This window comes from Miniopterus natalensis, chromosome 17 (genome assembly GCF_054644295.1).
Source record: "Miniopterus natalensis isolate mMinNat1 chromosome 17, mMinNat1.hap1, whole genome shotgun sequence".
Taxonomy (NCBI): domain Eukaryota; kingdom Metazoa; phylum Chordata; class Mammalia; order Chiroptera; family Miniopteridae; genus Miniopterus; species Miniopterus natalensis.
Genome location: NC_142097.1, coordinates 13,431,185 through 13,710,535, shown reverse-complemented (window position 1 = coordinate 13,710,535; position 279,351 = coordinate 13,431,185). Strand labels below are relative to the sequence as shown.

Here is a 279,351-nt window from a genome sequence, read left to right as displayed (position 1 = left end):
GTTTGCTTGTTTGTTTTTAATTCCTGAGAGATGGCTCTGGAAGGAAAAGTGTTTTTGAGAACTAATGGCTATTTTTGAGGACAAAAATGACAACTTAAGCTAATTTCTTAAATACAGTAGAATAACTTTCAGGACAATACTGCCTCACAACCCTGCTCTCATTGAGAAGTCTTTGTTTGTTTGTTTCCCCTTAGCTGTTCTGACTGGATTTTTCTACAAAAGCTATGGAAAATATCTTTGTTCTTGTTTGCTGCTATTTCCTGTCCTGTTTTAAGAAATATACCTAGAAATGGTGCATCTTAACATTTGTTTGTACATGTATAAATGTCTTGTGTTTTAATTCATTTTTAGCATGTAGCAACACAAATTGTTTAAGGGTCAGCCACAACATCTAGAAATCACTCATAGATACGAATAAAGGAAAAAATGGTACCGATTTAGGAAGAAACAAAGCTGCTGTCCACTGGGTGTTTTCCCCCGCAGCATACAGTGACTCTCGTTGACGAAGGAGAGACGTTATTTCTCTATAAACAAAGTTATCCTTACTTGGGAGATTGCCACAGCCTGCTGCTTAGTTGAATTACCAGACATCCTCCATTTAAGAAGCAGCGAACATTGAATCTCAGGGATGGTCCTCAACTGGATCCAAATGTAAGGAGCCCTGTTTGAATAATGAAGGGGGGTGGGGGAGAGTCATCCATCCACAATCCAGAATCAGATTTTCAGAGGTTTCCTGCACTGTTGTTTGAAACTGCCCTGTTGATGCCCTTTCTTCCTGTTCCTCTGTTTTCTCCGTCTGCTGTCTAACCCTGTGCCTTGCCTGGGATAAGTACAATGATGAGGTTACTGGTTTGGATTGTAAGTAGAGGAATTTATTAATTGGTTTAGAGGTTCACTGCTGCTTTGTCACTTTCTCAAATTGGCCATGTATTTAAGAAATAAAAAGCTGGTAGAATTGCATCCTCAGATGATTATTGACTTTGTGTGTGTGTGAAAAGACATTCCAGTGCCACCCTAATATAACGTGCCCAAGAAGTCCTAGCTGCACTCTTAAAAGTGCAAGCCACGGAAACTGGTTTAGACATCGCATGGAGAATAGTTGCTTTTTGACATGGCATCTTGCACTTTAGGAGACTAAGACCGTCCAGTTTCGTCCATGTGTGGTGTGACCAATGGTGTGCCCAGAGCACTGCTCTAAAATCACTAGTGTTAGCAAGTCGTCCGGGCCATGGGGCGCTCGCTGTAGTCTTTGGAAGCTTTGGCTCTAGATCACCAAGCCCAGTCTCCTTACTGTCAGTGCCCTGCTCTCCTATTTGCCTCTTTCTGTTTCTGTGTGAACTTCCAGGTAATATCACTCATTAAATAGTTTTTTGTAAATTTATTTAAAGAAAAACTATTTAAAAGTAAAGGATATTTTGTTTTGTTGACAGTGGTGGCTTGATAATCCTTAAGCAACTGACGTTAAAAGTGTTGGATTGAAGGACAAGGCACTTAAAATGGTTCCTCTTCCTGTCCAGCTGTATATAAGTCCAATGTGTTAATCTAGATGATGCAAAGAAGAATCTCCTGGTAGAGAAGCGACATGTACAAAAGTGGTGGAAAAGGTTTTTGGTTTTTTTTCCAGTGGGGTGGGGGGAGGGCAAGCTGGATTTACAAGTCACGACTGGACTGAACTGGCCTTTTATCTTCCCACTATATCATGTAAGTAGCTGCTTTCTTGTCCTGCCTGTCCTTCAGGCATCCCTAAAGCTCACTCTGGAGATGACAGAAACAAAATCTTCGGGTTAGAAGTTGATTCTAACACTGACATGAAGGCAAGCATTGATTTCATATGAACATTGCCGAGGTGGTGATTGGAGAAAGAAAACAGCTCCCCAGATTGTAAGAGTTAACTGAAGATGTTGACACAATTTTAAAAAATCAGTAAAGGAATGTATATAATATTGCTCTTGTGTTTTACAGTAAGATTTGTTGCTCTCAGACTGTGTAAAACAAAATTTATTCATGTTTTCTGCATATTAAAAAATCTTATTGTACCAATTGGTAAACTATTAAATGCCTAAAAACTAGATGTGATTTTTTTTTTTTTGGAGGGGGGGGTCTACTTGTGCACAGCTTTAAAACCTTTTGAGTCCTAATAGGAAGTGAGACTGTGTTAAGCATCAGTCACAGAGTAAGATACAAATTGGTGGCAGGATAGCAGGGCCTTGATGGAAGGCTTTTTTCCCTTTAGGGCAGTGTCAACACTGTGTTTGCTGTCTGCTTCCTTCTCCCTGTTTGGGGGAAGGTAGAAGGAGCAGCGGCAGTAAGCGCTCTTGTGGTCAGATCCACCATCTGAGGACTGTTTTCCAGAGCCCACTCCCCTCCTTTCTGAGCATCCACCCTCCCCTCCTGCAGCCCTTTTCTTTTTTTAAATCCTCACACATTTTTTCCATTGCTTCTCAGAGAGAGGAAGGGGGGTGGAAACACTGATGTGAGAGACATCGATTGGCTGCCTCCCACACATGCTCTGAGCAGGGCCAGGGATCTAGCCTGCAACCCAGGTACGTGCCCTTGGTTGGAATCAAACCTGGGACCCTTCAGTCCATGGGCCGACACCAACCACTGAGCCAAACTGGCCAGGGCCAGTAGCCCTTTCTGGCTGTGTCTGCAGCTGGGGCCAGAGAGCTGAAGCCAGGAATGACCTATTATAGCCCCTCTTAAAAAGACTTGGTCCTTTTGTGATCAGGGCCCAGAGATAAGGGTTTTAAGTTTTGGTTGAAATGTGCCAAAGGAGTGTTCACCCCTGCCCCAGAAACCTACGGCTTTCTCTATGCTGTAAAGTGTTTTATTTATTGATTTTAGAGAAACATTGATTTTTGTTCCACTTTTTTTCCTTTTAATTGAATTTATAGGGGTGACACTGGTTAACAAAATTATACAGGTTTCAGGTGCACAGTGCTACATCTGTACACTGTATTGTGTGTTCACCACTCCCAGTCATTGATTCTTTTATGTGCCCTGATTGGGGATTGAACCCACAACCTTGAGGTATTGGGACGATGCTCTGACCAACTGAGCTACCCGGCCAGGTCTCAGTGTTTTGAACATGTTGGATATCCTGACTTGCACTCCAGGCTACTGCTAGTGTCCAAAGTGTCTTTAGGGCACACACGAAGTCTCTAGCCATTTTCATGTATAAAGGCCTTGTTGAATGATGTGGTGGCTCTTAAGCCCAGTTGTTTTCCTGCCTCCTACTGGGAGTAGCCTCTTCCCCAAAGCTTGGCCAAGAGCACCAAAGAAATTTGGGGTTGGTTTCCTGTGTTTTGCAGCTTTTCCATTTCCTGGCAGGACTTCTCTTCCCCTAGGCTAAGATCCAGATGATGGACCTGACCACTTTTCCCAGGGGTGGAGTTCTAGCCTTATGATCACTACCCTTTAGCTGTTGAAAACCTGTTGAGTGATGACTCACTGGTATGTCACACACATCAAACTTGCTTACATGGTTCATGGTTATGTCTGTCCCTAATGAAAGATGAGGGAAGGAAAGTTGAAGACTTGGAGAAATGGTGTTCCGTCCATGTACGTACACCATGTGACAGCTCTCTCCTTGTAGTCTTTGGTGAAATGACTTTCATACACAATTCTCAACTGCTGACATGCCAGAATCTCCTAGCAGAGGGATTCTCAGACATTCCCCAGGCCAGCAGCATCCGTATCACCCCGGGACTTGTTAGAAATGTCAGCTCTTTGGCTCCATCTCAGACCTACTGCATCCAGAACGGTGAGACCAAGCAGATGTATTTTCGCAAGCCATCCAGGCAACTCACGCAGGCTCAAGTTTGAGAACCACTGGTCTAAATGATTCAGCTAACTTCTCATTGAAGGAGAGATTTGGACAAGTCACTGGTCCCCGGGCCCCACAGCTAGAGTTGGAACTGATCGCTCCTCTTTTCCAGCGTCACTGACATGTGGAGTTTGTTTCTTTGTGGATATTCAGTATGGTCATCATTCCCACTTAGTCACCAGCCCTCTTTAAGTGGAGGTGGAAGAACTATGGGAGGGAAATCACCTGGCATTTGAATGCCTGGTAGGTGCCAGCACTTACCTTATTCTCACATACACTCCTGCTGGCAGATACTAGCGCATTTGTAGGGACTAGAGACCGGTTGTGAAGTCACACCAAGAGTACTGAGCTCAGAGAGTTGGGACAAACCCAAATACACTGGCTCTTTCCCTCATCTGGCTCTGCCTTTATAAAGCAGCATTAGCGATTTTAAGTATTAAGGACCTTCTCACATCTTATAAGCAATTTTTAAACTCGGTGATGCAGGCAAGGCCCTCATCCCATCCCTGAGCCCCTCCCTGCTAACTTCCAGTGTGGGATGGCTGTAAAAAATGGGGTGGAGGCTGGGAGTGCATAAGCAAGAATTAGTTGTCTGCACTTGCAATTCAGGAAGGCTCCTCAATCATTCTACGTGAAACGACTTTATTCTCAGGGTACCTGTCTTGAACAGTCTGCGTATCTGTGTGTGTGCGTTTAATCAACAGGTTGGCCTCCTTCATGGGGGTGGTTCACTTTCCATGGAGGGCCACCTGCCCTCGCTCTGCGGGTGTCCAGATGGTGCGTGCCGTATTTGACCTGGTGGTTTAGGCTGTTCGGGATGAGGGGTACTCAAGCCACATTCAGACGCCCTAGTCCCAGCTTCAGGATACATAGGAATTCCTCAATGAAGTCTGTTTTCTCAGTACTCATACTTAACCACAGTTGGAGGGCAGGTGCAGACAGATGACACCTTAAAAGTTTAATTTGGTTATAATATTTTAAAAATATTTTTAAGTTAACAATAGTAGTATGTTAAAAGAAATTTTTTAAAATGGAAGAAAAGTTAGAGTGGAAATTGCAAGACCAAAGTGGGGGACATGAAGAGACGTGGTGGGTGTAGCTCACACAACTCAGACTGAATTTCAATCTTGAATAGCTGCCCATCCACGTGGACCATTCCCCAACACGTGCCAGCTCTCACGTTAACCCTTCCTGTGAATACTACCACTCCCCCTTTTTAAAAAACTGAAATCTGCCAACTAAGGGAAGGCGAAAATGTTAATTTCACACCTAGAGCCTCATGTCCTTGATAAAACAACAGCCCCTTGTCGTTTGGGTTGTCAAAAGCTATCTAACACCATTAATACACTTAAGGGATCAACCATGAAAAATGGGCCTTCTCAGGTGACTAGTAGGTAGAGTAGTAATTAAATCTGATCCATTCTCAGCTTTACGAGATGATGTCCCCATTTCTGGAAGCGCTGCGAAGCATGTGACCAGTGTTCACAGTACGGAGGCCACAGGAAGGCATGTTCAGAACACAACCATGAGACTAAAGAAAACAGGGTTGGAGGGAGGGATGGGGAGCATATGTGAAGGCACACAGGGCAATCCTTAGGCGGCGCGCGAGAGAAAACCTCGAGACCAGGGACGTCCAGTTGGCTCAGGTAAACTAAGACGTTAGGATTGGAATTTTCTTTTTAGAAAATGTCAAAGACACAATGAACCCTCCAAGTATTCAAAAAGGCATTCAAGTGTGCATGAGTCTAAGGGCTTGCCTGCTAAGGAGGGGGGCGGCCAAGCAGCAGCCACTAGCTGTACCGAGACTTCCCCTCTTCTCAGAGACAGGTCCTCTCTAGCCCCCATTCCCCATCTTCCACTTCACAGGCCCTGCCCCTCAAGCCAGCCAAGGTGGGCTCTTCTCCCTCCATCTCACTAGATCTCCAAGAGTCTTGCTAGCCCTAAAACCTACCTTAGTGTGGCACTTTAGACAGCCCTCCTTTCTCCTAGCATTCCTGGCCTGGGGGGAAGGGGGTTCAACCCAATCCTTCCTACTCAAGCAAAGGGACAAAGCCAGATGCCTGGAGTTCAGTGCTCAGCGAGTGACCTATCAGGGCCAGCCCAGGGCCTGAGCCACCGTGCAGCACCCTTCAGTCCAACTGGCCTTTGCTCCAGCCTGCGTCACAAAAACTCCATAGAGGAGAAATTCTCAGCCTTTCTCCTGTGACCAACAGGTGACATTTATCTATGTACCACTCCCATGGGTCTAGTGACTGGCAGCCAAGTAAACCCTAGCCAGGTGCCTGTGACTCCACCCGCTTTTTCTCACTTAAATGACATTATAACGATAACCTTGAATTTGACCCAATTTATACACATTGGAGTGCTTTAAACTCTTCTACTAATAACATTTCTGACAACAGCCCTCACAATCAAGACTTGAAACAACACACAGGAGGGGCTGGGGCAGTAGGTTTCAAAAACTCACTTTATTCCAATGTGAAATGAAGACGTGATGGTTTAAAAACAAGAAAAAGTTCTCGATCAGCTGTGGGGATGCTTCGATTGCTAGCTCACGCCCACTCCCTTTGAAACAAGGTGTTTGGACAGACCATACCCATAAGCAGCTCCCCCCAGGCAGAGGACCCACCCCTGGAACAGCTCCCTCAAGCTCACAAGGGTGGTGATCTCCCCCCATAGTCAGGGCTCCAACAGCAGGCACAGAAGCAGCACAGGCAGCTGGGAGAGGGAGCAGCCGGGGCCTGTGGGGGCCACCGCCTTCCATGCCGCCCCCATCTGCCACACCCAGAGGTACTCTCTGTTGAAGGTGCTTGTGTGGCGAGGACCAGGTAGGGAGCTGGGCTCCGCAAACAAATGACAATCACGCCTGTACCTGGTAATTTACCCCCAGAATCCATGATTCAACTGATTCCCCTAGGCCTGTGCCCTACCCACTCCCACTGTGCGTTAGGCAGCTCAGGTTAAAATGGTGAGGATACATTCAGACTGCAGCCCCCAGGGCATCCCCAGCTGAGGAGCAGGGAGCAGGGAGGCAGACAGGTGGGGGCTGGACATGGGTACCTGGGGGAGCCACCGCTGCCCACCCTGCCCTTCCCCACCACCCCAAGCACAGCCAGGCCAGTCCCAACCATGATTAATAAAGCCACTGCAGCTCTCGTCTTGCCACAGAGCTAAAGTGCACCCCAGCTCTCCAGCCCTGCCACAGAGCTGACTCCCCATCCCAGGACACAGGAAAGCTCCCCCTTTGTCGGCTTCAAACCTGCGCTTGTAGCCAGGTTGGGCCCAGGGGTACTGGCAGCAGAAGCAGCAGCCGTAATGTCAAACATACAAATGACCTGAGAAATCGCATCTGCACGTCACCCACTCCGAACCGACGGGCTATGTACACGTTAGGAAGACAGATCAAGACGCTCGCGGGCATGGACACACTCGCACACACCTGCTCGAGGATGGGGTGCCTGAGGGGCGCCTGTCCCCCAGCTGGGAACTGATGCCCACACGCTCCATTCACGTGTCTTCAATTAGGCCTCTGCATCGGTATTTTCATTGAACCAGTGCAAAAACATCTCTCCGGGGGCAGACAGGCCAGGCCAGGGTCCCAGCAGGATACTGGGGGTAGGGTTGGGGTTGGAAATGTGGAAGAATAGGGCTTGCTTCCTCTCCCGATCTGCAGGGCGTGCCCCCCTTCTCCTGGAGCCTGGATCATTGGGTAACGGGGCAGCTAACTGTCCATCTGTCTCTCCCTTTCTACCCCTGCAAGCTTGGGGAAGGAGGGTCCTTGTCAGCCTGGGGCTGGGAGGCCGCATCCTCCGGGGCCCCCGCTGGCTCCGGCTCGGTGGCCATGGGCTCTTCAGCCTTAGCCCTGTTTTTGCTGGCCTCCTGGAGCTGGTGCCGCCGCGCCACCTCAGCTTTCAGATTCTCCAGGTCTTTTTGGCTGAGTGGAAGGATGGGGTGAGGGTGGGTGTCAGAGCAGGCCTGGGCCTTCCATCACCTCGCTGGCTTTGCTTAAACTTAAACATGGGGTAAGACCAGGCTCTGCTTCGTTCAAGGAGAGACATGCGTGGAGCAAGTGCTTCCCTTCCCTCCCTAGAGCAGGAAGGCCCCGAAGCGCTGGAAGAGCAGGAACTCCACGCACTCATCGGAGCCCTCGGGTAAGGCCCAGCTCCCACTCACCTTCCCACCCAGTTCACACCTGCAGCATCCTGTGATGGCTCACAAAGGAGGTAACGCACAGAAAATAAGAGTCGGGAGAGTGTGCGACACACAGAAGGTCCACTATAAACTCCCTAACCACTGGGTGAGCAAGCCCGTGTCCCCACTGTGGGAGGGAGGGAGGACCGCGGGGTTCGCGCAGGCAGCACTGCTGGAGACGCTGGTTATGAGGCACATGCCTGCGCGGGGACAGCAGGAAGCCCGAGAGAGAATGGAGCTGCTCTTTACAGATTTGGAAAGATACGTAAATGAAGAAAAAATACCCATGTGCATGGTGTGCTACAATGTTGTGTAAAAAATGAGGGGAAAGATTACAACTATTTGTTTGCTCTATTATGCAGAGCGTTTCCAGGAGGACTCAGAAGGAACTTCTCAGCCCTGGCCGGGTTTCCCAATGTTGAGCCACGTCAGGGGAGTACATGTTTTAAAAACTACAGGCCAGCTTCCAACTGGGAGCGGGGGACAGGTGGAGGGGGGGCCTCACCTGAGCGGAATGAAGAGGATGCCGTTGATGACATTGAGCTGTTCCAAGACACTGGCCATGCTGGGGGCTGTGAACTGAGGGGTGCCAGGGAAGATGAGCCACTGTGTGGGCGCCGGGAGGCTGGGGCGGGGGACCCCCAGCTCTGTCCCAGACTCACCTTGAGGGGCGGGATGTTGGCGCTGGAGCCATTGCGGTAGATCTCGTTCATGGTGCGCTGCAGGGCCACGGCCTGCTGGGTCAGGCACTTGAGGTACTCGGAGCTCTCCTTGGTCTTCTCATGGTCCTCGCCCAGCTGCAGGGGCGAGAGCGGCCAGGCGGGACGGGGTCAGGGCTGCCCGAGCGCCCGGCCCGGCTGCGCCCCGCCCCGGCAGCGGCAGCGGCAGCGGCCCACCTGGCTCTTGTAGATGGTGTAGCCTTCCTTCTCGTGCTGCAGGGCTGACCGGAACTCGGCTTTGCTCTCATAGACGCGGGCGACGAGGTGGTGGCTACGGGAGGCGTGGTGCGGGAAGGGAGGACATGAGCGGGCCGGGGCAGTGGGGGCTGACGAGGGGCGTGCAGACTAATCTACCCGAGGCGAACAGGCAAGCCCAGGCCTCGGAGAAGGAAGGGACAGTGAGGGAAATCTCAGGAGTCAGACCGAACACAGAGCGCTGGGTCCTGCGCCCACGCTCAATCCAAGTGCTTCCTGGGACCCTGTCGCTATGGCCCTGGGCCCCCCAGCCCCCTAACCCAAGGCAGCCTCACCTGAGGGCCACTTTGAGGGACTTGGGCCCGTGGTACTTGGTGCTGACAGCCAGCGCATTCTCCAGGAAGCGCAGCGAGAGGTCATACTCCATCACCCCATGCAGCACCAGCCCGATGTTGTTCTGGGGGCAGTCGGGAGGGCCCTGGTCAGCTCCCGCTCCCCTGGGACTGAGGCTCGTCCCGCCACCCCTCCTCAGCACTCACGTCCAACAGTGCCATCTCCGGGTGGTCTTCCCCAAACACAAGCAGTGTGAGGTAGCGGGCGCGGTACAGCAGGCTCAGGGCCGTGGACAGCTGGCTGCTGGCAAAGCAGTACAGGGCCAGGTGCATCTGCAGGGGCAGCCAGGTCAGGTCCCGGCGGCCACGGGCCCCACCCAGGCCCTGCAGCCCCCATCCCAATGGCCACTCACATATTCCTGGATGGTGTTGGGGTGCTCGATGCCCATCACTCGCTCGCTCATCAGCACAGCCTTCTGTTGGTTACTCAGGGCCTGGAGAAGCGGGGGATTGTCATCCTGGGTGGGTGCCTGACCCTAGGCCCTCAAGCCCCCATAGTAGCTTGGCTTTGGGCCCCTCTGGCTGCACACTTTTTAAAAACACTTTATTAAACTTATTGGGGTGACAATGGTTAATATGAACGTACAGGTTTCAGGTGTGGGTTTCTATGCTACAAGATCTGTATATTGCTCTGTGTGCCCACCACCCAGTGGCAGCACTTTCTGGTTTTTTGTGCAAACGCAGCGGAGAAGGGGGTCAACATTCAGCTGTTGTGCCATGGATGTCTATGCCCACTCGGAGACTTTCACCTTCTTAAAAAACTTGTCTTAAATCTCTTTTTCTCCAAACTGAAATCTATGTAAATACATATATACAAATCTAAAATAGTACTAAAAGTTAAGGATTAGTAATAATTAAAAAAAAACAAATGAGTCTGTGATAGCAGGGCAGTGGGGAGCCACAGCATGCCCGCCCGTGAAACAGCCTCTTAAAGTCCTGGGGCTGACCAGGCAAGTGACCACCACCAGGCCACATGCTGGTGAGACACCAGCAGGGACACTTCTAGCAGCCCCATAGAGCGTTTCCAAAAGGTACTAGGTATGGTGAGTCTCAGAATTCATCCTTCCTATCGGCCCAGTGAAGGGGGACCTGGCCATCACTCCACTTTCATGGTAGCTCCCTACTGAGTGGTAGAGATGGGGGGAGGAAGCCCAGGCAGAGCAAGGGACTCCTGGGGTCCCCCTGGCTCTGCTGGCTCCACCCTGTCCCACCTCCGGTGAGCAGGGGCTCCACTTCCTGCTGCCGTGGGGGGTGAGAACACAGCCTCAGCTCCCTCACTTGCCAGCCCCCAAGGCCTCTGCTGACACAGCCCAGCGGGAGCTCAAGGCCCACCTCCGCATAGTCGCCCATAATGTAGTGGAGACGGGCAAGGAGGCGCAAGCAGGCGCAGATCTCCACATGCATGGCTCCATACACGTTGTTGAACAGGTTCAGGGCCTCGTTGATGAGCTCGCAGCCCTCCTTTAGGAAGCCTGCAGGGAACCCCCAAGGGTGGCAAGGTCAGGATCGGGCCAGGGAGTCCCCCCTCCCCCTAGCCACGCCTGGCCACGCACCCTGCTGTACTTTGGCCTGTCCGCTCTGGAAGAAGTGGAAGGCGTCGGAGGCCTTGGGGTTGACGTGCTTGACCACGGGGAAGATGTTGAGCACATCCTCCTCGGTGAAGGCGGGTTTGTGGCGGCTGTCGAAGTTGTACTCCTTCAGCAGGATCTGGGGGACACAGCCAACACCCACATACCCACGGGCAACCTCAGCCCCGGGCTCAAAAGGCCGGCACCTCCCAACCCACCAGCACATGTAGAGAGAGCCCTCCACCCCGGCCACGTGATCTCTCGGGAGCCGGGCCAAGGGAGGGCCGAGCCCCGCGCCTACCTGGATGCCGGTTTTGAGGGAGATCTCCCGCAGCAGCGTTATCTTCTGCAGGCCATAGGTCTCCACAGCCTGGTCCGCAGTCTCACTGGGGGAGGAGTGGCCCATGGCCTGAGCAACCCAGCTCCCATCTCTGAGCCCGCCACCTTCCCCCTCCGGCCAGGACTAAGAGCTCCCATCCCCTTTCCCCAACAGCTCCGCCACAGCTCCCTCCTCTCTCCTCTCCTGTCTGCCCCTTGGGCTGTCAAGGGTCCCCACTGCCCGCCACGCCCCTGCCATTCACGCACCACTCGAGGCTGAAGTCAAAGTAGTTCTTGGCCTCCTGGCAGATGTTCTTCCAGAGCTCCTGGGGGGTCATGACGGCCCAGGCGGTGTTATCTGCCGCCCCCGGAGGCCGGTTTCTCCTCCTCCTGTTCCTCTTCTTGGAGACCAGCTCATCGGCGGGCAGGTGGGCCACAGGGTTGGGGTAGGAGCTCAGGAAGCAGTTCAGGAAGTGACTAATGGCAGCCGAGAGGCCTGAGAGCTCGACTCCCTGCAAGGGAGGTTTCAACCGAAGTCACAAGGGCCCTTGGGCCCCAACTCAGAGCTCTTGCTGGAGACCCCACACTACCCAGGCTGGGGAGGGAGTGGTGGTACCTGTAAGTATGTCTTGAAAATGTGCTTGGCAGAGCGGGTGATGAGCTCTCCAATGCCAATTTTCTAAAAAGGTTCAGAAGGAAGTCTTGGTTGGTGCCAGGCCTCCAGCTAGGCCCCACCGGCTCACAGCCCACCCTGAGCACCACTCACGTAGATGTGGTCCAGCTGGTCTCGGGCCGGGCTCCGGAGCACCAGGTCCAGCACCTTGCCCAGGTAGCGCATGTTGATGCCACGCTGGCGCATCACCTCAGACAGTGTGGCCCCGTCCATGGGCAGCACCACGTGGTCTGTGCAGTCCTTCACCTGCAGGCTGCAGCAGGTCAGGCTCCCCCAGCCCAGGCCCTGTACTCCTCCCGCCCTGGGTCTTCCTAGGGGAGCTCACACTATCATGAAGCCCATCCGAAGGGGAAGCAGGGGACCGAGACCCCAGCTCCCAGTCAGAAAGAAGGAAGGAGACAAAGCAGCAGCAAAGACATGAGAATTTGTCACCAGCCTTTCACACAAGCCAAGGAAAACGGGTGAGGCCAGGCCCACCTGACAGGGATGCAAGGATGAAGTCCCATGGGCAGCACAAGCACCCCTCTAACCAGGAGGAAAGGAGCAGCGGTGACCCCTTGGGGGACACAGATTCACCCCACCCCTTGGAGGAGTAGGGCAGGGGGCCAGGGCAGCCGGCACAGCAGGCTCAGCTCAAAGGTCTGAGACGAGAGCACCATCTGGTCACAAAGCTGTTTCAGTAGGGAGTGAGCACCCTGACACCCACAGGGCCTATATATAAAGCTCCAGAGGATGAAGAGGACAGAAACCCCTCACCTTTTCTCCCAGAGGCCCCACTGCCCCTGTCTCAGCCATCGGCCACACAGGGGCTCAGAGGACCAGACCCCCAGCTGCCAGCCCACATGGAGGGCATGGCAGAGGAGAGCCTGTGCCTCACTGATGCCTCCCTGGTCGCTCTGGGTAAGTAGCCCCTCTGTATAACAGGGACAAGCACTCTGTCCCACCTGCCTCATCAGCAGGTCTAAGGGAGTCACTCCTGTGAAGGTCCCACAAGCCTTCGAAGTCGGAGATGGATGAGGTACCAGAGCCTGTACCAGCCCCCTCCACACAACCCCCGCCCCTGTGGCCCTGCCCTCACCAAGCCAGGGATTTGACAGGAGAGCAGGAAGGCAGCAGCATCTTTCAGCAGCTGCTTCTGGTCCCTCACTTCCTCGTGGCAGGACTCGGGGAAGCGAACCCCTGCAGGAGGGAGGTCACAGGCTTCAGCCAGGTGAAGGGAGATGGGGGTAGCAAGACAGATGCTATGCCATCGCTCAGCTGGGCAATCAGGCCCACCAGCATTGAGGCCCCATGATGACCCCACGGTGTTCTGCCCATCCTGTTCCACCACCTGCCTGGTGAGAAGATGTCAGGGTTGAAGCGAACATCGAAGGCTGTGCTGCTGATCGAGCCGACTGCCTTGCACGCATTGCGGATCACCTCCCGGCTCCGTGGGTCTGCTGCGGAGACATGGCCCGCTGGGAGGCAGCGCACTCCACTATCAGTGGCCCAGCTGTCCTGCGCTTCCTCCCAGCTCCTCGCAGGGACATCTGCCTGCCTCTCTTGGGACTGGGTCTTGAGCAGTCCATGGCAAGCACTAGCTGCCAGGACAGGTCTGGGGCTCCCTCCAGCATCCACAGCAGCCCTACCTGTCCCATCGTCTGAGGCGATGGTCTCTGCCAGCTCCTTCACCTTGGCCAGGCCACTAGCACTGCTGCCCTCCTCCTCACTTCCCGCCTCAGGTCCCAGAGGGTCTTCAGACTTGGACTCCAAGGAGGGTGGGCTGCCATTTTCCAGTGAGGTGGAGTTCTCCATCTTGCTGGCTTTCTGCTGCATTAGCTGCAGGGCAGCCAACTTCATGAAGAGGAGGTACCTAGAGTGCAACAGACAGAGCAGAGACGGGAATGGGAAAGGGGCTGGTGGCAGCTTCACTGTCCTTCAAGCTGGCTAGGGGACCAGGGCCAGGCCCCAGGTTCCTGGCTTGCAGAGATTAACAAACATTGGGGCTGGACCCCTGATGGCGTGGGGACACATCCTGCTGTGTGTGAAAGTATCAATGCAAACATGCACATGCCAGCCCAGCAACTCTACCAGGTGGCAGCAGATCACAGCAAAACCCAAGATCTTCCCAGACAGGAAGAGGACAGCTGAGGTGGGGTATGGGTGGGGGAGTGGCTCACCAAGCAGGCCAGGGCTCTCAAGAATGACAGGAACCCAGTGGCATGGTGAGAGGGAGAATTATTCGTGGTATGGGACATATGATGTGGCTGACTCTTAAACATTAAATGCCAGCAGCCTCGACACCCCCTGCCCCTTTTCTTGGCCCCTGGCACTGGGACTTAAAAACACCCTAGTAGATTTCCACATGCTCCTTAAGGGAACAGTGCCGCTTCGGTTGAGGGCCACTGGCCTAGCTGCTCACTGGTTTCTGAGCCTGATGTCAGAGTGGGTAGGGCTAGAGCTGAGTCTGTAATGACTGTGGCCAAGGCCAGCTCTTCACTTTCCAAAGCCACTCCCATCAAGATCAGGCCCAGAAGCACCTACTGCTGGGTGAGCCTGGCCCAGCACCTCACAGGCCTTGTGCCTCACCTATGCTCCACGAAGGCATCCACCAGCTCCTGGCGCAGGCAGCACAACTTGTGTCGGTGGGTGCGGGGGAAGCCAGCGCGGGTGCACTCCTCAGGCAGCTGCTCGCCAGGCACAGGGAGGAAATTGAGGTCAGGGGGGAAGGTGCGCAGCAGGTCGAGGATGTAGTGGCGCCCATCATTACCGATGATGCCCTTGCACTCCACAGAGGAGCAGAGCTCCACCTCCTCATCGCGGTCATTGAGCACCCGGTGCCTCAGGATCTTGAGGGGCCGGCTCGTGCGTTCCAGCAGCTCTAGGTACCGTGGGTGTGACACCACTGTCTTGCCAAAGTCAATGGAGCCATAGATGACACTCTGCTCCTGGTCCCGCTCCAGGATGCCGGGGATGATGGACTGGGCTGTGACACGGTAGCCACGGTAATCCACCACCACTGTTCCCAGTGTGTACAGCCCCTCCACGTCCACTGCGTTGTACGTGCGCACACCGTTCAGGTCATTGGCAGGTGCCACGTAGGCCGCCACGTCCCCACCAAAGTCCTTGTAGTGGTCGCGGACATCAAAGCCCAGGCTGAAGAAGATGTTGTTCCAGATGAACATCTGCATCTTGGTCTCCTCACTGGGGTTGATGGCCATCACATTGCCATCGATGACCGCCATGGCGCCCCGTGTGGCCGCTGCTGTGAAGTCACTGTGCACCTGTCGGGAGGGGCTGAGGTTGGGAGGGTCCCACCTAGCCAAGCTCACCCACGTGGTGGAGGCAAGCAGGCTACATTGGGGGCTGAGGGCTCTAACTTCGGTTTCCTTACATTTGGAAAAGGGCAAGAAACCCCTTTTTTGAAAAAACTTATCACTTATACTCAGGGCAACAAAGCTTAGCGATCAACAAGAAGTGGAAGGACTGGTACGGGTGTGGGATCCACCAATTATGTGCCAGGTGTACTCGGACAGGTCACCTCTTAGACCCGTTTTCTTGTCTATAAAGCAGCGACAATAAAAGTATAAACCTTCACAACGTGTCCGAGAGATTACAGGAGATAATGCCTACAAACACCTGGCCGAGCCCCTGACGAAGTTAGTACCTGAAACATTTAGATCATTTTTACCATTACCATCTTTAGGCGGTAAGATTATGGGAGATTTTAAATTTGTTTTTTGAAAGCACTATTTTTTCCTCAGATCTTTTATCTCAGTAAAAGTACTAATAACAGTAGGGCATTTGTGCCCAGGTGAGGACCCAATGGCGATTAGTGGAGAGCAGAAAGCTGGACTGGACCTGGTCACTCAGCCCACGTTGGAGGCAACTCCTGCCCATGAACTCCAAGTCTCAGAGAGGCCAGAAAGAAGAGTTGGGGGTGGTCTGTCCGTCCCAGGTCCCCTCCTGTCCACAAAAAACCAGCCAATGGTGGCAGGTGGGTCTGAGGCTGCCAGTCAGACATGAGGGGCACGGGTACCTTGAATATGGCTCTTTCTCGAAGTAGCCGCTCAGGCAGGTTCTTGCGGGGCAGTTCCCGCGTGGTCTGCAGCTCCTCGTTCCAGTCCCGGGTCTGCAGAGGGACCAGGGAGGGATTCACTGGCTCAGTCCGTGCCCCGCCACCTGCTCTGGGGAGTCCCTTCCTCCTCCTCTCCATGGACAGCCCCACAGGCTCCCAAGTGAACAAGATGGACAAGCTTCCAGGGAGGCACAGAGAACCCAGCCCAGCACCCACCAAGGGAGGGGGAGGGAGGTGCCTAGGGAGGACAGGGCCAGGCCACCTGTCCAGGAATGTGCTCCTCGTAGCCCAGCCTTGACGTGTAGGCATCCTCCGCACGCACGCAGTCCATGGCATGCTCTGCCTGGGGTGCCGTCCAGCTGTACACCTGGAACGGGGTGGCAATCCTCTCGAACGGGTGGCGCTGGACCCTATGGCAGGCAGAGGAGGGGAGATGGGGCAGCCCACCAAGCTCAGAGCCCTTCCCTGGGCCACTTCTTCTCTGAGTACCCCCACCAACTCTGGTGTCTCCCCGCTCTTAGACCTGCTCCTGAAGGAGTCTGGCAGAAGCAAATGGGCACCTCTCCTAGAACTGCTGCCTCAGGGCCTGGCTGACTGCACCCTAAGGGAGGCTGTGGGGTGCTGGGGGCAAAGCTTCCTAGGGCAAAAATGTTCCAGTTCAGGCTGGCTGAGTAACCTTACCCCCTGGTGGGACATCAGACAAGGGGCAGGGATGAGGCAAAGGCACTACCTTTTCTTCTGCAGCACAGCAAAGTTTTTTTTGAAGGTCGGGCTGATCTGGTTGAGCAGCTCCACCAGGGAATGGCTGAGGAAACGGGGGCTGGCGGGTTTGGGGTTGAAGTGATACGCTGTGGACCTGCAGAGAGGGTGGTCACTGTGCAGGGCACTCCAAGTGGTTGCCCATGGACCCAGAACAGGCTCACACAAGGACTCACTGGTTCAGGTAAAAGCCTCGAGTGGACGCCGTGATGCTGACTTGGCGGTCCTCGGCTGTGATCACAAACAGGTACATGAGGTCCCCATGCATCTTGCGGTTCCCAGGGGGTGGGTTCCAGCCACTCATGGTGAGCACTTTTAGGCACTGCAGGGGCTGCAGGAATGGCCGAGCATGAGCCAGGCCTCCTGGTGTGGCAGTTCCCCACCCTGCCAGATACCAGTTCCCAGCTCTACTCCAGGAATCCCACCTTCCAGTCACGGTTCTGGGGCTGCAGGGGACACAACGGCCGCTCCCGGCTCCCTGGCAGGATGTACTCAGGTGGCGTGCAGTCAATGGGGTCCATCTCCAAGCCCTTCTTCCGCTTCCCGCTGTCTGAGGGACCCGAGGCTGGTGGTCAGCACAGGGCCACCCAGGGACCAACCATTTCCCCACCGAAACTGGCCCCAGTCTACGCGCCTCTGGCCCTGCCCTCTCCAGGTGAGATGGCCTGGTCCTTAGCCCCTTCACCAGCCCCTGGCTAACTTGCTTGTGGCCCCTCTGCCTCCTTCACCTCCCAGGTCGCCATCAGTAAAGACACTCAGGAAGGACAAGGAGTTGCAGTCAACCCCGTTGAAGGCATCTGACGGGTCCAGGCTCTTGAGCAGGTCGCGGACGTGGCGCACGTGGATTCGGGCCTCGCGCACCGTGTATGGCTCTGTTGGGAGGGAAGTGGCAGGGCGTGACCAGGGCTCTGCTCCCCGCAATAACCTGCCCAGCAAAGAGAAGGCTGGTATGGAACTACCATGGGTGGCCCTAATTTTTCAATTTTAGGCTTCCATTTACAAATTCCATTATAAACATATAGGCTGGAGTTCTGGTTTCAACACCTACCTGCCAGATGGTTGGCAGGGATCCTTGTTTGCAAAGAACCTTCTGCCAAAAGGCACAAGAAATGCCTCTGCAAGTGCACATGAGCCTTGGGGAGCCCACAGAGCCCCCTGCTCTGCTCACAAGCATCACAGGTGAGCAGGCCCGCAGGCCTGCTGGGCCCTGGCAGCCCTCACCCAGGGGCGCCCTGAGGACCAACAGGACCCATATCACAACACTGTCCCCAATATGTGTTTCATGAAATGTTAATGGGGGCTCTTTCTTTGTGGGGAGGAGAGGTTCCATGATCAAGCAAGTTTGGGCACAGTTGGGTTACATTTTTTCCACATTTCCTCTTAATAAGCTGACACACCTGGAAGCTCTGAGCCACCTCTCCCCAGGAGACCCAAGTTCATAGGACCTTTTGTTTTACAACCAAACCAGTCTTACCCCAGCTGACTGCTCCACACGGAGCCTTCTACACAAGAGCTGTGAAACTTTAGTTCCCTTGTGATTTAACTTTTATCTCCATAGAATCTGACTGAGCCAATTTCAAGCCCTTGCTTGGTATTGTCTGTTTGTTTTTAATCATGATTCTGATATTTAACCCATGAAGTTGAAGGTACGCAGGTGATAGCCTGAGAAGCAGACCTCTGCTCCAACCTGCCTCCACATGTGATACCACTCTGAGCCTCCATTGCTCATCGGTGACCAGCCCGGGTGGGTGGAGTGCCACCTGGCCCTGTCTCTATGTGCCCTCCCTTAGTAGGCTGCCCAACTTCCAGACAAACCTTCCACCACGCGTAGCACTGAGCCTTCCTGCAACCCCTCAACGCTGCGCAGCTCTGAAAAGTGGTCCAGCATGTTGCCATCCAGGTGCAGCGAGAAGCAGGTGCGATGACAAGTGTCTTCACGGTCCATGAGCACCTGGTGGATCTCTTGTACCATCTCCTGGGGGGACACCTGCCAGAAAGAAGCCCCAGCTACCCTGGTGAGGACATACCACTTTCCCCAGCCCAAAGTATCTGGATCCCTAGAATCAATGCCCCAAATATTTAGTTTCCCACTTTTTGGCTTTTAAACTCCAGACCCTATTCATACATACATGCCCATCCAACCTGTGTGTGTGCGTGCAGGGCATATACACGTGCGCAGGACAGTCTGACCCTACTACCCTCAAGCCTAAACTAGTCCTGCAGACTAAGGGCAAGCCCTGAGCAGAGTAGGAGGAGATATTACAGCGGGAGAAAGAAAACATCAATCTTGCCTTCTCCGTTGCCCAGTGCCAAGGTCCCTAGGGCAAATGGCTTCCTCCTTTAAGAAGGGGTGCTCTTGGCCCAAGCCTCTGGGTACAGAAGACATAAGAGGGCATTGCCTGGTTCCCCAATGAGTTACCAGTCTGCAGGACCTGGGGCTGGCTCTGCTCTCGCAGACCACCCAATACTTCTCTTCTCTCAGGCAAATGGCAAAAACACAGCCAGACAGAAGTGACTTCTCTGGGAGCACAGAACAGAGGGCTGGGAGCTCTGGGACCCCAACACCACCCAGCCACTACCATACCTCTCCCAATAGGGCTAGCAGTTCCAGCTGGAAGCTGTCCCCTAGCAATGGGACAATTACCGGAGCCTGGACGCCCACATCCAGTAGGCTAGCTGAGTGGCCTTGGGCAAGGCACAGGTAGATTTCCTGCCTACAACATGGGGCCAGGACGAGCAAGGGCAAGGTATGGCTTTCTACCTTTGTCCCCCCCTAAAAGACTTGGACCTTGGTCCCCAGCTCCTTTCCCCCATCTCACCTGTAGGGAGAAGGGCTCAATCCCTGGGGCCAGGATCTTCACAGAGAAGCCTGTGTCCTGAATGACAATGACTTCCTGTCCAGTGGTCTCCTCTCCCGGCTCAGCCTCATCCAGCCCATTTTCCCGGGGCGGTTCGGTGGGCGCCTCTTCCTTTTCTAGGCTCTCTGGGCAGTCCCCATTCAGTAGCATGACTGATGGCAGCTCTGTGGGCAAAAGGAAGGAACTGAGTAGGGTCTCCTCTGGCCTCAACACGCCCAGCTTCTCAGCAGCATCCACCTCAACCACCAGGGTGGGCACCTATAGGGAGGTGCCTGCCTGTTCTCCCGAGACTCAGCCCTACCCTAGCCCCCACAGTTCCACCTCACCCTGGGCACACAAATTCCATCTGCAGGCCACTGCCAGACTCTCCCACATCCCCGGTCCTCCCTCCCAGTCGCTCCTCAGTCTACCAGTTTGGTTTTCATCTGAGCACACTAGCCAAAGCACTCTCCCCAGAGTCACCAACACCAACTCTGAGGGCCCAACCAAAGGGTCTCCTCTGGCCTCAACGCGCCCAGCTTCTCAGCAGCATCCCCTCCTGACTCTTCCTCTTCCTTGATGAACACGGGTACTATTGTTTCCCCCTCTCCAGCTCCATTCGCTTCCAGCAGTCCAAGTCGTAGTTGTCCCCGGGGCCCAGCCTCTCCTCATTCGCATCTCACTCTCTCCCATGGCTTCAAAGCCCTTACACCTCACAGCTCACATGGCCAATCTAGGCCTTGCTCAAGCTTTTCAATTTGGCCATTTCTCAGGCATCACCAAAGACTCACCTTGTCAGCATGCAATTCATCTTCCTCCACAAACTGGCACCTGCTCAGTGACTAACACTTACCCCAATCTAGTCACGCAACCTAATCTCCACCGGTCACGGGACAGGGACCCTGGCCATGGCTCTGGGACAGGCTATTTCCCTATTTCAAGAGCACTATTCGGAACCTTCTAGTACTCCCCACTGTTCACAAGATCCAAGCTTCTTAGGCCAACACTCTCAGGCACCAGCCTTATGTCCATCTCAGCTCCCGCCAGCTCTCCTTGTCAAGGTGTAGCTACACCAAAGTACTAAGAAGCCCAAGAACAGGTCATACATCTTCCCTCCCACCTGTGCTTTTATTTATTCTGCCCGATATCACATTCCATCAGGCAAACTCCTACTCATTCAATAAGATGTAAGTGAAATAAACCCTCTTCTCTAAAGAATTACTGCCTCCCATTGTCCCCAGAGACATGGTGACCACCTCCCAGAGCACTTGTTCTGCTGCACTCTGGGGGGCTGTTTATACCAGCGCTCTGTCTTCCTCCTTCTGTCTTGCCCAACACAAAAAAAGGGCACTGAATTAATGAATCAATTACTGTAAGTATGTAGTTAAGTCCAACATTTATGAAAAGCATCCAACTCACATGCTGTGGAGAGAGGGGGGAAGAGGTGACAAAACCTTCCATTTGAATCCAGGCACTATGGGGAACAGAGCCTTCTCCCTCCTGGGGAGCAGAGGACCTCCTCATAGAAGTCATCCAGCAAAACCCAGACCTGCCTGGGTGCTCACTTGGCCCACGGAGGCTTCCCACCCAGGGTCTGCCTGGCAGCCAAACTGGTCCCCTGCTTGCCTGGGAGCTCCAGACAGTTCAGCTCACCCAGCTCTGCTCTGGATTCAGCCCATCCCATCCAGACCCCACCTCCTCTTTCCTACCCATCTGTTAGGAGTGGGGCTGGGGTGCATTTCCCCAGAGCTGTACAAGCCCTACCCAGACTCACAGAAATGTGAAGCAGGGCCCTTGGGAAAGGAGATAAGCCCAGCACAGAAAGGCAGGCCAGAGGGATGTCAAGAGAGGCCACACCCTCTTCTCTGGGTCCCCTCAACTTGTGATAAAGAGGACTGCTAGGAGCTCAGACCACAGTCCCCTCCTTCCCCCAAATTAGGATGTATGAGGCCCAGAAAAGTTCAGAGCCTTGTCCAAGGTCAAGAAACAAGAGTGAACTCTGGATTCTTGCACCACCACGCCATCACACTGCCCTCCACCCTGGTCACCATGAACCTTCAATGACCATCATCACCCCAGTCCCCATTCCCAGCACACCTCTCCAAACCAGAAATGAAAGTCCTGAGAACCACAAGAACGCATAAGGACCTCTCCTTTCAGGGTGTGCACAGCCCAGCCAGACTCCAAGCCCCTAAAAAGTGAGCAGCCAGGTCAAAGGGAGAACTTGGCCAACTCTGTGACAACGCAGACAGGGACGGCAGAAGGGCAGTGGTTGGTCAGCTTTCAAAAAGCAGAACGAGGGATGGCAGAAGCCATGAGGAGGCACTTCCCCCAACTGGGTCTCTGAGAAAAGCTTTGCAGGCTGGTGAGGCCCCAGGATGAGAAGAGATACAGGAAGGGGCCCCCACCCAATATGGAGCAGCAGCTTCAAGGTCTGAGACCCCACAAGTGGGAAATCAGGGACCCAACCCAGACAGGCAGCCTGTACTCCCTGAGCCTGGGCTGGGGAGGACAGGGAGGAGGGCAGGGAAGACAAGGCAAAGGTGGCTACAGCTCCCACTCCCCCTTCTGCAGCCCAGGGAGCCTGCCCAGAAGGCACCTGGCACCAGGTTCCCACCCCAGGGGGGTACCCAATCCCCTATCAGGTTTCAAAGGAATGTGGCTAGTTCCCAGGGACTTCCACTCCCCAGGACAGGGAGTCCTACCCTTCCTCCTTCCTCTAAGAGACCTTGAAGGTCTCCCTACCACTAGATGAGGGTCAAGTGATCTCCCCACAAAGAGCTGGCCACCTGGCTCATTGCCCCCACAGCCCACCTGGTACAGTCAGCAGCTGACCTCTCCGTGGCTCTGGAGTCTCTTGACCGCCATCGCAGCAAGGCAGCCAGTTCTCCGGCTCAGGCCCAGCACTGTCTGTGTCCCTCATTCCGGACTCTGCCACTACCCTTGCCCCCATGCAGCTGGTCGGCCCAGGGCTGGAGTTCTGGCTGGCTTCGGGTTTCAGCGGGGCCAGGCCTACTGGAGCGGCCCCGGGAAGGGCACACTCCCCCTGCCTCGAATCCTGCTCAAGGTCGGCCAGAAGGACAGCTGTGGGCCAGGAGGCCCTGGTGGCTCCAGGACCCCTTGTAAAGCTGCTACCAGAGCTCAGACCCACCTTCCTACAACCCTCAGGAAGGGGGTCACTGTTGACAAAGCTGTTAGGGGGGCAGGAGAACCCAGCGTTTGGGGTACCTGGGCCCCTCAGGATCGAGGGCCCTGGGGACTGGCTGGTAGAGGCAGGGCCCAGCAAGGGGGTCCTCTCCTCAGCCCCAATCCCAGTTGGGGCGGACAGGACTGCTTCGGCCAGCTGCCGGCAACAGCTGGTACAGACCCAGGCCCAGGCCATGAAGTGGCCACCCCTGTCTACCAGTCCCAGACACTGAGCACCCTGCTTGCCTCCTGAGTCAAGGGGCTGGCTTTGGCCTCTTCATGCTGCCCCCTGCAGGTGACCCTTCCTGAGAGTCACTGGTTCTGGTGGGAGGAGGGATGGGCCCCCAGTCTCCCAGAGAACTGCACCCGTGCCCCAGGCCTCCAGCTCCACCAAGAAGCTGGCAAGCTCTGCCTTCCCTTCCCAGCAGCCCCTGCTCTGCCAGGAGAAAACCAAGTCTCTCCCACGGGGAGGGAAATGGAGCTGGCAGCGAGAGGCCAAAGGCTGTTCGGCTATGAAGAAGGAACATGTGGAAAAAGAACATGCCCAGCCTCGTCACGGCGTCTTCCCAGGGCCTCTGACTTGTTGCCACGGCCCAGCCAGGGCTGCTCCGGCATCCATACTAACCAGGGTGGGGGCGGGGAGCCAGGCTCACTCCAGGCCCCCTCCAGTCCATTCCCACCCCAGGCAGTCCTGAGGGCCCAGCATGGGCCAGGCCCTCAGCCTCTCCATAGCCCCCACCAAGGGCTCAGCCTGCACACATCAGATGGTACTAAGGGCAAAGCCCTGGCAGAGCCCCTCTTATAAAGAAGGGAGTGGGGCAGACAATGACCCCTTAGTGGTGAGGACAACCACCTCTACTCTGGTTACCATAAAGCTAATGCTCACTCTAGGCCTAGCCCACAGCAGTTCTCTCAATCAGCTTGACCAGCCCATCTTACTTTATGAAACTGAGGTTCCAGATGACTAGTAAGCAAGCTGCCCAAGGTCACAGAGGCAAAAGGCAGCCAAGCCAGGTCAAAAAAAACACACAAAAAACCCAGGTCCATCAGATGCAAAAGCTCCTGCCCTTAAATGCAACTCCCCAAGGCTGCAGCACCCAACAGGTACCCCCTTCCTCCTCTAGGCCTCAGGCCTCAGCCCAGGAGGCAAATCTATCTCCAGCCATAAGATCCCCTCCCAGGTCTCTGCTCTCCTGGGCTGGCACTTCCTCTTCTCATCACAGAGAGCATCCCTGAGTATCTGGGCTTTAGGGAAAGGGAAAAAGGTGGTCCTCTGTAGACTGGAAGGGGTTGCCCAAATAGCACTGCATACATACACCCCCAGTCTTCACTGGCCACATCAGAATGAAGAGATAAAGCGTAGCACTGCCCTGGCCTGGGAGCACAGGGACCCCATGGGCAGCATAAAGGAGGGGTTAGAAAAGAAACTAGGCCATCTAGGGTGGCCTCTGTGTGCCTTCCCCAGCCTGGCATGGCCTCTCAGTAGACTGTGCCAGGGCCAGGCCCCGCCCTAGCCAAGGCCTTAGCAGGTGAGGCTCCAGCAGGAAGTAAGGCCCCAAAAGACACATCCACCTATCCCAGGAGCCCAGGGCTTCAAGGGAAAAGGGTGGGGGCAGGCAAGCAGCCTATGGAAGACCCCAAGGATGTGGAAACTTCTGTTTCCTCCTTCCTGTTCCCCCAGGCTAGAAGCAGATCTGCAGGGTCTGGGGATAGTCCAGTGCTTCTGAAGCTACTCTACTCTGACCTACCCAAGAGAAGAACTTTGGGATCCTGTCAGGGAGCTCCTTTAAGCCCCCAAGCTCCTCCTCAGTCTGCCAGCCCTTCCCGGCTCCAGGCCCCAACTCCAAGGAGCCCTCCCCTAAGCAGAAGGAACTAGACACACCACTGTGAACTTGAAAAACCTGCCTGTTCTCTCAATCCCTAAAAGCAGCTTTATTCCCAAGAAGGTAACTGACCTTTGCTCCCCCCCCAAAAGGCCTTGATCACCTCATCAGGGGACTGGGGAGCCTTCCAGAGCTGGGTCCTGAGGTCAGGAGCCTGGGTAAGAGCCTGCTGGTGGTCTCCATTAATGCTCCCTCCTTTGAATAGAGCCAGGTGGGCTGTAATTCAAGTCCTACCTATCTATACTAGCTTCCCAGTGACATAAGGAGCCCATGTTCCACCCCCTAGTATGCTCCATTTCCCCAAAACAAACAGCTGTACCCTTCCTGACTGAGGTTGCTCCAGACAGAGCCTCTCAGCACAGGAGGGGCTTCACTCAGAGCCTCAGAGAAATCCTCCAATAGACTCTCTCTCCTTAGCCCTCACATTCACAGCACATGATCCCAATCAACATGCATGCCCCAGCTTCTTCTGGGACAGGCAGGGCAGCCTTGGCATGCTGGCCTTGAGCTGGAAATCCAGATGCTCTCAACAGCTAAATCGCTGTGTGACCTTGGGCAAGTCGCTTCATCATCTCTTCAGGATTCTTTGCTAGAGGGGAAATCAGCTAGCCCCTCCTATCTAGCCCCTCTATTCAGAGCCACATCAGGGGAAAGCCTGAAAGGTTGGAGTCATCAGCAACTGTCCTTTAGTCCAAACCTTGGTCTTGTCTAGGCAATCAGCAAAACTGCCACAGTACCCATCCCCTACTACAAGGTAAACCAGCTGTAACAGATGACAGGGTCAGAGAGCTTACCTAACACTGTGCCCATCCTGACTTACCAGAATCTGGGAAGGAAAATGAAAATGACAAGTCCTGTTGAGCAGAGTTGTGGGGAAGAAGGAAACAAGGGTAGTTCTGCCATCCCACCACAACCTAGGGCAGAAAGGGTCCTAAGTCCAGCCCTGAGGCTCTAAGGAAGATTTGGAGATGACAACTCTAACCCTAACCGACAGGCTGGGAAGGAGATTCGGCCTCAAGGCAGGACGCTGAGACATAATGGAAGGGAACAGAGGCGGCCCAGGAGAAAGGGAGAGTGGTGCAGCCACTCCCAAAGCCACCGCCACACAGTCCCCATGGGGGAGAGCTGGGAGCTCCACTGCACACTGATGACCTTTGCCTTAAAAACTGCAACTCTGGGCCGACCCACTTTTTCGCAATAAGGCGGGTTAATGATCAAGTTTTGGCACAAACACCTCTTCCTGCCAAGGAGTTTGGCTTTGGCCCCATACACAGGCAGACCCCCTGGTATGCCGACCAGGCCAGGCCCTCACCGGGCGGAGATCAGAGCTTGAAGACCTGGGGTTAAAGCCTTACCTCTGAGAATGAACCAGAGAACACCCCTCACAGTACTCATTCTAACTAGCGCTCTTCCCAGACCAAGTGGAGCCCTACTCGCAGGACTACAGTATGCGCACAGGGAACGCTGGGGATCCTGAAGTGAAAGGGTGCTTTTAGAAGCAAGTGTCAGTGACCCCAGCCCAGAGTGCTCCCCAGTGCTGGGGCACAGAGGAGGTGCGGCCGCCGATTCTATGCATCGGCGGCGGCGGCGGCGCACCCCGAAACCGCGTGTGCGCGCACGTGTCCCCAAGATCTGGCGCGCCTGTGCCCGCCGCCGCTGCCCTCCTCGGGACCCCACGTGCGAAGCCCGGGCCGCAGCCGGGGGCGACAGTGAAGGTGACCTTCAGGGCGGGGGCGGCCCGGTGGAGGGCCCGGCGAGATGCAACCCAGCTCGGCAAGGAGGGAAAGCGGCGGTCCCCGCGGAATCGCGAACCAGCCCGCCCGCTCGGCCCAGTCCAGCCTCCTCCGCCCGGCTCCCCGCTGGCCCCAGCCCCGCTCACCGGCCGCGCCCGGCCGCCCCTTGCCACCAGCCTGCGAGCTGGGCTCGCGGGCGCTGTCGGCCGGGGCGGCCGCCGGCAACTCGTCCGTTTTGATGACCATGGCGGCGGGATCCGGCGTGCGGCTCAGCTGTCCGAGCAGCCCGCCGCGCCACTAACCCTAGTGCCCTGCTCGCCGCAGCCGCTGCGGGAAGGACAGAGTCACCGGCCCACGTGGTGCGCGTGTAACCTTTGACCCCACCGCCGCTCCCCTGCCCCGCCTCCGCGCCCGACCCGGCCCACGGCGGCCCGCGAGGGACAAAACACGCCGCGCCTGGTTGGCGGGCCACCAACGCGGTGGCTCTCCGAGTGCCTTAAAGGGAACGTACCCTGATTTAGAGGAGAGAGAGGCGCCTGGCCCCCTGGAGGGGCGGGGCTACGAGGAGAAGTCCTTGTGGTTCGCTGTCCGTTGGGCGGGCACCTTGACCTTGAGTGGAGACTTCTCTAAGACTGCGGTTGCCAACTGTCCCCTCCCCCAATGGTCCTCTGCTTCCAATTGCAAATCTGCCAAATGACCACGCGGGCTCTAATCTGCGATGTTAGCGTGACCCTCAGCGCCCTCCTCCCCAAGCTCGCCCTTTGCTGTCGAAGGGGTGGGGCTGGGGTGCCTGGCTTCTTGAGGAGGGGGTGGAGGGCAGCCGAGCCAGGGGTGGAGAATGGCAAATGGTGATGAAGTGTCAGAAATGGACCCACCAAACTTTGTCCTGAGCCGCAAAGGGCTCCTTCCTGCCAGCGGCTCGACACCCCCACCAGATGAGTCCTCGTTTCGAGACTGGTACATTATCCCCATTTTACAGTGGAGGAAGCTGCGACCAAGGTCACACAGAGAGCAAGAAGTAGAGCTCTGCCAGGCTAATCCATAGCCTGGACACTTACCAGTAGTTCATATTTTTTCAGGTGTTCGGGGCTTGGTGGAGACTAAGATGCGAGGTCAGAGAATGCTGCCTAGGAGACGTTTTACCAGATCTTGCCAGTGAACTGGCATGTTCCAGCTGCAGAGTGGGGGAGGGTCTTCCATGCACAGGCCCAGAAAGCCACTGGGAAGCGCTTAAGGCATATTCCTGATATTTTCCAGGATCTAATGGGAAGCTGCAGAGGTGGGCAGCTGCAGGCCCTAGGGCCTCATAAAAGTTGCAGAGGAAAGTGAACTTTGTGCTGGAGGACAGGTGGTGGGAAGGGGAGCCAGTGAAAAGCTTTGAGCATTTAAGCAGGAGGAAGAGAAGTGAGAAATGCTCTGGCTGCTGAGCTAGAGTAGCAGATGATTGTACAAGAAGGCTGGAAATAAAAGCAAGACCACACTTCTGGGTGTACATAGAAGGCAGGCAGCCGGGGTAGTGCGTGAATCTAATACTGGATTTGATTGGAAATCTGCAACCTGCAACCACTACCTTTTCTCTTTTTGTAAACTGCAGCAAGTCTCTTGACTTTCACCCCACTGAATCACAGATGATTCCTCTGCCAAATAAAAATACTCATCTGTCTAGCCTCACTTAGCTGTTGGAAGAGATGGTGGTAGCACTTGAAAGAGCTCAGCGTTACAGGAAGATCACAGATGAGCTGGACCCAGTCTCTGCCAGGAAAAATTCCAGTCTGGCGGATAAAGTGAATTGTGGGTGTGCAGGATAATATTCCATTGTGTGGTGCATAATTCTTTTAACCAGTTTCTTTTTTTAAAAAAATATATTTTTATTGATTTGAGAGAGAGAGAGGAGGGAAGAGGGAGAGAGAGAAACACTGATAGGCTGCCTCCTGCACACCCACTACTGGGGATCAGGATCCGGCCCCCAAACTGGTCATGTGCCCTGACCAGGAATCGAACCAGCAACCTCTTGGTGCACCAGATGGACACTCAACCAATTGAGCCACACTGGCCAGAGCTTATCCAGTTTCTTGACTGATGGGTATTTAGTTTGTATTCATGAAACTCAAGGGATTTGGTGAATTGTATCAAGTCCATTATAGCTGAAGTTGGTAACACCACTCATAACCAGAAGCATAGCTCAGTTTTAACACTGGGGCCAGCAAACTTGGGGATGGGGAGACAGATACACATAAAAAGAGTCATCCTCTGCCCCGGCCGGGTAGCTCATCGACCCGATACACCGAGGTTTCGAGTTTGATCCCTGGTCAGGGCACATCCAAGAATCAACCAATGAATGCATAAATAAGTGAAGCAACAAATCAATGTTTCTTTCCAACTGAGCTACCTGGCCGGGGCCACCCTTCCTCTCTTTCTAAAAATAAAAATAAACAAAATAAAAATTAAATTAAATTAAAATAAAATTAATAAATAATTTTTTAAAGTCATCTTCTGACCACTTTCTCTGCAGTCAGGTGGTCTGACCTCTGATCACATATTAAACAGATTGTTTCTTGCTTTGAAGCTTCCTCCATCAGTGTCTTTTCATCATGGTCTTCATAACAACTACTCCCAGCACTATCTCTACCTGACTATCTCTACCATTGCCTACATACTGTGCTATAGTTAAGGTGACCATATAATTTATCATCTAAACCAGAACACTTTAGAGAGTGAGAGTGGACACTATTAATAATGACATTGGATAAGGGAGCATAAACCAAGACTGTCTTGGCCAAACTGGGATGTCTGGTTCTCAAGTGAGAAGTCCAGCTGATAGACTGGGGGACTGCTTGAAGACAAGAACCATACCTCACTTGTCTGCGTATCCCCAGCATCTTCCCAGAGCATGATGTATTGTAGGTGTTTAATGCTCATTTGTTCGTTGAACGGATGACCCAGGTGTAGGGAGTGCCGAGCAGTCCTTTTCAGGGCTCCACAGGATGCTGAAGAGGGAGCAGTGCTAGCAGCCCAGCCTTTCATCTTTGATCCCCATCATTATTTATAATTTCTGGGCTTTCCTTGCAGTGATCCCCTTTCTGTACTGTATGCTTTGACCTTTCCATCCTAAGCTTCAGGTCATTTTCACAATGCCAGGCTGAGACCCACCAGGCTGAACCCTGGAAAGGCACTGGCCTTCCTACCCTGTCCTCCTTATAGGAGCTGAGTGCCTACTGGTCAGCATGGTGGTGGTGACTAAGCGGTCCCAGAAGCCTTAGAACCTGTAACTTTACTTCCTTGGGTCCTCTTTTCCTTCCCTAGCAGGCTCTTGTTACAGGGTCCCCATCTACAGAGCTGCCTCGGTGGTACCCCGAGCACCTCAGTTTCCCCAACTTTAGGGCCCCTGGGTAAAGATGCTGAGTACAGAGGGAGGTTTATCGAGGCTGAGACCTAGCCTACGTAATTACCCTGCTTAAAGCCTCCCACTTCCCTAATTATTGTTATGATGGATATACCCACTCAGCCAGGCATTCCTATTCCCCCCTCCTTTTCAGAATTCCCAACCCCCTGGGTAGCAGGGGGAAGCCGCCTACCTTACTGGCCTTACTCTAGGGACCCATAAGAGAGGAAATGTTCCACCTCCTTCAACTCCAAACCTGTGTGGGCAGAACTGCCAGGAGAGAAGGGATGGCAATCAGCAAGATGCCCTAGGCCTCAGTCTCCGATCTGTGAAATGAGGGGCTGTAGAGATGATCTCTGAGTTATCTGATGCTGACATTGCACACCTTCACCCCGCACTGTCATTCAGGCTGGGCTCAGCAGAGCACCCTCAGGGAGCTGTGGGGGGGCCCTAAAGCCAATCCTTTCTCTCCCTTCCCCATCTTCTCTCCTTTTCTCTCGAATTGCACATGGGACCGCAGAGTCCTGGGCAAATGTTTATCAAGGGCTGGGCCTTCCCTAGCCTAGCTGCCACAGGAGGTAAAAGGCCAGGGACAAGAGAGGCCATACTTCCTGGGCTTGCTGCAGGTCTGGCCCCAGCCCAACCTGGGTTCAAACCTGATCCTCAGAGGCTGAAGCAAAGAACTGAGATGGGGCAGTCTGGGCCTGCCTGCCTGCTCCACCTGGATACACTGGGTATGTGACTTCAAGTCTAGCTCCATCCCTGACTTCTTCACTATGTGACCTTGAGCAAGTCACTTACCTTTCTCTATGACTGCTTCTCTGGGAGAAGTGTCATGCGGAAGCCATCCCATGTCTATGAAGTCAAATTCAGATACCACTGTGTCCTCCTTTGTCCTGGCAGCTGAAAGTGGTCACTCCCTCCCCAGAGCTCTGTGAATATTTTATTCAATGGGTCTTATTGGCTGGTGTCCACTTGTTTTTTCCTCCACTGATTGTTTTTGGACATCATCAGGACTCTTGAGGTTAGCAAGGCACTAAAACTCAACACAAAATGGCTTTAAAAAGTGTGTCACAGATTGGAGGAGACTAAGAAAAAATAGCTAAATGCAATGGGATCCTGGATAGGATTTTGGAACAGAAAGAGAACCCTAGGGGAGAAACTGATGAAATTCAAATAAGGTCTGTGGTTTAGTTAATAATCACGTACCAAAGTTAACTTCTTGGTTTTGATAATTGTACTATGATAAAGTAAGATGTTAACATCAGGGAAAACTGGGTGAGGGATATATAAGAACTCTGTATTATCATTGCAATTTTTCTAAGTCTAAAATTGTTTAAAATAAAAAGTAGGAAAACCCCACAAATTAGCTCTACTTAAATACAAAAGTGGGGGAGTGGGCTTATTGAGTTATATAACTGAAAGGGCAGGGTATATGGGCTGCAGGCATAGCTGGATCCAGGTGGCTTAATTCTTAGGAATTGTCTCCATCTCAACGGATTCTGCTTCTTTTGTGGAGCATCATACTCAGGCAGCCCTATCCCTTGTGGTCGCCAGACCTCGTGGCCGATATTCTGTCATTTTAGCCACCCAGGAGCTTGTCCTTCTCAATAGTCCCATTTTGTTCCCTCCTAGATCCCTAGCACCTAACTTGGTGTGTTGAATGAATGGTTCCAGTAAGAGTCTTGAGATCAACTCTCATTGGCTTAGACTGAGTCATGTGCTCATCTCCAACCCAATCAGTGCCACCTACCTTAGCTCGGTCACATGTGTGGGGTCAGCCCCCCCAACACATGGACTGAGAAGAAGGGCAGGTGACCAAAAGAAGTGAGTCCTGTTATCAGAAGAAGGGTCGCAGGCAAAACTAATACAGTATGTCCCCTGCAGCCTTGGAACGCAGAGCTTTTTGTCCTAGAGCAGCGATTTTCAACCTTTTTCATCTCATGGCACACATAAGCTAATTCCTGAAATTCTGCAGCACACCAAATAATACATTTTTTGCCAATTTGACACCACAAAAAAGGTATAACTTTGATTCATTCACACCGGATGGCTATTGCTGTGTTGGCTGTTGTCATTTTTAAATTTGACAATCTAAGGGAAAAGAGGTCAGTGCCCCTGACTAAAGAGTCAGGTATTGCATGTTTTAAAAATTCTCGTGGCACATCAGTTGAAAATTGCTGTCCTAGAGCCGTCCACACACAGACTTACACTGAAATGTACAGGCTTGAATTCTTGTGGGTGCTGGTGCACTGAGCTGTCAAACTGCAGCCCCAGGATTATAAGAATAGGGCTCTTCCCTGGGATGCTGAGCTGCTTGCAGCTGAATCTGATGGGGGTGGGTGTAAGGGAAGGGGACCAACGTGGACAAAGATGCCAGAACACCAGGATTTCTTCGGGGCCAGGTCAATGGTCAGCTCCGGGCATGGAGCACTTCCTGCCTATCCTTCCCAACTCGAGCCAGGAGTCTAGGTCTCATTTGTTCCTTTGAATTGGGGCGACACGGAGAGAAGGGCAGGGCTAGTCGAGCATTGGGACATCTCAGATGAGTGCCTTCTGCCTTTTGTGAGAAATATCTACTGAGGGGATTCCAGAGTCTCAGCTCCCAGTTTCATCCAACGCACTGGTTGACTCCCAAACCACTATCTCCTCCGCAGCCTCCCCCACACCTTCGGGATCAGGGGTGGGGTGGGGTGTCCACTGAGAAGAGGTCTGGCTTGTGTGTTTTTCAGATATTTTATTAAGAATAAGGCATATGACAGTCACCCCTAAAGCACAGGGCTCTATTTCTGTGGATGAGTGAATACACTCTGAGAAGCATTGGATTAAAAAGCACAGCCAACAGAGAAATCGGAGCAGGATGCCTCTGCCCTGCCCTGCATGTCCCCCAGTCAAGGCTGGCACTTCAACGAGCAAGTGCTTAGAGATCCCTGGCTCTCTGCACTGAGATGCTACTCCACACCCCCTCCTCCACCAAGGAGGCCTCCATTCTGCTGCTTATTGGGGAACGGTTACCCCATTTCAGCCCCGGGCTGGTTCTCCAAACTGCAGGCCACAGTGGGTAGGATATGGGGAGGCAGGGATGCAGATCCTCCCACTGCATTGCCCACTGGTCCCCACCTGCAGCTCTCTTTCCTGGGTCCGTCCACGCTTGGGGTGTGGCTGGAGCTCCAACTAGGGCCCCTGACTGTCCATGACAACATGCCCCTCCCCTGAAGGGGATCCCCGCAGCAGAGAAGACCCGACAAGGGGGAAGAGAAACAATCCTTTCCCTTCTAGTCACCTAAGCATTCCAGGGGTTGGTGGGAGGGGGTCTTCCTTTGGCAGAGTGGGTCCCTCAGGCTAGGGGAGGGGGGGCCAGAAGCTGAGGGCAGGGCCTTTCCCATGCCCTGAGGCCGAGCTTTGGACCCCTGAGGCCGAGCTTTGGACCCCTGAGGCCAAAGGCAGACCACTGACTCCAGTCCCATTCTGCTGCCCTGAGGGTTTTGTTCCAAACCTGGGGCAGGGCAGAGGGGTGGAGGGAAGTCTCTAGTCCAGGAGAGGGACGGGAAAGGGAATGTCTGTTAAAATTGGAACCCTGTGTCTGCCTCAGCCTCTCCTCCAGCTTGCTGAGTGGAGTGGGAAGGGTTGTCTTATTTCCTTTCCCAGGCTGAGAGTTGAGTCAGCCACCCCAGCACTCAGAACCTTTCATCTGGGGGATCTCCAAGCACCCCACAAACAATTAAGTGTCATTATCTCTGGTTGTTGGAAGAGGGACAGGAGTTGGGAGGTGCTGATGGGGGTCACTTGGGGAGAGGCAGGCAGATCACCTGAGGATCCCTGGGGTGGGGTTTGGTAGGGATCCCCAGGTGGACACCTTGGGTTCAGGAGGGAAAGGGAAAGAGGGCTATTGCTATAGAGCTGAGGGGAGGCCAGGTGGGGGTAGCTATGGCTTTTAGTGGGTGGATGGATAAAGTATTTCACCATCTCTGTAGAAGAATCGACGTAACAAAGTCACCCTGTTCACCCCAAAAGTGTGGTTGTGAAAGATGGGGGTTTTGGTAGGCACCTCCAGAAAGGCACCCTTTCCCTCCTCTCCACAGTCCTCTGGCCCCTTCAAGCGAGTGCAGCCGAGAGAGGAGAGAGGCCTCCTTACCGTCACGCTGTGAAAGGGAGGTGACAGGAGTAAGGAACACTGAGTTACACACACGTGAGGGGAGACAGAGGGCAGAGGCACAGCTACAGAGGCTGGGGAGGGGAGGGACAGGGGCAGGCACAGCAAGGACCCTAGGCCACTACTGTGGCCCAAACTGGCTGGAGAGCACTGACTGTCCCAAGGGTGGCCACACCTTGGCCTCTGCATCCCAGGGGCTGGACACCTAGACCAGGCTGGTTATTGCTCAGCGTTCTCAGCAGTCCTGAGGTTTCAGGATGGTGAGGGCACTGCGTTTGCGTGGGCTGGGAGTGTGCTCATGGGCTTTGCTTCTTGCTGGTTTCCCACTCCCTCTAACATACGGAGTGAAAGAGGGTATGATTGCGGACTCCCCCCTCTTTTTAATGGGGGCTGTGATGGCAAAAGGGTTTAGCTCCCCTAGATTGGCTCTGCTTGCCTGGTGGATCCCTGGGTGACACACAGGATGCTCGGCCTCAGCCTGGGTCAGGACCTGCCAGGGTGGGGTGTCTGTGAGGTAAAGGCCTCTCCCTGCCCGTGTCCTCCCTCTGCAGTCCCTGTAAGACCTCACAGGCACTTAGGACTGGATGCAGGACCAACAATGGGGGAAGGATGGCTTGGGGATGGGGGGATGGGAGGGTTCTAGGGGTTTGCCTTTCTTTCTAGGCTGGGCCTGGGGTGAGGGCAACGAGCTGCATTGGAAACTGCCTTTGGTCGTGAGAGCAGAGCAGGGGAGAAAGGCTGTCAGCAGATGGGGCATTCCACTTTCCATCCCGCCACTCCCCAACCTAGACAGAAGGACCCTGGGCAGCCCACCGCCGTCAGGTCCGAGAGCATGGGGGCATGCCTGGAGGAGGCCGGCTGGGGTCCTCCCCAGCAAACTCAAACCTCTATCAACTGCCGCTTCCAAGAAGCCAGGCCTTTCTTCCAGCCTCTGGGTGCACCCAGCTAATTAGGAAACTGGACAAAATTAGCACCAATAAAACAGGACTAGGAAAACTCCCAGGGCGCCTTCAGGTTCCTCCTGAAGGCAGTGCCTGCCCCTCCACAGGCCTGAGTGTCCCTCAGTCTAGGTCCCAGTCTAGATCCCTCAGCTGGCCTCCCCGGGAGGAACTGCGCTGGAGGCAGCTCCAGCCTGGCTCTGCCCCCAAGCCCACCGCAGGCCTCCCTAAGGGCCTGTGGTGCCGCCTCCCAGGAGCTCAGGCTTCCATGGGCCCCGCTTCCCCCACCAGAGGCTCTGGGAGGAGGTGTCTTCTAAAGTGTTAGGTGCTCACCTGTAAGGACCCATCAGGGGGTGGGGGTTGGAGAAGCTGACGGAAAAAAGGTCCAGCCTGTAGTCCCTGACCCCGAGCCTCTCGTGGGGGGAAGGCGCGGAGGGAAGGGCAGCCGTGCGGGGCTGGGGGAGCAGCGGGGGGTGGGGAGGGGTACAGCTGGAAAGCCTAGGGGTGCTAAGTGCCACTCCGGATCTTCCCATAGGCCGGCCTGGTCTTCCCCCTTCAGCCCAAACGATTGTCTGCTTTCCCCAGACAGGGCGTGACCCTCGCCCCCTCCCCTCCCAGCGCAGGGTGGGGACCAGATAACCATCGGTCTCGCGAGTCCTCTACAAAAAAAAAAAAGAAAAAAAAGAGCGCTCGCGGAGCCCCGCGCAGGAGCGCCTTCGCGGGGGGGAGAGCGCGAAGCTTCTGAAAGGTTGGGAAATACAAAAGGCGGGGGCGGTTGGACAGGACGGAGGAGCCCGGGCCGCCCCGGCCCGATCCTGGAGGAGGGACCGGCTCCCTCGGCTCCCCCGGACCCGCCTGCAGGGCCCGGGCTGCGCTCCTGGCCGGGGGCCGGCCCCCTCCCTCCGCGCCGCCCCGCCAGCCCCGCCAGCCCCGCGCCTACTCCGGGGCCCCGGGCGCGCCGGGCGGGCTGTGCGCGGCTGCGGGGCCGGCTGGGTCCGGGAGTTCCAGGGGAGGCGGCTGGCGCGGGCTGCGGGCGCCGCACCGCGGGGGCCTCCGGGCACAGAGGAAGAGCGCCGGGTCGGGCATGGGGTCGGCGTCGTCCAGGGCGCAGGCCGCGCGGTCCCAAGCGGCCCAGTCCCGGCCCGGGCCCTTGGCGGTGGCCTCCGTAGCCGGCGGGCGGCGGGCCCGCTGTGCGCGCCGGCGGGGCCGGGGCTCGGCGCCAGGGCCCGGGCGCGGGGTCTGCAGTCTCTGGCGCGCCGCGTGCAGCTGGCAGGAGAGGTAGGCGGCCGCCTCCGTGTGCTTCTGCAGCTCGGTGCCCAGCACGGTGGCGCGGTGGCTGCGGCGACGCAGCTCCTCCAGGAAGCGGCGCTCCTCGGCGCGCAGGCTGCAGCGCAGCGCCGACACCAGCGCCTCGCGTTGCGCCACCTCCTGCCGCAGCTCGGAGTTGGCCGCGGCCCGTGCCGCCAGCTGCGACTCCAGCGCGCGGCACTTGCTCTCCAGCTCCCTGGACGCCTCCTCTGGAAAGGGGAGATAGAGGAGAGGTGACGGTGCAGGCGGTTCACCCATCCTCCTGGCAAACCCAGCTACACGTCCTGCCCGCCCTCTCTCGCTCCCCTCGGCCGCATCTTTTTCTTCCTCAGGGCCTTTGCACCTATCCTACCCTCTGCTTGCCCTTGCCTTTAATTCTTGAGGCTTCTGCTTAAATGCAAAACTCTCCCTGACTATTTCCCCCACAAATATTTGTTGAGCCCTGCTATGTGCACGGTGTCAGGCACTGGGGCTAGGGCAGATAAGAAAACATGGCTCCTGAAGCTCACAGCAAGCATAGTGGGAGAGGTATAGGACATAATTACAAATGAAGGCGCGACTCATATGTGCCATGTGATATGTGCCAAGGCCATGGCTAACAGGAGAATGTGACCAAATCAGGAAAGGCTTCTGGGCAGAAGAACGACTTGGGCTAGGATCTGAAGGATGAATACCAGTTAAGTACATAGTGAAGAGGGGAGATGAGGGCGCTTGGGACAAAGGGAACAATTTGTACAAAAGCCCTGTGGCAGGAGAGACATGCAAGAGCAAGGGACTGTTAGAACTGGGAGTGTGGGCAGGAGAGGGGAGTTAGTGGGCCAGAGCCAGAACCCTGCTTCATGCAGACAGTTACATTTTGTAATTCTTGTTTACTTTGTTTGCCTTTGCCCACTACATTGGATTTCAACCCAGGATATACATTGGAACCATCCAGAGAGCTTTAAAAAAAGTCTCCTGGGCCCTACGAAAGACCAGTTGAATCAGAATCTCTGGGATTGAACCTGGGAAGTGGCACTTAAATCTTCCCAGATGGTTCTCATGAACCCTCTGGGTCGAGGACGCCTGCTTCCTGGATTATTAGCTTTGTTTCAGCAGGAACAGTATCTTGACCTTGGCACGTGTGAGTGTAGGGACATAGGTTGCTGAAAGGTGACAAAGAGTAGGTAAAAGGTGATTCTGGAATGGATATGAAAAGCATTTGGTGGTTTTCATAGAAAAAGAGGCCAAAGAGAGCTCTCAAACCCACTGCGAGAGCAGATAAAAACCAGGGTACTAGGGCAGTGCCTTGAGCCCAGATGACCCCGAATCCAGGGTAAGTGGAATGAAAGCTGCTGTTGTCACAGAACTGTCCTTACTGGTGTCTGTGATGTGTGCCCCTGGTTCCAAGTACATAGGCACCAAGAGGTTGCCCATAGTTGCCACTTAAAGAAGTGGGCAGGATTATGTCAAGTCCATAACCGTTTAGATCTTTATGCACACATACCCAAAGCATTTTACCTTAAATTTCCAGCTTTCCCACCCCTAACTCTTGGTCATGTAGCTCTTGATCTATAAGAAGCACATCAATATGCCAGGGGGGCCCTGGCGAGGGAGCTCAGTTGGTTAGAGCATCATCTCGATACACCAAGGTTGCAGGTTCAATCCTGAGCCAAGGCACTTACAAGAAGCAACCAATGAATGTATAAATAAGTGGAACAACAAATCAATGTTTCTCTCTCCCTCCTTCTCTTCTTCCCTCCCTCTCCCTCCCTCCCTTCTTCTTTCTCCAAAATAAAAAATATATATATACGGCAAGAAGCCCATTCTTAAATCTCTCCTGGCTAAGAAAGACTATTTTTGTGATTCATTTTTAGTTAAGCATTTATGAAATCCCTCTCTGTATCAGGTAATGTGTCTTGTACTTTGAGACAATGGGTACCATCCAGTCCTAGTTCTCAGAGATCATATAATCTGGTGCTTAAGATCTCAACAATGCAACCCCTTCCATTAAAAAAAAAAGTTTTATTTCTGGTAAAAATAACATAAAATTTATCATCTTTCAATTTTTAAGTGTGCAGTTCAGTAGTGTTAAGTATACAGATCTCTAGAACTTTTTTATCTTTCAAAACTGAAACTCTATACCTATGAATACCATCTCCCCACCTCACCTGCCACTTTATGGGTGAAGTAATAATCTGAAAAACAATCTTTTAGTAGAATTGTTACATTGGCAAGAAGTCAAGCTTCTGTAAAAGGAAGGGTTTGCTAATGTGCACATGTCTCTTTTCTCTTCTAGGCTTAGTTCCTTGAAGTCAAGGACCCCACATTGTCCTTGTGTTGCATCTTGACACTCAGTATCTTGGAGGATATGGACACTCATCATGGGAATCGCTTGTGCAAGGATTGGGGAGGTAGGTCACAGAGAGGAATGAATTCGGCCAGGTGGACCTCCTGGACACCATCTCCTGCCTGCTTTCATTTCCCTACTTTCACCAGAAACATGCATACAGGGCACTGCACAAGGCCATACAGCTGAATGGGCAAGTGGGGCTGACATCTTTGCTCAACAGGCTGAGGCGTGGTTGCCCCCAAGTCTGGACTGAGGACAGAGAAGGCTTGGGTCCTACTAAGTAGTGGAGAAAGGTGGCCTGTTGGGCCCCCATGGCACTTCCTCACCAGTCAACCTTCACTCACCTTGCTGGTGAGATTGGGCCTCTCTCATCTCCAGGTCACGGGTCAGTTCTGAGGGAAGAGAAAAGAAAAGACAGTTGTGTATGTATGTGTGTGAGAGGGGGAGAAAGAGAGAGAGAGAGAGAGATACAGAGAGAGAGAGAGATAGATGATAGATAGATAGATACACAGATAGATTAGGGAATCACAGCTCAGTATAAGTAGCAATAAGGATCCTTAGAAACCATCCAAATCCCCCCCCCGTGTTACTACAGCCCAGCAAGGGGAAGAGATGAAGAGAGGTGCCAAGGCGCAGCCGGAGCCTGGTCTGCCTGATTCTAAGCCCAGAGATCTCCCCAGTGCAAGCTTTGTGGCTTAGATTTGGGGGTTGAGGAGCCTGGTGGGATTGAGGAGCCTGGCTTGCTTTGGGGGCTGGGGAAATATCTGCTCCTTCCTAGGGGCGATGTACAAATATTTAACATGCCAACCACTCAGAGTTGGTCTGAAGGACCCCCTGCTGCGCAGGCACCGCCCCTTTAGGGGTTGGTTGGTGGGTCCGGGAAGGCTGGAGTGTCCTGGCTGGGCTGCTTGGGGCCCCCGGAGGGGGACTCAAGTGGCTATTGACCGGTAGGACACATGCGTTTCATTATTTTCTCAGCCAGTACTGCTGTGCCAATGTTATTTTCTGAACATCAGCGCTGCCCCTTTCCCAGCTCGCTTCCGCCGGGCTCCGCTCGGCAGGGAGAGGGGCTTCAAGGGGGACAGCGCCACCTGGTGATGGCAGCCTGCAGGGCGCTCGGCGCCGAGCGCGACCCGGCGCGGAGGGGGCGGGGCAGCCAGGGAGGCCGCCGACCGCCCTACGCAGGGGCAGCTCCTCCCGGGCCCGGCTGGCCGCCCAGCCACACCTCTGCCCGCCTGTCTTCCCAGCCCCGCTCCTTACAGCCCAGAAAGCCCTATCCCTCAGCCTGCTGAGTTTCATCATTTCTCTAGCCCTACCCCCACTCCCCCAACTCCCCCGGTGGCTGGGGCAGGGGCAGGGGCAGGGGCAGGAGGGAGCTGGGGAGCCACAGCTGCTTGTGTGAGGGCACCTACTCAGGAGCACCTTTGTGTACCTGCAGGGGCGCAGTTGGGTGCCCAGAGGGAGAAGGTGTGAACCTGGGGGTGGGAGAAAGTAACATCTCTGAGACCCCTCTGCAGCAGCACCTACAGAGACAGCCTTGTGGGTCCTCTGCCTACCCCTCCTCTGGGTCCTCACCCAGCTCTTCTAGAGACCAGGGGCTTTGCTGCAGGTGCCTTCCCTGGAGAGGCCAGCTGTTACTAGGAGACAGCGAGCTGGGGTGCCTGGGCTTTTTGCTGTGACCGGAGCCTGAACCTCCTCCCTGGGGCCCCTGGGAGGACTCTGATGCCTCCATCCCGGGGGCTTCCAACTTGGCCCCTCCTCCAAGGCCCTGCACTGTAGCTCAAGGGAACCTAGAGTAGGTTCAGGGGCATAGCCCAGGGACTTTGGCTCTGCCACTAACTCCCCGTGGACCGGTTTCTCCTTGGCCCTCAACCATGGGAGTTGGGGGTGGGGAGATGCATTTCAGCTGGACCCCACTCCTCCATCCATCAAATCTCCCGGCTCATCTGGTCAGAGTTCCCTCAGTTTAGATGAGCATGCTGTGAGGTCAGATACACTGTGACCTTGGGCCAGTGACAGCGCCTTTCTGAGCCTCAGTTTTCTCATCTGCAAAATGGGGACAAAAATTGCCCCTGTCACACAAGGGGCCGTTGCTGGGATTAAATGAGAGAAAGAAATAGAGGGTTCAGCCCAGGGCTGAGTCAGTGCTGAATACACAGGGGCAGTTCCTGTTATCATCCAGCTGCCCTGACACCGAGAACCACTCATCCGCCTCTCAAGCCCTTCTTTCTGAGTCTTCACCTCTTTCTGGCAAGCTCTCCCAGCACCCTGCCCACTTGGCTCCTGCTTCTGCCCCTCCTCTCTCCCATCCCCTTCCAAGCCCTCTTCAATCTCCTTTTAAAAAAACAAAACAAATCACTTTTGTTCTGCTCGCTTCTCCTTACTCCCCTAGCCCTTGGTGGGAGGGCCTTACTCAGTCATTTCAGCCCCAGAGTGGCTGCCCCAGGCCAGCCCAGAGCTATTTTTATCTCCTCAATCAATAAGCTAGAGGCTGCAGGCCCATACCCATCTGAGAAGGGTTATGGGGGCCGAGGGCACTCTGTTCCTGCCTGTCATACTTTCTTGGGATCCTGGCCTGTGTCCTGAATGGAAGGACCCAGGTCTTTAGAATTAGGGCAAAACAAACACAAAAAAAGTAGAGGAAGAGCTGTAGGGTTTTAGGGTTCACTCATCTCAATTTTCCTTTAATGTTATGGCAATGAAACAGTGGCACCAGGCAGGGGTGAGTCAGTGTGGGCTGGCCCTGCTGCCGTGCAGGCTTTGGGGGAGATTGCGGGGAGCCTGGCCTTGGGATGTGGGAGCTGAACCTGCATAGGAGTGGGAGGAGGCGGCGAGGGCTGAGAGTCAGGACTACCAGTTTTTTGTGCCAAAGTGAGAAACCAGGCAGTTTGCTCAAAAGCTCTGGGTCTTAGTTTCCCTCTGGGGAATGGAGGGCCTCCCGTGAGCAGGGGCTGGAAGGGAGACAGAAGCCTGACCATCCTGGGGAGAGAATGTGCAGAAAGCTGTAGAGGCACGAAGAACAGAGTCTAGAGATCTGGGTTCTAATCCTAGTTCTGCCATTAACATATTGTGTGTGTGTGTGCGCGCACGCGTTTTTGTCTGTCTGTCTGTCTCTCTCTCTGGGCCTCAATTTACCTACTTGTAAAATGAGGAGGTTGGGCTGTTCCAGCTGAGACATTCTGTGAGTCACTGGCTCTGAAGCCTGCACTTGGAGACTCGGCCTGGGTGAGCACTTGGGCCAGAGCCAGGCCTCTGAGAGGGCCAGGCAGCTGAGGCCTGAGGTCCAAAGGGAGGTCAGGCCTGGGATTGAGCTCTGTCCTTGGTGACTTCCTGTGTCCTGCTCACAAATCCAATCGGTTGCTAAGTCCTTTCCTTCCATCTGCTTCTCACCGGTCTTCCCCTTTCCATCTCCCTTCATCTCTCCTCTGGACCATTTCATCAGCTCTGTCACTAGTCTCCCTGCCTCCCTCTCCCACCAATTCATCTTCAATATAACTGCCAGGTTGAGTTTCGTAATGCAGCATGATGCTGCTCAAAAACCTTCAGTGGCTCCCAGCTACCTAGGAGGACAGGCCAAACTTCTTAGCTGTCCTGGTATTTGTCAAGATCTTCCATGATCTGGCTCCAGTCGTATTTCTCACCAGTCATCTTTAAGCTCAGGTTTATCCATCAAATAGAACTTTCCCTAAACTTTTGGTTTCCTACCTGTGGCCTTTGCCATGCCGTTCCCTTCATTTGGAATGCTTTCTCCACCCCCATTCCCCTGTAATACTTCAGTATGTCTAAATCTTACTCAGCCTTGAGGGAGTGGAAATGCTCCCTCCTCCGGGGAGCCTAGGATGCCTGGTCTCCTCCTTTATCACCCCCACCTCAAGTTGGGCATGGTCCTGCCAAAGAACTTCCATTAACCCTCTTTATTTTCTGTTATTTAATATTTCCCTGTGTGTGTGTGTGTGTCTCCCCAACTAGACTGAGGGCTTTTCAGGGCTCAGAGGCGCTTGATGAACATTTATCAGAAAGGGACAGGAAATTCCCAGGAATGGTTCCCAGGTTTCCCTCTGCTACTGAACCAGAACACTTTGCCCTGAAGTTCGTATCTCCCTTCCTCCCTGAGACTCAGTTTCCTCATTCAGAAAAATGGGTGATGAACACCCACCTGGCAGGACTGTTGTGAAGCTTGAGAGGCTCACTGGGGACACCCCATCAGAGACCATGATTGTGATGATAGTCGCCCCTGCCCCCACCTACCCAGCCACCCCCCCTGGCCTCACCTGCACAGCGTTTCTGCAGCCTCAGGATTTCCAGGTGCAGATCTCGCAGCAGGGCCATCTGCTCTTTTTTCAGGAAGCTGATGTGGCGTTGCACGCTCTGGATCTGATGCTCTAGGGACACGGTATCCATGGCAACCCAGGTCTGGGCCCCACCTGGGGAAGATGACAAGGTGAACCCACATCTTCTGGGCCCATCTGTCCTGCCCACCTTCAGATCCCTTGCAGTCTCCTCCAATGTGGAGTCCTGTCCTCACCAGGTAGACAATTCTGCCACTGCGGTCATTTCCCCTGTATTTACTCATCAAAGCTTCATAAACAAGTGGGGGTGTTGGCAGGGAAGTGCAGTTATTCCCATTTAACAGATGAAGAACCAGAGGTCCAGAGGGAAATTTGCCTCATGGCCTCTTCTGCTGCTCGGAAAGGAAAACCCATGGAGCAGCAAAGTCAGTAAAGAGGAACAGAGATGGTTCTGAACCAGCTGTGTGACTTTGGGCAAGCCCTGTCCCTCTCTGGGCTCTTGGTTTCCTCATGGCCCAACTGAGTTGTGGAGGAGGAGACCCCTGAGGTCTCTTCCAGCTCTGCCATCCTGCAAGCATTCCAGCTCAGGGGTGACCATCACCTGGCAGGGCAGCAGGGTGGTTCTGAGCATACTGTCTCCCAGTTCAACCCCATTTCTCTGAGTTAACCTCAAGCCAGGGCTCTGAGCTCTTCCAGGGTGAGGGTGTGTGGGGGGGAGATCTAATGAATGTTTTACTAACACTGATTTTGTTGGCTGAAGGCTGGTGGTAGAGTCCCTTTTTAAGAGAGGAATGGGAGAGGGTGCGAAGGAGACCCATGTGGTGAATCCATGGTGGAACTTAAGGCACTGATGGGAGGGGAAGACTTGCATCCCTGAATCCTAAGGACGGCCTGACTGTCAGCTCTCCCTCTCCTGGCCCCATCCCTTTCCCAGTGAGTCTTTCATGCGCTGATGAGCGTCCTGGGAAAGCAGAGGCAGAGGGCAGTGGAGGCCCAGTCCTCTGGAGCTCAGGGCTCAGAGCTCACGGCTTCTCTGCCCCTACCTGTCCCAGGAATTCCCTGGGCAGTGGAGAGCGAGGCCAGTTTATGGACAGCTCTGTTCAGCAAGTGGTCCCCTCCAGACCGACTTCCATGTAAGTCTGTGCAAATCCAGATTTTTATTTGTATGATCACACCAAGCAGGTCCATCTGAGACCTTCATAGTCATAAGCTTCTCTTTCTCGGCTTCCTTCCCTTGTACCCTCCTGACACCCCTGGTCCAACCAAATAGGCCTTTCATTTCAGCAGAAGGTGGCCCTTTGGCCTGTGAGAATCCCTGGCTACATTTCCTGACCATCTGCTATGTTTAAACAACTTTATACACATTCTCTTACTGCTGCCAACCACTTTTCAGTAGGTACGACCACCCCCATTCCACAAACAAACTTAGACTCAGAGCTGAAATGATTTGTGCAGTTCATGTGGTCAGTAGGTGGTGACAGACCAATTCTCCAATGAAACCTTTTGAATCCAAAGAAGATTCCCAATATTTACACTGAGGACAATCTTGGGTTTAAACCCTGGGTCTTTCAGTTACCTGCTGTGTGACTTTGGGCAAGAAAGTTAACCTCTCTGAACCTTTTTTCCCCTCTCTGCAAAATGGGGCTGCTAAGAGCAATAGTGAGGATTAAAGGAGATTAAGAAGGGTAGAGCACTCATCCCAAGACCTGGCTCAGTCAGTGCTACATCCCTTCTTGTCTCTGTTAAATGTGCGAGGAGGTTAATCCCCGTCTTGGTTTGCTCATCTCTTTATCATTCACTCGTTCAGTGAGTCACTGCTGCCAACTGCTGTGCTGGGTACGGGGAACACTGATGAACAGAACAGAATCCTTGCTCCCTTGGAGCTCACGGGGCTGAGGGGAGAGAAGCAAGCAAACAGGAAATGCATCACGAAAAATAATACAAATAAGCTTACGATTTGTGATAGGTGCCATGAAAGAAACCTACAGTGTAATATGAACGAATATGAAGTGGGACCTATTTTAGATTTCGGTTCAGAGAAGGTCTCTTTGAGGAAGCGATTTTAAGCCGAGGCCTCAGGGCAGGCAGGCTTCTAAGAGGGTCCCCAGGATCCCAGCCGCTGGTGGTCATGTTCTGCTATATTACACCCTCCCCTTGGGTGTGGGTGGGACCGTGAATATGACAGATTTCACTCCTGTAATTAGGTTCATGACAGAGGTGAAGGAATTGTGCAGGTGTAATTAAGGTCTGCGATCAGTTGCTTTGAGTTAAATCAAAAGGGAGGTTATTCTGGGCGGGCTGGTTCAAAGGGCTCCTTGCTGAATGAAGGAAAAGATCTGAAGCTTGAGAAAAATTCTGCTGCTGGCCTCAAAGAGGTAAACTGCTATGCTGTGAGAGAGCCTATAGGGAAGCCACGCCCAAGGGCCTGAGAGAGGCCGCTAGTAGCTGGGGATGGTCCCAGGCTGACTGCTAGCTAGACCATGGGACTTCAGTCCTACAACCACAAGGAAATAAATTCTGCTAACAACCTAAGGGATCTTGGAAGTGGACCTCTCCCTAGTTGAGCCTTCAGATGAAGATGTTGCTGCTGTGGATTTCAGCTTTGTGAGATCCTGAGCAGAGGACCCCGTTAAAAAGTGCTAGACTCCTAATCCTTGGAGACTGTGAGAAAATACATTTATGTTGTCTTAAGCCACTTAGTTTGTGGTAATGTGTTGTGCAGCAACAGAAAAGTAATACAGACTTGAAGGAGGGGTAGGAGTTATTCAGAAGAGTACAGGGAAGAGCACCCCAAACAGGAACAGCATTGGTAAAGGCCCAGAGGTAGGATAATGACGACAGCTGACATTTGTTGAGTGCCTACTATGTGCCAAGCCCTATGTGCTAAGTAATTCACATGGTCTTGAGAAACAGGGGCATTGCCAGCTGCAGATGAAGGCTGATGTGTAAGGCGTTGGGGGAGGGTTGCAGGAAGTAGGGTTAGCAAGGGAAGGATCACACAGGGTCTCATAAACTATGTTAACAATTTTGGATTAATACTAAGTGAATTGGGAAATTATTAAAGGATTTTAGGCACTGAGGGATGTGATTTGCATTTTTAAAAGATCACTGTGGTTGCTGCGGGGAGTGCGGATTAGACGGGGCAAGGTGGATATGGGGCGGTCAGCTGGGAGGCCTGGCAGCGGTTCAGGCGAGAGACGGAGACGGGGAGAAGTTCCAGGTGTATTTTGCGGGTAGAACTGGCAGAACATGGGGATGGATTGGATTAGGTCAGCGACTGTCAACCTTTCTCACATCTCATAGCACACACAAACTAATTACCAAAATTCTGCAGCACACCAAAAACGATTAGATTACATATAATATTATATATTTAAAAAGTAGGTATAACTTTGATTCATTCACACCCGATGGCTATTGTGTTGGCTGTTGCCATTTTTAAAATTTTTTATTGGACAGTCTAAGGGAAAAGAGGCCAGTGCCCCTGACGAAATAGTCAGGTGGTGCCTGTTTTAACAATCCTGTGGCACGCCCGTTGAAAACCGCTGGATCAGGTCATGATGAGGAGGAGAAGGTCCAGGTTTAACAGTTTCCTGGCTCTGGCAACTCAGGTACGAAGGCACATTTGCTGGATTTTCGCCACCTCCTACTCTTGCAAATCAGACTTCTCTGCCCAATCACTCCTCGTCCGATCCCATGGCCGTAAATCCTATTTATATGTTGACCCGTAAACTAACTCTCCCTGAACGCTAGGCTGACTACCTGACTACCGTTTGGATGGCTAATAGGCCCCTCAAACTGGTAAGTCCCGGCCCTGAGCTCTGGTGATCGATGGCTCCTGCAAACCCGCTCTCGCCTACCGTTCGCCATCTGGATAAACGGCGCTGCCATTTGCCTCTGCGCTCAATTGCTCAAAACAAACGATTAGGAGCCATCTCTTATTTCTTTCTTTTTATTCCACAGCCAACCCATCTGCAAATCCTCCTGGCTCTACCTTCCAAAAACACCCTAAACCCAATCAGTTCTCACTCCGTCCGAGGAGTTTCCTTAGTCCCAGTCACCGCCATCCCTCGGGTGTACCCACGGCAATAGCCTCCTGACTGGCTTCTCGCTTCCACTCTTGCCCTTGCTTTCCCTGTAGCAGCCAGAGTTCCTTTAGCAAATCTGATCAGGTCACCCCGTCCCTCACTCAAAGCCCTCCAGTGGCTTCCTATCACACTTAAAGCCAAATCCAAAGTTCTCACCAGACCCTACACAGTCACCCCGGCTCTGTTTACCCTCAAGTCCTACTGTTCTCCCAGTGTTGGCTCCATCCCAGCCACTCTGTTTCCTGAACATGCCAGGCACACCCTTGCCTCAGGGACTTTGCATGTGCTGTTCCCTCTGCCAGGAATGCCCTTTACCAAGACACCCTCACGGCCCATCTCTCCCTGCGTTCAGGACTCTGTTCAAATATCCCATAATCAGGGTCCTTCTCTGATTATGTGATTTAAAATAGGCCCCTCTGTCACTCTCCACTCCCTTAATTGGCATTGTTTTTCTTCCAGGAGTTTCTCACCACATGCATATGTCGCATTTTTGTTTATTGCCTGTTTCCCCTGCCAGATTGTTGGCAACACACAATGAAGGACTGTTTTGTTCCTTAGTACCTAGGATAGAATCTGGCCAGTAGAAGATACTCTGTAAATGTCTGTAGGATGCATGAGTGAGTGAATTCGTGGAGCCGGGTGAACTGATATGGAGGGCCAGGTTTACAGAGAAGGTGCGAGCCAGCCCGAGACATGCTAGATTTGGCATGTTCCAGAGACCTCAGACAAGGAGAAACACATGTCAATAGGGCGGCCGAATTACTTGGGAGGGACAGGTGAGCTGTGTCCGTGCTTTTGTCTAACCGTGTTAGGATATGTGTGCCTGTGTGTCTGTACATGTACCTGAGCCTGTGTCCTTGCCTCAAGGAGGGCATGTATGCATGCATGTGTATGTGTGTGTGGGGGGTGCATCTCTTGCCTCTATGTGTCTGCCATGTGAGCAACCGGAGGGTGAAGGTGTGCGGGCCTGTGCTTATGACCAAGAGAGGAAGTGTCTGTTCCCAGCTGCTGCAGTGCAAATGCTTCGGAAGAGGCAAAGCCCTTTCCACGCAGCCCTGGAGGCTGGACCCTGGCCACAGCGGCAGACCGAGCCAACCAGCTGTTTCCGTGCCTTCCCAGAAGGACTTGGGTATTTGCTTCCAACTAGGCAGGCTGCTTTTCTCAGGGTAGAAATTTGGGTCACAAACGATCTTGGCAAATACTCTTTCTTAGACGTTACTGTTCAGTTTGTTTGGGGGAGGGTGGGGAAGGGGGAACCAGGGACAACACAGGTCTCTCTGTGTGTGGCTGGGGAGTCAAATGTACTTGGAAGACCCAACCTAGAAAAATTTCAGGTTCTCACATAGAAATGTAGTCCTGGAACCTCTTGGCTTTGAGACCTCGTGTTTGAGGACAAGGTCCAGGCCAGTAGCAGCAGCTAAGGGATAAGAGCTATCGGCTCCATCTTCTCCCCACGCCCAGCCTGAGATGCCCACCCTAACAGGTTAACCTACTGTCCACCTTCTCCCAGTGATCCTACTTCTTTATTTTAATTTTCCAGCTTGATGAAAAATGTTCATTTTAAAGACTTGTCATCAAGAATAAAATAGGACCTGTAACACAGGGTTCACAATTTTAAAGACTTAATCCCAAGTACTTTTGACATGTCTCTCATCTGTCTCAAAGAAAATTACAGGAGCACTTGAGATCTTGCTTCCCTGGCATGTCATCTGTTTGGCTCAAATAAACTCAAGTAGGAGATACTCTGTAAATGTTACAACTCATAAAAAAGATCTACTCATAAAAAAAAAAAGTTACAAATATTTTTCCCCTTGGGGAAGTTGGTGGGAAGAGCCTTCTGTGTTCAGGTCCCCAGCTGTAGACAGTGTCAGGTGCAGGAACCCTCTGACCGTGGCACAATCAGCCTCAGCTCTTGATCCCTGAAAAAGACTTCACCTCCTGCTTGTCTCTTCGGAGCTCCTGTGTACCCGCTCTCTTCCTCAGCTATCTTCCTACAACTGACTTGGCAAGTAGAAAACTGTGGTCCTCTCCCCTCTCTAGTTCCTGTAGTTCTTTGGATTGGAAGAACCACGGAAAGCACAGAATCATGGCACTCAGGGTTCTGAAGGGCCTTTGGAATCATCTCAATCAGTGATTTTCAGATTTGCTCCATAGAGCCCCAGAGTTCTGCAGAGGGGTCATCTCAGATGTTGCCAAAAGGGTTGGGGAAAAGGGCAGGGCTCGAGGCTTGGCTCTTTTTACCCCTCTGTTATATGATGGGCTTTGTGCATACAAATTCATTGGAGAAAAGCCTTCTGCTAACCAAAAGTTTGAAAACCACTTTTATAGCCCAATCTTTCTTTGGGTGGCTAACTACTAGCTGTCCCTTAGTCTGATCAATGTCCCCAGCCCCTCTGCCCCCATCGCTCCCCCAGGCAGATGCAGTGGCTGGAGAGGAACCAGAGCTGAAGCCTCTTGCCTTATGCTTGCATGGAGTTTGCAGTGTCTGCCGCCCCTCACCCTTGACTGCTTCTTTATTTCATTCTCAGTATTTCTTTTCTCTTTGAGACTGACAATATTTATTTAGTCAACAAATACCCTCGAGGTGTTCTGAACACTCACTACCCACATTTTGTTAAAATGCTTTAAGTATGCTTTCTTGTTTCAGGGAGAATGTTAAACTTATTTTTATGATTCTAATTGCCAGGGGAGGTATGTTAGATAGGACAGTCATGATAATAAATGAATAAATAAATGAATTAAAGTGTTCTTTATTTTCCTTAGCTGTTATTCCTCTTAACTACCTGACTCTGAGGGCTGGGGAAGGAGGGAAAGTGGGAATGCAGAAAGTCTTTCTCAGACATGGATGCACAGGTAATATTACTTACAATAATTATCATTGCACTTATAATAATAATAATATGTGGCTGGCACCATTCTTAGCATTTTACATATATTAACTCATTTATCTACATAATAGCCTTACATGGAAGGTTCTATTAGTATGTATATCCACTCCATAGATGAGGAGACAGCGCCTCAGAGGGGTTAAGTAGTTTGCTCGATATACATGACTGTCAGTGCCCGACAACTTGGAGCACCCGCTGGGCACTCACCCTGGCATTTAAGGCCCTTCACAGTCTACAAGGGGTCCACATTTGCAGAATCCCCTTCTTTTGGATTCTACCCCTTGCTGCTCTCACAACAAACTCTCCTCATACCCGAGAACCTCCCTCATTTACTATTCCCCCACCCTGTCTTTGCCTCCTTAAACCCCTCAAGGATGTTACCCTGCTCAAATGCAGGATGTCTTCCCTGACCCCCACCAAGCTGAACCGACTCTCTTCTGCCACTGTGTTCCCGGGCATTCCACCAGGTATCCCCTGTGTGTGTGTGTGTGTGTCTTTGGCTCTAAGCAATAAGCTTCCTGAGGGCAAGGCTTTGTCTCTGGGAATTCCTTGCATGGGACAGAAGCACAAGGAATGCTGGTGAAACAGGCAGACCGAGCTGAGTGTTGCTGCCAGTCACCAGGGCAAGTAAGTGCATGTATTAAAAAATAATTACTCCCCTCATCCCCAGTCGTTGGCTCTCCTGGGGATTTGAGTTGGTAACAAGAAGTCAGCTCTTGACAAATGTCTGAGACTCTCTGGAAGGTGGGGTCACTTGGCTAGTGGTGGAGCCACATTCTCTAGGGGTCTCGGGGTCCTAGCCACTCCAGGGCCCTCCTGCTCCAATACCCCTTAGATTAGGGCTCCCTCCCTCCACCGAATATCCCAGGACCCCCCAACCTCAGCAAAGCAGAGGATCCAGGAAGGCAGGAGGGGGACGTATGGGGAAACGAGCTCTCGCCCACTTCAGTCTTGATATTCTGCCCTGATTACGCCTCCATATGACTCCGGGGGGGGGGGGGGGGCGCATGCAGAGACTAAGGAGGACGGGAAAGCGAGGTTCCAGGGGCGACAGGGGAAGGCAGGCAGGAAGGCGCGCGTGGCAGGAGGCGGCCTGACCTCGCTGCTCTGGGTTCTCCGCCAGGGCCGGGAAGGGCCCAAGTCTGGGCGCTGGAGGACAACTTCTGCCAGCAGCGCGGGTCCTGCCCGCCTCCCGCGCGCTGCGGCGCCCGGCCCCGCGCCGGCCCTCCCGGGAGCCGGGCTCAGGCTGCGCTGCTCCCCGCTAGGGGCCACCCTGGCGCACCCCCCACCCCGGGCCCACCAGCCTCCTCACCTTCAGGACCCGAGGGAGCGACAGGCCAGTGGAGCCCCGGGTCCGAGGCCGGGTGGGGGAGGAGCTCTCCTTCCCCGCGCTAGCTGCGCCCCGGGTTCCGCAGCGCCCGCCCCGGCTGCGGCGCCATCAGCTGCTTCGAGGCTGCGGGGCGGTGGGGTCGGGGCTCCGGGGGCTCCGGGGCCGCCGAGGGGGGTGTCCGGGGCTGCCTCCAGGCGTAAACACCCAGCAACGTGACCGGAACTGGCGAACGATCAGTAGGGGGGAGCTGAGGGGGCGGGAGAGATAAGGGAGGAGGGAGGGACCTGGGGCTGGCGGGGAGGGGCCGTGGGCGGGGCGGGGGGAAGGGAGGCTGGCGGCGCGGTCGGGAGGGGGGGCCCCGGGAGCCCCGGGAGCCAGGTGTAAGGACCCCGGCCGGCCGCCGAAACTCGCGGGGCTGCCTTTGGCTGGGAGCTGGAAGGGAAACCGGGGAACCCGCGGCCCCTCGGCGAGCAGGGGCGCGGCGGGCGGATCAGCACCGCGGACAGCGCCCGGGCGGCTAGGCCGCGATCGCGGGCCCCTCTGCCCAGCCCGGGCACAGGAGCCACAGGCAGTGCCCCGCTGGCCCAGGAAGAGCTGGGTGGGGACAGCCGACCGGGGGTCAGGAAACCTACCTTGTGCCTAGTTGGCAGCACAGCTGCCCCAGGCCTCACACTAGCTATGACCTTGGGTGAATCACATCACCTCTCTGGGCCCCAGCTGATAAGACACCCTCTTTCCCTATTCAAGGGTCCCAAGAGCCAAGAGCAGATACTTTAAGAACTCTAACGTGCAGAACATTGCTGTTGTTCTTTTTTCACTGCACATGGAAGGCTTCTGAAGCCAGGCTGCTCGGCTTCTAATTCTGGCTCTAGCAATACCTTGCGCCTTCCTGGGCCTCAGTCTCCTCATCTGTAAAATGGGATAATGATGGTCTACACAGCTCATAAGATCTTTGGGTTGTTACAAGGATTAAATGAATTTATATATGTAAAGTGCTTTAAACAATGCTGAGTTCTCATTAGGCTTTCATGCTCATGATGGCCAGGCACCGGGTAACATTGTGTGAGTGGCTGGTGGCTCAGAGCTTCTTCTCAGTAAGTCATTTAAGGGAAAAGCACCATTGAGTCTGCCAACAGGATCTTTGTGAGAGTGTCATGAGGTTAGAATGAAGGGGTTTTGTAAAGCACATGTGAATGGGATTGTCGTGACCAAACCCCAAGTGTTATTTTCGATCTGTATCAAGGTGGGTCCTGGGACTCTGGCTTTTCACCACCTAAAGAAAATGACTCCAGATGCCTGTCTGAGGGGGTAGCCCTGCCAGTTCATGGGATTCCACATGGGCATGAAAGGCCTGGCTTCTAGGGCTGTCTCAGGACTCTTTCAACATCTTTGGCTGAAAAAATATTCACAGGTGAAACAACAAAGGATGTGCACAAATCACCCATAGAACCACTGAAAGGGATGAGCCTGCAGAGCTGAAAGATGGCCATGTGGAGGCAGAGCTAGGGAATGGACTTGGGGGCCAGGGGGATTAAAGGGTACCTCCTTGAAGGGGGTTAACAATCAGTCAGTCAACACACAGAGTAATACTGAACAAGGCCCACTGCATGGCACTCTGCCTGAGGTTATGGGGAGACCCAGAGATGGGTTATAAAATATGGAGATAATGATAATAATAATTAACATTTATTAAATACTTTCCATGTACCAGGCAATCTACTAACTACTGTTAAAAAATCTTTTTTCTATTTTCAACATTAAACTTGTAACAAAGTCAATACAAACTGAAGTGTATAAAAAGTATAGATCTCGCCTCAGAAGTAACCATTATTTTGAGCTGAGCATGTTATCCTCTTCATCACATTGAAATTTCAGAGAAATCCTATTGGAAATTTAACACCACCCAGGAGCCAGGATTCAAATCCCAGTCCAGTCAAGGCCAGAAGTGAGCTTCACCAGGTCCCTCAGCGAAGAGATGGATCTGCTTGTGGCAGAAAGCACCCATGAGCTTTAGGGGAAGGTAAGAGCCTTGAATGCCAGTTAAGAGAATGAGCTGTGTGTGTATGTGTGTGTGTCCTCTGGAAGGGGGAAAGAGAGAGAAAGAGAGAGAGAGAGAAACATTGATGTGAGAGAGACACATCCATTGGTTGCTTCCTACACGAGCCCCAACTGGGGCCAGGGGTCCAATCTGCAACCCAGTACATGCCCTTGACTTGGAATTGAACCTATAACTCTGGTGCGTGGACCGGTCCTCTAACCACTGAGCAACAGTGTCCAGGGCCACAGTTTTTTATTTTTAAGGCACTGACAGGATCATACAGCACCACACCCTGTTGTGCCTTGTGCTTTTTTCAGTTGGATCTTGGAGATCTCCTAAAGATCACTGTATGTTTTCATCTGCTAATCAAAGCCTATGTATTAAAATTTTATTTTTTTCTCATTATTTATTATAGAAACAGGAATTCTAAATAAGCAAAGATATGAAAACAAAATTGCCCATTTATGCCTCCCAGACATAACAACTCCCAACATTTTGCATTTTCAAAAACCTTTTTTCCTTGCATATGTAAACATTATACATATTTTAAACATCTTGATGTGTAGCCTGCTTTTAAACTCAGCAATAATAGAATACGAACATTTTCTCCTGTGAGAGTGCTGCTCCACTGTATGGATAAAGCACAGTATACTGTGTTTATCCATTTTCCTATTGTTTAAAGTTAGATTATTTCTACTTTGTAATGTTATAAATAGTAATATGATGAACATCCTGGTAGCTTAATCATTTAAAAAGCAGCTATGAGCATGGATATATAAATACAGACATACATTTATTTTTTATTTTTTAAAAAAATATGTCTTTATTGATTTCAAAGAGAGGGAGGGAGAAGGAGAGAGAGAGATAGAAACATCAATGATGAGAATAATTGATTGGCTGCCTCCTGATCGCCCCCTACTGGGGATCGAACCCCCAAACTGGACATGTGCCCTGACCCAGAAGAGAACCTCAGTCTCCTGGATCCTAGGCCCATGCTCAATTGCTGAGCTATGCCTGGCCGGGCCAGATATACATTTTTAAAACCATTTGCCTTTTAATTTTGCTTATTGTGTTTTTGTGATGTACTAAGCTTAAATATTTTTATTTTAGTCAAACCCATTGCTCTCTTCTTTATGCTTTCTGCCATTGATGTCAAGCTTAAAAAATCCATCCCCACTTTAATGTAATGTCAATACTTATCTATATATTTTTCTAGTTTTCAATACATGTATTTATGCACTTATATTTATAATTCATCTGAAATATATTTTGTGATGTGAAATAGAGACCTTGCTCCCTCCCCTCCACAAATGGTTAACTAATTGTCCCATCACCATTTCCCCCACTAATTTGAAATACCTTGGGGGATGATTCTGGACCTTTTATTCTGTTTTCTTGGTCTCCATGTTAATTATGTTGGGGAAGCTTAAAGAAAAGATGCTTAAAAAATAAAATAATAAAGAAAGGATGCTCAAAGGCAATTGCTAGCCTCCTGCCAGACACTACACTTAGAGAGTGAAAGCAAGCTGACAACCTCCCATGCCCCTAGCTCCTTCCTGGTTTTCTTTCACGGGATGCCTTTGTGTTGCTCACAATCTCCACCACGCTGTTGCTTCCTGTCACTTCTTTGGTTGGGACATAGTGGAAAGCACAGGTGAGGATTCTTAGGATATATGCAGTCTTAATTTTTGGCGAACATCGGGGAGGATACCTATGGATATAATGACAAATGTTGGTAGCATTTGGATTCCCCTGCACACTTTTCCAGGGCTCCTGGGAATGGCCCACAGTCCCCAGGAAGGAGATAAGCTCCCAGGGTGTTCACATGGGGGCCAGGCTGTGTCCTCTCTGCATAAGTTTCCCTCTTGCAAAGGGTTTGGGTTGTCCTGGTATTGGAAGCAGGTGAATTGCAAGGGCAATGCCCACAAATGTTTATACTTACAAACATTTCTAAAACTCAGCTCCTGCTAACCAGGCTTGACACGCACGGTCCCATGGCGCGCTGGGCCAGGCTGGTCTCTGCTAAACTGCAGGAATGAAAGGATTCCTGGGGGTGGGGTGTGTGTGTGTGTGGGGGGGGGGGGGGCGGAGAGTGGGTTGAAGGCTGGGAGGACCCGATCCTAGGTTTGGGCCCCGTTCTTGGAGAATGCCATTCTGTTTTAATTATTGTCACCTGAAATATTTTAACAGGCTACCTGTTCGGGACCCCTCTCGCTGGCAGGAGCTTTTGTCTCGCCTCTCCTTCAGTAAACTTTTGCTTTCCCTTAAAAAAAAAAAAATATTGTAACAACCCGTGGGGCACATCGGTCTTTATTTTCAGCATTTAGAATAGTTTAATTTTTTACGCATAACTTTCTTGGTAGGCAGAACAGGTGTCATCGGGAGTAAGGCGCAGATGGGTTAAGCAGGTCGCCGCGGTCACTCAGCAAATCTGGTTTCCCTCGCGGTGGAACCTGGAGAGCCTGACTCCTCGCCCAGTGCTCCAAAGGCACCGGCTCTTCCGCGCCGCGCCGCCAGCCGGGCAGGAGCGCGGTGAGGGGACAGGGTGTGGCCGCTCCGGCTGCGGCGGCGGAGCGCGGGGACCCACGCCCGCCGGCTCCAGGGCCGGGGTGGGCCGCACCCTGGGGCGGGGGAGAGGAGCGGGCGGGGGGAATGGGGGGGATGAGCGCGGAACCCGCCGCGCACTCCGGACTCCCGCCCGCGCCGCCCGCCCCACCCCCGCGGGCCCCGCGCCGCCCCCCGCGCCGGGAGCGCGCCCTGGGCACTGGCCTGCGGCAGGCGGAGCCGCCTCCGCCGAGCGGCCCGCGGCGGGCAGGGAGCGGGGGCCGGGCGCGGCATGGCGGGCCGCGGGGGGCCCGGGGAGAAGCGCTGGCAGCTGGTGCGCTGGTGAGTGGGCTCCGGGGGGTCGGGGACGCGGGGCGCGCGCGGAAAGGAGCGGGGCCACTGGCCCAAAGTTTCTTCTGGAGCAGAGGCTTCGGGGCCGGGTTTAGGGGGAGGCTGCGGGCTGCCCGTCACAGCCATCCCGCGTCCCCGCGCCCGCTCTTTGGGGCTTTCCAGGGAGCTTGGCGCTGGGACCCGGGACCCGGGACCCGGGACCCGGACCCTGACGTCAGGCTTTGGAGGGAACCGTGTCCTCCCTCCACAGGCTCATGGGCAGGGCTTCCCTCTCGTCCTTTCCCCTCACTTTGCTTCTCTATTTTGCAATGGGGGTCCCTCCCCCCACCTCCAGTCCTTCTGCGGCTCGGGGCCGGGCCAAGGACTTGGGCCAGGAGAAGGCAGAACCACAGCCCTCAGCTCCCCTGGGCAAGGAGATGCCCTCGTCCGCCTTAACGGGGTCCCCTGAGGGTGGGCGCTTTGGGGATGGGAGCTTAGAGAAGGGGGGGCCTAGGAGGCGAGGAAGAGGTCCCGCCGCAGGGGGTGGCTGCCGGGACCCCGCCGCAGTCCTGCGGGGCTGGGAATCAGAGCCTGCGGGTGTCAGGTTACGGGACTGCAGGCTGGGCGGGTTTCAGACGCATCGCAGCCGGGTCGCCTGGGCTGAGCCTGTGTCCCTGGTGCGCTGAGCGCTGCTGCTGCCGGGGACCCGACCTCTGCTTGGCCGGGCTTAGGACGCAGGACAGCGGGCTCAGCCCACCACCGCCCTGGGGGGACTCCAAGAATCAAGGGACTGCCTGGCTGGGGCCCCTCCGGGCCCCACATCATCCCACCCACACCAGAGCCAGGGGACATCCCCAAAGTAGTGCACCAGACACCTCTGGCCAGGTACATTCCGGAGCCTGAGTACAAACTGGCAGCAACAACATGATCGTCAATAACAGCAACCTGGGCTTCCTGAGCTCTTCCTACCGGCTCCCCCCCAACCGGGATCCAGGCATAGAATCAGTTACTCTTCACAGTGATACTCAGAGGAAGGTATGAGCAACCCCATTTTACAGGTGAGGAAACTGAGGCTCAGAGAAGGAAAGTGGTTAGTCAGGGTCACCCAGCAAGCAAGTGGCAGAGTCAGGGTTTGAACCCAGGCCTTGCTTAACCGATCCCCTGTTTTGCTTCAGCCCACCCAGCCTGGCCGCACAGCCACGTTCCCATTGTCGGAAAACCCGGCGCGTCAGAGCAGGGGCAGTCACTGGGTTTGCAGCCTGCTCACCCACCCCTCTCCTGGGAGGATTCTAAGAATCAAAGCCCAAATATTCAAAATTATGATTTAGCAGTGGAGCCACTCCTCGGATGAAGCCCCAAATGCATAAATCAGATAAAAGGAGAGTTAATCTGTTTGAAGAGCTGGCAGCTACTTAGTGTCCTCTCCCTGAAAAGGAAGCGTCGCCCCAGGACCCCAGCCAAGACTTCCCAGATTAAACTAAATTTGCTTAGTTTCAGTCCTTCCCTCACTTCACGGAGGGCACAGGAAGGGTTTTAAAGGGGCAGAGCTTGGGTTTCTGCTCTGACTCTCCCTCTGCCCTGGCACTGTGTGGGTCCGACCCGATGGTGCATGAATCATTGCTAGTGCCTCTAATTAGGTTTTGGGTCACCTTTCAAGCCCCAGATTAAAGCCTATTGCTCTAAGAAAGTCCTGAAGAAGTGACTTGAGTGGGGAGGAAGCCTGGTAAGGAGCATCCTCGAGGGCAAGAAACCCTCTGAACCCCTGGTTCCAGGATTTCAGATTGAGTCACTTTGCTCAACTCAAACTGGTTTAAGAGAAAAAGGGAATTTTTTGGTTTGCGGAACTGAAAACTCCAGGAACTCTCCATGTTTCAGGCACAACTGCATTCAGGTGCTCGAATAATATCACCACATAATACTCTGCTCTCTTTGTCCCTCTGCTTTTCTCTGTTCCCCTTTTATTTCCTTGTGGAGGGAAGGTGGCTCTCAGCGGCAGGCAGCCCCCCAGGTTCCCCAGGTTAGTGACCATCAGGGAAAGAGAGCTCTTCTTTCTCAGTGGCTCTAGCCAAAGTCTCAAGATGTCATCTCATTGGCATGATTTGGGTCACATGGGCATCCCTGAGCCAGTCACTGTGGTCAGGGGGATGGTCTGCTCAGATTGGCCAGGCTGGGTTATGTGCCCACCCATGGAGCTGGAGCTGGGGTCAACTCCATCCAAACCTATACTTCCCAGTGGGAGAGAGGGTGATGAATGGTGAATTGCTCGTCAACAAAAACAAGTCACGCAAACCTACAATAAAGTTAAAAGCCAAACTAGAAGCTAGATAACAACATTTCCACAAAGCAGGTTAAATGTTAATATGCTAAATGTAAGACACACTCTTATAAGTAAATTTTAAAAAATACTGCAGACTGAGTGGCTTAAACAACAGAAATTTATTTTCTCAGAGTTCCGGAAGCTGGAAGTCCAAGGTCAGGGTGCCGGCATGGTTGGGTTCTGGTGAGAGCCCTCATCCTGGCTTGCAGGGAGCCACTTTCTCATTGTCTCCTCACACGGTGAGGAGAGAATGCACAAGCTCTTTGGTGTCTCTTTTTCATAAGGACACTAATCCTGTTGGATCAGGGAACTACCTAACTTTAGTTTCTCCCACAAAGGCCTTATTTCCAAATACAGTCATACTGGGTGTTAGGGCTTCAGTATATGACTTGGGGAGGGCAGGGTCAAGGACACACACATCAGTCTATAAGGCTTACCAAGAAAAACATGGGCGTCTAGGTGGTTAATGATTCAGGCTCAACACCTGAAAGCCAGTGGATGCTGCTGTTCAGGGTGTCATTGGGGAATAATGTCTGAACATGAACCAAGGGAGCCAATTTTGGAGCCCAACTGTGAGACATCGCTGCAGAAATAGCAGATATGGAAAAGCAAGGAATCCTGCCCCCCCCCCCCCCAGCAGTTTACAAGTCCAGGGGGCTGTGCAAGGCTCGTGTTCAACAGTGCCAGCTTGTGGTGCGGAGAGGCAAGAGCAACAGAGGGTAGCTGACTGCATTTTTCTCTGAATTTGGTATTTAAGAAGCAGAACTAGGTAAGGTTCTGGGGTTTTGGAAAATTCAAAAGCAAGATATTAAGCGTTATAATAATAGACTTTGAAGGGGAGAGAGGATTCAAGTGATTAGGAAAAAAAGAGATGACTAGATTCCCACCCTAGGCTATTGTTACAGGACATACTAGTTTCATTGGAAATGAACGTACATGCATAGCTGATAAGCTCCTTGGTATTAAAATAATTTTTTTTTTTAGCTGTTCAGATTGGCTAACCTTTTTACATATTCATGGTACATGAGAGCATAGACATACCTAAACAGCCACGGAATACGGGGCAGGACTTGAGTGGTTCTCTCATAAAATAAAATGCTTCACATGCTTTTTAAAAGTGAATCTTTATTCATAATTGCCCAAACTTGGAAGCGACCAAGGCATCCTTCAGTAGGTGAACGAACAAATGGATTAGTACATCCAAGTAGTGGAATATTATTCAGCACTAAAAAGAAATGAGGTATCAAGCTGTGAAAAGACATGGAGGAACTTAAATGCATATTGCTAAGTGAAAAAAGCCAGTCTGGAAAAGCTACATTCAGTATGATCCCAACTATATGGCATTCTGGAAACGGGAAAACTAAAGAGACTAAAAAGTTCAGGGGCTTCCAGGGTGTGTACATGAGGGTGGGGTGTGTGTGTGGGGGAGATGAAAAGACAGAGCACAGAGGATTTTTAGGGCAGTGAAAATACTCAGTTATAATGATGAATATATTAAACAAACAAACAAACAGCAACTCATGTCCACTTGCCCTTCCAGAACAGCCCTCTTCCTTTGGACTCTCCTCCAAACCAGAAAGTACCAAAAATTGAATTAGAATTTTATTGAGTTCATCATTCAAGATATTAAACATATTTTCAGCATTCCTACTACATCTGAGCCCTGTGCTGAGCCCTGCCCAGTTTCTGATGGTGGGCCTTAGAGTCTGGGAGAGGGAGCTCACGGAGACTGCAGGCAAGGCTGTGTGAGTGGTTAGAAAGCGGTCCAGGGTGCTCTGGCAGCATTCTTTTTACTGGCTGTAGAGTAGTCTATTGTAAGTTGGACCACAATTTCTTCACCTAACCTCTACTGATGAACCTTTTTGGTATTTTGAATATTTTGAGATTACGAGCATTGCTGCAGTGAACATCTCTGAACCTGTTCCATGTGAACATGTGCAGAGATAATGGTTGGTTATGGTCTTTAAAATGAAATGGCAGAGTAAAAGCATGAGCACGTTGTAGAAGTTTTTGCTGACTTGACCTCCAAAGAAACCGAATCATTTATACTGTCATCTCCAGTGATGTGCAAGGTGCCACTTTCCCCACGATTTTGCTCACACTGGGAATGAACAAACTCCTCTCTTTGTTGGTTTAATTTTCATTTTTTTCTTAAAGAAAAATTGCTTTTAAATTTTTTTTTTTTTTTTATTGATTGATTTGGGAGAGAGGAAGGGGAGAGAGAGACATCAATTTGTTGTTCCACTCATTGATGTAATCATCGTTTGCTTCTTGTACGTGCCCTGATCTGGAATCGAACCCACAACCTTGGAGTATCAGGATGATGCTCTAACCAACTGAGCTACTTGGCCAGGGCAAAAATTGCATTTCTAAAATGTTTATTGGTGACTTATGTTTCTGTTTTTGTGAACTACTCAGTAATTTCCTTTGTCCCCCTTGCCCTTATTGGTTTGCTCATTACATATTTTTTCATGTTAGTTTGTAAAAGCTCTTCGTTTATCATGGGAATCAGTCTTTTTTATTTTTTAGCAAATTTCATATTTCAGAACAGTTTTTGATTTACAGACAAATAAGATGATAGTACAGAGGGTTCCCTTATATGCCACTTCAGGTGCCCCCTTATTAACATCTTACATGAGTACGGCACATTTGTTACATTAATGAACCAATATTGACATATTATTATTAACTAAAGCCCACAGGTTACTCAGATTCCTTAGTTTTCCCCTAACGTCCTTTTGTTTTGTTCTAGGGTCCCATGGAGATACCACGTTCTGTCTAGTTGTCACGCCTCCTTGGGCTCTTCATGGCTGTGACAGTTTCTCACGTCCTGGTTTTGGACGACCTTGATGGTTTTGAGGAGTCCTGGTCATATTTTGTAGACTGTCCCTCACTTGGAACTTCTTTCTCATAATTAGGCTGGGGTTATGAGTTTTGGGGAGGAGAACCACAGGGATGGAGTACCATTGTCATCACATCACATCAACATGATTTGTCACTGTTGATGTTGACCTTGGCCACCTGGCTGAGGGAGTGTTTGTCAGGCTTCCCCACTGTGAAGTTACAGTCCCCCGCCCCATTTCTATAGCATACTCTTTGGAAGTCATGTATATCAGGCAGCACTTACAGATTGTTTAACAGCTTTATTGCAAAAGAATTCACATACCATACAACTTACCCATTTAAAGTGTAAAGTTAGATGGTTTTTAGTATATTCACTGAATTGTGCAACCCTCAAAAAATTGTGCAGCTGTCACCATAATCAATTTTAGAACATTTCCAGCACCCTCGGTAATCTCGAGCACTCCTGCTCCTCCATTGCTTCCCAACCCCCACTCTCCCAGCCTTAAGCAACTGCTAATCTGCTTTCTGTCTCTATGGATTTGCCGGTTCTGGACATTTCGTATAAGTGGTCTTTAGTGACTGGCTTCTTCCACTTAGCACAGTGTTTTCAAGGCTCAGGTTTCAGCAACTGCCTGACTTACCCGAGTGTTCGACTTAAAAAATAGGTGTAGCCTGTGAAGTGCCAGACCCTCCTCTCTTTGGTGGTGGGTTGCATCCTCCTGGGGTGTCACCCACCCCCACAACCCGGGGCCTGTTTCTATGAGCAGCTTCTACCCTTTCTCTTCTCTCCTCATTCCAGGTCTGGACTCCTACTCTCCCAAGGAGAATCTGAGAAGCTGGTTTTTGCTAAAGTTTTAATAGCTGATTAGCAGTTTCCAAGGCTGACCCTCCTCTCTATTTACTCTCCTTCGATGTTCTGGTCAACGGGATTTCAGGGACAGGGCAGGTTGATTTGTGGATTGGGAGCTGTTCTGTTTTTCCTGATGTTCAGTGTGGTCCAATTCAGCAAATACACTTCTTACACTGGACTCGTTAATGGAGATAATCAGAGCTTCCCAAGGATGCACGGAGCCCACGGTCACCGGCTGTTGGGTTTTTGCGGCAGCCTGGCTCGGCTGACCGAGGGATGCCTGAGGACGATGCAGGGTTTTCAGAGCCGATCAGACACAGTCTCGCACCCTAGCGGGGAGACAGACAGGCTCATAAATAACTCACTCGCAGGCGGCGGGGAGCGGCGTGGGGAGCAGGGTTAAGCAAAGCATCCTGGGAAGCTGGGAGCCGGCTTGGGCCCTGGCTGGGGCTTGGGGACAGATTCTTAGAGGCTGTGTGGTGTGAGCCATTGGGGCAGGGCGGGCAGGTCTGGGGTAGGGACGGAGGGAGAGCAGTTCAGGTCAGAGCACAGCCTGGGCAAAGGCTCCGAGATAAGAGAAGGCAGGGCACCTTCCAGAAGGACGCACAGGGGTGCAGGGTTGGTGCGTGTAAATGTGGAGGGGGTGGCACGCGATGGCAGGAAAGACTGCGAGGGAACAGAGGGGAAGGGTCGGGTGAACGTGGTGAGCAGTTTGTATTTGAGGGGCAGGAGCCGACAATCTGGGGCTGGGAAGTGGGGGCTGGTGTGCAGGAGGGGTGTGTGTGTGTGTGTGTGTGTGTGTGTGTGTGGAGCGGATGGGTTAGGAGGAAACTGGATGCCTGGGGCTGAGAGTGCGAGGAAGGCCGGCCTCTGCTGTTTCCTGACGAACTCCAAGGGGTTTGATGGGAGGCTTAGAGGAGAGAAAGCGGGGAGTGGGTGTGTCTGCCAGGGATGAAGCGTGTAAGGCTGTGGACTGGCCAAGGGCCGGTAGGGAGGGTGACAGTGATGACCACGTGGCAGAGCTTCCCTCGCATTAGCTCATTTAGTCCTTGCAACAACCCTTCAAAGTGGGCTTTATTATTATACCCATTTAACAGATGAGGAATCTGGGACTCACTGTGGAAAAATCACTCACCGATAGCTGGTAAGTGGAATCCAGGTCAGGGTGCCTGCCAAGAGTGGAGGACAGCCCTTTCCACATGTCTCTAGGAGAAGGGGATGGAGGGAGAGGGGACGGGAAGGGTGGCTGGGTTTTGGCTGTAGCAAGGAGGTGGAGGTGGTGCTTGTGGCTGAGGCGGTTTGCACTCCCCTGTTGGCAGGGGTGAGTGTTGGGTGAGGAGAGGATTTGGGTGGGATGGTTCCTGAGTGGGCCTGTTTCCCTCTCAGCCTAGGGGCCTGTGAGTGCCTCGTGGGGTCAAGGTCTATGAGCCTGGGAGTGAGGAGATACCACCATTTGGTCTTGGCTCTTTTTTTTTTTTTTAAATATATCTTTATTGATTTCAGAGAGAGGAAAGGAGAAGGAGAGAGATAGAAACATCAATGATGAGAGAGTCATTGATCGGCTGCCTAGCCCGCAACCCGGGCATGTGCCCTGACCGGGAATAGAACCCCGATCGCCTGGATCCTAGGCCGACGCTCAACCGCTGAGCCAGGCCCGGCCGGGCCAGTCTTGGCTCTTGATTGCCTTGGCCAGCCCCATGTCTGCTCTGGGCCTCATGTCCTCATCTGTAAGATAAAGTTGTTGGGCCAATGAGTGACCTTTTTTTTTTTTTGTCCTAATGACCTAAGACTTCATGATTAGCAGAGATCGAAAATTAAAAAAAAAAAGCAGCTATTTACTTCTTGAAACATAGTATATTCCCATGGTTCAAATTCAAAAAGCACTAAAGCACTTACAATGCTCCCCAGCCACTCACTTCTCTTCTTTGGAGGCAGTTGGTGTTATTAGTTGTTTCCACAGAGATGGCAAGAGCATGTCATTCGAGGCTAAGTCCCGAGGAGCTCAAGGTGGGGAAAGACATGGAAACTTGTCATCAGAATAGATTGGGATTAATCAGGGTGGGCTTCCTAGAAGAGGCAAGATTTGAACCAGGTTTTACAGGAGGATTGTCATCTTGGGGCAGGAAACAGGTCACAGAGGAGGGTCATGTCCCAAATTAAATCAGGATCGTCCCTCTGAAACATGTCCTTGTCCAGCCTGAATGGCACCAAAGCCAGCTACCTGCACAAACCAGGAACTTGGGAACCACTTCGCTGTCTCCCCCTCACTCTGTCCAGCCCATCATCAGATCCAGCCAGCACTGCCTCCTTAGCTCACTTGAGAGTCCTCCCATTTCACTCCTCCAGCACTGTCCCCCTTTCCAAGCCCCCACTGTCCTACCTGGACCCCTGCAACAGCATCTAACCTGGTGCCTTGCTATTTTCCACCCAGCAGCCTGGATGATCTTCCCCAAACGCCCGCCAGGTCGTGCTGAGGAGAGTGAAGGGAAACAGGCGGGGCCAGATGCTCTTGCATGGGAGGCGCGGGGGCAAGGAAAGCCCTCTTTCCTCCAGCAGCCCTGCCTTCTAAGAAATCTGCTCCAGCAAATAGCCTGAGCCCCCCGGGGCAATATCAGAGCAGCTGCACAATGTTTTTCATAGCACTTTATGCAGTTTGTAGTTACACACACACACACACACATACACACACACATACTGAACGTTTGGAATAGGTATTACCCCTCGTATGAAAATATAACATTGTTAAAAAGTAACTCTCCTATGCCCCCACTCCCCCAGTTCCCCCTCCTCCCCACTCAGGTAACTATTTTTATTAGCTTTTGGGTCTCCAGAGTTTCTGTATATAAAGATAAGCAAATGTGAATTTATACTTTGTTCCTTTCCCGCTTTAGCATAAAGTACACATGCTGCTCTTTCTGCACCTGATTTTCTATCTTAAGAATGTATCTTGCAGACCTTTGCATGATAGCACACAGAGAACACCTTCAATGAAAACATTTAAAATATATATATATGGCTGCAAACTGTCTTACTATACGGACGCACCATAATTTATTTAACTTGACCCTTACTGATGACAGCTTGGGCTGTTTTCCAGCCTTTTGTTATTACAAACAAGGTAGCAGATAACCTTGTCCACATGCTGGAATCTGTAGATTAATTTTCCAAAAGGGGATCGTTGGAAGGGGTGGCCAGAGTGGGGGAGATCCTTTTGTGTTCATCTTGCCCAGCCCAGCTTCCCCCGTCCTTACTCTAGGCTGATTTTCCAGAAGGTGGCTGGACCCCCGAGGTTCTGGAAGACCTAAGCCTGACACTTGACTCATGACCCCTTCTCCAGAGTAGCCCTTCTCCTGCTGTGAAATCAAGAAATCCAGTGTCTCAGGATTGTAGGGGACTTGGAGAATGCACCCTTGTCTGATGCTTGAATTCCCTGCCCACATTCTGCTTATATACCTCCCGTGACAGAGAACTCACTCCTTCCAAGTGACTCCTTTCAACTTTAGACAACTAACTTTTAGAAAGCATTTCCATCTATTGAGTTGAAACCTGCTTCCTGTAGCTGCCTCCTTTTTAGGAAATTTTCACCATGGCACTCTGGAAACAGGGCTTTCTGGCAGATGAGCAGGGTGGATATTTGGGGACAGGTACCTCACATCTGTCTTTTCCAGCAAGCCAGGCCAATTCCCCCACAAGAGCTCAGCAGAGCCCCGCCTGCCTACCTCCTTACTGTCTCCTGTCCTGCAGGTACGTGCAGGAAGGGCGTTTCCGAATTGAGGAGAGGACACTGACAGCCTTCCAGTGGCTCTACAGCCCACAGCAACATCGCATCCTGAGCCGTGCTGACCTTGAGTCTCCCTCCAGGTAAAGTGATCCACCGCCCTAAATCTCATTCTTTGGCCAGGGTCCAGGCCCCCACAGGGGGTACTTACACAGCCACACTGGTCCATAAACCCACATTGGGGAACCCTTGCCCTCAGGGTGGGGAGGCCTCCCAGCATCCTGTAAAGTGTTTGCCCAGCCTAGAATGCACTGAATGATCTGGGCAGCTCCCTGCCTCTGCTTTCTCCTCTGTAAAATGGGTATGATCATATTTGCCCTTCTTTCTATGAGGAAGATCATGAGTCTCACATGAAACGATGCCTCAGAGATTCTCAAAGCCTGGAAGTCAGCTGGTTCCTCTTTAAGAGGGAGAAAGGCTGCCAAATTTGCTGGGCAGCCCCTGCTTTGACCTGGGTGGAGGCAGCCCTGCCTTTCTTGTCTCTTTCCTCCCCCGTGCTAGAGAATCCAGCTGGGCCCCTGAGTCTGGGTGGTGGGCTGGGAGATGAGGGCTTTTCCAGGCCTAGGTTCCTGCTCCCTGGTTCCTGACCACTCTTCGTTCATACTGTGGACGGGTGTGAACAGTGTACGTCGTCTCAACAGAGATATCCCGGTGGCCCTGCTGCCGCCACCCCCCTTCCCAGGGCTCCTTCTAGACCTGATCCTGGACCTTTCTTCCCACTTTCCCCACCAAAACCTCTTTGCACAAGATTCTAAATGAGCAGGGCCCTTGAAGCCGGGAACGAACAGGTCTCCCCTCCAGGGGTAGTTGAAGGAAAGAGGAATGGAAGTGAAGTCGTCTGGGGGGTACACCATGGGCTGGCCCACAGGAGAATAGGGCTGATGCTCTTACTGTGGCTCCCCAAACTGGTCCCAGGGATACGGTGTAGACGTGACGGAAGCCTTCACCTCCCCAGACATCTGCCAGGAGCCCTATCTAGTTAAGAGCAGCGCATCTGCTCCCTCTGATCTCATTGATGATTTCAGAAGGTACAGGAAACAGTGAGGTGAACTCTGGATCCAGTTCTGTTCAAAGAGAAAGAAATAATTAAATGATGATGTGGAAATGACAGGAACCCTGGGAAAGGTGACTCAGGCCGCCCGGGAACTCTTGGTGTTTAGGGAATGGGTGCCCTGGACTCCAGATGTGGATTTCAAATAACGCAGAGAAAAGGCAGAAAGGCCCCTCAAGCTTGAGACAAGAGTATCGGGAAGGGCACAAGAAAGAGACTCAGTGTACGCTGCGAATGCTTGCAGGGATAAAGAGGCCCCTGTGGCTGCCTGGGAGCATCCTAGTGACACACAGACATGAGGGGTACTTGGTGGCACTCATTTTCAGGCAACGTGCAAAGCCTATTGAGTGCCAAGTGCCATCTGACATAAAATAGCTTCTCCCTCCTCTTCTTTCCTTCCCTGCAAAGCGCTCACCACCAGCTGACATGACCTTATCTGTCTCTTTGTTCACTGTCCTGTGGCCCCCTGGGGTGTAAGCTCGACGAGGGCAGGGCCTTTCCCACGTAGTTTTCATCTGTATCCTGAGGTCCTAGCCCAGAGGAGGAGCTCATTATACAGGCAATGAATGGATGACAAGTGATCATAATGTAGGCTCAGTACCTGTCGAAGGGTTGCTAGAGAGGCTAGGGCCAAGACTGAGCTGGGCCAGCCACACCTGCCCAAGATAAGAGCCAAGGAAGATGACCCGGATGAGACCTCCGGCCCGTGCAAGTGGCCTGAGGCTAACGGAGCTGCTCTGTTTTCTGAGCCAAAGAACAAAGACACTCTTCGGAATCACAGGAGCAGGGCAGAGTCCGTGGATGAGGGAAGCAATCAAAAGACAGGATGGAGCTATTTGAAAAAACTCCAGCTTTCATGCCTGGGAAGGCTACATCCCAGGGCGCTTAAAGAGGAGGCTGCCGTAGCTCCGTGACTGTACTTGTTTTTGTGATAGAATATTAATCGTTAATTTTTTCAGTGCTTATTATATGTCATGTTGTAAATGCTTTATGGGAAAAATTGATTTAATCTTCATAACAATGCTGTGACCTAGGTGCTAGTGTTCTCCCCATTTTTCAGATAACAAAGTCGAGGTACAGAGGCTAGATAATAGCAGCTAGTAAGTGGTGGTGCTCACAACTACTATGCACCCTGCTGCTCAGAGAATAAGGCATGTGCCCAAAGGTGGTAGATGGGGAAGGTGATTTCTACCTTTACAAAGCAGAAATAAGTCCATAGAGCATAAGTAAAGGAACTTAGCATCAGTCCTGGCCAAGTTTTAGAGTCTGTTATTAAAGCGATGGTTTGGGGGCACTTAGAAAAGGGCAGGGAGTGAACGTCCTGAGAATCTACCCTGCTGGGGGAAGCGCATTTGCTTCTCTGATTAGTGTTCCAGACTAGAAAGTATGCGGGAATTGTGAGTTTCAGCAATAATGGTTCTTTTCTTCCCAGCAAAGCCTTGCAGGTGACACAGAGGACTGTGAGCTGGGAGATGGCACAGCGAGGGGATTGATGGGGGAGCCGCCTTGGGCCGGGTCCTGCTCCACGTGTTTCTGAGCGGCTCGGTGAGGAAGGATGTGGACGGCATGATGTTGCCATTGCTGATGGCAGGAACCTGGGCACCATCCCAACAGTCGAGATGTCAGAGTTGGAGCCCACACTGCCCTGGAGGCTGGATTCCAGATCTAGGTCTAGGAGGCGCTTCAGCAGGGACAAAGAGACGTGCATTTGGCCTCCAATCCTGTCTGTAGCTGGGCAGCAGGGCGAGGGAATCAGAGCTGTCTGAGGGGTTCCAGTAGACTGGAAGCTTGGGTATGGCCCTGTGTTTTAGGTTTTAAGAAAATGCTCACATCGTGGAGCTGCAGGAGCTCAGGGCAGAGTCCAGAGTGATGGGGGTGGTGGTGGGGAGAAGGGCCTACTATTCTGAGTTTCAGACTTTCGGAGGAATGTTCTTTTGTCTGCTCATTTACTTGGTGGACAGGGATTGAGCACCTTTCCTCTGCTAAAGCTGTGCCAGATGTTACCTTTGAAGGACCGAGCAGGTTGCCTTCGGGTGATGGACCAGGCTGCTGAAGGGCCTCAGACCGTGGGCTGGTCACCTGCCTTCCTTTCTTCCTTCCACCCTGCTGTGGGTCAGGCAGGGGTTACAGTGCCTTGTCTCAGACAGAGGATAGACACATAGGTGAGAAAATTCAGAGTGAACTTTTCAGAGTACTGAAGAAACTAAAACAGGGCGTCAAGAAAAAGAGGGACTTTGGAAGAGGTGGAAGGTCTCTCAGAGAAGATGACATTTGAGCTGAGTTCTGAAGGATACAAGGGGGTAGCCATGTAGAAGAGGTGCTGGTGAGGGGTGTTGAATGGGTAGGTAGGGGGGCTCTGGAGATGGGGTGGAAGAATATTCCTGCAGGAGGGACAGCTAGCACAAGGTCGTAAGCATGTTCTAGAAGCAGAAAGCCATGTGGCCAGAGCAGAGCAAGGCCATGGCCAAGATACAGAAGCGAGGCTGATTTGTGGGCAACGAAAGGAAAGGCTTCTAGCCCTGAGAGCTGCCCGGGGACAGCGTAGGTTGCCCCCTTAGGGAGTGAGCTCCCCATCACAGGTGTGCCAGCCGCATTCAGAGGGCGCCCCGGTGGAGGTTACTAGGAGGAGACGTGGGCATCCCAAAGGCTGCCTAGAAGATTCTTCATTCCTTCAACTCCTTAAGTTCATGAGCGTCCTTGGTTTGGCAGAAGCTGAGAAGATGTGCGTGGAAGTGAATGAATGACAGCTCCAGGCTGCCAGGTCCACGGCAGGGGCAGTTTCAGGGGCTCTGGGAGTCCTCGGAGCTTCCCAGCTCCAGGTGCACATAGCGCTGTACCCCTCCCCCGTCCCACCGCTCTGAGCTGGCGATGGCCCCGGAGTGTCTTCAATAGACCAGAAACCCACGGATCCTCCTGCACCTCGGTCCCCCACCGTCCCGGCGCCCCATCCTCCAGAAACTTCGGTGGGCAGGTGGGCCAGTCCCTCCCTCCTCCCCTGGGTCCCTGGGGCGCGCCTGCCCCGCCCCGCGCCTTTGTTCCCGAGGAGCCGCCTGGGGCAGTTCCCCGGCGGCGGTGACGCAGGCGCCCCGACAGCAGCCCGGGCGCTCGGGATCCGCGGCTGCCCCCTCCCGCCCCGCGCCCTGGTTCGCCCCGGCGCCCGCCCGCCCGCCCTCTCCGTCTCCCGCAGCTGCGCGGCGGCGGCGCTGGGCGAGCAGCGCGGGCACCACCGGGACCGGGGCGGGACCTGGGCGGCGGAGCCTCGGGGGGCGGGGGAGAGCGAGGTGGGCGCGGCCCGCAGCGAGCAGCGGGCGGCTGCGGGGACCCGGCCTCGGGCCCGCCGGGCGCGCCCGGTGCGTCCCCAGCCGCCGGGGGAGCGCGTGTGCGCGCGCGGCGACGGAGCACGCGCCGGGCGGGCGGGGGAGCGGCGGCCGCGGGGGAGGCGGAGGGGCCGGGCCGCGCGGAGACAGCCGCCGCCGCCGACTGTTGACATTCGGTCCGCGCCGCGGAGGGAGCCTGGGCGCCCGCGTCCCAGCAGGTCAGTAGGTCCGGGCTGGGTGTGGGTTCCACAGCCGGGGGTCGCGACGGGAGTCCGGGGTGGGACTGAACGCGGGTCGGGGCGTGTGCTGTGAGTGTAAATGCGTGTGTTTGCAAAGAGCAATCCAGCCCGTGGGGACGTGAGCGAGCCCCGCGCTGCGACTCCACGGAGCGGCTTCGGCGCAGCGGGCTGTGTCTGGGAGGGGGTGGCTGTCCTCGGAAATCCGTGCGGGGGGGGGGGGGGGCGTTGCGCACACACCCCGCGGCTGGGGGTGTGTGTGCCTGAGTGAGATGTTTGCTCAGCCCCTGAAAGTCTCTGGCCGGAGAAGCTAACTGAGGTGGAGCTCGGAGGTGGGTGTTTACAGGTGGTGGGTGAAGGGAAAAGCCAGGAGCCTCAGGAGGACCCTGTGGCTAGGCGGGGCTGCTTTGTTCCCCTGCCCCCCGTGCCCACCCAAAGGTCATAAACACCACCCCATCCTCACTGCAACCTGTGCGTGTCACAGGGAGGGAAGCAAGGTGGTGGGGTGCTGGCTGAGAGGCCTTCATGGACCTTTGGGGCAGGGCCAGCCTCCGGCTGGATGCTCAACCCTGAAGGGCCTGGGTGGGTGGGCTGGGGGAGCCAGCCCCCGTGGGGGCACAGGGCAGGTACCTGTTCAGGGGGCCTCAGGACTGCTCGAATCCACTTGTCTTTGCCACCACCAGACGCTGTGTCTGGACCTGGGAGCTGGTGGGGACATCCTGCTTTCTCCTGTTTTTACAGCTCCCTCTACACCCTTCTTAACAAGCCGAAGGGCATTGACATGCAAGTGGGGTTTGGGCTCTGAATGCCGGGATATGCCTCTGAGTGGCCCCCATCGCAGCAGCCTCCACAGGGAATAATAGGGTTGTCCTGGGCTGGGCGCCAGGACTCTCTGGTTCTTTTCATGCTTTGTGACCCCGGGGATGCCCCTTAAGCCCCACGGGCCTCAGTTTCCCATGGAGAGGGGAGAAGGCACCGCCTCCCCCTTTTTTCCTGCTGCGGGTGAGGGGTAAACAGAAAACTCACACAGCTGCTGGGGTTGCGAGGTCCCAAGCAGTTATGTCCCCCAGGAAAATCCCATCTTTGCAATGCGGGCAGGAGTCCAGGGAGGCTCTGCCCTCTCCTCCAGGCAGGTGTATTGGGTTTTCTGAGTCCAGGGGGGTGGGCCAGGGTGGGTGTCTGCTAGATCTGGCCACTCAGGCTTCAAAAAGTTACCTCAGGTCCCACCTCCCTTTCAAGATATTGAGAAGTGGGGATTGGTTGGGGCTTGGGGGGCCTGATGGGGGTGGGTGGGATGGGGACTGGAGTTGAAGAGCCACAGAAGTTTCTGGGCAGAGGCAGATGCTCAACTTGGGTAGGGCCAGGGCATGTCTACCTGGGACTGCCACTCAGCCCAGGGTGTTGAAGCAGGTTGGTGGGAGGTGACCTCAGTTCCATAGAAGATGATCCTTCTGTTGCGGGCACCCCCACACCTTCCCCACCCTCTTTCCCATGATTCTGTCTGAATCAAGTGTGGCAGAAGCAGAGAGGTTCAGAATGACTTCAACCTCAAGGGAAAGGGACCCTGGCATGGGAAGTGGTCTCAGGGTGTAAGGGTGAGGCAGGAGGCATGAAAGGAAAAACAGCGCAAGGATGCGTTGTTTTTATTGCCACTACCACTCTGTCCTGAGCCAGTCTCCTGCGGGGGGGGGGGGGGGGGGGGGCTCTGGAATGCATTTTAGAACTGCCCTATAGGAGAGAAAAACAGGGGAGCATTCACCCATTAGTTATGTTCCCCCCATGGACAAGGGCACCTCCATGGAGATTAATTCCCATGGGATTCCAGGTGCACATGTGTGAGGCCCAGGTGGGTTCCTGCGGGCGTCCCGCTCTGTAGCTACAGAGAAGGCTTGGCGTGGTCCTAGGTGGAGCTGTGCCGCATGGCATCATAAGCTCTTCCCCTGCAGGGAACCGGCTGGTCGTTGCTCAAGTGGCTGGAGTAAGAAATGGGGCCGAGAGGATTTGAAGTGGCACACTGAGGTCTCCAACACCTTGCATGACCTTGGGCAAATTACCCAACTTCTCTGAGCCTCTGTTTCCTTGTCTGGGGTTGTGAGTGTTAAAAGATGTCTGTTAAATTTTTGAACACAGTTAAGGGTCCAGAGCAAGGGCTCCACGAATGGAGCATTTCTGTATATTTGGAAGACAACACGTTACGGATGGCTCAGATATTCGTTTGCTCAAGTGGAGGAGGAGACTGGGTGAGATGACCACTAAAGACCTTCCTCATGGTTGTAGAACCTGGGGCTCCAGGCCCAGATACCTGACCTGGCTGGTTCCTCCTGGAGCTGAGGCTTAGGCTCCCAGGCCCCCTGAAAGATTCTGTTTCACGGTCTGTGAATTGGAACCAGCAGTGCCCTGCCCCTGGGTGCCTCCTCAGACATGCCTTGGAGCACTGAGGTCTGTCCCAGGAGGACATGGGAGCCCGGCAGTGGGCAGAGGGGATGAACAGACAGCTCGGGAGCAGGTGCTTGAAGGAGGAGTGGAGGGAGGGCAGATGCTGGCGTTTGGAGCTGGCAGATGGTCGTGGGCACTGGTCTGGGCCACAATCAGTGGGGAGAACAGGGCAGGGGGATGGGAGAGAGGGCAAGAGAAAACGAAAGGCAGGAAAGGAGGAGAGAATGGGTTGGCAGAGAGTGGTGGAGAATGGATGGAGGAAACAGGGCTGTGGGGTGAGCTGGGCAGCCTTGGTGCAAGGGGATTAGGGGAGGCTGGGGTGGTGGGGACAGGCTGGGCCTGTGACGGAGTGATGGGGTGGTGTGAGAGAGGGGAAGGCAGTGGTTGAGGATTAGTTGAGGGGGGTCCTAGGGCACAAGCCAGAGCAGCTTCATAGTTCAGGTACAGCACCTACAAGCCTCTTCTTTGCCCCCCCACTGTGTCTACCTGGCCCTCCCAGGCCGCCTCCCCTTTTGGCAGGAGAGGTGTTGTCTGCAAACACTTAGGCTCTGCTGTGAGTGGTGATTGGACAAGGCATGGACTTGCCTCTCTGAGGCCTGTTGCCATGGCACCATGGTAGCCCTTGTCTCCCTACCCTCTCCCACCTCTGAGCAACGTGCCACCCCCTCGGGGAGAGGTCGCGCAGTGGGGAAGATGTCCAGCTGCCTCTTGCTCATGCACAGGCAGCTCAGGCTGGCATATAAAGGTCACTGCGTCTGTCCCTTGGCCTTCAGGCAAGATCACAGCCCGCCTAGGCTGAGGAGGCGCAGCAGCCGTTGTCTTTATTTAGTCATTTAAAGACTCCTCTGACCTCTGCACTTTGGGACTCGTTTGTTTTTAATAAGTTTAGTAAAAAACAAAAGCAGTAATGCCAGGCTGTCCATCTTCTCTCCTTTTCAAGAGGGCATATTTCCGGAGGCAGGTGGCACGCTCTCCTTGCCTACACCTCCTTCAAGGCTTAGGTGCTTCTCTAGTGGGAAGTTCTGCCTCATGTCTGACCTCAGCCTGTCATGCTGCACTTGTTTTTCCCCTCTGTTTGCCGCAACCCCCTGAAGGGGCTTCCAAATAGTCATAAGGGGATTCCTGTCTACCTGCTCCTGTGAAGCAGTTGTAGGGGCCTCCCACGGCAGGTGGGCCACTGAGGCAAGGATTGTGCTCTGAGGAACCTGGCCTGAGACAAGGCTGTGCTGAGCCCTCCCACCCTGCCCACGCTCGGGTTCTGGACTTGCAGCTTTCTCTCAGGGCTGGCTGGTGTCCCACCCTCTTTCCTAGTTCAGATTCAAGGCTGCCAGACTCAGACTCCTTCCTGGCTCATGCTGGGCATGCTGGCTGGGCCCTGCCAGGTCTGGGTCAACAGATGGCATCAGACAGGGGCCCTGGGGGACCTGCCGATTAGATGACTGGTAGTGAGCAAGAGCAGAGGGGAGTGGGAGGCTGTCAGGCACAGTGAGGTGCTCCTTTATGTGTGTGCACATCTGTGCGTGTGTGTCCCTGGAGGGTGTATTGCTGGATCGCTGTGTCTGTGTGGCTATGTGTGGGTTCCCTTGAGCATGTCCCTGTGTGCACTGTTGGGTGCTCTGGGTTCTGTCTATTATTTTCTCTAGGTATGTGTGTTGACCACCCACTAGGCACTCTCCAGGGTTCTCGAGGTGTGCCTGTTCGATGGCAGGTGATTTTTTACCCCAGCAGGACTTCCTGGCCCCCTGGAGTTCCTGAGTCTTATGCCCTGCCCTGTTCTGCCCTCTCTCCAGGCCTCCTGTCCCTGTCCCTCCCTCTGCATTGAGGAAGCTGCTTCTCCCCCAGTCACTGCGTGGGTGTGCACTGTTGTTGGGGTGGGACATGGGGAGGGACAACCAGTCCAACCTCCAGCCCTGTTTTTTGAGCTCTGAGCTAAGGGTGATGGGTGGGTGAGCCCTGGGTTGAGGAGATGAGCCAGGAATGGCTTCGGGCTGGGTGAAAGATCGGCTGGATGTCAGCATGCTCAAGGAAATGTGCACCCCTCCCATCCACTCAACCCACTCTTGGAAGCTTGGGCACCAGTGGGAAGGCTTCCGCACCCCTGCTATCTACACTTTCTTCCCTGTGACTGGCATAGGTTCTGAAGGGGAGGAGAATGGTCTCTGGGGCTCTGGGCATCCCACTGGGGGCCTGGGCCTCAGCATAATTCCTGTCACCACAATCATTTACGTTTATGGAGCTGTTTTCCTGCCAGACCCTGGACTGCACACTACGCATGTATTAGCTCATTGACTGCTCAGAACAATCCTGTGAGGTGGGTTCTGAAAACATCCCCATCTTAGGAGGAAGTGGATGCTCAGAGAGGCTGGGTTACTTCTACAAGGTCACACAGCTAATAAGTGAACCCAGGTCTGTCCTTGACACTTGCTGCTGTTCCCTCCACTCTTTACAAAGCGGGCTGCATCTCATCCTTGCAGCCTCCCCTTCAGAGAGGTGGTCCCAGATCCTCCCCTCTAAACGGGGCTCTCACCCACCCAGTCCCCTCGATTATATCACCCTATGACAAATACCTGTGTAAAGTCATCCCTCTTTTTTCCTTCACCTCCCCACCCCCTGAGTCCCCCAGGGCAGGGGTCTGTCTGTCTTGTTCACCAAAATGATCTCTGCCCCAGCAGAGAGCCTGGAACACAGTGGGGTTGCAATAAACATTTGATGAAAGGGGCAATGAATACGTGAAGATGTGTCTGATTCCAAGCCCAAGCTCTAAGTGCCTCCTTTACACTGTGCCTCATGCAGCAGGGACCGTTGCAGAGTGGCCGGGAGCATAGGCTCTGGAGCAAGCTCACTTGGATTTAAATTCTGCCTCTTCCACTGTTCTGGTATCTAAAGCTGCGTAATAAACCACCCGGAAGCTTATGGCCTAAAATGATGGTGGCATTTATTTAACTCAGGAGTCTGCAATTTGGGCAGGGCTAGGTGGGGATCCTTGTTTCTGTTCGGCCATCATCATCTGGCATGGCTCAAAGCCTAGGGGCTGGAATGGTCTGAAGGCTCAGTCACTCTCATGTCTGGCATTTGATGCTGGCTGTTGGCTTGAGGCCTCAGTTCCCTGCCACACAGAAGACCTGTGTTCTCTCTGGGCTTCCTCACAGCATGGCGACTGGTTAAGGAACAAGAATCCCAAGAAAGAGCCAGGCAGAAGCTATTTCACCTTTTCTTACCTAGACTTGGACATGAGGCAGCACTATTTCCGTCCTAGTCACAGATCCACACTTCACCTTGCAACAGAGGGGTGTCAATGTCACATGGTGAGAAGAACATACAGGACGGGGGGTCTAATGTGGGATGGTGTAGCCATCTTTGGAAAATACACTCTGCCGCAGCCACTTACTAGGAGTGACCTTGAGCAAATTACTTAGTCTCTCTGTGCCCTGATTTTCCCACCTGTAAAATGGGGACACCATCAGTATGTACCTCATGGGTTATTCCTTTAGTAGTGACTACAGTTTCACCCATGGATCTCCCTGGCTACAGATGAGGTGTTGGTCCAGACTTTCACCAAAATACAGGATCCAGCCCCAATTTCTCACCTTCTCTCATGTCATCCAGGAGGCACTTTTATTGTGCAGAACCCTGCTGAGGGTGGGGCCAGTAATGAGGAGACAAGAGGGGACCTTGAGAGGAAAAGGCCTTTTCTCTCTCAGTTTACGGTATCATTCTGAGCCAACCCTCCAAGGGGCAAGGGACAAGTGTTGATGGAGATGCCACAATGCCGGGGCTCCAGCAAGATTCCTCTGGGCCTGGGGTGGGGCAGACCCTGCTAGGACTTCTATCTTTATCCAGCGAAATAAGGGTGAATGCATCATGAGCAGGCTGTGTTTGAGCTGCAGGCCTTTTAAAAAGTCTGAGGGAGCTCCCTGCCTTTCCTGTGCCCCTCCAGGCACCCCCCACCTACCTGCTTTCACCAGAGTCACTGCTCATCTGCCAGAAATATGACTTTCCAGGCCAGATTACCAAGGTCAGGGAAGGAACCTCAGGGTTTTTTCATCCCGACCCAGGTTGGGGCTGCTCCTCAGCTGGGGCTCAGTGAATCTTGGGGTTGTCCCGGCCTGGCCTGGTGCTCTCTCACATCCACCACTGCCCTCATCTGGGGCCTGCTCTGCAGTGAGCCTTCCTTATAGGAATGGTTAAAAGCCCAGGTTCTGGGTTTAATTCTGTTTTCACTACTTATCAGCCCTGTGACTTCGGGTGGGTCTCTTAACCTCTCCGAGGCTCCATTTCCTCTCCAAGAAGAAGGACGTGGTTGTGGTAAGAATTAAATGAAATTAAAAGTGTGGCATATTCGGTTTATGGGAGCTTCTCAAGAAATGATCACAGTTATTCTTTAGGTGGAGCGAGTTTAAGTGGTTTCACCACAGCGACATTCAGTGTCAGAACCAGAGCTGGAGCCCATGTGTTCTGACACCAAGTGGTTGTCACTTATCTCCTGCAACACAGAGCATTCCCCAGATCCCTCAATCCCTTTTGCCAGAGGGCACTGTGGCTGCCATCCTAGAAATACCCCCAAGACACCCCCTTTTCCTCTTTGCACTACCCAAACCTGCCTGGAGATGGCGCAGATGTCCACCTTCTGGCCCATCTTAGTGAGGAAAATACCCAGTGAGGCCCTGCAGAGGTAGGGGAGGGTTGGAGTGAGCCAGCTGGATGGAGGGAGAGCGAGAGCTGGCTTTGTGATCTCTTTTAGCAAGAATCCCCTTCAGACAGCAACAGATAACTCCAGGGCCACCAGTGATAGTCGCAGTACTGTAATCGATTACATTCCAGCATTTCTCCCTGGATCAGAATCATCTGGGGAGTTTGTTGAAGATGAAGATTTCCTGGCCTCACTCCAGAACGATGGAATCAGAGTTTTAGCAGGCACACTAACTAACACGACTCTAGGTCTGTGCCTGGCCCTGCTCTGAAGGCTTACCATGGATTAACTGATTTACCCCTCCAACAGCCCTATGAGGTAGGTACTGTCAATATCCCCATTTTATAGGTGGGGAGTTTGGTCTGAAGCACAGAGAAGTTAAGTAACTTGCCGAAGGTCACACTGCTTGCAAGCAGCTGGGCTGGGGTTTGACCCCATGCTGTACAAAATCCAGGTGGTTCTCACACCCAGTGCATTTTAGAACCACTCCTTTATAACACTGGGCCCACCCCCTTTCTTGTCTCCTTTTGCTTCCTTTTATTTGTCATTTTAAATAGTGTGTGTGGTTTTTTTAATTATAAAAGTAAGACTTGCTTATTTCAGAAAACTTACAAGATTCAGGAAAGCACAAAGAAGGAAAAAACCATGATCTTAACCTCACCCCTTGAACAGTATGGCCCTGAGCATATTAGGTAGCCTGTTTCACTTCATTCAGAAAATTTCTGTAACTCTCTTCCCATGTCATTGCCTGTATGTCCACACCTACTTTGTACTGGCTGAGAGATCTCCAACTGTTGTTGGAGATGCTGTCTTTCTTTAACCTACCTGCTACATAGTTATTACAACAATGTGGTGGAGACCCTTGAAAGTACAACTTGGCACGCATCTCTGAATTTTCCCTTGTGGGGTGGCATGGAATTGGGAACGGAATTGCCAGGTCAAAAGGCATGCATACATATTAAAATAAAAACCCCTTTTCAAGTGTAATATACACTCAGAGAAGTGCACAGATTGTAAGCATTCAGGTTGATGAATTTCCACAAACGTGACACACCCATGTAAAACCAACACCCAGACCCAGAAATGGGCCAGGACCTGCATTCTAGAAGCCCCTTTGGCATGCATGTAAGGATTCTGATTTGTATTGTCAGATTTTCTCCAGCAAAGCTGTATACAAAGTTGTATATTGCTTTCCTTTGAATTTTCTTAAGATTGAAGCACAAACTTTGCTTAAAAGCAGAGTGGGTAGAACCATTGGAGTCAGGCAGGGAGGTCCTCCCTTTCTGGGGCAAGACAGACTTCCCTTTAGCTGGGGTGAAAGAGGTGGGTCCAGGATGGGTCATTTTGAGCTTCAAATGGTTTAAGAAGGTGTTTTTTGTTGTTTTTTAAATCCTTACCTGTGGACATGCTTAGAGAGAGGAAGAGAGAGAGAGAAAAGCATCGATAGGGAGAGAGAGAAATACCGATTGGCTGCCTTCCGTATGTGCCCCAACCAGAGATCAAACTGCAGCCCTTCAGTGCTTAGGCTGACGATCCAACCACTTAGCCATACTGGCCAGGGCAAGGAGTGTTTTGTATTTTTTTTTAATTTTTAAATTTAATCTTTACTATCTGATGGGCAAAAGTGATACCTTATTATTATGTAAAAATTAAAAAAATTACGGTACATTTTGTGGCTTCTTTAGTCCATGGCCATGTATTGCTAATAGCTGTCTCGCATTACTGAACAGATCCGAATGAACTGTGCGATCCTATGTTGGGGTCCTGCTCTTGGAACCCATTTTTCACAAGCTTGCAGGCTTTTTGGTCATCACCTTGCTTTTCAAAACTTGCACAGTGGGGAACTCAGCCGAGCCCTTGAGATGCTGAGCGTGGGGAAGTGACTGGTGCACTGTAAAGCACAGTGCAGATGTTGGATGTCATTTATCTCCATCCCAGGGCGTGAGTTCCTAACCTTTGTGGGCTGGCTGGCTCTAAATGCCACTGTGCCCTGTTTGGTGATCAGAGAGTCCTCTGCCACTGTCCTCTGTTCTCATCTGGCTTGTAAAGGAAGCAGAGGCTAATCTGGCCTCTCCTTTGAGGAAAGTTCAGCTGAAACCCCCAAAGAGTACATGACTTGCCAAGGTGATTCAGTGATGGAGCTGTGAGGAGAGCCCAGCCCCACCTGGTCAGTACTGGTGGCAACTCACCTGTCCGGAGTGGGGGAAGATCCAGGCTGAATGATATGGTGCCCGCCTCCCTGGGGGCTTCCAGTAACTGTCGCAGCCCCACGCCTGGGAAGGCAGCTTGTCTCATCTTTCGGCTCCCACTGGTGGCTGTGAGGACAGAGCTGCCCAAGCAGGAGAAGCAACACTGTCTCTCCCTTCCCTCCTGCCCCTAGAGGCTGGCGGACACGATGGAGGGACTGCCGGCAGGGGCCTGGGCCTGGGCTGCCGGTTCTCTGGTCCCGGACGACTTTCTCTGCTGCACGTTCCTCTAAAGCCCAGAGACCTGGGGGGACTCCCCGGAGCTCTGCCCTGGGGTTCGGACTCTAGCTGGGACTTCCCCTTTCAGCTGGTACTAGGAACACCCACAAGCCTCCACCAGGGAAGCCAGGGCCTTGTGACTGGGTGATTCAAAGTAGGCTCTGTGGAAGTGGCAGGGAGCACCCTCGGGAGAGAAGGCGCCTGTCTGGCCAGGTGGTGGGACTTGCTCTTTCCCCCGCATCAGTGTTCCCTTTCAGCTGTTGAGCTGTGCTTTGCTTTTTCAGGGCCTTAGTTCTTCCACCTGTAAATGGGCACCGTGTCCGGGCATCTCTGTGGGCTTCAGAATCAGTGGGGCAGGTTTGATCTGCTCATTGGCACCGACTGAGATATCCTCGTACAGAGAGCAGTGGTGGAGCTGGGCTCTGGAGTCAGGCTTAGCTGTGCCACTGGCATGCTGGGGGAATTTTGTTAAGATCCTTAATCTCTCTGAGCCACAGTGTCCCACGTGTGTAAAGTGGGGATCACAGTGGTACCATCTCAGAGGGGGTGTGAGATTGAAATGAACTAAGCTGCTAGGTTGGTGCTGGTCCATGGTGGACTCACAGACACAGGCGCTGCCCAGCTCTCCTGTTCCCATGGCTTGCCCTCATCTGCACTCTCACCTCCCACCTGCTGAGTCAGCTGAGGCCTGGGAGGAAGCTGTGCTGGGCTTGAGGGAAGCGGGAGGGCTGGGCCTAGCTGGGTGCTTCTCTTTTCTCTTACAATCTCTCCCAGAGAGCACATGGGCCCTCGCTGCCCACCCCACACAGAAGAGGGGTCAGAACAGGGGTGACAGGAAGCTGAGCGGGACTGGGGACCGGGTGGAATCATAACAGATAGTGATAACGGCTTCTGTGATGGTGTGGGAGCCCTGCGCTAAGTGTTTGTGTTCATTTATAGTCTTGTGAGGTTCGTGGCAGCCACCCGATATTATGTAGGAGGAAACCGAGGCCTAGAGAAGTTGTGTAACCTGCTGGCACACAGCTCCAAAATCTGGGAGACCTAGCGCTGAGGAGAAGAGAGTGAGGGAGTCTCTAGGATGGCTCTCACCTCCCTCCCGAACTTACGGAATAAAAATTAAAAGCCATCTGGGGCCCTCCTTTCTTTCTCCAGGCCCTAATTCTGGGGAGCTAGGAGTGCACGGGGCCACTCTAGCCTCTCAAAGGTTCCCAGATCTTGGCGGCCTAGAGAAAGTCCCAGATGCTGTGAATCCTGTGCCCTTCCTGCCAATGCAGCCAGGCCACCGCGGCTCCTCTGCCAGGTGTCCAGATCCCATCACTCGGTGTCTTCTCTGGTTGCCGTGCAATGGACCGGAACCCCAGGTGGGAGAATCCAGCCTTGGTGGCAGCAACTGAGGACTTGAACTGCTCCTCCCTGCCTGGCCCCTGGGCCGCTCTGGTAACCTTCAGCTGCGTGGGCCTGAGTGTGGGAACACTAGGCCCTGGGTGTTTCTGCAGACTGTGAGGGCTTATACCAGAGCATCTCTCAGCTGTGTCTTTCTCCAGCACACATGTGATGGACCACATGCATGCATGCTCATGTGTGTAGAGATAAGGCAGGGGGTCAGAAGTGCCCAAGTTTGGGAACTGTCACCCCTCACCCCTTCCTTTCCCAGGTGAAAGCACATCAAAATATGCCCCAATAATGGGTTTGCCATGAACTCCCTCTAATTGATAAAGAAGAAAGTAATTTGCAAGAGGAATTTTGTTAGTAAGCTGCGTAACACCTGGGCTGAGGCTGCGAGCCGTGTGCGGCTCACCCTGGTGCTCTGTGCACCCAGCGCAGTGCTTGGCCGGAGTCAGTGTTCGCATGGGTGAGGGAGCGGCTGAGTGGCTGATGGGCTGTTGTTTTCACCTTCATTCTTTCACTCATCAAGCTTTTTATCTTAGTCGGGACCTTCTCATTGGAGAGGGAGAGAAATCCAACTCATATTGGGTTTAGGAATAGAGGGACCCAGGGGTTCGAGTTGGCTTTCAGCACAGCTGGGTCCAGAAGTTCAGGCCGTGTCCTTGAAACCTGGTGTCTGCCAGTCCTTTCCCTGCCTTCCTCTGGGTTGGCTGCGTTTTCCTGCGCTCTCCCTCCTGTGGTTTAGCATCCCTAGGGAAGAGAGGGGGGGCGTTTGCTGGGAGTGAGTCCTGTTGGTTCTGCTTAGGTCTCCTGCCCACTCCTGAACCAGTCTCTGTGGCCAGGAGGGTGGAGCTCTGGTTGGCCAGGCCTGGCAAGGTGCTCCCCTGGGGGCGGATGGAGCGCAGAGCTGTTTTGCTCATAGAGAGGCCAAATGGATGTAGGGCAGGCAGGACCCAAGGGGTCCATGGTACCTGTTGAGCATCCCCTGGGTGTGGGGGCAGGGGGGTGAGAGGTCTGGGTGTGGGAGCCAGTGGTCTGATGCAAGCCCAGAGGGTGAACCATGTGATCCTTCCCTTCCTGGTGGGTGGGGGTGGAGGGTGTGGCCTGAGCTGAGGACCACCCTGCTCCCCCTGAGAGACCAGCTGTCTTGGAGAAAAGGACCCCACACTTGCCACCTGCAGCCCTGAGCTGGGTCAGGACCCTCAAGCTGCTCTCCCAGCCCATCCAGATTGCTGCCTGGGTCCCCTGTAGAGTTGCCCATGTGGAGGAGTTAAGAAAATAGAAATGCCTGTGCCATTTGTCCACAACCTGGGGGTGACTCTCTGGCACTGCAGCAAGGATCAGACTCCCCGAGTGGCAGTGGGCCCCAAACAAGAAGCTGTGGGGAGGGTGGGCCAGGGAGAGAGGCTAAGACGGCAGCCACAGAAGCTTTGTTTCCCTTTCCCCCTGCTTGGGGGCTGGGCTGGGGCCTGTGCCCCTTCTATGTCCCCTTACCCTCGTCTGTTGCAGCCGCTCTACGGGCTGTTTCAGTGAGTGCCTACTGTGTACTTGGCACGGTCAGCCTTGTGCATGCAGAGCTGAGGGCTCACCTTTAGCTCTAGCTGGAAAGACAGACACACTCAAACACAGGTGCCACCCTCCCACCCTGCTGGCATGAAGTGTGGTACTACCAACGTCTGTCTAGACACTGGAGCAGGTCTGAGAAGTGCAGATCTGTGTCTGTGTATGGTACATGTGAATGCACATTGTAGGCACACATGCAATCTGAGTGTGTGCCTGGGTTCACATGTATGTTGATGTGTGTATGTGAGCACGTGTGTCTGCATCCATGTGCCAGCCTGTGTCTAATGGGGAGTTGTATGTATATGAGATGTATGTGCAGGTGTCTCAGGTGTCTGTTAATGTCTATGAACCTGCATGAGTGTGCAATACCTGTGCTCATGTCTGTCTGGGTGGTTGAAGGGATGGGGTGGCATGTGAACATGTGTGTGCCTATGTGTACCTGTGGCTCCTGTGCATATATAGGTGCACACACATGTGCCCCTGTGCCACACATGTGCAGGTATCATTACACATGTGGGGCTGGTTTTTCTGGTGTGCGCTGAGCCATGGTGGAGCAGGAAGGCAAAGGTCCCATCTGGGGCAGTGGGTTTGAGGGGCCCCAGTCTGCAGGATTCCCTGAGCCTCCCAGCCAGGTCTTTCTCTCCCTGCGAGGCCCACTGAGGAGCCCTCCTTTGGGTTCCGGGAAGCCAGGGCTGTTTGGGGCTGAGCTACCAACTTGGGCTGTGGTGTAATCTGCCAGCCGAGCCCTTTCCGGAGCTGTGGTTCCTCTGGGCGTGGGGAAGCTGCCCTTTTCAGCCTCCCCTGCTTGTCTTGGTGCCTCCGGAACGCAGGACACACCTCCTGGCCCTGTGGCCTCACCCACAGGAAGCACAGGTTGGGGGGCAGGCCATGGGGGAGGTGTCACACTGCGCTTACCGCCCTACACCGGTGGCCCGCTGACCCTGCTGTACGTTGCCAACAGCCCCAGGGAGGTTGCTGGGACCTGGGGCCCCCGTGGCCACAACCATGTTCATCAGGAAGCGCAGCGTGTCCTTTGGGGGCTTCGGATGGTGGGTGACAGGTTGGGGTGGTTGAAGGGATGGGGTGGCTTAGCTGTGCAGCCTTGTTGAGACTGCAGGTGTCTGTGGGAACAGGGAGCTCAGGTTGTGCCTGACTGCGGTGACTGGCTGAACGTGTGTGTCTGTAATGTGTTCCCACGTATGTGTAGGCACCTCTGGGATGACTGTGCGTGTGTGTGCGTGTCCGAGACTGTGCATAGTGTGCCTGTCTGACCGTGTGTTAGGTGTGTGCCTGGCTGGGTGTGCCCATGTGTGTGCCCACGTGTGCACCCTTTGTTTCCGATCAGGTGCCAGTCTGTACCTCTGTCCTCTGTACCTGTGTGTGTTTGTCTGTGCATGTGCGTTACGCTCCTGCCTGTGTCCTCTTTGTGACTTGGTGGCAAGAGGAATCTGTGGCCTGCCGACCTTTGGGGCTGCCTCCTCTCTGCAGGGGGTGAGCTGTGAGAGGAGGGGGCAGGCCTGTCTCTCCAGGTCCCTCCCCTCCGTCCCTCACCTTGGTCAGCCAATCCTAGCCCTGTCCCATCTTGAGCAGCTGGGTCGGTGCTCCAGCCTCTTGCCTGGCCCTCTGGGCCACTTTTTCCCTCTAAGCTACTGTCTGGGACAAAGAACAGCTTTTTCCTCCGCAGGGGACAGACCATGAGGAGACTGAGGTCAAAGGCTTGTCTGTGGTCACCAGCTGCTGGCAGCTTCTCCTCAGCTGGGGAACAGGGTCTAGTGGTTTTCATTATCAGTTTCCTTTCAGCTTCTGGGCCTGGGACGTTGTCAAAGGACAGGTTCCCGCTGAGTGGAGAGGGTGGCCGGGGTGTCCCGGTATAGACGCTGGTGGGGTAATTGGGGGCACAAGGAGCGAGGGAGATGGGGAAGGAGGCTCGGGGGCTGGGCATAGCTGGGCTCTGTTGCTTTGGCTAATTCCTCGACCCATATGTATGCAGCTCTCTATTTCCTCTTTTCTGCTTTTTCAAAGCACTTTGCCATTTACCCTCTGGCAGGAAGGCCTGTGGGTGCTCCATGTTTGGCAGATGAGCACAGAGAGGATGAGAGGATGCTCATGGGGCCCCTCCTGACGCTCAGGCCGAGGGCTGCTATCCTGAGGCTGGGGTTTGAGTTCGAATCACCTAGTCTGCTTCCTGGTCAGGGACCGTGTGCGGGGCTGGGCTGGGATACACGTAGGGCTGGGCCCCGGCAGTGACGCGGTGTCCTCCGAGCCCACCCTTCTGTGGGGGGCGTGGAGCGGAGAGAGGTACTGTGCTTGGCACATGGTTGCGCTCAGTAGGTATTTATAGAATGAGCGGGTGAGGTGTTTTGTCTACCACAGGCATGTGGGTGGGCTCGTTGAGCTCGAGGGGAATGGCAGGGTTTCCTGGTAGGGTTGGAGGTGTAGGGTGGGTGTCACCTGGGGATAGGTTGTCAGCTGGGAGGGGCTATCAGTTGGCTGGGGACTAAAGGACGGCCTCCTGGAGCCCTGGTCCACTGCAGACAGCGAGCAGAATCTCAGGGGTGGTTATTTTAAAAGCCCTATCGGAGACCAGGAGTAGACAAGGTGAGAGAGTGAATGGGGTGGTTGGCGGGGACGGGGAGGAGTGAAGGGGCCAGAGAGAACCTGGGACTTTGGCTTCCTGAAAGGGAGAAGTCCAGTGTCCCAGCCACTGCCCTATCATCTGTTTCAGCCCTGCCTAGGCCACAGGCCCTGCCCTCCCGGGGCCACACCCCTGCGTGGGAACCGTGTGTTGGACAGGCCGCTGGGTTGTGTGGATGTGGGCGCTCGCACAGGTTGCTGTGACCCAGAGTGCCGGCGGGTGGCGTGGTGGTCGGGTTGAGAGGGTGCCACACCAGGGTGCGGGTTCTAGTGCTGACTCCACCCTCACTCACTGAGGAACTGAGATGGGACACTTCCCCTCTCTGGGTTTCAATTTCTCCATGTGTAACTGGGGCTTTCTGCCTTACTCAGGACACAGGGATGTTGGAAGAATTAAAAGAGATTTTTTGAGAAAATAGAAAATGTAAGGGCTTATTGTTCAGGGTTACAGTTGGGTTGCTCTGAGTTACAAATATTATAGCAGAATATGGGGATCTAACTCCATTGGGAATCCCATACCTACCTCATCTGGTGAGTTGAATGGGAGAGGAGGCGGGCCTGCATCCCAGAGGGGGCTGGCTGCCAATGAGATCCTTGGGGACCAGGTGTGGAAGCCCCAAGGATGGGGGCCAGGAGGCATGTGGAGAAGAAGCTGAGAGGGCCGGGGTCAAGAGCCTTGCGTGTGGCTTGATTTGCTGTTGGAAACTGACATCAAAAGGTGCTGGGAAAACAAATCTTTTGAGGTGTTCCAGGGGCCCTTCTGGAACACCCCAAAGTTATTCCCAGGTCAAGACTTAGGAAGTTTGTCAAAATATGTCAAGAGGTTTGGATGCTTGACTAAATTGGATCGTAAGTCATTATGAAGCAATACTTAATCATCCATTTAACCAAACTGACAATGAAAGATTTCAAAGAAAACACAGACGTTTACAGAATTGTTAGCAAAACTTAGTTCGTCCTGTTGAGGAGATTCTGTTTTCTTAAGTAATCCAGGACCTAATTAAGATAACATAAGACAAATTATTTTGTTAAAGCACAGAATCTTTGCTCTCTAGGCAGAAATCCCAGTATCAATAGCAGACCACTAGTCCTTCGAGCAGAGAGAAAAGCAGACTCTAATTTTGCTTCAGCTTACGTTTGATGCCTTGCCCATCTCGGTTCACAGTAGTCCTTCCAGATAAGGAACGCAGGTTGCTTACTGGGAGATGCAGGTGAAGATGCTCAAGATGTATTGGGGACCTTGAGGAGAGAGGAATTAACCCAGGTGAAGTCTGATGGAAAGTATGCAGCTTAGTTTTTTAGCCTCAAGAGGACTTTAAAATTCAATCTGAAGATTCCTTGTGGAAAATTCCAGCAAAGCAGATTTAAAGAGCCTGTGTGGTCAACACTATTCTTGTTGGACTTATATAAATAATCAGGCCACGTTTATTGAAACTAGACTTATTTTGTAAATAAATAAGTCATAATTTGGCTATCTTGGATAAAAAATGAGCATTATTTTAGAGAGAAAAGTGTTTCAATGGAAACTGCCATGTACTTTGTGGATCTAGTGCTGTTCATTGTCTTTTCAGTTAAATTTTTTTTTTCCTAACTATAAACTAGACAGGGTCCTGAATTTTTCTAGTTTTCTTAAATATTTGGCTGCAGCTTTCGAAATTAACATTTCGGCCTCCAACCCATTGACTTGGAATCGCTGGGAACTAAAGCTGGCCTGTTTCCCAAGGCCATGCAAGCTAAAGCGGGACAACTTGATGCAGGCTTCAGAGAAAGCACCACAGCAGCTCATCTGTGGACAAGCTGTTCCTGCTACAGAAAGATCACCAGAGACAGTGAATCTGCAGACCAGTAGAAGCTCAGACTCACTGCCTGCCCTCATGCCATAGGAAGATGATTGCCGACAGACATCTAGAAATCTTGACTACCTGCCTTCAGACTCAGAAGCCGAGATTCTAGTCTGCTCCAATCATTAACCTTTGTTTTTCTTTTCTTTCCATAGAAATGCCTCTTATTGTATACCTGGTTGCTTTCAAAAAAACAAAAAGTGCTGGGAGTTTACTTAGAGTGAAAGGATCCCACCACCCAGCTCAAGGGCTTGGTGCTGACTTGTGATTGCTGGAGCGGCTCCGCATTTTCACCGCGCGGCCCTGATACCACTCCCCTACCCCTGCTGGTCCCGGCAGCCGAGTGTATGGGAAAGACGCTTGTGGCAGACCTGAGCTAGATGGATGGGTGGCTGGAAGGACTTTCCAGGGTTTCAAGCATCTTGGAGGTGGTGGTGATTTTGGTGGCACTGATGGTGATGATGACATAGGGATGGTGGTGACACTGATGGTGATGGTGGCACCAGTGGTAATGGTGATGTTGATGACATGGGTTGTGGTGAAACTGATGGTGATGGTGACACTGATGGGGTAGTGACACTAATGGGGTGGTGCCACTGGTAGTGATGGTGACACTGGTGGTGATGGTGAGATGAAGCTGTGGTGAAATTGATGGTGATGGTGACATTGGTGATGTGACATTGATGGTGATGGTGACATGGGGCTGTGGTGACATTGATGGTTATGGTGACATTGGTGATGATGACATTGATGGTGATGGTGATATTGCTGATGGTGACATTGATGGTGATGGTGACACTGACAACAATGGTGACCCTGGTGGTAATTATGACACTGGTGGTGATGGTGACAATGGTGGTAGTAGTGAAACTGGTGTGATGATGACACTGATGGTGATGGTGACACTGTGATGGTGACACTAGTGATTATGGTGACACTGGTGGTGGTGGTGACACTGATGGTGATGGTGACACTGGTGATGATGGTGACACTAGTGGTTGTGGTGACACTGATGGTGACACTATGGTAATGGTGACACTGGTGATGATGGTGACACTGGTGATGATGGTGACACTGGTGATGATGGTGACACTGGTGGTGGTGGTGATGACACTGATGGTGATAGTATACTGATGGTGATGGTGACACTGATGGTGATGGTGACACTGGTGATTATGGTGACACTAGTGGTTGTGGTGACACTGATGGTGACACTATGGTAATGGTGACACTGGTGATGATGGTGACACTGTTGGTGACATTGGTGGTTGTGACCCCTAAACAAGAGGAGACACCAGCAGTGGCAGTCTTGCCTACCTTCCTGTCTCTGGAGAGAGAAAGGGCCTCTTTCCCCAGCCATAAGGGCTGACATATGTAGAGGGTAAAAATAGAAGCTTAGCAGCGCTGCCTTGCCTTCCAGGAAGGCGCGGGCTGGGGCGGAGGAGCCGGCTGCCAGGAGTCTGCCGCAGGCATGATCTCCCCTGTCCTGAGTCTGGGCCTGACAGGCCCACCTGCCCGTGCACCCTGGAGCCTGCTGTCGGGGTCTGTCCCTGGAGCGGGGTCTGCCTCCTTGGCTGGACTGGCAGCTCCCAGAACAGGAGGGTCCTTGGTGCTGGGGGTACTGGGTGTACGGGGGGTGCTGGCATCTTTTCAAAGCAGAATCCCAGGAAGTATCGATGTGTTGAATGTCCACCCGCCAGTGACGGATGAACCTAGGCTTCAGGGTCTTCTTGTGGAAGTGGGGAATGAAAGGAGAGGCTACATACAAACTGCTTAACATGCCTGGGGCTGGAGTCAGATACCTGGATTCAGACTGGGACAGCGATTTTACCCTTCTGAGCCTCAGTTACCTCATCTCTAGAATGGAAATAATAACTGTACCCACCTCTTAGGGTTACATGTGGCTCCAGCCCTCCCAGAGCTCACTGTCCCCCCTTCCTGGGCCGGAGGAGCTGTCCCTGCAGTGCCCTGTCCACCTGGTGGTCTGGACTAGCCCTGCAGATGCCCGGAGGGAACCTTCTGCCCCGGCACTGACCAAGCCCTTGCTTTTCTCTTGGCAGGATCGACAAGACCATGTTGGCAAGCCTGAAGGTCAAGTAAGTAGCCACTTCCTGTTTTGTAGAGGTCAGAGATGGTGGCAAACCAGAGCTCTTCAGGGGCCCCTGTTTCCCTTGAAGTTGTGGGAAACTTGGGTGGGGCTGTTGCATTTGTCAGATTCTCCTTCTCAGGCTGGGGGCTTCTGGGTTGGAGGAGGCTGGGTCAGGCTCTTGCTTCCTGGGCATCTGGGCAAAGCAGATGCTGGAATGGAAGCAGCAGGCACCAGAACGGTGGGGATGTGTGTAGTGCTGTCACTTTTAGGCTACAACTGAGGGGTGTAAGAAAGAGAAATGTTTCTGTCTCCTTCATTTTTATGTGAAGCCCTGGTCCCATAAGGCTGTCTTTCTGATATTCCCACCTACCTAAACATTGTGCCACATGAGTCTAGGACATCATAATACACCCCAGTATGTGTGTGTGACAAGTAAGCTATTGAGTCATCTGTGACCAGAAATGTCATGCTGGTTGGCTGGTCTTGGGGTTCCCTGAGGCCTCCAACACCAGATTCAGGGACTGGGAATTTCCTGCTCGGTTTGCCTTGTGTCTGCTTGTCTGTCTGGGAGCCCTGGGCAGACACACCTCTCTGCTAGAACCTCCCACTACTCTTCCTCATCATCTGTATTCTTTTTTTCTCCATATTTCTGGCCAAACCATCTACATCCTGATCCTCTTTCCCCCTTGAGACCTAACGAAAGACATTTCCGTCTGCATCCCTCCTTTGGGCAGTGAGTACTGGCCCATCGCCTACTCCAGTGGAGTGAATTGAAAATGAGGGAAATTCTAGGAGGGAAAATAGGACTGGTCACTAGCTTAAAATATTATCCTGCCATATGCAGATTAGCTTACTCATGAAAAATTCCCCCTTCAGAGGCAGCTCCTTCTGCCTGTAACTCCCCCATCTCAGCTGAGAGGTTTTCCAGGCCAGTCACACTCTGCCATGCCATTCAGTTGGAGCACTGACTGTATATCCCTTGGGTAGAGGTCACTGAGCAAAACACAGCCAGCCTTGAGAGTTGGTATATAAGGCGATCAAAATAAGAGGCTTCCTACTCTGGTTTGTTTTGTTCAGAAGGGTGAGGGTGGGCAGTTAGGGCAGGGATGGATGGCAAACTGTTCCTACCCTCGGAGGGCTTTTAGCCTCTTTGTAGAGTTGGTGCCAGAGGTGCAGTGGGAGCAGTCCAGGAAGACTCACAGGAGGAGGTGGCTTCTAAAGCAGCTCTTAAAGATGGGGTGGGACGATGGGCCCACCTGTACGTGGGATGTGCATAGTACAGCCCAGTGTTCAGGGCAAGTCACTCTCGGCCATGGCACTTACCTTCTCTGGACTTCAGTTTCTGTACCCTTTCTCCAATGGGCACAACAATGTTTGGCCTTCCCAGAGCTTCTTATCTGCATATTGAATGAGACGTGAGGCATGAAGTAGAGACAGTAAGAGGTCTAGAGTGGTCGAGTCTATCTTGTGGTGCTCTCTTGGGACGTCTTGTTCAATTTCACAAGTTTGTTTTAACTGATAAAGATAATACATGTAACCTGGAAAGGAACTAGTTATAAGGTGCAGTGAAAGGCTGAGGCCATAGACCAATGTTGAAATTGGGACCTCAGTGGGGTCTTTGGGTACTTGGGTACCTGGGGAGGTGGTGTTGAGATGGTGGTTTGAGACAGTGTGTAGGACCGTGTTCCTACTGTACTTGGTTAGGATTCTTTTGATTGCAAGAAACAAAACCCAATTTAATCTGGCTAAGCAAAAGATGGGATTTATGGGGGGAAAAAATTCCAGGGTGTCTCGGGGAACCCAAGGGGACGAGGTAAGGTAGAGCTCAGGAAGGGCTGGACAGGAACTGGAAACCCATGCCTGTCAAAAATCCCAACTGGCTTCTTTGCAGAAGCTGATAAACTGATCCTCAAATTCATAGGAAATTCCAGGATAATCTTGAAAAAGAAGAATATAATTTCAAAATTTACTTCAAAACTACAGTAAGCTGACATGAGGACAGACACACAGATCAATGGAACAGAATCCCAAGTTCACAAAAAACCCTCATATTTGTGGTCAATTGATTTTCAGCAAGTGCGTCATAACAATTCAATGGAGAAAAATAGCCTTTCAGCAGATGGTGCTGGGACAACCAATAGCCACATGAAATAGAATGAAATTGAATCCCTCTCTCACACCATATACAAAAATTAACTCAAAGTGGGTCAAAGACCTAAATGTAAGAGCTAAAACTGAAAACTCTTAGAAGAAACATATAAAAATCTTTGTGATCTTAGATAAGGCAGTGGTGTTTTAGATGTGACACCAAAAGCAAAAGCAAAAACAATAATAACAAGTTGATAAATTGAACTTCATCAAAATGAAAAACAACTGTGTTACAAAGGACACCATTAAGAAAGGGGAAAGACAACCCACAGAATGGGAGATAATATTTGCAAATCACATATAGGAACTTATATCTAAAATATATAAAGAACTCTTATAACTCAATAGTACAAAGACAACACAATTAAAAAATGGGCAAAGGATCTGAATAAACATTTTTCCAAAGAAGATATATAAATGGACAACAAGCACATGAAAAGATGTTCAGCATCATTAGCCATCAGGGACACGCACATCAAAACCACAATGAGATGCTACTTCACACCCACTCAAATTACTATAATCAAAAAGACATAATAACAGGTGTTGGTGAGGCTTCGGAGAAATTAGAACCTTTGTACATTGCTGGTGGGAATATAAAATGGTGCAGCTGCTTTGGAAAACAATAAGACAGTTTTTCCAAAGGTTAAACATAGAAGTATTGTAAGACCAACAATTCCATTTTTAAATATATATCCAAGAGAAATGAAAATGTATGTTCATGCAGAAACTCGTACATGAATGTTCATAGCAGCATTATTAACAATAGCCAAAAGTGAAAAAAACCCAATTGTCTGTCAACAGATGAACGGAGAAACAAAATATAGCGTATGCATACGATGGCATGTTATTTGGCCATAAAAAGGAATGAAGTACATGCTATGACACAGATGAACCTTGCAAATATTATGCTAAGTGAAAGTCACAGAAAAGCACCTATCGTGTGATTCCATGTATGTGAAATGTCTAGGCTAAGCAAATCCACAGTGACAGAATAGATTAGTGGTTTCCTAGAGCTGGGGAGGTTGTTGGGGGAAAGAAGGGGAGTGAATGCTAAAGGATACAGGCTTCTTTTTGGGGTGATGGAGATGTTCTGGAACTAGGTAGTGGTACTAGTTGCACAACCTTGTGAATATACTCTAAACCATTGAATAAATGGTGGTTTGTATGGTATATAAGTTACATCTCAACAAAGCTGTTGAAAAAAAGAGAGAGAGAATATATGATTTTTCCCAGCTTGGGTTAGTTGTATACCACTGGTCCAGTTGGTTTAGCTGGAGAGATGGGGCTTTATGGATAAAATATGGCTGCTAAGGCCACCTCTATGTGGGAGGGGTTAGTTCTTAGAGAAGAAAGATGGATTATAGGCTGGGCAGATACCATAAGAGGTTTTATTCAGACACAGCCACTACCCTTGGGACTAAAGGGAAGATCGGTGCCTGCTCTCCCCACACCCCCCCTTCCCTCCCCCTTCTCCCTTCCCCCTGCCTCCCTGAATGAATTCCTAACAGGGAATTCTCTCCTGATGCCCAGGATCTGTCTCTGCTCACTCACAGGTCCATTAGGTGGCCCATGTCCATGCTAGGCTCTCCCAGGCACTGAGATGCCTCCTTCTTTCTGCCTCTGCTGGCTGAGACATCTTTCTACAAGTGCCCATTGACTACTCCACTGAGCACCAGGTACCGCTGGGCCACAGCCTGTGCTCCCAATGGCCTTGGTTCCTTCTGCAGGGACCCGGTGTCCTTGACATGAAGACAGCCGTGCAGCTCCTGGAGGTGTCTCTGAGCCATGCAGCTCTGAAGATGGGGGTTCTGGCCCCTCCATTACTGAGCACTTGCTGTGTGCTAAGTTTCATTGCACAGTTTCCCTCAGGTTTCACCACCACCCATGAAGCAGCTACCATTACTCTCTGCGTTCTACAGATGAGAAAATTGAGGCTCCGAGAGGTTAGGAAACTTGATCGAGGTCGTCAGCGAGTAAGTCATGGAGTTAGGATTTGAATCCAGGTGTGTACTTCGTGGCTGGTTCGGTCCAGGCTGGAGCTGAGTAGTTCTCAGCACCTATCCCGCCCTACTTTCCCACTCTTTCCCCCCGATGTATGTTGAGAATCTGCGTAACTTGGCTGCTGCTCTGTCTCCGCAATGCTGTGGGTGAGAAGGCCCATCACTCTGCTGGAGGCCCAGGGTGAGAGGGGCCTTGGGTGCCTGAATAACGACGACCCTCAGAGGAAAGGGGCACAGGGAGCCACAAGGGAGCACTGGCGAGGGTGGTGGTGGCAGTGCATGCAGGAGAAGGAGTTGGGAGGGCCAGGTTATTGCCCCAGGCCAACAAATTGTTAACCTCTCTGAACCTCAGTTTCCCATTTGTAAAATGGGAGGATTGGACTAGTGTCTTACCTGCTCCATTCTGGCTTTGATATTTTAGAAGTTTACCTTCATGACTTTGGTCCTTTTGTGTTTCTCTCAGGACCTTGATGGTTGGGGCTCACTGTTGAATAAGTGAATGCATGAATGAATGAATGTCTTTGAGAGCAGGGGCTCTGTGCACCTCTCTGGCTACCGTGGCACGTAGCAGGCTCTCAGTCTATATCTGCTGAACGAATCAAGGGTCATCAAAGTTAGCCCATCACATGCAGGTGGAGGGAGGGGAAGAAAGAGCAGGGTCAGCAGGCAGGGCTCCCCTTTCTCCTGCCTGCTCTGGGATCAGCTTGGGACAAGGTCCCCGTCTGCAGTAGTTGTGCGTCATCGAATTAGATTTCCCCCAGAGAGCCCAGGCTGGCAGGCCCAGGTGTCTGGGGTTTGCGCAGGGAGCTCCTTGAAGCAGCGTCCAGAGGTGATGACCTGAGCAGGAGTCTCAGGTACTTTCTTCCACTTTTCTGCTGCCTCGGCCCTCCCTCTCACGATATACTTCTTTGCTAAAGAAAGAAATATATGTGTGTCTGTCCGTCTCCTGCACAGGCTTGTAAGCATGCTCCAGCCATCTGAGATGACTGTCACCCACGACTGGCCCTCGTGGGACTGGGTGAGCCCGGGGCTGGTTCAGTGCAGCCTGTCTCCACTGCTGGGGGACAGTATCATGTTCAGTCCCAGTGATGGAGAAATCTAGAACCTATTGCCTTGTAGGAAAAATAATCCAACTTTTGGTCATTAGAAATGAATGACATCTCTGAATAAAGAGAAAGCTTGTGATGGAGCCTAGAGGTAACTGTGTCCTCTTATTTCTTCCTCATGAGAGGGGTGGAGAGGACCGGGGGGAGCCGTCTTCCCAGCAGCCTGGTTGGGGCAGCATTTCAGCTGTCCTTTGTTTTGGCCAGAAGATAACACCACACACTCATCCCTACTCTAGGTTTCAGATTTCACCAGCTGAGAATTCAAAATCCAATTAGAAATGAAGTGACTGCACAGGGCAGGAGCAGACACAGTGTGTCCCAGCCTAGCTTCCCTTGGCCCCTGGGGCCCTGATGGCGGCTGTGGGAGCCATCATCCATGCAGGATGGGGGGGCACTGTTGCATCTAGAAAGCTCAAATTTCTTGCCATGTCATAGCCCCTTTATACTCAGGGCTTCCATTCTCCTTCTATGAGCATTATGCACAAAATCCAGATGATAACCTTTACGGATGTCTGCTTCTCCTGGTCCTCTCGGTGTTGTTAGCAAGGTCACCTGCTCACCTTGTGGGGAGAGAGCAGAGCCGGGGAGGCCCAGGTGTGAGTGCATCATCTCTGCATCCAGCTCTCCAGCCCTCCTTCCAGAAAGCCCGTCCCTCCACCATCTACCCCTGGACTCCAGGGTAATGGCTTTTTCCATGTGCTGGTTGAGGGCCATGATCGCCACCCATTTCCCCAACTTCCACCAGGCCTTTGTTTACTGTGGATTACAAGGATCCTTGAGGTACTGCGAAGATGTTCTACAACCTTCTGGGGCTGCTCTGTCTTAGGCAACTCCTCTCTTACACACCTATGACATCTGCTGAGAGTTTGCTGGGGTTGTTAAGGACGGGAGAGCTGGATTTGGGGGGGAGGGTGGTGAGAAGGCTGAATCAGTTCAGCTCACCCTTACCAGGCACCTACATTCTAAGCTCAGTGGTAGGTCCCGGGGTTGCGAGGGAGATAAAAAAGACGGTCTCTGCTATGAAATCTCACAAACCCACAGGGAGACATACATATAGACACAATTGCAATGGGATGTGACAGGTGCTAACAGATGATCTCAGAGAGAATGATGGAGAAGGGCCTCCCGGAGCCTTGGTGATGCCCGGGCGGTCTCCAAGGGTGAGTGAGGTCGGCTGGAGAAGAGAGAGGCACTCCAGGCTGCAACTCACTCAAGCAGTGGGGCGGGAGGGACCTGGGTGAAGCTATTATTACCAGACAGAAAACCTGTGGGAGTGCCGGGACAGGATGGCCTGTGCCTGGGAGTGTGGACTGACTGGGGAGCTATCAACAAGGTGGTTTGGTGTGGGAGGCGAGGGCAAGGGAGGGGTCAAGGTGAACACCGTCAGGTTTCCCAGTGAGTCCTTGCTCCCATCTACCGAGACTCTGAATATATAATCTCTGTTCTTTTTTTGCCACTCTCCCCTCCTGTGTGGCTGGCTTAGATCCTGACCCTTAAACCTCCCTCCCACGCCCCCAGTAGGAGGGGACAGAGGAGGGGAGCTGCAGCAGCAACTCAGGGGCTGTAGGAGCTGGTCTGGGGCTGGGGGGCAGGCCAGTCAGAGCTCTCTCCCTGGCCTCGCAGGCAGAGCTGGTGGTGGGCCTGGGCTCCGGCCCCTCCCTGCTTGGCTCCTTGGAGTGCCTTTGGAGGTGAGCTCCAGGTTAGTAGTGGCGGCCCTTGTAACTGACAGCTGGCCAGACCGGGCTCTCAGGGAACCCACTTCCAGACACATTCCAGGTGGGGCCATGGGGAAAGTCGCTGTTTCTGCCTAAGTATCAGGCCCTGGATCACTGACTGATTCCTTTAGGGTGGGCCTTGAGCCTGAGAACAGTGTTGGTGTGTGTAGGCGTGTGTAGGCATGTGTAGGCGTGTGTAGGCGTGTGGTATGCTTGCCTGTGCAGGTGGACATGAGCTTTGAGGGCCCATGTGGGTGATTGTGGTGCCTTTTTTTGGCTTTAGTGAGTTCCTATGGTAACCACGAACATGTCTCTTTTGGGAGCTGGAGTCCGCGGGGTGTGAGTGGCTACAGGGAGAAGCAAGGCGGGCGGGTGCTTAGCTGGCAGTTGGGCTCTGGCCTGATTTCACTGCCAGGCTCTGGGGAAGCACCTGGAGGGGCCATTGCCAGGCAGCAAGGTGTGCAAACTCCAGGGACTTGTGTGCTCCTGGCCTCATCCCAGCCAGTCCCCGACATGCCCAGGAAGCCCTGGTGAGTCCCTGTTCTGATTTCTTGATGGACAAACAGCTCCCTGAATCAAGACTGCTATCTGCTGGTGGCAGCTCTGGCCAGTAGGTACTGGGCATTGGGCTCTTCGGAGATGGGTGTGGGACTGTGGGCAGGAGGGGCTCTGTTTATCCTGGGGCCCTGTGCTAGTGCTTCCCTGTGGCTGGTGAGCTGAGTGGTACGTGTTGATCCCATGGGACAGGGCTGACTGTGATACTGTGGGAGACAAAGGCAGGATGCAGGAGAGCAGAATGCAGATGGGCAGCCTGTGGCCGGCCAGCCTGGGGTCATCTGTCCCTGGATCAACTATCCCTCACTTTGTTCAGCTCCCTGAGAGTCCTTGTGGACCCCAGGTCTCTGGCCATGCACTCAGCTTCTTTACAGCTCTCACTGGGCCCAGAGGCCTGCTGGCCTTGTCTGGATAGGAAGACTCAGGATCCCGTGGAGAAGAGGCCAGAGGGCTCAGCCCAGCTCCCTGGGCACTGGATCTGGCCAGAGCTGGGAAGACTTGTTCCCGCTGGGCTTTGGGGAGAGGCGCTGACTCCCCACATGTGCATCCCTTGGGCTTCCTGTTCACACTCTGTGGACCCCTGGGCGTATCGGGATACCCCCGGCCCTTTGGGGAGGCTCATGATGGATGGGAGCCCCTGCAGCACTCAGAGGTGTCTGGGAGTGTGTGGGGGGTACTTGCTTTCATCAGCTTCCTCCTGCCAGCTCCTCTAGGGCTGGGAGCAGGGATTGGGGAGGGGAGTGTCGGGAGGGGATGTAGATAGGCCTTTCCCCAGGAGCTAGCTGCTCCCTCTGCCCCTGGGGCCCTGGGGGAGACTGTGCTGGGACAGGGTGGGCAGCAGGGCTTGCTGGGTCTGGCAAACCCAGTGGACATGAGGATGGACAGCTAGAGATCATGGGCCTCAACCTCCTTGTTTACGGATCGGGGCACTGAGGCCCCAGGCGGGGTTGCCTCACCCGAGATGGCGCAGCGCGGAGGCGCAGGGTGCGGGATCAGGACACGAGAGGCCCGCTCTCGTCTCTGGGTAGCGCCTGGCCCCTTCCTGCTCCTCCATTAAGTCCTTCATCTCCGCAGCTACCCGGCTGCGACTTCATCTTTTCTTCTGAAGATAGACCTGATGTCCCCAGGGACCTGTCAGGCCCGAGCCCCATGGTGGTGAGGGGCCTGGGGCACTGCCGGGGGCACCGGCACTCTGCTGGAGCTCCACCTGTCTCACCAGACCTTCCCCTGTACCAGGGAGGTTGAATATTTGGAGTTTTAGGCCAAATCTTGACAATTAACTCAAGAGTTAAAGAGACAAAGCCCTAGGGGGCCTGTTCTGTAGGCCAGATTCAGTGCATGGGGTCGCCAGGGTGCCACCTTTGCTCCTGGGCGGGCCCACGGGCGGGCCCACCCCTCTCCGGTCTCAGCTCCCGTCTGTCCCTGGCGGACTCCCTTGTCTCTCTCCCCAAGTCGCCCCTTCCCTGGCCCTCTCGTCCCTCAGCTGCTGGTCATTTCCTGCTCTGCCCCCACATTGGACTCACTCTCAATTAACCTTTTCTCCCTTCCAAACCCAGCTCTTTCTCTGTCACTGGGTTGCCACGGGGTTCGCCCTCCTCCCCGGTTAAGGCCCATTATCTTCTGCCTAGACGGTGACAGAGGCTATCTAATTAACCCCTCCTCTGGGCTCCGCCAGCTCTGACTAATTCATCACCCCCAAAGACGGCTCCGGCTCTGTTCTCCCTGCTCCGAGGAGGCACGACCTGCCATGATGATGGCAGACCTTGTTAGGGCTGATTCCACACAGGCCTGTCCCTCAGACCCTGGTGTGGGGACCCCCCACTCTCTCTTGGTTGGGGCTGGGCAGTCTTTGGCGGTGTTGACTCCCCAGGGACTTCTCTTTCTGTCATGGGCATCTACTCAGTCTTTGGTCCACACCAGATACTTTGAGTCTCTCCCTCTCCCCCGAGCAGCAGTCTCCAAACTCTTCTGCACCCGGAGGCTTTATAAAGGTCTGGTGCCCAGATTGCTCCCAATTCCAGAACCAGAAAGCAGAATGTCCGGGGTAGGACTCAGCATCAGTACTGTTTAAAGATCCCCTCTGCGCATGAGATGCCAGCAACCTCACCCCTAGTAGCGATCGTCAAAAATGTCTCCAGGCATTGCTGAGTTCTGGGGGAAGTATAAAAGCTCCCCCACCCCGCTGAGAGCTGCTGCTTCAAGCCAAGCTAGGTCCACCTCAGTGGCTTTCTAAAGTGTGCACAGAGGAAGGGCTACCAACTTAGTGGTCAGATGGCCTATGTTGAAGGCCTGACTCTACCAGCTGGGTGACCTTGAGCAAGTTACTTGACCTCTCTGTGCCTCAGTACATCTCTAATTCTCTCTCTCTCTTTTTTCTTATAACTGCGTGTCCCCTTGACCTTTAGCTCCAGCTCCATGATGTGACTTGCTTTCTGGCACTTTGTTTTCTGGCGCTTTCAGCCTGGACGTGTTGGCTTATGCTGTTCCCCGCATGAAGTGCCTTTACTTCTCCGTCTGCACTGTCGTGTCCATCCTTCCAGGACCAGCTTAGAGGCTCCCTCCTCTGTGAACACCTCTGTCCCCGTGAGAACCAAGTGCTTCCTTCCTCACGCTCCGGAGCAGCTGGAGCCTCAGGGGTCATATTAGCTCTTCCTGCCACACGGCGGTGGTGGTTTCCGCGTGTCCTTCTTTCCTTGAGGTCAGAGACAGTGGGAGCCCCTCGGGTGCCCAGTCCAGGCTGCATCACTGTTTTGTTACACAGGTGAGGTGGCTGACCCCGCCCTGCCTCGGGTTGTGCTGTGAACCAGCAGGTTACCGCAGTGTCATCCTTCACCCCACACCCAGCTCGTTCTGAGAGGGTGGAGTGGGTGGAAATCCGTGCCTGGCAGGCCACAAACCACATAACTGACTTCTGGAGCCCTGCCCTGGGAGGTGTGTGTGACACGACAGTCATTGCCGCCGTCTTGGTTGTCTTGCCTTGAGGAGCTTTGGGCTCTAGACTCTCCCAGGCCCACTTCTGGGCCCAGGAACAGGACTCATAGGGACAGACCCTGCCCCTATCCTGCCATGCCCTGTCCAAACCCTGTCAGCCCGCTCAGCCTAGCCTGGAGCAGTGACTGATCACCCTGGCTGCAGTGCAGAGCCACGCTGGGGACTCAGCTACCCCAGGCCTGGGTGGGGCCAGGAAACCTGTGTGTTATCAGGGCCAGAGATGGTAACTCTGAGGCAGCTGGTTTGCAGCTGTTTGGAAACCAGTGACATTTAAAGCTCTTTCTCCCCACAGTACAGATTCAGTGGTTGGGTTCATGTGGTCTGGGTGACCTTGGGCAAGTTACACATCCTCTCCGTGCCTCAGTTTTTCTATCGGGTTAATAATAGTCCATACTATTGTTGTGAGGTTTAAAGAAGATGATCCATGGGAAGTGTGGAGCACAGTGCCTTGTACATAGCGCTCGGTAAATGTTACCTGCCTCAATATTTCTGATAATAGTAATAATAGTTCTGGGCTGGGTGGACACATGTAACAGCATGACATGTCCCCATGCCTGCAAGCATACCCATCCCTGCAAACTGGAACGACAGACACCCAGACCCAGGCCCGCTGCTGAGCGCAGACATGTGCAGGTGGTGGGATGACTGTTGGCACACACGTGCACACACGTAAACACATGCGTCAGGAGGGCAGATGTGTGTGTGTGTGTGAGTGTGTACACAAAGCCTGGGTGACAGGGGCTTTTCTTTCATTCACACCCTGACGTTATTGCTGGAGTTAGCAGCACCTGGCTGAGCCCTGGGAGCCCAAGGTGCCCCTTGTTTCCATAGCAACCTCCACGCAGTGAAAATCGGAGGCAGAGGGAAGAGATGGGAAAGGCCCGAGCGGCGGGAGGGGCCTGTTTGCACACCCTCCGCGGTACCGAGGCTCTCGTTCTGTTTGTTTGATTTTTACAATAACAACGTGGCAAACCTCTGAGTACTGATGACTCACAACTGACAGTTAACATTCTGTTGCATTTTCAGCAAACCTTTAAAAAAATTGTGGTAAAAGATACATAACATGAAAATGACTATTTTAGCCATTTTTAGGTGTACCATTTGGTGGCATTAAGTCTATTTATAATATTGCACAGCTGTCACCACTATTTATTTCTAAAACTTTTCCATTATTCCTGAGTTTGTCCCCATTAAACACTAACTCCCATTCCCCCCGCCCCATCCCCTGGCAGCCACCCCTCTGCTTTCTGTTTCTGTGAATTTGACTCCTCGAGGCCCCTCATATAAGTGGAATCATGTGGTATCTGCCCTTCTGTGTCTGGCTCGTTTCACTTGGCAGAGTGTCAAGCTTCATCCGTGCTGTAGCGTGTGTCAGAAGGTCCTTCCTTTTCAAGGCGAGTATGGCTCCATTGTGGGATATACCACGTTTGTTCATCCGTCCACCTGTCCGAGGATGCTTGGTTCGCCTCCGCCTTCTGGCTGCTGTGAATAATAATATGAACATGTGTGCACAAATACCTGCTTGAGTACCTGCTTTCAGTTCTTTTGGGTATGTAGATACCCAGGAGCTAAATTAGTGGATCACATGGTAATTCTATATTTAACTTTTTGAGCCTTATTTTAAATAAAAGGAATAAAGCCTCATAAATTTAAGTCCCTGTAATCACTCCTTTTTGGCCCCCTTACCCTGTGTCCCTGTCCATAGAGGTACACAGGAATTGGTGTGCTTTCTCAGTCCTTTTTTTTTTTTAATATATCTTTGCTGATTTCAGAGAGGGGAAGGGAGACAGAGAGAGAGATAGAAACACCAGCGATATGTATGAGTCATTGATCGGCTGCCTCCTGCACACCCCCGACTGGGGATGGAACCTGCAACCTGCATGTGCCCCAACGGGGAATTGAACCATGATCTCCTGGATCCTAGGTCGATGCTCAACCGCTGAGCCACCCCCGGCCGGGCCTCAGTCCATGTTTTCAATACTTTTGCATCTACAGATAGGTGTCTAGAAACAGTATATAGCTCTCTGCGTGATGTCCTTTTGGATCTATGTGAGTGTCATGGGGTTTTTTGGCATCAGACTGCTGGGGTTCAGGTCTTGGCTCTGCCGCTTACCAGCTGTGAGACCTCAGGCACCTTACTTAATTTCTCTGTGCCTCAGGTTAGCCAGGAATAATAGTAAAACCTAAAACCTTCTTGTAGGGTTATTTTGGGGACTTATAAGCTTACATATTTCAAGTGTTAGCACAGTGTGGGGACAGAGAGTGCATTAGATGTGACAGTCGGTACCCTTACAAGTCTGCGTTTGTGCCCCTCTGCATGGATTTTGGAATCTATCCATGGGGTCGAGTTCCTTCTTTTTAATTGCAATGTAGCATTTCTTTGTATAAACACATCACATTTCCCCCCTTATTTTATCTCCTGTCCCCATTTTCTTATATTGCAAACAGTGCTGTAGTGTGTGCCCTTAATGTAACCCTCTGTGTGTTTGCCGGAAAGGTCCCATGAAGAAGGACTGGGAGGCCAGCTGTTGGGTCACAACTCGGCCAGATGTAGCCAGATGTCCTCAAGAGACGTTTGACCATTTTCACTCCTACCCAGGGTTGTGTCCTTATGTCCTCACTGATTTTAGTTTTTACATTGGTTTGACTGACCGCAGCACATGCTGTTTTATTTTTTATTCTAAACATTGACATAACTCTGAACAAGCGACTGAAAGCCTTCTGGGGTCTCTCTCCAGAGGCCCAGGAGGATGTGCGTGTATCACATGCATTTCCCCATATTGGTACAGTCTTTTTTTCCCCTTTTAAAAATAGCTTTTTTTTTCTGATTATAAAAATAGTGCACGCTCTCCGTGGAAGATTGAGAAAATACGTATAAATATTGAGATGAAGAATAAAAACCCATGGCTCACCACCCAAAATGTCATCATTTTGATGTGTTTCTTTACAAGTCTTTTTGGGCTTTTTAATTTCCTTTAAAACTTACATAACATTTTCAGTACCATTAAATATTCTTTAAAAACGTGATTAAAAATATTGTATGTCATCTTATGATTATGATGTTCCGTAATTTATTTACCCATTGCTTTATTTTTAGATATTAAGGTTGTTTTCAATTTTAAACTATTAATAATGCTGTGAAAACATCCTTGAATATAAATCTTTGATGATTTCCTTTGGCTACCAACCACTGAAGATAAAATGTTTTCATGCATTTATTTTTAAATTTTTTAGAGAGCCCTGCCGAGCGTGGCTCAGCGGTTGATCATCGACCTGGGATCCAGGCGATCAGGGTTCGATTCCCGGTCAGGGCACATGCTTGAGTTGCGGGCTCGATCAATGATTCTCTCATCATTGATGTTTCTATCTCTCTCCCTTCCTCTCTTTTCCTCTCTCTGAAATCAATAAAGATATATAATTAAAAAAAATAAAAAAATAAAAATTAAAAAAAAATAAATTTTTTAGAGAAAATATTTCTTAATGACTTTTGCCTATTTTCCTATTGGAATGTTCACATTTTTCTTATTGATGCATTAGAGTCTCTTTTCATTAAAGCTGTGAACCCTTTGTCATTTATCTTCCTATTTCCAAATAATCTTTACCTTTTGCCAATAAAGTTGACTCTGTTGTTTTTAGTGCAAAAGTTTTAAATTTTAAGATATAAAATATGCCAATCATTTCATTTGTGACTTCTCTTGTTACTTTTATGCTTAGAAAAGTCCTTTTCTGCTCAGGAAGTTGATGGTTTCTTATATATTCTTCTATTTTTTTTAAGTTTCATTTCCTTTTCACATTTAACTCTTTAATCCATTTGGAATTTAGTTTGGAGGAAGATGAGAGATGAAATTATAATTTTATTTTTTCCAAATAATCAGTCAGTTGTTCCAACACATCACTTTAATTTTCACTTTCTACCACTAAATTCTGACATGTCCAAAGGTGTATGTCTGGGCTTCTGTGTGATTCCATTGACCTGTCTGTGAGTCTTGTATGGGCTCAGAGGTGAAAAAGAGCAAGGTTTGCTTAGGTATTGAGAAAGCCTGGGGCCTCAGGAGAGTGAGGATTTAGGCCCAGTAGGTGGTGGTGGGCTTGTGGGTTGCGGTGATGGGCCTTGAAGGTCAGACTTCAGAGTGTATGTTCATTTTATTGAGCTATGGGGAGATAGGTGGAGGTTCTGAGTGGAGGTATGGAGGGACTCCACCTGAGCTTGATAAGGAAGGTCTCTGTGCTGCTGGGTGGACCCAGCGGGACCCTGTGGAAATGGATGGGCAAGAACCAGCAACTGCTCGAGCGAGAGGTGAGGGTGGCTTCAAGTGTGGTGTGGAAACAAACAGGTGGCTGCAAGATGCTACAAGGTAGAAGCTGTAAAATGTGGAGGGAAAGGGGGAGCCAAAGCATCACATCAGGGTGATCCAGAAAATTGTTCTGTTGATTAAGAGTTTTCAGTTGTAAAAACTTACAAGATGATGGTCTAATATAAAGCTACATAGGATGAATAGCAATCTTAGCAAACATGGCACGCTTGCTCTGCACAGCTGCCCTGTGCGATGCCCTTATGTGCGTGACCCTGATCTTCACCCAGCCCCGGCGAGACAGGCTCTCTGATTCCCGTTTCACAGGGAAGCTGTGGCAACTGGCAGTCTGGGCACCGAACCAGGTTTATCTGTCTCTAAACCCATGCTCGTGTCTGCAGGAAGGAGGCTCAGAAACGCCCTGGGTAGCTCTCAGCCATGCATCGTCCCGCCTCTTCCAGGTTTGGGGCATGCAGCATCCTAGAAGCATGTCTGGGACCCGCTAGCAACGCCAGGGGCCTGGCCCCCCTCGTCTGTCCTTAGCAGGTGCACACTGCTTCCTACTGTCTTCGCTGAGTGAGTTGTATTCAGATGCCCTAGAAGAGGATCCGATTAGTCAGGATTCATTGTGGAAGTGGCCAGAACCCAGGTCAAACCAGCCTATGTGAAAAGTGTCTTGGTTCTGGTAACTGAGAGGCCCAGGGAGTTCATCTGTCTGACTTGAGGCATAGTTGCATCCCAGGACTCAAACAGTCCTCCAGCCCACTGCTGTCCAATATGGTCATGCGTGTCAATTTAAATAGAAATTAATTAAAATTAAGTACAACTTAAAATTCAGTTCCCCAGGCACACTAACCACATTTCAAGTGCCCCATATGCACATGTGGCTAGTGGCTACTGTACTAGGCAGCGCAGATGCAGGACATTTCCATCATCAGGGAAAGTTCTGTTGAACAGTGCTAGCCAGGACCGAAGGCCAGACACCCCTGGCAGTTTTCTAGGGGCCGAACAAGCCCAGAGATTCTGCCGAGTCTATGACTTGTCTCCTGCTGCAGAGATGTCTGAGCTGCACAAATCTGGCGCCACCAGGTGGCGCTGAGGAGGCGGCCCGAGCTCGTATGTGGCATCTGGGAGCTCACAGTCAGCTTCTCGGGCCTGTGAAAGGAGCCGAGAGAAACTGGTGGACATCCAGCTCAGGGGTAACAAGTGGTGGGCCCTGGCCTCTCCTGCACCCACACTCAGACGCCCACAGTCAGGTACATGCGTTCAGACACGACCACAGACACACCTGTCACTCAGAGTCTCACACACAGTCACATCCACTCGCACAAACAGCCCCCCCAAAAGGCACAAGCATGGCTGATGCCACATTCCGTTATGACATCAACAAAAATAGCACTGGCTCTGCCACCTCATTCCATCCTTGCAACTGCCCCGCGAAGTGGCTTCCGATGTTCTTTCCATTTCAAAGCGACTTTGCAGAAACCAAGACTCAGGGTGGGGAAGTGACGTGCCCGGTCACACAGCCCTTAGAGATGGACCAGGATTCTGGTCCCACGGGGCTGGGAGGGCTGTGTTCAGAGAGGACACATAAGGCACCTACTTAGATATTTGGTCTCCTGGGAACTAAATTCTTTGGGGTGAACTGGGACCCAGCTTTTGTCAGGGGAGCCCCAGCAATACCTGCATGCTCCATCTCCCACATGATGTGGGTTCAGGAATTTATAAGTGTCTGAGAACCATAAGTCAGTTAAAAAGCCATGTTTTTCTTGGTGTCACACAACCCGCTCCTATTCAAGTGCAGGTGTTGAGTGTGTACTGTTGTGTCTGCTGTGGAGGGGCCTTGACCGTGCGGAACAACTGCAGTGAGCGACTGCAGCTGCTCAGGGAGCCTCACACCACATGCTCCCCCCCCAGTTAGCCGCCCAGAACTCACAGCTCACACACCCAACAAGTCAAGGTCAAAAGAGGTGGCCACGCTGCTGAATGGTTGTGTAATATGTGAGGCAGCTGGAAAGAGTGCAGAACAGCACTAGAACAATTACCAGTTAGACAGAATGGGAAACAGCAAAGTGAACGGGAAATAGTGTATTGGCCACCAGTTGTTGGCGGAGCAGAAAGGAGATTGGACTAGAGGAGAGGAGAGGAGGTGGGCGAGATGCCTGTGGCCGTTCTGAAAGGAACATCTGGAACCTTTGAAGGCTGCTTCTGTCCAGTGTCCAGTGTCACCTAAAAACTGATCATGCCCCATCCCTTTTAAATGTAGGTTTGCCACGAGTGTTTCTCTCAGCCTGTCCAGCAGGGTCATTTTGGGCTCACAGTTTGGACAGGAGGGAGAGGAAGAGAGAGCAAGAAACTTCACAGCTATCCCTGGGTCAGAACTGGAGTAGAGAAAGCAAGAGCACAGGACAGGATGTTCACGTCTTTGAGCTGTGGACACCAAGGTCTGATGTAGGAGAAACGAAGGTGTTTGTTTATCTAATGAATATGCATTGGGAGCCTACCTTTGCCAGGCACTGTTTTACATGCTGGGGATCCTGGCTCTGCCGCTTACTAATGAGGTTCCTTGGACAAACCCCTGAACCTCTCTGCGCTTCTGTTTCTCCATCTGGAAAGTGATGATAATGCTTATCCTTACCTTACAGGGATGCTTGAGGGTTAAATGAGCTCACACACAAAACGCACTTCACACAGTCCTGAGTGTAACTGTTATTGAAGATACTGAGAGTGGTCAGGTGACTCAGGGCCTGGTCCCTGTGCCCAGGGATCTCACAGTCTCTGGGGGAGACAGACATTTGATTGCCAAGGCCAGTAGGGATTTGGGTGGAACAGTGAATTCTTCCTGGTGGAATCAGGGAAGGCTTCCTGAAGGAGGCATCTGAAGGTTAGAAAGAAGTCCCCTAGGATGGGAGTGGTGCAGGGGGCATTTCAGACTGAGGGAATGGGAAAAGGTATGCAGCTCTTTGAGAATCAGTGAGTCAGGCACCGAGGCAAGCGTGGAGCCTGCTCAGGGAGAGTCTTGAATGTGGTGCTGGGGAGGCGATGGCTGCCTTGGGAGAGTGGGATGGGAGCCCGTCTCCAACGGACTTTGTGAGTTCTGGGGATGGATTTGGGAGGTAAAGAAACTTGCTGCTGAGGAACCGGGAGGTGGGGGGCTGGAGCTGTGTGAAGGAGGGACCCGCAGGTGGGGAGTCTGACCCACGTGAGGAGAGGGAAAGGAGTCCTCTAGAAACCGGGGTTTCATGCCCAGAGGATTTGCAAAGCTGTCACATGGGTCACTGGGGAGTGTGGGCAGAAAACCCAGTTTGCAGGGGAAGATAATGACTTTGGCCTTGAATAAGGTGAGTTTGAAGAGCTTGTGGGTTGTCCCTGTGGAGTCTGAAGTTGGGTTCTTGAGCTCAAGAGTTCAACTGAATGACTCTGGAACGATTTGTTCAACAGCACTCGCTGTGCTGAATAGCGGGCCTTTCAGACCTGCAGGGGCTTCGTGGTACTTTCTAACGGGCGGGGTGAGGGGGCTAGACAGGAACAGAAAAAAGAACCCAGGTGATCTCACATAATGCCAGGCCCGCGGAGGGAGCAGAACAGTGAGTGATGATTGGGGGCGCAGGGGGTGCTTCAGGTGGGTGGTCACGAGCAGCCTCTCCATAGAGGCGACATTTGAGTGGAGACCTGAAGGAAGGGAAGGAGCCAGCCCTGAGGATGCAGAGGCCTAGAGGCAGGAACAGGCTTGGCGGCTGTGGAGGTTAGGAAGAAGGAGGGGTGGGGATGGGCTGGGGGGCTGGCGGGCATGTGCAGGTGGTGGGCAAGATGGGAACATGGACAGTTCTCCGCTGGACCAGCAGGTGGCACTGTTAGCCCAGGATTGCTGCCTCTGGGATGCGGCGGGGTGGGCTAAAGGAAGGGTAGGTGCCTTGACCTTGGGTTTGTAACTCAGGGATGTGTGCTCCCGCCCTCTGGGGAGATGAGGTCAATGCACTTGGGAGCCTTGGCTGGGGCTGGAAGAGAAAGTGACGCTTTCCTGACCTGTTCCCTCTGCTGTGTCTCCTTCAGGGTTTCTTTGCTCATGTCCCCTCCAGCAGTTTCTGTTCCCTCCCAGTGATTTGCTTTCTCCGTCTCTGTCCCTTCCCTTTCCCATTGCTCCTGGTGTAGCTGGTTCCTGTCTCGAAGATTAATTACTTGCTTTCCTGTTGTAGCTCTGATGGAGGGCATGGTGAGTCAGGGTCAGGAAGATAGTGTTTCGTATCATTTTAAAATTTTTACCCTCAACTGAGGATATGTTTTTATTGATTTTAGAGCGAGAGGAAAAGAGAGAGAGAGAAACATCGATTGGCTGCTTCCTGCACATGCCTGGCCAAGGATTGAACCCGAAACCTTTTGGTGTAGGCTACAACGCTCCAATGAACTGAGCCACCAGGACAGGGCAAGATACTGTTTCTTATCTCTGTTGCCTACTCCTTCCCGGGGCTTCTCCAGGAAAAGCCAGGGTTCTGGTAGTGACCCCAATCAGCAGAGAATACTGCTGGGGACCCCTCACTCCACAACCCCGTGGATCTGCCTCTCAGTGCCATGCTCTGTTCACCTCCAGCACTCCGGCAAGCAGTCCTGGCTTCATGTCGTCCCCGACAGTGGGAACCAGGGCTTTAGCTGAGAAGGGAGAACTGGACAGCGAAACACAGGGCTGAAACAGCAGAAGAGCTCACCAGAGTGACCGCTGTGAATGGGTCATATTCATTGAATAGAGAAGCATCTACCCTACCCCATGTTTGGGACATGCCCTTTGAGTGATTTCTCAGTGGAGACTGAACTGGCTGCAGCCTGGTGTCACATCTGGCTGACATCTGGCAGGGTTAAGGCTGTTGGTTGAGCACAACAGTTAAGAGCTTGGTCTCTTAAAGCCTCCTGTGAGGTAGGCAGTCTCCTGTGCCCAGCAATGCCAGTCCCTTCGTGTCCTCGCCAGAGCAGCCATTATTCAGAGTGTGGTACATATTTTTCAAGATATTTAAAAATATTTTTACATGCATCTTAAGTAACCATAGATGTCCATACATATAGATTTAGCTCACTCCTTCCAACCATTGATAGTATCTAGCTTATGAATCTGTCCCATCTACTTATCTGTTTCCCCTCTAAATGTTTTTTCTGGTATTTTTTACTCCTATAGAAAGTGCCTCAGTGGACATCCTCATACCTGTCTGTGCACACGTGCGTGCGTTTCTCTAGACTTGAGTAAATCTTAGAGGTGCTATTGCTGGGTGATAGTGTAGGTGACTTTTTATTTTAATTATACTGCTAAGTTGTACGCCCACCACTAGTAGGTGTAAACACTTTGCCAGTCTGTTGAGGGAAACATCTTATCTCTTTGTCGTGATTTCATTTCTCTCGTTTCTCACCCTGAGTTTCTCCAGCTGTTCGTTGCCTGCACGGCCTCTGTCTGCACAGCCTCTGTCGCTCCAGCACAGTCCCCTGAAGTCAGTGGACTGCTGCTTTCTGAAGTTTCTGCACTGGTCGGGGATCTTTGCAGGCTGGTCTTTTGCTGAGAATACCCTCAATCTCTCCCTTTTCAGAAGCCCTGGGAGTCCAGAGAGCTTTAGTGACTGGAGGGGTGGCCAGCGAGTTGCTTATGAGACTGAGCACACTGACTTCTGCAGCCAAGTTCAGAGGGGCTGACCTTGGTTGGCTTTTCATCATTTCACAGTTACTAAGTCACAGGCTCTGCCCTGAGAGTCCCTTGGGGAAGCCACAGCTTGGAGCCCAAATGCATTTCATTTGCTGATTGAACCGAGAGACTACTTCTCCTTGGGCTAACCCAGGAGTGTTGCCTACCAATTTCACACCCAACGTCAACTTCTAAGGACTTGGTCCCCTGAGAGGCTTAGGACTGGGCAGTTGAGCGGCAAGGGAGTGACCTTGGAGACAGTTTCTGTCACCTACACCCACCTCCTCAGAAAGGCCTTAAGAGAGAAAGGAGCATCTCTGCTAAGCCTCTCCCGTCAATTCTTAACCCCTTCACTAGACTGTTCCAGCCACCGAAATGCCCAGACCACATCTTATGAGTGTGTAGGTGCTCCAGCCCTCCCGTTACAGCCGAGAAAACAGACTAGGAAAGAGGCGTATAGGTAACGAGAGACAGGTTTGCTTCTGCTGACTCTGGTCCAGTGCTATTTGCACACCAGTCCTCTGTGGGCAGAATGCACGCATGCATGTGTGTACACGCATGGTCGCTGCACACGTGCACACACGAGGGCAGATACAGCCAAGGTGATGTGCTTTTTTCAACTTTTTTGTTTTGAAAATTACAACCTATGCAAAAATGAGAAGAATAATACAATGAGCATTTGTATCCGCTCATTTTCCCACTTATTAAGTTTTGCTACAGTAGTTCTCTCTCTCTCTCTCTCTCTCTGTATGATGATAGTAAAATAGAGAAAGTAGGTTGCAGACATCATGACACTTCACACCTAAATGCTCAGCAGGTGCCTACCAGAAATAATGTCATTTTCTGATATCACTACAATACCGTTACCACATATAAAAAATTAATATTAATTTAGTACTATTACTTAATATATGCTCCATATTCAAATGTTCCTCTGCTTTAAATATGGGTTGTATATTAGATTATATTACTGACACCATTAATGGTCACTCACTGCGTTTGGTTGTCACATCTCTTTAGTCTCTTTACATACAGGACTGCAGACCTGGCAAAATTGTTTCGTAATTTTTCACATTTGGGATTTGTCTGAATGTTCCTTTTTTCCTCCAAGTTTTCCTTGAATCGCCCTTGATTTTACTGAAGAGGAGCGAAATGAGTGACCTCCGTGCTGAGAGCAAAGAAGAAGGGAGAAACTCCTGCTTTACCTGCAGGGTCAGTTTTGTGCCACCCTGCCTGCCCCTTGGGTAGGGTCAAGAGGACTGTCCCCAGGCCTGTCACTCATGGGGCGGGTTGATGCATCTGGGCCTTTTTGGTGATGGGAAAGCAGCTCCAGGGGCTCTTCCTGGGAAGGCTTCTCCATAGTCCCCTTTGGCAGATGCTCCCTCGGGTGAAGGGGCTGTGTGGCCTTTTTACTTGTCTAAAGCTGCTGTTTTGTTTTCATGTGTTTTCTTGCCCATTGAGTAGAAATCTGGTGTGTTAATTAACTGGACTGCTAGTGACAGAAATCTAACTCAACAGGGCTTAAGAACAATAAAAGACAAAGGAAAAAACAAATCCAGGAAAACTTTTGTAATTGATACATTTAAGAGCAGTGACTTCAGGAGTGGCTGGATCAAGGTGGGTCAGAAAATATCATCAGACAATGTTTATCCTTATCTCTTGGCTCTGTTTTCCTCAGTGTTTAGTTCATTCAAAGGCAGCTCACCTCTCATAAGACAGCCACTGACGTTAGAAACCCCACTTTTTCAGTGGTGTCAGCAAAAATTCAGGTGGTCATTCTGTTTGGACCAACAAGGTTTATATGCCCATCCCTGAAGCAATCACGGTGGCCTGGACCATGTTGTCACCCTAGAGCTCAGGATGGGTATGCTGAGAGAGGGACAGTCCCACTTGAACCACAAAACCCACCAGTGGTGTCAGGGTACTCCCCAAGGGAAAATCAAGGTCTGTCAACCAGAAGAAGGCACCTGAGTACTGAGCAGACAGAAAAGTAGACTCTGCCTCATCTGGTGACAGGCACTATGAACCTCTGACTGGGTGAGTCATCTCATCTCCTGGGGTCTCCAGTCCTCTTAATTTTGGATTTTGCAAGAGTCATTGTCTACAGGGACCATTTGTGTCTGGGTCCAGCTCTGCTTCTTAGTAGCTGTGTGATCCTCTGCAGAAGAGTTAGCCTCTCTGGGCCTCAGTGCTCGCCTAGCGAATGGTAATGCTATTTATATTCCTTCCCGCGGAGCTGTGTTTCCGATGGAGTGATGGCCGTGAAAGTGCTCAAAGCTGTAAAATGTTGTACAAAGGGGTGGTACTTATTACCCCCAGAGTGGTTCTTCTGCTTCGGGGCGAGCAGGGCCTGCCCTTGGAGCTGCTCCTCCAACAGGTTCGATGGTGACCTACTCCAGGCCATGGACCCCTCAGCAGGGGCGAGGTGATTCCTCCACAGGTGACCATAAAATGGGGCAGAGCACCACCCCACAAGGGGACCATCTGAGCCCTTTGCTCCTTCTCTGAGCTTCAGACAAGGGAGGGAAGAGGGTGGAAGGAAGTACACGAGCTGGCACAGCGATGCCCAATTTGGAACTGGGAAAGGGGACATTACGTGCGTGGGACAAAGACACAACATTGCTTGACACTGATCACCGGAGAAAAAGCCATTCCCTTTTCAGTTCTCTTTCAATGACCCTCATAACCTCGAGGAGAAAAATCTCAGGTATTAATATGTCTTCAATACCTCTGTGGCACTGGCTAATGGCTCTTATTCATGGAGAGAGCGGTCTCAGGCTCGGGGCCTTGGGCAGGGAGCAGTGTCTGCTCGCTGGAATGTAATATCGGTGTTTCGTTTTCATTATGCTTACTTTTTAAAAAGTAGACAATTTTTTAAGGACAGTTTTAGATTTTGCAGAAAAATTGAGAAGACAGTACAGAGAGTTCCCATACACCCCATAGTCCAGTTTCTCCTGTTAGTGACATCTTGGATTAGTGTGGTACATTGGCTATAATTAATGAGCCAATACTGATATTATTAACTAAAGTTTGTAGTTTTTTCAGGTTTTCTTAGTTTTCCCCTAATGTCCCTTTTCTGTTCCAAGATTCTTTCTGGGTAACCCATTATATTTAGTTTTCACACCTCCTTAGGTTCCTCCTGGCTGTGGCAGTTTCTCAGACTTTGCTTGATTTTGATGACCTTGTGACCTTGTGACGGTTTTGAGGACCACTGGTCAGGTAGATGATAGGATGCCTCTCAAATGGATGTGTCTGCTGTTTCTCTTGTGATTAGACTGGGGTTATAGGGCTTGGGGCAGAAGACCACAGAGGTAAAGTGTTGTTTTCATCACATAATATCAGAAGTACACACGATCAGTATGACTAATCACTGTTGACGTTGGCCTCGATCCCCTGACTAAGGCAGTATTTGTCACGTGTCTCCACTGTGAAGTTATTCATTGTTTCCCCTGGTGCATACTATGCTCTTTGGAGTCACTATGCACAGCCCACACCCAGGGAATAGGGCATTTATTATATTTAATTTTATAGTTACCTTATTTGTGGGAAATGATTATATCCATTTATGGCATTCATACAAAGTATTTTAGGAAGTAAGTTGATTTATAGAAAAATATTAAGTAGCTAAAGTTAGGTACTATGTAGTGATAAGTAAATTAGGTAAATAAATAAAGTAGACATTTCAAAAATCAAGAGAGCCATCCTTGAATGGTAGATGTTAGAGAAACTCTGGAGGCAAGTAGATATGGAGAATATGGGCTGGGAAAATGCACAGGCCTCAGGTTCACCTCCTGGCCTGTTCCCAGAGTGCCCTTAAGACAGAGAAGCAGGTGTATATTCACGGGCAGTGACAGAAGTGGCTCCTGGGACATTCCAAACAGCCCGAAAGAGCTGTGGCCACCCCAGGGATGAGCATGATCCCTCCCTGGGCATGACCTTTCCCCTTCCTTCTCTCTGGTTCTCCTGATCCTATAGCATTTCTAATGGACCAGCTCGGAGACCTGGGGTGGGGGGAGCTTGTGGCAGCACCCTGTGCAGATAGTCTCTGAACAGGTCCAGGTCTCAAACCTCCCCACAAGCTCAAGGTCAGAAAGGTCCTTCATGAATGTCTACTCCACAGCCCAGGTGGTATGTCCTGTTTATAGATGGGAGCAGGGACCTGTCTAGGTCAGCAGCTGGTCAGGGCCAACAACGAACACGTCTGACTCTGAGGTCCACGCTTGGCTAACAGGTAGGGTTGGCCATCACCTTGGGTACGGAATAAGTTACACTCCTTCATTTTTCTTTTTCAAAAATTATTTTTAATTTATTGGGATGGCATTGATTTGAAAAACCATATAGGTTTCAAGTGTAAGACTCAATGAAACGCCATCTGCACACTGCATTGTGTGCCCATTGCCTCAAAGCGAAGTCTCTTTCTGTCCTCATGTCCCCCCCTTTGCCCACCTCCACCTACCCCCATCCACTCCCCCATTTTTCTAAAAATACTTTAAAAAATCCCTCTAGAGTTGGCAGGAAGTACAGTATTTTGGAGTCTGCCCTCCCTGGGGTTGTCTAATATCGGGGAGTACTTTCAGGCGCCCTGAGAGAGACCTTGGAGTTGGAGATGCTGCTTTGAAGCTTCTCCCCGGCCGGCTCACAGGGCAGCACCAGCTTGGCCTGGGGCTTCTAAGTAGGCATCCTTTAGCCACCCCCTCTGAATTTGGGCACCTGTGAGAGGGTTGGGGGTGGGTTTCCTTCCCCAGGACAGTGACGCTCTCTGGTCAACCCAATTCTGGCAAGTCAAGAGCCTGGGAAGGATTTTCTGGGGCCACATAAGCTCGGACTGCGGGACATACGATCCTCCTGGGGACGGGGTACTCTTCCTTACCTCCTCTCTCCCTGCCTCCCTCCTCACTTCCAGCTTATTTATTGAGGGTTAGAGCGTGTCAGATGCCATCCTGGGTGCGGGGTGGGCTGGGGGGTGATGGTGACATCGAAGACATACGTGGTGTTGGCCCCCATGGGCTTTACATTCCACTGGGGCAAACAGACCAAAAAACAAGCAAACACAAATCAACAAACAAACACCCCTCCTTACCCCCCACCCCAAGCTAGAATAATTGTCACGAAGGAAGCAAACCAGGGTGGGTATAGAATAACCGAGGGGATATGCTCTAGGTGAGTGGTCAAGGAAAGCCTCTCTGGGGAGGGGACATTCTTGAGGGACAAGTCAACAGCTGAGAAAGCAGCTCGGTTGATTTCCCCACGGGACCTGCTGGTTACATTACACTGTCCATTAATTCCCTGCCTAGACTCCTGCCCAGCATCCCACTGCCCTTTGGGGAGGGTGGGTTGAGACTGTTTCTGCTCCAGGTTCTCCAAAGGCAGGACCTTTGCTTGCCCAGCATCATGAAGAAAACATTCTCATAACTGACACGGGGTCACTTGAATGTCACTGCCGACCTTGCCTGGAGACACTCTTACACCGTCTCCACGTGTCTGCTCCTGTGACAGGTTTGATGGATGGTGTTCACAGAAAGCTGCCTGCCGAGCCCAGCTCCCCATGACCTTGAAACTGCTCTAATGTCTGAAGAGGAAGGAAACAATTGGGAAGCTGGTCCTTTAGTTATTAGCTGTGACCCATCGTTTGTGACCCATGCTGCTCCTGTCCTGCCTGGTGACTATGAGTGAGGGGGCTGGGGCAGGAGAGAAGATGAATGGAAGCAAAGAGCTTGTTAGGGTGAAAGGAAAATGGGTGCAGTTTCTGAAGCTGCTTTGGAACTTGGGGTTTTCCCTAAGGGTGGAGGGGAGTTGCTAACCAAAAGAGCGTAGGTTACAACAAGGCTGATGCAGGCTAGACAGCTGGAAGAACTTTCCTGATTGAAATCAGACCTGATGAAAAGCTTGCAAATTGCAGACACACAGCTGCTCAGCAGGAGGCTCAGAGCTGGGGAGTCTGTGTCCACACAGTAGCTAAGCTTTGTGTTTGCCTTGAAGGCTAAAAGGACTTAATGTCAGGGTGGGAAAAAGCCATTAATACTACGAGTCCAGAATCTATTGTGAAGGGAAGTACTATTGACTAAGCAGAAAGGCTTTGATCCCGCCCACTAATAGGAGCAATTTCCTCTGGAAAGGAGTGTCTGACCCAGACTTCTTTTGGGACCCATAGAAGCAAGAGATTAGTTCAGACAACAGGAAACAAACAAACAGTATTTATCGGAAATCTGGTCGGTAGGGCACCAACTTTTGAATGTTCTGGTTGACTAGGCTTGTGAGCGATCTGCTCCTCTTGGTCACACACACACACACACACACACCCGAGTGTGCTGGGGATGCAGGCACACTGCACCTAAACCCTAGATCACACCATGGGCGTCTGGGTGTCAGTAAACAGCTCATGCACAGTAGCACCCCAGTCTTTCTCAAAACTCTTTTTAAAAACCTTTTTTAGGAGAGTATGGAATTTATTAGATATAGGATACAAAATAAAACCCATCCAGAGCTCCCTTTATTCCTATAGATTTCCCACCCCAAACCTCCTGAAATCATTTCACACCACAAAATGGCCAGCAAAGAATAAAAGCGTGTGAAGCTTCCGAAAGTGACAGATGCTCAGCCTGAGGGTGGCGACTGGGTCAGGTGAGCCCATTTCTGGAGGAGTCCCCCGCTGCTCCGTCACAGCAGCAGGCCGATACTGCAGCCTCCTGGAGTGGACGCTGATGTCCGGGGCGCCCTGTGCATGTGATTGGCCGGAGCTGCTGGGCCGGGGCTGGCCACTGACGTCCTCTGTGCGTCCTTCAGCTGCTTCTCCACTTCCTCTGCACCCTTCAGCTGCATCCTTCAGCAGCGGATCCTGCTGCTGCGCCACTAGGGCCTGAGAGAGCCCATGCATGGCAACGTTTAGGTGGAGGGGCTCCTTACACATGCAGGACTTGCCAGGGGACAATATCAGCTTGTTGCCCAGGAAACGGTGATAAAGGAGCAGCTCTTCCTCAGGTGTGCATGGGGCCAGGTTACTCTTCCAAGTTGACCCAGACATAGAGGCCAGAGCCATGAGTGAGAAAAAGGGTCTTCAGTGCCTTCAACCTGTTAGTGATGTACCGTGAGCTGCCTGCTCAAAACTCATAGGCAGCAAAGAGATGCAAGTCAGAAGGAAAAATGGGGAGCCAAAGGGAGGTTCTAAAGTTAGTGTCAGAAAGCCCCGAGCTACTCTTGACTTTTGCCAAGCTCTGTTATTTGGTTCCCAGTGAGTGGTCACTGTGAGCAAGGACTCCAAATAGCACAGTGAGAAAGGCACTTAAAGAGGACCTGCCAGCCCCGGCCAGTGTGGCCTAGTTGGTTGGGTGTCATCCCATGCACCAGAGGGTTGCTGGTTTGATTCCCAGTCGGGCACATGCCTGGGTTTCGGATCCCGGTGGAGGGCATGCGGGAGGCAGCCGATCGATGTTTCTCTCTCTCTCTCTCTCTCTCTCTCTCTCTCTCTCTCTCTCTCTCTCTCCCCCTCTCTCTCCCTCTCTCTCCCTCTCTCTCCCTCTCTCTCCCTCTCCCTCTCCCCCCTTCCTCTCTCTCTAAAAATCAATAGAAAAATATCTTTAAAAAAAAGGATCTGCCAGGTGTTTTTACATGCATTCTCATTTAATTAATGATAACATCTACCTTTTTACTTATTTACAAATGAATATGTAGTCCTTATAAGTTTGTGAATAGAAGAAAAATACAAAGAACAGTGGAAATCATAATTCCAGAGAAAATCCCTATTAACCTTTTTTTCTACTGTGAACATTTTTATTTACTTTTTTAAAAATTCTCACCCAAAGATGTTTTTCCATTGCTTTTCAGAGAGAGTGGGAGGGAGAGAGAGCAACATTGATGTGAGACACATCAATTGGCTGCCTCCCATATGCTCCCTGGGCCAGGGATCGAGCCTGCAACTGAGGTGCGTGCCCTTGGCTGGAATTGAACTGGGGACCCTTCAGTCCGAGGGACGACACTCTAACCACTGAGCCAAACCAGCCAGGGCTTCCTTTGCTTTTTATTATGGAAAATGTCCTGCATATACAAAGTAAATAGAACAGTATAATGAACCCCATTCTGCTGTTCTAGTTTCATCCGTACCTCTACCCACTCCACACCCCACTCTATTTTTATTACTATTATTAATTTCAGTTTTTTAGTCTTTACTCAAGGATATATTCTTATCCATGAGAGAGAGAGAAACACAGGTAGGCCGCCTCCCCCATGTCCCCTGACTGGGGATTGAACCCACAACCCTTTGGTGCACGGGATGACACTCCAACCAACTGAGCCATCAGGCCAGGGCTCAGTTCTTTTTTGAGGTAAAATTTACATACGTTGAAATGCACGAATCTTAATTATACATTTTGGACAAATGGATCGCACCACCCTATCCTGATATAGAACATTTCCATCCATCTCTCCAGAAAATCTGCCACCCTCAGAGACAATCACTGTTCTCATTTTTTTGTACCTCAGATGGTCTGTTTTAGAGCTTTGTATAAATGGAATCATACAGTAAGTATATTTGGCATCCGGCTTCTTTCACTCAGCATAATGTTTTTGAAATTTAGCCATGTTGTTGCCTGTGTCGGTGCTTTGTTCCTTGTTATTGTGGAGTGACAGTCCACGGTGTGGATATACCACAGTTTGTCGATGGGCTGTCTCTTGAATATATCTATGAACATTTCTGCACAAGTCTCTGTGTGGCCCATGCATGCTCATTTAATCCTGGCAAGAACCCCAGGAGGATGGCACTGTTGTTACCCCATTTTATAGATGACAAAACTGAGGCTCAGAGAGGTTAAATTTCTAGTCCAAGGCCACACAGAAAGTAAAAGCTGGAGATGGGATTCTAGCACAGCTTTGACTGCAGGGTCTTTTAGTTTTTATTCCCTCACTAGTATCTTAGTACCACAGCTGACTGAGGCCGGTAAGTATAGCGACACATGGGTCCTCACCTCAGTGGCCTTTTAGTACATAGTTTTAGCTCAGTACAGCAGGTGGTATTGATAATAACGGCTCAGAGTCACCAGGAAAAGATTACATTAAACTTGTCTTTATAAGGCCAAAAATATGGAAGACATTTCAGAGAAATTTGTAGCCAGGGTCATTACAGTAAAGGCAAGCAAGCAAATAAGCAAAAGTTTTGCTACTTAAAGCTCTGTTGTCTGGAAATCTTACTTCGGTGTAATACGTCATCTTCCAAGGAGGCCAGGCACACGGGCACCGAAGGCATTAACTGGGCATATAAAATAGTATATAAATAATACATGTATAAGAAACCACTCTGTTTTTTGTAGAGCGAAACAGAATGGATTTTTGGAGAGTCTGCTGGTCCTTGCTTTGGAAGATGTTGCTAAGCAATGTTGCTAATATTATGGAGAGACAGCTTCCCTTCCCACTTTTCCACTCAGCCCCAGAAACCCTAGAGCTGGAAGTGACTTTGGTGGCAGCAGCAGCCGGGGAGGTTTGGTAATCAGCGAGGTGGGGGCTGTGGGGACCCTGAGAGAGGCCTGCTGCAGGTCACTCAGCCCTCCGCCTCATAGGCTCCTGTTTCCCCGCAGTGACCCCTGGGCAGCCTCCATGCAAAATTCACTTCATGCTCATCAGAAATTTCACACAGAAAAATCCTTTTGAATATTTCTATTATGGTAAAAATTATAGTCATACTGCTTAGGTTCATGGATTCAAAATTCCATAAATGAACCAAAAAGAAATATTTTAAATACCTTTAGTAACCCAGCTCCCTATTTGGAACCCCTAAAGGGGAAATCAACAAAGTTCAGATCGCATGCATTGCAGGCTCAGGGCACCAAATGAAGTGCAGTCCACAGGCTGGATGCCTGCCATTGAGTGGGATCTGTGGGTTTCCTCCGGGCATGGCTTCCTTTCCCCAGAGCTCGGAAATGCCACACAAGTCACCAAGATCTCTTTCCAAAATCTGAGCCAGGTTCTGGCCAGAACTTCAGCTCAGTATGATATGTGTAGCTCCAGGAAAGTACGTGGAGCTGCGGGGCCCAAGCTTGGCTTTCAGGTCTCCCAGCCCGCATGGCCTGATGTGTAATCAGAAGGACCCCGTTGTGGTGGGATGCACCTCTTTGGGGGTGGGCGTGGGCTCTGAGCGAGGAGGTTGGGAGCTGGGAGGAGTCAACATTTTGGCAAAGACTCCTGTCTCTCTCTCTCTCTTCAAAATAGAAACTGCTTCCCTACCTCAAATGACCTTCTCAATCTTTCCCTTACCCACCCCCTTCCCCTCCTTCTCTCCCTCCCCCGTCTTTCCCTCCCTCCTCTCCCTCTCCCTCGCCTACCCTCTCCCCTTTTCCTCATATGGTGGTATTCCCGAAATGCACCCGTCGCGTGGCCCAGCAGGGGGCGCGGATGAACCAGCCAGGCCTGCCTGGCAGCACTGGTGCGAGTGCTCTGCAGAGCTGAGAGCTGAGGGGAGCTTCTTAGTGATTTCTCCCAGCTGGTGTGTGTGTGTGGGTGTTTCCAAAGGCATGAGAGACTCGGGGTGCCTGTCCTGAGTAGGTCTAAAGTTGTGTGTTTATAACTCTTGAACTTTTCCAACGTCTGTGTGATTCACGGATGGCTGCAGGCCCTGTCCCTGCAGAAGGGGAGGGGTAAGGCATCTGAAGATATCTGTTTCCCTAAAAGGCCTCACCCCGTGGCTCCAAAGCCCCTCTTGCCCCACATCTACTCCCAATCCATTCTGTAGGGTCGTAGAGGCCCTGGGAGTCAGAGGTGCTGTGGAATAAAGAGGGAGCACGGGCCCCAGGCTCCCTGTGGGACTTAGGCTGCAGCAGTGGGGCTGATCCCGGTTTCACAGGGATGTGTCTCCTGCAGCGGTTCCCAGGCAGAGGCCCTTTTCTTCGGGACCAAGCATGCGTGTTTGCCTGTCTCACCCCACTGGCCCCTTAAGACCGGCTGTGCAGCTGTCTGCCCTGTGTTCATGATTAACTTCCCTGTCTCCCCCCCACCTCCATTCCCACCCAGGCCCCCTGAGCCTTTGGATTTCCCCAGACTGGGGCAGAGACCCAGGCTGGCAGCTGCCTGGCACTTTGTTCTCAGGGACTGTGAGGAGGGGAAGACTAACATGGGTCTTTGAGGTCCCACTGCTGGGGATAAGCCCTGCCTGATGGATTGGGATTTGGGAGAAGAGCTGTCCTCTCACCACGACAGTCCTCACAACCTCACTCCCTGTGGACTGGACATGTCCAGCCTTCTCAGTCCACCCCAAAGTGACCCACGGACAAGGCCTTAGAAGACCTTCGAATCTCTAATGTGAAAATCTTTTTCTTCTCTTTCCAACTGTGTGATTTCTTCAAGGACAGTGTTTTTGTTTGGTGCAAGTGTGTGGCTAACACCTACCACTCATCAATTTTTCTCTTTTTATGAAGGTGCTTCAGGCTCAGAGCCTTCGTCAGGCAGGTCTAATGAGCTAAAATTTAAGAAATTTGTATTTGTTTTCATGGTGTGAATGACAAGTGATAATGGATTTTCATTCAGGGGAATAAAAATGTTTTCTTTTAAAATTAAGTAAAGAATGAGTTGATTTAATTACATAAAAAAATAAGTAAATGTTGTGAGGGTGGTATGGGAGTGGCCTAATTTTGGGGAACAGTGGCTGGGTAACATTATTGCACAAGTGAGGTGGGAATGGGATGGTTTGTGGTTCGAGTGTGTTAAGCCCTATTTGTTCTGGGCCAGGGTGGTCTTCCATTTCTCTCACCCTAGTCTCTTGCACAAAGCTCTACACATTGCTGGGACTGTTTGATAAACGGTGGAATGGACAAGTCTAGCATAGACGGCCCTTACATTCTCTACTGTGGCAGAGTCCCTTATGCTGTGGTGTTTCCTGTGTGGGGTGTGGGCAGAAGGAAGGGCTCTCCCACCCCCAGGAAACTTCTACCTCTTAGGCCCCCAGATATTAGATCAGGTTATGGTCTTTTGGAGACAACCTTGCGTTTTTAGCCACATTAGGCCATGGAATAATCGTGGTTGTAGAGGAGCTGAGAGGGCCTGGGACCCCAGAACTACAATGAATCAAGTTACCTGCTTGGTGGAAAAAGTTTTCACCTTCATCCCAAGGTCCTATTGCCCACTGATGCACTTGACCTAGAGTATCTCCCAGACAGTAGGGGATGGGAGGGGGTGAACCACACTCACCCACCTGGGGGGGAGTCAGGCTTTGCCCTGAGACAAGCAGCTTACTCTTGTGTGTGTATAAAATATACCCCTTGCTGGGGCTAGACCTATGGCCTGTGCCCCCAGCATCCTCCCTGTCATCTGGCTGAAGTAGTCTGTCAGCTAACATGTCAGTTCTGTGTACTGCTGGAGGCAGGACAAGCCCTGGGCTGCCTGTGCCAGGTTCTGCCCTCTTCCCCACTGAGGACATTCATTTCCCCATTCTTTTTACAGACGTTTTCCCAGGTCACTACTGCTTTAGTCCTTGCAGCTGGCCTAGCTGCAGTCCCAGGGGTGGGGCCTGGGTCACTCACTCTCTGGCTATATGTAGATGTCCATCGCAATATTTGTGATCCCCACCATCCAGGCAGGCTCAGGGGGACTGAGGCTGCTGTTAATGGATGCTTCATAAATAAACCAGGCACATTTTGGCACCAGTGCACCTCTCCTCCACCCCAACTCCAATGCCAGCAAGAAGCTGTGCCCACAGGAGAAGTGGGGTTGAGGCCTTAGGCCTTTGAATTTATCTGTAGCTCCTGTCACCTCTCCAGCAAGGTCCAGATTTTCTGTGCTTGATTCAACACTAGGCTGTATTACAAAAACAAGGCAAATTGCCTCACGGACTTCTTTGGCCCCAATAGGGCTGTTTCCAAAATGGACTAATTGGCTTGTTTTAATTCCCTCCAGCCCTCTCACTGATTGTCTTTCCTAGGGGGCTGGAGGGAGAAGCAAAGCCAGTAGACTCAGGGTGATGGTGGGGGTGGTGCTGAGTGGGGGCTAGCCTTCCTGGCAGCAGATGGAGGTGGGGCTGAGGAGCACCCCGCGCTCAGAGCTGAGACCAGGCCAAGACCCTTTTCCCACGAGCTGGCGTGACTTTCTTGAGGATGAAGCTGGAATGCGGTGCGCGGGGTCAGGGGAAGAACCGACAGACGCGGGGTGTGTGCGGCGGTCAGCGCTAGAGCTGGGATGCTGGGGGGGTGGGATGTTACCCAGTCCCAACCCCTGCGTCTCCCCGGCCATCTGGGACGCGAGGCCAAAGTGTAGCCGCGGGGAAACTGACCACTGACCGCATGTATGTTAACGGGGGACTGACCCCAGCCCACTAAAGCGCCCCCGCTGGAGTGAACTACCCACACCCCACCCACAGTCCTTTCCCGGGCATGGGGAGAGGGGAGAGGTAGCCTCCGATGGAGTCACAGCGCCAGGGGGCCTCGGGCCAGCGAGGGCGGGCGCTTGGCTCGGGCGCCCCGCTCCCCGCCCGGCCGCCCGGGCTCGGGGCGGGGAGGCCTGCGGCGGTGCCCGCGCACCAAGGTAGTTTCGCTTGGACCGAGGACGCGTGTTTCCTCTCGGTGCATGTTTTTTCTCCCTGTTTTTAAAGACAGTGACAGCATCGTAGAACTATCCCGGCGGGCCGGGCTGGGAAAGCGCGTCAGCCGCCTTTGCCTGGGGAGGGAGCGGGCCGGCCGGCGGGGCGGGGGTGGAGGGAGAGGCGGGAGGCGGGAGGCGGCCCGGGCGCGGGGGACAGGCGCACGCGGGCGCCGGGACCCCGGGAGCGCCGGGCGCGAGCGGACCGCCTCCTGGGGCTGGCGGCGGGGCCGCGGGATCCGCTCGCCCCCGGGGCACCCCCGGCGGAGCTCGGGAGGCGGGGTCAGGGCGGCGTCCCGGCGCGGGCGGCGCGTCTGAGCCTGAGCCCCGGAGCCGCCCGTCCGGGCCGCGCCCCGAGCGAGCCTTGGAAATGCCCGCGCTCGGGGAGCGGGCGCCGGCTACTCGGCGGGCCCCGAGGAGACGCTGAAGGTCGCCGGGAAGTGTGCGCCCAGTCACCTGACACCCGGGGCGCACCTAGGCGGGGCGGGGTCCATGCGCGGCGGGCGGCCGGGGGCCGGCAGCGGGCGGCGCGGAGCGCGCGGAGCCGGGCCGACGGGGGCGCGCGGCGGGCGGGCGAGGGCGCGGCCGGGCACCCGCGGCCGCCTCGCCATGTCCCAGCCGGCGGGAAGGATGCATTGCCGGAAGGCAGGGATCCGCGCCGCCGTGGTGCTCATCGGACTCCTGCACAAATCCCGAAAACAGAATAAAGAGAAAAGGTAAAGCCTGGCCGCGCCAGCTCCCCGTTCTCTCAGCTCTCGTGCTAAAATCCCTTTTTCTTTAGGGGCCGACTTTTCCAAAAGGGCATCTGGCTCCGAGTTGGGTTGGAAAATGCCTCCACCCCAGGCGCCGTCGGGGGAGCGAGTTGAGAGCTTGGCCCCGGACACTGGCTGTTGTGAGGAAGCGCAGGCAGGGCAGCCGGAGGGCCCTTGGGGCTTCGTCCCCAACCGACCGGCACCGAGTCCTGAGCCTCCGCTCCCGGCGTTTGCCGATCGATGCGCCCCGGTCGAAGCCTGCAGCGCGGGTACCATTGATCCGACCCGGGCGACCCGGCCCCGGCTCGGCCCGAGTGGCTCAATGCGCTGGAAATGCCATTTGCTTCTCTGCAACTTGGCCCGGCCCGCGAGGTGCCCGCCAGACCGTGATCTGCTTGCTTTGAGCATGGCTCGGGCAAGGAGCAAGTTTGGAGGTTGCTTCAACCCCTCCCGCCTAGTCCCTCCTCCCCCATGCCTCTCTGTCTTTGGGTTTTTCTGTCTTTAACTCTGCACTTTTCTTGGGGTTGCTCTCCTAATCGTCTCCTCCTGGGGTATGGGAAATCGTTCTCCCAGGTTATGTCAGAGATACAGCCTGGGCCACCTATGGGATTAGGTGTGGGTTTCCAGTGGGCAAAGGAGCTTCTGGGGGCAGCTTCGTGGGGTCCAGCCCCCAGCTGCAGGCTTGATGTCCGCAAGACCCCAGCAAAGCCGCCTGCACAGGCTGGCACAGCCTCGGTCTCTGCTAGGGTGCAGGAGCCCCAAGCTTCCCAGCAACTGGGGGTCGTGGGAGCTGACTGTTCACAGAGGTGTGTGGAGTTGGGGTAACCTCTGCTGGCCCTGCTGGATCCTAATTTCCAGAGGGGTTTCGGAGTGGTTAGTGCTTTGCTCTGCATTAGACAAGGGCGGATAGACAAAGGATAAGGCAAGGGCAGAGGACAGAGACATCTGGGCGGTGACTGGTGGCCCTTGGACTTGCCCAGAAGCTGTGTGTGCCTGGTGGAGGTGGTAGGCAATGAACTGGAGCACTTTGAGAAGCTGGCATGGGTGGCCCCTGTGGTTGTCTCCTATCCCTCCTCTAATGCATCCCTCCTATAATGTAGTCTAATTCGATGTTTCCCACAGCATAGGATGAATCTCCAGTAAAATGACTTCAGGTGATTAAGCATGAAATAACATTGAGTCACCTAGTGAGAAAGTTCTTCCCTTTTCAGTTCTCTATGAATCCTTGTGATTTCTTCAAGGGCAGAGTTTCTGGTTGATGCTAGTCTGCTTTAACACTTTTTTTTTTTTTTAATATGTTTTTATTGATTTTAGAGAGAGATGAAGGGAGAAGGGGAGAGAGGAACATCGATGTGAGAGAGAAACATCGATCAGCTGCCTCCTGCACAGCTGCTACTGGGGACTGAGCTGTAACCTGTGCCTGAGCCCTGGCCTGGAATCGGCAAGCTCTTGGTGCATGGAATGATGCTCAGCCAACTGAGCCACACCAGCCAGGGCTGGCTTTAACACTTTTTAAACACTTACTAATCTCCCTTTTATAACAAAGAACAGACCTCTGGCTCAGGGCCTTTAAATGGGGAACAAACAGTGCCTACTTATAACTCAGGCTGATTTTTTTTTTTTTTTAATTTTAAAAAAATTATTGATTTGAGAGAGAGAGGGACACTTAGCTGGTTTTGTACTGTTTATTTTTAGGATTCTCTCCTAGTTATGCCCAGTGGTACTGATTTTCTTCCTTGTGGTGGTGATATAAAGCATCCCCCTAAATTGAATGTGTAAGTCACACGAATGAGTCTCTCTAATAGAAATATTGTACAAACGGTATAGAAAATGGCAGGAATCCTGCAGGTGATATAGGAATGGCTCTTGTTGAGAACATGCAGGTCTAGCAGAAGAGGCTGCCAGCGAGACTCTGGAGTCCAGTCCAGGCCTGGGCGCCGTTCTTCCCTAGACCTTGATTCTTTCCATTCCCTGCCCTTCAACTTTTTAAAAAATAATAATTTTTTAATCCTCACCAGAGGATATTTTTTCCATTGCTTTTCAGAGAGATTGGAAGGAAGAGGGGGAGAAAGAGAGAGAGAGAGAGAAACATTGATGTGAGAGAAATGCATCAATTGGTTGCCTCCCGTACGCACCTCGACCTGGGCCAGGGATGGAGCCTGCAACTGAAGTATGTGTTCTTGGCCGGAATCGAACCCGGGACCCTTTAGTTTGAGAGGCCCACACTCTAATCACTGAGCCAAACTGGCTAGGGCTGCCCTTCAGATTTTTATCTGCAGAGGTGGGATGAACAAGCCAACCCTCTAAAGTCAGGAGGATATGAGATGGTTGTTCTGAGTCAACCTGGACCTGTTTTGAGAATGAGAAGGAAGATGTACTTGATAGAAAGGTAGATGCATTGGATCAGTACCTGTCTCTGAGTATAGGATGTGTGTGTCGGGGGGGCGGCTGGGAAGTCGCTGCACTGGGAGCTAGAAGTTCTAGTCCTGTGATAGTATAGATTTAATCTTCCTGAGCCTCAGTTTCTGCATCCACACAAAGGGCTTTTGAGGCTCAAGTGAGATAATGGGGGGCAAGATGCAGCTGAAAGGTAGGAAGTGATGCATGAAGATGGACGGGTTTCATCAGAGCTGCTCTCTCTGGCATTATGCCTCCAGAAACCACGGTAAGATGTCTGATGGTGACAGCCCCACTAGTAGTCAAGAGCAGCCAAGCAGGGACCAGGAAGCAGCCAGGCAGGCCTGGGCCTGGGTGGGGAGAGCAGTGAGGCATTGGGAAGGACCTGGATAGAACAGGAAGGGACTGGTCTGAGTGAGGATGCCCCAGGCTCATGGCATCTTGTCCTTCCTCCTGGATGCATTGTGCTCTTTCCTGCAATGCAGCAGACATTGGTGACCCTCCTGGCCCCTACCTTCACCCCATTCTGCTGTTGTTTCTGTCATCCTGATAGGTTTGGCCATAGACTTAACCTACCCAAGGAGAGAAAGTGATTGATTGCATGTTGGTGCTGAAAGACCTTTGCTTCCCTTGCTGTAACACGGAGTTACTGTTTCTTTAAGCATCTGAAATCAGTTCAGTGCACACTGTTGACCCTTCCTCGGTGGGTACCGGCCATGGGGGCCTGGAGCAGGCCGCAGCTGATCTCAAGCACTCCCCAAACTCCATGCTGGGTGTGAAATTTGCTGAGCTCCTCCTTTCTTCCCTCTCTCATCGCAGGGTCAGGTCAGACTCAGGCCCTTCTTCTTTTTTCCCAAAAGGCCTGATCATCCATCGATCTTCCCAGCACCTCTAATTGACAGGCGTGTGCGGATAACACTACTGGCTGTTGGCCATAAGGAATGAAATGATCAGTGTGACTTGCAGTGATGGCCCACAGTCCTTGTCATCTCCCTACTCTCCCCAGGCCACCTAGAAATATTGTATATTGGGGCAGGCAGTTGTGCCAAAGAGGATGGTAATGACACATGTATCCCATACGGGCCCAGAACCAGGACACTCCCAGGCACTCTAGGTAGGTCCCGAGAACTGTGCTCACGGCTCCAGCCTCTGTTTGCCTTCTGGAGAAATGGGTGTGGTATGCATCATCCTTGACATGACAGTTCTCTACAGGGCTTGTGGGACAACCTGGAGGTTCTGCTTCTTTCTCTCTTCCAGGGATGCCATAGCCTGGGATCCTGCAAAAGCAGTGGTGTGTTTGAGAGGGCACTGATTTGAGCCTGGTTCCAAGGAGGCACTTGAACAAAGCTTTCCTTGGGAACTAATAGAGAGCTCCTTTAAAGGCTTGGCTTTTCAGAGCCGGCTTTCTTTCAGAGGGGGCAGAGCAGACCAGAGCACCACTTGGGGAATGACAGGAGTGGGGGGTGGGGTGAGTGGTGCTCTCCGAGGGGGAAATGGGCGATTGTGGCTGGAAAGACCCCGGCAGGAACAGTGGGAATGGAATGTGTAAGTTCTGAAAGGTGTGGATGAAGTCAGTGTGGCCTCAGGTGTGGCATTCGGGACTGGAGAGAGGTCAGTTAGCATAAATGAAGAAGAGCTCTGGTTCTTACTGGGGGTGTTCTTTTGGAACCACTCCCACCATGGGGCTTATGAGGAAGAAAATACGAATTCACTGATCACTCAGCAAATCAGTAATGGCAGGCTCTGGAGGGCAGAACAGTGAATCCGATGGACCTGATTTCTCTGTTGTGAGGCATAATGCCTAGTGGGCTCTTCCTGGATAGGTTGTTAGAAAAAGCTCATACCTAGATTTAAAAAAAACACCACTTTTATTACAGAAATTTTCAGGTGTGCACAAAAGGAGAAGGAATAGTGTCATACAATATCCAGTTTGAAATTAATCCCAGGCATTATATCATTTCATTCTTAAATATTTCAGTATGCATCTCAAATATAATTCTTCTAAAAATATAACACTGCCATTATCATATACCCTAAACTAACACTAATGCCTTCATATCAAATTCAGTCAGTGTTCAGATTTCCCCAGTTGTCTCATAAAGGTTTGATTGGTGCTTTCTCTCTTTATCTATAAGTTTTCTCCTCCAACTCTTTTTTTTCTTTTTTCTTTTATAATTGTTGAATAAATGGGTTTGTCTGTCTTAGTGAGTTTCCCACAGTTGGGACTTGGTGGATGGTGTCTCCTGGTATCATTTAACATAGTCTGCTGTCCCTTATGTTACCTGAAATTGGTATTTAGTTTTAGAGGCTGTATCATGTCGTGTCCCCTCCCCCCCCCCCCCCCCCGCAAGACTGTGCTGCTGGAGGTTGTCCAGTTGTTTGTTTTTGTGATGCTGGAAGCTGTCGCTTGATTTGTCCGGAGGGTTTGAAGGCTAATATCAGGGAGGATATTTGTGTTCTCCCATAGGAGAGTCAGTGACAGCCCTTCGAGCTGGCTGGATCTGAGCCGATTGGATGTCCAGGTAGCCCCAGAGTCCCTGGACTTGAAGGGACACAAGGCTCCCTGGGCCCAGAACAGATGGCTGCTTGTTCTCATCATAGGAGGTGGCTGGGTCCTGCCCTGTGTGGAAGGGCTTGTCACTTGCCCTCTTTTGTCAGATGTTTGAATGCCACCCGGTTGGCTGTCATTGCTGGAAAGAACAAGTGTCTCCCTTTAACCAGCTTCCCATTTTCAACCTCACCGAGAGTCTGAGGAGTTCGACTCCGAGTTAAGGGACAGGGTTCATTTCATTCCTTTTGAGCCACTGTTTTAGTCTATGTGGTGCCCTCGCTTCGTGGTCCCTCTTATTTAGTCTCCTTATGGTGGCCAGAGTGGGGTTTAAAAAATTCAAATAGGATCAAGTCTCTTTCCTGCAGAAAGCTCTCCATAGGCTTCCGTTATACCTTAAATGAAGTCCAGACTCCGAAGCTGGCCTACACCCCCTGCCTGCTTCTCTGACCTTCTCTCCCGCCACTTCTCTCACTCACTGTGATCACTGTACTTCTGAAGCTGCAAAGTCCTTCTTTCTGCTTCTGGAATATGCCAGGCTCATTCCTGCCTCAGTCCCTTTACACATACTGTTTATCGTGCCTTAATTCATCGCTTCCTCATCATTGAGCTTTCAAGTCAAATATCATTTGCTTCAAAAGGACTCTCCTGATCATCCAATCTGAGCAGCTCACTCCAGCCATTATTACTTTACCTGGATTTATTTCCAGCATGGCACTTATCATGAATTGGTTTTATCTTGCTTACAAAATAAACAATTTATTGACTGTTCCATCCCCTAGAATGTGAGCTTTCTGAGAACAGGGACTTTACCTTTTTCACCTCTGGGCCCCCATTGCCCAGAATAGGAGGTGCTCAGTAAATATTTGCTGAATGAATGACTGGGTGCTCACGAGACTCCCCGACTCCCCAGGCAAATTGTGCCCATTGCCTGTTCGCCGCGGTAATGCTCTTAATATCACAGTGCCCTCTGACACAGGTTTCTAGGTGCCTTTCCTTGTCTGAGATTGGAGACGTTTTCTCTTCCCTCTCCTTCCCTCCTGGAAGAGATTTTGCAGAAAAATGCAACAGATCACTCACATACGTGCTGTTCCATTGTTATTCCTCTAACTCCTTCCCTGCCTCTGTGTGGTTTGGGGACTCGTAGATGTGAGGGTTCAGGCTCAGTCCTAACCATCCTGGGGTGGGGCTTGGTACCTGACTCTGGATTCCTCGATCTAAGGACCCGGAGCTGCTGTCAGATAGGCAGAGGCAGATTCTCATCACTCATGCCAAACGGGCCAGTGGGCGTCCGAATTAGTGAACAGTTGCCATTAGTGAATATATATTTGCAGCTTTATCTCTGGGGAGCCAGTGTGCTGCACAGATGGCTGGTTACCAGGATGTTGCCAAATAGAGGCCTTGCCAGGCCTGCTCGGTTAAACCAATGAAATCACTTCGGTGCAAACGGGGGCTGCTGAAGGGGCTCAGGAAGTTTCTCAGTCATTTTAAGCAGATGAGGCCTTCCTTCCCCCCCACCCCACAAACTGAGTTTCATTGCCTCCCGAATCCATATAAAGTAAACGAGGTGGGCAAGAGGACTTCAGGTGGATAAGCATGTTTTATTTTAATAGCTATTTAAAAAAAATGAATTCTGGCAAGTGACATTGGTTTTTCCTGTACGACAGTTACATAACATTTTAAAAAAAGTAAATTTGTTTAAGTAAAAAAATTGCAAGTCAATTTAAAGAAAAGTGTTAAGAAAAGTAATAGGCGGTACATGGATTTGGGAAAAATTGGGAGACTGTGCGGAGATGCTTGCAGTTTAGGGAGCTTCCGTGGAAGGGGGGGCATATTTCTCACCTGTTAAAATGGACCCTATAGCGCCAGTGTCCTAGGGTGGTTGAAGAATGGTTGTAACAAGCTAACGCCTTTTGAGGCTTACTATTTGCTAAGCTCTGTGCTAAGGGCTTACGTGAATATGTGTCTTAATTCTACCAGTTTCCAGCCGAGGTCGAGGCACAGGCAGGGGCAGAATCAGAGGTGAAGGAATAAGGATTTTTAACTTGGTCTGTTGAGGTCCAGAAGTCATGCTCTTATCTATTGTATTATTTGGATGCAGCGCCTGGCTTCTGAGAAGTGCCTGATACATGCTGCTGCTTCTGTTTTTATGAATGTATGAAGTGTAACTTAGGTATGGTTAAGTATACAATGAAGGATACAGTGCAGTGAATTTCTACATATGTATCCACCTGCGCAGACACCCCCCTGGCACCCCAGCGGGCTCCCTCATGCCCCTCCACTGTCTGGTTATAATCACTGTGGAGTCAGGCCCGTCGCCTTGTATCTGGGTGGCACCCAGTAGCCTCGATACACGTGATAAAGGAGGAGCGTGTCTGGGATTTTGCGAGTGGGATTTCTGAGTGGGAAATCCTAGTTCAGCGCTGAAGAGAAGGGTGAATAAGAATCCATGCCTATTTCCAGGGACGAGTGAGCTTGGTTTCACCTTCTCCTGTCCTTCCAGATAGGCTCAGTGGGAACCCGGAGCCGATGCTGGTAATTCACTGCCCTTGGAGCAAGGGTGGGTTGAAAAATTGTCACTTGCTTTTAAGCTTATCAGTTATGAACACTCTGTTTTCGTGCAAGCTGGAACTCCAGCCAAGTCCTTCCCAGAGCCCTTTGGGGGTGGGCTGACCCTGCTGGGCCTCACAGTCCACTTCTCCAAAGGCAGGAGGGAGCAGGCCCCGTGATTAGAGCCGCCCCCTCCCCTGTCCTTTCCCTCCCCCCCCTTTTCTGTTCTTTACAATAAAGAATTTTACCGACCACACTGAATGACACTGAATGTGAATGCTAGAAGAAGGGCGCTGTGATTGTCCCACGGGCTTGCAACTCATGACACGCCTCCCCCTCAAGGCATAACTCTCACCTGGTTTACAGGACAGACCCTTAGTAAGGGTGGAGGTAGGACCCCCCCATTTCCCACTGTCATGTGCTACAATACCATGCTGTCCTGTCTCAGAGAGCAGGCGCAGCAGCATCCCTGGCACCCTGGGAGTTTGCAGTCTGAGGCAGAGGTCGGAAAAGGCCCCTGCAGACTTACGAAGCCTCTACTCTGCCCCGGACACTGGCCTGGGCTCTGGGGCACGGCCGGGAACAGCACAGAAGCAGAGCCCTGCCCATTCTCCTTGGGCTTTGTCAGGCCACATACTTTTTTTTTTTTTTACCTTTTACACCGATATTTTAAAATCAGAAGGCTCCACGCTATGAATCTGTGTTTCAGTCTTCTCTTGAGAAATCAGAAGCTCTGGCAACACTGACCGGGCTTGCCTTTCTGCGGGAGGGCCGGTGCCCTCCCCTCAGCATCCGTACCCAGCCACCCTGGCCGCCTGCCCTGCCCCTGAGGGACCGGTGTGCAGCGTGGGAAGCAGGAGCCTCGGGGTTGGGCAGCTCTGAGTGTAACTCACTGCCCGGGAAGGCTGGAGGTCAGGTTCAGCCCTGCATGCCCTCTGGGCTTCCTTGGTTTGGGGCAGGTCCGTAGTGACTGGAAATACGGATTTTGAGCAGCCCGGCTGGGGTCCCTGCAGGATCTGGGCTGCAGAATGGCCACTGTTCATTTGCCTTTAGGTGTTCCTCCTAATTACCCTTAAATAAAATAACAGATTATGGAGGCTGGCTGTTACAGTGCGGAAGCTCAGGAATCCCAAGTGAAGGGGCAGGGGTGGGAACCGGTGTGGAGCTCCACCTTGGGTGGCACCGGGCTGGCCCTTAAATCTCATTTACCTCGTTTCCTTCTCTGCACGAAGCTTGTGGTCATCTTCATCTTTCATAGAGGAGAAAGCTGAGGTTCCAAAGGGGTGACATACCCAGTGCACTCAGCTTGTGCGGCAGAGCTGCGACTCAAACCCAAATCTGTCTCTTCTTATCTGTCTTGATGTCCATTTTTATGCCTTTGCTCCCATTGCCAGTTACGTAGTGACCCTGGCTGGTTACCTGACCCCTTTGCCATTAACTTTGTCTGTGAAGGGGACTGTGATGCAGTTCAGGTGTATGAAAGAGCTCCAGAACATTAAGAACTGTGGCACCTTTGCATATTCTCATTTTATTATATTTATGTATTATTTTTATTTTTCACTGATTTTTAGAGAGAAGAAGGGAGAGGGAGGGAGAGAGAGGAACAATTGGTTGCTTCCAGTATGCGCCCCAACTGGGGACCCAACCCGCAACCTGGGTATGTGCCCTGACTGGCGATCGAACCTGCGAACCTTCGGTACCCAGGACGATGCTCCAGGCAACGAAGCCACACAGGCCAGGGCAGTATATTCTCGTTATTTTTTAAAGAAGGGACTGGATGGTCTCTTGGGCTTCTTTTGAATACTAGGCCTGAGCTGGGGGTATGGTGGAGCCCAGAGGGGGGGAAGGGTCTGTCCTTGCAGGCTGCAGATAAGCCGAAAGGTCTCCTGGCTGCAGTACTCACTAATTAGAACAGAAATTCCCGCTTCTCAATGAGAACGGGAAGCACCGGGCTGGAGCCTGGGTTACCCGTGCCATCTGTATTTTAATAGAACATTTATTTTAATAAGATATCTCATCTGAGATGTAGAGGCAGAGACAGTGTGTAAATCAAGAGGTCACCGAAACAGGCTGTGTGAAAACTGGATCTGCAAATGTACCAGGAAGGACTCTTGAGTGTGACATCAACAAAGGCTTGTTTCTGATAGCCGGGAAGGTTCCCCAAGGGCACAGCCACCGGTGCAGGCGTTGGCGCAAGTAATGGGAACAGGGACACCTGGCTTCCACATCTCAGTTCCTCTGGCCTCCCTACGCTCCCCCCTTTCTGGAAATTGCTGACCCCCCCTTCCCAGCATGTGCCCCCTCTTTCTCCTCTATAAATGCAAATTTAGGCAGCAGTCCTGCTTATTAAAGGGTTGTGTTTCAAATGTTCATTCGTGCTGTTTCAATTCACTTCCATCAATATTTGTGGAGTGCCAGATGTGCACCGGGCACCCGACAGCAGGGTCCAGGGAGAGATTAAGATGCGCTCTTTGCCTCACGCAGTCTGTGCTCCAGGAGGGGACTAGATGTGTGATGCGGACCCAAGACAGAAGACGGTGGGTGCTGGAGAAGAGGTGCCAGGGCCCTGGATGTCAAGAGAGAGGAGGGACCACCCAAAGCCCCGTTTTTCCTGAATCCATCCTGAACTTTGAGGCAGTCAGACATGTGCCTGCACTGGACTTCATCTGGGAGGACAGGCTGGCCTCGCTCAGGGTTGGCCCTCAGCTCTGGGGCTCCAGCTTCCCCAACCTCTTCTGTTAATGCTCAGTAGGGCCAGTTGCCCCTCAACCCTGAAAGTCTGGATTCCTTGCATACAGGTTACTGGCCATCTGACCACAAGGCCCTGGCTGAGAAAGGGGTTGGCTCTCTGTGATCCATCCCCCTGCTGGAGGCCCAGGCCCAGCAGAGATCCCAGGGGTATGAGAGGAACGACCCCTAGATAGCAAGAATATAACTGCGGGTGGATAGCCTGAAGCCTCATGGAAAAACCCAGGGAAGCAGCACCATGTATATGGTGTTCAGACTGTGGCCCTGTCTGTGAAATGGGACAAAGACTAATGAATGGTTTTCACTTGTTCTTTAACTGAATATTTGTGTAAACAAAAATCTTATCCAGCAATTCCATTCCTAGGTATATGCCCAAAAAGATTGAAAGCAGGGACTTGAACAGATATCTGTACACCCATGCTCATAGCAGCACGATTCACAGCAGCCCAAAGTGGAAGCAACCCGAGTGCCCTTCAGCAGATGAATGGATAAAAAATGTGGTATATGCATCCACTGGGATGTTATTCAGCCATAAATGGAATAGAATTCTGATACAACATGGACGAACCTTGAAAACCTTGTGCTGTGTGAACTAAGCCCGACACTAAAGGACAGATATCATATAAGTCCACTTAAGTTAAGGTACCTAGAATATGTAAAACAGATAAGAGAGTTTTTCTCTGGTTGAAGATGGGATGGGCCGGTGGGGATGGCTCTAGCCTGGTCCCCATGAAAACTGAGATGCTTCTGGAGCCACAGTGCCTTGGGGATTCCAGGGAAGCCGCAAGCCTCTCTTTCCTAACAGCCTGAAGTTGAAGGTTCTCAAGCTCCCTGTCCTGCCCAAGCTCACTTCCCCCAGCGATCGGCATGTGTTGCTGGGGAAGGTCAGCCTAGTGTGAGCTCTCCTTTTATGTGACATTTCCTTTCTTGCAGTTGTGGGCTCATGGACAGGTGTATGCCAGTGCCTTCTGGGGCTCTCCTTGGAGGCCCAGGGGACTGGTGGTGGGTGGAGACTTTGGTGGGTGGGGATTTCAGAGGCTTAGCATGGGTTCCGGGAGGAGTGTGTAGAGAAGAGTCTTCGCTCTGTGCTGATCTGTGGACATAGACTAGAGCCCATATATAGTGCATATGATGTGGAAGCCCTCAGCCACCTGCCAGCTGTTCCTGAGATGAGCAGCACCTACCCCAGGGTGTGCTGACCATGCAGAGCAGGTTTCAGGGGTAGACATCTCTGTTGTCCTTGACCATGGCATGAGCTCAGAGCCTCCTTCTGAGCACTTTCTGGGCTGCTTCTTGCCAATCTGATTTTTAAAAGAAATATTTATTATATTAAAAAAAAATCTATGTTCCTTGCAGAAAAATTGGAAAACGCAGAAAAGTGCAAAGACCAGAATAAAAATGATGTGCAATCCCAGATGGGGGATTGCAGAGATAATCGCTATTAACATTTAATATGTTTTCTTCTGGTCTTTGTTCCTACCCAAGTACATACTCTCCCATACAATATATTTATATCTGCATCTGTATCTGTTTCTCTATAACAAAATTGGGACTGTAGTTTATATATATACAGTGTATTAGTCAGAACTCTCGGGGGCAAGTGACAGAAGCCTAGGTTGAATTAGCCAAATGAAATAGGAGATCTACTGACTGGCATAACCCATTGTGGAAAGGGGCAGACACCAGGAATGGCTGGATACAGGACCATGAGCAGTCTCTCTCTCTGTCTGCTGTATCTGCATCTGTCTGTATTGTCTTCATTCTCTTGGGTCATCTCTCCCCATGATGTTGCGTTCATGGGTGCAGACCACAGTGGGCTTAACATTTTAACCCCTTTTCCTCCAGAGAGGGGAAAAAAGCTCCTTTCCATCAGCTCCAGTTAGATTCTTAGGAGTAGTTCTGATTTCTGCATGAATCCCTGTATGGGGTGGGGGTGGGGAACTGGGATTTGCCCGGCCTGAGTCAGGGGCTCATTCCAGTGGCTAGTGTGGATATGGTGACTACAAGATTCCTTTCCAGTGGGAGAGGACAGATCCTTAAAGTAAAGGTGGGGAGTATTATGACCAGAGGAAGGGTGAATGTGAGTTGAGCAGCAAAACCCACACACAAAAGCTGCTTTGGCATTGTTTCCAGCCATGTGGGGCTAGCACAGTGTGTTGTGTGGGCATGTGGGTCCCCATTCTTGTACTAATTTAATGGGCGATCAATTGGTATCATCCCACAAGCAGTACAACATGGCAACATCTGTCACCATTATGAGTATCCCCTTTGACCCAGTGAACCTCTTTTGGGAATTTATCCAGCATGTATATTTCTTCACACATGGAATGATATAGGTCAAGGTCATTCACCACAATATTATTTGAAATAGCAAAACATTGGAAACAACCAAATACCTATCAGTAGAGAACTGATTACCTAAATTATTTCACATTCATGCCCTGGACTATGTGCTTATGTTACTTAAAAAAGATTGGTGAACTTTCTGTGTACTTACTGATAGAAAGTTCTTTAAGGATATTTTGGGTAAAGAAAGCTAGGTGCAGAATAGAATGTACAATATACTACCTCTTTTGTAAAAAAAAGGAAAACAGGACTCCATCTTTGTGTTGGCTTATATTTGCATAAAGAAGCTACAGAAGGATTTGTAAAAACCATTTCGCATTCACCTGGGAACTGGTCAGATTGGGGCAAGGACAGGATGAAGCCTTTCACTGTATTTTTGGGGTCATGAAAAACTTCTGAAATTAGAACTTTGGTGGTGGTGATTGTACAACATTAAAAAAATATTTTTCAATTACAGTTTACATTCAATATTATTATTATTACTATTAATCCTCACCAGAGGATATTTTTCCCATTGCTTTTCAGAGAGAGTGGAAGGGGGAGAGAAAGAGAGAGACACATTGATTGGTTGCCTCCCACACACACCCTGACTGGGATTGAGCCTGCAGCCGAGGCACATGCCCTTGGCCGGAATTGCACCCAGGACGCTTCAGTCCCCGGGGCCAACACTTTAACCACTGATTCAAACCAGCTAGGGCTATGCCACATCTTCTTTACCTATTCATCCCTCTAAGGACTCTTAGGTCGTTTCCACATATTGACTATCATAAATAATGCTGTGAACCTTAGTATGCATGTATCTTTTCCAATTAGTGTTTTTGTCTTCTATGGGTATCAGTGGTTACCAGAGAGGAAGGGGGGTGGAGGGAGGGTGAAACGGATAAAGGGGGCCAATTGTATGTTTTTAAAAAAATTAAATTTATCGGGGTGACATTGGTTAATAAGATAAGATTTCAATTGTATGTTGATGGATAGAAACTAGACTTGGTGATGAGCATGATATAGTATATACAGATGTCAAATTATAATGTTGGACACTTGACACTTTATAATGTTATAAACCAATGTTCTCAGTAAAAAAAAAAAGATGAGGCTTACCAAGGCTGCCCAAGTCAGGCTTCCTCCCCTCTGGCTAGCTGGGACATTTGCATTTTAATGGAAAGTCTTGAAGACTAAAAACATTCAAGACTCCAAGGGAGGAATGGTTGGAATTTCAGAAAAATTTATAGTTCCACCTGGGGAAAATGAGGTCTTTTCTTGGGGGAGAGTTAAACTTTTACCTTGTCTTCATCTGTGGCCCTGGATGGTTGAGGTGGAAGCTTAAGAATGAATGACCTGCAACAGGATGGGGTGGACTAGGAGAAGGGAGGGATCTACATCTGAAGGTTTGAATCTAGAGAAAACGAGACATCCCTTGAAAACAAACAAGCTGTTTATCAATCAGTAAATGACCCCCCACCCCAACCTCCCTCAACCCCATGTCCACACCCCGGTCCTGCTCTCTCTGCTCCCCTTTACAGCAGAACTTCTAGAAGACTGCCCCAGCTTTGCTCCCCACCAGGTCACAGTGGCTGCTCTGGTTACCAAATTTATTGGTTATCTTTTCTGCCTGCAGCTTTGAGTCGTTTGACACAGCTTAATACTCCCTCCTTCCCAAAGCACTTTCTTTATTCTGCTCATGGAGACTCGCCCTCCTGCCAGTGTTTCCCCATCTCCTGGCTAGTGCATGTCACTCTCATCTTCCTTCTCCCATTTCGATGTGTTGTGTCTGGGCCGCTTCCTCTTCTCTGTCTCCCTCCGTGATCGCCGCTTGGCTGGCTGAGAGGCATTTCTAAAGTGAACATGTCGAAAGGATCCGGTCAGGAAGGTGGTATAGGTAACCACAGTCCTCGCTACCTTCCACAGCCACACCAAAATTACAGCTAAAATACAGAAAACCATCATTCAAACCACCCGAAATCCAACTGAATGGAAGTCCTACATCTAGGGAATTAAAGAAGAAGCACATCAAGACCAGTAGGAGGGGCGGAGACTTGGGGCAGAATTGTGGAACCAACTGGTCTGTCACCCACATGGGGTGGTTTAAAATCGGGGGGGATATCTTCACTGTGGAGGTTTCCTGGAGGAGTGAGGGGGTCCCAGCCCCACATCAGGCCCCCCAGCCCAGGGTTCCAGTGCTGGGAAGAGAAGTCGCTACAACTTCTGGCTGTGAAAACCAGCAGGGATTGTGGCTGAGTGAGGTGAAGGGCTTCTGGAATCCCAGGCAGCTCCTCTTAAAGGGCCAGCACACGGACTTATTCAGATGCGCTCCATCTGAGCTCCAGCGCTGGGCAGCAGCTGGAAAGGAACCTGGGACATTTGGGGAGGAACTAACTTGCCTGGAATCAGGGAAAGAGCTGGAGGGGCAGCTTTCTCCCAGACAGAAGTGCTGGCAGAGGTCATTGCTCCTTTGATGAGCTCTCTGCTGACAGAGCTGGCAGGCTGGTAACATATCTGAATCTCCATCAAGCTGGCTCACACTTTTCACCTTGCCCTGGTAGTTCCCTGAGACCCTGCCCCTCCCTACTTGCAGGCTCATCCAAGCCATTTCCGGAGGCATTTCCATACAACTGGCCTTTTTTGCCTCATGCTTCGGACTCTCCCAAAATCTCTCAAACAAGCAGCAGCTGGCCTAAGCATGCTCCATACCTCTCGATAAGTGGCCCTAGGCCCGGCACTAGTGGCAGCCTGCGTTGATTCATGGCTTGGCCTCTTCTGGGCACCTCCAAGCCCAACACAAATAGCAGCCATCTATAGATTGCTGTGTAGCTCATGCTGGGTCGCCCTGGGCAGGGCACAGGCAGAGGCTGACTTTGTACCTCCTGGGAGGCCCCAGAGACGTGTACCCAGTGGTCAGCTTTGACCATGCCAGATTACAGTCCTACCACATCCACGAATGACACACTCAAGGGGTGGACTTGGTGAACATCAAGGCCCCACTGAAGCAAATCCTGCTCCATAGGCGTGTCTCAGCAGCTCTTTGGCTGCAGTTGCAGCTGGTACACACAGCTGATTGGCTTGGGGGTCAATTCCTCCCAGTGATGACAACAGCAATCAACAGGACAGTGCACATGGCCCACAATGGGAGCACCTAGAGTGCCCAGGTCAGGTGACTGGGGAGGCTGAGCCACGGCCCTACAGGACACCTATTACACAAAGCCACTCTACCAATTCCAGGGGACATAGCAGCTCTACCTAATACACAGAAACAAACACAGGGAAGTAGCCAAAATGTAGAGACAAAGAAACATGTCACAAATGAAAGAACAAAAGAAATCTCCAGAAAAAGAACTAAATAAAATGGAAGCAAAAAAACTACTAGAAACAGAGTTCGAAACAATGGTTATAAGGATGCTCAAGGAACTTAATGAGAGCTTCAAGGGACTTAGTGAACTTAGTGAAAACATTAGTGATATAAAAAACGATCAGTCAGAAATGAGGGATACACTAACTGAAATGAAGAATAATTTACAGGGAATAAACAGTAGAGTAGAGGTAACTGAGGATCAAATCAGCAAGTTGGAACACGAGGAAACAAAAAACATCCAATCAGAAGGGCAAAAAGAAAAAAGAATCCAGAAATATTAAGATAGTGTAAGGAGTCTCTGGGAAAACTTGAAGCAACCCAACATTCACATCATGGGAGTAATGGAAGGAAAGGAGAAGAGAAGGAGCAAGAAATTAAAAACTTATTTGGAAAAATAATGACAGAAAACTTCCCCTACCTGGTGAAAGAAATAGACTTACAAGTCCAGGAAGCACAGAGGGTCCCAAACAAGAGGAACCCAAAGCTGCCCACAGCAAGACACATCATAATTAAAATGCCAAAGGTTAAAGACAGAGAATCTTAAAAGCAGCAAGAGAAAAGCAGTTAGTTACCTACAAGGGAGCACCCATAAGACTGTCAGTGATTTCTCAACAGAAACTTTGCAGGCCAGAAGGGATGGGCAAGAAATATTCAAAGTGATGAAAAGCAAGAACCTACAACCAAGATTACTCTACCCAGCAAAGCTATCATTTAGAACTGAAGGTCAGATAAAGAGCTTCCCAGACAAGAAAAAGCTAAAGGAATTCATCACCCGCAAATCAGTATTACATGAAATGTTGAAGGGTCTTCTTTAAGAAGAAGCTCATGAGCAAAACAAACTGACAAACAAAATAGACCCAGAGACATTGAAGCATGCAACAGACTGTCGTATCTCAGAGGGAAGGGGTGGGGGTGGGAAGAGATTAACCAAAGAAGTTATATGCTTATATGCATAACCCATGAACACAGGTAATAATGGGGTGAAGGCCTGAGGAGGGGGTGGGAGTGGGATGGAAAGGGTCAGTGGGGGGGGCGGGAAGGGGACACCTGTAATACTTTCAACAGTAAAGATAAAAAAAACAAGGTGGAATTCTTGGTCTCTCTTCCCCTCCTCTCAAACTCCCCAAACTCATCCCTCCTGTAGCTTTCCCATCTCATTTGCTTAGGCCAAAATTCTTAGTATCGTCCTTGACTTTTCTATATTCTTACTCCCCACATCCAACCCATCAGCAAAGCCTGTTGGCTCTACCTTCTTCCTACTGCGTCTGGAGTTGGACCACTTCACACCATCTCCACAACTGTCAATCTAGTCCAGTCCATCTTCAACCCTCATCTGGGTCATTGAGGTAGTAACCTTTTAAATGGCCTCCCTGCTGCCACTCTGCCCCCTTACAGCCTGTCTTCAACACTGCAGCTGGAATGATCCTCTGAACCCATAATCACATATTGTTCTGCTTACAACCCTTCTTGCCATGGCTTCCTCTTTTCTGCAGTAAAAGACAAAGTTTTTACCGTGGCCCTAGACCCTACATGATCTGTTCCCTCCCTGTGATTTCTCTGCTTTCAGCTCCAATTCTTTACTCTTTGCTGTCTCTGCACCAGCCACACTGGCCCCTTTGCTATTTGTTGCCCAAATAAGCTACGCTCCTATCTCAGGACCTTTGCACTTGCTGTTCCTGCTATCTGGAATGCTTTTCTCCCAGAAACCCTTACCACTTGCTACTTCTCTGCCTTCAGACCTTCCCTCAAGTGTCACTTTCTCATTGTCTCCTCTGACGACCCTATTTAAATCTGCAGACTTTTCTCCACTTTATTTTTCTTCATTGCATTCATCACCACTTGATATACCTTTAAAATTACTAGATTTTTATATTATTTTAAAATATTATTTAAAGTTATTTTTACTAGAAATTTTTATGTTATTTAAAGTTTTTATATTAATGGGTATTTATTATATTCCCCCCCCCATTGTAATATAGACTCCACAAGGGTAGAGTTTTTTGTTTGTCTGTTTGTTTTTTTCACTGTTCCCTCTCCAGTCTAGAACAGTGCCTGGCACATAGAAGATGCTCAGTAGAATGTCTTGAATGAATGCATGAAATCTGGTCTTTATAGTGAAGGTGGTGGAAAGTAATTTCAAGGCCTTATGTAGGGGGCTTATATACAGATTTACATTTTGAAGGGTCATTTTAGCTCCTGGGGAAGAAGGTATTGGAGTGGGACAAGAGTGGGATTATGGAGATTGGTTGGGAGGTTGTCAGTGGGAGATGGTGGAGGGGGAGGGAGAGAAGTGGGTGGACCTGAGAGGAATGTAGGAGGTGGAAGGAAAGCATTGTTGATTATTAGGGCTGCGCTTATATTTGACTGCACACAGGTTCCCTGGGCATCTTGTCAAAGTGCAGGCTCCCATTAGTGTGTCTGGGGCGGCCCGAGAATTGTATTTTAAATGAGCTTCCGGGTGACACCCTTGCTGCTGGGACACAGACACACCTTGGGGCTGGATGCCAAGCATAAGGCTGGAGGAAGGGTCAGGAGTGCTTGGTGCCTTTAACTGAGAGGCAGACCTGGGAGGAGGAACAGGTTGGAGGAAGTGGTGAGGTGACTTTTGGACATGTGGAGTTTGAGGTGCTGTGAGATTCCAAGTGGAGATGTCTAGTTGGCAGGGGAGTCTGAAGCTCAGAGGAGAGGCCTGAGCTGAAGACAGAAAGTGGGGAGTCATCACAGGGATGGCAAATGCAGCTCTGGCATGGGTGGGACTGAGTGGGGAGAGGGTGCGGTGCATCGGTGAAGGTCAAGGCTGTGAGGACCCCTGCCTCTCAGGAAGCTGTATTACTGCCACGACAAATCCACTGCCAAGGAAGGGACATTTCTCAGATCCTCAGCAGGACTTGGGGCAGGTCTTTTCCTCCCCAGGCTCATTCAGTATGGTTATGGCCGTGGTTTAACAGCCTGGAGAGTAGATTGAGAGGTGCAGTGGATGGATATGGGTTAGGATGGGGGTACCGTTCTCCAGGTGAGAGATTGAGAGGTGGTGGGGTGACAGTGGTAGTGGGGCAGAGAGGGCAGAACCGATTTGGGAGGCGGAGAGGACCTAGTGCTGCTCTGGAGGCTGGTGTGAGGGAAGAGGGGGCTCGGGCACCACTGACTCCCATCATCTCTCTAGTGGCTGGCACTGTGCTGACCTAGTGGGTGCTTTATAAATACTCACTGAATGAATGTCAGATTCCTGTTGGGAGAAGAGGAGACTTGAAGCTCTTCAGGCCCTTACTGAGGGCCCCGCCCGTGACTGCTCCCTGATAGTGCCCTTGGTCTTGGAGGGGTGGGGTGGCGAGTGCCCTCCGCAGTGCTCTTCTGAGGGAGGCCGAGGTCACTCAGGGGGAGTATGGGAAGGTGGGCGATGGGCAGCCGAGCAGCCTCGTGCTCTGGACCACCGCCATCCTCTTCATTTCAAGGTCACCATGTGGATGGGGCTGGGGAGCTGAGACTTGGTCTTTTGGATGAGGGTCTGAACCCAGGTTGGGGTTGGGGAGGGGGGGGGACAATCAGAGGCTAGACTGGCAGCTCTGAGGGCAGCAAAGCCTTTTCCGAGCTCCTCAGGCTTGGGGTAAAAGCACTGCCTGTCCGCGGGTCCGGCTGGGGTGCCACACGCAATGCCCACTGCTCCTCTGGGGGCTGCCCAAGGAGCACTCAGAGGTTTCCTCCAGTCTTGACATTTCCGGCAGAATTCCCGAGGACCTGGTAAGACCTAGTCCAGTCCTTTGTGTGGTTCCATTGATGTTCCTGCCACAGGCCTTGGCTCTGGGTGCACCCTGCCTGCTGGGGTTTCTCCAGCTCAGTGGTCCTTTAACTGATGGATTTTGGGCTTGATGGGAAGGGAAATGGATTCAACCTAAAAGCTTCCATTTTCTTTCTTCTCTCTGCCCTGACTTTCCTATCTCCTCTTTTCCTTTTTTCCTCTGCCCCTGTTTTCTCTCCCTTCCCCTCCTTTCTGTAAATCTGTAAAACAAACCTATTTAAAAAAAAAAAAAAATCTCATTTATCTATTCCATCTGCAGCTGAGAGCAGGATAAAGCTGCTGCTTCCCTTGGGAGTTGGCTTTTGAGCTTTGGGCTTTAGTCAGCTCTGTTCCTTCGGCAAGTGGCAGAGAATCCCAGGGTACTGCCATGTGGCCTGGGGCCTCATCAGCCAGGCCTCCAAGGCTCTGACCCAGATAGGCAGGCGACAGCCCATTTTCTCTACTTCCTGCTCACCTTTTCATCTGGAGAGGGACCCAGATGACAGGCAGGAGACTGGGGGACTTCAGCCAATCTTTGAGCAATAGCAAAGCTGGATAGCCTATCAAAGTCACCTGTGTCTGTGTGGACTGTGGGCTCCTTGGCAGACGGCACCTCTGCCTGCTGGCTTCTCCCCAGGGAGAGCGCAGGGACTGCAGGGAGGACTTGCTGGAGGCCACATCCCCCGCTGGTTTGTGTTCCTGGCCTAATCGGACTCAAGCGAGCCATGCAGCAGCACCAGGTGCTACGCCAACAAGGTCACGGCCATGTCCTGTGCTCAGCCAGACAGGAATTTATTGTTCAGCACTGTTGGAGGTGCAGGGGGGAATGTAAGGAGCACAGGCTGTGGTCCCTGGAAGCTTGGAGTTCGCACTGCAAGTGAGAACCATCCTCACACAGCAGGACCCTGATTGAGCACGAAAACTAAGTGCAGTGAGCTCCACGCTCCGCTGTGGGGCATGGAACGCATCTGTGGGAGAGAGGGGGGAGGTCAGGGGTCTGCAGCCGTCCTTCCCTCCATTCTTCCACTCATTCACTCCATATATAAACGGTATAGCTTGGATAGCAGGGTCTTGCAGTCACAATTCTTGAGTTGAGTTCTGGTTTCCCCACTACTTGTGCTTCCTTCGGCAAGTCATTCAGCCTTCCCCAAGCCTCAGCTGACTCACCTACATGTAAGATGAAAACATCACTCCTTGTCCTGATCATCTTTGCAAAATGTGGTTGGCAGAGAAGGTAGTTTTTAGTGCATATTGTTACACAATGTAAGACTTTAGTCTTAATGTACAGGTTTGAGAGCCTGTGGTGCATGAATGCTGCCCTGGGCCCCATGAGCTGTACCGAGGTGGCTAACAGTTCCTGCCCTCAGCCCCTGCAGCCTGGCCTGCACATAGACACGTTTCTTGGAGGATCTGACTGGAAGGTTCTCATCATGCTTTCTCTTGGGGCACTGACCCATATAGCCACCAGCCTCTTCTGTTCACCCAACAGATAATTCCCTAGTGCCCACAGGAGCCAGGTGATGTGTGGGGCATGCTGGACGCCAGCCAAGAGCCTACATGCCCCACCAAGATTTAAAGTTGTTCTGCGCTCCTTAGCAGAAAGGCTCTGTGTCCCCTCGTCCCACCACATTCTCTAAGTCCTGAGGCCAGGGCTCCAGGAGTGCCTCTTTGTTGGCTGATTTGCTGGCTGGCCTAGGAGTGGCCTCTTCCTGTCCCTGTTTGGTCTGGCTAACTGGGTCAGGGAGTAGATCTGGGAGGGGATGACAGGCCCTGGGCAGGGACCCTTAATTCTCAGAGGCCCCAGCTGCCTGCAGAGACTGATTTCATCATGTCTCCAGGGCAGAGTAACGCTGTGTCCATGGACAGACCCTTCTAGCTTTATTGACACTGATGTATCATCTTGTCACTTAACTGACCAGGGCAGCTGGAAATGATTCAGCGGGAAGGAGAAACAGCAGCCTTTTCTAAGCCCTGGTTCCCTGCGGCAGGTGCTGTGCCTGCTCCCCCGGGCCTTGTGTGCTCTGGTTCGATGGGTTGCATCAGAAAAGCAGAAAGCAGATGTGGCAGGGCCCCTCCCTGTACCCAGTCCACTTTGCTGGATGCCTCTGGATTCTCTCTCTCTCTTTTTTTAACCAGTGAGTATATATTAATATTTACAATTAAAATGTAAACATCAGAAATCCAATAATGGTCTCTCACTCAGGGTACCCTTTGAAACAATCCAGAATGGGTTATTTGTACTTAAAAGGATATTTTTGTAGGAATTTAGCAAATGAAAAATAACTTTCTCTAAAAAAACAAAACAATAACAAAAACTCCACCTCATTTCAGACCCTTTCCCAAGCAGCTTTGCTTTTGGACTTCAGATTGGTCTAGAAGGCACTCCCATACCTTCGAACTTCACTTTTGCCGAAAGAGGATTTAATAATGATCCCAGTGACTCAGCTGCCAGCCCTCGGAGACCAGGCCTGCTGGTGGGGAGTGGGGTCGATACTAAGGCCTCCAAAGCAGGAATGTGACAAGGAGGAGCCATCCAGAATCTACCCTCCAGGGTCCCTTACCACCTTCCACAAATCGGTAACCTCTCTGAGCCTCAGTTTCTTCACCTGTAAAATGGGAGAATAATTCTGTATCATAGGGTTGTTGAGAAGATTAAATGGAATGATGCATGTAAAGGCTTCACATAGTGCTAAACAAATATTAGCTGGTATGATGATGATGTTGATGACGATGATGGAGGATACTTGTTTTATCCCTACTATCCATGTCCAGAGGAGTAATCCAAGGTCAGGAGCAGAATCAGTTACCAGGGAATGACATAGTTGAGTAACAGATCAAACTGGTGGGGAATGGGTTAACTCTGTCTCCGACACTTGAGCAGGGAGTTAAGATCATTTGGAGTAACAATGGAGACTAGACCCAATTGCTGTGGAGATAAGGGCCTGCCCCATACTGCTCTGACTTGGGCTGGGGAGCTCTGACTTGGACCCCGGTTTATGAGCTCCTCATCTGCTTACTCTTCAGTTCATTCCGTGCCCCCCACTGTGCTGGGAGCTGGGTCTGTGTGCAGGGTGTAGATTAGAGACCAGTGAAGGGGCCAGACTGGTGGCTCATCAAGGCCTTCTGTTCTCACTGAGTCAGGAGGTGGGCCTGGCCAGGGGAGTAGTTTCTGCCCATCACTTGGAAATCTTGGTTATCCAGTGAGCTCCAGGCTGCCAAGCCCTTTCCCTGAACCTTCCAACCATAGAATATACTGCAAGGGTCATGCTTAGAGCGCTGGAGGCTCTCACAGTTATCCTATCCTTCCTTTCCTAATGTCCCCAAGAAAGAAGCCAGTGCTGGGAAGAGGCACGAGGTTTGATGTCACTGGGTTTGGTTCATTTGCATTGGGTTCTGTAGGCTGGGGTAGAGCATGTTGTTGGTAAGATGAGATTGCAGCCCCCGTTCTTGGGGGCCGAGTCAGCTACGCTTGGTTGCTTGGTCACAGGTGGACCCCTGTGCCTTGGGTGTTTGTCTCCCAATGATGCAAGAATGAGGATGGGCCCTGTGCCCTGTCTGGAAGGCAACTCCAAGTATGTCTTTCTAATGTGTGAAACAGATAGGGAATAACATTATTAATTGAATAGCCCAGACATTATTAATTGAATAGATCAGACATATTTGCCCTGAAATGCTATGGTCTGAACCCACAGAGACTGTCATTTAGTCTGAACTAATGAAAATCACTAATCTGGCATGTCACTGAGTAATAACTTATTCAGAAGAGGCAGAATCTTGGAGGAGGGTGGAGTGATGGCTTTGCTGAGAAGGCTGGTCTGCTCTGTGATAGGTGACTCCCAATGCCAACGGGCTGCTGTTGGGTGGTTTCGCACATTGCTGTGCTGGGTACTGTGAGGTGGGGCTCCTTCTCTCTTAGGGCTTACTAGGAATTCAGCCAAGACCTGGGACCACTTAGTAAAGCTGTGTGTCCTCCTAGGAGCACCATTGTTTGGGTTCAATTCAATAGTCAATGTTTATTTATTATGACTGTGTAAATATGGTTTATTGTTGAGTCAAGGAGGGTACTATAATTAAGTTTTCTTTCTTGTCTAACCTTTTGTTTTTCCTGGAGTTGATGATTAACTTATGTTCTCTCCATTAGCATAGTTTCCTATATACCTATATTTTTCTATTTTTTATTTATTCTACCATAATTTCTTAATTTTTTTTTCTACCCAAAGCTTGCACCCATTAGATATCCTGTCAATCCCATTCTTTCCATCAGGAGACCTCACTTTCAGAGCCTTTTCTCGTTTCCTAAACTGTTGCTTTTGAACTCAAGAAAGGATGCAGGGAGTAAATTGTTTTGAGCTCTTGCATACTCCAGATAGTCTATTCTACTCTCACACTTGGTTGATAGTTTGCCTGGGTATAAAATGTTAGGTTGAAAATAATTTTCTTTCAGAATTTTGAAGGTATTACATCATTGCCTACTAGATTCTAGAGTTGCTGTTGAAAAGTATGATGATATGATGATTTATATTCCTTTGCATACGGTGTGTATTTATATTTTCTCTCTGGAATTGTTGAGGATTTTTCATTCATCCAGGTGTTTTGAAACTTCCTGACAGTATTTGGGATGGATCTTTTGTTATTCATGTGATGTGCACTTGGTGGACCCAGACTTAGGTCTTTCAGTTCTGGGAAGTGTTCTTGTACTGATTCTCTGATAGTTTGCTCCTATTATGGTGAAACAACAACCATTTTATTGGTTTCCTTGGCCATGGATCCCTCATTTCTGCTTCACCATGTCTTTCTAGAACCTTTATTAGCCAGATATTGGATCCTCTGATGTTTTTATCTCCTCTTTTTCATTTTTTGTATCTTTGTTTTTTGTTTTACTTTTTGGGAGACTTCTTCAACTTAGTTTCCCAATCATGTTTCTGTTTTCTAAGCTCTCTCTCTTTCCTGATCATTTCGTTTTTATAGAACTCTCTGTGTCATGGATACAAAATCTGATCTTTCTGAGGATATTAATTTGTAGTATTTTTTGAAGTTTCTATTGGTTCCTTGCATTGTCCGTTTCCTTCAGGTTCCTCTTGATGTCTGGCCACCCTTGGCCATCTCTCTGTGCCCAAAAACAAGGCACTAGAAAGTGGATTGGGGCCTCAGTGTGCTTGGGCCGGTGTGCTACCTGGGGGCTTTCATGCAGGGTGATGATTGGGCAGCAAGCTCCCCTTTCCATTGGAGGAACCCAAGTGTTATCTTTTCTGAGGGATTGTTCAGTTTCTCGTAGTGGTGAGGGTTGGAGAGGTCATCTGGCTGGTGAGGAAGTGATAGGTTCGGGGATGGGTCCAAAAGCCCAGTGTCTCAAGTATCAAGCATTCCCCCAGGTCATCCAGCCCGGTCCATCTTCCAGGCACCTGTGATCTCTTGTAGGCTGAATTTTCCTTTCCATTACATTTGCTCTTGTCAGTTCACACTTAATTTTTTTTTTAAACACCTGTTATTTTTAAGAGGCTTCAGAGAAGTGTAATAAATGCATGTGGTCAGTCTGATATGTTCATCATGGAAGTCTCAACAGACTTAAGACTCATCTATTTCTATATCTCTACATCCATAGCCATACACATATCCATAGTTATATCTATCTCTCCTAAAGGAATTGAGGGATAACTACTTAAAAATGACTTTTTATTGTGATAATACATCATACATCCAAACCAAATCATACAATAAGCACTCAGGTACTTGCCGTCCAGGCCAAGAAATACTCACAGGCCGGGAAGATGCTGCTCTTCTGTGCTTTTGTGACTCCGTGGTTTTGTGATTTTGATTCTGAAGCCGCCTGAGGCAGTGACCTTGTGAGCTGGCCGCCTTTGCTCTCACCATGATGTAGCTCCCTCCGCTGAGGCCGGACAGTGCCAAGCAGAACCGCTGATCCCGTATCGGAAGCTGCTCATGCGGCAGTTTCCAAGTGATGCAGTGCGTTAAGGGCTGGATGAGACGCTCGCGGCGGCTGGTGATGTCCTCGGTGCTGGGGAAACGGAGCCTCTTGTACAGTAGGGTGACTCGCCCGCCACCCCCTCCTTGGCACCAGCCCTTCCCTCGGCTTCCCTACTGCGCTGCATCCGGGGCGGGGTCCTCCTTCTCTCACTTCTCCTTTCCTGTCCCTGCTAAGCCCTCCTGTTCCTTTCTGCCTTTTCGGCCCTACCTGTTCTCCCTGGGGCCTCTCTTCCCATGGCCTCTGCTTCCGCCTTTGTTCTCCTTACACCTGTCTCTCTGTTTAAGCTTCAGTTCTTTTCGGATGCCACCTGGGTGTCCCAGGGGCCTTGCAGTGTGTCCAGAATGGATGAGTTCTCATCTGCCTCCTGCAAACCCAATTCTCCTTAGCCTGTGTCATGACTGAAGCACTGATCATTCAGTTTACTGAAGTCTTTTTCAGTGACCCTCTTGTTTCTTTTCTGTGGCCATGAGCACGGGGGAGCTGCTCCCATTCATTCCTCCCTCCCCCTGCCCCCCTCCCAGCCCTTCTTCCTCCCCTTGGCCGCCATGGAGCCCTCCAGCAGAGCCCCGCAGGTCAGCTGTGCCCCCTGCCTTCAAAACCTGCTGCTCCCCTTTGCCCACAAGATACAGTTCAGATTGCTTAGTGCCTGTTTCCCAAATTTCAGCCATCCCCAGACAGCCTTCACTGCTTCTGTCTCGTCTGTGTGCCACCTGTGTTAGTTATGTAATAGTTTCCTTTAACTGGCTCAGTTTTCAAAACTTGAATAAACTTGTTTTAGAAGGCATTGTCACTACCCTAAAAGGAAAATCAGTGGCCTTGTCACAAATGGAAGGTCACTGTAAAAGATCAATAAATAACTGTTACAATCAAAACCACCCCAGATCACCCAGCTGCCAGGGAGGAAGCGTGCGCCCCACTCTGGGCAAGTGTGGTGGGTGCCCCTCTCAGCCGGCTCCTGTTCTTTCCCATGGGTGGTGCGCACAGTGGTTCACATCGTGGACTCCGGGGCCAGATTGCCTGTGCCCAAACTTTGCTCTGCTACTGTCCAGCTGAGGGAACTTAGGCAAGTAACTTAACTCTCTGAGTCTCAGTTTCCCCATCTGTAAAGTGGGGTTAATGATACTGGCTGCAAAGGGTTGTCGTGAGTATTAAATGAGATAAGATATGGGGATCACTTCAGACAGCACCTAGTACATGATATGCCCTGAGGACTGTGTGCTAGTTTTCACTTCTCCTTCCTGAAGGCCTGCTAAAGGCCAGGGATGCGTTTCCTCTGCATCGACAACAGACTGTCTCCCCGTGGGGCTCTCGCCACCATGTCTCTGCTGCTGCTCTCACCCTTTCCTTTTCCTCTCCCAGGCAGCTGATGGCCTTTTCCTCCAGGTCCAGCTCAGCTGCCCCCTCCTCTATACCTTAGCTGATCCCCCAAAGAGACCTGGCCCTCCCTTCCCCATGTGCTCACAGCAGTTTATTCTGGACCTGTCCTAACCCACAACCCACAGCCCACATTTAGCGTTTGGGAAATGGGTTTTTCACATGGGTGTGCTGTACCTTCAGGATGGTTTTTGCATTTTCACTTCTGCCGGGGAGAGAAAAAGGAAAGGGCTTGTAAGCGATATGGAGACATCGCCCACGCCAGGGCGCACAGCCCACCTTGGTCTCCAAAAACTGAAGCTTAAAGGGCATGAGAAGGCACTGCTTAGTGTCCTCTCTTCGTATCCTGCCCTGACACTCGGGCCGGGTGGAGCTGGCTTTGCCATTGTGACGGGGAGGAGCTGTGGAATTGGAATCGGAGATCTCAGGGGTTGAGGAACAGCACTGATTGTGTGACCCTCAGGCTCACACTGAACCCCTCAGGGTCTCCGCTTGCTTGTGTGTGAACCGCACAGCATCAGTCAGTTCTAAAAGTCGTCTTCTCAGGGAAGGCTTATTTTCTTAGCAGTGTGGAGATTTGCCTGTGTGTGTGTGTGTGTGTGTGTGTGTGTGTGTAGGTTGGCCCATCAGCTCTGAGACATGATGCAGGAGGAGGCTTAGTCGTCCCCAACCACAGGCCATGGTTGGGTCTCCAGGGCTGGGTCACCCTGTTGTATCCTGGCTCTCCTTGGCGCCTGCCTTTTCTCCTACCCTGGCCCAGTTTAGGGGCTCAGGGTCTTCCAGGGAAGGGCAGTGTCGTCCTCACCAGTTAACCCAGAGAGAAACCAGCATATCCTTTGAAGCTGCTGGAGTGGCGAGTCGCCCAGGCCTCACTTCGTCCCTTTGTGCAGCCACATCTCGATGCCCAGGTCACGGCCTGGATAGTTACACCTGGCACACCTCCTTCGCAGTCCTGGCCTCTGCCGTCAGTCCACTCCTTCCAGGGCACCCGTAGACCCCTTGGACCCCTGCCCCTTCTGTGCCCTCACACAGGGACCTGGCACTCAAGCTTTGTTTATAAACCAGCTGTGTTTTCTCACAAGTGACCTGCTCTCTTCCCGCACACTCGTGCTGAGGGGACTGGGAACTGTGCCGCTTGTCTGGAGAACAAGAGAGAGGCTGGCACTGGGGCTTGGGCACCCCTGCCTGCCCTGCCTCAGTGTTCTTGTCTTCCTGGTTGGCTGTTGATGGTTTCTATTGTTTGTCCCAGGGCTGTTGGTCTCTGAGTCCATGAGCCCTGGGATCGGGTGGGCATGGGAAGCGGGTGCTGTTTTGCATCCCTGGGGAGTTTTGAATTATCAAAGGTCCAGGGTTGTGCTCGGAATCTCCAGGATCCTCTTTGAATATGCACAGGGATGGGATGTGACACTAAATTCCACCGTGCAAGTGCCGACAGGTGAGCAACACCTGCTCCTTCCCAAGGGGCTCTCCAAGGGGGCATGGGAGGCTCTCCCTCCACCTGCTGGAGCCTCTCATTCCTGAATCCTGTTTCCCCTCTCCTCCCTCCACCCCCGCCAGCTCTGCTGGGCTCCGGTCCTTCTTCCCTTCCACATGGGCCCCAGCATGGGATGGACATCATGTCTTCACCTCTGGGTCTGTACCCTTGGGGCGCGGAATTTGCCATGTGCGTGCGCAGGACCTGGTGGCCCGCACACAATGACTGTGCGCCCCTGTCCCTGCCTACTGGGCTTAGGGTCCAAAGTATGTGGGCATCGAAGTTCCCCCAGATAAGAAGCCGTCCCTGCCTCCCCTCCACCCTCTGATTCGCATTGTGCCGTGGCCCCTCTATCACGCCCATTCCTTCCAGCTCACTTGACAGCAGCCTTGGCAACAGTAACAGTGGCGACCAGGCACCGTGCTGAGCACCAGGCACTGTGCTGAGTGCTTTGCAGGCTTCATTCACACCACCTAGTGAGGTGCTGGTATTTTGCAGATGACGAAGCTGAGGTGCGGAGAAATGAAGTGACCTGGTCAGGGTCACAGGAGTGGCACTGGAATTCAAGCCTAAGCCCGTTGGACCGTAAAGCCAGTGCTTTTGATCCATTGCACATATTGCCCACCTGCCTCCCTCGAGGCCAGAGCCTGGCCCTCTGTGCCAACCTGCTGCCCGGGTGCCCTGCCACGCATGGATGGGAGTTCAGGAACGTTTCCCACCCATGGAGAAGCCCTGGCACTGCTGGCTGGTAGGTTGAAGGCTATGTGATTGTGCCACTGGGCCTTGAGTCTGTGGAGGCAGCAAGGTGGACTCCTCTGGGCATGGATCTTCAGCCACTCACCTAACCCAGTCCACTCAGCCATCCCCTGGCCCAGCTCACCCAGTGAGCATATACATCTCAGTCACCATGAATTCCCAGTCACTACTCCAGTCATGCGGAGAAGCTGAGCACAGTTCTCTGAGTCCTGTGCTGAAAGGGTGGAAGTTAGGGTGCCCATTCTGCACAGAGGAAAGTAGAGATACTGACTCTGAGGATTCAGCTTGTCCTAGTCCTGGTCTCTGAGTCCCCTTTTCTCCCATTGTGTTGGTTTTTGATGATGATTTTTCTTGAAGCTCTTTATTTTATATTATGTTAATGTTATTTTTAAAAATTTTTATTTATTGATTTTTAGAGAGAGAGAGAGGGAGGAGAGAGACATCCATTTGTTGTCCCACTTATTTATACGTTCATTGGTCGCTTCTTGTATGTGCCCTGACGGGGCATCAAACCCACAGCCGTGGCGTATTGGGATGATGCTCTAACCAACTGACCTGTCCAGCCAGGCGATGTTATTTTATTTCTTATTGTTTATGGCCTAGTTGGTTATATAGGATGTAGAAATGTGAAGTTAGAACTCTAAAAATCCCTCCAAGTGAATGACTGCGCTGCAAGTACTGAAGAGCTGGGAGCGGGGAAGCAAGGCGTGCTTTTTTCTCTTTTCTCTTTCCTTCCCCCTCCCTCCCTCCCTCCCTCCCTCCCTCCCTCCCTCCCTCCCTCCCTCCCTCCCTCCCTCCCTCCCTCCTTGCGTCCCTCCCTCCCTCCCTCCTTGCGTCCCTCCCTCCCTTTCTTCATTCATTCATTTATTCACTCATTTTTATTGAGCTATGATTCACATAGAAGGTGTTGCTTTCCACAGGTGGGGGCAGTAAGGAAACCCTGCTCAGCATCTTAAGCATCGCCACAAAGCAAGAACTTCCATGTAGCCTGGAGCCCTGCGGGCACCAAAGGCAGCGGGGAAGAAATTAAACAGCAGGAATGACAGAGTGGCGCTCATCCAGCCCCTTCTTTTCCTTTCCTTTAAAAAAAAAAATCAAGATACAATTTATATGTAATAAAATTCACCCTCTTAAAGTGTATAATTCGGTGGTCTTTCAGTATATTCACAAAATTGTCCAACCGTCACCATGTAGCTCCAGAACATTTTTATCACCTAATGATATAACCCCCTTACCCCTTAGCAGTCACTGCCTAGTCCCTCCTTCCCGCAGCTCTGGACAACCACTAACTACTTTCTGTCTCCGGATCTGCCCATGCTGAACATTCATATAAACGGGATCATACCATCTGGGGCAGTTTGTGTGTGGCTGCTTTCACTGAAGCATTGCGTTTTCAAGGTTCATCCGCGTTGTAGCGTGTCTCGATACTTCATTCCTTTTTCGTGGCTGAATAATATTCCCTCATGTGGGTAGACCACGTTTTGTTTATCCACTGCTTGGTTAATGGGCACTTGGGTTATTTCTGCCTTTTGGCTGTTGTGAATAATGTTTTTCATTCTTTTTGGTTTGGTTTTGCTGAGAAGTTCTTCGCAGTGGCTGTCTGTCTCCGTTTCTGTAACTTGGCTGTTTGGGCGGCAGGAGAAAGCAGGGCCGAGCGCGGTGGCTGGCGGGGGACTGGTGTCGTGGGAGATGCAGGTGCAGACAAGAGGAGTCGGAAGGGTTTGGAGAACTTTTGGCCAGTGGGAGGGCTTAGACCTGGCCCAGAGCCATCTGATGGTAGGTGGGTACTTTCCCTGTTGATTATTAACAGACCGTTATGATCCTGAGAGTAGATCCCTGGGGCTAGAATTGGTGCTTAGTTGAGATGCCAGAAATGTTTTCAAAGACATTTAAGTAGCCCTGGATCCTTGATTCTCTCTCTCTACCTGGAGACCAGATCACCATTTTATGAGTTATGATAATAACAAAGATGATTATAATAATAATAATAATGGCCTATATTTGTATAAGATTTTATGTTTCATTTCAGAGCTATTACTTTTATTTCCTTAGGACATTATCACCCCCATCTCTGCAGATGAAGGAGCTGGAACACACAAAAGTGAGGTGACTTAACCAAGATCACACTGTGGGGTAGCAAGTAGAGCCAAACTTGAACCTAGGAATCTCTTGATTTTTAGTGTAGGGCGTTTTCATAGAAATGTGTGAGAGATGATGGCCGCAATGATTTCAAATGGCCTGAGGCAGAGCCAACTGAGGCTGGAGGTGAGGATACCTGGATGCCTGGGTGCTGAAAGTGGGGTCGTCCTCTCCGGGGCCTGTCCAGTTCCCTATGAACAGCTCCATTTGGGTGAATCACCCCTTTGCTTTTTCAGCTTCTACTCCAGGCTCTCTGGTCATTTCCTTCTGAGATTTGCATTTGGCCAAATCTGGCTAGGACCTCACTTGGCTAAAGCCAGTTAGGACCTCTCCTGGCCTCCCTGAGCCTTCCCCAGGATCACCCAGGCTCTGGGGCAAGAATCCCAGAGTGGAAGACTTTAGTGCCACATGGTTCTGGGGCAGAGGGATGCTGAGCGGGCTGAGTGGCAGTGCCTCAAGGACCTCCAGAGGCGGGAGGAGGGCTCCTGTCCTGTCCACTCACTCCTGCTCTTACCACCCTTCTCCTAGCTGAGTGGATGAGCTTCCTCCCCTCCTCTGCCTTTTCTTCCTCCTCTGCTCACATCACCAACAAGGCTCTTGTGGGTCCCTGTGGGGTCCGGGACCCTGTGTCCTTAGAGCTGCATGTGGACTGGCTTGGTTGAAAGGGCAGTTTTCAGTCCACTGCCATGACCCATGTCAGGATCACTGTGGGTTTCTAGAAGGATGTTACAAAGAATAGTGAGGGTCCCACCTCTGCTAATAGCCTACCTTTGGCTTATAATGAATTAGAACAGATTCAGGGCTACCCCGTGATAGGATCGCATCATTCTCACCTACTCATGTGTGACGTGTGCCTGAGAAAGGGCTGGCACCGCATCGAGCACTGTAGTTCTCACTCGGTCTTATCAGCACCCGCCACTAGCCTGCTGGCTGTCCTCGGGAGGGTGGCTGACACCCGAATGCCATTGGTCGTGAGGGCTGGACAGGACAGCTCGCCACAGCAGGGGCGACGAGGCTGAAGCAGGGTTTTTAACCGTCCTCTTTGTTTTGGGTCCTCCAGTTACAAAGTCAAGGCTAGAACCTGGGACTTGGGTGGTGTTTTTGTTTCCTAGGGCTGCTGTAACCAAGTGCCACAAATGTTACCCAGTAACACAAGTGGGGTGGCTTGAAATAACAGACATCTATTGTCTTAGTTCTGAAGGCGAGAAGTCCAAAGTCGAGGTGTCAGCGAGCCAGGCTCGCTCCGAAGGCTCCAGGGAAGAATCCTTCCTTGTCTCGTGGTGTCTGCTGGTGGCAGCAATCCCTGCATTGCTTGGAGTTTCAGCTGCGCCATTTCAGTCTCTCCGTGTTGTTACCTGCCCTTCTCCTTGTGTCTGTGTGTCTGTGTCTTCACATGGCCGTCCTCTCCTCTTATGAGGAAACCGGTCATATTGGATTAGGAGACCAACTCAATGACTTCATCTTAACTTGATTACATCTGCAAACACCTCGTTTCCAATAAGGTTGCATTCACAGGTTCTTGTGGTTAGGACTTGAGCATATCTTTAGGGGGGACAATTCAACTCATAGTAGCCAGTTAGCTCTTAAATAAGTGCCTTTGGCTCCTATGAGGGAGGGGTGGAGTCGAGAGCAGGGGTGGTTCATTGTGGTTCATCCTCCCCATAGGTGCCTCTCCAAGCCATCTCTATACCAGGTTAGAGTAGATTCCGATTTGCAGCCAAGGGCCTGTGTGTGCTCTGAGTTCTGATCTTTTAGAGGGCAGCAGTCATGCCCACCCTGGGGTCCCCTCTGGAGTCTTGGACAGAACCCTAGAGCTAGCATGAGGCTTGAGCTACTGTTTCTCGTTCCAGCACCTTCCAGGCTCCAAACATCATTTGGAAGATCCTCCTGGCGGGAGACGCCCTGTGCTCCCACTTGATAGTCTTCACCACTCCCTGGAGACTGAGCCTTAGAGGTTACCCAGTGCCCAGGGAAAACAGGCTGGCGCAGGGGAGAGGGGCTCAGCCCAGGGAGGATTGGGCATGGGGGCCCTTTGTCTGGGATGCAGGGACCTTGGATAAGAGTTGCATCTGCTCTGGTCTCATGGGAGTGGACGTCTTATGCCTTGCGGAGAGAACCAGGCAGTGTGACCACGTACATGAGCGTCCCTTGACCACTGATGCTAAAAGTCTGCCAGTATTGCCCTCTCCTGGGGTTTGCGTTTTTGGAGAGCCAGGACAACTATGGTCAAGTTTGCCCACAAGCCGTCTCCCGGGGAGTAGGCCAGAGGTCCTCAGCTCACCTCCATCAGTCCTATAGTCTCCCTGGTTGCCTCCTCTCTCCTCCCTGTATGCTTTTCCCTACCAGGCTCCCAGCCCCCAAGGGGAGCTGCCTTTGCCCGTCTTCACCTCAGGGGACCTAAGGTGGCCCTGAGGGGACCCCTTTTCCCCACTATGACTCTCAGGGGTGCAGGCCCATAGAGGAGTAACAGTGGCTGCTTGGGAGAGGGCAGAGCGGCAGGAGGGGGCAAGCCTGTGCTGGGCCCAGCTCTGTCAGGTCCACAGGCAGCTGAGGGCCACGCTGGACCCCAAAATGAAAGGGGGGGGCTGGTGGCTTTGGCTGAGAACTGGAAGAAGCTACATTTATTCGTGCGTGCGTGTGTGTGTGTGTGCGTGTGTGTGTGTGTGTGTGTGCGCGCGTGCTGGGTCTTGGCCCTGCTGGTTCTTGAGCTAGCTACAGTCTGGACCAGGAGGGAGGACACCCCCCTTTCTGGCCATCAGAGTGAGGCCAAGAAGAAAGGAGCAGGAAGGCAGGTGGAGGAGCAGAGAGGGGGACCGGCACGGTTGAGGCTAATGGGGCCACATGGATCCTCTCTAAGCCAGATGTCCACGCCGCCCCCTTATCGTGCTTCCTAGAGGACAGGCTGCAGGGCAGGCAGGGGCTGTGTCAGGGAGGACAGGGCCCTGGCACCTGGCCTGGCTTCTCTTAGCCTGGGCCTGTCTGGCCGAGGGGAGCCTGGCTGGGGTGGTGGCTGGGCTCCAGCGCAAGGGCTGGCTCTGGCCGGAGGGCTGGGCTCGGCAGGGGGTGGGCTTCTCTTATGAAGGAGGTTGGGGTTGGAGCCCTGACCTCCCTGGCCGTACGTGGGCTGGAAAGAAGTGCAGAGGCCCTCTCTTGAGTGGGCGGGGGAGTCCTTTGGTCATTTAAACAAGACCAGGTGTTGGGCTGACTCAGCTGCTCCAGGCTGGGGCTCTGGAGGAAACAGTTGCCAAGCTGGGGCTTTGATGGCTCATCCTGGTCCTCTTAGGCTCTTCGTAGTTATCCTTGCCTCCCCTTCCATCCCAGGATATAAGTAGGGCATGTCCAGGACACCAGCGTCCCTCGTCTGAGGCTCCCCCAGGTCCTGCCCAGCTGGCCGTTGCATAACCCGTGCTCCGAAGTCCTATCCTGCTGCAAACATTCTGCCTGGTGATCAGACCGCACACTGCACGCCCCGGTCACCGCGAGGGCCAGATGGGAATGGGGAGTGTGAGAGCCCGAGCTTGTTGCAATCATGTTGTCATGGCGACACCACTCTGTTTAGCCCTCTCTCTGTGGTCCTAGCCCACATGGACTAAAATAAGTTTTACCTGCAGCTCACACAGCAGGCAGCCCCATCCTCCCAAGGTCAGCTGTCTGGCCGGGGTGTGTGTGTGTGTGTGTGTGTGTGTGTGTGTGTGTGTGTGTGTGAAGGGACAAAGGGGCCCCAGGGAAGATGAGTTGAAAATGTTTGCCCCTGTCCCCTTCTTTTCCCCTCCAGCCCCAGTCCTCTATCTCTTTAGCTCTGTGGTTCTCAGACTTCTGCGAGCATCAGAACCACTCAGAGAGATTGTTAAAATACAGATTCCTGGGCCCGGTCACCGGAGCGTCTGGTGTGCACTTGAGAATTTGCATTTGAGAAGCTGAGAAGTTCCCGGTGATGTGGCTGCTGCTGGAGCAGGGACCACACTCAGAACAGCCCTGCTTTAGGTTTTACTCTATCCCAGCAAGGAGATGCGCCCCACTCTAGTCGGCGCGGTGTGTGTTAGACTGTCCCCAAGCCCAGCTGCTTCAGAGGAAAGGAGACAACGCAGGCAGGCCCTCACTCACCTCTTCTGTGTTCTGTGGCCTCCTTACAGGAAGCAGGAGCTGGCAAACAGCTCGGATGTGCCCCTCCCAGACCGGTCGCTGTCCCCTCCTCTCACTGCACCTCCCACCATGAAGGTAAGAGGCTTAGAGGTGGTGAATGGGGAGTGGGGAGGGGGTACATCTAAAGGCTTTGCTTTGCTTCGGCATCAGGCCCAGCTGCGCCTGCCCGTTGTGGGCTGTGGGGTGCCTCACCACCTCTGGAAGCTGTGTTCACCTGAGCTCAGCAGCGCCGGAGGAAAGTGTGACTGTGAGGCTCAGGGGTGTTAGGGCGCGGTGACTGGGGCTGAGTGGGGTTGGCAGGATGCTTGGTAATTAGTGAGGGGCTTGCGGAACTGTGGGGTTCTGGAATGAGGGGCCTAGGCAGGGGTTAGTGGGAGAGGTTCAGAATATAGCTGTGGGCTAGTGCCTTAAGGGGCTGCTGCCCAGAAGGGCTGCCAGGGCCTGGGCTGGGGAAGGAGGGGTCTTGTGGACTTGCATGTTGGTCTATCTGCCTCCAACTGGCCTTCTTGGGTTGGCCCTGTCACCCCAAATCCCCATGGGAGAGTCGCCTTAGAGGTTCTGGGGAGCCAGTAATCTTTTTCCTAATAACACTTAGTCATGTCTCTTCCCTGGGAGACCACATCGCAGGCCCCCAGACCCAGGCCCATCTCATTCCTGGAAAGGAGCCAAGGGGGCAGCACTTCTTATGGGGCAGCACTACTATGCTCTTCCCCCTTTACCTTAGTACCCCTTGGAGAATGGCCACACACCCCTGCTGTGGCCCTCAGGGAGGACTGGCTCAGGCAGGGTTCCTGCCGAAGCAGCAACACACCTCCCTCCCTCCGTCCCTCCGTCCCTCCCTTGCATTCTGCCAGCTGAGGACTAGCTTTGAAGGAGTTACCCGCCTCCTGAATCAGCTGAGGGGACATCTAGGCCAGTCTCCATCTCTGTCCTAGAGCTCTGCTGTGAGGTGACACACAGAGAAGGAATTAGGGCTCTTCTCTGTTGCTCTCTGTGTACCCTCTCTTTCCTGACCTAATCTGTTCCAAAGTGATTCCCCCAAAGGAAGTAGATAAAAACCATCTTTCCATTATTGTCCCATGTTGAATCCCACCAAGCACAGAGCTGTGGTGTGCATGAGGGGTGATATCACTGAATGGCAGCTAGTGCCTGCCCTGGTTGGACTAGAATTCAGGAGTGGGTGGGGACATAGGGTGACTAAGGACAACTCTGCTGAGGACAACTCTGCTCAGTGCTCCTAACTCTGGTGGGGTACTGGGGGCACTGAAAGCCAGACCACCTTCATCGGCCTTATATCACAGAGCTGGCACCTGAGCCAGCTGCTGGGTGGCTTGTTTGCACAGCAAATGCTGAGAAGCATGTTGCTATCGTGAGTTTCAGCACACTGGTCTGCAAAATGGGCAAAATGGGGTGTGGGATGCTTGCCTCTGTGCTCATGGGTGGCGAGAGTTTGCAGGGAGAACTCTGAAACTCTCCTAGGAGGAGTCACTGAGTTCTCTTGGCAGTCTTTAATTACTCACATGCTAATTTAATTCATTCAACACCCAAAATTATTTGAATGTTGTGTTAGTCAGGACTCTTGGTTTCAAGTGACAAAAACATAACTCACTTTGGCTTAAGCATAAATGGGAATTTATTGCCTTTTTTAATGGCAAGTATAGACTCCAAGGCATGGCTGCACCCATGAAACCTGTCTCTTTCCATCCCTCTTCTGTATTGGTTTCATTTTGTCAAACTCTGTCTCTGTGCCGACAGGAATATGATAGCTCCTACTTGCTAAATAACTCCAGTGAAGGGTCTTTTTTCCCCACTAGCTCTAACAAAAGTCTCAGGGAGGAAGCTCATTGGCCTGCCTTAGGTCACATGTCTATCTCTGAACCACTCATTGCAGTCAGAGAGATGGAAGGCCCTGACTGGCCAGACTTGGGTCTCGTGTCCACAACCTGAGCCCTAAAAACCAAGAGTGGGAGAGGGGTGGCTCCTCACAGGAAAGCTGAGGCTTTACTATGAGAAGAAGAGAAAATGAATGCAGGCTGGCAAGACCAGCCGCTTTTTACTACAGATGTGGACCATGTGACATTGTGGTCCCTGTTCTGGAGCTTGTAGTCTAGCTAGGGAGACAAGAACTGAAAACGTAATTTTGAGAATGAGAGATGGATAGTTAGGTGCGATGAACATTCCGAAGGAGAAGCACTGTGTAACCGGCGACAATCTAAGGCCTGTGGAGGGGGAATCTAACCACATCTTGGAGAGTGTCAGGTAGGGTTTTTTTGGGAAGTGATGTTTAAACTAAACCCTGAGAGTTGAGTAGGACTTAGTTGGGCAAAGATGCTTACTACTCAAATTGAGGCCAAGAGACCACTAACACCAGCATTATTTGGGAGCTCCTTAGAAATGCAGAATCTCAGGCCTCCCTCCAGACCACTGAATCAGAATCTGCATTTTATTTTCATTCATATATCCTTTATACTCGAGACGCATTTCTGTGGGCTCTGAAATGCTCTGAGGCAGGAGAGAGATGGTTTCTCCAACAGGAGGACCAGAATGGCCAGCACATCCACAGTTGGGGACAAAGAGTCACGCCCTTGGAAGTTTTGCCGGAGATTGTGGGCTTTGTCCTAAGGGCAATGAAATCATTGAAGATTTTAGTCAGAGGAGTAAGATGGTGGGACTTTTGCAAAACCACCTTGGTTGTTACGTAGAGAGTGCGTAGGAAGGAGCAGAGTGGAAAAATGGGATGGGGAATGAGTTGGGAGGCCTCCGCAGGAGCCCAGTGGGGAGAGGATGGTGGCCTGACTCAGAAGGTCTGTGAGGTTATTTGGAAGTGGTCAGATCTCTGATTTTCTAGGAGGTAGACTGATGAGATAGGAGGATTTGGGAGAGGTAGAAGGCAAGAGTGGCCCCAGGTTTGGAGCAACTGGATAAATGGTACAGCCATTCTCTGAGATGGAATGAACTAGAAGGGAAGGTGACGGCTTAACTTCTAAGTGCCGAGTCAGACATGCTTGAGACATGAATGGGGATGTTAGCGAGCAGCTGGGTATTTGGGGGCTGGGTTTAGAAGCGGGGTCTGGACTGGAGGTAAAAATCTGGTCATTTTCATAGAGATGGGAATTGAAGCTTGGGATGGAGGGGTGGGTGGGGCGGTGAACTCTCCAGGGAGAGGGTGCAGTAAGAAGATTCCTGCAGTAAGAAGATTGCTCAGAACAGAGCAATCACCTGCAGGGAAATCTCAGTGACCCCAGTCAGAAGACAGACCTAACCCCAAATGCCCTGGTCTTCTCCTCTTTGAACTCAGCTCAGGAATTCCCCAGGCTGTGACTTTACTACCCAAAACCCCAAGGCCAAAGTCAAAGCTGGGAACTAAGAAAAAGATTTGAGGGGTTGCCCCGGGGACTCATACTGGGGTTAGGATCCTTCTGTGGGTGGCATTGGGGGTCAGTGTGGTGTACCTGGACTTAGGGGTGTCTTTGTGACTGTCATTTGGCCTTATTCTGTACCTAAGACAACCTGGGCTTTAGTTAGGTACTCATACTGGGCTGTGTGTCTATGGCTAGGACTTTTTTTTTTAATCCTTACCCGAGGATATGTTTTTATTGATTTTAGAGAGAGAGGAAGAGAGAGGGAGCGAGCGAGAGAGAAACATTGATTGGTTGCCTCCTGTACACTTTCCAATCGGGCCTCCAGCCCACAACCTGGGTATGTGCCCTGAGTGGGAATCGAACCTGCGAACTTCTGGTGTATGGGACAGCGCTCCAACCAACTGAGCCACACTGGCCAGGGCAGGGCATTTTTTCCCCCTCTGTGCAAAGCTAACTGATCCATACGGGACTTAAAACCACGATCCTCATTTACCTCACCCAGCCCGCTCACCACAGAGGGAGCGTCCTTCGGGTGACTGCGCTCATGGAGTATGTTGCTGGTCATGGGAAGCTTCTCTTCATTGAGCACCTTGAGGCAGCATCTTTGGGTCCCCAGTCCTCGCTGGGGTGGGTGGCTGGCAACTGTTCGTGTGTGTTGACCGTAAGGGATGTCCAGGTTAGAGGAACTTGCACTTGACCTTTTATTTCCCTGGTTTTGCTTGAATCTTACATCCCAGCTGAGCCTCTGTATCCAGGTAATACTTTTCTAAATTAGGCTCATAGACATGTGTTCTTCAAGATGTGAACTGAAGCCCCTTTCTTCCCAATGAGTCTCATGTGGGGTCACATGGGCTGACCAGGGCTCCCACCTGCTATGAGGGCAGGACCAGGCCCCCGACACCCGGGTGGTTATTGTCCACTGAAGTCTGAGACTCCCAAGGTGGAGGCTGGACTCTCTCCAGGATCTCCGGCTCTGGGGGTTCTGCAGCCCCCACAGCACTGGGCAGTGTGGGAGGGTCTCACGTGGTTTCTTTGACATGGAGGTTGGGACAGGGGCGGCAGGCATACCCCTTTGGTATTGATCAGCTTGAGAGCCGCAGAATGTCGGGGTGGACGATCCATTTCCTTTATAGATAAAGTGCATGGGAAATGCCTCGCCCAAGGTCCCATTGAAGATGCTTGTGTTCCTATCATAGTCAGCAGATTTAGTTGAATTTAAAGACCCAAACTATTTTTGGTAAAGTGCTCTTCTCATCCCACCCCACACATGCAGGGACAGCCCTTCTTCTAGTTGCTTCTCCCGTTGGGGAGGGGCTGCTGGAGGAGAATCTGGCTTCCAGGCTGAGACGCTGTCCCCCCACCTCCAGGCCACTGCCCCCACTGCCACGTCTGCTACAACTGGTCCTCCTCATCTTCCCCCACCTCTTTGCTGTTTGTGTTTTTCAAGGGGATTTTTTTTCTAATATGAAACTGAGAAAAAGCAACCAGAGATGCTGAGCAGATGGGCTGCATGAGAGCCCAGTTCCCAGCCAGAACTCAAGCTGTGGGTGGTGCAGGGTGGGCTGGGAGAGGGGCTTGGGGCTGTCTCCCTGGAAATGCTGTGGATTGTTTCCAGGCCCACATTTTTAATGATCTGGTTTTCACGCCCAAACCGATCAACAAGCATTTAGGGAGGGCTGGCTTTGTGTGCCCAGCATTGCGCTGAGTCCCAGGGGGTCAAACCGAGGTCGCAGTTCTCACCCCTCAAAGAACCTGCTGTCTACAGGGGCCTTAACTGAGCAGAAGAAACCATATGGCTCAGCATGTGACAAACTCAAGTGTGTCATGTGGCTTCTCAGTGGGGTGGAGAGGAGTGAGGACAGCTTTGTGGGTAGGCTGGTGGGGAAGTGGGAAGAGGCCCTAATGGCAAGCACCGGGGCTGGACTGACCCCCTGGACCGACCGTACGCAACAACCTTCCTGGGCTTCGTGAGGTGAAGGGGCCAGGGTTGACCCTTCTGATTGTCCTTCCGCTCACAGTAAATGTGCAGAGTGTTTTGTTGAAGGTGACAATGCTGGGACTTGATGTGACTTTGATCTGAACTATCACACTGGCCTCTGGAACCCCACGAGAACTGGGTTGGCAAGGTCAGCTGCCCCCTTTGTGCAAGTCTGAGGGCGGCCCCTGCTCAGACCTTCTCCACCCTCCTTTATGCAAGTCTGAGGGTGGCCCCTGCTCAGACCTTCTCTATCTCTCCTTGAGGAAGTCTGAGGGTGGCCCCTGCTCAGACCTTCTCCATCTCTCCTTGAGGAAGTCTGAGGGTGTCCCCTGCTCAGACCTTCTCCATCTCTCCTTGAGCAAGTCTGAGGGTGGCCCCTGCTCAGACCTTCTTTCCTGGAGAGGATAGGAGGCCTGATGTTCCTACTGTGGGGATGAGCAGAAAGTCTTGTTCCTACTTTGCTTCCTTGGTACTTTGCTCTTCACGACTCACGAATGCCTCTGAAACCTTCAGAGGTGGGTCAGGCAGCTGGGCGAGTCTCCGGATGCCAGGGAAGAAACAGGTCAGAGGAACCCTCTCATCATTCCCTCTGGCCAGAGCTGGCTGGTGTCCTCCTGCCCCCCCAGGCTCCCCGGCTGCCCACAGCCAGCCTCTCTCCCTGGGAGCGCACCGGGGTTTCCTTTCCAGCTTGTAGCACAGCCCCAGGCCAGATGCCATCTCTTTACTCTGCCCCTGCTTCCTGCCTCCTCCCTTCTGTCCACCGTGGGATGGATTGAGTGAGGGGTGTCAGCCCCTCTCAGATCCACCAGTTTTGTATGGACAAGGGGAGGAGGCATTTGTGGGAAGGATGTTGGGAGCCTCTTGGGCGGGGGCAGGAAGGGCTCAAGGACACCAGCAAGGAAGCTTGGTTTTTCCCTTTGTGTAAAGCTCTGGAAGGAGACGTGAGAGGCCAAATATGTGTTCCTCCCGTTACCACCGTCACAGGAGGTTTAGCTGGTTCTCCTGTGGATGCTCTGTGGGCCCTGAGAGAGCGGTCTCTGGTCTCTACACAGACCGATCCCATTTATGTCGCCTGTTCAGACACCATCTCCTCAGGAGCCACTTCTAGGAGTTTTTGATCTCATAGAAGACAGTGAACGAGGGAGCCCAGGGCAGTGCAGATGTGAGGAAGGGCTCACCTGGCCTGCACCTGTGGGGCTGCATCTTGGAAGCATTAAGACCACGGGGATGCCTGCGTGTGCACCACCTGCACGGGTCCACCCCCACGTGTGCACATCTGCACATTGTATATTGCCCCTGATTTTGTTCATGTTTAAAGGCCAGCTAGCTTACACTTCTTGCAAATTACTTTAGGTGCAACTGGGTTTTAAAAAATTGACATACATTGAAGTACATGAATCTTAACTGTATACTTTTACTAAAGGATACACCCATACTCTGTTTTAACTCAGAGATGAGACATTTCTGCCACCCCAGAAAGTTCCTCATGCCTCTTCATAGTCAGTCCCCCTCCCCACCACCCTCCTAAGCAACCAGTGTTCTGATTTTTTTCACTGTAAATTAGTTTTGCCTGTTCTAGAACTTACTATAAAAGGAATCATGCAATGTGTACTCCTTTGTGTCCAGCTCCGCATCATTTCTGTGAGATTCGCCCATGCTGCTGAGCATGTCAGTAGTGTGTTCCTTTGTATGAATTCACCACAGCGAATTCTCCTATCGAGGGGCATTTGGGTTGTTTCCAGTTTTTGGCTATAATGCATAACCAAATACTGTGAACAGTCTGGGATAGGTCTTACTGTTTTGTTTTGGACAGGTATTTTCATTTCTCTTATGTAAATACCTAAAGTGAAATGGCTGGGTTAAATGCTAGGTGAATGTTTAACTACAGGTGTCCCCCCAAAATGTTTACATTCTTTAACAGCTGATTCTATTACATTTTGCAAATGAAATGTACTTTAATAAACACTTCCTTTATAATTATTCAAAGTGTATATACATTTTTTGGGGACACCCTGTATATGAAACCACCAAACGTTTTGCCAGATGGTGTGGTACTGTTTTACATTCTTCCTGAGCAGTGTTCTGAGAGTTCTGAGTGCCCCACATCCTCACCAACATCTCCTATTGTCAAGTTATTTAATTTTAGCCACTAGAGTGGGTGTGTAGGGGTATTTCACCCTGGTTTAAATTTGCATTTTTCTAATAATGTCGAACACTTCTTCATGTGCTCGTTGACCATTCTTAGCGTTCCTTTTGCCCCCTGTCCTCTTTGAAAATTGGGGTGTTTGTCTCCTTGTAAGCATTCTTTACATATACTGGATACAAGTTCACTTATTTCTTAACAGTGCCTTCGAAGGGCAGAAGTTTTAATTTTGATGATGTCTGATTTATGGATTTTTTTCACTTTATGTTTATAGCTTTCTGTTTCCTAAGAAATCTTTGCTAGTCCATATCACAAATATTTTCTTCTATGTTTTTTTTCCTAGAAACTTTATAATTTTAGCTACAGGCCTAAGATCCATGTCAATTTAATTTAATTGCATATAGCATGATATAGGGGTCTAGGCCCATTTAGTCCCATGTGGATATTTAGTTGTTGAAAAGACGTTGAGTTGCTTTGGTCCCTTAGTCAAAAATCCACTGGCCATGTAAGTGCACCCACGTATTTGTATAGCTATCTCTATAAGCCGGGGTGTTTCTCCAGATCAGGGAAGGCAAATAGGTGATACTTGTCCTCCCACTGCACCCTTCTGCTCCTGTGGCAGATTATTAGTAATTGATCATGGCACTTCTCCCGTGAGTTTAGACGTGGGTCAGAATCCTCTCCGACAAAGCACTGCAGGCAGCACGGCCAGCCATTTGGAGTTGACATTTGAGATGAATTACTTCTGGCATCTCTGATTGAAATTGTCAGAAAAGGTTAAGTTATTTGCTCAAGATTCCAGAGCTGGAGATGCAGAGCCAGGATCCGGAGTCAGATCTGTCTGTGTGACTTGGAAGCCTTGGCCTACTAGTCGCTGCTCCAGAGCGAGTGGTCCCTCTGCACGAGTCACTCGCGCACGTTACTTACTCGCCCTGACCTCCAGTTTTTTCACCTGTGGAACAGGGACAGTGGCCACCTGGAGGAGTAGGTATGAGGAGTAGTGAGGTAACCCAGGAAGTAGCTGGTGGAGTGACCACACTTTGTAGGTGCTCAATAAGTAGTTATGATAATGGCGATACTGATGTTGATGATGAGATGTGGTTCTTGCCCTTGAGAAACAGTTAGGGTTTCTTTCTAGGGAACTGGGAGCCACCAGCACTGAGAGTCCCTTGCCTGCTCCCATGGAGCCTTGGGTCCCTGGCCTTTTGAGATAGAGGCCCCAGAGGGGGACCTTGCTTCCTAGAAATTGTGAATGAAGCCCAAGCCCTGGCTTAGGCTTCTGGGCCATCTGGGTGTTATTTCTTCTCTCCTTTGTGTTGGGGAGCAGGCCAGCTGGGCTTCCAGAATACTCTCTCTGGGAACCCTCTTCTCCTCTCCTTTGATTCTCCAGCCCATCTCCCTTTCCTTCTGACAGGCCACATAGTCCGCCCCTGCCTCCTCCTCTGACCTGGATCCGGGTCCCGTTGAGGTTCTTTCTCAGTGCCGAGCAGTAGTTAAGAGTACAGTTTCTAGAGCCAGTCTGCCTGGGCTGAAGGCTTCCCCACTTTCTGGCTGTGTAACTTCTCTCTGCCTCAGTTTCCTCGTTTGTAGAATAGGAATATAAGAGAACCTGCCTCACGTGGTTGCCGTGGGGATTAATCGAAATGATGCAAGTTCATCACTTCGAACAGAGGCATGTAGCAGGTGCGGCAGAAACGTTAGTTGTTAGCATTCCTCCGGAAAACAGCAGTGTTTAGAGGGAAAGTCTGGAAGGCAGTACACCAATTTTTCTGCTGTTAATATAGTTTCTCCCCAGGAGTCCTTGATTTCCTGCCCTGCCGGTTGCTGTGGCTGAAGTGCTCTCCATGCCCAATGAACAAAAATTGAAATTGCATTTTCTGTGATTGGCCGCACCTGAGCCCGGTGTTTTAGACCCAAAACTGTGCCTGAGAAACTGGGGTGACAGTGAGGGTGTTGGCAAAAGTCTGGAAACAAAAGTCCTGCACAGCAAACTCAGACAGACCCGGGAGGGGTCTGCAGGGAGGGAGCGTCCTTCTGGATCATGTTCCCGGTTCCTGCAGCGAGGCTGCCCGAGCCGATCAGGGCTCACAGTCCAGGCTGTCCCCAGGGGGACAGGAAGACCCTGCAAGGCCAGAGTCCTTATAAAGGATTTGGGGATTGGACTAAGTGGAGACCTGGACAGTTCAAGGCTATGGAGAATCCCAAGGCTGGCCTTAGACTGCATTTTATGATCTGTTTGTCCCCATCAGAAGTTTCCTTCCTGATTCCTTTTGCCTGCAGCTAACGTTAAAACTGGTCTGTATTTCTAGACAGACACTGACCTTGTGTCCTGATAGAGCACTTGGCGTTCAGGACGTCCCCTTGGAGCTGCTTCCCACGCTGCTCTGGCCCTTGGTGTGCCACCTGCCTTTGAAAGCCTGACGAGCCGTCCTCTCCTAACTCAGCCGCTGGTTCTACAGCATCTTGCTTGTTTTGGGTCCTGCTTTTCCTGATGGATTGTGGTGGGTCTGGGGCACAGGGACCCAGGCCTGTCCCTGGGATTTAGTAACCAACTATGTGACATTGTACAGCTCAGTCATCTATGAACCTCAGTTTCTTCATTTGTATCACTGAGCCCACCCTATGGGGTGGCTTTGAGGATTACAGGCTGAAGCAGGTGGGCTAGGGCTTTGGAAAGCATCAGGGACATACAGGTATTATATGTTGGTGTGTAATGGATACTAGTGGTTATTCTAATGGGCAGTGAGCTCAGTGCTGTGGGTGGTGTCATTGCTTAGCCCATTCCTGACTTCACTGAGACCGGCTCAAGAGGGTGTCCTGCTGGACTCTATCCCCACCCTCATATGTGCATGTTATTTACCTGACACAAGCTCAGTGTGTCTGGTGCCTTGGGGGACAGTGGATGGGTGATGTTCTGTCCCCTGAAGGGACACTGAGTCCCAGTAGGTTCCTCCTGTTGTCCTTTTGCCCTTGGACCCTTGGAAGATTCCCTGCTAAATGTGAAGATGGAACTTCAGGCCTTGGGGGGCGTATTTATTTCCTGGGGCTGCTGTAAGAAATTACCACAAATTTGGTGGCCTAAGACAACAGAGCTTTATTCTCTCACGGTTCTGGAGGCTGGAAGTCCAAAATCGGGGTGTTAGCGGGGCCATGTCCCTCCAAAGGCACTAGAGGACGATCCTTGCCTGTTTCTTCCAGCTTTTGGGGGATCCAGGCCTTCTTTAGCTTGGAGACTCCACTCTGCCTGTCTTCACGTGGCTTTCTCTTCTCCCTGCCTCTCTCTGCCCTGTGGTTCTCTTATAAGGATTTAGGGCCCACCTGGATCCACCTGGGTCTCCTCTCAAGATCCTTAGCTTAATTATATCTGGAAGACCCTGTTGCCAAATCAGGTCACCTTTGAAGATTCCTGGACATGGACATACTTTTTTTGGGGGGGGGGGGTCACTATTTAACCTGCTAAAGGTGTGAGCCGCCCTCTTCAGGAGTTCCTGGGCAGCTTGGTGAGGCCCACCATTGGTGCTTCATAAATACTCATAGTAGGTGGTTTATGAATCCTCACTGATGGATTCAACTTTGAGAATGTGGCATTGAACAAACACCCCAGTATTTTCTTAGAGAATTTTTAAAAGACTTTGTTGCAAATAAACAGCCACTCCTACATGGTTTTTACGTAAAACGATATGTTGCTTAGCTTAAAAAATTCAAGCAATTGTAAAGTACAGAGAAAGTAAAGGAAAAAAATAGGCCCTAATAATAATTCCACCACCCAGACACACTCATCCTTACCATTTGCTAAGTGTCCAGACATCTTGGCATCATACAAAGATACAGACATAAATAAATGGGATCGCACTGTTTATGTTCCTTTGTAATAAAAATAATTACGTTCAATTTTACTTGCTTTTAACCAGGGGAGGAAAAAACCCTGGTGGCTCAGATGGAATTGCTGAAGTTTAGATAAATGTTTCCTCTCTATAAGAGAGATTAATTCCTGTAAGAATCCTCTGAAGATGAGGTGAAAGATTAAAGAAAACTTTTGAGGGTTGAGACATTAAATTTTTTTTTTTTTACTAAATTGTTTCAACTTTATACATAGTGGTCAGCTCTCTGATTTGAAATATGAGGAGGGGAGGTGGTGCAGTCTGAACTCACCCCTCCGAGGGCACAACTGCTGCTTCTGAGGCCACCTGCTGTGCCCTTGCCAGAAGCCTGGGCTGGGGCTCTGTCCGCATCTCCAGCCCCGTGAAGGGAGCTCCAGAGCCCGGTTCCGTTAACGGGAGATCAAGCTGAGCTCTGTCGGGGGAGTGAATTGGGTTTGTTGGCAAATGACACTGGCTGAGCTGCTTTGATTTGGCGGCAGGACTGAGAAATATCTGAAATGTCAGATGTGAATGTGACGGCTGGTTCGCTCTCAGTGGGAAGCCAGAGGAGAGGGGTGGGTGAGGCAAGGAGAGGGAAGAAGGGACAGAATAGAAGTAGGGAGCAGGCAGGCAGGAAGGAAAGGGGTTGCTAGAGGTGAGGTAGAGGACTTGGGTGTGCCCCATCGAGGATCGCTAGCTTGGAGGCCTGGGCCCAGTTTGTCCCCAGAGGAGCTTTGTTTGACCGGCATGATATTAAAAAATTCATTTCAACACTATGGGGAGGGGTGTGTTCTCTCCATTTGCCTTGTAGCCTTCCTGACTCCTAAAGGTGTCTGGGTTTAGGACCTTTGCCAGATGCCCTGCTGCTGTTTCTAGAGCTCTCCCTTCCCAGGGCTGGCTGTGGTGGCGGCCGAGCACAGAGGAGACCAGAAGCGCATCTCACCCCAGAGACGCAGTGGGGATCAGGATGATTCTGACTCCGGCTCGATTCATTCACGGCTCCCTGGCCTCCCCCTCCCCTGGATGTCCAGATGGGGTACAGGACAACGTTTGGGTGTCCCTTTGGGGTGGTTATACCCTGATTGGGAGGGCCGGGCTGTGGGAGACAGGACGCAGGATCTGTGGGTTATTTCTCACCATTGCCTCACGCTTGGTGACCCTTTATTGAACTGGGAAGGTGTGATCCCTACCCTTGGAGGGTGCGATGGCTACAAGGAGGCAGAGCCCCAGAAACCACCCTCTGAGAGTAACCCAAGATGGGACATGACTTCCACTGAGCGCTCCCATGGTCCCTGCTTGGGCGTGGAGGCAGAGGTGGCCTGGGAAGCTCAATAAGGCAGAAAATCTGTGCGTGGTGCTCTTCCTGTCACTTCCCCATGAGGGTTGGATCCTGGGCTCTGGGTGCCCTAGAGTGAGTCTCTCAAACACCAGAATAGTGAAGCAGGAAGGAGGTCAGGAATCATGGTCAGATTTGAGGAGCAGGAAGGTGGGTCCTCAAAGCCTAGGAGGGTTCCCGTGTCAGGGCTGGGCCCTGTCACCTGGAGAGCAGGGCTGAACTGGGGATCCAGAGCCTGGGGGTACCTGAGGGTAGTGCTGCAGCAGAGCTGGGAACTAGGAAGCCAGGCCTCCCAGGTCCTCAGTCCAGCCTGCGTCGTCATGGACAGGCAGTGTCCCACATCCTGTTTGCACGGCGTGCTCCTTTACGCCCAGTGGGCAGCCTTTCTCCTTGCTTCGTGAGTCCCGGGCCCAGTGGAGGGCAGGAGTCCACGCCTCGTTTCTTGAAGATTAGCAAAGAGCTTTAAGGCAGCTATCGAAATGTCAAAATAAAGTTCACCCCACACTGTGAGTATGTGCCACAGAGCGTTTCAGCTTTGAGGAACAGGGGAAGGTTGCCCAGTCAGAGGCACGCAGCAGTGTCAGAGTTCCTTCCTCCCCACAAAGCCTTGTTGGACTTGTACCTGCTGAGGTCTGCCTTAGTTTCTATGGTTGCTGAAACGAATGACCACAAACAAATGTCCTCCCCCTGACCATGGGGTTTAAAGGGTAGGCGTGTTGCATGTCCCTAAGCTTTTCCACAGAGGAAAGAAGGCCACAAGACACCCCCACTATCAGTCTGGAGCTGAGATTTGGCCTTGGCTTTGTCACCTTTAGTCAGCAACTTGTGGATCCCCATCTGGGTGGAAAGATAACCCCTCACTGAGTTAAAAAATGACATACGTGAGCTGATTTGAAGTTGTCCAGTCTCTTCTGGAAAGGAGGTGCCGTTGCCTGCCTCCAGTCTCATGTCTTCTTCCTCCCATCTAACCTGAGTCTTTCTTGCTGCAGTTACAGCTTCCCAGCTCTCAGTGTGTCTGACAGGGGAACAACAAAGCTGCCCACCAGGTGGAAAATGACTCTAATTCCAGTGAGCTGCTTCTGTCCCATTCTAACAGTGCCACCACTTCCGTCCCCAGGACCACCCTCTGCTTCTTTCTGTCAGTGTGCACTGTCTGTTGTATGGGTCCAGGGTCATCTGGGGGTGAGGAGGGGAGGGGGACACTATTATACTGAGACCAGTTCTACTTAGATAACCCTCCCCAGGTGACCTGCCTGGCACAGAAAGTCTCCCTCCTGGTCCCTCAGGTCAGATAGCGTTGCCTGGCTACGAGGCAGCCAGCGAGGCTCTGGCAGGGAAAGTAAACAGGCACACATGTTTACAATTCAGTATTAGCGGGTAGGCAAACACGCGGCAGGGCCTTCCAGCCCACCGATAATCTGTAATTCTCCTCGCTCCATTAGTGGGGGGAGAGGGGGGCTCTGCATCAAGACCCAGATGGTCTCTTCTGGGAATTGGCCATCAGCTGTTGTGAGGGATGGGGAGGCGGTGGGCCAGTTACAGCCTCCACCGCATGGGGACTGTCACCGTGGTCACCTGGGCAAGACTCCCGAGACACCCTGGGACTGGCCTGCACCCCTCAGCTGATGGAGCTTTGAGGGCACTGGGCTCTGCGCAGCTCTGGACTGCAGAGAGACCACTGGGGAAGATGCGTGCATGGGGCGCCCAGCACAGGGGAGAAGTGGGGCTGACATTGGCAACCTGCCGGCCAACCGGTGTCCCATGAGGAACTACATCTGACCAGAGGAAAAGACCCCTTTTTCCAGATGGTCTACTGGAGGGGTGCCCTTTGCGAATTCACACAAAGGCACTTTGTAGGCTCACCTCCTTTCTGCTAAAGGGAAACTCATAAATTGCTTGAGTTCTGAAGACCACATGTGGGATGCTGAGTGTCATGTGGCTTGTCTTGTCCCCAGGCAGCCCCACCACCTCCCGAGCTGGAGCAGGGTCCTAGCAACTGTGGGAAAATACTCTCTGTGTGGGGCAGGAAAGCAGGCCAGTCTCTTAGCTGAAGGCGCACAAATGGCTGCCTGGGGCAGCGCCCCGCGCTGGGTGGGGAGGCCATGGGATGACATCCCAGTCAGGTCACTACTGGCCGGGATCCTTTGACAGTAATGGGTGGTCTGCAGCCGGTGAGGCTGACTGTTCTCCCTGCATGTGCTTTGAGATTGTTTCTCTTTCTTCTCCCAGACCCTGCAGCCTCCCTCCTTCTTTCCAAATCTCCTCACTCAAAGGCACAGCTAGGATGCCGCCTCCCCCATGAAGCCTTCTCTGAGCTCCCCTAGCAGGAGTTTGTATGGCTTGCTGTTCCACATAAGAACACCTTACACATGGAAGTGCCAGTGAAATCCTTTCATTCACTTTGCAAATTTTTATCGAATGCCTGCCATGGATTAGGGACTGCTTCAGGGCCTGGGGATACATCCCTGAGCATGGCAGACTCCATTCCTGCCCTATGGAGCTTACCTGCTAGTGCAGGAGGTGGACTGTAGATATAAGAAAGTCATCAACAACGGCAGTGTCTGATCCGTGCTCTGAAAGAAAGACACACACATGGTGGGCACCTTTTCAAGGGTGCTATTTGAGAATATCAGTGTCTGTGGGAGGGAGAAATGGCTCCCATGGGGGCTCAAGGAAGGCGGCTGGAGGAGGTGATTTTTAGGCAGAGCCCTGAAGGATGAGAAGGAATGGCTGAGTGAAGAGCTGGGAGTGTGCCTGGATGCCAGAAATAACAAGTGCAGGCACCGGGGCAGGAAAGAGCCTGCACTGTAGAGGAACAGAAAGGAAGCCTGTGTGGCTGGACTAGAGTGAACGAGGCGAGGTTACAGGGAGGAAGAGCTTGCTAGGCCTGTGGGCCTTGGGAGGGGTTTAGATCTTCATCAGCAAAGTTACGTGATTTATGTTTGGCTGCCATGCAGAGAATGGATTGTTGATCAGCAATAATGGAAGGAGGGAGGCAAGATTGGAGGCTGTTGCTGTATTCTGGACAAAAAGTGGAGGGGATTTGGATCTGGGAGGTTGGCAGTGGAGATGGACAGAAATGGATGGATTCATTATGTTGAGGATGCCAAGACGGCAGGTGTACTGATGGATTGGACACGGGAGTGAGGGAGAGGGGGGAATATAGATGTCTAGTCATCCCAGATGGGTCTTGAGCAGTGGATGGGTTTTGATCCCATTTTTCTGAGATGGAGAAGCCTGGAAAGGTTTGGGAGGGGGGGTCGGGTGGTCAGGGGCTCTATTCCGGACAACACACCGAGTTTGAGAAACTCATGACACAGTGAAGTGAGAAATCAAATATACATCTGGAGATGCTGATGTGGAGGTCCAAGGACAGGTCAAGGTTGGAGATATGCATGTGAGGAATCAGTACAGAAACGGTATTAAATCTGGAGGATGGATGGGGTAGCATGGGAGATCAGAGGAGACAGGGATGAGAGGAGGCCCTCCAGCTCTTTGGGGAGCTGCAAGGGTCCTGGAAGTGTGTCTGGGACTTAAAGAGGCCAGAGCTCTCTTTAGATAGATCTGCTGCCCAGCTGGCATGGCTCAGTGGTTGAGCATCGACCTAGGATCCAGGAGATGGAGGTTTGATTCGTAGTCAGGGCACATGCCCGGGTTGCGGGCTCGATCCCCAGTAGGGGGCGTGCAGGAAGCAGCCGATCAATGATTCTCTCATCATTAATGTTTCTATCTCTCTCTCCCTCTCCCTCCCTTTCTCTGAAATCAATAAATATATATTAAAAAAAAAAAAAAGATAGATCTACTTTACTGTCACCTGTCTCGGCTGTGTTTATCCCCATTGTAGCGGGTGGCTTGGTGCCCAGCTGTAGGTCTGCACCCCCATGTGGCTCACCAGGCCCCCTTGTGGCTGATACCATCAGTACCAGATGGTCGGCTGGGAGGTCTAGTGAGCAGTGAGGAACCCACCAGCTGCTGGCTGAGTCAGCTGGGCAGACCCAGGGGGTCAGGTTGCCAGAAGCTGGGGCACCACCACCGTGTCCACTGCTAACCTCACCTCTTAGGTGCCCCTGGAGACCTCCTTAGGGGAGACCAGGCCTAAGTGGGGGCCACTCAACCTCCTTGGTCAGAATGAGCGCTTCTGCTGCTGGGTTGCACACTCCCAGCATGGCAGGCTGATCTGCTGTGCCAGTCCTGCCAGGTTCAGTGTGAGGTCTGGGGGGTGGTACCATCCTCGGAGCCAGGCGCCAGCACTGCTTCGAACACGTTCCCTGGATGCATGGAGCTTTTTTGGTGGAGAAGGAGGTGGGTGGTGAGAAAGGGGCTGAGGTCTTCCATCCCTCTATGTGCCTCCTTTGCCTCTTCTGGGGAGGGGAACTCTGGGCAAACTGCAAGCAGCAACAGATGGTTACTATTTATAGTAGGAGGGAGTGTGCAGCTGGGCCTTGGGGGCCCATAAACCTCTCTGAAGCCTCCGTGTGTGTGTTTGCCTGAGTGGGTGTTTATTGTGTGGGGGGGATGAATGTGAATGTTTGGGGAGCTCTCTGTTGTACCATCGGTGTGTTTTGGTTGTTTGGGGGAGAGTGCTGCGGGACTCTTTGCTGGTGTGAATGTATTTGCAGCCCAGTGCTTCCCATAGCCCCGAGCGCCCTGGCCTGGGATGGGCAGCCCACAGGCCCTACCCCAAACCTTGTCAGGGCCTGCATTTGCCCCAGCACCCCATTCGTCAGCCCTGGCTGGCTAAAGTGGGTGGGGCAATCATGTTATTTGACATATGGTTTATGGGGAAGAGAGCTATTCGGTGTCAAAGCCCCCACGTGGTTGTGTATGTATAATTAGGCTGTTGAAGCTTGGGGACTGACTGCTAGAATCACTCGGGACCAAAGCATTTATTTAGGTAATCATTAACTAGAAGATGGGGAAGCGAAGAATGTGCAGTTAGCAGATGTCCCCTCCTGCAGGTCAGCCTAAAAACGAAACGCCCGCAGCCTTCCTGCTGCCATCTCCCTCGGGGGAGGAGAAGGGTGGGGTCTTTTAGGGGCTGCCAGAGCTGAGGTGGGATGGCATCTCTCGGGGCCACCAGGAGCACAAGCCCTCAAAGTTACCAGTTTCCCATGACTTTCTTTCCCTTTGCTCAGCCCAGCCCTGTGGCATAAAAACATACATTGATTGATTGGTTCAGTTCTCAGTCCCGTACAGCTGATGAGAGCCTGCTCTGTGCGGTAAGCAAGGGACTGGCTCCAGCGATCTCCCAGTAATCTGTTGTCCGGGACGCAGGGCGTGTTAACAGGAAGAGCCCAGGTAATTGAAATTCTGGCTTAGATAATCTCGAAACTTTGCTTTTGCCACTTAGTAATAGTGCTGGTGTGGGCATAGGGGGTGGGGAGCTTTGTTTTTCTTCCTCAGCTTAGAGCAGAGGTTGTGCAGCTGGGAACATCTAGGCAGAGGGTGCTGGAGCCACCCAACACCGGGCAGTCAACAGCCTGCAGCTGGTCACTGGGTACCCAGTGGTCCCTCTGGGGTGACAGCTCAGCCCCAATGGAGGGGAAAGGAGAGCGGCCGCTTGCATATCGTATAATGAGTGTGGAAACTGAGGCACAGAGGTCGGAGAGGCCCGCTGAGAAGGTTTGTTGGCGTATGGTATATGCCTCGGTGTGTAGCACCTCCTACTTTAGAAATAGGGAGGTTGCCCCTTCCGCTCACTGAGTTCCCCCCGAGCAGCCCTGGAGTGAGTTGGGTAGTGAGGATGGCGTGAATCTTTATTTTTTGGAGATGAGTGAATTGAGCCCTGGTCACAGCCAAGGGACTGGCAGTATGAGGGCACCCTCTTGAGTGGTAGCAGGGTATGTCCCTGGTTCCCTGCTGGACTCTGCCAGGAGGGCAGTGATGCAGGAGGGGTGGTGCTGGGCAGGGAACAGCTTCTGATAAAGAAGGGGAGCACGGTCTGCTGGGGAGGGCACAGGCTCTGTGAAGGAGCTTCTTCAGCCTCTCTTCCCTCCCAGGAACGAGTCGAAGCCAGGATGGAGGGAGAAGGCTAATTGGCACCAGGGTCCACAGTGCCTGTTCCTGACACTGGCTTGGAGGGAGAGGTGCAGAGGTGGTGGCTGGGCTCTGGAGGCTTCTGCTGCCCCAGCTGCAAACCCCGAGTCTGGGCTGCTGGGCAAGGCCTCAGTTTCCACTGCAGGAGCCAGCAGGAAGGTGGGCAGGGTGGAGGGGAGGAGAGAAGGGAGAGGGAAGGACGTGTAACGTGAGAGGTTAAGTTGGACAGCGCTCTCGTTTGTGCAAGAACCTTGCCTGGGGAACAAAGACCACCCGAGTGACAGAGGGAAGGAGCCATGCCTCTGATCCTCAGCCAGACAGCCGCCCGCCAGCGGCAGTTAGGAGAGAGTACAGTCATGGTGCATGTAACACCGCATTTCAGGGACAAGGAGCCTTATAGGAAGCCGAGATTTCCTGGAGGCTAACACTCCATTTGCTTCTATCCTCAGCTTCCAGGTTGCTTTACTTCCTATGCCTGAGGATAGACACGAGCAGGGGGACCTGGGCTTCTTGCCTGGGTTTATTGGTATATGGTATATGCCTTGGTATATGGCACCTCCTACCTTAGAAATAGTGTGAGCTTGTGTCCTTCCACTCAGTTTTCCCCGAACAGCCCTGGAGTGACTTGGGTAGGGAGAATGGCGTGCATCTTTATTTGGGCCGTAAGCATGGCCACTGGTGACTGAAGCCAGACTAACCCCCGCCTCACTCTCCTGCCTCCAAGCCTTTGTCCTGGCTGCCTCTCCTGAGTGCCCGGACCTCCAGTTCACCCTGTTGCAGGCCTATAAGCTTTGTTTCAAATACCCTGATGAGATTCACAGAGCCATCTTTATAGTTCCCCCATGTGAGTTTCAGACCTGAAGCCGAGCCCATTTTTTGGGAAGACTGGAAGTTTCAGGCCACAGACGGGATCAGAACCAGGAGCTCTGCCAACTGGCACTCCAGAGCCTGGCTTGGAGAGTCTGCGGTGCAGACACCACGATTCCTCAACTGATGCTGGGCTAGGACCAAGTGCCGTGCCCTTGTTCCAAGGCAGGGACAGCTTGGGAGCAGGAACCCCAGCACTTTCCTAGAAAATGGAGCTGGATTGCCCCAAGGCGGCCACATTCTCACCACACTGCCTGCAGACACCCTCAGGGGCTCCTGGCATCGCTCATAACCACTGACAGTGTCCACTGTCCACTCTTTACCTTCCTCCTGTTTACGCTTTAGGTTGGTACAGTGCCTTACAGTTTGTAAAACACTTGCTTGAACTCTTGTGGTTCCCACAGTGACCCTGGAAGAGAATTACTTTGCCCACTTTATAAATGAGAAAATTGAGTCTTAGATAAATGCAGCCAGCTGGTAAGATGCAAACTGGAGGCTTGTGATTCCAAGTTCAGCGTTCTTTCTACTACCCAGGAAATAATTGCTGAGTACAGATAATTACTGAGTGTCTACTACGGTTTCCCATGGCTTGTAAGACATTTTCCCCCTCTCGTTTAACATCTCTGAAGTCAGGTTGCATTTCACTAGTAACGGCAGCCACAGTCTGTAATTGGCAGTGTTTTTGCTTTGTTAGTGGTACCTAACATAGTGTGTGTATATTACGATGGATGCCGTTTTAGATTTGATGAAATTCGGTGTGTGTGCAAACTCGGGTGTGTGTAGACGTAGCTTCTGCTGGCCAGGAGTCTTCAGTCTAGAGGGATGATCAGATAGTCCCAGCCATTGACATAACACAGAATACGTTATGTACCCCAACCAAGTCCAGGGCCATGGGAATTCCAGCTAAGAAGATTCAGAAGGACATTTGGGAGAATGGGTGGGATTTGGACCCCCAGCATCCTGCTTCCTGTGTTATCAGCCAGCTGATTGAAATGACAGACCCAGTTCCCGGCTGTTTAAAACGTGGACACCGGAGGCCGACTGTTTGCATCTTTGATGCTACCTGTTGACCTAGTTCTTTAACTCTCAGCCTCAGTTTTCACAACTGTCAAGTGGGGGTGATAATAGTGACTGCCTCATAAGTGGTCCTGAGGAATAGATAAGAGGACACATGTAAAGTCCCCAGTCAAGGGCCTGGCACCTATGGTGAGAGCTCAGCTAATGTCAATTACTCCCAGCATGAAATTCTGTAAATTCGTCAGAGCCCTCAGGATTTTGTTGATCAGTTGCTGTCCTTGTGTTAGGTGCATTCACGTTTGTCATCTCATTTCATTTTCAGAAACTCCTGGGAAGGTGAGGAATCATTATTGTAACTTTACAATGGAAAGAACGGGGCCCAGGCCGCATAGCTGGCCGGTGGCCGGGCGGGGATTTGGATGCCTGTCTGACTCTCAGTCTGGTGCTCTTTTTACTGGACCACAGCTGCTGCTGAAAAATTATAGGCAAAGAAAGAAACCCTGCTGATCCCGGGACTCGCTTCAGGCAGGGGATTTCATAATCAAATCATTGCCATCGGGCGTTCTTAATAGTGGGGTTTCTGGTGCAGGAGGAAGAGAGGTCTCATTCAGTGGCACAGGAGGCTAATTTGACAGAGGAAATCTGCTCAGACCTTAACCTCCCCTCCTCATCTCCACTGCCAGCGGAAAGTGGGCAGTTTCGCTTCTCCAGAATGGCCTTTTGTCTCCCTGGCCCCCATTCCTTCTTTTGTGCTTGGCTGTCCTTGGTGCTCACTCACCCTGGCCTCTGGGCCCTCCCTGCCCACCCCCTAGAGGCCGCAAGTTTGCGGTCCCCCTACCATTGCTGTGGACTTTCTCCCCAAGTGTCCTTCCTGCCTCTGAGTTTAACACAGGCAAACACACACCTTGTCTCCCTACCCTTTCCCTCTCTTCCTCTCCATTCTTTCAAAATCATCCTCTTTTTAACCTAGAACACTTGGCACTGCTACTAACAGGCTGTGTGACCTTAAGCAGGTCAGTTAACTTCTCTGAGCTTCATTTCCCACCTCCTCCCCAACTAGATCTTTATCGGGGTCCAGTGGGAGGTACTGGGAATGAATCCTGGGCCTGGACATTGACTTCGGCTTTGCCTCTCTGTATCCTTCGATGCAGGACTTGATTTTCTTGTACCTCTGTGGCCTTATCTGCAAAACAGGGAGAGTAACCTTTTTCTGGAAAGTCTTCGTTTGCAGCACAGCCGTTGTCTGACTTCTGCGTGTCCCTGAAGGTGTTGGCTTACCCGGGTTACTGCTCCTCTTTTACTAGGTTGTAATAAATTGTTCTCTGTCTTAGTCACTAGATGGAAGGCAGTTCCTTTGTTCAATTATTCATTAGCAAGTACTTATTGAGCACCTATGTGCCAGGGACTGAGGTTGCAGGGGAAACAGACAAACAAGAAATGACGATACAAAGAGATAAATGATTTGATCAGGCATGTGCAGGATGCTATGGAAGTCCAACATGGGGGAGGGGTGGAGGCCAGGAAGGCTTCCTGGAGGAGGTGATCTCCAAGCTGAGGCCTCCAGGAGTCAACCAGATAAAGGGGAGTGGGTAACAGAAAAGAGATTGAGACTGATCTTTTTTGGGTCCCTAGCCCCACGTCAGTGCCTGGCCCAGAAGGGATCAGTAAGTTAGTTTTCTGTCTCATTCCTTCCTTATTGCCTCTGAATGCTTTCCTGCACAGAGGCAGGCTCTTGGACCCCAAGGCTTTCTAGGCTCTGGGGTGCTGTGCCAAGGGGGGTTGCAGAAGTATTCTGGATATGGCATTTCTTGGAGAGCGGGCTGCAGGAATGGGCAAGGCAGGGTGTGGAGGAGCTCTGCTAAATGGCTCGCTGGCTCTGCACAGGAATGCAGGTGAGCCTGAAGCAGGTGAGGGAGGGATCAGGGAGGATATCGAGGATGCAGGGGCCTTATCCTGAGAGAAGGGCTCATTCACAACAGCCCAGCTGGGCCCCTGCAGCAGGTGAGGGAGGGATCAGGGAGGATATTGAGGGTGCAGGAGCCTTATCCTGAGAGAAGGGCTCATTCACGACAGCCCAGCTGGGCCCCTGCCTACCCCTAGACTGCATTCCTTCTCTGAATGTGGTCTTTTCTGTCATAAGAGTTGGAAGGGACATTGCTAGCCTTCTCTGCAGCCATTCTTCTAGCACCTGGCTCCTCCAAAGGTGTGAGATGGCCCAGTTCACATCCTAGAACTCTGTCCCTCTCCATCCCCCAGTCCTTCTGACCTCCAGTGTCGCTTCAAGCTTCCAGGGATGGGCCCATGCCAAGGCCTTCTCTGACTTAATTGAGCTGTGCTCTCCTGCAGCACCTGGGGACAGTTTCTGGCCTCTCTGTTTTCCTGGGGATGCTGTTGAGGTTTCTGGAGCTCCAACAGAAGCAGGATGGGGCTGTGCTGGAGAGAAGATGGGCTGTGTGGCTGGTGGTGAGCTGGGCCAGAGGAGGGAAAGCGGAGACAAGATGGACTTCCTGGGTGGGGCTGAGCAGGTGCTGGGGTACTTTTCACATTGTCTTGGGTGTGAAGAGTGAGCATGGAGTCAGAGCTGGGAGGGAGCAGTGACAGTCATCACAGTTGCCATCTACTGAGGGCATTTGTGTCCTGCCCTCCACTGGACACACTATATAACCACATCCTATTCTACAATCACCTTGCAAGGTGAGTCAGATGTCCCATTTTACAGGAATGCAAACTAAGGCTCAGAGGCTGTGTCACCAGCCTGCACAGCTAGTCACTACTGGTTACTACTGGTTATAGCTGGCAGGCAGCAGAACCATGAGTTAAAACCTTGTTTGCCACACACTTGTCAGGGCTATTTCTACCATGCCATGCTGCCTTTTTTTGAGGGATTTAAAAATTCATTTATTCCCCCTCCGAGTGGGATCTAATGCTTTCCTCCCAAAGCTGGAACAGGACCGAGAACGTGTGACATGTTTATTGGTATTGGAAAGAGATTCTGAGTCCAGGGCCAGGCCCCTCACTCCCCACATTTGTGCTCCTATGAACAACACAGCTCTCGAGCGCCTCTGGGCCCCGCGCCTCAGATGCGGTGTGTGTCTCCCCAAGCCATTCACTTCATTTCTTTTTAAGTTTTCTTGTGGGATGGCCACAGGGCATAAGAACTGCTCTCTTTTTTAAAGAACATAAAAAAAACATTTTTTAAACCAAAGTAATACAATGCAATGATTCAAAAACAAAACCCAGGCTGTTGGTGAAAGAAACAGTTCACTATGGCTCTGCCCTCCTCCCCCAAACTTCACCCCAAGGGACCACTTCGGACTCTTTTAGCTGTTGCTTCAGACCTTTGAGTGGGATGTTTTAGGCTCCGTGAGGTCCAGTGAATGCCCTGCTTTCTTTCTTTCAGTGCTTTGTTTGTATTCTCCTTACACATATTCCCAATTCACAGATGGGAAAATTGAGGCCCCAAGCACCTGGGGCCTGCCTGGAGTCCCACAGTATGTTAGATACCGGGTCTTCTTCAGGCCTTGCACTGTCTTTGGTATCCTGTGCCCCAGCCCTGCCTCTGTCCTGCATCCGGGCCAGTGGTGCTGGGAACTCATCCAGGGTAAGGATGGAAGGGCAGGAGTGCTTTCTGCACCCTGACTCTCTTTGGCCCCACCTGCTGGCACAGCACCTCTTCCCACGGAGGGACCTCTTGCCTTATAACATACAATGTGTGGGGACTCCGCCAGCCTTGGGCTCCCCAGAAAAACAACATTGGCCAAGGAGGGGTCAAAGGTCAGGGCTAGTCAGTGTGGCATAGCAGCTCCGGGCGGACACCCAAACCCCGCAGTTCCTTGTTTGATCTTAAGGAAGTTGGTCAACGTCAGCAGCAGCAGCAGCTGGGGTGGTGGCAGCCACACCTACAGTGGTGCTCAGGCAGACAGACAGGGCCCCCTGACACGCAGGGGACAGCGCTGGTGGAAAATGATGGATTTCTTAAAGAACATTTTGGTGAGTGTCCCGGGCTGTGGAGGAGTGCCGGTCTGGGGTCCGCCCGCCTGGAGTGGGTGGGTGGGGGTGGAACCAGAGCCCCTCCTGCGGTCCCTGTCAGGGAGTCCCTGGTGGCTGGTGGCCTTTCATGGGGCAGGGAAGCTGCTTGTCACTCAGGAGAAGGAGGAGCACAGGAAGGACTGTGTGTGGAGGGGAACGTGGGAGGCCATGGCCCAGAGTCAGGGACGAGGGCCTCTCCCTGGCCTGGACAGATCGGAGGTGGGGGTCCTGGCCCGAGGCTGGGCAGGGATCACCTCTGTGCTCCTCTGACAAGGCCTTTCAGGAGCTGTGCCAGGGCCTGAGGGGACCCGCGGCTAGATGCGGGCTGTACGCAGCAGGGGTGCCAAGGGGAGAGAGGGAGGGACTCCGTAGCTGGGCTTCCGCCTGGCTGCAAACACTGGGAGCTTGTCAGGCTAGCCCTGTGCCTGGGATGTGTGGAGCCCAGTGTGGCCCTGGCAGGGGACTCTGTGTCCTGGCTCCGAGCCTCAGGGCTGTGTGGTTAGTGCGACACTTGGGGGTGGTATGTGTGATGTTCCTGGCTGGCCTTCAGAGTCAGTGTACTTTTTTGCAGGGCAAGATTGTGCCAGAAGGATCTGTGGGTCCCTTTTTTCAGCTCTTTCAGGCCCTTTGTGCCCCTCCTGGTAACCATGGGGGCCCATGCTGACCAAGCCAAGCCAGGCCTGCTGACTTTTCCTCATTCAGGATCTGTCTGCTGCAGCTGGGGGTGGGCTATGTCCTTTCCTTTCTTCCCTCCCTTGACTGTGTTGTCTTTTTCTCTAGGGGAGCTGACAGGTTAGGGTAAGTGTGTGTGTGGGAGGGTGACAGGGCACTTGTTTGGGGGTTCGGCCAAGGAGTCTCCCTAGTCTTAGGCTGTGTCACCACTGGTTTCAGGACAGTGGAGAGCCAAGTGTCTCTGTTACCAAAAAGAAATGGCCTGAGCCCTCTGGGTGTTGAGTGGTACACTGGAGGGTCTTAACCTGGAGACCAATGTCACCTGATTTATCCTTTAGAAAGACCATGTGGTGTTGTATGGGTAGTTGATTTAGGGAGGTGCTGGTGTGGAGGCCAGGAGCCCAGAGATGGGGCTGCCATATGGTCCCCATGAAGGACAGTGAGAAATGATGGGGCCAGGGGAGCTGCTGAGAAGTGCTCAGACTTGGGATATGTATCTGCGTGTGTGTGTGTTGTATATATAAATGCTATATATATATTAATCCTCACTGGAGGATATGTTTTATTGATTTTTAGAGAGAGAGGAAGGGAGAGAAACATCGACATGAGAGAGCACCATCAATCGGTTGCCTCCTGTATGCTCCCTGCCGTGAACCCGCAAACTAGGTATGTGCTCTGACCTGGAATTGAACCCGAAACCTTTTGGTGTACGGGATGATGCTCTGACCAACTGAGCCATCTGGCCAGGGCAGCTTGGGATATATTTTGAAGTAGACTTGCAGGTGGGTTGGATGTGGGGATGAAGAGATCAGTGATGACCCTTGAGGTTTTGTCCTAAGTGTCAGGGTGGGTGGAGGGTGGGGAGACAGGCTGGGGTGGAGGGGGGTGTTTGAGGGACTTAGTTAGGGAGTGTCTGTTGGGCTTTGTTAAGTCTGAGATGCCTAGCAGACATGCATGTGAAATGTGGAGTTGGCAAACTCAGTTAGACCTGGACTTGCATCTGGCTTCCGCCTTTACTGTGTTCACTTTGGGCAAGTTGCTTAACCACTCTCTTATCCCTCCCTGGGCTCTTGTGAAGCTATGGGGTGGCATTTGTGAAGTGCCCGATTCAGTGCCCAGTGCTTGGCACCTCACGGGTACCCAACAGAGGATACCTTGGAGCTTTCTAAAACTTTGCTTCTGTCATCCCATTTTCTAGCTCAGAAACATTCAATCGCTTCCTATTGACAAGAGTTGAGCTTAGAACTTCTGTCTTGTGGGCCTCTTTGGCTCATAGATGTATTTCGTTTGGTCCACATAGAGATCTTTAAAAATTTGCATTGGTTATCAATGTATAAGAATTGGGAGCATTCACATTGAAATTTGGATTTCTGGCTTATCTGGAAAAGTTGAGAATTCCGGTATCACTGAGCTTGTACCTCTGCTTGCGGCCTGGCTCCAGCTAAGCCCCAGCCGCCTGTTCAGAAGGGACGTGTGCGCTCCAGTTTACCGCTGTTCCACCCCCCACTCTTTGTTGTTGTTGAGGGGAAATTTACAGGACCTAAAATTAATCATTTCTAGGTGCCCAGTGGTATCCAGAACATTCACAGTGTTGTGCAACCACCATCTTTACCTAGCTCAAAAGTATTTTTATTACCTTCCCATAAAACCCCCTTATGCAGTTATCCTTCATTCTCCCCTCCTTCCAGCCGCTGGCAGCCAGTCACCTGTTCCCTGTACCTGTGGATTTACCTATTCAGGGCGTTTCATAGACATGGAATCATACCCAGGGTGGGGCAAAAGTAGGTTTCCAATTAAGTGTATGCAAAACACAGAGTTTAGCCTTGTATTATTAAATTATTTTCCATATGAACAACGGTAAACCTACTTTGCCCCACCCTGTATGTAATCTTTTGGTATCTTTCACTTAGGCACACTGTTTTTGAGTTTCGTTTACATTCTAGCATGTATCAGCATTTCATTCCTTTTTATGGCTGAATGATGTGTGGTTATACCACAGTTCATCCATCCGTCTGTCCATCCATCCATCTGTTGATGGACATTGAGTATGTTTCCACCTTTGGGCAAATGTGGATAGTGCTGCTTTTCAGTGTACAAGTGAACAAGATTTGTGTACAAGTATTTGTTTGAGTACCTGCTTTCAGTTCTTTTGTTTATCTGCCTAGGAGTGGAGTTGCTGGGTGATATGGCAGCTCCGTGTTTAACCTGCTGAGGAACCACCGAGTTGTTTTCCACAGCAGCTGCACCCTCTTACATTCACACCAGCAGGGTGTGAGGGTTCCAGCTTTCCACATCTACAGCAACACCTGTCATTTTCTGGTTTTATTTTTTATTATAGCCATCCTCGCGGGCATGAGCACATGGTTTTATTTTGCATTTCCCAATGACTAATGAGGTCAAACATCTTTTAATGTGCTTATTGTCTGTTTGTATATCTTCTTTGGAGAAATGTCCATGCAAGTCCTTTGCCCATTTTAATTGGGTTGTCTTTGCTATGAGAGTTCTTTATATATTCTGGATACTAGACTCATCAGATGTATGACTTGCAAATATTTTTTCCCATTCTAGTGGCTGTCTTTTTACTTTCTTTATAATGTCCATTTCTTTGATGAAGTCCAATTTACCTGTGTTTTTTCTTTTCTTATATCTAGGAATCCATTGCCAAATCTAAGATTGTGAAAATTCACCCCTGTGTTGTCTTCTAACAGTTTTATAGTTTTAGCTCTTAGGTTGTTGCTTCGTTTTAAGGTAATTTTGTATATTGTGGGAGGTGTAGGGCTCCGGCTTCATCCTTGGCATGCAGACATCCAGTTTTTCCAGTACCATTTGTTGTTAGGAGGTTTTTGATTACTGAATCAATCTTTTTAGTTGTTATCCCTTCCCTATTTTTTTTTAAACAAATTACTCTGGAAAGTCTTTTTGTTTTTTAAAAAATATATCATTATTGGTTTCAGAGAGAGAAAGGGAGAGAGGGATAGAAACATCAGTGATGAGAGAGTCACTGATCGGTTGCGCCCTGCAGGCCCCTGACTGAAGATTGAGCCTGCAACCTGGGCATGTGCCCTGAGCGGGGCTCGAACTACGGTCTCCTGGATTCTAGGCAGATTCTCAACCTCCGAGCCACACCTGCCGGGCTCCCTTCCCTCTTTTATGTTAGTTGCCTGGTACCTGTAGTCATTTGCATTTTAAAACCCTGTCTTAGGGATTTAAACATAATTCTGCCTAATTTTTAAGATGTCTCATAAAAACCCTGTCACCCTTCTCTTCTTCCTCACCCTGCTCCATCTCTGCTCTGGCCAGATTGGTCCCTTTCACACACCACCTGCCCATCAAACACGATTAATTCTGTAGGTCAGTGCTTCTCAGAGTGTGGTCCTTGGACCAGGAGTACCGGCATCACCGGAACCTGTATTTTAACAAGTCCTCTAGGTGATTCTGTTGCATTACCATTGTCATAGGGAATGGAGAGCCTGGCAGGCTCCTGCCCACCTTACGTTGCCGAAACAGTGCCTCTGAAGGCTCCAGCAGCAGAGGACCTGTGCTCGGTGTGCGTGGGTGGGAGGGGAGACCACAGAAGGGAAAGAGGAGCACGAAGGTAGGGTGGGAAAGAGGGGGAGGGAGGCTTGGTTGGAACAGGACCTGCATCTGAATACAGCTCATCATTGGCGCACCCGCTGGGGACAGGCTTGGCTGTCCAGGGTGAGGCGTGCCGTCTGTGGCCAGAGAACAGACCGTGCTTACTGGCAGGGACGGGGCCTGTCCAGCCCTGACTCCCAGCCTGGGACTCAGCCTCCACGGCATGCATCATCCTATCTTGCTGGGCAGAGTATCCAGTCATTCATTAAGCAAACATTTCTTGAGCATCTGCTATGTACCAGGTAGTTCTAGGCCCAGGGATACAGCAGTGAACAAAATAAATTGCCCTGCCCTCGAGGACCCTGCATTCTAGTGAGTTATATTCTTTGCCTTCTTGTGGGAACAGCCCTTATGTTTTCCGAAGGCCTTGGCAGCCAGACTGGTGACCAGCTGGCCCTCGTCCTGCCCGCCCCGGGCTGGGGGACTCTGAGTCAGCAGCAGAGCCTGGGCAGGGTGGTGTGCACTGCGGTTAGGCGGCTGTAAGACTTATCGGATGTGGCTCCCAATGGGGTGTGTGTTGTGGGTTTCTAGCTCCCCCAACTTTCCAAAAATCTCTTTACAAAACTCTCCAGAAATCCTTTTTTGTGGTGTCCTCCTTCTCCGTAGGGATGAGAAACTTGCTCCGACCCCCGTTTTCCTCCTTCCCCCAGCGCCGTGGAGCCCACGCCTGCACCCCCTTTTCCTGGGACCTGCGCGGTGGCAAACACTTGTCTCCCATCCTTGTCTGTTTTGGTGCTTCTCCTTGCCGTTGACATGCCTTTGCCCCTCGTGTGTGTCCTGGATTCAGGGGGGCGGGGACAGGAGGCAGTGGCTCCTGTGCGTGAACCTGCTGTGTTGGGTGCTGTGCCAGGCCCCGCCGACCCGCTCACCACCACTGCCCCGGGCCTGGCGCTGGTAGCTCGGCTCCGAGGCGCAGGCATTCAGAGAGCGTCGTGCTGTGCGGTGAGCGGGGGTCGCACCTCCTGGGCAGGGGGTGTAGGAAGGCTGCTCACACATAAACACCCCCCCTGCCTCCAGGAGGGGAGGAGAAGAGCCCAGAGCTGGGGCAGGTTGCCCAGCAGGAACCCGGTGGACAGTGGGTGGGTGGCGGTGGGTGTCACTTCTCCAACTAGGGTCAGAGAGGAGGAGGGGCGAGTAAGGAGTGTGCTGGTGGGGGCCTCGTGAGCCGGGATGCAACAAGGAGGAAAGAACAGGTGGCCACTGTCTTCAGGGGAAGGCCACGTCCGTGGGTAGAGCTGCTGTGGACCAGAGGGAGGCAGGCTGGCCGCTCCTGCCACAGGGAGGGCACAGGATGGCGAGGGGGGTGACGGCGGCTCTCCTATACTGCAACATGCCATTGCTTGTACTTCATCACCACCTGGGCATGGGGCCAGCTCCAGAGAGAGCAAGTAGGGGCATCGGGAAGATTTCTTAAGACTGGCCTTGCGATGCCTGTTTGTGTCTGCTCCTGCTCCCTCGGACCTCCTCCAGCATTCTCCCCCCAAGGACTTGATTTGTCCTTCCAAAGGGAAGACCGGGCAGTTTCTATATTGGGAGGTGAGGGGGGCAGGGGTTGAATCCAAACTGAACCCTGGGGCCCAGCCTGCAATTCCCCTGGCTGGGCAGTAGCTGGGTGTGATTATTTCACAGCCTACTTGACGAGTGGCTGTTAAAGTGGAGCCCACGGGAAATGCTGGCCCGGGTGCTGATTTGAGTGGCAATAGCTGTTGCTAATAATAAATTAGACAGCTGAGTGGGTGCTGCTATTGATGAGGGGGCTGGATTACATTTCTCTGGGACAGTCCAGTGCCTGGCTTCCTGATGGAGGGGGATCCTCTTCCCAAGGATGCCCCAGGCAGGACTCTGCTCTGTCCCAAAGGGCCTGTGGGACAACACCAGTGAGTCAGGGAGCATTTATTTAGTGCCTGCTGTGTGCCCTCGGCTGTGTGCAGCAATTTGAGGGGGTGTGGACAAGGGTGGGTCCGAGCGGCTGGAGCCACTGTTCCAGGCTGACCTGAGTCACCCTGCTTCTGGGTGGAAAAGGGGACTTGCTCTTTGCCAGGGCTGGAAGTGTCCCACTGGAAAGTTCAACCAGTCACTGAGAAGCAGAGCCAGCCTGGCTGAGGTCAAGCTGCCACTGGCCGATTTTTGCTCCTGGGCACTGTCCCCGCAGGACACTGTCCCCACAAGAATCATCCGTCCAGTGCGTCACTTGGGGCCGAGGCTGAATCGCGCGGCCCTTTCATCTCACCAGCCTTGCCAGCCCCGAGGCCCAGGGCATCTTCATTCAGGAAACACAGACCCGCTTTTAACAGTAATTTAAACACACCATTTCTGGGAAAAACCAATGAAGTCAGGAAAAGCCAAGGGTCCTAAGTCAGGAAAAACGAACCCAAAGCTCCCAGACGGTCTCCCGACAGGACAAAGCTTGTTTGCGGAGCTTTCCAGTGGTTCCTTCTGTAGTTGCTGTTCACCGAGCTCTTGCTGTGGCCCAGGCCCTGTCCACATTCTCACTTTATCCTCACATGAGCCCTGAAAGGCAGGGGTTATTACACTCCGTTCCCAGTGAGGGGACTGAGCTGGGCAGCTGCAGGTGGCCACTCCCAGTTGGCTTTGACCACTGGCCTCTGCTGCCTCCTGTATCTGTCTACTGTACCCAAACCTCAGTAGCTCTCCACTGCCTTCCAGATTAAGCCTGAGTTTCTGGCGTCCTCTCAAGAGTCTCTCAGGCCTAAACCAACCCTTGTTTCCAGTCTGAATTTTAGGATGTTGACCCAGAGGCCTCAGTCCAGCCAGGTGATCCAGGCCCATCGGATACCCATCACAATTCTCCACCTTCCCACCTTTGTCTGCAGTTACCACTGCCTGCGATGCCCTCTCCCCCCCTCTCCCCACAGTGACCCGCTTACTCTTTAAGGTCTGCCTGGGATTGGACCTTTTTTGTAAGTTTTCCTTGATGTGGTGGTTTTAAAATATGCCCATGAAGATTACTGTGCTGAGTGAAATAAGCCAGTCAAAGAAAGACAAATACCATATGATCTCACTTATATGTAGACTCTAATGAACAAAATAAACTGACAAAGTAGAACCATAGGCATTAATACATGGAACAGCCTGACAGCTGTCGGAGAGGAAGAGTGTGGGGGGACTGGATGAAAAAGGGCGAAGGGATTAGCCAAGGGACACATGGGTAACCCATAGACACAGATAACAGTGGGCTGAAAGCCTGAGGGAGAGGGGGTGGGCGCTGGGTGGAGGTGGGCAAAGGAGGGGAAAGTGGGGACATCTGTAATAGTGTCAACAATAAAAATAAAGTTTAAAAAAGTACCCTGAAACAAACAACTAATCTGATTATCATTTAAATGCTAATATTGCTGTTATTCATATTGATAACTTATATCTATATATATAAGTCAATAAAATAAGTGAAGGAAAAAAAAAGTCCATGAATTATTTGATACTTTCCTCAAGAGATGGAAACGAATTCCCCTCCCCCTGAATGTGGGCTGGTTGTGGGCCATCTAATGAATCGGATAAAGTGGAAATGATGGCGTATGATTTCATAGACTAGGTTATAGAAGGTACTGGAGCTTCCTCCATGCTTTTTCTCTCGGATGCTCACTCTATGGGGAGTCAGCCACTGTTTTGAGGACACTCAAGCAGCCTGTGGGGAAGGCCATGTGATGAGGGACTGAGGCCTCCCGCCAGTAGCCAAGTGGTGTGGGATTGAGGCCTCCCACCAACAGCCATGTGCATGAGCAGATCCCCCAGCCCCAGTCAAGCCTTCAGATGATGCAGCCCAGCTGACATCATCCTTATTGCAACCACCTGAGAAACTCTGAGCTGGACCTACACAACTAAGTTTGAAGTCCTGACCCATGGAATTGTTTTGGGTCACTAAGTTTTGGAGTAATTTGTTACACAGCAATAGAGAACTGATACACCTGACTTCCCAGCCAGAAGTACTTTATGCCTCTGGACCACTGGTCATCTGTAAAATAACGTTGGACACTTTGTCTCAAAATTAAGATCAAGTACCTGGAAATTGGGCCCTTGTCTAGTACTTGCAGCTTCCAGTCCATGCTTTGCAGGGGCTTATGGGGTTAGGTTAATTGATTAACCAATACAAGGGCATTGTCTAAGAACACACCTAAAATATTTTTCAGTTACTAGTTTGCATGGCTAACAAAGTTGAGCTGGATTTGGAGGTGATTCAGGAAAGCCTCTTAGTCTGTAATACACCGATCCAAAGTTAGAACTGGACATGAATTGGCCTGAATCCAGGGACTTTCTTCGGGCATCGAAGGATGTCCTTGTGTCCCTGAACACACCCTGTCATGAAGGTAGGGGAAGGGCCTATAGCAGGAGTTGGGGGAAGCAAAAAAAAGGAAATGCCAGAGCCTCTGTTTATGTGTGGAAGTCTTAAAATGTGTTGATTAATTGCAAAAACAATTTATAATTGTTGTAGAAAAATTAAAAGATATTGAAAAGCAGAAAGGAAAAATTTATCCTTAACCTGCAACTCATTTTGGCATGTATCTTTCATGATATATTTCTCTGGATGGGTGATGTATATTTACATGCAGATGTATCTATCTATATGTATATCTATAACTATACCTATATATATTTACATATCTATATATCTGTATCCAAGTAGGTTTTTTACATTTAATTGAAAAAAATGGGATCATGCTCTAAACTCTATTTATTTTCACTGAGCCATACATTGTAAATATTTGTGCTAGCAGAATTTGCACAGATCTCCTCTCATAGTACTTTATTGTATGAGCATACTCCCAAGCGATATTTACTCTTCCCCTCACTAGTGGATACTTTGGCTGTTTGTACTCTTTTGCTTATGAACAATGTTGTGAAAGATATCCTTGTATATATATCCTTGTGTAGTTGCTCAAATATTGCTTTAGAGTACATTCCTTAGAATAGGTTTATTGGATCAAAATATGTGAACATTTTTAAGACTTTGGGCACACAGTACCAAATTGCCCTTCAGAAAGGTTGTAACAGGTGCACATACACTTATTGTCCCTGTGTCCTTAACTCCATATCCTTGCCAACACTGAGTTTTCTTTTTAATCTTGGCCAATCTGATAAATGAAAGATGTCATGTTATCTTAATTTCTTTAATAACCAGGAAGGTTGGGCATGTTCTTTGTGTTTATTGGTCATTTTATCTTTCTCCTTGGGCAAATTGTTCATATCTTTTGCACATTTGTCTGTTTCCCTTACAAAACCAGTATTCCATTCTTTTTTATGGCTAAATACTGTTCCATTGTATGGACATGTCATAATTGTTTAATCATGAGCTGATGGACATTTGGGTTGTTTCCACTTTTTGGATATTATGAATATTGCTGCTATGACCATTGGTGTACAAGTTTTTGTGTAGACATCTGTTTTTCTTTCTCTGGGGGTATATGCCTAGGAGTGGAATTGCTAGGTCAAATGGTAAATCTTTGTTTAACTTTGTGAGGAACTGCCAAGCTGTTTTCCACAGTGACTGTACCATTTTATATTTCCACCAGTAGTATATCAGGGTTCCAATTTTTCTATATGCTTGCCAACACTTGTTATTGTCTTTTGGGTTATAACCATTCCAGTGGGTGTAAAGTAGTCTCTCATTGTGGTTTTGATTTACATTTCCCAGTGATCGATGGTGTTGAGCATCTTTGCATGTATTTGTTGTCTATTTGTATATTTTCTTTGGAGAAATATCTATTCAAATCCTTTGCTCATTTTTAAATTGAGGTATCTTTTTATTATTGAGTTGTAAGAATTCTTCATATATCCTAGGTACAATTCTCTCGTCAGATATATGATTTGAAAATATTTTCTCCTATTCTGTGGGTTGTCTTTTTGAAGTACAAACATTTTTAATTTTGGTGAAGTCTAATTTATTGTTTTTTGTTTTTTTTTTTGTAGTTGTTGTTATGCTTTGGGTGTCATATTTAAGAACCCATTGCCAAATCCAAGGTCACAAAGATTTACTCATGTTTTCTTCTAAGAGTTTTTAGCTTTAGCTCTTACATTTTCACTTAATTTTTGTATATGGTGTATGTGCTATCGAATTTTCCCAGCACAGTTTATTGAAAAGACCTCGTTGAATAGTCTTGGCACCCTTGTTGGAAATCAGTTGCCGTTTATATATGGATTTATTTCTGGACTCTAACTTCTATTCCATTGACCTATATGTCTATTCTTGTGTCAGGATCACACTCTCCTGATTACTTTTGCTTTGTAGTAGGTTTTGAAATTGGGAAGTGGGAGTCCTCCATGTTTCTCCTTATTTCTCAAGAGTGGTTGGCTGTTTTGGGCAGTGAGTTTCCATATCAATTTTAGGGTCAGCTTTTCAACTTCTAAAGAGGATCTAGCTGGGATTGTGATAGAGATTGTTATGACTTTGTAGATCATTTGGAGAGTACAGCTGTCTTAATCACACTGACTCTTCTAATTGTGATCATGGCGTTTATTTCCATTTATTTAGAACCTCTTTAATTTCTTTCATCAATGTTTTGTATTTTTCAGAGTATAAGATTTGCACTTCTTTTGTTAAACTTATGCCTACGTGCTTTATTCTTTTTGATGCTATTGTAATTGTAATTGGTTTCTTAGTTTTACTTTCAAATTGTTCATTGACAGTGTATAGGAATACAGTTGATTATTGTATCATGCAACCTTGCTGAACTCATTTATTATATTAGTCCTAAAACTTTTTTAGTGAGTTCCTTAGGACTTTCTATATAAAAGATAATGTCATCTGTAAACAGAGGCAGTTTCACCTCTTCTTTTCCAATCTGGATGCTTTTCATATAGTTTTCTTGCCTAGTTGCTCTGGTTGGAACATCCAGTACAATGTTAAATAAAAGTGGGGAGAGTGAATGTCCTTGTCTCGTTCCTTATCTTATGGACAAAGTATCCAGTTCTTCATTATTAAGTATGATATTAGCTGTGGGGTTTTTTGTAGGTGTAGTTTATCATGTTGAGGAGCTTCCCTTTTATTCCTAGTTTGTTGAGTGTTCCCTTTTTTTTTTTATTAATCCTCAATGGAGGATATTTTTTTTCCATTGATTTTTAGAGAGAGTGGAAGGGAGGGAGGAGGGGGAGAGAGAGAGAAAAACATTGATATGAGAGAGACACATTGATCGGTTGCCTCCCTCACGCACCTCGACCAGAACCGGGGATTAAAACCTGCAACCCAGGTATGTGCCCTTGACTAGGAATTGAACCCGTGACTCCTTGGTGTAGGGTGGGGGTTGACACTAACCACTGAGCAACACCGGTCAGGGCTTGAGTGTTCTTTTTTAATCAAGGAAGGGTTTTGGATTTTGTCAAAGGCTTTCTCTATGTCTATTGAGAGGATAATATGGTTTTAATTTTTTAATCTATGCATGTGATATATTACATTCATTGATTTTTGGATGTTAAACCAACCTTGCATTACTGGGATAAATCCCAGTTGGTCATGATGTATAATTCTTTTTATATGTTGCTGGATTTTGTTTTTTAGTATTTTGTTGAAAATTTTTGCATCTACATTGATAAGCTATATTGGTCTGTAAGTTTCTTGTGATGGTTTTGGCTTTGGTGTCAGGGTAATACTAGCCTCATAGAATAAGTTGGGAGGTGGTTCACTCTTCTATTTTTGGAAGAAAATATATATAGTTTGTGAGGAATTAGTATTAACTCTTCTTTAAATGGTAGAATTCACAACTGAAACCATCAGGACCTGGGCTTTTTTGTGTGAATAGTTTTTTGATTACTAAATCAATCTCTTTATTTATTGTACATCTTTTTAAATTTTCTATTTCTTCTTGAGTCAATTTTGGTAGTTTGTGTATTGCTAGGAATTGTCCAATTCACCCAGGTTATCTAATTTATTGACACATAGTCATTCATGGTATTTGTATTTTATGCTATGAATATAGCTTACTTTAACCAGTTTCCTATAGATTGACATTTAAATTGTTTCTATTTTTTACTGTTACAGACAATACTACAAAGAACATTTTATTGTATCTATCTTTGGGTACATGTGTAACTGTGTTTATAGTATAGATTCCTAGAATTGGAATTGCTGGGTAAGAAGTCTGTGTATTTAAAATGTTGATTGTCTCTGCCCCCTTGTCCTCTTGCCACTCATCTTTCCAAGCTTATTGATTTGTGTAAGTTCTTTATGCCTAGTAATCTTGGTCTCTTGGAGACTGGAGTTGGTAAGAACGGACAGAGCAAGTAGGAAGTATAGGTTTGGGAGCTGGGTGCTTGCTGGCTGCTTCTGGTCAAGGGTGCTTGATGTGGGTGCCCCAAGCTTGTCCTCAATCCTGTACATTCACATGTGGGGTTTCTGGACTCTGCAACCTGAACTGCTGGTGGGTCAGAGACTCTTGGCCTTTGACAGGTCAGCTTCAGCCTGGGAGAGGTCCTTGGGAGCCTGCAGCAGGGCTGGGTCTCCCAGGTGACTCCACAAGGGTCCCTTCCGTGGAGGTTCTCTTCTGAGGACTCTGAGGGCAGCGGAGGCTCCAGGTAATTCTGGCCATTGCTGCCTGCAGAGGAAGGGAGAGCATTGGGATGCTCTACCCCTGCTTGAAGAAGTGACAAGGACATACTTGGTCCCCCTCATCACTGCTCTCTATTCTTCCCTGCTTTGTCTGGGGACTGGCTGTTCTGGGCACTCATCAACTCATGGCTCCCCAGGGCCAGATGTGGGCAGTGGTGTTCGGGCAAGAAAGTGTGGCTGTGTTCACCGAACGGGAGGTGGGGAAGCCTGAGGGGGCCGTGTGTGTTTGGTTAGGGTAGAGTTTCAGCCCCTCACTCCTCATTCCACTTCCTTTTCCTCCTTTTTGTCTTACCTGGAGTTTGCAAAGGTGACACCAAAGCGGGTTAAAGATTTCGCCTTACGTAGTTTGAGATTATCTTTTTAATTTTTATTTACGTATTTATTTTTAACCCTCCCTCGAAGATATGTTTATTGATCTTTAGAGAGAGAGGAAGGGAGAGAGAGAGAGAAACATCAATCAGCTGCCTCCTGTACACGCCCCAACCGGGGATCGAACCTGCAACCTGGGTATGTGCCCCCGACCAGGAATTGAACCTGCACCCTTTTAGGTGTATGGGGGTGATGCTCCAACCGAGCCACCGGCTGGGGCTAGTTTGAGATTTTTAAAATAACCCGTGGAGGCTGCCGGTCAGTGACCTCCAGGCTCTGCTTCACCAGCTCCAGGCGCCACACGGAGGCGGCAGACACAGCAGAGCCAGGGCTCGGGCCCTGCAGCTCCCTGGCCGGAGCGGCTCAGCTTCTGCTGCTTTCCTGCGTTAGAACCCGAAGTGAGATTTTGTATAAGGAGATGGGAGGGCTGTGTTGGCAGAGCTGTTGGAAAACTACTTGTGGTGGACATTTTGGCCCTACTGTTGGGTTGAAAACATCCCAAACACGAATCCTGCCGGAGGCCGACTCCTGGGGCTGACAGGCGAACTGGGGAACTCGGATTTTCCCAGAGGCCCCACGGGCTCCTCTCTTGACCGAGATGGAGTGGCTGCTCTCCAGGGCCATTTGCCAGCCCAGGCGTGGCTGATGTTTTCTTTTGTCGTATGGGGTGTTCTGGCCCTCCAGCTCTGCGAAGGCAAAATCAGATTATCTTCTCTCTTCATCCGAATACATTTTGTCTCTGGGGAAGCCCCGGGCTAAGTAAGGTTTCAGACAGTCTGTGAGGCGGTTTTCTCAGCACACCTCTTGGCTGACGCCCCATCTTTCTGGTCCCTCTTTGTGTCTTGCAGTCGGCGGAGTTCTTCGAGATGCTGGAGAAAATGCAGGTGAGCATCCCCCAAGGGGAGGACCCGAACCCTGGGTGGTTGGGTGCTGCAGTGACCTCGGGGGACACAGCACCACCAGGCAGAACCCACGTGCAGAACGTGGGGACCTTGGAGGGAGAGGAAGAGAAAACTCACAGCCCCAGTGGCCTGGACAACCTGAGGCCATATCCATGTTGAGTGGCACTGAGGATTCTGGGATGGCTACTGCCTGAAGATCAGGGAGAAGATAAAAAAGCAGGACCCCCCCCGCAGAGCGGATGGGAGGCCGTCAATACCACGGATGTGGGGAGGGTTTGAGAGCTGTTCCTGGAATGGGGTTGGAAAGAAAGCCTGAAAATAAAAGCCCCTTCTTAGGGGACTCATCTTGTGTCTGGGAGGCAGAGCAGCGGTGAGAGACAGACCTGAGTTCAAATTCTGTATCTAACACTGGCTTGCCAAATTCCTTCCCCTTTCTAAGCCTTTCGCTCCTGTTTTTTGTCTACTCACAGCACTGTTTTCCCCCCACTCTGACACCAAATGTGTGGTTGTTTTCCCCCCCACCAGACAATTCTGTGACATCAGCTGGGTGTCCTACCACTCAATTCTGACACTGTCTCCTGGAGTCAGTGTCAGATCCCACAGGGTAAGGGCTCTGCCCCACAGGCTGCCGCCACTTCAGATGCCAGTCGCAAGTCCAGGTGCTTCTGATCCACTGGCTATGAATAGGAGGTTCCCAGGATCCCCCTTCTCTGGTTTAATTAATTTGCTAGAGTGGCTCACAGGACTCAGGAAAACAGTTTACTTACCAGATGATCGGTTTATCATAAATGGATATAACTCAGGAACAGCCAGCTGAAGGGATGCATAGGGCAAGATGTGGGGAGGGCTCAGAGCTTCTCTGCCCTCTGAATGCCCCACTCTCCCCAAGTTTCCACGGGTTCTCTAAACCCCGAAGCTCTCCAAACTCCATCCTTTTGGGTTTCTATGGAGGCTTCATGACTTCGGTGTGATTAAATCACAGGCCATTGGTGAATGTCTCAACCTCCAGCTTCTCTGTCCTCCCTGGAGGCTGGGGCTGGGGGGTGGGTGGGACTGAAAGTTCCCAACCCTTTAATTGTGGTTGGTTCCCCTGTCAACCATCTCTCACCCGTAGGAAAGTTCCAAAAGTCACCTCATTAACACAAACTTATGAATAACACTCCTTTCACCAATATGGCTCCAGATATGGCTTTGGAGCCGTTGCAGGAACCAGAACAAAAGGCCAAATCCTAGAACAGAAATGCTCCCAGATGCTCTCATTGCTCTTATCACTTAGGAAATTCCAAGGGTTTTAGGAGTTCTGTGTCAGGAATGGGACAAAGACCAAAACATTTATTTCTTATAATAAATCACAATATCACAGCCTCTATAAATAAATAAGAATAAAAATACCCACTTGCATTGTTGCTGGAATGAAATGAGATAATACGTATAATACTTGGTAGGCACTGCATAGAATCAGCGTTTAGTGTGGATTTGGGGGCCTTTGTAATTACTCATCACCACGGGGTCAGGGCTCACAGGTCAGACCTGCTGCCCTAGGGAATATGGGGAGAGGTCCAGAAGGTTAAACTGATGCAGGTGGAAGGAGTGGGACGAACATACTGACAATAGCACACATTTTAAGTACTTGTCTGTGGTCAGAGATTGACAGGTGTTATTTCATTTCTTCTTGACAAGGCCCCCAGGAAGTAGGTATATTATTATCATCATCATCACCCCCATTTCAGAGGTGAGGAAACTGAGGCACAGAGATATTAAATAAAACACTCAAGGGTTCATGGCTAGTAAGCAGCTTCAGAGCCGGAAGGCTTAGTTATTACATCATGCTTTCTACCCTGAGTACACGCTCCAGGTGCAAGGAAGGAAGATTCTATAGGAATGGCCTGAAATAGGAGGAAAGGCACGCAGGTGCCCACTGCCATCCTGAGATGCAGGTGGAGCTCCCGAGAGGGCTGCTGCTGAGAGCGAGCGAGGGCCTCCCCTGAAAGCCAGGTCTCCCTAAGGATGGGGCAGGGGGAGGGGAAGAGGAAGGGGAAGGACTGTTTGAGGGAAAAAGATTGTTAGTGGTTATGTCATTATCATGAGCAAGTTATTAAGATCCTCCTCTGTGTCCAGCACAGTGTGGACTACAGACTGACTTTATATGTATTTATATGCATTTAGGGATTTATAACCAGGTTGTGGATGCAGGGATGCCATGGGCCTTGAAGGCGAGTGGCCGGAGACAGTGCATAACCAAGTGCTCCGTTACCTGGAGTAAAGCTGGTCTCACCCCAAGCCCGTGGAATCGTTGCACTCTGGGAAGCTGGCAGGGGTTTGCAGCTCACCGTGCCTTCTCCCTGGTTTCTCCCACTATCACCCCTCTTTCATGCCCCCCCCCAGAGCGCCCTCTTTCTCTGTTTGAGCACATAATTCAGCCCTGCTTAACCAAGCAGCCTTATGTTTTGTTTGGAGGCTGCCGGGCTTGACTTCTTAACTCGATTGGGAGCCTCTCCAGGATTTGTCGATTCCGTGTCAGTGCTGACTGCTGCGGGCTAAATCAGACTTCCCAGTGGTCAGGTCCCTGCCCTGTGCCCACTGGGCCCCAGCCTCTGAGGGGCCCAAGGTTTCCAACTCCTCTGTGTGTAGGACACTCATATGGGGAAGTGGCAGAGACAGAGCTGGTGGTATGGCCCCGTCTGTCCTGAGTGTGGGCGCCATCTGTCCTCACACTGTATTGTGGAGACTGAGGCTCATCAGTCGTGTGCCCAGGGCGCTCTGTGAGTTGCGAGTTGCGAGGAGCAGGAACTGAGATCCAGAACTCCTGACCCCAGCCCTAGAGTCTAGGAATTTGAGGAAGGGCATAGTCCCTGTGTAGCGACGGGCTAAGTGCCCAGTTTTGGGTCTCTTCCATCCTGGGTTCAAGTTCTAACCCTGACACTGTAGCCCAGTGACCTTGGTCAAGTTATTCTACCTCCCTGAGCCCCAGTTTCTTCATGGCAGGGGAAGGAGAGATAATAATACCTACTGCAAAGGATGACACAGGGTCCAGTGAGAGGGCCCAGTGCCTGGCGGCAGGGGCTCGTCATGGGGGAAGGGAGGGGACAGGAGGAGGTTTGTTCTCCTGCCCAGGGGCTGTTCCCAGGCTGGGATGACTAATGCAGGACAAACAAAACAAACTTCTGACATCACACCCTTCCCTTCCCCATCCGCCCAGTTTCCTCCCTGGATGGGGTCTGCAGGGCCACCCAGGCGGTTTTCTCCGGGTGTGGGGAGAGGAGCACCTGCCTAGTGGGAGGGGCCCTCCCACGCCCACCTGACCAGTGCCCCAGGGTGACTCAGCCCAGAGCGGCCGGAAAAGCCTGTCTAAATCCACCCAGGGAGCAGGAACTCTGAGCCCCGAGGGCTCTGGGATTTGGACACGCACTTGGTGGACAGGTGACCTGGCTTCAAATCCAGGCCTTGCCACATGTGAACTGCGTTACATTAGGCCAGCAACTTCCTCCCTGGGCCTTGGTTTCCTTTTTGGTAAAAAGTGCTGAGAGCTTCAAAGGAGATGCCAGAGGGAGTGCGCTGTGGAAGGTTCAAGGCCCCTGCCTTATATCATGATGAGGCAGCAGGTGCTTCTGGACTCTTCTCTCCAGAGGGGACCTGTTTCTCCAGGTTGTCCCACCATCTCATACCCTTGTTGGAGTTACTCACATAACTGTGGGAACACCATGTGCTCTCCTCCCGTGAAACACCGTGAAGTCAGTACCTGACTGTAGGGCCATGGACAAGGCTCTGCTCCCGGCGGTGGGTCTTCCAGATTCCCGCAGGGGAGCCTTTTAATCCGGGCCCAGTCACGGTGTCTGCCCCTTGCAGTGACGTATCTGTGAGGGGGAGGGCGGGTGTTAGAATCCTCACTTCACAGATGAAACTCTGAAGGCTCAACGTTGTCAAGGGTCACTAACAGGACAGTGGCAGAACAGCGACCAGGCCCAGGCCACCTGCCTGCCACCAGTGGGTCCTCCCACCGGGGAGGGGGTGGAGCTGGTGTGACATGAGGTCCAGAGTGCTGGCTCTGATCCCCACAGATGTGGGTTCCCATTCTGTCCCTCACCTCTTCCTCTGAGGGGCTAGGGGAAACCTTTCAGCACCATGATGATGATACTGCTACCTGGTGACAGTAAAGCCATAGCCTTTACTGTATGCCAGTCACTCTTCTAAGGGCTCAACATGTTATCCACGTTTAACCTCCACCACTACAGTAGGTGCCCTTATGGTTCCCATTGTACAGATGGGAACACTGAGCCACAGAGAGGTTTTGTGACTTGCCCAAGGTCATAGGTGGTAAGTGACAGTGTTGGGATTGGAACCCGGGTGACCTGGCTGAGTCCGTGCTCTTAACCCCTCCCCTGCTGCCTTGCCTAGGCTGCCATGAGATCTGTGACAAGGTGTTTGATGTGTAAGGGCCCAGCTTGCTCTGTTGTTATCACTAACCTCCAGCTAAGGCGGGGCTCCCAAGGGGCTCCTCTGTGTGTCGTCTAGTTTGTGACCCTTGCTTTTCCATGGATCCGCTTTTCCTTGTTTCTGCAGGGGATCAAGCTTGAAGAGCAGAAGCCGGGACCCCAGAAGAACAAGGTGGGCTGGGTGGGTGAGGTGGCAGCCAGGTGGGCCCGGTGAGGGGCCAGGTGAGAGGAAGGCAGGGGAAGCGGCCAGCACCCTGGGGTCTGATGTCTCACACCATCTAACTCTGATTATCACCAAGAGCCACTTAAGTGGCTGCACCTTGTTGACTAAGACACGGTGGGCAGCAAGGTGGGCCCTGGCCTGATGCCTTTAGGGTGGCTTCAGAGCAGGCTGGGCGGAGGCCTCGAGGGAGCCCCAGGGCTTGCAGCTGGGCCTGGCTCCTCCACACCTGTTCCTGTGAGCGAACCCCAGTGTTCCCGGGTGTCAGGCTCTGCTCCAGGCTCCAGCAGGCATCAGCTCTCAGCTTCAGGTTCTATTTCCAAGGCCCATGGGTGCAGAATATCACTTAGAGGTCAGCCTCCTTGCCTTGGTGCGGGGAGTGGAGCTGGGTGGGACCAGGACCAGGTCCCTGTGGGAGCCTCTAGGGAGAGGAGCTAGTGTCAGGATGGGTGTGAGGTTCAGCGCCTTTGTGTACTGTGTCTTCCTTCCTCTGTGCACTGCCTCTTCCACTGGCCCTTTCGCACTCAGGTTCTGTCAATTTTGGGAGAACTCAAGAGAAGCCAAAGCCCAGAGCTGCCTCTAGGCTGTTCACCCGTCTGGTGTTTTCCCCCGATGCGCCCGAAGCCCCGGTGCAGCCTGCGAGGCCCCCCACACCCCCTTCCCACACCCGGGAGAGGGAAGGGAACAGTGATCCAGCCTCATGGGCATGCTGGGACTAACGGTGGCATTGTTCGCTTGTCTTGCAGGACGACTATATCCCGTACCCCAGCATCGACGAGGTAGGGGCCTTCTGGATCCTGTCTGTCTCTGGGGCAAGTCTGGGGGAGCTGATGGTGATGATGGTAATGGTCTCTCTCCCACCACATAGTGGGGAGAACTTTGGGAATGAGACCTGAGGGCCTGAAGTCTCTTCCCTTTTGTGACTTAAGCTTTGTTTTAAAAAAATTGGGAGTGCCGAAGTTGGAGATACTGTGGGGCTTGGAGGAGGGGTTCATGTTACTGCCTCATATATGGAGGCCCCCTCCGCGGAGCTGTTCAGAGGGAAGGGGCCCACAGCTGGCGCCTCTCCGCTCCCCCTGCAGACCCAGGTCGAGCTGCAGGGCAAGACTCTCCCTTTGCCCCCAGGTTGTGGAGAAGGGAGGCCCATACCCCCTGGTCGTGCTGCCCCAGTTTGGAGGCTACTGGATCGAGGACCCGGAGAGCGTGGGCACGCCGACCTCCCTGGGGAGCAGCACCTGCGAGGAGGAAGACGAGGACAGCTTCAGCCCCAGCACCTTTGGCTACAAGCTCGAGTGCAAGAGTGAAGCCAGGGCCTACCGCAGGCACTTCCTAGGGAAGGTGAGGCCGAGGGGCCCGGGGGGGGCGGGGGGGTCTGCGTGCGGGACCTCTTCAGTGCCCCCCTCTCTCTCTGTGTCTGTTCCTTGCTGGTCCTGCCCCCTTCCTTGCCGCCTGCCTGTCTTCCTTGGAGAGGTGTGACTGGCTCTGCTCTTGGGCAGGGCGACAGGGCTTTGCAGAAGTCCATGCAGGCTCAGTGTGATGGGCTCCTTGCGGGGACCACCGCCAGCAAACATTCTAGTGTTTGGGGGGGTGAAGGAGGGTGGAACAAGAAATATGTTCTCACACCTTGGAAGTCTCCATTTCCGTGTCAAATAGTACAAATCTCTCATGTCCTCATTCAGGCAGGTCCCTGGATGGTATGCTGTGAGCCTCTGATTGCTTAACAGTGACAGTTACGTTTCTTTAAATATATTCTGCCCTTCAGCCTTGCCAGGTTCCAGAAGTCCCGAGGGCAGATTCTGGAAGTCTCTAACCCAAGTCAGCTGGGCTGAGTCTCACAGGGAGCAGATGGATCCACACACACACACACACACACACACACACTACACACACACACACACACACCCTGCCTTGTTAAAATGCAGATTCCAGGGCCCGGCCCTAACACAGCAGGTCTGGGGTGGGCTCCCTGAGCCAGGGTGAGGCCCACTGTCCCGAGATCTCCCCGGTCCACTTGGGTGGAGGCTCCACGGTTCCTCGTAGCTTTATTTTCACCAATCGTCTGAATGGGCAGGGGCTGCTCCCTGGGAGCCAGGACGTGGACTCGTGTCTTGTGGTGAAGACATGTGTGGGTTTGAATCCTGGATCTGTTTCCTGTTAGTTGTGTGACCCTGGATAGTTACTGAACCTCCTGAACATGTTTTCTCCATCTGTGAGGTGGGGATGGCGCTGTTAGCTTCCCCGTGAAGTTGTGGTCTGAGTTAAAGGAGATACTGGGTAGTAAGCCCAGCGCTTGGCACAGACAGCCTGAGGACTTGGTAGCTGGAGCCTGTCACTACCAGCACCCTCTTTCCCCTCTCACCCCCCCCTCTTCCCCCACATCAGCAGCAGCCACAGCTGTCGCATCTTTCTCTTGTCCTTGCTGTGGGGCTTCTCAGTCCTGGTGAAGGAGGTGATTTGGGGGACCGTGCCTGAAAGGCCCCCCTCCTCCCCGCTAACACCTGGTTTCTGTTTCTAGGATCATCTAAACTTCTACTGTACCGGGAGCAGTCTGGGGAACCTGCTCCTGTCTATCAAGTGCGAGGAGGCGGAGGGCATTGAGTACCTTCGGATTATTCTCAGGTGGGGCTCCTGCACTGTTGGAGGCCACACCCCTAGGGGCGGGGACCCAGAAATACCAGTCTGACCAGTCCCGTCTGGGTGTGCAGAGGGGAACAGACTGGGCTATGTTGAGTTGCCAGGCAGGGAGACCAGGTGTTTATGCCAGCTGACTGACTGTGGGAGTCAGAGTGGCATCCTGGTCTCAAGGTCACATAGACCATACCTTCCCCTGCCTGTCTCTGGCTGTGAGGACGACGGGTAGAAACAGTAGAGGTGGCTCATTTTGCAGAGACACAGCCCCACATCGTGCTGGGAGGGGGTTTGCCAGGACACTGCCTGGGGCTTGCATCTAATAGGGAAATGTAGATCCCAAAGCATCTGTGTATATGCTGGGTCCCCAAGATGGGGAGCACATCTTGGGGACCCAGCATATGGTCACAAGAGGAGCGCCGATTTACAGCTAAGCCAGGGGCCTCTCTGACTTGTGACGGTCTCACGGCAGGAATGGAACCAGTTTGTTTGGTCTTTAGAACCTCCTTTGTACCAGGAACTGTGATAGGTGTTTGGGCGTCATTGATGACTGAGCCACGGTCCCTCACCCCTAAAGGCTGCGGTCTAGTGGGAGAGAAAAACAGAGGATTTCAGTGTGTGTCACAGGTGTTATTTTAGTGATGGGCACAGGAAGCTCTGGGAACACAGAGAGCCTGGGTCTTATTCTCTCTGTCCCCAGGCTGGTGGGGAAGCCAGGATGGCCAGTGTGAAGGCTGAGGCTCGTGCTTAGCCTAGAGCTGTCAACCTGTCAGGCTCCCCATCCCTATTTGTTGAATCAATTGGAAGTCCTTGAAGGTATTTGGAAAAACAATAAGGTTTTTTTTTCTGCCCAAATTTTAGATAAATATGTGAGGGGACAGGGACACATAGCCCTGCTATGGGAGAGGTGGGTTGTTAGCACCCATTCGGTCTTGGTTTGCATTTTATTAAGAAAGGAAGCAGTTTGCCCTGGCCAGCGCGGTTCAGTGGTTAGAGCGTCGGCCCGCACACCCAGGGCTCTCAAGTTGGATCCCCGGCCCCTGGTTGGGGCACATGCGGAGGCGACCAATCAGTGTGTCTCTCTCACATTGATGCTTTTCTCCCTGTCTCCTTCCCTCCCTCCCTCCCTTCCACCCTCCGGGGGATTAACAAAAAGCAAAACAAAAGAAAGGAAGCAATTTAGCGCCTGGTTGCAGTTGTGGCTGGGGCGGAGCCAGCCCCCTTTTCAAGCGCGGCGTCTAGAGCAGCAGGCACAGTGGGGGCTCTGGGCACATGCCATCCCTCCCTGTGCTGCCTGTTGCCCCCCAACTCCTGGGGCCTAGTGGTAGGAAGAAAAAGAATTGAACATGGGCAAAGTTGACCCTCAGAAGCCAAGAGGCAAAGTGTCACCATCGCGTGCTTTCTCTGTGCGAAGTCCTGGGAGGAGCCCGGGAAGCGGCACCCAGGTGCGTCGGGCACTTCTCAGAGTTTCCTGAGGGGTGCTCGGGGAGCTGGAGGACCATGGCTGCTAAGAGGAGGGGAAGTGCGACGTCACAGCTGAAGGGGCAGTGCGCTGGAGTTCGGGGTCCCGATCGCCCACGAGGCCTCCTCCGGCCTTTCTCTTGTTTCGTTCTGAGGATCGTCCAAAAATCAAAGCAGAGCATCCCGGCCGGTCCATTGGTGATGCTGCAGAGAGGCCGGGGCAGATGCGGCGTCACACCCCTGCAGGTGACAAGCAGCCCTAGGGAAGGAAGGGAAGGCTACTGAGCTGAAGGAGAAATGGGGAAAGGAGATGGCCGCGTGCGAGCTGAGGGCCAGCCGAGCCCGGCGGCAAGGCGGGGAGCTGGCGCGGCTGGGAAGTCAGGAAGCGGGCAGTCCATCGTGCGCTCGGAGCGATGGCGAGGCGAATTGAAAACCAGACATAAAAAATCGGCCCCGGGGCTTGGAAAAGCAAGAGAAAGAAGGCATCGGAGGAAATGATCATGACGAATAAGTTGGTTCTAGCACAGTCCTTTTTCTTGTCTCTAAAGCGTTTAACCCCCCTGTACACAGCTCACTCCTTTTAAAGAAAAAAACTGAATTGTAAGACCATGTAAGATTTGTTTGTAAACTGTACAGTGTGTTTTTTTTTGTATATAACTACCGGGTGTCTGTAGATAGCCTTGTCCTGGTGGTATTTTCAGTAGCCCCTGCCCTTGCCTGGTGCAGTCTGGGAGCTGTTACTCAGCATGGAAATTTAAAGCAGGTCCTTGCTGGTGCCCAGCACAAATTAGTTATATATGGGGATGGTAGTTTTCATCTTAAGTCATCTCTGACGCAGCTTATACAGAATAATTGTTCTGTTAACTGAATACCACTCTGTAATTGCAAAAAAACAGTTGCAGCTGTTTTGTTGACATTCTGAATGCTTCCAAGTAAATACAGTTTTTTTAATTAAAAAGAAGGGAGCAATCTCTTAAACTGAGGTTTACCTGGCTAAACATTTGCAAGGCAGGAAGAATCAGTTAAACCGCTGGAGTCACTTTTCTGAGGGAGCAATACCGGAACCCTCATGTCCACCAAATAGGATTCTGAGGCAGGCGAACCTCTGTAAGGAAAATTACTTCCTTTCTTAATAAAAATCAGACTCAGATGGGGTAGGACTTCTGAGTAAGATGACAGTTGAACATAAAGATACAACCTCTTCTTTCCTTACTATATCCTGTCTGAAATGCTGCATCAGGACTGAAAAATAGAGGAAGATGCCAGGAATGTAACATACTGATTTTTTCCCTTTGTAATCTGTGGGGCAGTTAGGGCTTTAATGTAGGTGATATTGAGAGTTAGACCCCAGTTCCCGTTCCTTGGAAAGAAGTATAATGTGGGACTGTGAAATTGGAGATTCTGGGGGAGTCCTGTACTCTTTAGCGGTGAAGGTGAGCCCTGGAGCAATTGGGGTTCCTGCAGTGGAATCACTTTTGTTGTTTTTAGCTGACAGCGTTTGAAATCCTTGCCATGGGGAGCCCAAGGGCAAGCTCAAATGTGACTCTCCCGCATAGAAAGCCAGGGCATGGGGTGGCGGAGAGAAGCCCTATACCAGCTAGGAAGTGGGACAGTCCATGGTGTACTTGGAGTGACAGCAAGGCCAAATTGAAAACCAGACATAAAAAATTGGCCCCGTGGCTTAGTGGCTTTACCAGACACAAAGAAGAAATTATGCAGAGATGAAATTGCCCCTCTGGCAGTGACTCCTGTCCTAGCTTTTTCGTCATTCCTTGTAAGCTTCTGGATTATTTAATTGGTGTCTTATAGCAACCAGTTTTTCAGCCTAAAATCTGAGAAGAATATTTTAACAGCCTCTGTATGTGCCGTGAGAGTAGCCAAGAAGAATCTACCCACAATTTGGAAACAAATAACAAGCCTGAGTAGATTCCTTCCTTTTCAAGTTTCAATGTGATGATGATGTAGGAGAAAAAGAAACTCATTACAAGTCAGTGAAAGAAAAGATTCTGCATCGAAAAAAGCATAACCTAGCATTCAGAAGGTAGGGAAATAATCGAGTTTTGGAAAGGATGTACTATAGAAAGCCAAGTAAAATTTAGGTATCTATTAACTTTGTATTTTCAACAAATTTCTGGAAAAAATAAACTGTATGAAAGAAAAGATAAAAAGGTAAAGTAAGGCAATAGAGTGAGATGAAAAGTTTGCTGGTTAAATTAAGGAAATAACATAAGAAAACTAAAGATGGCCCAAAAGAATTTTAAATGTTTTTACAAGCAGTAAAGAGCAAGATCTATTTTGTGGAAACTCCAGTGAGTAATATTGAGAACGTGTTTAAGAAGCTTTCACACAATTCAAAGGAAAACATAACTTTAAAATGATGAGCAGAATTATAATGAATATGGAGGATAGTGAGCGGGAATTAAATGTGGATAATTGATGTTCTTAAGCTGATTGAAGACTGAAACTGCAGATCAAAGTGACTCACCCAGTATTAGACAAAAACCAATGAAAGGAAACTAGTAGCTGGACATATTTTGATGAAAATTTAATATTCCATGGATATAAAATCATTGGTAGAATGAAAACATTCCAAATAACCTGATCAGATCAATAACTATGTAATAAGTTGAAATGCTTGCAAAGAATTCTCTCTCCAAAAGTTTCTAGATCTACATGATTTGCAGGTAGTTACTTTAATCTCATAAGGAACAGATTTCCTGCTGTTTAAACGGTTTGAGAGGAAAGTTTTCCAATTAATTTAACAATGCTTAAAAGATTCTCATGAAAAACATTAGACCAATGAAACAAAAAAAGAAAGAAAAATAGGGGCCAATATTCCTTATGAATATAGAAGTAAAGATTCTAAATAAAATACCAATTCCAGCAACTCAAATCTAACCAGTCTATTAACAGAAACGTTCACTATAGCCAAGAGTTACTTTGGGAATGCAGAGATGGTTACCATTAGGAAATTCATTTACCCGTTCAGTGTTTGCTTAACCAAGGCATAATGCATGTGAGGAGGAAGCTCTTGCTCCCTGGCTGTAGGAAGCACTCCATACACATTAGATAGTCTTATTCCTTGTACTATCCTCTCCTATGGACATGGATTATTGTAGGCTAGGGAGGGTGACCTGGAGATAGATGGTATGGAGAAATGAGAGAAGTTCAGAGGGGCTTGCTTGTGGAGTTGTATGTGTGTGTCTAGTATGTGTGAGCGTGTGCAAAGCTGAGCGGCCATGCTGGAAAGGTAAGAAAGGCCTAAATCATGTATGAGCTCTGTCTAGGAACTTAGATTTTTATCCTGTGAGCAATAGGAGAGGTCCTGAAAGGAGAATGCCGTGATCACACTTGCACTGTGGAATGAGCACTGGCCAGAGTAAGGAAGATGGCCTGGAGGGAAGGTAGAGCCAGCGAGCAGCAGAGCTTGCTGAGCCACCAAGACGCTGCCTCGATGAGTCAGGTGATGGTCACAGGTGATTGTCCAGGTCATCAGGTTGTATAATATGAACGGTGCCTCAAGAGCTGTGCTAACCAGTGGCCCTGATGGAGACTGAAACCAAGGTGTCTTGCACTGACGATAGAAAAAAAATGGGTAGAAAATTCCAAAGTATCCATGGAAAGCTGACATTAAGAAACACATCAACAAATGAGAGATGGATTTAATGCCAATGAAATGCAAATAATGGTACTCTTTCAGAATGACAGATATATTCAAGATCCTCAAAATATAAAGAATGGCATCGATAAAAGGGATAATAAATTATGATACAACGAGTGAACAGAAATGAAACAAGAATGGTTATACATGGGTATAAAAAGGAAACATACGGAATTATTGGAAATAAAAAAAAATCTTTGTTGAAGTAAAAAACCCCTCAATACCTGGGATAAAATCTAGTCTAACATAATCTTTTTACAGTCAGAGTGAATCTGTGAAGTGGAATTCATCAAGGAGTTCTTTAAGAGCACAGTACAGATGTGGAGATAAAGTATATGAAGGAGAAGCTAAGCTATGAGGCCAGCATTTGCCTTAAGGGAGTTCCAGAAGAAAAGGGGGGAGAAACCAGTGGAGAAGAAACATCCAGAGAGAGAACCGCTGATAATATCTCAGAATTGAAGAGAGAAGGCGCACTAGGGTGCTGAGCAAGATTTGAAAAACCGAAAGCTAACTACTTGAAAAGATGAATAGATAACCCCCTAGCGAGGACTGATGAAGGAAATCAGAGAAAGAACACAGATGGTATTACAGCAGCGAAGGAAGGGACACAACTGCAAACGGAGATGAAGTCCTAAGACAGTCCCCAAACAACTTCATATCAATGCATTTGATGGGCAGTTTTATAGAAAGATACAAATGACCAAAATTGATCCAATAAAGAGTAGAAAGCCTAAATATTCATCATTAAATAACTGAATTGGAAGCCGAGATATCTCCCACAAAAAACAGCAGGCCCAGAGATTTCACGGATAAGTTCTAGCAAACCTTTAAGGAACAGAAAATCCCTAAGATATACGAACTCTTTCAAATGATGAGAAGCTCCCCAGCAACTTAATGAGGCTGGAGTAACACCCTGATACCAATATCTGACTAGGGAAGCACAAGAAAAAAATAGGCCAGTGTTGTACTGAACATAGATGTGAAGCTAAAAAAAAATATTAACAAATTTAGCAGGAAATGAAAAAAATAATACATAAGCAAGTGGAATTTTACCCATGGCATGAAAAGATGCCTCAACAGAAATGTAATCCACCAGGTTTACAGATTAAAAACCCTATAATTATCTCAGCAGATGCAGAAAAGCATTCGCAAAAATTCACCACTTTCATAATGTGCTAAATGAATCGGAACAGGGTAAATTTAGCCTCATGGTAAATCCCTTTATAAAGCAACTTTCATCCTATTTATATTTTGAGTAAATCCAGATTTTCAAATATTAGTTTCTTTTTATAAAAGTTTAATTGCGTGCAGGAACCAAATATATCCAGAAGCTGTGCCCAGGTCTTTGGGAGAACACAAAAACTCCACAAAGAAACCAAAAAATAATGCTGAACTTGAAGGTGACTATTTGCTTTTCCCATGTTTTGGGTTGGGACAGCTTTATGAGGCAGGTTCTTTAAGTATCCACCTCCTGTGGGGTACCTAAGTAGGATTTCATTTTCCCACCATTTGAGTGTGGTGCTCAACCCACGGGTTGGGTGAGATGAGGCAGATCTGACCCCGGGAGTCATGAAGCCAGTGTCCCTGCCTTGTGGTCTGGCGTGATCTCAGCCACCTTCCTCTCATTGACTCCACTTCTTGTGGACACTTCTGTTTTTGCAGGTCCAAAGTGAAGACAGTGCATGAACGGATCCCCTTGGCTGGACTGAGCAAGTTGCCCAGCATCCCTCAGATTGCAAAGGTAAAAGCCAACCCCTGAGAGAAGGCGATTCTCCTTGAGCCCAGGGCCGGCCTCTGGGGTGGGGGTGCAGGCTTATCCTGGGTGGGCTTTACCCTTGGAGAGCGGAAGGCCACTGGACCCTTTGACCTTTAACTGCATGGATGGGGGTGGGGGAGGGCTGTTGGCAGACACCTCTGTCTTCCCGACACCCTCCCTCTCTCATCCTCACTGCTGAGGCTGCTCAGTATAATCCATGGTCTCTGCCCCCAAGTTCACAGCTAGTTCAGGAGACAAGAAATATGGAAAGACGGCTGGATATGGAGAGCAGGACTTCAGAGGAGGAAGGGGAAGGGCGGCCAGGGAGCCTCCACAGCAGAGGAGAGTTGGCTTTAGGGATGGCCAAGCTGTGGATCCACATGGAAGACCCCTTAGGGAAGGAGCACCAGCTGGCGGAGGGGCCTGTGTCACTGCTCTGGGATACTGGGAACTTGGAAACTGAGTCAGCCAAGTGGGATTAGAAGGATGGTCAGCTGAGTTGGGCTGGCCCCAAACTTAGGGAGCGGGAACGCTGGGCAGAATTGTGCCCAATATCTTCAGTTGTCCTCACTTCATCAGGAGACCCCAGAAGGTTAGTTGACTTTCCTGGCCACTCATTAGTGAGTAGCAGGGCCAAAATCCAACGCAGACCTCCTGACACCGCAGGTCTTGGCCGCCCATGTTCTTTCTCTAGTGGCCTCTGAGCTGTGATTTCTCTTTCCCTGCTCAGGCTTTCTGTGATGATGCAGTGGGACTGAAGTTCAGCCCTGTCCTGTACCCCAAGGTGAGACCATCACCCCTCCCCTTTCCCGGGGCTCCGGAGCTTGGCACGGAGGATTTGTACCCCAGGGGTTCTGTGGGAGCTTCTCTGCATCTCGGTGGGGTTTTGCTGCGTCTCTGTGAAAAGCCTGCACGTCTCCCTTCTCCCTGCCCACCCCTTCACAAACTGCTCCACTGGGAACCCACCGTGGCCACACCTGGGCCTCCGGCCTGCCGAAGTCGGTCCCCAGCTGTGTGGAAGCGGCAGAGGGATAGCAGTGTAGCGGCTTCTCCACCTCACGCTGGTCCTGCAGCCTGGAGGCCAGCGCTGGAGTGGGGAGTGTCCCGCCTCTCGCTGGGGTGTGGGGCTGGAGCAGGCCTGGTCAGCCACCATGGAGGAATGAGGGGGACAGAGGCAGAACCCCATTAAAAAACAGAAGGCCAGACTTCGGCTTCTCATTGCCAATGGAACAGCAGCTCTGAGGCCTTACAGGCCCCTGTTTGGCCCTGGTTAATAAACTGGCTGGTTCTCAGTTAACAGCTTCCTTAGAACTGTCCTAATCTTGACCACGGTTCTGATCTGGGCACGGGGGTGGGAGAGGAGCATTAATAAGACAAGCCAACAGCCCACTCAAGAACAGTCATGGCCTGAGAGCACTTAAATCACCCACAGACAGTGAATTGCTTTAGATTGGCCACAGGAAGAAGCCCCGGGACCCACTGCTGCCTCGTGAGCCCAGGGTCTGGAGGGAGAAGGGATGCAGGGCCGAGCTGCGGAGCCTGCACTGGGCCCTGCGCCGTGGCAGCTGAGCTCCTGGGCTGGTTCAGTCCGTGCTCTGAGTCCCAGTTCTGACAACCATGAACCACGAGGTGAGGAAGAGAGGCCCCTTCTTGGCTGGACACCCAGAACCTCCTGGAACAAACACCTTAACTGTTCAGGATTGGACAGGACACTCCGTTTACCCCTGTGCAGTGGCTGAGCTAATGACATGGTCCTCTCCTGCCCAGAGAAGGTGCCAGAGCCCTTCTCTCAGGCACTTCTTTCTAGCCCTCTGAGCATCTGTAGGCACTTTCCAGTAACGGGCTGCAGTCCACTGAACATTTTCTATCATTCAGACTGCCTTTCTTTTTGTAATTAAAGCTGAATTAGTGAGGTTTAACCAAACATTAAAACCCCATCATAAAGGCCTAACTTAACTACAAGTTGGGCAATTTTTGTTGTCAAATCATATCCGCCGAGAGAACCTAATGACGCTCATTTGCACAGCTCTCACTATGACTTGGAAAGCCTCCTGCTCTGGTAATGGAGCAGCAGCTGTATTTTCATGTTTCTGTATTGGAAGGACTGCTTAGTCCGGCTGGGATGTTCATCTGGCTGGGATGTGTGTGTGTTTTTAAAACTCACAGAGTTTAGAACGTTCCTTGGAAGGTCTCCATGGCTGGGTGCCTCTTCCCTGGCAGGGCAGCTGCTCTGCTCCTTTGACTCATCCCGGAGCGAGTGGGTGGTTCCCTCCAGGGTCGGCCAGCGGTGCTCTTCCAGGGGGAGCTGACAAGTGTCCATTTCCTCAGGCAGCTGAGAGCCTCCCAGAGAGATGTCATGGGTGGCAGCCTAACATGGGCTACATATTGCCACCAACAAGCCGTGCCTGGTTTGTTTCTCCCATAGCAAAATATGAGGTTAGATCCCCTCTTTTTATTGCAAAGAATATCCCAGTAGCATCCAAATCTTCTTCTCTTTCCCACTGAGCTGTTTCCACTCAAATATTTCTGGGGGTTACATAGATGATGATGATGATGATGATAGCTGCTCTGTGCTCAGCACTTTATGTGCCTGAGCTCGTTGAATCTTCGCAACCACACATCTCCATTTCACGGATGAGGAAACTGAGGCCCAGGGAAGTTAAGTGGCTCACTCAAAGCTATACAGGTAAAAGCAGCAGATTCAAAATTACAGTTTAGTGTTTCTGATCCTCAGAGACCAACTCTTTGAAGCCCAAAAGAAAATTAGATAGAACTAGTGGCTATGGTTTTTTGCCCTGTGCATATTGCATTAGGGTATGTTCCTCCTAATAATGGTCTCCTTTTAGGCCTCTCCTTTATAGGTAAGGGGGATTAAAATTCGGGCAGGTGAAATGCCTCGTCAAAATCATATTGCTGATTAGAGGTGGAATTAGAGCGAGTGTCATCTTCGTTTACCAGCTTTGGGGGCCTGGCTTTACTTTTTACACTGTGGGTAAAACATGGGTAAAGTCAGTTCCCTGAGTCCTGCTGGGCTCCCTGTGTGCCCAAGCCTTGACTGGCACATTTGGATGGGAAAGGAATGAGTGATCCAGAGGTGTGACCATTAGGGACGCTCAGGGGTTGAGACCTATCTAAGACCTTTGGAGTTGCATCCTGACCATCTACTTCTGACCTCACTCTTTCTCTCTTCTACGTGTGTGGGTGTCTCCTGTCAGGGGCACACTCTCCACTGATATGGGTGCTTCCCCTTTTATTTCCCTCCAGGTTGATAAACAATCTCATTTTTCCTCCCGCATTTTCCAGGCCTCCCACATGATTGTGTCCTATGATGAGCATGATGTCAAGAACACATTCAAATTTGGGGTCATTTATCAAAAAGCCAGGCAGGTAAGCACCACAAATCCCTACTGGTCACTATGTCCTGTGGTTTCTCACTGGGGACTCTTTTTTTCCTTTCCCCAAGTACAGGAGCCCTGTACTAGGTTCTTAATCCTTTGCGGTCGTTTGTCTACTCTCAGCCACCAAAGCTTTTTTACCGTTCCGGTCATATGTCTGCTCTCAGCCACCACTGCAAGGAACCGTACGAATCTTAACTCTATTCATTCATGTATCAGTTCATAATTTCTCTGAAAGCTCTTAATTCCGACCAGTACGACACCCATGTCCAAATTTAATACGACCGCAAAGGGCTAGATATTCTGAATGCAGCGATTTCATGTATGAGCTAGACTGGAGGTGGCCGACTTGTCAAGGTATGCTGCACCTCACACAGAGGCTTGCAAAGCCTTTAAGTGGCAATGTAGTTTTCCATACAGTAAATTCTAATTCTTCCTGGTTACCTCAGCTTGTCGTTATCTATAGACTGTTGGTCACAAAGAAATTCAGACTGGGTAGAGGGACTGGATTAGCCCAAGCTGCTCTCTTTGCCTGCCATCCTCCCGCCTGGGAATAGCTTTTTCTCCCCAGACATCAGTAGTGTGGGAGCCAATTGTGTACATTTCTTCCTAAATCTGTATTCAGCGATGTCATGTTTATAGCTGGAATTCAGCCGTGGCGGAAGTATTGGCACCATGGTAATTGGCAAACACCAGGGTTTCTGTTTCCCAGTTTGGGGAGCTGGTTGTTAAAAAATTTACCCAAACACCACTGCTCCCTCTCCTCTGTCTCTTTTAGCGCTTACATGATGCTTTGGAGTTAGTTACGAGTAATATTTCTCAAAGTGTGTTCCATGAGACACTTAGTCTGGTGAAGTACTCTGCGAACAAATGTTGTGGAGGGGTTTTTGTTGTATAGAATCATTTTAAAGGTTCTAGGAACCCCAAGGTAAAGGACTCTTGATAATTTTGTTGAATATTTATTAACATCCTGAGAAGTAGCCTGCAGAACACGCTGATGTTTGCTCACCTAGCTTTTTGATGTTCTGCTTTTTGTGTTTTTGTTAATCCTTACCTGAGGATATTTTTTTCCATTGCTTTTCAGAGAGAATGGAAGAGAGGGAAGGGGAGAGAGAAAGAGAGAGAGAAAAACATTAATGTGAGAGAGAAACATCGACTGGTTGCCTCGTGCACTCTCCCCAATGAGGGGTGGGGAGTGAACCTGAAACCAAGGTACCTGCCCTTGACTGGGAATCAAACCCACAACCCTTTGGTGCGGAAGCCACCGCTCTCACCACTGAGCCACATCAGCCAGGGCTCCTCACCTAGCTTTTATGAAAGAAGGTTCCACACTCGTTTTATCTTTGTATCCTAGCATGGCAACTTTGTATAAATACACTCATAATTTTTTGTTACGTGAATTAATAAATGAATAAAAGTTTTGGCCCTGCTAATGGTAGGCTGACAGTACCTTTCACTATTATCTGTGGGTTGTTGTTTTTTTTCATGTGTGTCTGGCTACATAATAGCTGACTTCCTTGTCTGAAGATATTAGACCACAAGAGACATGTGTTCACTTCAAAACACTCTAATTAAGTGAAGAGGTTAGGAGCTGAAAGACCAACACAGATGAATCATATAATTTAAGGGAGATTATTCAGGTAGCCGCTCTGATTGTTTTCACATATTGCATTTTTATTTTGTACAGCTCTGCTAATCTAACCTACCTGATTAAAGCTCTTTGCTTGTGAAATTTACCAAAGCAGTTCTCATAAGGTGATTACAGTCCAATGTTCCAGCAAAGTTACAATTACCGAACATTAACCATCCACCTCCGAAAAGGCATCTGTCTGTTATTTACATACCTGATGCTGCTGAGGCAGGGTGGGGGCTCACAGGGAGAGAAGTCTTTTTAAAAAAAACACACAACTCGGCAGATTGTTGTTTTGCAAACCTACAGCCTGGGGACATTTAATATGAACCTTTGTTGCATAAAAGCCCTGTGCTGGTTTTAGGATATAAATAAGCCCCATCTAACTCTTCTGTTTGTCAGACACTGTCCTAAGCATTGTGGGGGATATAAGTGATGACTAAGATCCCCTCCCTGAGTGCATGGTCAAGCTCAATGCCAGTGCAAAAATAAAGATAATGCTAATACCAGGCTGGGTGTAAATCTGGAGAGAGCAGGAGCTGGATTGTTTTCCCAGTAGAAGATGTATATTGCCTGGAGGTAGTTCTCCCAGGCCTCATGACCTGGGGTAAATAGGATGTTGGGCTGGGGCCAGGATGCCTTCCTGTCATGCTGGGGAACTTTTCTGTGCAGGGCTAGATGGTAAATATTTTAGACTTCATGGGCTATACTGTCTCTGTTGCAGCCACTCAACCCTGCCTCTGTAGTGCAAAAGCAGCCAAAGACAATATGTAAATGATTGGCCTGATTGTGTTCCCATACAACTTTACTTATTAAAAACAAGCAGCAGGCCAGACTTGGCCCACAGGCTATAGCTTGCAGGCCTCTCCTAGAGAGCGGTGTGTCCCAAACTTCAGACATTCACAGACCATTTCCAGTATCTGTATCATACCGTTTGTTCCACTGTATGGCACTGTTACAGTTTTTATCACACCTCTGCTCTAAACTGCTTAATATTTTCTTTAAGTTTTTTTTTCCAACTTAAATGCATTTATTTTTAAAGGAAAATTTATATTGGTACTCTGATTGGAAAATTGGTATCGTTTATATGAAACAAAGGTAATTCTAAACAGAAATACTATAAAAAATATAAATTACTGAAATCTAACTAGATTCTGTTACCTGTTGAAGGCTTGGAGCCTCAGGTCTGCTCTCTTTTGTTTAATGTAGGCATTAAGGAGGTGTTAAAGAATCACTATTGGAGACTTTCTTCTTGAAGTGGTTGTACAGACTGTATTTGTGTCATCTGAGGCTGCTCATGGCCATCTGTGGATGTTTGCCAAACCCTCAACTGTTTGCAGACCCTGCCACTGTGGGCAGAGCCTGTCAGTAGGCAGAGCCACTTTGTGTTTTAAGCCAGTTACAACTGTAGAGCTCACTCCTGTTCTCAGCTTTGCTTTCTATTTAAAAAAAGATTATTAAACTTTTACATTTTAGATATTTGTATATTTACATGCAGTTGGAAGAAATAATATAGAGACCTGTGTGCCCTTTACCCAGTTTCCCCCACAGGTAATGTCTTATAAAATATAGTGCAATATCACAGCCATGCAATCCATGGTCTTATCCCAATTTCCCCGATTTTATATGTACTCATCTGGAGCGTGTATATGTGTGTGTGTGTATGTGTGTGTGTGTATCTCATTGTATATAATTATCACATGTTTAGGTTACAGTCAAGGTACAGAATTTCATCACCCTTTTTGCTTTTAGGATATCTTGTGTTGCCTTTTTGTCACCATGCTAACCTCCCTTCTGCCTCTGTACTCCCTTCCCCCTCCCGTCTTTAATCCCTGGCAACTATTAATCTGTTCTCCAATTTCTAAAATTTTGTCCTTTCAAAAGGGTTTTCTAAATTGCATCATGCAGTATATAAAATGTTGGGATTGGCTTTTTTCCACTTGGTGAAATGCATCCAAGTGCTGGAGTATGTTACTAATTCCTTCCTTTTTCTGGCTGAGTAGTATTCCACGGCGTGGGTGTACCACAGTCTGTTTAACCATTTGCTCATTGATGGAGAGCCGGATTGTTTCCAGTATTTGGCTGTTATGAATAAAGCTGCTTTGAACATTTGCAGACAGGTTTTTGTGTGAACATAAGTTTTTATTTCTGTGGGATAAATGCCCCAGAGGTACAATCACCGGCTTATATGGTAACTGTATGTTTAGTTATGTAAGAAACTGCCAAACTGTGTTGCAGGGTGGTTGTTCCCTTTTACGTTCCTACCAGCAACGTTTGATTGACCCAGACCAAATCCTTGCCAGCATTGGGTGTTGTCACTATTTTTTTTTTTTTAGCCATTCTGATAGATGTGTAAGGATATCTTTTATTATTATTTTAATTTGCATTTCTCTAATGGCTAATGATGTTGAACATCCTTTCATGTGCTTATTTGCCATCTATATAACCTCTTGGGTGAAATGATTATTCTTGTCTTTTGACTATTTTCTTTTTTTTATTAGCATAGTAATAGAAACTTTAAACTGAAAGTTAATCACAATGGATCCTAATCCTTAAAATAGATAGCAGAAGATGCTATTTACAATCACAGTCTTCTCTATCTCTGTACAGTACAGAAAGATAATAAGAGAAAGAAACTAGATTAAGAAGTCTGACTGTTGACTATTTTCTAATTGGATTATTTTTTACTGTTAAAAAAATTTAGAACAGCTTTATTGAGGTATAACTCACGTACCATACAATTCACAGTGCTATGTGGATTATATCTAAATAAAGTGTACAATTCAGGGGTTTGTTGTATAGTCACAGAATTACCCAACTCTCACCACTATCTCACTCCAGAACGTTTTCGTTGCCCCGAAAAGAAACTCTAGATTCATTAGCAGCCATTCTCCGTCACCGTCACCACTCTCTCTAGCTCCTCTTAACCACAAATCGACTTTCTGTCTCCGTGGGTTTTCCTGGTCTGGGCATCTCATTTAAGTGGAATCATAATATGTGGCCTTTTGGGTCTGGTGCCTTTCACTTAGCATAATGTTTTCAAGATTCTTGTAGCAGGAGTCAGCACTTTATTTCTCCATTGTATGGATAGACCCCGTTTTATTTTTTCATTGTCAGCTGATGAACTTTTCAGTTGTTTCCATTTTGGGGCTTTTATGAAGGATGCTGCTGTTAACATCCGAGTGCACGTTTTTGTGTGGACTTATGTTTTTATTTCTCTAGGCTATATTCTTAGGAGTGGAATTGCTGGTCTTATGGTAACCCTGTGTTTAGCCTTTCGAGGAACTGCCAGACTGTTTTCCAAAGCATCTGCCCCATTACACATCCCCACCAGCAGCATATGTGGATTCTGATTTTTCGCATCTTCACCAACACTTGTCTTTCTTCTTGATTCTGGCCATCAGTGCGTGTAAAGTGGTATCTCATTGTGGTTTGGATTGCTATTGAGTTTTAAGAGTTCTTTATATAGTCCAGTTAGGAGTCGTTAGTCAGAAGTCCAATGATCAATTTTTCACTTATGGGTTGGTTTTTGGCATCATGTCCAAGAACTCTGCTTCAGCTTTGCTTTTTGGTGCATGGGACGATGCTTAACCAACTGCGCTATGCCGGCCAGGGCTTTTTAACTTTGCTTTTTGTACTGAGCAGCAGCTTTTGTTTGAAGAGCAAGACCTCATTAACCAGCCCACCCCAAATCCAGGTCTGTGAATGAGCCTCAGTGCTCCCTCCAGGCGAGGATGGAAGCACTGGATGGTGATTGTGGTGGGTGAGGGGGGGAGAGAGAAAGGGGCCAGGTAACTGGACAACCACATTCCTTCCCTGGGCACCAAGAAGGCTCTTTCTAACTCTTGCCCCTGGCCTGTTTCTCTTCCAGACCCTGGAGGAGGAGCTGTTTGGGAACAATGAGGAGAGCCCAGCTTTCAGGGAGTTCTTGGACCTTCTGGGGGACACGATCACCCTACAGGACTTCAAAGGGTAGGTTTTAGCCAAGCGATGGCTCCGGCCCCATGGATGACTTGGAGAGGAAGGGTGAGCGTGGACAGCTGAGTTTCAGGGAGGGGACGTGGGAGTTAAACACACACACTAGAAACACAGGGTTGTTTTTCAGCAAACGATCAACACTCCTCCCTAAGGGAGCGGTGCTCCAAGGGATAACCCAGGAGGGCAGGTTGTCTGAAAGGCATTGACGTCCGGCCTTAGGATGCACGTTGAAACCGCTCCACCTCAGACGTGCCTTCCTAATTATATTTGGCTCAGACTGAGAGTGAAACGAATCCACCTTCCCTGTCACTCACCTGCCAGCATTCAGGAAAGAGGGCCCTGTGCTGTTTGGGGGAAATGACCCATTTTAGATAATACACTGGCAGGAATCTATACAACAATCTGTGGTTCTCTAAGTGGATAGAAAGAATATTGGAGCTGTTGCTTGGAAAACTCTGGCCTTTGATTTTCCTTGGCAAAGGCAACATTTGGGAAGGGCCTTCAGAGCCGGCCCGACCTGTGTGCTTCGTGGCCGGCACATGACAGAGCCCAGACTTCCCCACTCCAGCAGCCGAGTTAACAGGATCTCCTAGCGCGCGTGAAGACCCCCAGCTCCGTGCCCGCCGGGTAGCAGGTGCTCAGGGATCCCTTTCTCCCGCTGCTCCCTTCTCTCCTCTTCCTCCACCTCTTTCCCTCTGTCTTCCTTTCCTTCAGGGTCATTACTGCCGTCCAGAGTCAGTCACACACGGGTTACAGTTCCACCTCCGCCACTTATTAGCTCTACGACTTTGAACAAGTGACTTAACCTCTGTGAGCCTCAGTTTCCTCATCTGTGAAAGGGAGATAAAGATAGTACTGACCCCACAGGCTGCTGGGGGTTAAAATAGACAATCCTGTGAAGCACTTACGCGGGTGCTGTGCGCAGAGGAAGCCCTGGTGGTCGTTGTTGTTACTGTTGTTATAGGGCCTCCATTGCCTCTGAGATGCCATCCTTGGGAGATGCGTCCTGATTTCACAGATACTAAAATGTGAAAATGATGTCTTAGAATAAATGAAATAAAGTATATGTAAACCAGGAAGGACCCCAGAGATCATGTCAGCCTATCCCTTTATTTTATAGAGAAGGGAAACTGGGGCCTAGAGAGATGAAGTGAAATGCCAAGGTCATGTGCTGACGGGCGCAGAAGCAGGTCTAGGACCCGGAGTGCCTGACTCCCAGCCCAGGGTGCTTTCTGCCAGCCCGGGCTGAGCACATTTTCTGGGTCGTATTACAGCGCCTGGGGGACTGATGCCCAGGGTCTATTTTATCTCATTTTCTTAAAGGAACCTGCATTCTCTTCTTCATGCTGAAGGATATCCATGGCTAGCAGCACCATTTCCATAAAGAAAGAAGGGACAGCTCCCAGAAGGCCACTCAGTCCCTTAGTTTCTTTCCTGCCTGTGAGGAGGAGATAGCCCAAGAAGGGGCCTCAGATACCTCCAGGCTGGGTGCTGCCGAAGTTGGGTCCCCAACATCAGACACCCGCCTGGGCAGGAATCAGGCATCTGTCACCTCTTCAGGTGGACTTTGGCTGCTCCTGTGGGGCTCCCCACCATCCAGCAGGATGGCCGATTGCCCTGGCTCTGGGCTGAGGACATGGACATGGCCTTGCAGAGAGCAAAGGCTTGTCCCCAGCCTTGGGGGCCGCTGGCACCCGGACAGCATTTGTGTGGGATTGTGGGTGGATGATCTCCCTTCCCACACGGCCCTATGGTATGGAGAGGACACAGCCAAAGCTAGAAATGGAGGTTTTGCCTTTGCCTTTTTTAAAAAAAATATGTTGTTGCTGATTTTTAGAGAGAGGAAGGGAGAGGGATAGAGAGATCGAGGAACGTCATCAATTGGCTGCCTCCTGCATTCCCCCTACTGGGGATGGAGACTGCAACCCGGACATGTGACCTGACCTGACTGGGAATTGATCCAGTAACTTCTTGGTTCATAGGTCGGTGCTCAACCACGGAGCCACACCGGCCAGGTTGCCTGTGTTTTTTCAATATGGTTTGTGGTAGAGCACCAGGGCCCGTCTGCTCAGAAGGGCAGATCTACTTGCTATCCCTGAGTCACAGTCTCTTGGCCCTCAACTCTCCAAGGCCCCTCGTTCCTTCACCGACGCGCGTGCTCGTAGGGAAGGTGGCACCAGGTTGCCCACTAACCCCACTCTCTCCGCGGCACTTGCCCTGTTTTTTTTTTACTGACAGTTTCCGAGGAGGCCTGGATGTGACCCACGGACAGACGGGGCTGGAGTCAGTGTACACGATATTTCGGGACAGGGAGATCATGTTTCACGTCTCCACAAAGCTGCCGTTTACCGAGGGAGACGCCCAGCAGGTAACCTGGGCCGGGAGGGCGCTGGAGCCTGGGGCGCGCGAGGTGAGAGCCCGCTTCTGGTCCATCTGCCTGAGAGGCTGGCCGCCCTCCTTCATAAAGAAGAGGCCGGTCTGTTCAGCTTCTCTTCAAAGCCTGTTCTATCGCATTATCTCACCAAGGCCTCGGGGCAGTGCTGCTGACGTGGGATGGGACAGCAGGGCTGTGGTCATCCCACTTTGACCAGGGGGAACTACAGCTCAGCGTGGTTGAAAGGCTAGTTCCCAGTGGCTTGGGGCACGGCTGGGAGCAGAGCCCAGGTGCCCTGATCGTGTAGGGTGGTGGTGAAGAGTTCGCGATGGGGTCCACAGATGGCAGCTTGACACCAGCTCTGCACGTAGGGTATGTGATTCCGGGCAAGTGGTTAACCTCGTGGCCTCATTTTTCTCATCTGTGTAATGGGGATAGCACTGTGCATGTCAGAGCGTTGTTGTGGGGATCACATATGGTTCTGAATGTAGGGCTCAGTATGGTGCTTGGCGTATGGCAGGCCTCCTCCCTAACAGCTGTTCAGTATCCAGGCCCCTAGGCTTTTGCCCCCCTTCCCGCCCCATCGAGGTAAAGCTGGTTATTGCACAAGACAGCCCCCCGCCCCAGCTTTTCTTTCACAGCCTCATCTCGTGCCACACCTGTCCATGGGCAGGAATGCAGCCTCCCTCCCTCAGCTGGGAAATCTGGACGAGACCTCCACTCCCAGAGTTTTCCTGCTCGCTCTCTCATCTGCTGCTTCTGATGGTTGTGTGTCCCCAGGGAGGGCCTGGCTTTTTTTCTTGTTGAGCCCCCAAACCAGCAGCTGATCCCTGGCTGTTTTACCATTTGCCTGGCTCCACTCTTTGCGCCTCTTCAGTCTCTAGGGCAGTAAGCAAGGAAGGTAGGCCTTTCACCAGACGCCGGCCCATCCGCTTCTGAGCGGGGAACTGGGGAGGGAGCACAGATGTAATATTGTAAACATAGTGCTCGGCTTTGGAAAAAAAAGAAATTGGCAAATGAGACTGTGATTTGGCTCTAAAATAACTACTGAGTGTTCCAGAAACAAATGGGAGCCGGATTCCTTTGTATCCAAAGTAGGTTTTCTCTCAGTGTTTCACCTTCAGTGTCTGTCCCCTCATGGCCCCCTCCCCCTGCCCCGCCTGCGGCTGAGGGCTGTTCTCTTTCAGTCTCACCTGTGTTAAGTGGGAAGTATTTCGAGATTGGCTGTTGGCAAGGACTGAATAAATATTATTTTTCTATTCCCAAGAATGGGATGATGTGTGTGGAATAAGTGAGACAATTTGTGTAAAAGTGCCCAGCACCAGGCTCAGCGTATAGTAGGTGCTCAGTAAACAAGAAACTCAAAGTGAAGAAAGGGCTTGCATGCAGAAGGTGCTTAATAAAGGAACAAATGGGTAGGTAAGCACCGAGCCAGGACTTGGTGTACAGGAAAGCCTTAACATTTGAAACTGTGCATGTGAACAGCCCAGCATGTCTCCTGACACACAGTAGGTGCTTGGTGCTTGAGATCGCCTGTGAGAGCACCTGGCACAGTGTGGAGTACTGAATCGGGGCTGGATTTCTCTCTCTCCCACGACCTCTGCCAAGCCATGTGGCCCATGCTTCTCTAAGCTGGGCTCTTCTCCCCTCTGGTATAGAATGATCTGGCCCCTCATGCCTGCTCATCCACATTTCCATCAAGTGTCCCCCCCATCTCCTCTTCCAGGAAGCCTTCTCACATTACCATCAGGCCTCTGACTTAGTAGCTCTCTTTACTGTCCCCTGCACCCCACAGTGGCAGGCATTTGTGTGCAGGAGCCAATTTACCACTTGCTAGCTGGTGGCTTTGTTCCTGTTCTCAGGTAGCTTCACCTGTATTTATGTTTTTCCTGGCTCAATTACAGGCTCTACCAGGGCAAAACCTGGGCCTCAACTTTTTTTTTTTAAAATCCTCTCCCCAGGATATTTTTTCCATTGCTTTTCAAAGAGAGTGGAAGGGAGAGAGAGAGAGAAAGAGAGAAAGATCGATGTGAGAGAGACACATTGATTGGTTGCCTCCCTCACTCCCCCTGACCGGGGCTGGGGACTGAGCCTGCAACTGAGGTACATTCCCATGGCCAGAATCGAACCCAGAACCCCTCAGTGCGAGGGCGGACGCTCTAACCACTGGGCAAAAACAGCCAGGGCTGGGCCTCAACTTTCAACTCTTCTCCCTGAGTCCCGAGTCAGAGCTCTACAGATGATAGAGCTCAGTGAGGTGCTTGCTAGCCTTTACCTAACAACTTGGGCAACTTCCCCATTTTTTCCTCTTTGATGGCTTCTAAAGATGAAAATGAAAAGCTCCCTGGAGGGCTAGGTCTCTGAGTTCCAGGATTTAGGTATAAAGATAGACTAACGAGGAATTTCCTGTATAGATCTGTTCTGCTTTCAGGATGTTCCCAACTGGCTTATAACAATGGAACACTTTTTGTTTAGCTCCAGAGAAAGAGACACATTGGGAATGACATTGTGGCCATCATTTTCCAAGAAGAAAACACACCGTTTGTCCCAGATATGATTGCCTCCAACTTCTTACATGCCTACATCGTGGTGCAGGTTGAAAGCCCGGGCACAGAGACCCCATCCTACAAGGTAAGGAGAAAGTCTCATTGGAGGAAGCAGTGGCCCAGGCATCTCACCACTCTGTGGGTTCAGCAATATCAGGAAACACCAGTTCTCAGTGGTCCCTTGGGCTGTTCTCCAAGATGTCTCTCCTGGCTTTGGTGTGATTGATTTTCCACAGCTCTCAGGTTTCTGGGATTTGGGGGCTAGACTCTTGGTGTAGAGCACCCTCTGAGGTCATCTCACCCATCTGCTTCCCTCCAGGCTCAGTGGGGTCTAACTCAAGGGCTGAAAAGCCCGGATGCTCCTATTTGGAATCTGGCAATTCCATTTTCTAGCGTAAGGCGGAACTGGAGGGGGGAAGGGAAAAGTAGAGAGGACTGTCAGGAAAGGGAAAGAGGGTGGTAAACGAAGGAAAGAAAGAGAGAGAGGTGTCTTTGGTGAGAAGGGTGGAGAGCAGGGCCCTGGTAGACCCTGGCCACTGGGTGGCCTCTGGTTTAGCTGCTCTGGAATAAATGGTCGATCTTAATTTGAAGACACCCAAGGGGCAGGATTGTGAGTGTTTGGGTCTCAGCCTCCTGACCAATAAGCAGCCTTTCAGACTAGCTTCAAATCCTCATGCAGGGGAGCCCGGCACCTCAGCGGCCCTCACCCTGCCCGCTCCTGATGCTGAATCACTGACTCTCCCCTTCCCCCAACCCCTGGGGCAGCAGTTTCTCTATGTCACAGTGGTGTTGGAAGGCATGAGACCCCAGGGAGATAGGCTGAAGCAGGGCTTCTAAGGTGGATGTTACATAGTCTTTGAATCCCCTGCAGATGCGTGCAAAATGTGTTTATGTGCTGCTTTGCATTTTCTAGGGAAAGAGGCCATAGCTCAGGTTCTCAGAGGGCCGCCTGCTCCCCACTATGTTAGGAACCACTGTTACAAGGAGAGGGAAAAAGTCTGTCATTGCTGATGGAGACGCCGAGGCCTGAAAATATTTCCTGTGTAATAACTTGGGCCAATGCTTGTTCTGGGGGTTTACGGAGCCCTAACGCTTCATGGCCATCTTCATGAAGCACCAGTTTTGCTTGAAGATTTTGGGAGAAAAAAAATGTTATATAGTTATTATATCGGCACAAAGCCAGATATATTAGAGCAAAATTCACTTCAACTTTAAATCCAAGTATGAGGTTTCAGACCCTCCCCCTGCTCCCGTTTTTCTTTCCATGTCCATGTTCAGGTTCTGCCACTGAGCAGTTTTAGTTGAAAACTTAGAGAAGCTGTGGTGTGGGTGTTTCCTTGAAGGTTACGGGCTCACCTATTTTGACCAAAATGGGCATTCACTTCAAACAGCTGCTGGGTTAGTTGGTGGAAGCAAGTTTTATTCATTCAGTGCCTACTGTGTGCCAGGGGTGGGGCACCGGGAAGTGATGTTCAGAACCAGCCTTCAGGGAAGAGCCGGGAGAGCCAGTGCGTGCAGTTCAGCCACTGGGCCGCCCAGACAGCCCGTAGAGGCCCACAGCTACTGCTCAGGATCCCCAAAGTAGTGCTGTGTGATGGGGGGCTCCCACACCCTGCCAGGCAGTCGCGTGTGGCTCGTCTGCTGGGCTTCTGCTGGCAGAATGGGACCTCTTGTGGACGTTTAGTATTTGCTTTTAGTTTCTGATAGGGAATGGAGCTCAGCTGACTGGCTTCTTCATGTTCCCAAGAGCCTAGCAGCGTGGGACAATACAGAGGAAAATTAGAGGCCTAAAGCTCACCACCCCGCCTCCAGCTTTGATGCTGGAAGTCTTTACCAAGTGTCCCCACCACAGCCTGGGGTCCAGGTAAAAGCGCTTTCCTCACCAAGTGGTGAGAGCAATGAAGTAGGACCCACAGGAAGCGCCAGACCGTCCCTGGGATGTGGGACCTTGTGCTCCACCTGTCGGGAAAGCGTTGAGGTTGGAAGGCAAGACCTGTGAATGGGGCCAAGGAGGCAGGGGGCAGAGAGGAAGACCAGCCTTCCAAGGTGCTCCCCAAATCCCTGTTCATCCATGACTAGGAGGACCTAGTCAGATCCCACAGGGGGTCCAGGGTGAAAGGAGACCTTAGCTGATCCTTGCAGGCTGATCCTATGGAAAAGCAGGGTGAGTGAGGTTTCAGCAATGCCTTGAGGGCTCAGCAGTGCCCCAGGAAGCCCCCGCTGGGCAAGACAAGAGGAAAGTAAGAGAGGGATGGGGTGGGAACGTGCAGGAAAGGGCCTCAGACCTAGAATCTCCGGAACCTGGGGTTCTGGTCCTGAGCCAGCTTCTGGCTGTGACCTTGGACCAGTTCCTTCTCTCTCTGGGCCTCTGATTCTATCTGTGTGAGATGTGGAAGTGGGACTAGACAACCTCAGAGTTCCCTCCAGCCCTGGTACGCTCGGGAGGGGAAGGAGGGGGAGTTGAGAAACGTGTGTGTGTGTGTGTGTGTGTATGTGTGTGTGTGAGATGGATTAAGAAATGGTTTGGGGGAACTCTATAGTATTTCAGCTGTCCTTTATTAGGTACGTATTATACGGGGGGGAAGCACAGGGTGGCAGTGGTTACCCCTTACTGGTGCTGAATCCATGCCAGGCATTGTGCCAGGCCCTTAAAAACAATGTTTTCTTGAATCCTCTCGAGCCTCTGGCCAAACAGGGCCCCTCATTCATTAGCCCTGTTTTAAGGGGGGGAGAGTTGAGGTAGGGACTTTAAATTGCTTCAGGCCTGAGGCCACAGAGCAGTGGAGCTGGAGTCTGCGTCCAGGTTTACCTGTGGTCGTGAACACTGAGCCTTTGGAGCAGGTGGGAACTTGGCTCCAAAATTTGGGTGTGCGTGAAATATCACATCGGATTATTCTTCAGGTACAAATTTGGTTTCCACCCTGCCTGATTGGAAGGAAATCCCAGCTGAACCATCACCAGGACTCCCTTCTCTCCCTGCCTGAGGTCACCCTGTCCCTGTCTCTGACCCCTGAAGTCCTGCAAAGATCTTGGGAGTCTTATGTGAAGCTAATCGTTGGAGAAGGGTCCTGCTTGTGTCCCCCCTCCCCCTCACTGCTGTCCATCGCTTGAACGACCTCGGCAGTTCTCTCAGGCTTCCAGGCCACACTTGGGCATGGGCATCTTGTGGCGTCTGGAGCCCTGCGAGGTTCCCCACTTCCTGGCGCATCCTCCTGCTTTCCAGCCTTGGAGAGTCTCTTCCCCAGGGTAGCCTGGGGCCTCTGCGCCCCGCTTTGGCCCCTGCTAGGCCCCATTGGGGCCCCTGCTGGGCGGTCTGCACTGAATTTAGAAAACAGGAAGGTGGGGCTGTGCTGAGGCTGCTTCTGCTTTCAGTCCAGCAACCCAACCGTCCCCAAGAGGCAGGAACAACAAAGGCCCCGCGCTTGGTTAGAAAGGGGTCAGGAGAGGGAACACAATGGGGACAGAAAATGAATGGCTGTCACAAGGAGGGATCCTGTCCCCTGCTTTTTGGACGTGGCTGCTGCGGTGGATTGTCTGGGATACTTGGTGGATTTAAGAACATGGATGAAGCCACTTACCCAGCCAGCATAGCCCACTCTGATGAAGGGCTGAGAAGGGCTGTCAGGTGGGAAGAGGGGAGGGCTGGGCCTGTCCTCTGGCCTTGTCAGGGCCCTCCCCACCACCCCTCCTCAGGTTCTGGCTCTGAGGGTGGAATTCTTGACTTGTACGAGGGTGCATGGCGGGTGGTGGTGGGGAACTGTGTTTGGCAGCTGGAACCAGCCAGAAATCATGTCAGCCAAACATACTCGGGCTCCTGACTACGGTCACTGCAGTTTGGGCCGTGCAGACAGCCTTGAGCTCTAGGAGAGCCTTGAGCTGGGTATTGACCAGCCCTCTCCACCCCCTTCCCCTGCAGACCCTGGCAGCCCCTTGGCCTGGCTCCGAGCCGCCTGCTCACCCCGTCTGGCCGACTCTCAGCGTCTGCCCTACTTCACAGTCCAGGCAGCTGGCTGCACGCCAGGGCCGGGCTCACGTCTGTGGCCTCCCGCCCGGGGAGGGGCGAGGGCAGCGTCTCCAGAGAGGCCTGCAGTCTCGAAGGGCCCAGAACGGGTGAAACCAGGGCACCTGCCTGCAGAGGGGAGGTGGAGGTGTGGGCCTGTGCTGAGCCTGGGAGACCCCACGCAGGACATCTTGGTGCTCTCACTCCATCAGTTCACGCCTCGTAGGGCTGGCCAGAGGTGCACACTCACCCAGAGCCCGGTACACCCTGTGCGGCACGCAGCACACCTTGACGTCCTGTACGCCCCATTCCCAGCCCTGACCCTGTGCTGTTAGTTCAGGCCTCACCCAGACCGACTGACCCTGTGCGTGGGGTCAGGGCTGCCAGACACCAGTCCGCCCCCTGCACAGAAGCTCTCAGGAGTGTTAACAGCTGCAGATTCCTGGCTCTGCCTCAGCGCTGCTGATTCAGTAGGCTTGGGGTGGAGCCCATGGGATCGGTATTTATTGTTTAAACACTCAAAGTGTGGGCAGGTTTGGGAGCCAGTGTTGTGGGAAGAGCTCCAGAGCAGGGTCTGGACTCTCTGTTCATCTCTGGCTAATCACCTGTGTGCCTTTGGGGGACCGCTTCTTGTCTCCGGACGTCTGTTTCCTTATCAGTGACCAGGGCTAATAATTCTCACTGCACCTTCTCCTAGGCTTAGCATCCCATTCCAGTGCGGTAATGAGACAGGACCTCCCGAGCACTTGTGCTGCATCAGAGTTAGGGTCCCAGGGTGCTCCTCAGCCCTGTCTAGTCATCTTGCCAGACTTGCTTCTGGCCTACAGCAGTGCAGATGAGCATGTGGACCGTTCCATGCCATCCAGCCCCACTTCTAGGAACTCTGCCACACTGGCGATGGCTCACAGGGGCAAGTGGGGGGAGTGAGAAGAGGAGGTCTGCTGTGGAAAGTGGAGCTTATGGCAGTTGGCTAAGATCGCTACCCCCTAGCCCACACCAAGACTCTGTTTCAGGTCTCAGTCACCGCGAGGGAAGATGTGCCTGCCTTTGGCCCACCTCTGCCCAGCCCCCCTGTTTTCCAGAAGGTAAGACACTCTCCTTCCTGCTCCTCTCATATCAGGACCTAGGTTCCCATACCTGAATGGCAGTGGTTGGAGTGGGGCTGAATCTGGGCTGGGCACATTAGCAGGGCATTTATTCAGCAGGGTTGGGGGCCTCTCCTCAGCTCTCCTCCTGCTGCCAGCCTGGCCTAGGTTCAAGGTGTTTGAATTTCTGCTAAATGAAGTGCTTTTATACCATGCTCCAGTCCCAGGAGCTTCGGGGAAAAGTCGCCTCCAGCCATGGAGATGCCACGGTGGGTGTGGAAGGTTGATTCCCCAGGACTGGGGAAGCTGGTTTCCACGTTGGCATCGTAGCAGATGGATTCGGCCTGGGCTAGAAATGATCAAATGTCAGAAGGGACTTTTCAGGGGCGCTCCCAGATCCTCTGTTCTGCCGACGCATTGTGAGGCTGGGAGAGTCCCGGGGCTTCTTGTCTGTTCCAGGGCCCGGAATTCAGGGAGTTTCTGCTCACCAAGCTCACCAACGCCGAGAACGCTTGCTGCAAGTCGGACAAATTCGCAAAGCTGGAGGTGAGAGCACGGTTTCTGATAGTCTTCCTTCTGCCCTCCTGTTAGCCAGCCTCTGCCTGGGGGCTGTTCCTGGGGGCTGTTCAAGGTGGGGGGCATCATCCTTGCCCCTGTCAGTCATCAGCCCTGTGTTAATATAGTAACCCTTTCTTCCTGTGGAAACTAAGTCCAAACTTCAGGTCTAGTCAACCATTTACCAGTTGTTTGCTGAGTACCTACTGTGTGCCAGGCTCTGTTCTGTTTCCTGGGTCACGGTAATAAATGAGACTCAATTTCTGCCACCGGTTGTTTACTGAGCACCTACTGTGTGCCAGGCTCTGTTCTGTTTCCTGGGACGTGGGAATAAATGAGACTCAGATTCTGCCTGTATAGAGCTCACAGGCTGGTGGGAGGGGCATGACTGGACAGGTACAATACAGTGTGCCAGCACTGGGCCGTGATGGAGGCCAGCATGGGGGCTGTGACGTAGGATAGTGACTGTCCTTAGGATAGCGCCTATGGGGGCCTAGGGTGTATTCAGGGAAGGCTTCTTGGAGGAGGTGGCCCTTCAGCTGCTGAGTCTGAATACCTGATGAGCCTTTTGCCAAGAGGAAAGAGTGGGGAGGGTTATTCCAGGCATGGGAAACCGTATGAGCAAAGCAGAACCGGGGTACAGCTTCGTGAGGGAGCGCCAGAGGGTTTGATGAGGCCCGAGGGAAGGACTCATGTGAGGGATGGAATGGTGGGGACTCAGTGGGAGACTCTGGTCGGGTCATATCAAGAAGGGCATTGAGCCGGAGGTGAGGGCCTTATTAAAGGACTTAGGCAGGAGAGCGATGTTTGATTTGCATATTAGATGGGGACTCTGACAGCGGTGGGGAGGACAGATTGAAGGGAGGAGGGCAGGGAAGGTGGCCAGTTAGACGCTATTACAGGAGTCTAAGAGAAGTGGTGGTAACTTGCTTATACCAGGCACAGGAGGAAGGGTCAGTTTACATTAAAACCATTTTAAACCTTTTTAAAAAAAATCGGGAAGACTTGATGGACTTCTGTATTAAGGGTGGGGAGAAGTGGAATTGTGGGGTGGCCCTTAGGCCTTCAGCTTGGGCTCTGCAGACATGGGAACCATTGGGGGATGAGCTGTGTCAGGACCTGCTGATCTGGAGGTGGCTGCAAAGGCTGGGTTGCTGAAAGGGCTAGTCCAGGTCTGGGTGAATGGTGCCCCCTGGAGGTTGTATGTGTAGCTCTGGAGGAACATCTGGATGGAGAGGAGCGGAGAGCTGTTGGGTACATGGATGTTGAGCTTGGGGTAGAGATCTGGACTGGGAGTTGGCGGGGTAGAGCTGGGAGGGTGGAATGGCCCAGGGCGAAGGGGTAGAGGGAAGAAAGCAGAGGCCTGGACATGGAGCTGTAGTGACAGTTGCAACGTTTGTGAGCGTGGAGCCCAGTCTGGCCTTAGGCCCACACCGTCACCAAGGTGCAGTTGGCCAGAACAGCAACCCTCAGCCAGGTGTCTGGAGTGCCCAGGGAGAGGGCACATCTCTGCTCTCAGCACCAGCTCCACAACCTCCACCCTCTTTCCTTTCCAGGACCGGACAAGGGCTGCCCTCTTGGACAACCTTCACGATGAGCTCCATGCCCACACACAGGCCATGCTGGGACTGGGCCCAGAAGAGGACAAGTTTGAGAATGGGGGCCATGGGGGATTCCTGGAGTCTTTTAAGGTATGGGCACAAGAGTGACTGAGGATTTCTTGGCAAGGAGGGTCGAGACAAACAAGGGAAGAGTTCTAAGGTCCACATGATCCTGACCCTGGAGCCCAAGTGCCAGCCAGGTGTGGCAGGACCAGTGGGGTGCCACAGGTGTTTGCAGAGGGCAGGGGGTCAGGAAGTGTGAGTGGTTGGAGCAGCTAGCAGTGTCTGCTGCATCCTGCACATTCTTCCTTGATCTGGATCCCCTCCTCCTGGCTGGGAGTCTGACAAGTAGGAATGGGAGAGGAGTTAGCAGGAGAGGAGCCAGTGCAGACCAAGAACATTACTGCCTCCATCTGCCTCCTGTGGTCAGGGCTCCCCTGGCAGAATGGCGGGAGCAAGGACACAAGTCTTTTTTTCTTTTTTTAAAAAATATATCTTTATTGATTTCAGAGAGAGGAAAGGAGAGGGAGAGAGAGAGATAGAAACATCAATGATGAGACAGTCATTGATCGAGCCCGCAACCCGGGCATGTGCCTGACCAGGAATCGAACCCCGATCGCCTGGATCCCAGGTCGACGCTCAACCGCTGAGCCACGCCCGGCTGGGCAAAGACACAAGCCTTAGGTGTCTTCGGCAGCCAGTGTGGTTCTGCAAGGGTTTTCCCAGCTGTCAGGGCACCCTGTGGACTTTGCAAAGGGAAGAACTTTCTAACCAAAGTGAGCCCCCTGTCCCTGGAAGTATTCAAGTGGAGCTGGGACAACTACTTAGCTGGCATGGCCTAAAGAAGGTTCATTGTCACGTGGTTGCCAAGTGCTTGTTGGCCCACACAACACTTACATCCAGCATCTGATCTGAACCTGGCTGTTACCCTGTGCGGTTGGCAGAACGGGCCTTGTTATTTTCACTCACACGCAAGGGGACAGGATGAGAGGCCACAGGGCTGCTCAAAACCTTACACCCACTTAAAGGTAAAGCCTCGTTTCAAACCCAGGTTTTCTGGTTCTGAGGTCCGTGTTCTGCTGAGGTCCACTGCCCATGGCAGAATGATTTATAAAGCTACCATTTTGCGGACAGTGCGTGGGCTTAGGGTTCGGCCCGCCTGTACTAGAATCTTAGCTGTGTGATCCTGGGAACAATCTTTAAAGTCTCTGAGCTACAGTTTTCTCATCAACAACACAGGGATGATAGATAGGACCGCTGTCGCTCTGGCCTGTGTGACTCTGGTTAGAGTATTGGTCCACACCCCGAGGGATTGTGGGTTGGATTCCTGGTCAAGGATGCGTACCCGGGTTGCAGGTTCGAGCCCCAGCCGCAGTCGGGGCACGTGCAGGAGGAAGCCTATTGGTGTGTCTCTCTCACATCTCTCTTCCTCCCTCCCTCTCTTCCACTCTCTCTAAAAATCAAGGGAAAAAATATCCTCGGGTGAAGATTAACAAAAAAATTAAAAAATAGGACCTCTGTCATGAAGTTGTTGGGAGAACTCATTGAAGCAGTCTGGAAGGGGTCACATGGTCTGGAATACAGTCAGTGCCAGTGAAAGTGTGAGTTGCTGTTATTGTCGTTTAAAGTGAAAGCTTAACACCCATTATCCCCTCTAAAGCATCACAGCAGTCCTCTGTGCCCTGTGGGTAAGGCTATGATTATGGGTATAATAATTTTGGTATAATGATTTATACTCAATTTTAATAATTATGAGTGTAATTGTGCATGTGAGGAAACTGAGACTCAGAGAGACAGAATAATTTGCCCCAAGTCACCCAACAGATACAGGCGTTGAAGCTGTCTGCCAGATTCCAAAGCCTGCCTTTCTAACAGCCACATGACACTGCCTCGGGGTCCCAGCTCAATTAAGATTCCACCCCTGCCTGGCCCGGGCAAGCCTGCCGGGCTGGAGCGCAGAGAGCAGGGCAGGGCCTCCTGGCCCCGAGGGCCAGCTGCCGAGATTCCTCACGAGGGTGTGTGTAGGAGCCCAGCGGCTTGTCCCGGCTGGTGGGAGATTCCTGGGGCATCTGTTTCGGTCCTGATGGACAGTGGCAGCCAGGGTGAAAGAAATTGAGATCAAGAGGAAAGGGGGGTGAGGGAGAAGAGGCCCAGGGAGCCAGGCCAGCTAGCCCAGCAGAGGGAGGGGTGCGTGTGAGGCCAGGGAAATAGAAACACCTTTGTAGGCTCCACCCCACATCGTAGCAAGATATCAAATGCTCCCAGGTTCCCCAGTAAACGTCACTTATATGACTTGAGCTGTAGTTGACTGCAGACGTTCAATGAAGCATTTGTTGCTTTCAGTTTTGCAGGTTTCTTTCGTATTTCGGAGTTCACAGTTGTTTTTTCAGGTTTCAGATATTTTTATAACCTGGAAAAACTCGTAGGCTGTGGACACTGTGCCCATGGTGCCCAGTGGATAAAACGGCCCAGCAGCTACCTCAGGTTGTGGGCCTAAAGGACAGTGACCTGAGGCCATTTTTCCAGCCCCTGGCCCCTGGTTGGACTCCAGCAGCTCTATTAAAGGGGTTTCCAAGAGAGGGAGATCCTTCAAGAATTGATCATTCCTTGTCTTTGACCCAGTAATCCAGGGACATTTCTTTTCAACCCTAAATCCTTCCATCTGTAGGCTGAAGACACACCCTTCCACATTCTGCTTCCAGGCTTGTGTCCAAGGTGGCACTGTGGGGGACTGTCACAGTCAGTTGCACAGAGCAGACCTTCAGAGCTCTGACAGTTGTGAGCAGCTTTGTTTCCTCCTCGGTGGGGAACATGAGCTCTTTCACCCTGTCTGCTCCATAATTGCCTTCATTCCATCATTGCCTTCATTCCATCGTTGCCTTCAGGTATCCCAGGCTGTGGAGGCTGGAGCTGGGGGCAGGCCGGGCTCAGCAGCAGGCAGCCAGGGCCTGGGGGATTCTGATGTTCGGGCTATGCCTGTGGCCAAGCCTGTGGTCTGCCCCAGCTCAAGAAACTCTCTAGTTTTGGTATTTCTTCCTAGGCACCTTGAACGGTGCTGTGGTGTTAGAATTATTGGCATTCCTCTTGGGGCTCCATCCAGACAGCCACAAAATCCTTCTTGCAAGGAGTGGTGCATGAAATGATTCCAGGAAGAGAAGTTGGCAGGTTCTATCTCCTTCCTGTCAAAGCTCTCGTTCCACAGGCACGTGGTAACATAATTGAGAAGTCCCAGGGCTAACAGCGATCTCAGCCCTCCATCCCCTGCGTCTGTGACTGTTCTTCCCTACCCTGCAGCTCAGGGACCCTTTGTCTCTCTTCTGAGAAGCAGACCTGTCATTGCCCCAGGTTGTGCTTCTGGCTCCTCACACCACTTCATGTCTTGCCTCAGTTCACTGGCTGTCAATTTAAGCATTTCTTCTATGAGAAACAGAACAGTTGGTTTATGGTCACCTATACCTGCTTCTGAGGTGCTTGCAGATATTCTCAGGAATCTGCCAGTTCTACACTTTCAAATTTTACATTTTTACTTATCAGATAATATAAAAAATGTATTTCCAATCACGGAGACTAAACTTTGGCAGGGAGACTCACAACTGAAAGACATGAGTAAGTAAGCAGGTTGCCAACACCCAGGTGTTGGGGGGTCTATGGATGTATTCTTGGAGTATTGCAAGAATAGTTTTATTTTACTCACATTTGAAAAATACTAATCTCTAGACTATTCTCAAATGCCATGCTCAGCCACTGCCTGCTGTTTTAAGTTTTTGTTGGTCCCTCATGAAATGAAAATTGAAAGAGATGCTACTTGATGTATTAATATACAGGGTGTCCCCCCAAAATGTACATAACACTTTGAATAATTGTAAAGGCATTGTTTATTAAAATACATTTCATTTTCAAAATATAATAAAATCTACAGTATGTTTACATTTTTGGGGGACACCCTGTATGCACATAAAGCACATGTGAGCCGCATTTTGAGAAACTCTGAGCTAGCCCAGCCCTCTGATGACCACATCATGCAGAAGGGGAAATACAGGGCCCGGGAAGAGAAGGCCACCCACCAGCCCCCAAATCAGAGAGTTGTCAGCCTTTGAGGAACTGTGGTAGTTAATGCACGGGGCTGCTCTGACCCCTGGTGGCCAGAGAGGAGCGCCAGTCTGCAGAAAGCTCTGGCAAAGTCCCCGCAGGCTGGGCAGCTCATGGATTGGAGCTCCGGTCTATCCAAAAGGAGATGTGGAGGGACATTTCCTTCTCTTGCCAGCCTCCCTCCTTTATTTGTGCTACTGGTGGGGCAGAAGACCCTGTTTTGGACCTCAGAGTTCTTCCTGATCAGGGGCCATCACAGCCAGCAAGAAATTAGCACCTTTCTCTCCAAGGCCCCTGCCACTGTTGCTTACTTGGTCACCCTTGTGCATTGGGTGCCTGCGTTGAATTTGTTAAATTGAAACAGCTCACAAAACCCATTTGTAAAGAAGTGAGGTTTGTGGTTGGCCCAGAGGAGACGTGCTTCCTCTGTGACATTAACAGGTGCTCAAACCCCGGCTGAAATGAGGTGACATAAACAGATAGTGAGAAAGTGACTCCACCCCTCTTTTCTCACACCCCAAAGGAGAACTTATTCAGAGCTAAGCTGGGGGCTGGGGAACTGTGGTGACTAAGGTTGGGGGACAGAATCAGAGATGATGAACTGGAGGAGAGCAGAGTCTAAGGACAGGAAGGGACAGCCGTGTGAAGTATGAAATAGACTGGTCTGCGACATCAACATCTAGAAATGGTGAGATTTCAGCTCAGTGCGCAGAATACCCTTTAAAGGGCCAGGCTGTTCACTGGACAGGCAGCCTCAAAGGCAGTGAGCAGCCCGTCCCTGGGAAGATGCAAGCGGAGAGGACATGAACTGTGGCCTGGATGTTGCAGGGGCTGAGAGGGGCCAGATGGCCCCTGGAGACCTTCTGATGCCCAGGCAAAGACTTCACATGCCTTTCCTCTTCCTCCCCCTGTACCTGACTCTTCTGCCCACGTGAGAAGGCTGGTGCGTCCAGCGCTGCATCAGGTTGACATGTGAAGTACTTCGGACCATGTCACTGGGTGGTTTTGCCCAAATGGAGCATTATTTTAGGGTTTCAAGGTAGCCGTCATCTCTCTTTTTCCATCCCTAAGAGTGGGGAGGAGAGAGACGACCTTGAGCAAGCAGGTGTCATGCCAGGGATTTGTCATACATCATGCCATCCTCACACAGGGGCCATCGCCACACTGTCCAGGTGAGGGGACTGTGTGTCAGAGAGGCTCACACACCGTGCTGGGAAGAATCAGGATTAAAACCCTGTACATGCTCAGAGTCCCCGTCAGCCCGCCGTGTCCTCAGACGTATCTCACTGACTCAGCAGCACCAGGGGCATCTGAGGAGAAGATTCCTCCCTGACGTCAGGCTTTTTTTTGAAGGGAGGCTGAGGCCTCCTTGGTTTCTAATCACCCTCAGTCCATCAGCCAGTTGAATTATATGTTCAATCTGGACTACTTTTGGGGATACTGGGGCCCTCTCTCCTGGAGCCCAGGGTCCTGGGTTTGGGTCCTGGTTCCATCCCTTTCCTTTGTGTGACCTCGGGCAATCATTTACCTTTCAGGACCTTTCCTACCAGTGTCTGTCCTCTCTGTACCTCAGAGTTGTAAGGATCCAATACACTCATGTATGTGAAACTCAGTAGACCAGATACCATCACACAGGGCTCATGATGCACCTTAAATCTTTTCTGGAAAGAGACAGTAAGAATGCATCAGAACACAGATGATTAATTGACACGTCACAGTTGATGACAACTGGTGGCACACAGGAGGGCACGGCGGAATGAAATGATGCTGAGCTGGATGGGGCATTTGACTCAGGGAAAGTGGCTGTTTATCCAAGGACACCTCAGGGTGGTGCCGCACCTTTCCCGCCTTGGGTTTTCCAAAGGGCACACGACTTCATGATCTTCGGGTGGTGGCATGAATAGAACACGCTGGCTGTTTTAACCATGTTGCAGGAGACTGTTGCTAGGCGACTCTCTTCTGTGGTCTAGAAAGAGAGAGTGTTGATGTCCCTGGAGGGGGCATCCTTGGCTCAGACAGGCCAGGCCAGATGAATGACATCAGGCGGGTGGGCTCCGTGCTTCACTCAAGAGGAGCTCGCCTCCAGGGCCGTCGTATTTCCAAACGGCCTCCTTGCCGAATCAGCTTCCCTCCTCAGGATAGAAAGGCAGGTAGGATGCGGTCCTTGGCCAGTCTTGAGCTTGGAGAATGCCTGACCTTGGGCAGAGCTCCCAGGGGGACCTGCGATTTGGGTTGGGGGCAGCATTCCCGCTGATTTCTTGGGACGACCTTTCCGTAGACCAGCTCTTTCCTCGGTGCTTCAAGGGAGGGAGGGGCAGTGGTTCCACACAAGACCATCTGTAGGTGGACACGTGGACAGCGGAAGCAGACACGTTTGTTCACGTGTGGGTATGAGCCACGTGAGGATGGGGCAGTGTCCACGCCTTTGTCCTTCGGCATCAGTTTTCTGAAACTGAGGTCCTGAGAACTCCCTGTGGCAACTGGCTCACGCAGGAGGATCCATTAGCTCACTTCACAAGAAGGCCCCAGGGGACTCGTGGCTCAGCGTGGTCATAGCAGGCAGGTTCCGTGCCCTGTCCCCTCTGCCATCCCCATCTTGTCAGCTTTGCCCTTAGGCTGGATCCCCCACCTGCTGTGGTTCTAGGTGCGGACATGTCATACCTCTTTTGGGAAACGTTGAGGGAGTTTTCCTCAGAGCCCCCAGCAGATGTCCTCTCATATCCCACTGGCAAGGGGATGGATTATGTGACGGCCTTAGATGGTCATGATTTATTCCTTTATCCTGCAGAGGAAGAGGGGATGTTGGGCCAGACAGTGGTTCTGCTAGCAAGGAACACAGCGGGGGTGGCATTTGCATGTGAGCAATTAATAATATCTGCACCCATGAGTCTTTGCACGTGGCTCTGAGGCCCTGGGACCTGGATAGCTAATTCACACAGCAGGAGCACCCCACAGGCCCCGGGCCTTTAGCATTGTCCTGATTTTAGGAATTGAAATTAATTTTAATGTTTTATGCCTTGTTTTCCCTGCTGACTGGGACGCTCCTTGGAGGCAGGGGCCACGTCTCATACTTCTTTGACTCCCCTCCTGCAATTCTCTCAGTTCCTGGCACAGTACTGGGCACACAAGATGCACATGACAAATGCTCATTATTAGTAATAAGAGTAGCCACATTTATTGGGTAATTTTGACCTGCTGGGCTCTCTGCTAAAGATTTTATATGTATGGTCACCCGGCCTTATTGTAGAGTGACTAAATGAATATCAAAGGGAAGTGATGTGGGGTTTGGGGGTTCCTGGACAGAAACTTCCCTTCCTGGAACTTTGAAGGTCTTCAGGACCAAGTGGTAGGTGGAAGCCTCTAGGACTTCCTGTGTTAGAAAGTCCCCCTTGGGTACAGCTGGGATCTGTCAGCTGCCCTCTAACCACTGTCCTCAGGTCAGGTTCCAGAGCAGCGCAGGCGGCCTGCAGAGCAGTCAGCCCAAGAGCAGCCGTCGCCTCCAGGTCTCTCCCTGCGTGGGCTCAGCAGTCTTCATTTTAACTCTTCTCCCCATCCTTGCATGCACTGTGACAGGCCCTGACTGGACACTGCACTGTTTGCTGATGTGCCCTTTGCTCTTTGGTGGCCCTGAGTGGCACAGGGCTCCATGTGGCCTGAGCAGCTCCGGGCCCTCTGAGGGCTCAGCCTCGAGTCTGAGTGTGCACGTCCTTTGTAGGCAGCTGTACCAGGCGCAGGCTCACGTCCACAGTGTCTTTAGCCCCTGTGAGTGTGAGTGGTAGCTCAGGGCACCGACCCAAAATAGCTCCGGCCACAGTTCACCAACTGCTAATGTATTCCAAGTTGCACAAGGCACATTTTGGGGTGACAGCAGAAGGGGAACCCAGTGTTTAAATATAGAAGGACACTCAGTTTTCTGGAAAAAAAAGAGTAAAATTGAGGTGAGGACCTGACTGCGTTTAATCCCTGCACGATACTGCTTGGACCATGCCATTCCTAATTTGCAAATGAGGAAGCTGCAGCTTAGAGTAACTAGACCAAGGTCACACAGGCTTGGGAAGCTCTGCAAGCCTCACTTTCCTTGCCTGCAACCACCTTTGTCCACCTTGCAGGGCATCTGCGGCACTGACCCCTCAGACTCCCCCGGCCAGTATCCTCCCTCACCTCTGCCTGCAGAGGGCCACTCGTGCCCAGAGCACGTGAAAGCCCTCTGCCAACTGCAGTGATCAGAGTGTGGGCCGCTGAGAGAAGAAGAGAGAAAGAGAGTGTGTGTGTGTGAGTGTGTGTGCACATGTGTGCATGTGCTGAAGGCTATGTCTGCGGATCCCACTGAGAGGGCAGGGTCATCTGGAAGGGCCTGGCTCTAACTCTCAGGCCCCCATCACCTGCTGTCCCCACAGAGGGCCATCCGCGTGCGCAGCCACTCCATGGAGACCATGGTGACCAGCCAGAAGAAGACACACAGCGGGGGCCTCCCCGGCAGCCTCAGCGGGGGCATCTCCCACAACAGCGTGGAGGTCACCAAGACCACCTTCTCGGTGAGTGCCTGCAGGCTCCGGGGTCCCCCAGGCCCTGTTGGGGGAGGAGTGTGTTCACCCAGGCTTGGGCCCGGTGATTAGCAGGGCGAGCTGGATGATGGAGGGAAACTGAGGCTGCCTGGGGAGCAACTCCCCCTCTGAAATTAGCGCCTCCAACCAGGCAGCACCTGGGGCTGGCCCAGACTGGAACCCACCTGTGGTCCTGTTCTCTGAGTTTCCTTGACACCTGCGCCTCCTCCTTGGGGCCAACCCTGCACAGTCGTCCTGGGTGCATTTCTCTGCCCAGGGGCTTGGGACCTGGGACTGTGAGAGAGGTGTCCCTCCTTTGTTATTATTATTGATAATAGTAGCTGCCTCTGCTTGCTGTGCACCAGGCATTGAGCTAATTCATGGTCCCTGTAACAGCTGAGTGAGGTAGGGACTGATGTGCCCTCCATTTTTACATTTGAGGAAGAGGAGACCCAGAGAGGTTAAGTAACTTGCTAGAGGCCACCGAGCTAAGCTGAAGAACTGGGATTTGAATGCAGGTCACCCAGATACTAAGTCTTCGCTCTTAATCGGTGTGTTCAGTTCCAAGAAAAGAGAGCCTGGCCTGTGGGATTGGGTCTGGTCAGCTTGCGCCAAGAGCTGGCCAGGTGAAGGAACCACAGTCCCTCCTTTAATAAAGCAAAGTGGCTTTGGATTTGTGTACTTTAGGGCTTTCTTTTTCTTCTTGGCAGAACATACCTACCACAATACTAACAAGCCATATTATAAATGATCTTGTATAATTCATTTAATTTACCAAATAGTAATTTCATAGCTATTGTCTTGTTCTTGCCAGAAGGTCTGTGAAGTGAGCAGGGCAGGGCAGTGATCTCCAATCAGTGGATGAGACTGAGGCCCAGAGAATTTTTCCCCTTGCCCAAGGTTGCACAGCATGTGAATGGCAAACGTTGGGGCCTGGGTTAGAGGCCTAGTCTGAAGATTGGCTGCAGGCTCGCATCCCCCCCTTCTCACTCTCCCATCCCTCCATTGTCCCTCACATGTGGCAGAAGCAGAGCCACATCCTTTGGCAGGCTCCCTCCGCCTGTGGGTGGATATGAACTCCACGCTTGTCCCGCCAGGGATTTGCTCTATGACCTTGACCCAATTCCCTCGCCCCTCTCTCGACTCCTCTGCTTCATCAGTAAAGCAAGAGGTTGGACCAGGTCGCTCCCAGGTCTCTCTCAGCTTTGTGATTCCCAGTCTGTGACTCCCTGAGTCATCCTGTCCTCTCAATATTGGGGGTTCTCCTTAGGGTGGCCCTGACCCCGTGATCCTCCAAGAATTCTGCTCTTTCGTGGATTGTTACCTGGGGCCCTAAGGGTCAGGTTAAGAACACAAGAAAATGGGCTGCAAGTGCTTGAGCCTTGAGTCCCAGCACCTTTTACATAGATCCCAGCCTTCCTGGCGGCCTTGCTGTTTCCTGGGATCTCTCCAGACCAGTTGGGAGGGGGTGGGGTGCAGGGGCTCTGTAGACCAGAAAGGATGGCAAAGGGAAGGAGATCTGGGCTTGAGGAGTGAGCGCTCATTCTGGTGGTTTCATTGGCAGCCTCCAGTGGCGGCGGCGACGGCGAAGAACCAGTCGCGGAGCCCTATCAAGCGGCGGTCAGGGCTCTTCCCCCGTCTGCACACGGGCTCTGAAGGCCAAGGGGACAGCCGGACACGATGGTAACTGTCCAGTGCGGCGATGGTCAGCTCCCTCGGGAGGGCTTTGTGCAGCTCCGGGAGATGGCTTCCTTCTAACCCTGGTCCCCGCGTCAGGCCCCTGCACATCCCGGTCACTCACTCAGCTCTTTGTCCGCTGGGGCAGCTTTGGCAGTCCCTGCGTTGGACATTCAAAGTGGTTCTCATCACAGTGTGACCTCAGCTAGAAACGCTGCTTAGATTCTTTTCTTTCTTTCCTTCCTTTTTCAAAGCTCACTCCTCCTCTTTATGGAAGCTTTCCCTGATTAACGCCGCCAGGCAGAGTTCGTCGAACCTTCCTTTGGGCTTCCAGAAGGTTCCTCCTCTTCTTCCCCCACTTCCTCCATTTTTTTAGTAACTCTTTTACTCATATGAAATGTCCAGAATAGACAAATCCATAGAGACAGAAAGATTAGTGGTTGCCAGGGGCCTGGGGCAGGGGGGAATGGGAGAGATTGTGAGTGGGTCTGGGGTTTCTTTTAGGGGGGATAGAAATGTTCTAAAATCAGATCGTGGTCATGGTTGTGAATATACTAAAAATCATTGAATTGTACACTTTAAATGAGTGAATTGTATGTGGATTATGTCTCCATGAAGCTGTTATGAAAATAGAAGTACATTAGGGACGGGGCCGTCTTGTTCCCAACAGTGGGCACAGAGCTAATAATCATGGGTAGGGTACATGGTCGGTTAAACTGCAGGGAAGGCAGCCCTTGGGCCCCAGGCTGGGAGTAGCCCATTTGCCCAGATGCCCTTCCCAGCACCCAGGGTCGCCTCAGCACACGCATCCGCATCCAGGGAGCGCCTTTTGTAGTCTGTGTGCGGGGCGTCCCCTAGTGGTCTGTAGCCGTGGCCCTGCCAGCGACCCGAGGAGTCCTTGTGCATTGGGCTGTTTCCTGGCTGTGGCGGTGGACGTCCCAGACTCCACTCCATCCCCTCTGTGCCCGCTCTTGACCTAGAGCTCTGCCAGCTGGGATGGCTGATTGGGTGGAGGGTGGGCATGGACTTGGTGGCAACAAGCCAGGACTCCTGCCTGGTAGCTCTGGACTCTCACCCAGGAGCCTGCAGAAGCCCCTTGCAAAGCAGAAAACTCTGTTGTCTGCCCCCCGCAGTCTCTGAGGGGGCTTGGGTGGGATGGAGGTCCTGGTGGCCGTGCTGTCTCAGGGAGTGCTGTGACCCCACTGGCCCCCACGGTGCTGTCTTGGGCCTGGGGGTGAGGTGGGGGTTGGAGACTCACCCTTGGCCTCAGTCCTCTCCATTCTCATTTCCCCAGTGACAGCTCATCCAGCAACCCCAAGACTGTGGACGGCGGGCACTCTTCTCAGGAGATAAAGTCTGAGACCTCATCTAACCCCAGCTCTCCGGAAATCTGCCCCAACAAAGAGAAGTAAGAGTGAGGGTGGGGTAGGGCTGGCTTTAGCCCCTTGGGCCCTGGGACAGGTCTCTGCTCCAGGCACCTCTCGATTTGGGAACTCTCGGGACACAAAAGCCAGCAGGCAGTGCCATGGGAGCCTGTCAGTCTGTGCGAGGCCTGCCTGCCCTCGGTCCGACGTGTGACCAGGCCCTGCCCTCCTGTTCCCCGCAGGCCCTTCATCAAGTTGAAGGAGAACGGCCGGGCCAACATCTCCCGCTCTTCCTCCAGCACCAGCAGCTTCAGCAGCACGGCTGGGGAGGGTGAGGCCATGGAGGAGTGTGACAGTGGGGTAGGTGTGGCCCTGTTCAACCTGGGGAGTGGAGAGGGCACCCTGGGCCCGTCTGCCCTGTGCATTAAAATAGCTGCTGTAGGCAGAGCCCCAGCCAGGCCCGGAGGAGAGAGGGGAGGTATGGAAACAGGAGGTGGCTCACTCAGCCATCTCCACTCCCTGGGAACAGTGGTTCGGGAGCTCCCTGGAATGACTTGGGAGCAGTAGGGGTCAGAGTCCAGGCTGAGTGTGTCCCTGCCCTGGGGTTCCTGGCTGGGCGGGAAAGGGCTCAGTGCCCCATGCATGTGGGTCAGGGGCACTTCCTGGGGGGTGGAGGGGAGCCAGGGCTGGACACAGCAGAAGGACAGAGCATGTCCAAGTAGGGAGTGGGAGGCAGGCGCTGCCCGGGGTCAGCTGAGGCACCAGCTGCCCTGTGGGGCTGCCGAGGGGGTAGCTGTCCTCACTCACCCGGTCTCTCTCCCCAGAGCAGCCAGCCGTCCACAACCTCACCCTTCAAGCAGGAGGTGTTTGTCTACAGTCCGTCCCCAAGCAGCGAGAGCCCCAGCCTGGGGCCGGCCACCACGCCCATCATCATGAGCCGGAGTCCTACAGGTGAGTGGCGTGTGGTGGTGTGTCCCACGGGGTGGCCGGGGCAGGGCTGTGCCCTGACCGCTGCTCATGCGGAGCCTCAGGCGCATTGAACTGGCCAGTGTCCGTTCCAGCCCCAGTTGAGGCCCTTGCTCTCTGCTAGCTCACCGCACCTGTTTAGCAACCTTCAGGGCCTTGTGTTCCTGTCCTCTCCTTACTTGTGGGAAACCGAAGCTCAGAGAGCTCAATGATTTGCCGGAGGAGCTGAGATTGTGTGTTGAAAGCTGAGGTTCTTTCCACTGACCTCTTGCTCTACCCCATCACCGACTCAGGGCCTCTCTGTCACAGTGATGGTCCCCAAAATGCAAGGATACCAGGTGGGGAAAGCATTGCAGGTGGAGGGAACAGAACATGGAAAGGCCTGGAGAGAAATGAGAGATCATGGTCTGGAACAACACATGGCTCAGTGTGGCTGGAGTTCACAGAGGGGACAGGGGAGAGAGGAGGCAGGGGTTAGGGGACAGGGCCAGGGCTGCCACGGAGCCCCTGGTGAGGATTTGGGCCTTAACCTGCAGCAGTGGAAGCCACTGGAAGGTCTTCGGTCTTTGAGGGTTCTGAAGTAGAGAAGCACCACCTGGGGGTGAGAAAGACCAGCGTGTGGCTGTGGCTGCCCCAGTAGGATCGGTGGGGAGCAGATGCAGGGAGGGAGATCAGCGGGGGTCACAGTGAGCAGTGTGGGCAGGTGCTGGAGCAGTGGGAGAAGCAGTAGATTCCAGAGATGCCAAGGAGGTAGAATCTCCCGGGCTCAGTAGTGGGGGTTCAGGGAAAGCAAGAAGTCTGGGCCTTTCGGGGTTCTGTGATTCCCGCAGTTGGGCAGAGTAGGAGGAGCCAACTCTGGGGAGAGGGTGAAGGGTTGGCACCTGAGGGGCATCTAGGTGGATGTGCGTGGTAGACACTGCTGGGCTCCATGGGTGCCTAGAAGTCAGAGCCTTGGTCCGGCCTTTGGAGGGCAGTGCAGTGTGGGGGCACATGCAGGAACCTGGAGCCTGGGCCCTAATCCTGAATCTACCACTTACTAGCGATGTGACATTGGATAAGTTACTGAGCCTTTCTGTGCCTCAGTTTCCCCAAGCAAAACATGGGAGGGGAATAGTTTCTACCTCGAAGTTGGTTGTGTGAGGTTATACATGTAAGAAACTTACAACTGTTAAGCTAGGTGTTTGTTAAGTGACAGGAACAGAACGATAGCATAACCTGGGAGTGATCTTGCTCCCCAGGGCACATTGGGCAGTGTCTGGACAAAACGTCTTTTTGATTTTCATGATTGTGGGAGGAGGTTGCTGTTGGCATCTAGTGGGCAGAGGTCAGGGATGCTGCTAAGCATCCTACAATGTACAGGGTAGACCCCACGATGAAGAATTACCTGGCCCAGAATGTCAATAGGCTGAGTCAGGAAAGTGATCTCAGTGGAGACACAGGAAGGGCCAGTTCAGGTGCTTCCTCTCACTCAGCTCCCCCTGGCTGGGTGACTGCAGAGCTGGGCTGTGATCGTGGCTGCACGATTGACAGGCTGGCCCCTCTGAGCCTCAGTTTCCTCATCTGTGAAGTGGGGTAGTCATACAAATTCCCGGATTTAAAATAGTAAGGCTTCATTAACTATGGAAGGAATGAGTGAAAGAATTTATAACCAAGCTTAGCGCCTATTTGGTATTAAATAAATATAAAAATAAGTAAGGCTTTGAGTAAATGGAGGTTTAGAGAGTGTCTGCGACTTGCTGAAAGTCACCCAGGACAGAAGGGGACTTGGAACGGGCCTGGTAACTTCTGCCTGGTGCTTCCTGCATCACAGGCCCCTCTCCCTCATGGTATTTAATGCTGAGGGGCCGCATCCACCCCTAGCTCTAAGGAGGTTGTTCTGGGTACCGGGAGGCCCACCCTGGCCCTGCGGAGGTCTGGAAACCTGTTTTAGGCCATTTGGCTGCCTCTGGGGAGAGACAGGGTTGAGGGGAGGGAGGTGGCCTGGAAGCACCTGACATCCACCCTCCATAATCTCAGATGCCCTGACCATTGATCATTTCACACCTGGGCTCCCAGGGGCCTTGAGAGGGGGTCGGCGGGTCACACCAGGAGGTGCTCATGGCACTGGGAGGAACCCCTTGATTGAGGCACCAGGAGTAAGTCAGTGGCTTCCAGGTGCGTTGCACTGAGCTGTAGGTTCTCTCCCTGGGCCAGAGGAAAACCAGAAGGCCAGGTGCGTCCCCCCGGCTCCTGCCCATGGTGTGCTGGGAAATGTTTCACAACTGGCTCTCCTGTTCCCCCCCAGACCCCCCCCCCCCGGGACACAACTGTATAGCTTCATTGTAAATTTTACTGATATAAAGGATCCAAAGCATACAATTTACAAATAATGATAAAATATACAATGCTCGTTACTCTAAATCCCATATAGCCGATTGGTGCTCACAAAAACACTTTTACTAATTATTTGCCTAGCTTTGTATCCATAGCCACCTTAAGGATGCAAATCCCAACATGAATGGGGATTGAAGTTATTTTGTCAGTGTCATGAGCCACTTCCATGCAGAATCGGAATCATTTTCAAATACTGGAAGAATATTTACTCAGTCTGTTGTGCTGTTCACAGTGCCGTAGACACAATACATTTTCACATTTAACCTGTATCACTACTATTTTCTCCAGTAGTTTCTGAAGTCTAGACAGGAAAACAGCAGATCGAGCTGATTTGTAGCATTTGCTGATCTCAGGCGGCCAATGTGACATGGGATTGGGAAGAACTACTAGAAACAATAGACTTAAGTAACCTTAAAAGAATAGGTAATAGTACAATACTATTACTAAATAGTATTGCTAAAATACTAATACTATAGTGAAATAACAAGGAAGTGATGACTTCTGAGTATTTATTACCTTTGATGAGTATCATTTAATTATAAGCTTATATAATTTAATTTAAAATGACTGTGTAACAGTCAGCTCGCAACATTTCTAAAAATTTACGAGTTGGCGCTTGTGAATTGGTGCAAGTCAGCTAGAGTGTCTGGCGGAGGGGAGAGCCCCTTCTCCTGGCCTGCCTGCCCGGTTCCCCTCAGCAGCTCCTGACCTCTACAGCCCCACCCCCTCCTCACGGGCTTTCCTATTTCTCCTAGATGCCAAGAGCAGAAATTCACCGAGGTCAAACCTGAAGTTCCGCTTTGATAAGCTCAGCCATGCAAGCTCCAGTGCGGTAAGGACCTAGGGGCCTGGGGGTGGCAGGGGGAGCCTCCCGCATCCCACATCCCAACCTCCTCCGAAAGCCAGCCTTCCTTCGGGGGACACATCGCAGCAGGGGGAGGAAAGCTCTGCTTAGATCTGGGGTGATGCTGCTGGTCCCGTACGGTGCAGGCATCAGCCTGGGGGTCGCCAGCCACCTCTGTCCCACATCCTATGTTAGAGCCACATCCTTGGGCACACACAGATGTGAGTTGAGAACAGTTGCTACTGGGCCTCCGGGCCCTTCCTGAGCTCACCGGAGAGTTGAGAGCTGAGTGCACAGAGGTTACAAGGAGTAGGGTTTGTTTTGTCTAATTTTATAAAACTCTTGTATGGATTTTTCTTGAAACAGGGTCACTAATATGGAAGAGGAGCCCTTCGCCTGTCAAAGGTGAGTCAAGTGTTTGTCCTGCTGTGGCCACATGGCCTGGTACCCTGACATCCTGACAGCAGGGGCGGGTCAGTGGCCTCTTTCGAAGCCTCTGTGTTGGGGCCCAGGATGGCGAAGGAAGCAGATGGCCTCAGAAGTGGATGGGAAGGTGGTTTGATAATTGGGCCCAGACTCACTGCGCTGGTCCCTCTGCCCCAGAGCAGCCGGGCTGAGGGGCTGTAGTGCAGAGCTTGCTTTCCTCCCCGGGAGAGAGAGTCCTCAGTTTGTCCCCTTGCCTTTCTGCTCTCGGCCGCCTTTCCCTCCTTATGTCTTTGGCCAGGGCTCTGGGCTGAGCTGAGCTGTGTCCTCCCAGAGATGCCTCAGCGCCCTAAACACTGTGCAGGCGACCTGAGGGAGGACCTCTGCCCCCAGCCGCAGGGGAGGAGCATGTCGTTTGCAGCTGATGAGGGCCTGGGCCCAGCTCCCCTCAAGGCCTGAGCTTGTGCTGGTGAAGTTAGTAGAGACCCTTCTGAATTCCCACCCTCCAGGGGTGAGAGTGGCAGTTGGAACCAAGGGGAGGGGCAGAGCTGAGCCCATTTTATACAAACCGGATCTATGGAGACCAGAGGAGAAGATGGAGATGCTGACACTCGCCTCCAGCTCCCGTCCTGCACTCCAGACGCCTCTGTTCACCAGACTCATGTTCATGCCAACTCCTCAGGCAGTCTGATGTCGGGCATCCTGTGTGGGGCACCCTCCTGTCCTGAGCATGTTCAGGGCTATGGCCATGGCCACCTATGTTCTTCCTTCCTTCCCCCAACGTTTCATCACCACCCCCCTTCTTGTCTTCTCCAGGGAAGCCCCGATTCTGTCTTGGAGAAGGCTCCTGTCTTAGCAGTTTGGGGGTGCCGTTCACTACTCTGACCATTGCAGGCCTGTTGCTCCACTGGCCACCTGCCCACCAGACCAGCTATCTGTCCCAGTGTCCTGACCTGGCCACAGCCCTGCCCGCTCCTTCTCCAGGACACCCTGTGCGCACCTCCCATCTCTGGACAAGGCCTCATTCCTCCAGCCCTCCTGCTCCTGCCCCCCCAATGTGCTATGTCTGGGTCATTTGTTACCTTGGTTTTGTCTGCAGAGGCAAGCATTGGGCAAGGGGGCATCTGAGTATTGGGTACTCAGAGAGCGTGCTGCGGTGGGGAGCCCACAGGGACTGCACCTGGGGTGGGGCAGCGCTGGGTCCTGGACCCGCAGGCATTTTGTGCTGGTGGAGGGAGCACTTTTCCAGGGGCCGACTCTGTAGCTCCTTGAAGATGTCCTGGTAGAAATCTGCTCTGTGGTCCCCACATCTCTGGAGCTCCCAACACCTGTTTGCTTCTGTGCTAGAAACTTCTTCCCCATCTGCTGACAGCAGGCCCGGGGCCGTCTCTGTCCCTGCTGCTTGTGCTTGGCCAGTTGAATCTGCGACAGAGCTGGGTGTGTCTGGGAGCTGGTGCCACTCTCTTCCTCGTGGCCTCATTTACCACAGGCTGCTGGTTGCTGTGGGAGAAGCCCCGGGTCAGTCTCCCCTTGGAGCAGATGTTTTTCCCATGAAGGGGTGGGCAGCCAGGAGAGGAAAGGATTGGGAGAGAGCAAGCCAGCGAGCCCCCGGGCCTTGGCTGAGGAGACCCTGAGACCGAGGGCCAGGCCAGGATCCAGGTCTCTGCTGGTGGTGGAGGCTCGTGGGGAGTTACTTCAACCCCCGTCTTAGGTGAGAGCCAGAGAGGTGAGGTGGGGTGGACCCATCAGGTGCAGCCCGATGTGTGGGTGCAGAACTCAGGTGAGGGGAAGGAGCGGCGTCCTCCTGCATTTTATGTTCCTGGCACCTGTGGGGAGCTCAGTGCTGCCTGGAGGCTGTGCTCTTCAGCTTTGCTGGGGCTCAATCCTCCAGTCCTCCTGTTCCCCTTTCCCACTGTGGGTCCACAGGTACTTGCCATTCCTGCAACTTGGGCCCCAGCCGGGTGCAGTTGAGACACCACCTGCCATAGGCCCCCTCAGCCAGAGCCACCTTCCCTGGGATGAGCCAGTGCCCTGCCCGCCGAGCAGGCCCCTCCTCGCTGTCACCACCCATCTGAGTCTGCAGATGGTTTCTGCTGACTGGCCCTGCAGGGCTAAGGCCTGGCGTCCTCCAGGTAAAATAGAGTCTGAAGAGCAGACCCTTGGAGGTGCTACAGTTTCAAGTGCATGTGGGGCCCCCCTAACGCGGGGCTGCCAGGATGACGCTGGCTGGGCTCCTGCTTTAATGAGCAGATGACAAGGATTTCCACCCAGATGCTCTATTTGTATTGCATCTGGGCTTTTCCCCAAGTTAAGGCATATAAATGTTATACCTGTTCTTGAGCGAGGTCACAGCTGCCCCGTTGCTTTTGCAGAACCTCGATCCTTCATCCCCACTCACGTGGACACTGTGGGATCCTGTTTGCAAGCTGGTGGAGCCCTCCCCTCACACCGTTTGGGGAATGTGTTTACTTAAAGTACTAGTCCAGTAGGATTTATTCTAGTTAGAAGGTCAACCAGTGTCTGTTTTGATTTTATTAAAAGTTGCTGTAGCAGCAGCCAGTGCTGCAGTGAGGCCCGCGGATCCTGGTGGCCTTCTGCTGGCTGGGTTTCTGAAGGAACTTGGAAGGTCAAATGGCATTTCTTTAAAACCGATCCCAGGGTCTAGCTTGCTTCTCTGGATAGCTGGTATTCACGGCTGCTCAGTGGTTGTGCCGTGTTGTGTCGCGGTCCTCGGGGGTTTCCCGGTGGTCCCACCCTGTCCTGCTTGGGAACCTCATACCCACCTCCCCCTCTGCTCTGGCCGCTCCGCCTGCAGCCCCCACCTCCTGGGAGGGCTCTGCTCCTGCCTCTGAGCCAGTGGCCAGGATGGCTGGATGTGTCCAGGGACATAGAAGCACAGGCCTGTCCTGAGAATCACAGACCTGAGAAGTGGTGTCTGCCCTCTGTCTGCTAACGGGGATGCTCTGGGAAGGATCCAAAATGCCCCTCCCTCTTTGTCCTGCGCCCCTGTCTCTAGAAAGCCCACCCTGTGGCTTCCAGGATATACATGACCAGCCCCCTGAGGTCCCAGCGCTGAGAGGGAAAAGGAGAGCCAGGACCCAGCAGCCCCCCCCCCCCGGACCACAGGGCAGGCAGCTTGGGTGCCTGGACGCTGGCTTCCCCACAGGCTCCGTGCGCCTGCTCTGGCCACAGATGTCTGTCCTTTTATTGCTGTTCCCAGTCTTGGGGCTCAGAGATTTGCTGAAGCCTCATCGGTACTCGCGACTGGATGCGTCCGGATGGTGCTCATGCCGGCGTTTGAGGCGCTGTGTGCGGTCTCCTGGACACAGAAGCGTTTCCCAGCGTGCCTCTGGCTCCGGGAACCGCCTGACTCACGGAAGAACTGCTGTCAGGCTCTGTAGGTCACTCGGATGCCCCTGCTCAGACGATGCTTAGAACCAGATGCAGAAAGAGCTTGAGCTAGGGCTCAGCTAGCATTTCTGTCATGAATGAAAAACTGTTTTGTGGTTCAGTAGCATCTTGCTGTCCATGCCTTCTGGGCTCCTTTCAGCATCTAATCCAACCAGGTCATCTTCCAGATGAGACACCTCAGCCCCAGTGAAGGGAACATAATTTGCTTGAGGTCACAGGACCCCCTAGTGGCAAAGCTGGGATTAGAACACACAACCCAGGTCCTCTCTCAGCACGGCCTGCATGGCTGCATTTCCTGGGGCCCTGAGCTGTGGAAGCCCGTTAGCTGGTGTCTGGGCACTGGCTGGGAGGCGTTAGCCGGCAAGGGTGTGGCTGGGGCCGCAGACTCTGCTTGTCATCAGAAGGGATGTTCTCTTGGACTTTCCCCTCAAGGCACTGAGTTCTGGATGCAGATCGAGCAAAGAAAATAAGACGGGAAAGAGATTTCAGTGGCTTGTTCCTTGGTGACATTGGTTCTTCACCTCCTGTGTGTAAGGGGGTGGAGGCCAGAGCATAGATGCAGTTATCCAACCCTCAGTTTCCCCTTTTTAAGTTAAGCAAAGTGTAAAAGAAAACTCTGATTCTCCCTGATCCTTAAACCAAGGTGGTTAGTAAAAATGTAGACGCAAGTTCTAGTAAAAATGTAGATGCAAGGTGGGATGAGAGCCTGTTTCAGCTTCGTACCCTGACTGTTTAAGGTGCCAACGCAAACACTACCTTCTTTATCCTTGTGAGTCAACAGAGACGGTCTGTGTGGGGGGGTGGTCGGGGTTCAAGTACATCTTATGGCTGCAGGTGGCTGGCAGGGACCTGGCCACTCAGCCCTGCTCAGGACCTCACAGCTCCTCCCCCAGCCTCTAGCTACCCCTTCCTCAAAGATGAGGGTGGGTCAGCGGAGTTTGCCAGGCCTGTTCCCAGGCCTGTTCCCGCAGCCTGCTGGGGGATATTGGGGCTCTCTTCTGCAAGCTCTGATCTCGATTTTACCACTAGCCCTTGCCCCACTCAACCCCGTGTGCCCCTCCTTTGAGCTGGGCCGTGTGCCCCTTTGGGAGGAAGGAGACCACCCCGAGTAGGGCCCAGGACGGCGGAGCCCTGCCTAGCAAGAGGCTGCGGGGGCAGTGGCTCTGTTCTGTGCCTTCCCAGCCCTGGGGAGAGGGTATTTGGCTGGAGACTGGAATTTAAATGCTATTGTCTTTGATTTCGTGACATTTCTGCTTGGAAGGGCCGCGCCCCCTTCCTGCTCCTTCGCATGTGTGCCAACTCTCCCCTGTCGCCGTGTCCCCTTCCACACTCCAGCCCGGGGACGCCGAGGGTTCAGTGTAAAGAGCTTCCTCTGGGCGGTGGAGCCCAAGAGGTGCAGCTGGACGCGATGATCCATGTAGCGGTGACTTTTCTCTCTTTCCTCTTCGCGAGGAGGTGATTTGTGGACCCTGACTGCCTGTGTACTGTAAATAGTGTACATTTAATTTATTGCTATGGTAGCACATTGTATTTGTTAATGTATAAAACAAATTCTAAAAGGTTGACAAATGTATATTTTGTTGCTTAAATGTGTCTTTGCAGAAATTGACAATAAATAACATATTTTGTGTCCATCAGTGTTCAGACTCCTTTGCTGGGGGCCCCACCCCCGGGCATCGCCTTTTAGTTTCACCAGAGGTTCAATACTGGCAGCTCACACGCCTTATGGGGCCTGTAGATGTGTTACTTTGGCCTAAAAAATGTTTTAAAATTTCCCAAGGAGTTGCTGATGTTTAAAACACTGACCGCAATGAAACGTTTTTTGAAAACTTAGAAATTTCACGGAAACTCTGAATTTTCTGCTTCTGTCAAAAATCAGTTGCTGGATCCACTCCTTCGAGCGGCAGGAATTGCTCAGAGCTGACCAGAGGCACCTTCTGCGGGCTACCCCTTTAGGCTACCCTCTTTCGTGGGACCTGAGCACGCGTGGTTCCCACTGTTCCCTGTTATTACCTGGAGCATTTCACCCATTCCTGCCATTTGCTTGGACCCTGTAAGCATCTGCGTTTGAGATCCCTGCTATTTACTGATTTATCTTCAACCTAGGATTTTCTTCCTTCTGCCTACTTTCTTTCCAAATTCCCAATTTATTTCTTTAAGGATTCTCTCATGAGTAAGTGCCCTCCCTCCGATCCCCTTTGACTCCCAAATGACCACACTCTGACATGTATACACTTTGCTTTACAACATTTGGATGTAAGTTTAGAAGTAATGTATGTATTTTTTTTTTCCCTTACGAAATTTGAAGGCAAGGAACAGGCCTTTATTTGCTGGGACTTGGTTGTGCTCTTGGGCAAATCATTCAACCTCTTCGATTTGCATTTTCTTTTATGTATAATTGGAAAAACAATCCACAGGAAAGCATGAGGATAGAAGTGGATTTATAATTGGGAAGGAGCTTTGAAAAAAATGGCAAGTGTTGAAATTCAAGTACCAGAGGTTCAATGATAATATTATTACAATACGGTAACAGCAGCTGATATTTGTTGACTGCTTACCACGAGGTTAAGTGTTCTACATATTCAGTCAGTTCTCCTGTAACATGACATACTGGCTCCCGAAAATCACAACACTCTGCAAAATTGTGCAAGTAGAAAAAATAAGGCTAGGTACATAACACTTACAAACTTTGTCAGTGATGCGTAAAATAAAAATTTATTCACTAGCCCTGGCCAGTGTGGCTCAGTTGGAGCATTGTCCCATGCACCTAAAGGTTGAGGGTTCGATTCCCGATCAGGGCAGGTACCTGGGTTGTGGTTTTGATTCCCGGTCAGGGTGCATGTGCGAGGCAACCAATTGATGTTTCTCTCTCTCTCTAAAAATCAATGTACGTATCCTTGGGTGAAGATGAAAAACAATCCACTAAGTGAAAATGATAGCAGTTTTACACATGTTAAATAATTAAGAAATCCATAACTACTACAATAAATACAGCATTTTTACTTTGAAACAGACCTGAAGTTTGATTGTGGAAGCAGGTGTGGGGAGGGTTGCCACTTGTGAGTTATTGAGAGGTGCAATGAGAGGTTTTCTAAAACCTGATGGACAGCAGTGACGCCAGATGTGGCTGAGTGTAGCTGCTGACACGTGCCATGCCGAGGACGGTGGTGGGTGTTTGGTGCGTGCATGTGGGTTTTGTGTGTTGCTGCGCAGCTCGAGTCAGCTGGTGCGGTTTTCTGTATGCACCCAGAATTTCTCATGGTAGAGTCGCACACTAAAACATGCAATTTGTGTCATACTCATATTTTCATCTAATACATCAATTGCATTGGACCAAATTACCATTTTCAAAACAAGTATTTCAGCAGAACTGACTGTATTATCTCACTCAGTCAGCCAAACCCTCCAATGAAGGAGGTGTTATTGTCTCCATTTCCTTTAAAGCACCAGAACAGAGTTTCAGTTTGGAATTAAGTTTGATGCAGGTTTACGCGGATGTGCTGACCTGGGTAGGGAGGCGTGTCTCGCACCCGGGCTCCGGGCGCACAGGGCCGGACCAGGTGAAGTGCACCCCGGCCCTCTGGCTTCTCTGCCCAGCTCAGAGCTGCAGCCCGGGAGCCCATGTCTGCAGGGCCCTGAGCTGCTCTCACCCCACCCACGCTGTGTGTACCCCACCTGAGCCCATGGTTTCCATCTTCCTATTTCTCAGAGCTTTAGGGTCCATCTGTTGAGTCCCCATGGCTGCAAGTGAAGCCGCATTTTTTACACAAACACCCAAGCCCCTCGTCAGCTCCTCATGGGGTGTCTGCTTCTTGGGTTCAAGCCTTCTTCCCGGATGCTGGGGATCACTGATTCCACGGAGCCTTTGTGGAGGTCGAATATTTCCTGCCTGTGCGGGAAGGTGCTGCAGGAGGCACCGGTGGCCTTCAGCTGGGTCAGTTCCAGTTCCTCTAGCAGGGGTGGGGAACCTTTTTTTCTGCCAAAGCCATTTGGATATTTACATCATTCGTGGGCCATTCAAAATTATCAGCTTAAAAATTAGCTGTGAAAAAAGCTTCTAGATTTATTGAATTTTGAGTCCCGCCTGTGGTTTCCTTGGCAGGGCCACACAAAATGATTTTGTGGGCTGTGTATGGCCTGCGGGCCGGACGCTCCCCACCCCTCTAATCCTCAGACTCTCCGCAAGCTCATCTAGGTCTGTGTTCAGGTGCCCCCCCACTAGATGGGGCAGTCTGCAAGTTAGGGCTCATTCTTCTGACTCTTGCAACCTGCCCCCACCCAGCGTCCAGTCATCAAATGTCTTGGGGGCCTTTATTCTGCCTGCCACACGGCGGAAGTCTTTCCTGAGCTGCTCAAGGCCTGCTCAGTTTTTCCTTCCATCTCACTCTTCAAGTGCCTGCTGTGTCCAGTGGTGCCACCAGCTGTGCTCCAGCCAACCCTTCTTTGCCCTCTGGGTAGCTGGCTCCAATAACAGTATCACAGTCGAATTCTCTAACCTTGCAGCAAGTATCAGTTATTAAAACAGGGACATTTCCCTTCACTCAGTCCTGTTTGTTTTCAACTTCAATTTGCATTCAATTCTAACACCGGCCCCCCAAACCCTCTAGGGCAGGTTAGCCTGCTGGGTCCAGGGTTTTGTGTGTGACAAGGACCCCCTCCTTGACCTAATCTCTGAGCCCCGCTTTCAATGAGGTGCCACTTTTGGCCTGTCCTTGGCCTGCCCAGCCCAGTTTTCGCAAAGCATCCCATTAAACTGGTTTATCAAGAATCCTCCCCACTCACCTCCTTTGATACCCTATCAAGTTGCTTTTCCCCTACCCTTGTTACCTAACCAAGTTAGTAATTTTCCATCTAATCCCTCACCCTGGCTGGTGGCTGGAACTCCCCACTTGTCCCTGCTGTATTTGGAGTTGAGGTCAATTCTCTCCCCTATTGCAGTAATTTTCAATAAAGGCTTCCTTGCCTGTTGAACTCGTCTGTGCAGATTTTCTTTGACCGGTGGCTGCCACCCTTCCATGCCCAAGCCTCTCCTTCTCCTCTGCACTTCTCCTCCAGTGTTGGGGTGGGGAAGAGAGAAGCAGAAGACACCTCTCATGTGGGGCCTGCCCCTGAAAGACCACAATGTCAGTCTGGGTACTCTGAGAGGCAGACACCCAGACAGAAATGAGGACTTATCAGAGGAAAGACCTGTGAGAGGAAATGGGGACAGAGCTGGGGAGGCTGGAGGGCTCTCAGACTGTGACGCAGGTCTGACCCCAGTGAAGGAGAGACTGGGGAGCCATTGTGGGATGGAGGCATCTTTGATATCAGTCTAGTTCCAAGAAAAATTCAGCAGGGCTGCTTGCTGGGGAGTCCCCTAGCCAGAGTCACCCACCACAGGAGTTCTGCGTATTGCAAAACTTAGCCTAAAATCACTATGCCTGCCAGCCACTGGGTGAGAACAGCCTGTGGGAGCCTGGCTCTGGTGCCAACACAGTGATGGATTTCAGGGCGCAGCAGCTGGGGCTATTGGTCAACTAATGCCCCCTGCAGTTGGAGATTAGAGGCACCCATGACAGGCATTCTCATGTCGCCTTATGAATTGCCCCGATTTTGGTTGCTTACAATTTCCCTTTGTCTGTAGAAAGGCCCTCACTAGTGCAGGGGGACAATGAAACCCCCTTTCTCTTGGTTCCCTCTACCTCTCTGTCTAATACCAACCCTCCATTGGTTCCTTTTGCTTGGCGGGCATTCAAATGTCACAAGTCCCCTGCCGTGAGAGACAGGGCTCAGGCTGGACCCATCTCTCCCCCTCCTCAGCTCCTGCTCTAAGAGGTCTACCTTGCAACCTTTGGCTTATGGTGTAAACTTCAAGCTCCGCCACCTCCTTGGTGTCCACTCCACCCTCAGGATGTTCCCTTATCCCAGTCGCCCCAGCAGGTGGCAATGTCTGCTGCTCTGTGCCATATCCTAGCACTCCTTTCTCCTTTCTCCAGATCCTAGCAGCGACAGGTGGTCTTGGCAATGCTAAGACAGTCGCCACACCATGGCCCACTGGGGATGTGTTTGGAGGACCCTCAATCTTGTAGGACTAGAGAGACATGCCAAATGCTCTCCCGTCTTCACAGAGCTGGTCCTTCCCTTATATTGCCCTAGAAAGAGCTGGGGTGTTGGGTTTATTGCTGGTCCTGATGAAACGGTGCCTCTCCACAAGCCTCGACTGGCTGCATGGCTGGTTCCTGGGATGCCAGCGGTTCCCTGAATTTGAAATGTGAATTTGCTGGGTTACCGCTATGGCCCATTCAGACATCTGCCCTCAGACATTTAATGGTGTTCCCATGGTGGGCACAGCTTATGGGAGCCAAGGTTATGTTGCAGAGAGGAGACCTGAGACACAGCTATGACACCTAAGGCTCGTAATCCTCGGAAGGGGACTTGCGGTCTCCACTTCTTCAGGCAGAGATAATACCTGCAGGAAACATCAGAGGCTGGAGACACTCTGTAGAAGGTCATCCCCAGCTTCAGCCCAGCCCTCGCCACTCTCAGAAGAGGGAGCCTTCTCTAGCAGCTCAGCGTTAGGGTGCATAGAGATCACCTGGAGTGGTTGTTAAAATGCAGGTTCCAGGCCCCATCCCAGAGGTTAGAATTCAGTTGGGCTGGGTGGGGCCCAGGGACCTGCATTTTTACTGAGCATGTGAGGGATTCTGATGCGATCTTTCACTTTGGGAACCACCGATCCAGTGTGCAGTGTTTCTCTAAGTCTCTCTCCTGTAGTCTCAGGCCCAGTGAGAAAGCAGTGGGGGAAGTGAGGGTGAGGGGGCTTGAAAGATGCCGGTCCCCCACCTGAGAGGACTGTCATAATCATTATCCCAATGTGGGGAAGATGTCTGTCCCAGCAAGACACAAGATCTCGCAGGGAAATGAAAGGGAATCGCTAGAGAGAAGAGAGTAGAGAAACATGCATCAAACGTAAAGCTTGGAAGGAGTAGTTTGAGATGAAAATGGACTGTGGCTGCGTGAGTGACATCACTGGGCATCCCGTAATAGACACGCTGGGAGAAAAGCTGAGCATTGTGTACAAAATGGAAGGAACTTGGTGAAAAGCAGAATCAGATATTGAGAGAATCGAAAATGAAATTAAAATTTAAAATTGAAATACAGCTGGAGCCTCTTTCTTCAAGTCTAAACAAACGATCAGATGAGAGATGTGATGTGAGACTTCGGACACCTACCTGCCGTCTAGGAATGAAACAGAGCTGCTGGGAAGAGCTGAAGAGACCGCCCGGGGTGAAGTGTTCCCTGTCGCTGGTGATGTTCAAGGCAGAGAGTGTGGCTGCTGAATTGACCCCATCAAGTGGAATAATAACGCCAAACAGCCCATGAAAAAGAGCGAATAAAAGAAGAGCTGCAGCCCTGGCCGGTTTGCTCAGTGGTTAGAGCATCAGCTTGTGGACTGAAGGGTCCTGGGTTCGAGTCTGGTCAAGGGCATGTACCTCAGTTGCAGGCTCCATCTCCAGCCACGTCAGGGTGCTTGCAGGAGGCAACCAACTGATGTGTCTCTCTCACATCGATGTTTCTCTCTCTCTCTCTCTCTCTCTCTCCCCACTCCCTTCCACTCTCTCTGAAAAGCAATAGAAAAAATACCCTTGGGAGAAGATTTAAAAAAAAAAAAGCTGCAACATAAGTGGTTCCACATGAAAACATACCGATGAATGATTAGATAAACACAGCAAAACCATATTATGGAAAGGTGTAGTTATGAGAGAAAGGGTAGAAGACTTGCTCAAATGACTGGATCGGGCGAATTTTATTAATCCCCTGCAAGACATTACATAAAAAAATTTAGATGCAAGACTAACAAGGAAGTCTTTATAACCTTGCTCTACAATATCAATTGGCAGGTTTTATAAGAACTTATCATTAATAAGGAACCTGAGGAAAAGTCCAGGGAAAATGGACAATAAGGCCCAGATGAAATCCGGGTACTTAGAGTATAATAGCGAATATAATAGAAAAAGATTTTAACTTTTTAAATTATAGCATTTTCCACTAAGGAAGAAAGTTTTCCCAAACTGGCAAGGTTAAAATTGCAGCAGATACAAACAATTGTAAGCTATTACGGGGACTAGGCAATGATAAAATGATCTAAGATTTTAATTCAGCGACTTATTGCAAAGCTTGCGTTGATTAGGATGACTTTATTGCAGGGCTTCGGCCAGCTCAAGCTAGTTTAAACTCACAAAAAGGAGGCATTTATTAAAAAGAGACAGGATTGTCTTCTAGGATCAAAGAGCAGGGGTGCAGCCGAGCCCCCAGAGGACAGGAAAGGTCCTCAGTCCTCTTGCCTGTGTCGCCTCTGCTGTCCTCTTTCCTCTGTGCTTCTCTGTACTTCTTTCTGCTGGGTGGTTGGTCTTTTCCTTACGGATTTGCGATATGCTTCTGTTTAGATTTACTCTCGCCCTGAAGACCGGCTGAGCTGGTCTCAACCCCTAGTTTTCCCTTCGCTGCCTGGACTGTGCGATGGACTTGGCCCTAAATGTTTCCCTCGTCAGCTGGCACCATGTTAAGCTTTGTCAGTAGAGGGCGCAAGAGAGGCGTTGCCGGAGAAGGGTTTCTGGGTCTGTGCTTGCTCAGCAGACTCTAGGACACAGGCACCTGCGTGGGCCTCAGGCCTGGCTCCTGCAGCCTGGGCGGCTCACCCAGGCCCAGATTCCTGCAGCTTCTTCAGAGTCAGGCTCCTGCAGTGCACGGCAGCCAGCTGCACCAGGGACCGGCCGCTTCTCGTAACCTCGGGGGTTCACTGGGTAAAGTCTGACGTTAGGACAATGGGGTGGGGACTGAGCAGCCAGTGAAACAAGGTTCAGGTGGAGCAGAAGGAACTGTGTTTCCCCAGGAGGTGGGATGAGACCAAGGCTGGGATGGGGCCCATGCAGGTCAGGGTCCAGGGGAGATGGAAGAACAAACAGAAGCTCACCATGGACAGGACCACAGGCGGCAGAAGCAGAGAGGGGCGGGTCAACCACACTGAAAGGGAAGGAAGCCTGAGGTGGGGCCCCGAGCTAAGCACAGCATTTGGACAACCCCACGCTTCCGACAGCATTGAATTCATCTTCTCCAGGGTCAGCATCCAGATTAGAGTCTCAGGGACAAATAACATCTTAATGATCTGGTCTGACCCTGTTGGACTTCAGTGGAAACAAGATCCCCTGGGGGCTGGCCAGACCATAAAGCAAGAGCTGCGTGGAACGGGCTGGGGCAGGTCCCAGGCGTGAGTGTGAGTAGACGGTGAGTGGGAGGAGAGAAACAGCCCTGTCCTGGGTCCCGGTGGAAGCCTTACTGGACCATCCCTGCGAGAGAGAAAGAGGGACTGGAGACCAGAACCGGGCTCATATTTATAATGAACAGAAACGTCTGCCCCGGATCTTAGGCTGCTGGGTGGAAGGGGAGCTGGGATCCTTGGATTGTCTGTTACTGGGAGTTATTTGTCCTTTGTATCTCCCTGCTCTTTGGAACTCAAAGCCTAGACCACATTTAAATAAAGAGAATGTCTGACCTCCTAGAACTGGTGGTTTCCCTAATACTCTGGATCCAAAGCCAGAGAAATGGGACAGTGCTGCCCTCACATCACAGAGTTACCGAAACACCCAGCAAATGCCCGTGGCTCACGCATGTGGGCATCTCATACCTACCACCATTGTCTACTGATCAGGGAGAAAGTTCCCTGCTGTTATGTCACTAAGTGGAGCCACCCAAGGCCTTCTGTCAGATAGGCCAAGTGCAGGGCTGGTGCTTGTCCCAGGAGGTCACCGGTCATTCAGGTAGGGAGAAGGTTGGGGACCTTTGGCTGATTAGTTCCTGACCCAGGTATGGGCAGGTCTCATCACCAGGGCAAGGTGAGTGGGGCCCAGGCCTGGGATTAGGAGAATCTTCAAGGATTTGGCAGGGGCATCCACCTTTGGGTTGGGGTGCACAGTGGGTCTACACAAACCCTGGGCCTGACAGGTGAGTGCAGAGAGGAGAGAAAACAAGGAGGGGAGAGAGCATGTCCTCAGCTACTACTGGAGATGCTTCCACAAGAGTTGCCACGGAGGAGCCAACAGCAATGGGGAAGGTCTGGACCAGTCATCTTGTTGAGGAGAGGACCTCAGTGAGGTGAAGTCACTCAGCCCCTTTGGAGGCAGACCTGAGACTGGACCCAGACTCCTGAATCCTTTCCCATCACTGCTTCCCCTGCTCCTGCAGACAACAGACCATGCTAGGGCCTGAGAACCCCTCCTGGAAAAGGCCAAGAGTCAGGTGCAGACTTCCCGGAGCTGAGGAGACATCACTGAGAAGGATGAGAGTGCTGTGCATCTGGGCAAAGACCGGTCCCTTTATAAGGCTCAGCCTGGACCATTGCCCCACTCAGGTGGGTGGGACACACCTAAGAGTGTGTGTTCAGCATTTCCTGGTAAAGTCCCATGCAACTCAATAGAACCTTCTCCCTAAACTTGAATGAGGCCCGGGGTGGGGGTGGGGGTGGGGGTGGAGGGGTAGAAGTGAGATGTGTCAACAGGACAGGAAGTTTGGTACAGATGCTGAAGGCCCTGTGTTCACTCACCACACATTCTGCAGATTTGTCCTGACAGCTGACGGCAACGCCCTCCAACGTTTATGAGCCCTTAAATGTGCCAGGCATCACGACACCTGCTGTCTGACCTTCCTCGTTGACTTTCATAGCCTTATGCAATGGTGAGGAGGGAGCATTGAGTGGTTAAGAGGCTAAGAAAACTTCCCACGTGTATGAGGCTAGTAGACCACGAGGTTGGGATATGATCCCAGAAAAGCCTGATTCAAAATCTCACTCTTAACCCCTCTTCTAAAGGTCTGGGGTCACTTCAGGGCCTGTTTTCTGGTGACTCAAAGTGCAGGGAAGGGCGGCAGGGTCACCCCACTGTCATTTTCACATTAGGTCCTCACTTGGAAGGGAGACAGGTGTCATGACCCACAGTGACACTGAGGAAACACAGAGAGGGTAGTGGGCTCAGCCTGCAGGGGTGAGGAGACACAAGGTCAGAGCTCTGAGTCTTGACATTAGCGCCATACTCTTGAACTTCCGTTTGCAGCCCCAGGGCCTGCCTGGGGCCTCCAAGGACCCCACTGTCTAGATTCAGTAATGGTGGCTGCCATGGAATGAGCCTTCAGGCAGGGGATGGGGCAACGTTGCCCACAATGCTGACTCCCTGAAAGCCTTCAGTGTCCTTCCTCCATGCAAAACAGTCTGCTCAGGAATCAGTGCCACGCCCTGGGGTCTGCTGAGTCCCAACCTGCTGCGGAAAGGCTGGTCTGGGTGTGGGAAACAGGAGCTTGGGGGTGGGGATGAAGCCTGGGGACCTCTGAGGAACTGCCTTGCTGACTCACCAGGGAGTTCTAATTCCTGCTCTCTGCTCCCCTTAGAAGTCCCCCCAAGAAGTGAGGGAACTGGTCAGGCATCGGGCACCCTGGGACCTGCCCCACTGCTGAGCCCGAGTCAGGTGCTCCCAATGCATCGGGCCTTCATGGTGCAGCCTGGTCTTTCTTCCTCGGTTATGTCCACATTTTCACCAGCATCGGCCCTTTCTGCTTCACTCCTTTAATCCATTCTCACGCCCACGAGAAGCCTCCTGGGAAAGATATGCGGGGGCCTTCGGGCAGGGCAACTGGCACTTCATTTCCATGTAAGCTCTGGTGTAGCTTTTGAATTTTGAATCATGTCAAAATACTTATGAATTATTAATTTTTATATTTAAGTTTTCCTTTTGCTCAATCTTGGCCTCAGTTTCAGAGTCTGAGCTATTTATAACCATCAGCTCCCGGAATCTAAACATCATCAAGCTACTGATGTAAGGCCCCCCCTTACCTTATTTACTCGCCCGTTTCCCTCATAGCTCCATTCCCATTCAGTTCCCCACCCGAAAGCAACTTACTTTTCCATTTACTTTTATGCATCATTGCAAATGTACATAGCTTCCTGGCCTATGTGCTATTGAGTATGTGTTTGATATAGATCAATCATACAGAAACACACAAAGGAGCACAATGTCCTGTCCTGTGGATTATATCTCTGTGCCTGCGACCGTCGCCCGGGTCAGTGAACAGAACCTTGCTGGCGCCCCTCCAGTCACTGCCCCCTCCACCATCTGAACTTTTATGATAAGGCTCTTTGTTTCCTTTGTATTTTGCCACTTAAGCTCAGATCCTTCAACACTGCGGTTTTGCCAGACTTCTAAGCTTTTCTTGAATGGAAACATTATATATTCTTCTGTGCCTCTCTTCTTTCACTCAACATTCAAGTTACAAGCTTATCAATGTTAGAGGCTCTAAGGCGCTTTTTCATGGTTGTATAGTATTACTTTGTACAGACGGGACAACATTTCCTATAGTTCCACCTCAGATACCACACGCTCTTCATTTTCTTCTGTTTCTTGCTTTCTTTCTTTTTTAAAATCCTTACCTGAAAATATTTTTTCCATTGCTCTCCAGAGAGAGTGGAAAGGAGACACACATACACACACACACACACACACACACACACACACACTGATTGGTTGCCTGCTACACGCACTCCGACGGGTCCCCAGGATTGAGCTTGCAACTGAGGCATATGCCCTTGGCCAGAGTCGAACCCTGAACCTTCAGCCCGCAGGCTGATGCTCTAACCACTGAGCCAAACCGGCCAGGGCTCTTGTGTTTCTTTTAGATGTTTTCCTGCTCAGGTGACCAGGAATTTACCCCTGGGACCTCCTGTTCCCCTGGGGACCAGCCACCCTGTCTGGTGAGGTGTATGGAAAGGGCCCAGGACAGGCCCTGGTTGCGTAAGTCCTGGGTGTTTCAGGAGTGAAGAGGGGACAAGTCTCAGGGCGTGGAGGCCTGACCCCCAGGACCAACTTCAGATCAGTCCTGTTTGTTGTCAAAGACTTCAGTGTTTGCAACCATGGTGACTAACAGCCAAGTCACACCCATCATCTCCCTTGTCACTCACTAACCCCAGAAAACTATAGAAATCTTTCAATCTCTTAGCCAAGAGTCCTCTGGCACCTTGGGCTACACATCTCAGTCACTGACTTGGAACCATCTCTCGGGTATTTACTGTTTATCCTGAGCTGCTCTCACTGATCCCTATGGCCCTCGGATCCCATGTCTTCAGCAGTTTTGAGCTGAGGTCTAGACCCTTTCGTTCAACCTACAAAATTTAAGGAGAACCCGCTGAGCTTCAATCACTGTGTTTTACGGTGAACACATGGCAGGGAATATTTTAAGTATTTCTCTCCCCTCAGTGCTCACCCCTTAGAACTGAAGACAGAAAAAAGCACAAACTGGAAACTAGATGCTGAAGATGTTTAATGACTCACCATATAACCCAAGAAGAAAGGGGTAACTTGCTGGGGAGGAGAGGCGGACGGAGATGCAGCGTGCCAGGTGGCATTTGGACGAATGCTGCACCTGGTGCTCAGCAGGCAGGCACAGCAGGCAGAGGGCCCCCACCGTGACGTGTGAGCAAAAGCACAGCCACCCTGTCAGGAGGGCAGGAACAATTATAACAAAAAATGTTTAGAGCCAAGGCTGTTGGATGGGAGAGGTTTGGGAAGGGCACTGACTATGTCCAGCCCGGGACCCAGTCCCTCTTCTGAACTAACGGAGCCCAGTTTTGCTTGGGAGCTGGTGCCCAGTGTCAGCCTGTGTGTTGTGCCTGGTCTGAGCCACTCTGAGAGTCCCATCCTTGCTCTCCCTGTGTCCCTTGCAACCAAGAGTGATTTTGTGTCCCGCTGAGTTTTGGCTCCTGGGACTCTGATTTCCTGACAGGAGGGGGCAGGGACAGCTGGCCCTGCCATGCTTCAACACATGCCTGGGTCCCAGGAACGGGCACAAAGCAGTCATCAAAAGATTTCTTTCCCCTTAATGTTACTATCACGTCCACATGTCACATAAAACTCCTCTAACTCCTAGTTATGAAAAAATGCACTCATCCGGCCCAGGTCTACCTTTTCTTATTTGTCTCATTCAAGTTGGTCTGTTTATGTCTTGTTTTTGGCTTTTATCACAGCAGCTTGAAGGCTCCTTGCTCAGCTTCAGTATAGGAGTGTCATTCATCTCTTTGTTCCCCAAACTGAGCAGGAGGCCAAGAACTGAAAGGTACTGAGACACTGTGGGGAGAAAACAAAAGCAAATCGGGGATGCCAATCGGGGAGAGATGACTAATTGGCCTGTCACCTTCATCAGAGACACAGCCTCAGAGCTGGGACACAGGACAGAGGGGTGCTGTCAGGCCTCTGCTGAGAGAAGACAAGAGGAGGGGTGGATTCAGGGTGGGAGGGTTGCAGGGAAAGCGCAGCCTAGAAGAAAATCAGCAGCAGAGATCCCAGTCGCTGCGGAGCGGCTGCTGTGCCAGCCCATGGTGCGCAGCTTGCAGACAGAGAAGTGGTGCTTCCAGGAGGAAAAGTGAGAAATTCCAGGGAAGCAGGTCTCCCTGAGTTTGGGAGCAGGTGTTCTGAGAAAGAAGGGAGGGAACAGACCGTAGTGTCCAGAGAGTGAGACGTAGGAGGTGGAAAGCACAGACGTGTCCCAAACGATGACAGGGTGCAGAGTGTGGTCAGGAGAGGACGTCCCTGAAGTGGGGGGTGGTGATGGTCTGGGAACTGAGGTGCTCAAGGAACTGAGTACAGGGTGGGCGAGACATCTACATGGACAAGCAGCTCAGCCTGCGACCGCCCTGCAGGTGGGACGGGAGGCAGAATCTGGAGACGGTTCCTAATTCCTCCTTGAAGAATGTTGGCCTGATTGAGGGGTTAGTGGGAGTCTGTGAGCAGGAGGCAGGGGGTGACACGGCCGGGTGATGTGAGGTTCGAGGAGGGGCGCTAGTGAAGCAGCAGGGGCCTGTCTGGGTGTGGCCCTGGGCATACAGGTGAGTGTTGACCCACCTCTCGGCACCATGGAGACACCCCATCTGCGGGGAGAGCCAGTGCTCTGCTCAGGCAGCCCCTGGACCCTGCACTCCGGGCCAGCTTGAGCTCCTCTTACCTGGAACACCCATCACCAGGTGAGTTACCCTGGACACCTGCCTGTTAGAGTTTAGCAAACCATTATGAAGATCAGACAGGGTGGCTCAGCTCCACGGGGACACTCACACAGGCTAACACACACACAGATGCACAGGGACAGGCACAGACCAGGGGCAAAGGACACATGACAAGGGATCCAGTCCTCTGGGCACAGCTGAGTGTCCCATTCACAGTGACAAGTGCCCACGTGTCCCCGATGCCCCCCGCAGAACCCCTGTTTCAGTGGTGCCCTGTCCCTAATGTCCTCAGGGTCATGCTGGGGCAGGAGCTGGTGGGCACGAGGCACCGTGCTGAGACCTCAGCTCCTGCTCACTCGCCGCAGTTCCTTGATCCCGAGATGCCAACCGATGCTTGAGAAGGGAAAGCAAGGCTGGGGCCCAGCAGAACGCTTTGTACTGCTCACCACTGGGACCTGGTGTGCTGGCTGCGCTGGGGAGCTGGGGCAGAGGTGGGCAGAAGCCTGCTGAGAGGTGGCCGGTTATGCTGGAGGCCACAGGGGGGCGCACTGACACGTCCTGGGGAAAGTCACCCCATGCAAAGTCCACCATTAGATTCACCGAGAAGTGGCAGCTTGGACAGTGTAAGTAGGCAAAGGAAGGCAGAAAATAGGCCGTATCTGGGGAGAGGGGGCACTTTATTGTTTCTCGGGGTCTCTGGAGGCCTCGGGTTGGGCTGGGCTCACTGGCTTCTCCTGAAAGGGTGTGGCTCCGTGGCTCTGATCGTGGCAGTTTGTGGCTATGTCTCCCACCAATGACAGAAACTCGGAAAACGGATCATGCCTTCATTCTTGCCCATTTCCTTGAAGATATGGGACAAGTAACTTTCACAGAACCGCCCCAAATTTAAAACTAAGGTGACAGGGTGAACGGGCCAAAGTTTTTTGAGGGTCAGGAAGGGAAGATGGAGCGAGGGGAGTTTTGCCTTCCAATAGGGACGTGGAGGGGCAAAGTCAGAACAGCCTCGTTTCTCTGTGGATGGGGCAGGTGCTGAGTGTGGGTGCTCCGGACAACTGTGACTGTCACAGACTTCAGGTTACGGGACAGTTGATGAGACTGGATGGGAAGCCTCTCGGATAGCATAGCTTTTTCTTTCAGTAAATAATAAGATGGTCACTGTGCCCCTGCAAGGCCTTGGGGGGGGGGGTGCACCAGTGAAAAAATTGATATCCAGGGTTCCTATCTCAGGAGACACGCTGGAGGTGAAGGTGGGTACAGACCTCCGACAGTCACACCCTCTAACTAGGGATGTGTAAAGACAGCCAGACTGGTTCTGCTGAGGTCTCCTGCCAGTCACCGTCACCAGGTCTCCCAGGTTACAGTGGCATTTCCACAGTCTTAGGAGCAGACCACTTGCTACCCAAAGATTCATATCACCAAGATGGCCAATGTGATTGACAAATGTCTCTAATACATCACATCTAAGGTCAAAAGGTACTTTACAAAGATAGATATTTATACAGGATGGAGCGAGAGAGGTAGGGACCCATGGAAGTGAATACAGAAGTTTGAACACATAATTTTACACATTTGTGTCAAAGTGACACCTGCCAGGCAGTGGGTCAGCTTATTTTTGTTCCTGGAAGGAGATTTTTATTAGTTTCCAAATTAAATTGAAGAAGAAAATAAAATAAATATTCCTTAAAGGAATCCTCGAAGTTCATCCAGCACCTCTGAAGAAGGCCAGCTTGCGGAATTTGGAAGTGGATCCGCGTCACCGCCATGAGCTGCAATGCGCTGCCCTCCAGTGGACGAGTGAGACATGGCACACGCGTTGCGGGGCTCCGGGTTCTGCCAGCAGGGGAAGCAGACCCCGCACCGAGCCTCCGCCTAGGTTTGCCGTTAGGCCAAAAGAAAATTGCTAAAAGTCAATATTTTGGGGTGCCTCCTAGAAGTCATTGTCCTGTAATTTCATACTAGGAACACATAGGCTTGGTCCCAAGTCTGGTATTTCAGAGAGTCTGCACTGAGCTCCTGAGCAGGCCCTGGGTTCCAGGACAAGGCCGCAGCCCCTGGACCTGCAAGGGTGGGACAGGGAGGGGTGGGGATAGCGGGTCTAGGTCACACTGCCGTAGGCCTGGTTGAAGAAAATAGCACATAAAACCAAAGCACAGTGACGGGAGCCTTCTGATGAAACAGCACACATTTTAGAAGATTGGAACACCACCCCGCAACCTATTTGTATACTTTCATTTAAACTTAGTTACTCCAAATGGGGGTCACCTTGTATTCCCACTCACCTTTCTTTTAACACGAGTGATCGCCCTGCCTCTAACGGTTTGGAGCTACGGCTCATGGCTGCACAGCACTGTGCGCTGTACGGGCCTGAGCCCTGCCAGGGCCCCCGCTGCTGTCTGCTCCACCAGCCGCGCCTCGTTTATCTCTGAAGGTGAAGCTCCGCTGCTGTGAGCTCCAGGGAGCTTCCAAATGTAGAATTATTCACGAAGCTTCCAGAGCACATTCGCCTTATGTATTTTCCTTAAAATGCCGGGTGCTTCATGCCATGTCTTAGCTCCTTCTTTAGGTTGGGAGCTGTTTCCAGGCCAAGACGCTGCTCAGTCAGGTCTCTGTCTGGCTCCTAGCATAGCGCTTGGCATACGGTGAACACTCAGGGAAGATGTGAGCAGCTCCATCATTCTAAATGAGTCACTCACTGTGCCAGGGAACTTTAACTGTCCTTCAAAATCCATCGTCCTGGGTTGGGGCACACAGCAGGATGCCACTTCCCAGCCTTGTGGCCCTCTGAGCTGTCATTGCCAGGAGAAGCAAACAGGAACCAATGTGTGCCTTTGCAGACCTGGCTGGCACAACTCCCAGCATGCATTTCTCTGTGATCTGTCCCCTCAGGCCTATGGAAGCACATGGGGGTGACGTCTTAGGGATGAAGAAGGCCCATGATGGAAGATCTCTGAGCTCCCAAATGACCACGTGAAGGATGGGTCTCTCCAATCTGCACACCTGCCCAGCACTGTTATGTGGGAAAACATATAGGACATGCTTCGGAAATTTGGGGGGTTATTTGGTAATTCAGCGTAAGTTAATACACCCACAAGAAGTTTAAATCACAGGATGAACGTACATAGTTATTCATTTAGTCCATTTAAAATGACAAAGTCAGTGTGACTCTAACATCTCAGCTGATCTGTGGTGGATGAACCTGCTTATCTGTTCACTCAGCAACTGAGCCCTGAGCACGCAAACTGGGTCGGTGCCGAAAAACCAACAGGGCCCTGCCCTCTAGGAGCTCACAGTCTGCAGGGACGGTGGACACAACCCTGAAAACAAAAACATGGGAAAGGAAAAAGCAATTCTATGTGGAAGCAGAGCAGGTGCTACGAGGAGGGCTGGGGGCTCCTGGGTGAGGGGCTGAAAGGCTGCACTGAGGTGGCATTTGCATTCCCAGCAGCAGGACCAGAGGAGCCAGCCCTGCACACACTCAGGGGCAGTTAGCCTGGCAGAAGGCACAGCTGTGCAGGCGCTGGAGGCAGAGGGTGTCTGGACGGGGAGGGGGTCAGGAAGGAGCTCAGTGTGGCTGGAGGGCGCTGGGAGGAGATAAGGAGGGAGGGAGGAAGGGCAGGGCCAGGCCTGGTGCAGGAGGAGTGATCTAGGGCTGTGTGGCAGCGTTGCGCACAGTAGAGACTTAACCAACACACACATTAGCTCACGGGTTCTGTCGCGAGGGACCCAGCCTGGCTCAGCTGGTGCTGCTGCCGGGGCCTCTCACTGAGGCCTCAGCCGAGGCGGGACCTGCGTCACCCAGGGCCTGACCTCCTGAAGGGCCTTTGGGATTCAGTTTGGGTTGAAGGCCTGACTTCCTCTCTGTCTGTTGGTCTCATTCGGTGCTAGGCCACGTGGATCTCTCCAGACAGCAACTCATAGCACAGAGGCTTATTCCTAGAGTGAGAGACAGAGAGAGAGAGACAGAGGGAGAGACAGAGAACACAGGTCAGGTGAGCAAGCACGTAGGCACTGCCTTTTCATAACCAAATCATGGAAGTGATGGTGGATCACTTGGCCGTCTTCTGTGGAGTCACTAGTGATGTCCACATTTAAGGGGAGGGGACACATTCACACCACATCAGGAAGGTGAAGACCACGGGGAGTCACTGAGGAGAGGAGCTGGTGACCTGAGAGGTCCTTGCCTTGCCCAGAATCACAGACTGGTCAGAATGCAGAGCCTAAGATAAACCCAGCCATGTGCCCTCAAAGCTGGGGTCCTGGGTGCACCCAGATTTTCTCAGGGGCTCTGGAAAAGGCTGTGCTGGTGGAATCATGAAGGTGGCATGGGACATGGAGATGGCATGGGGCAGACCCTGAGCATTCGGCAGCCTCGATGGGAATTGGGCCAATATCTGTCTGAAAGGAGCCCAGATCTGGAACCACGGAGGTGCAGCTCTGTCCACAGCCCACCAGGGTGGAGGGAGCCGGGGGCCCTGCATGCTGAGCTCACGCTAGTGCAGTTCTGAATCGCACCCTCGTTGGGTGACTGGGAAACAGGCCCCCAGACAGGCAGGGATGGCCAGGGTACATGACAGTCACAGTCCAGAGTTCAGGAAAGTTCAGACCTTCCAGGCCAAGGCCCCGAGCCCTCCCACAGAGCTGGTGTAGAAATTAGAAATCCCGACACATCGGGAAGCTGCTGGCTGCTCCTCCCCATGCGGGGGCCGCTTTGTTCTGGATCCAGAATGAGAGCACTGACTCTCCAGATGTGTGTGAGCACACACGCTAACACGCCAGATGTAATGACCTTGGGAGGGACTGGACAAAAGACAGCCTGGCTGGGCGTGGCTCAGCGGTTGAGCATCAACCTAGGATCCAGGAGACTGAGGTTCGATTCCCGGTCAGGGCACATGCCCTGTTGTGGCCTCGATCAATGACTCTCTCATCATTGATGTTTCTGTCTCTCTCTCTCCCCCTCTCCCTTCCTCTCTCTGAAATCAATTAAGACATATTTTTTAAAAAAGAAAAAAGGCCGACACAGAGGAACTGACAACAGGAAGAAAAAAGAGGTTGGAGGCACTGCCTCCCCGTGCCAGCCTCCCCCAGCTCTAGAGCAGTCACCCCGCAGGCCCCTGAGAGCCCTAAGCGGCACCTGCTGAACGATCCCCTGCAGGCGGGAGGCAGACAGGCCCTGGGGGCCCAGTGACTGATCCGGGACCCAGAAGAGGGAGGAATGAGCGCGAGTCTGAGCCCAGGGCTCCCTCCTCAAGTCCAGGGCCCTGGCTGCACCCAGACCTCCCAGGGGGCTGTGGGGAGGGGTGTGCTGGTGTCACTGGGCACAGGATGGTTTTCCGTGCAGAAGGGGGTTGAGCGGTCGGCGGCCCCAGGACTGTCTGAGGGGACCCAGGGAAGTTGACCCCAGGAAGTGAGGTCACTTCCCAGTAGAACTTGGAACCCCCGTTACCAGGCACCCAATTTGTAGCAAGAGCCCAACCGCCCCCTCACTTGGCCAGAGACACCTGAGAGTGCGAGATGTTCCCTTGCCGTCTGCCCAGGGATCGGGGCTCCTGCCTCAGGAGACCCCGCAGAGACAGTTCTTCTAGTGTCTGCCGACGCTGGTTCACCCTCAGCCCCGATGTCGCTGCCGTTTTCCAGAAGATCGCCGGAGGTAACACAGGGCAGCCTGGCTGGGACCGATCCAGGCCGGGCCGCCTCTGGGAGCCATCCCTGTGCAGCCCACATTCCCGCTGGGCAGGGACAGGTTGCTGGGCGCTGGATAACCCAGAGGGCCTGTCAGGGTCACACCCCAGGACAGGGCAGGCAGGTGGGAGGGGCTTCCCAAGGGCCTCTGATCTGTGCCGGTGGGAATCTTGGGCCCTCAGGCTGTCACTCCTTTGCCTTTCCAGGGGAGGTCTGAGCAGATCGCGGTGTGTGTGTGTGTGTGTGTGTGTGTGTGTGTGTGTGTGTGTCTTGGGAGTGGAGGGTCACAGGGGTCTGGAACCAAAAAAAGAGGGCTCTGAGGCTTTCTGCCTGGTGACTGGGAACTGTCTTTTCAGAGCTCCACACGGGACAAACGACAGGAGCAACCTCAGCTCCATCCCCCTGCAGGAGGCCCAGGTGCCCCCCACGTCCACAGGAGCGCAGCACAGGCCCAGGGTGAGTGCAGGTGCCGAGTTCACCCAAACTCCAGGGCCCCCTGCAGTCACAGGGGCCCGGGTTCCAGAAGCCGCCCTGCTACTCCCCTGAGATCCCTCCTAGAGTCCAATTTCCAGAGGAATCTAGGTCCTTGTCCCTGTCCAACCCCCCCCCCGCCCCCATTCCCATGGTCCTGCCTCCTTCAGGCCAAATGTAAAGTCACAGTCCACAAAATTTTAGGAATATCAGAAGAGAGACTTTGGTACCATTTAACTCCATAACAATGAGGGGATTTATGGTCTCTGCAAAGCCTGTGCTTTGAAGGGTTGGGAAAAAGGAAAACTACTTTGACACTTCTAAGATATGTTATTATAGATGCAAAAAGACAATAGAGACAATAGACAGGCTCAGTTAAAGCAAAGATTGGCCTTTGTAGGGAAGATGCCTGTCTAGGCCATGAACTACCCACCATAAACTGCTTTTAGTTAAAAAGTTTTAATTTCTGCCATAGCCAGTTTCTCTCTGTGGCTCGAGCATCGGCCTGTGGACTGAAGGGTCCCGGGTTCGATTCCAGCCAAGGGCATATGCCTCCTTTGCTGGCTCCATCCCTGGATCCGGTCAGGGCATGTGAGGAAGGCAACCAATTGATGTGTCTCTCAAATTGATGTTTCTCTCTCTCTATCCCCTTCCCTTCCTGAAATCAATAAAGATATGTTTAAAAACAAAACAAAACAAAACCCACATTTACATCCCAGGAACAAAAGCCACTGTATGAAACCAGTAACACCATTTAGGGATAGAAAATGTCTAACACTAGACAGGGACAAGGTGGTCTGAGGGCAATAAGCAACCCAGACAACTGAAAGCCCTTTACATGTAACTATCATAATTTTTATTAAGCTAGTTATGTTTTCCTTGTGCACCCACTGTCATGTGAACCTTATGATATGTTTGATCAGATGAATTAAGACACTACTATTTCAATTTCAAAACCGATCATCAGAATATCCTTGCCTAGGAGGTGGGAGAAATCAGCAGGTTCCCAAGTTAAAATTTTCATATCTAACAAGGGAGACAGCTGTTGTTTCCATCAGGAAACCATAAGGAGATAATAACAATATAAAAATCACTTTATGTACATTTAACCAGTACAATTAGGTGATACACGAACAAGGTTTGGGCGGCAGTCATTTGTGAGCGCACAGCCCTTGCGGGGAGAGCTGTCTGCCTCCCTGGTCTAGGGCTTCTGGTCCCTGAAAAGTCTTTGTTCATGTAGATGGAGGCGAGTGTCAGAGACGGGGACCCGTGTCCACCGGCGGTTAGGCCCCGATAGGTGAGGTCCCTTTGAACACCTTTGGAGAGAGTCTTCAATTAATGTCTTTCTCAAAAGACAAAAACCTCTTGGGAGTACTGGGAAATGAATGCTACTAATTTATCGGCCCCTACAACCTTGTTAGTGAGTCATTGATGACTGTAGAATGTCTGCTTTTAGTTTTCCTTCTATTTGGGAAACAAAAAGATTTAAAAATCAGCAATATTTAAAACAGAGTTGTAAAAACAATAATCTTCCTCCGTTCATTTAGTCCCATCTCTAGTTTTTTTTGTTTATCCTGATTATTTGCCAGTATTGTCAGGAATTCAGTTATTCCTTAGAGCTCTATAAATCTTCATTCAGTTCAAAGATCTGACCTGCTTAGAAACCTGTAATTTAGGGTAAGCCAGGGTCCTTTTCATGGATTTTTCTAAAGATGTAACATATTTATCAATACGTTAGGTAAACCAATGAGTGTCTATGAATGGCAAACTTAGAGTGGCATGGCTAGAGATTTGACTATAATGCAATTGATAACTTTCCTCTTTTGTAAGAGGTAACATTTCAAGACAATAATTCCTGGTAAGTAATAATTACTGTGAAATGACATAGAGAATAATATGAAGTCCATATGTGTGTGTGTGTACATGTATTGAGATTCAATACACAATTTTAATATATAAGGAACAAATAATATGTAATATTCTAAACATTATTGCAAGTGTGTAGTGAGCACTGGAAAGAATTCATAAACTCCCAATGTGTGGGCCACAAATATTGGGAACCACTGCGGGATGTCCCCACAGGGAACCATCAGTCTTGGCTTGCCCGGTGTCTCTGACAGGACACCTGTTACCCCTGAGAGTTTCCTGTTTGAACTTGGCTTTGAATCTTTGCAAGTTCCTTCTTAGGGCAGGTGGAACTCTTTAGAACATCCATTTTAATAAACGTATAAGTACACAAGCAGAACAGTTCTTCTTATTACTTTTGTTTGGCAAAGTTTCCCATGTAATTTCAAGCATGTTCAATAGGCCTAATTTAGTTTAAAAATGTTTCTTTTATAAGGAGGGAGAATAAATCCTTGAGGTATTCAGGACTCTTGGAAATAACTTAAAGTCATCTCTCAGTGAAAAAGTCTCTTCAAATTTAAACTGTAGGAAGGTTGTCAGATATACTTAACTAAAAGATTATATCATAAACTCTTGTAAATCTTGGTAAAACAAACATATATTTAATGCTAACAACTCTACAAGACATTAATCGAACTTCCAAATAGCTTTAATATTAACTATTTTGTCCAGACTACAGAATTCTGCTTATTTATATAACTATTTTCTCTTTTGGTGTCAATAAAAGATTATATCCCAGTAATACTATGCAGAGGCTGGCAATTCACCACACATAATGCACAGAGGAACACATACCACATAAAGACCATGCTCACAATTCGAATTACTAATTCTTGCAGCGAAAGGTAAAAAGTTTTTTTAATCCTTGCCTGAGGATATTTTTTCATTGCTTTTCAGAGAGAGTGGGAGAGAGAGAGAAACATGGAGGTCAGAGAGAAAAACCGATTGGTTGCCTCCGGCACACACCCCAACCCGGGCCCAGCCTGCTACCAAGGTGCATGCCCATGGCCAGAATCGAACCCAGGACCCTTCAGTCCCCCGGCTCACGCTCTAACCACTGAGTCAGACCTGCTAGGGTAAGAATATATAGTTGTATAAACTTAAAACTTTCACAAAATTTTATAGCGTTAACAACCTTTTATAGACTTTTCTACAACTTTCACAAACCTTCTTCCCCATCAGAAATAACTGTCCTTGGAACGACTCACTGTCTTCCTTTCCCTGATAAAAGGCCCTTCATTCCTCATGCCTTCTATCATCACACCTACAGAATTTCTTCCAATGGAACTTGAACTTTTAACTCTTAGAAGCCTTGATTTCCAATGTTAACCAAAAAAGTAAACAACCAGCATTGCTTAGATTGACGGTTATGAGCATATTTTAAAAACTCACTGTCACGAAACAAACCTTCAACAAAGCACAAGATATTACACCGACAGCTCCAAATCCACTTTACAGGTTTTCAGTAATAAAAAGCCCAAAGCAGGCAAAATTAAGACTTGCCCAGCAATGAATATTTCAGTATTTCATGTTATTTCAAAATATCTAGATATTCAATAATTTTAAATAAAACTCACTAATTTGGAAAGGAATAGTTGACATGAGTTAAAGTGATTTGTTTAGGTGGTTGAGGGTGTGTTGTTGTGGGTTTTTTCTATTTTGATAAGATTTACCTTGCAGAGATTTGTATTTTAAAAGTTGGCCAAACACTGGCCAGTGTGGCTTTGTGGTTAGAGTGTCAGGAGACAAACTGAAGGGTCCTGGGTTCGATTCCTGGTCAAGGGCCCCTACTTGGGCTGCAGGTTCTCTCCCTGCCCCCGGTCAGTGTGCACAGGGGAGGCAACAAGTAGGCAGTTGGGCCACTTGTCTCTCTCACATTGATGGTTTTCTCTCTCTGTCGTCTCTCTCTCCTTCCCCCCTGCCTTCCACTCTTTCAAAAGGCAATGGAAAAAATATCCTGGGGTGAGGATTACAAAAATTAAAAATAAAAAAGGCCCAGACTAGATTCTTGGTGAAGTCAGGTACTTGCATTTCAAAGATCCTGGGACTTTGGTTTCACAATGTCAATTATCTATAAGCCACTTGAGATGCCCTGGGCTGCGGATGGGGAGGGAGTTGGGGCAGGTGGAAGGATTCGGTGGGTTTTGAATTGTTTCAGGAGCCACACCTCTGGCCCTGTGAAGACTTCATTTGTAAAAGAAGGACAGTCATTTTCAATAGCTCAGGCACTGGGTTGCCACCCAAATGTTGGCAAGGAACTGACAAACCCATTCACGCACATTGGGAATGTTTCTTTCTATTTGGGCACTTTTTTCTAGTTTACAGAAACCACACAGCTTAGGGCCGTCTCCGAGAGCCATAAAGGCTTTTGGATATATGGAGCCTCTGTCCATTTCCTCTGGAAATGGTAAAACAGGTCCCAGCTGCAAGACAGTATTAAAATGAGTGGTGCCATTAACTGGCCAAACCTCTCTATTGCCCACTTTGTATTGGGACCAGGCCATGTTACAAAAGATTAGCCTTTTCTAGAGGGGCTCAGGGTCATATTTCTCCCAGTTGGCAAGTATGTCCCCCAAAAGGGGACTCTCAAGGCACTGTGGCCTGGTTGCCCATCTACAGGGAGACCTATGTAGGAAGCCAAGAGTTAGAGGCATCTCTGCAAGTCTCTGGGCTCTTTGGGCCATTCTGAGTAGGACGGGTGCCCTG

The 279,351-nt window shown here is 51.3% G+C and overlaps 3 protein-coding genes and 1 pseudogene across 4 annotated transcripts; 2 read left to right on the top strand and 2 right to left on the bottom strand.

Moving 5' to 3' along the window:
- Positions 1-6,275: 6,275 nt before the first annotated feature.
- Positions 6,276-26,583, bottom strand: CLUH (CLUH binding protein of NUMT mRNA). Of its 2 annotated transcripts, none has more exons than XM_087825958.1 (26): positions 26,484-26,583; positions 19,518-19,720; positions 18,514-18,685; positions 17,427-17,570; positions 17,124-17,248; positions 16,875-17,029; positions 16,670-16,795; positions 16,202-16,349; positions 15,901-15,993; positions 14,451-15,145; positions 13,511-13,734; positions 13,217-13,321; positions 12,961-13,061; positions 11,976-12,128; positions 11,826-11,888; positions 11,477-11,721; positions 11,193-11,277; positions 10,877-11,030; positions 10,656-10,795; positions 9,677-9,757; positions 9,471-9,596; positions 9,267-9,388; positions 8,914-9,007; positions 8,680-8,814; positions 8,523-8,596; positions 6,276-7,760 (listed from the first exon to the last, which is right to left on the bottom strand). In XM_087825958.1, the coding sequence occupies exons 1-26, from the start codon at positions 26,581-26,583 to the stop codon at positions 7,574-7,576; spliced, it is 4,050 nt and encodes a 1,349-aa protein (XP_087682084.1). In that variant the 3' UTR covers positions 6,276-7,573. The 2 variants fall into 2 exon arrangements, with proteins under 2 accessions (XP_087682084.1, XP_087682083.1); XM_087825957.1 differs by lacking the exon at positions 26,484-26,583 and adding an exon at positions 22,350-22,942.
- A 9,163-nt stretch (positions 26,584-35,746) lies between these two features.
- CCDC92B (coiled-coil domain containing 92B) lies at positions 35,747-42,863 on the bottom strand. Its single transcript, XM_087826549.1, has 3 exons — positions 42,719-42,863; positions 38,792-38,839; positions 35,747-36,327 (listed from the first exon to the last, which is right to left on the bottom strand). Exons 1-3 carry the CDS (start codon positions 42,846-42,848, stop codon positions 35,747-35,749), a joined length of 759 nt encoding a protein of 252 aa, XP_087682675.1. The 5' UTR covers positions 42,849-42,863.
- Positions 42,864-124,073: 81,210 nt separating this feature from the next.
- On the top strand, positions 124,074-251,635 carry RAP1GAP2 (RAP1 GTPase activating protein 2). The gene is made up of 24 exons (XM_087826548.1): positions 124,074-124,184; positions 159,793-159,877; positions 198,510-198,545; positions 203,124-203,168; positions 203,963-203,995; positions 204,342-204,554; positions 205,732-205,835; positions 212,629-212,707; positions 213,453-213,506; positions 216,026-216,109; positions 221,619-221,719; positions 223,964-224,093; positions 226,575-226,730; positions 231,659-231,730; positions 232,190-232,276; positions 233,842-233,976; positions 242,373-242,510; positions 244,084-244,202; positions 245,491-245,604; positions 245,803-245,920; positions 246,390-246,511; positions 249,655-249,731; positions 250,110-250,148; positions 250,983-251,635. Exons 1-22 carry the CDS (start codon positions 124,078-124,080, stop codon positions 249,701-249,703), a joined length of 2,181 nt encoding a protein of 726 aa, XP_087682674.1. The 5' UTR covers positions 124,074-124,077; the 3' UTR covers positions 249,704-249,731; positions 250,110-250,148; positions 250,983-251,635.
- A 22,466-nt stretch (positions 251,636-274,101) lies between these two features.
- Positions 274,102-279,351, top strand: part of LOC107535644 (phosphofurin acidic cluster sorting protein 2 pseudogene) — a 10,146-nt pseudogene continuing 4,896 nt past the window's right edge.

Bases quoted from the DNA above. Each gene is read 5' to 3' on its own strand.
- CLUH (XM_087825957.1), bottom strand. From the start codon at position 22,917: ATGGCCTGGGCCTGGGTCTGTACCAGCTGTTGCCGGCAGCTGGCCGAA. The intron at 17,249-17,426 runs GTGAAGGAGGCA...CGGGTCCCTCAG, and splicing joins TACTGATGGCGACCTGGGAG to ACAGCGGGAAGCGGAAGAAG. The intron at 11,278-11,476 runs GTGCGTGAATGG...CTCCTCCCCCAG, and splicing joins TTTGACTTCAGCCTCGAGTG to TGAGACTGCGGACCAGGCTG.
- CCDC92B (XM_087826549.1), bottom strand. From the start codon at position 42,848: ATGGATACCGTGTCCCTAGAGCATCAGATCCAGAGCGTGCAACGCCAC. The intron at 38,840-42,718 runs GTGAGGCCAGGG...CTCTTCCCTCAG, and splicing joins GCTGCAGAAACGCTGTGCAG to AACTGACCCGTGACCTGGAG. The intron at 36,328-38,791 runs GTGAGTGAAGGT...TCCCCTTTCCAG, and splicing joins GGCCCAATCTCACCAGCAAG to AGGAGGCGTCCAGGGAGCTG.
- RAP1GAP2 (XM_087826548.1), top strand. From the start codon at position 124,078: ATGTCCCAGCCGGCGGGAAGGATGCATTGCCGGAAGGCAGGGATCCGC. The intron at 198,546-203,123 runs GTGAGCATCCCC...TTGTTTCTGCAG, and splicing joins AGATGCTGGAGAAAATGCAG to GGGATCAAGCTTGAAGAGCA. The intron at 216,110-221,618 runs GTAAGCACCACA...TTTCTCTTCCAG, and splicing joins TTTATCAAAAAGCCAGGCAG to ACCCTGGAGGAGGAGCTGTT.